Source organism: Acartia tonsa, chromosome 10, assembly GCF_053477335.1.
Source record: "Acartia tonsa isolate MP-2025a chromosome 10, ASM5347733v1, whole genome shotgun sequence".
NCBI lineage: Eukaryota > Metazoa > Arthropoda > Copepoda > Calanoida > Acartiidae > Acartia > Acartia tonsa.
The window spans coordinates 21,662,739-21,951,096 of record NC_137269.1 but is presented as its reverse complement, the minus strand read 5'-3'; the positions used below and the strand labels follow the sequence as shown (position 1 = coordinate 21,951,096).

At 33.8% G+C, this 288,358-nt stretch overlaps 11 protein-coding genes and 1 long non-coding RNA gene across 25 annotated transcripts; 3 read left to right on the top strand and 9 right to left on the bottom strand.

Moving 5' to 3' along the window:
* Positions 1–25,553: 25,553 nt before the first annotated feature.
* Positions 25,554–26,405, bottom strand: LOC145329646 (uncharacterized). Its single transcript, XR_013883010.1, has 2 exons — positions 26,269–26,405; positions 25,554–25,696 (listed from the first exon to the last, which is right to left on the bottom strand). It is a non-coding gene; the product is annotated as an uncharacterized LOC145329646 (long non-coding RNA).
* A 651-nt stretch (positions 26,406–27,056) lies between these two features.
* On the bottom strand, positions 27,057–31,960 carry LOC145329645 (uncharacterized). Of its 2 annotated transcripts, none has more exons than XM_080173981.1 (7): positions 31,827–31,960; positions 30,982–31,089; positions 30,320–30,437; positions 29,619–29,705; positions 28,130–28,312; positions 27,761–27,882; positions 27,057–27,313 (listed from the first exon to the last, which is right to left on the bottom strand). In XM_080173981.1, the coding sequence occupies exons 2-7, from the start codon at positions 31,083–31,085 to the stop codon at positions 27,106–27,108; spliced, it is 822 nt and encodes a 273-aa protein (XP_080030107.1). In that variant the 5' UTR covers positions 31,086–31,089; positions 31,827–31,960; the 3' UTR covers positions 27,057–27,105. The 2 variants fall into 2 exon arrangements, with proteins under 2 accessions (XP_080030107.1, XP_080030106.1); XM_080173980.1 differs by having other exon boundaries at positions 31,723–31,842.
* A 35,253-nt stretch (positions 31,961–67,213) lies between these two features.
* sel (canopy family protein seele) lies at positions 67,214–73,345 on the bottom strand. The gene is made up of 7 exons (XM_080173979.1): positions 73,268–73,345; positions 72,839–72,924; positions 72,241–72,312; positions 71,499–71,614; positions 69,843–69,933; positions 68,877–68,968; positions 67,214–68,412 (listed from the first exon to the last, which is right to left on the bottom strand). The coding sequence occupies exons 1-7, from the start codon at positions 73,341–73,343 to the stop codon at positions 68,346–68,348; spliced, it is 600 nt and encodes a 199-aa protein (XP_080030105.1). The 5' UTR covers positions 73,344–73,345; the 3' UTR covers positions 67,214–68,345.
* CaBP1 (Protein disulfide-isomerase A6 homolog CaBP1) lies at positions 73,343–104,880 on the bottom strand. Its single transcript, XM_080173966.1, has 13 exons — positions 104,845–104,880; positions 80,533–80,695; positions 80,118–80,234; positions 79,736–79,868; positions 79,389–79,564; positions 78,939–79,026; positions 78,204–78,336; positions 77,824–77,887; positions 77,382–77,477; positions 76,515–76,675; positions 75,154–75,289; positions 74,334–74,811; positions 73,343–73,837 (listed from the first exon to the last, which is right to left on the bottom strand). The coding sequence occupies exons 2-12, from the start codon at positions 80,647–80,649 to the stop codon at positions 74,719–74,721; spliced, it is 1,314 nt and encodes a 437-aa protein (XP_080030092.1). The 5' UTR covers positions 80,650–80,695; positions 104,845–104,880; the 3' UTR covers positions 73,343–73,837; positions 74,334–74,718.
* LOC145329639 (dolichyl-diphosphooligosaccharide--protein glycosyltransferase subunit MAGT1-like) lies at positions 80,694–87,988 on the bottom strand. The gene is made up of 9 exons (XM_080173967.1): positions 87,790–87,988; positions 87,364–87,435; positions 86,400–86,527; positions 86,021–86,144; positions 85,474–85,655; positions 84,582–84,715; positions 83,792–83,949; positions 83,085–83,155; positions 80,694–82,538 (listed from the first exon to the last, which is right to left on the bottom strand). Exons 1-9 carry the CDS (start codon positions 87,898–87,900, stop codon positions 82,493–82,495), a joined length of 1,026 nt encoding a protein of 341 aa, XP_080030093.1. The 5' UTR covers positions 87,901–87,988; the 3' UTR covers positions 80,694–82,492.
* On the bottom strand, positions 90,741–141,104 carry LOC145329636 (uncharacterized). The gene is made up of 35 exons (XM_080173963.1): positions 140,961–141,104; positions 139,422–139,510; positions 138,665–138,721; positions 138,157–138,223; positions 132,708–132,759; positions 132,227–132,281; positions 131,656–131,727; positions 130,878–130,918; positions 130,577–130,649; positions 129,748–129,787; positions 128,995–129,093; positions 128,142–128,227; positions 127,792–127,831; positions 127,117–127,178; positions 122,643–122,747; positions 115,278–115,421; positions 114,497–114,613; positions 113,345–113,420; positions 110,168–110,248; positions 109,490–109,553; positions 106,005–106,091; positions 105,628–105,706; positions 104,905–104,946; positions 104,037–104,105; positions 98,106–98,154; positions 97,625–97,706; positions 96,969–97,048; positions 96,328–96,395; positions 95,044–95,142; positions 94,674–94,749; positions 94,240–94,368; positions 93,300–93,362; positions 92,920–92,979; positions 91,955–92,034; positions 90,741–91,627 (listed from the first exon to the last, which is right to left on the bottom strand). Exons 1-35 carry the CDS (start codon positions 140,989–140,991, stop codon positions 91,562–91,564), a joined length of 2,580 nt encoding a protein of 859 aa, XP_080030089.1. The 5' UTR covers positions 140,992–141,104; the 3' UTR covers positions 90,741–91,561.
* RpS24 (ribosomal protein S24) lies at positions 93,671–227,357 on the top strand. 3 transcript variants are annotated; one of them, XM_080173976.1, is made up of 8 exons: positions 93,671–93,712; positions 147,184–147,260; positions 147,499–147,549; positions 150,293–150,371; positions 153,587–153,672; positions 154,313–154,426; positions 154,884–154,923; positions 156,091–156,186. In XM_080173976.1, exons 2-7 carry the CDS (start codon positions 147,192–147,194, stop codon positions 154,887–154,889), a joined length of 405 nt encoding a protein of 134 aa, XP_080030102.1. In that variant the 5' UTR covers positions 93,671–93,712; positions 147,184–147,191; the 3' UTR covers positions 154,890–154,923; positions 156,091–156,186. The 3 variants fall into 3 exon arrangements, with proteins under 3 accessions (XP_080030102.1, XP_080030104.1, XP_080030103.1); XM_080173978.1 differs by lacking the exons at positions 154,884–154,923; positions 156,091–156,186 and adding an exon at positions 227,348–227,357; XM_080173977.1 differs by lacking the exon at positions 154,884–154,923.
* LOC145329641 (scavenger receptor cysteine-rich domain superfamily protein-like) lies at positions 163,210–178,612 on the top strand. Its single transcript, XM_080173970.1, has 13 exons — positions 163,210–163,332; positions 164,129–164,171; positions 164,882–164,916; positions 165,480–165,549; positions 170,108–170,154; positions 170,586–170,622; positions 171,179–171,219; positions 171,921–171,968; positions 173,969–174,061; positions 176,880–176,973; positions 177,244–177,329; positions 178,053–178,149; positions 178,347–178,612. The coding sequence occupies exons 1-13, from the start codon at positions 163,273–163,275 to the stop codon at positions 178,469–178,471; spliced, it is 876 nt and encodes a 291-aa protein (XP_080030096.1). The 5' UTR covers positions 163,210–163,272; the 3' UTR covers positions 178,472–178,612.
* On the top strand, positions 186,677–195,649 carry LOC145329642 (uncharacterized). 9 transcript variants are annotated; one of them, XR_013883005.1, is made up of 8 exons: positions 186,677–186,743; positions 189,485–189,579; positions 190,850–190,946; positions 191,614–191,694; positions 192,464–192,526; positions 192,694–192,946; positions 194,035–194,957; positions 195,063–195,649. XR_013883005.1 is itself a non-coding variant. In XM_080173973.1 (7 exons), the coding sequence occupies exons 3-7, from the start codon at positions 190,875–190,877 to the stop codon at positions 194,199–194,201; spliced, it is 636 nt and encodes a 211-aa protein (XP_080030099.1). In that variant the 5' UTR covers positions 186,677–186,743; positions 189,485–189,579; positions 190,850–190,874; the 3' UTR covers positions 194,202–195,649. The 9 variants fall into 9 exon arrangements, 5 of the variants coding, with proteins under 5 accessions (XP_080030099.1, XP_080030101.1, XP_080030098.1 ...); XR_013883007.1 differs by having other exon boundaries at positions 186,678–186,743; positions 192,694–192,937; XR_013883003.1 differs by lacking the exon at positions 190,850–190,946 and adding an exon at positions 190,479–190,594 and having other exon boundaries at positions 186,678–186,743.
* Positions 201,547–206,241, bottom strand: LOC145329637 (uncharacterized). 2 transcript variants are annotated; one of them, XM_080173965.1, is made up of 5 exons: positions 206,145–206,241; positions 205,615–205,678; positions 205,031–205,057; positions 202,214–203,821; positions 201,547–202,171 (listed from the first exon to the last, which is right to left on the bottom strand). In XM_080173965.1, exons 2-5 carry the CDS (start codon positions 205,675–205,677, stop codon positions 201,614–201,616), a joined length of 2,256 nt encoding a protein of 751 aa, XP_080030091.1. In that variant the 5' UTR covers position 205,678; positions 206,145–206,241; the 3' UTR covers positions 201,547–201,613. The 2 variants fall into 2 exon arrangements, with proteins under 2 accessions (XP_080030091.1, XP_080030090.1); XM_080173964.1 differs by having other exon boundaries at positions 201,547–203,821.
* On the bottom strand, positions 219,437–226,375 carry LOC145330641 (uncharacterized). Its single transcript, XM_080175309.1, has 6 exons — positions 226,228–226,375; positions 225,975–226,037; positions 221,993–222,011; positions 221,515–221,551; positions 221,143–221,236; positions 219,437–220,432 (listed from the first exon to the last, which is right to left on the bottom strand). The coding sequence occupies exons 1-6, from the start codon at positions 226,303–226,305 to the stop codon at positions 219,947–219,949; spliced, it is 777 nt and encodes a 258-aa protein (XP_080031435.1). The 5' UTR covers positions 226,306–226,375; the 3' UTR covers positions 219,437–219,946.
* A 6,917-nt stretch (positions 227,358–234,274) lies between the features above and the next one.
* Positions 234,275–283,601, bottom strand: LOC145329640 (uncharacterized). 2 transcript variants are annotated; one of them, XM_080173968.1, is made up of 12 exons: positions 283,511–283,601; positions 272,197–272,290; positions 269,070–269,118; positions 264,702–264,809; positions 263,077–263,183; positions 262,179–262,295; positions 261,443–261,523; positions 258,813–258,901; positions 251,345–251,389; positions 249,841–249,872; positions 244,130–244,197; positions 234,275–235,136 (listed from the first exon to the last, which is right to left on the bottom strand). In XM_080173968.1, exons 1-12 carry the CDS (start codon positions 283,584–283,586, stop codon positions 235,061–235,063), a joined length of 942 nt encoding a protein of 313 aa, XP_080030094.1. In that variant the 5' UTR covers positions 283,587–283,601; the 3' UTR covers positions 234,275–235,060. The 2 variants fall into 2 exon arrangements, with proteins under 2 accessions (XP_080030094.1, XP_080030095.1); XM_080173969.1 differs by lacking the exon at positions 249,841–249,872.
* Between the last annotated feature and the right edge of the window lie 4,757 nt (positions 283,602–288,358).

Here is a 288,358-nt window from a genome sequence, read left to right as displayed (position 1 = left end):
ATGATAGACTTTGCGTATATGGCTGTATGCGGAAGTGATAGGACATGTCTTTGTTCCTAAAGTTATACAGAATTATGTGATTACATTGAATTAATATTGATCACAAACCAGCATTATATTGTCATTTTAAATTCAAAACCAATAAAAAAAAACAATCTTAAAAGTAGCAAATCTACTTTATAATATGGCAAGGTCTGAAAGTAGTATTCCACCATTCCCTTTTGATGCTTTTCTTGCCTATAAGGCTATAGTAGACTTAAGTCACAAAATAGTTTAAATAACAGCATTTCAATTATACTTTATTCTTTACTTTGTGTCATAATCATATTGTCCATAATTTAATTAATGTTTTTGTATAACATTAACGACATATATTTAGATTGTATTAAGCTATGACATTTTTATTCACATTCTAATGTCACGACAAAAAACCTTTTAAATTTATTATCAGACCTCTTAAAGGAACATATTTGTCCTTGTAAATACTTTAAAGTCCTTAAAATTGTTTGCATTATTAACTATTTGGAATTTAAATACATATGTTGGGCTGAAACATATGAGTGCGTAGGGGGAGTGTATAGGGGGTGTCAACACCACCTCTAAATATTGAATTTGGTACTCTTACCTCCCCCTTTTCTTCAGCCCCACAAGGTTTCACACACCATAGCAAAACCCTGTGCACGCCACTTGGCTGAATAATTGAAAATTCAAAACTGAAGAATGTTTTTAAAAGAAAGATTTTACTCAATTAAACCAAATAAATAGAAATAAATTAATATGATGGACGGACAGTACATAGTTAAGAAAATGCAAGAGATTAAGCTAAGATTACATTCTTATAACTAAAATTTTGGTAAAGATTAATCTGTATTAAAAGAAACTAAATAAACACATATATGAAAGGACTAGTATGAGATTAGAAGCTCACAACAGTGCCTCAAATCATTAAACATATTTAAGGATTATTTATTAAAATAAGAGCCAATTTTTAAGGTCCTTTCCCAAATACCATTAAGATTTATACCAAAGTAACACCCTTTTGTAATATATTAAGGTTGGGTTAGTTTATTTCCCGCAGGGCTACCTAAGTTAGATTTGAATTAAACAGTTTAAATTAAACAGTATCTGCATCTAACCAAAGACATTTTTTATTATTTACTGTTTTTTTTCAATGTTTTGATACAATTTCGTCTGTAATAATATGCAGAATTGCAGACTCTTTTTTTTAAATGTATAGTTTTGACATGAAAAAATATTTATTTAAATGTTTGAATGATTTATTTAACTGCGGATAAATATAAGCGAAGAATTAAACTAATTATAAAATAATAATAAAAAGCCTTTTTTGGCAGACAAAAGTCAGTCGTTTCAAATTCGCCCTCTGTTTAACAAACCGGAGCCGCTGTCGTCCAGCTACCCTAACAGTAGCAACTAAAAAGAAAGAGGGGGGACAATGGGCTTTCTATTACACTGGTCCCCAAAGTTTAATGATAACGTTATTCTTATTCTTATTCTTTGGCTTAACAACTTTAGGGACTATAGTCAATTTTGATTGGTTAGTTTGATAAGTTGAGTGTTCTAACGTTTAAACAACTAATTTTAATATAGATAAGGGTAATTTTGTGTATCATCTTTGGGAATGTACATCAATTTATCGGTCATTGCCTTATCCCTTTAGATCCCTGAGTAACGAACGATCTCTTAAATTTTGTCTATTTTATTAAGGACCCAATTTAGGGATTACAGTAATGGTTTCCTGTATTGACAATTTATAATTCCACAGTAAATAAAATTTAATTTGTTATGCAGTATTCAGTTTAATCTTCTAAATAATAGAGGTATACTTACAAAAGTAATACAGTTAGGGAGTTGAATCCATTTTTATAGAAGCAGAAATATAATCTATGATTATGGTTTGGACCCTCTAAAACTGTAATCTACCCTTCCACTTTCCCCTCTCTTGGTGAAGATATCTTCAACGCCGATACGATTTTTGAAATATAAGATTCCACTTTTGTCTCTCTTGTTGAAGATATCTTCACCAAGAGAGGCAAAAGTGGAATCTTAAATTCAAAAGTCGTATCGGCGTTGAAGATATCTTCACCAAGAGAGGGGAAAGTGGAATCTTACATTTCAAAAATCGTATCGGCGTTGAAGATATCTTCACCAAGAGAAGGGAAAGTAGAATCTTACATTTCAAAAATCGTATCGGCGTTGAAGATATCTTCACCAAGAGAGGGGAAAGTGGAAAGGTAGATTACAGTTTTAGAGGGTCCAAACCATAATCATAGATTATATTTCTGCTTCTATAAAAATGGATTCAACTCCCTAACTGTAATAGGATGTTTGTCTGTATATCTCGCTAACAGCTAAACTTATACATCACTCCTTCTTAACAGTGAAGTTTCGTATACGGGGGGGGGGGGGGGTGGTAACTCCACTTACTCAAAAACAAATCGTATTCTATAAGATATCTCCCTTCCTTCTTAGTAAGTGGGTAGACCTTTTATTTTTATCACACTTTCAAACTATCAATGATTAGTCTGTAGCTTTTAGGTCTATTTGATCTTAAATCGAAAAAAAAGGGTGTTAGATTTTTAATTAATCACAAAATGAAAGAAGGATAAAAAAAATGATTATAAGATTAACTTATCATGTAATTACCAATTTGTCAATTTTCAGATTAATTATAAAATCACATATTTTTGTAATTGTAAGAAAAGATGATCTTAAAATAAATTCAATAAGAGGGGTAAATTAATGGATAGTTCCAATTATGAAAAACAAAACTACCTTTTCTATATCATTGAAAGTTTCAAATTAAACACAATTAATATTTGGTATAATTATCATGTCATAATAATGCAATATAGTAAATTATAATATCTAATAATTAATACGAAATGATTGCACATTTTTTTTTTACTTGCGTGGTCAATCTTAAAATCTGTTATATTTTTCTATGAATGTACCTAAAATAGTAAACGAATAGTCATATTTCAAGAAAAACATTTATTTTTACGTCCATTTATTACTAAACTACTAGTTCAGAGTTCAGGGAGACATGGAGGATAAATTGTCAGGCATTGACCCCCCCCCCCCTATCCCTAAATAAAATTGAATATTGGGATGGTATTGGGGGACATGCGTTTTCCAATATACATAGTACCTGACATTCAGAGAGAGAGGGGACAATGGGCCTATTTTTCACACTAGTCCCCAAAGTTTTGTAAAAGGTTTTCTTATTCGTTGGCTTAACAATTTTGGGAACTTTCTTGAATTTTGATTGATTCATTCATTAAGCTGAGTGTTTACATGTTACAACCACTAATTTTAATCTACTATTTATTTTGTGTATGTCATTGGGGGAGTACATTAATTTATCGGCAATTCTCTTATCCCTTTAGATCCTTGCCTAACATTAACTGAAGTAATAAACCCCCCCCCCCAACCTCCCCCCCCCCTTTATATAAAAAATATGGTTACTTGCGGATTTCTGTGATCAACAAGGCACTTTGAGTAAAAACGCCGCATAATATTATCTAATCCCTGTCTCCCTGTATATACAAAGTAAGAATGGGCAGATCTATAATTTGTAACATAGCCCGAAGGAGAAATTCTCAGTAAGGTACCAAACATAAAACTCCTCATTCTTTTAGGGCATTCAACAATAGTTATTATCGCCTCGTATTATAGACAACTTTCCGCGGATAGTAAAAGGAAAACTATATGATTAATTCCAGTTTTGTTGGCCATGAGGGGCCGAAGTTCCAGGACATAATTGGTAGTAATTTATCTTACTATTCGTGGAAAATTGTATGTAATACTATCCGATGCGAAACAGGATTTTTAAAGGCGAAGCTTTTCTATAATTAGGGTAGGTCCGTCCGCCTGTCCTTACGTCCTTCCATCTGTACGTCCGTCCGAGATAGATAGCTTTTATTGGTTAATTTAGGCATGTTAGAATTGTCCTATCGATTTCAAACTTTGCATGATGAATCCTGTAGTAGTTAGGTACGATTTAGAAATCGTAGCAACTCTATAATAATTGCCAGAAAGTCCGTATGTCCATTTTAAACATGTTGATTTTTCTACTTTTTTAACAACAAATTTTTATGTGATCTAATTATCCGTTTGATCTGATTTTTGTATATTCCTGGGACAACAAAGAACAATATTATAATCGAAGCAACTCTATAATCAAGTCCTAAAAATGTAAGTATGTCCATAAACATTATCCTGTATCAAGCAGTTTTTCAACAAATTTACTTACAATTTTGATTTAACTCTTATACGTTTATATTCTGATTATTCAGTTTAGACACTATACAAGTGTTAATGTCCGTTTGTCCTACCGTTTCAGTGCTTCGTTTTTATGGATGTTGTCATCCTTGTTTAGTATATCACTCCATTTAAGGATTTATGCTATTTCACAGGGAAAACAACATGAACCTTGGGACGAAGCTGTTTGGAATACAAAACTAGAATTAAAAACAGCTGGTTATTGCTAATTAAGATCCCTAAAACGGCTAAATTGGGAATTTTATTATTAGTTTAGGGCAGGTTTTAGTCTTTACCTTATCTTGTTTAAATTCCTTAAAATTTTGTGAGTTTCTTGGTATGAATGACGCACATGAAATATTATAGAAATACTACGCCAACCGTCCATGCAAAATAACTTTACAATATTGAAATAAAACTTTATGGATAGAAGAAGAGATGCTCTTTAGTCAGAGTACTCTTGATCATTTTTCGGTCCCTCAGATCTAACAAAACTGGATGTACTCTTATGATTTTTCATTTAACTATCCGAAGAAAGCTGTCTATAATACGATATTGGATAAATAACTATTACACTCCTTTTTGTGTAGAAGCCGAATAATAGTTAATTCTAGCATCGTATTATAAACGGCTTTCCGCGGATAAAATATAGCATCGTATTATATCCAGCTTTCTACGAATATAAAAATGCTTCTCTATACTTATATAAGATTAAAACTATTTTTTTAGCCCCGATTTGCCGAAGGCACCGGCTAAAAAAACTGGTTTTAATCTTATGATTGTATATTTTTATATTCATAGAAAGCTGGATATAATACGATGCTAGACATAGTTTTTTCGTAGGGATGAGAATCGGTTCCTATCCACCGGATTCGAATGAATACAAGAAATCTTACTATTACATTAAAACACAACTCAAAATGCATTATAAATGATCAGACAAAAGTAGATACTAATTGTTTAACGGTATTTTATTTTTTACAGTTGAACAGACGTCCATTTTAAGTATAAATATAAAAAATCAAATATATATGCTGCGAAAAGTAAAGGTTAAAAGTACCCCCAAAAGTATTTCGCTCTTTTATATAAGTATAAATTTTAGCTAGACTATATAAAAACCTGCCTAGTTGGAAATTATCCTATTCATCTTGCAAAAATGTAAATTGCAGAGAGCTCAAGAAACCAAAGACAAGGAAATCTTTTCTTAAACACCAGGAATCTTAAAGGACAAGACAATGTTTTTTTAGCCGACAAATAACATGAATTTTTGGGATGTTGTTATCCTTGTTATATACCGTTGACAAGTAAAAATAACAAATCATAAAATTTTCATAAATTAACGTTTGAACGTTAGCTAGACCCAAAAAAATTTAGAGGAAATAGTTTTAAGAATAAAACAACGAAGTTAAGTAAGTAAAGAATTTAGCATAAGTTTTTTTTAAGTTATTGTATTTGCAGCCACAGATGATTATAGTCAGCCGCCTAATCTGTGGAAAATTCACAGCTGCAGCCTAAACCTAAAAAAAAAACTAGAATATTTTTTTTTAAGTTCTGTAAATACTGTAAATATAAAAACCAAATATTCAAGCAACGATGATTTCCAATCGTATGTAATAGATATTCCTTAGTCATAGAATTGCTGCGCTATTTGAAACATTGCGGTTAGCTTATGGGCATATTTATTATGATTTTGTTTTAACGACTAACGACTTTCTTATAAACTATCATAATTACTAGTATGGCAGCTACTCTTTAGTTCACTTCTAAATTCGTCTTTTGCTTCGGGAGGGGGTGGTGTTTGACCCCAACACTAAAAAATAATTCGTTCAAATAAATAAAAAGTAAAGAGAAAATTATTTCGTAGTTTCATTTTTTTAGGCTTTGATTCTTTCAGGGGTGAATAATCCCCCCTCCCCCCTGTAAAGTGCCTAGATAATGCAAACTCTTCACTCTTCTCCCCTTTTCTTTTGAAATAAGATAAGAAAAATCAGAATGGTACTTTAGGTCATATTAGGTTAGGTTAATTGGGTACAGGTTTAAAGCACCGATGGTATAGGCCTCGAAGGATTCAGGGGATAAACTCTTTTAAACTATTAGTTTGATTGTTTCTATTGGTAAAATTAAAAATTCATCTGCGGTCTTATTTAAAACCTCCATTCCTAAAAGCACTTAAATATTCAACTTTTGATAAGAATTTGCAAACTATTAATTTCTACAATTGATAAAGATGATGTTTCTCATTTTTACTGATATTCATTTTAGCAGATTTTTTTTAGAACTGCAGCTCCTCTATGATTATGCATTTAAAGATCCGATTGTCCAAAGATTAGAAGTGTAACATTCCTGGAAAACCATTACATAGTTGATAGTTCATGTCTATGGTTTTTTTTAATGTGGTCATAGGTTAATTTACTGATTTATACTTTAAAACTATGATCAATATTAACACTAATCTTGAATAATGTGTATTGTCTTTGCAAACCTACTTCCATGAGAAAAAAAATATTGCAAATTTATTGCAAGGGAATTTGGCAACCTATTAAGTTACAAATTCTGTCATACCTTTTTGTTGTTATCTTTCCACAGAGAAGGTGATTTTTATTCTTAAAAAAAAGAAGAAAAATACATACATTTTATCCCTGACAATGATCTAAGTTTATGAAGATATGTTTTTTTTTATGAAAGGTTGATAAAAATAGGTATTAGGTCTTCTTTAACTTTAAGTGATAATAAATTTTTTCGGTCATCTTTTACTCCCTAATTGGGATATTGAAAAAGTATCATGTGTAACGTCATAAAAATACTTCTTAAGAGGAAGGATAAGAGGAGAAGTTGGAAAGGAAACCCCTAAAAATTAACGTATTTTTATGACGTCACACATGACACTAAAAGATTCAATTAAAAAGTCCTTTAAAATAACGGACCATATTGGAATAAATGAAAAAAAAGTAAGATTTATAATCTATTTTATTTATCATTTTAAAGCTATTAAGTTTCTATATCTGTCATTCTTAAAGTTGTTATCATTTTAATTTATGCAACAATCCTATAAAGATTACAAACAATAAATATAAGATTAGGGGCTCTAATTAATTCTAATTTAATTCACGCAAGTTTCTGCATCGTGTATTGTTTAAAATTAAAAAGCCCATTTTTAAATTTTTTGTTTATAATATTTTAAGATGGCAAGGTTATCCTATTGTATAATTATAGTCTGTTGAGATCTTGATAACCACTAAACCGATTCACTCCAACATTTTAGGGAAGCTTCTTATAGGTTACGGGATGGTTTAATGCTATTTTATTTTAAAGTAAAGTCCTGGTATGGTTTTTTTAATATTTCGCTACCCTCCCTCCGTAAAAACGCATGTATTTTATAGCTTCGTAATGGTAGGGGGCAGGTTTTAAGCCAATTTGAAACTAACACTCTAATCTTGAGACGATGACTTTTAAGGCTAGAAGCGAAGCCACTCGTCAATTGAAACATTAACACATTTATGTTAACAAATAGAAAAGATCATTTTTTATTTGTTCATAAATTGAAATAAAGATATGTCAAAATGGCGTGAATTTGACATATTTTTTAACACTTTATTGATATGTGTAGTTTTTAATCTTTATCAACAGTCTTTTATTTGTTCAAATATTTTAAATTGATATGATTCAATTTTGTTTAGTAATTTTGTTGGGGGGATTATCCGACTGAATAAAGATTACAATATTTATGAACTTTAAGATACAAGTACTGTTTTGAAAAGCAAACGACACCGACCAGCGTTTCTAGCAAGGCACGGCAACCACCATTTTAGGATGAATAAAATGCGGCTGCAGATCTTCTTTGTATATGTTGGTTATTGAAAATTTATAAAATTGCGACTGCGGCTGATAACTTATATCTTAATGAATTATCCCTATTTCCAAAAAGCCCTGCATCATTTATTATTTGCTTAGCTGAAACTGTTTAACAATGAACCAAAATAAGATGAAAAGATTATTTTTTAGCCAATGAAATTTTGAAAGATTGAAAGAAAATACGAAAACAATGGCTTTGTTTAAATTTGTAAAAATTGCAAAAGTAAGGATAAAAAAAATATTTTTAAGATGAGATTCAAGGATTTAAAGGGATAAGACAATTGCCGATAAATTGATTTACATCGTACCAATGATGCTACACCAAATAACCCCTTCTGTAAATTACAATTAGTAGTTGAAACGTCTGGACACTCCAATAAACCAACTAATCAAAATTTAATAAAAGTCCCCAAAGTTGTTGAGCCAACGAACAAGAGAACGTTATTATAAAACTTTGGGGACTAGTGTAATAAAAAGCCCAATCTTTCCTTCCTCCCTGGATAAGACTCAATTACAAGGGAGGGAGGGGACACTGGACTATATAGGCCCATATTTTTTAAATTAAACTTGTGGGGGTACTATTTAATCTTATATGGGGATGCAAGCTAGCAGTGTCCAATCTTTTTAACCATTATTCTATTGAGGGGGTATTCTTGTTTATCCTAATTGGGGGTGTACATTAATTTACCGTCTATTGTCATTTCCCGTAAAATTTCTATTGCGATTGAGGTTTTTACATTAAAACAAAACATATATCTTTATGATTTATTTGATTCTTTTGAAATTATATAAAACACGTCTACATTAAAACACCTTTTCCATTGGGTTTTAGTTATTTTACGTTACATAATAAAATTCCCATAATAAACAATTGAAGATATTAATCTTGCATTCTAAACCAATTATGCATTTCTAAATAAAGAAAATACCGAAGACAAATTTAAGCTTATTAAACTACAATATAAAGATAGAATAAGAATTTTTTTTTTAGTTTTTTTTTTAAAGTTAAAGGGGTAGTTGCACGGAATGCATTTAAACTTTAATTTAGTGAACTGTATATTTTTCTCTATTTAATAGTTTAAACTACATCTATATGACATAAAATTGAAAGAATTTGAATTTTCTACCAGGTAGTTTTCAAAATTATCAAGACTTGAAAATCTTATTTTTTGGAAATATGCAACTCATATGGCTCTCATGTTTTCACAAAAACAGTATGGTGACTATTTTAGTGATGCCTTGTTGATTGTTATTTATTGTAATAAAAATTATACATATGATATTCTTGTAACTTATGTTTGCAAACCAAGCTCTTTAAATGCACTTCATGCAACTATCCCTTTAACATTTTAATGTAAACGTTTTTTATCATTGTTTAAAACTGGTTTATATCCTGTAATTGTTATTCATCGCAGCGTATTATAGACAGCCCCTGGTGACTAACAAAACAGTATAAATTTTATGATCTTTTTTAATATTCGTAGTAAATTGTCTGTAATACGATGCTATACATGATATTTCAGTGCGGCTAAAAACCTGTTTTAATCCAGCAAATTTAAATCGGTTTCGAAGCCATACTGCAAAAATTATTCTTATGAGTAATTCGAGTAGCTTAACTAAAATTCTATCCATTGGCGTGCATAAACAAATTGCAAGGGGGTGTAAGTCTAGAAAGGGCCTGATAGGGTGTTGACACCCTTTTATACCCTCCTCCCGCACGTCCTTGTATTACTGATTGCATACGACTTAAAAGTGTTTTTATTTATAGGGTGCACTATGCCAAAAGTTCTTTTATCGTTGTGCAATGAATACCACTCAAATATCAACAGCTATGTTCTACTTAAACCTGTTACTTCGCCCCTAGTTTCTAAGGAAGGGCGAGGAATGTAAGAAAACACTCCAAGACATTAAAAAGCTTCCATATAACCAATCTAAGACATTTATAAAGCTTCTCTAAAAAATACAACTTATTAATACAAACATATTTTAGAAACAATTTGCTTCAGTCATAAAAGATTTATGTTGTAGGATAACAGCCCAAATATATATATATATATATATACAAATATTTTGTAAGAATATGATTAAATTTTTATTTTTAAAAATAATATAACATTATAATATATATACTTCAAGTTGAACATGAAGACTTTTTATAGAATTTTTTAGAATTTTTTGTGCAGAAGGGTTGACACACCACTTTTCTACATAGATTTTAGATTAACTAAATGAAAACATACTTCCTTAATGACTTTGTGTCAGTATAGTTGAATATTTAGGGATTTTACCTGTTTATGACTCTATGTATAGGTGTGTGTATTCTATCAATGGCAGTTGTAGGATCTTAAGCCACTGAACCTATTGGGTTCTTCATTTTATTAAAGCTATTTTTATGCTTGCACTCTCATTTTTAAATTAGAGACACTATATGGCAGGAGAGCAACAAGGGACATCCAAGGGGGGGGGGGGTGGGGTTAAGAGGTGAGGAACCCCCAAAATCTTTGATGTTTAACCCCCCCCCAAAAAAAAAAATTGGACGTCCTTGTCTCTATGATATGAAAATCACCCCCCCCCCCCCCCCACCAAATCAAGTGGCTTGGACGTCCTTGGTCGCAGTCGCCTTTAATCTGATGCTTTAATCTTCGTATCCTTGGACAAATACTTTCTTGTTTTTAAAACATTAATTTTTCCAAAATCTTAAGTATACAAAAAAAATATTTTATTTTGATTGTGAAGCAATAAAATATGGAATATAAGAATATTTATAATATTTTTTATTTACCTATCACTGATGCATTGCTATTGAAAAAGTTCTCCCTTGATTTAAGTTCAAATCGTGCTTTGCAAATGATATACAGTGCCAATTTTGCAATGGTATCTATTTGGATATCTATCTATCTTTTGATTTATTTTACTATCTTTCTATAGATATGACTATTGAGCTATCCCTTCTCTATATCTATCTATCAATCAATATCATATATCTCTATAGTTAGCTATCTATGTATTACATATATTCATTATTTATTTATTTACCTAATTAACTATTTGATATCTACTATCTATCAACCCATTTAATTATCTATCCACTATCTATACATTATCTATCTCCTACCTATCGATCGATGTAAACATCTAATCATCCATCTATCTATCTATTTATCTATGTCCAGATGTTTATTAACCATGATATTGTCTGTATATGTTCATCCATCTCAATCCGAGTGTCCATCTGTCTACATTGTCTTTTGTCTATCTGTTATTTCAAAAGACAGATAAATAACTAGTTTTACAGTACGTTGTTAGGCTCAGGAAAATTTAATTCCTACTGTCATAATACAAATAATTACAATAGATATTTTATATAAGACGATATCATAAGATATTGTGGTTTACTCAATTCTGCGAAAGGTATTTTAGTAGCGAATCAACTCTATAATTTGAAATGTCCATATGGCTGTCTGAAACGCTTTGATGGAGACATAATTTTCTTTGCATTTTTTTCAGAATAGACAACTGAAATTAAGTTTATCTACATATTTCCATATTTCATTAAGATTTCCCTTTAATTGGGGTGCTAGATCGATTCCTAGCTGTTTTAGTTTTCGTAATTTTCGTGATATAAGTATTTATATTCAATTTTTTGTAGTTAGGTTACTAAGCTTTATTGTTACAGGAATAACAATTCTGCGTGTTAGATAACAGAAATAAGGTATAGCCAACAAGCGAATAAATCTAAAATAATATTTGGGGGGAAGACAAAAAGGTAGTCAATTCTACTATGTGTTGCCCCCCAAAGACAGCTGAAAAACACGTATAGGTTTCGAGATATATCTTCCAATTAACTTCGTTGTTGGTATAAGCTGGTTAGATAAGCATAATAAAACAATTTTTTCAAATTTACATTCGATAAAGGTGTTGGTGTGCTTTTTGGACTGTGCTTAATAGTAACCGGAGCATTCACACAAACACGAGCTTTTAATTGGTAGCTTTTATTTTGGTTTTATTTGATTAGTTTTGTTAGTTTATGTAAACACCTATAAACAAAAGTAACTAACCATATTGTCAATTTACATATTGGGGGATTAATTTGATATATAAAACATGTATGTAAGTTGAAAATTAATGTAAAAATTTTAAACTTGAAAATCATGAAAAAATGCCTTTTTTTCATTGTGAAAACACCACAGTGAGAAAATGCGCGAAAAATCGGACTTTAAATGGATTAAAAAGGTTAAAAATCACCCAGCCCTTAGTTTTATGACCAAATGAAGGGGACTGGAAGTTTTTATCAAAATCTGATACCTCATGCAGAAAAATGTTTTTTTCGTAAATAATGAGCCAAGTTCTAAGATAGAGAAATTGCAATTCTAATAGATTTTAATCATATAATTTTTTATTCTAAAACTCAAATTCTCTGACTCAGTTTGCACATTGTGTAGAAATATGGTTAAGTATCTTTCTTTGATATAATTAATTCTAATTTAAGGCTTTCAGAGATCTTAAGCAGCATACAGACAGGCAAACACACATTCAAATACATTAGTAAATAGGATATATTTTATATATGAGAAGCAAAATTGATCTTATCTTATTTCCCCTTTCAAATCAACAACTATTGATTAATTGGGGGAAGGATTGTTTACTAAAAGGCTTAGAATAATAAAAGTTATGTGTATGAGCAAGAACCAATATTTTAAAATCTTAACATTTTATCCCTATATTAAAGAAATTCGATGTCTGTGTTCCTGTCTGTATGTACTGAAGGATCTCGCTAACAATGAACCGATACTATTATTCTTTACAGTATAGCTTCTCATAGGTCCTTGGAAGGTTTATCACTATTTTGGGTGCAGGTTTCCACCACCCACTCAAATGATCGCCCCAAGAAAAATGTCCATCCCTCCCCCCCCCCCCCAAAAAAAAAAAAATTATACTTTACTTTTTTAAAACCTAAATTGAATTTGGGGGAGGGTCTACCCTCCTCTAGGCCTCTTACATTAAGGACATAATACACTATAACTTAAGGGTGAATAACCCCGCTTATGTTATTATTTTTACTACTTTCAAATTACTCTGGAACCTATTTATTAATCTTAACAGGTATTACCATAAAATCAGTATTTCCTAACCTTTTATTAAACATTCTATTTTTAGGCGGTTCCAATGGGCGGAGTTGATTAATTAGGACATCACAATTACTAATAGGATGATCTATTGTTGGCTCCAATAGTTTATATATTTTGTAAGTACCTTAATTTCTTCAATTTTCGGGAAATGGACAAGAGAACAAGGATGACAACATCCATAAAAGCGGAGCTCTGTAACGGTATGACAGACAAACATTAAATCTTGGAGAGTGTCAGAACTGAATATATAAAATATGAATATATAAGTTTTGACAAAATTATACATAGATTTGTTGCAAAACTTCTTAAATATAGAGTTCTGTTTAAGGACATACTGACATTTTTAGATCTTGATTATAGATATGCTTCGCTCAAAATATTGTACCTTATTGTAATAAAATCAGTAATCCAAAAATCAGATCAATCGGATGATTTCATCACATAAAAAATTGTTGTTAAAAAAGTTAAAAATCAACATGTTTAAAATGGATGCACGGACATTATGGTAACGATTATAGAGTTGCTACGCTTTCTAATTCGTACCTTACTACTACAGGAATCACCATGCAAAGTTTGAAATCGATAGGACAATTCTAACATGCCTAAATTAACGAAAAAAGCTATCCGTTACGGACTGACCGACCCTAATTATAGAAAAGCTTCGCCTTTAAAAAAGTTAAAGATGTGAAAATCATAAATATATTTTTATTTATTATAGTTACATATATTAAATCTTACATTATTAAAAAAAAATGTACAAAAGACTAGTTCCGAATACTGTTCTTTTTTTACTGATGAAAACTATACTTTGGGTTAGCCTTCAAGACATGATACATTATTACACTTTAGCAAAAAATTATAATTTACTATGGAATTCCATGATGGCATTTCCTAACATTCTGTAAAAAATAAAACCATGGATGTATACACAAACGGACAAAGTGAGTTAAAACGCAGCTGTTAAGTGGCAATAAAAAAATAAAGATAATGCGATAATATGTGATTGTTAGATAATAAACAACCACAAAACCTTTAAAAGTAAAATTTATTTGTATTTTAAATAATAAAATGATTTGTTGTGTAAAAAAATAGGTTTCATTTAGCCGTTAGTAAGATAATAAGAGGCATAAAGACAGTCGTTCCACCTGTTTATATTTGAATAAATTTAGCTTTTTTGAAAGGTACTTTTATATGTATTTTGTAGGAACGTTGATTTGTATCATTCTATTGTAACAATCAATAAGTTAAACATACATAGATTACATCTGGAATTATCTTTATCATAGGACCATTTTAATCAAATTCTGTTTGTAAGATCTTAGTGGACTTTCTTATATTCTTACACACATGCATCTAACCACCATTATTCTACTTTCGTATATAAAGTATCACGATGTTTGTAAATAATAAATATGTCTGTCTTTATGAAGCGAAGGATCTTACTAACAACTGAAAATATTTGATTATTCTTTGCAGTAAAGCTTCTTAGGTATAGAGAGGGTTTACATCTATTTTTGGTGAGGGTATCTTGAGCTTCTCAAAAGAAATCACCCTTAGGTAAAAATGACTCACAGATTTTTTTTACAAGTAAAATTTAAAGTGAGGGTCTAATTCTACGAATCCCCCCCCCCTTGGGGGCTTCTGTGGCGTAGCCGCTAGTTCAATATTAAAGTATTAAATATTTATATAAGTTAGGACGATAATATCAAAAAGAAGAGTGTTGTAATTTTCTTTTTTTAATAAATAAAAGTAAAGAGAAATATTTCCAACCTCTGTACTGTTTATTCTTCCTTTAATAATCTTAATATAGAACATCTGTTTTATATTTGTTAAGATTTATAGAGAACACATAATTAAGATTTTAATTTTGATAAATATCAAATTTAAAGGAAACTTTTGATTTTATTTTTTTAAAGTAACAGGATCTGTGCATTCCGAACGATCTCGCTAACCGCTGATCTGATATAGTTCTCATTTACAGTGAAGCTACTTATACTTATCCTGAAAAGGTTTCAAACTATTTTGAGAAAACCTGTACCAACATCCTTCCGAGAAAAATCGCTCATAGAAAAAAATGCCTCCCCCCCTCATTTTTTTTACATTTTACCAACATGAAAATGGGGTGTGGTGGGGTGACTTCCTCTCCCCCCTCATAGCATTAGACGCCTCTAGAGCCGTATCTGCTAGTTCTATAGAAGTTAAAACAAACTGTTAAATCCTTTATTATATCGACATAAGACTGTAGTTTTTACGGCATTAGATAAGGGTCGATAATATAGTCAGGTCAGCCATGACCAATTATATCAACTAATTTTTACTACACCTTCTAGAATATGTTATGTCACAATATAGTAGAATAATCTTCAGGGTTTGAAATCTATAGGACGATTAAAATATGTTTTTTTAAACGAGGGAACATTGGAAAGTCCCCGATGATTGAAATATTCGTTCTTTTATTCGTTGGTCTAAAAACTTTGCGGGCTTTAATTTATTCATGATTAGGTTTTACAAACTAGCAATGTCTAAACTTTTCAACCAATAATTTTGATATACATACATAAGAGTTGATTTATTGGGGTTGTTTCAATTTATTTCCATTGTCTTAACCTACAGATAATTTAGTAAAGCCTCTTTTATTAAAACCACAAAAAAAAGGGATAAAAGTAGAGATGCCTTTTAAATTTAGATTACTGTTATGAATTAAATGAGCTATTTCCTAATTTAGAACTATAGATATAAACTTATTATCAAACAATAATTGCTTTTATCTATCGATTGACCATCATACAAATAAGCAAATTTTTAAATATGTCTATAAGGTACTTCAATAAACTAACCAATCAAAATTAAATAAAAGTTCCCAAAGTTGTTAAGCCAACGAATAAGATGTAACTGGACAAAGTGTCTCAAAAATCAGCCTTATGGAGTCATAAAAATGAGGGAGATGAGACGAGAAGTGGGAAAGAAAACCCCTAAAAAAGATATGAATAATCCCTCATTTTATGACGTAACAGGGCTGATTTTAAAGACATTTTGTCCAGTTAAACTTTTCTAGATGATTTTATCATATGAGAAAATTGGGTCAAACATAAGATTAGATTTGATTAGATTGCTTTATTTGAATAACTAGCTGCTACGCCCCTAGCCTCTAGGGGAAAATGAGTAAAATCGTGGGGGGGGGGGGGTGTAAGGATAATAGACTAAAACCATAAGGACATAATAAACTTCCCTAAAAAGCACAAACAATTCAGACAAGTAATTTCCGAGATATTAAGCTTCAAACTAAAAACCTTGCTACTTTATATCATAGAATATATTTAATTTATCCGCCTGTAAAATATGAAACAAGGACAATTGTTTTAAATGTAGCAAAAGAGAACTAATAATATTTTGATAAAATAAATAGTTAATGAATTTACTTATTAATTACATGTCATTTTATAAACATATTTATGGGATAACTAGACCTTACTTGTTATTGACTGTAATATATATGTATAAAAGTAACGTGATGTCTATTAGTTTCTGTGTCTGTTTGTACCGAAGTATCTTGCTAACCTCAGAAACGATATGCTTCTCCTTTACAGAGTTCCTTCTCATAGGTCCTAAGAAAGTTTATAACGATTTTGGAGGATTGTACCATCACCCTACTTATAAAAGAAATATTAAAGGCCTCTAGGGGCGAACCCTCTACTTATATGAATGTTTGAAGCTCTTACATAAATTTTGTATGGTTTTGCGTAACTAAAATGCTTTTATAAATTAGATCGGCAGATGCAAAAATATTTTCACATTACAACCAAAAAAATAAATAATACTACCTTTGCAGTAAAAATATTTTGAGGTGGGACGTAACACCATTGAAAAATTACATAAATTTTTTAAGAAAAAATTATTGGGGTAAACTACCCCCTCCGTGTAAATGTTACCCTTAGGGATAAAATTCCTCCCCACCTAAATTGAAATTTTTTACACAAAATAAAAAGCTTGAATAACATTGCAAAGTGTGTTATATTTGTTCAACAGTTTTTCTTTTTATAAAATAATTTCTCTAATAATTAATACTTTGGTAAACACAAATAAAATTTTATATTGCTATCTTTACTTTTTTGGTGTTTCACATAAACATATTTGCTATTATTGCATAACAAAAATATGATTTTAAAATTATCAAAAAATGTTTAATAACAAATTTATTATACCAACAATCCCCCTTTATAATGCTGTGATTGTGTTCTATATAAAACCAAGAAACCAAGCTAGAGCTAATGTTTCTTTTTATAGGTTTTCACAGTAGCAAATTTGGATGCTGCTTATTTTATTACACAAAATATGGTGGCTACACAACAAATTTATTAATATGTATGAGAAGTACAAATTGTATGCTAAACTTGCTGCATATAACTAACTAACAACTGGTTAGTTTTCTTCAAAGTGTCGCATCTAAATAGATTTAAGAATAAGAGGGGAGTTGGGTATTATATTGTGTATTTTTTTACTTTAGCATAGGTTGCGTTTGGTTTCAATAGATTATTCATTATACTTTACTAGCTGCTACGCTCCTAGAGGTCTCGAGGGGCACTTGAGGAGGATGGAGTTGAATTCGATAACCCAATTTTTTATTTTAAAAAGTAAAAGAGAGAAAAAAATTAGGAGGGGGGGGGGGAGGGAAGTGTCAACCAACACTTCCCCATTTTGAACAATGTTTTTTTTATTTGGGGGGATACATTCTTTTCTAGGGACGATTTCTCTTAGGAGGTTGGTGGACCCCCCCCCCCTTAAAAAAATAGTAATAAAACTTCCCAGGACCTAAGAGAAGCTACCCTGTAAAGGAGAACCATATCAGTTCAGCGGTTAGCGAGATCCTTTGGTAGAAACACACAAAGATCCTGTTACGTTATTATAAGATTAGTTTCACATAAAAAAAATTACGAAAACTTTTATCGTCATAACTGCAAAGATAGACAGATGGATATATGTTTTATTAAGTGAATTACAAAGAAGCTTCGCTACTAAAAAAGAGTCAGAAATTTAATAATGGGTCATTAACCAAATACAGGGAAAATTCAACCTAGTTCATTGGGTTTTAGAATTCTATAAAAGCTATAGGTATACCAATATTCATGTAGATGAACATCTCTAGCTAAAAGTCATCATACAGGAATTGATTATAGAGATGCTTCGGTTAAAATTTGTCCTAAGAATCAATGTTACAAAAATTTAAGTTGTACATAACTATTACAGGAATTATCATGCAAAGTTTAAATCGATGGCACAATTCTAAAATGTTTGAATTAATGAAAAGAGCCATCCGTTACTTACGTACAGATGTAAGACCCCAAATATAGAAATCGTCGCTTTATAAAAACTTTTTTTTGTCTCTAAAGAAAACCTACTTGGCTGCGAATGCATTATTTCTAAGTAGATGATTACTAACATTTGTTAACAACAATGCCATACAGCATAAATAATATCTAGCGTCCGCCAGTTGTATGGTTCAAACTCATATTAGAAATTAATCAGCACCCATAGTAAAAATGATATTATTGAGAGAAAAAATGCCAAGGCTGTTGCATCACACTCTTACAACTGTTAATTAACGTTTAGAAAAAGGTTATGCAATGAAATAGTTGATTGTCTGTACTGTATCTTGAGGTTGCTCAACAACAATCTCTTGAACACTGATAACCAATGCCAACCCCCCCCCCCCCCCAATAACTTATTTTGAAATAAATTAAAAATAGGGGGGGGGGGAGTTTTTCGTTTGTTTATTTAATATATTTGTCCAGTTAACCTCTCCCTTCCCAACTGACAAAGATGTATATTTTCGCCCCCCGAGCAAAATGTTTCAAACATATGGATTACCCATTATATATGTGTAGATCAGGGAAAACGGATAAGAGTTAATATATTAGTAGCATAACTACGCTATAGCAATAATGGTACACAAATTGCCTCTTCTTTATATTACAACTTGCGGCTACGCCCCTAGAGTCCTCTATGGGCACTTGAGGAGAAGGAGTTTAATCCCAAAAAAAATGGTTGAAACGTTTGGGCTCTTAAATTAATGAACCATACATTTGAAAGTCAATAAAAATCCCTAAAGTTGTTAAGCAATAAGAAGACGTTATTATAAAACTTTAGGGACGAGTGTAATAAACAGCCCAATGTCCCCTCCCTCCCTGATATAAACTAAACATGTTGTAAAATGTATAATAACCCATTACTCACTTTTACTTCTTTCAACAAAATATTTTAGTATTTTTAAAAGCGCAGCTTTTCTATAATTAGGGCCGGTCCGAACGTCTGTAGGTAACGGATAGCTATTTCATTAATTTAGGCATGTTAGAATTATCCTCTTAATTTCAAACTTTGCATGTAGTAGTTAAATACGACTTAGAAAGCGTAGCATTTCTATAATCGTTACTATAATGCCCGTACGTTCATTTTAAAAGTCCTAAAAATAAAGTATGCCCTAAAAAATGTATTTAAGTTGTTTTGCAACAAATCAGATTTCAGATAAAAAAATACATATAAATTAGTATGGGGTCATGTGAAGGAGACGAAGTTTCGTCGTATTTTCACAATAGCTTTTGAAAGATTATTTTAGGTTAGGTGATTGCCCCACAGGGTTAGAGCCCCCCAGGGCAAGAAATATGAGAAAAGCTACTGTGAAAATATGACGACACCCGCAACTTCATTTCCTTCTCATGACCCCAAGTATAATAAAACGATATTTTGGTTGAAAATTTTGCGTATATATGCGAGGTATGGATTAAGACATCCTTGTTTTTCTGTAAAAATATAACTTTATGATCCAAAAGTATTTTAATGGTGTTGACCAGGATTACTTTTTAGAAGCGAGGCTAGTCTTTAATTTGAATTATAGTTTGCTTGGTTCGTTGGTCTGTCGGTCATTCTACAAAATACATATTTACACGTTTCATGATTTTTTATTTACTATACATTTATTTTTATTCCAACTGATCACCTGATTTTTAAACTCTCAATGTCTGGTACAACCAGGATTTTACTTACTTGCTTCCATCTCATGCAAAATCAACAAGGGCAAATAAGTATGTCTCGTCTCTATAAGAGCGCAGCTATAACAACCCAACAAAAGTTATAATAAGCAAAATGATTTTAGAAATATAATATTTTTTATGAATTTAATTATAAAGTATGATTAAATATAACTATTGGGCAATAAATAATTATTTGTTTCTTTAGCCATTACTTACACAATAGAATATTTTTCAAGTAAAGTTTGAAATTTGAATAGATTTGGGCTTATGAAAAAAGTAAGGCCAACAAACACATACAAATGTATAGTACTCATTTTTCTTTTACAAAAGTCAATAATAATACTTGTGAAATTCAAATTCAATTATATAAGCCTTTATTTGTTTTCTGGATATATACATAAATATGTCAACATTACCATTTTAAATAGTAGGGTTTATTTTTTAGGGGGGGGGGTAAATAGCCTAATACATGTCCAGAACCCTAAGACTTTCTTAAATCTAAAGCTCTGTCTGTCCAGCCCTTTTCGAGATCTTACTCAACACACCAACATCCAAATGCTTTGTGTAGAATTTTACTTTTATAACATCTTGGCTACATGTAATCAAACTGAAAATAAAGCATGTCACGACGAGCAAAAATCACAGCCTCACAGTGAAAAAAAAACTAGGAGATTTGGAATTACTAAAAGTTGCAAAAACAAGGACAAGTCCATAAAAATTGCAGCAATGACATTTAGGAGAAGGTATAATAAACAATATGGACTCCAGATATAAACTAAAATAAAATAATTCTCAAAAACAAGTTGCGGGCAATCCTGAGGGGTAAAAAAATAAAATGTTATGTTTTTTTTTTTAAAGAAGATTTTTTCTTTGAGTTGATGAGTTATATTATAATTTATCTAATAACAAGACCCATAAAAATTTTAATTTACCCCGAGATATTTAAAAAAAAAAAAAGATTTTTTGGATTGTCATAGTTACAGGTGTGGACAATGGTAAAAATATCCGTCTTTAATACACTGTGAGAGATTTCTTTTTTTTCTCCCTTGTGTTGATTTGAATCTAGATGATGTGTAAACTATATCAAGACTGACTGGGGGAAAGGGATATGTAACTGGCAGTTTAATTTGTAAACTTTATGAAGATAGACTGGGGTAAAGGGATATGTAACTGGCAGATGAAATATGTAATCAATTGTAATATACGTTGAAATTTCTATGTTTTTGTAGATATTTACCACAGTAAATTTAGTCAGAATCATAAGCTTACTCTTAGAATTTTTTAGTCTTCTAAAAATTCGCCAAAGTTTAAATAACCAACTCTTCTACAGTCTTTTTACCGCCCCCCCCCCCCCTAAAAAATTTACTCCAAAATTTAAAATGTATAATAAGTCCCATTAATAGCAAATACCTATTTAATTTTGAGTTACACTTTTTGATAATGATTGTCTTTGAGCCGAAGTTGCGAAATGTACGAAACCATTTTCATATCAGATTTTATCATCTTCAGGGATAAATATTTCTACATAATACCAAAAACAAGGATGACAACATCAATAAAGGCGAAGCTCTGAAACTAACATTATCACTTGTAGAGTGTTAGAACTGAATAATCAGAATATAAATGTATAAAAAACAAAATTTTAGGTATATTTGATGAAGAACTACTTAAATATAGGATAATGTTTAAGGACATACTAACATTTTGGGGACTTGATTATAGAGATGCTTCGCTTATAAAATTGTACTTTGTTGTCCTAGGAATCAGTATTCCAAAAAACAGATCAATCGGATAATTATATCTCATAAAAAAATGTTGTTAAAAATCCTCATGTTTAAAATTGACGTACGGACATCCTGGTAACGATTATAGAATTGCTACACTCTCTAAGTCGTACCTAACGACTGCAGGAATCACCATACAAAGTTTAACATCGATAGGACAAATCTAACATGCCTAAATTAACGAAAAAATCTAACCGTTACTGACAGACGTATTATCTGACCCTTCCTTCATAGATCAGAAATGATAAGATTTTTTAAGAATCCCTGTTATACCAGGTTGACTTTTTGTATGTCATTAAATCGCAATAAAACTAAAACTAAGTGGGTGTAAAATTTGTCTTCTAGTTTTACATGATTCTTTTATCCCTTTAAAACTTTAGTTGGTCAGTTATTGCAAACTAGCGGCTGCGCCCCTGGCATCTAAGGGCTATAAATTTGAAGGGATATGGAAATAGCCTAAAAACATCTCAGAACCTATGAGAAGAACCTTATCGATTCAGCGGTTTGCGAGATCTTTCGCTACAGTAAAAAAAACTTACTACTTTATAGATAGGATAAGATACAAAAATTGTGGTTTCTCTCACAGTGCCTAGTCGAGCATCTGACTCCCTCCCCTTCACTCTATTCATGAAATAAAATGAAGACAAACCCCAAACTGTCCTGCTTTGAGAAAGACGATTCCAGTGACGTCATATACATTTAGGGAAGGGGTGAAGAAAATCTCTTTCCTTTTCTCCCATCTCTTTTGAAGAGATTTTCTTTCCCCCTTCCCTTTTTCTTTCCCGAAACGTATATGACGTCACTGGAATCGTCTTTCTCAAAGTGGGACAGTTTGGGGTTCGTCAAAATGAATGTAAAGGGTTTTGGAAATTTTTTTACTCTTGGTCAGGTTAGGTTGTGTTATATTGGGTAAAGGTTAGCCCCGTAGGGATTATGAAAGAATAAGAGGTTATATGCCCAATAGTCACCTTAAGGGAAATCACCAGATTAATGTTTTTTTATTCATAATATGCTTAGTATGAAAGCTTCTTATTGACATATTTATTTGATAATTTTTAAGCTACACTTTCATGGTTGCTGTCTTCCTTGTCTGTGATTCGTTAGGAGAAAGCCCAATGTAGTAAAAACTATGATAATAAATATTCAAATGAGTTTTTGATGAGACGATAAAACAGTCTTAGATAGCGAAGCAACTTAATAATTAACTTTATCCGACCGTCCGTCAGTCAGATAGTCCGTAAGTCTTTTATTCAGTCCGTCAGTCAGTCAGTCTATCAGTCAGTCCGTCCATGAGTCAGTCCGTAAGTCAGTCAGTCCGTCAGTCCGACAGTCAGTAAGTCCGTCAGTAAGTCCGTCAGTCAGTCCGTCAGTCAGTCCTTCAGTAAGTTTTTCAGTCAGTCCATCAGTCAGTCCGTCAGTCAGTACATCAGTCAGTCCATCAGTCAGTCCGTCAGTCAGTCCATCAGTCAGTCCGTCAGTCAGTCCGTCAGTCAGTCCGTCAGTCAGTCCGTCAGTCAGTCTGTCAGTCAGTCCGTCAGTCAGTCCGTCAGTCAGTCCATCAGTAAGTCCATCAGTCAGTCCATCAGTCAGTCCGTCAGTCAGTCCGTCAGTCAGTCAGTCAGTCAGTCAGTCAGTCAGTCAGTCAGTCAGTCAGACTAACAGTCAGTCCGTCAGGCATTCCATCAGACATTCCATCAGTCAGCCCGTCAGTCAGTCCGTCAGTTAGTCCGTCAGTTAGTCCACCAGGCATTTCATCAGTCAGACCATCAGTCAGTAACTCCGTAACTCTTTGGTGGGAAATGTGATTTTCTCAGCTGCTATTCAAGATAGACTACCAAATTTTTTGTGTGAAGATTCCCTATACTAATGAGTATCCAGTTTGTAGTTTACTTTGTTCGTCGGTTTGTCCGCCATTCTACAAAATACAAATGTTAGAAATATAAAATATTTTTATATTCATGATTTAAAAAATACTCTTTATATCTCCTTGCATGTATTCCAATCTATAATTTTTTCGTGCTTCGCTACTTAATGATCTTGTCAACCTTGTTATTGGTATAGCTACTCTATGACAAATTCGTGCAACACTTAATAGGGACATCTTTATATTCAGAATTTTTACAGTTGGGGGAGGGGAAGAATTATAGGTATAAAATCTTATTTTTCTCGGTTAACTTTCTCTTGGTGGAGTGGTCTAATGTCAAGTCTCCAACCCCCTTAAAAAAATAAGATACTCTGAAGAGGACTGTCTCAGTCCATTTTCCATGATTATTTAAATATTATTAGTAATTATTACTTCTCATATTATTGTTCTTGTTCAATCCTAAAGTCAAGCGCATAATTTTTGCATAAATTTATAGAAGTTGCTTTAGACAGATACTAAGAAAGGGATAGTTATATAGCGATTTTAATCAATTTAAACATTGTTATATATGTATACTCCATTTTCTTTTTTTTGCGGTTCGTCTGAATGGATCACCAGGGACACCCAAAATTTTAAATTTTTACCCTTTCCCAACAAATAAAAAAGCTTGGACGCCCTTGATGATCACTACTATAAGTTACCCTGAAAAGAAATTTTGCTAAGCGATAATCTTTTTTCTCGTATTCATTTGAATCCGGTGGATAGGAACCGGTTCTCATGAATACGAAAAAACTATGTCTAGCATCGTATTATATCCAGTTTTCTACGAATATAGAAATGTACAATCATAAGATTAAAACCAGTTTTTTTAGCCGGTGCCTCCGGCACCTCGGGGCTAAAAAACTAGTTTTAATCTTATAATTGTACATTCTATATCCGCGGAAAGCCGTTTATAATACGATACGAGAAATAACTATTCTCGTATTCATTCGAATCCGGTGGTTAGGAACCGGTTCTCATTCATACGAAAAAACTATGTCTAGCATCGTATAATATCCAGTTTTCTACGAATACAGAAATGTACAATCATAAGATTAAAACTAGTTTTTTTAGCCGCCCAGGTTCTAATTAATACCATAAAAACACCTAGGTTTTACCACTTTTATGGTAAAATTTTACCAGCCTATACGATTTAAAAGGTGGTAAAATTTTACCGTAACCGTGGTAAAAACAATTTTTGTGGTACTCCGAGACGCTTTTTACCAGCGATTTTTACCACAATTATCGGTAAAATTTTACCAGATTTCCGGTAAAATATTACCATTTTAGGACGCAAATTTATACCAGATTTTGACCAATTTTTACCACTTTTTTGGTAAAATCTTACCGCAAATTTCTGTAAGATTTTACCGAAAAAGTGGTAAAACTGTTCAACACCTGGTAATATTTTTGCCCTAAATTGGTAAAATTTTACCAGAAATAGGGTAAATATGGTAAAAATTTACCAAAAATTGTGGTAAAAACGGGTGGTAAAAATCACGAGAAAGTGGTAAAAAACGACCTTAATTATAGAAAAACATCGCTTGTAGGTATAAATCGCAAAAATAAAAAAAAATTGTTTTCATTTTTATCTTTATTGATTGAAACAACACTTAAACATATTTTTCTTGATTCTACTGCTCTGGCCGCGAAAACTGTTGCGCAACCTCCTGGATTTGCTGGGCACCGGCCCCATTCGACCTCGTATCACTGATATTCAACCTGGAATAAAATTGCTCATTAGTTAATTAGATAATTACAGGGATATAAAGGGATAAGACAATGGCTGATAAATTGATGTTCATCTCTAATGATGATACACATCGTTACCCCTTCTGTAGATTACAATAAGTGATTGAAATGTTAGGACACTCAACTTAATGAACCAACCAATAAAAAAATCAATAAAAGTACCCAAGGTTGTTAGGCCAAAGAATAAGAAAATGTTATTTGAAAACTTTGGGGGCTAGTGTAATTTACAGCCCAATGTCCCATCCCTCCCTACTAAATATCTAATCTATAATACAAAGTAGAACGATGTCTGTCTGTCCGTCCCAAAGATAAAGCCTATACTCGCTGTTTACGCAAATGTGTCAGAACTTCCCCCCCCCCTTACTCTCACACCTAAATTTTTTCTTTTGAAAGCAAAAATAAAAGTGTGTAGGTTCGACTCCCCCTCTCCCCCCTCATTCATTTCCTACAGGCATCTTGACACGTGGCAAAAAAATCAGCAAACTTATCTAACTAAACATCTTTGAAAACGCAGAACGAGAAAAAATAAAGGGAAAGCTTACCTGGAAAACATAAGCAGTAACAACATCCCTGGCTAACAAGAACATGCTGTGTCCATACTACTCGGCATTACTGATTATATGCTTCACGTGGCGTATGGAGTCGTGGAACGCGGGGTCCTAAGTTATGGAGGATTAAATGAAGGAAGGAAGTGGACTGTTTATTACACTAGTCCCCAAAGCTTTATTTTCTTCTTCGTTGCTTTAACAACTCTAGGGACTTTTATTGAATTTTGAATGGTTGATTAATCAAGTTAAGTGTCTAAAGCTTTCAACAACTAATTATACTCCACAGAAGGGGTAATTTTGTGTATCATCATTGCTGATGTACATCAATTTATCCGCCATTGTCTTGTCCCTTTAGATCCCTGTCCCAAACAAGTACTAATATTAGATAAATTTAGACCTAAACCCCAGGCAGGGAGGGTAAAATATGGTGTAAATATCATAATGGTATCCAAAGTTTCAGAAACAAGTTTACTTATTCGTCAACTCAAAAACTTTGAGTACCTAATTTTTATTAGGTAAATCTTGATTTAATTTCAATACTTCGTCTTTTGTCCTATCCCATAAGAACCATGTTTCCCGTTGTGTCTACAGAAACGTAAATTATTTTAGTACAATCTTTTTTTAAACTTAAACAATATTTTACTTCGTCTTAAATCATTTAATAACCCATTCATTAGTTTTTTAACCACTAATTTTATGTATCATCGATGTTGATGTTCATCAGTTTATCGGCCATTGACTTATCCCTTTACATCCCTGATATAAATTTGATTTTACCTTGGGGGTGGCCGACCTCTTGGTTCAGGTGAGTAATCCCTGGGTGGTGGGCCCCTACCGGGAGGTCCCCTCCTGGGTGACGGGGAATATTCTCTGTGGTGGGGGGGAGGAGGTCCGCGGGGGGGGTCCTCGTGGCGACATATCCCTCATTGGCGGTGGGGGGCCTCTGTAACGTTGTTGTGGAGGGGAGTAGTCGCCCCTGGGGTGTGCCTCCCTTGTGAAGTAATGTGAGGGGGGTCCGTAGCCATCTCTCCTCTCATACCTGAAAAAATAAAAATAATTTACTTAAAAAGTTAAAATTCATTAAAAAAAAGGTTTTTAAAATTTTTTGATTGGTAGAAAAGGGAAGAACTAATAAAAAAGAGCATATCTAGGTAGGAAAGTTATTGTAATTTTAGAAAATCTTTAATAAAGCAATAAAAGAGATGGTAGGCATTTAAAGTTAGCAAATTTGGAAATTACACTAATATATTTTGTTTATATAATAAATTGTTTAAAGTAAAAAGGTTCTTTGTCTTTAGCTTAAGATTTCGATAACTACTAAACCGATTGAGTTCTCCTTTATAGGTAGGAAAGCTTCTCATATGACACGGAATGGTTTTAGACTATATTTCTGTCCCCTATCTATCCTTTTTAATACAGAGCCCCTAAATGCTAGGGCCGCAGCCGCTAGCAATATCTAAACTAATCTTAAAATTTAAAATTTTACCTTGGTGGAGGGGATCTACCACCCCCTCTGCCACCACGTCCTCTGAAACCACCCCTGTCCCCTCCACGGCCTCTGCCTCTAAAGCCACCCTTATCACCTCCCCTTCCTCTAGAGCCACCTCTGTTATTTTTAAATGTTTTCATTTTGAAAAAAAAAATTCGATTATTTTTAGTAAGTATTTTGGAAGATTAATTTTAAATTTTTTTATCTTAGGTACTGCTGTTTTATTAGCGCAGCAACTTTATAACAAAACTGTACGTCAGTCCATGGCGAAATTACAAAAAATGCATTGCTTTTAAACGTTACATTTAATAAATAAGCCTACCTAAAGATTTTCTAACTTTTACTTTTTAAAACAAAAACTTTCCTAGAGTAATGTGGGGGGCTGCGTCTTTCATACCTATCCCCGCCCCCACCCCGGCCTCTACCTCTGTAAGAACTGCGCCCCCTATCACCTCCGCGTCCTCTATCACCGCCTCCACGTCCCCTGCCTCGTCCCCGGGATATTTCCACTCTCAGCCGTTCACCGGCATATAATGTACCGTTCATTTCCTTAAAAAATAAAGTGAAGTAAAAATAACTTCAAGACCTGAAGTTTGTTTAATAACAATAAGGTAAAAATAAATCAAAACAATTCCCTATAACTTAAAAATACCTCCTACCCTTGTGGAATATTCTAAACCCTTCTTGATCTCCCTAAACCTAACTAAAAGCAGTAGTGAAAGTTTCAAACAAAAAATTCAAGTAATGAAAAGGTGAAGGCAAGCCTTGACTTTTAAGGGGGTGGCAACACCCAGCCATTTTGTTGTAAAGAAACCAAAATATTGTTTGTATTATTATACAGATCTACAAAGATAAATATAAGCTGCGAAACTTTTCTGTAACTTACTTCTTCAACTGCCCCCTATGTTTCAAATGCTGATCTGAGGTCTTGTTTCTTTACAATCTAAATAAAAGAATTTGTTATAATCAAAAACTATAGGTATGAAACTAAAAAAATACGACAAAAGTAGAAACCTTATACTTTTTAGCTAGACCAAAATAATCAGTAGGTAACAAGTTTGAAATAGATAGGACAATTCCTACATGCTTGAATTAATGATAATAGCTATGAGTTTCGTCCATACAGACCGGCCATCCAACACTAATTATAGAAAAGCTTCGCGTTTACAAAAAACATAATTCCCTTCCACAAAATAACAATGATAACGTTTATGAGAGTAAAGCTCTCAAATAAGACAGTGGGACAAACGGAATTTTGTTGGTAAAACTTCAAGGATTTAAAGGGATAAGGCAATCCCCGATAAATTGATCCACATCATTAATGATTATTAACAAAATTACATCTTTATAATTATAATTTTTTTTTCAATTTTTTTCAATTTTGTACCCCCCCCCCCCCCCCCCCCCGACTACCGACGAACAACTATTTTAGGTTAGGTTAGGTTTTAGGCTAGGGAGCCGAGCGCTGCAGCTAGGCAGGCAAGTGGGCCGAGCGCTGCGGCTAGGCAGGCAAGGGGGCCGAGCGCTGCGGCTAGGCAGGCTAGGGAGCCGAGCGCTACATTTCTAAAAGGATAATACCACCTACTCTAATGAATGTAGAATATACGTGGATATTACGACAGGGGGAAAAAATTGTCGTTATTTTAGCTTGCTAACATGAAATTCGTTTATTGGTCAGTTTGTTCAACCAGTAGTAGGGTAAGGATTGGGTTTAAAGAAGGGGGGTATCTTTATTTTAGCCAGCTGTGAGCATCTCCTTATCAGAGTAAATGAAAATGTGGTACAACATCCCAGTAATAATATATAGATTATTTTTATAAACTTTAATGGAAAAAACATTAAAAAAATAATATACCTGTCTAGCTAACACTCTGGTAAGGGTTTCCATAGTCTTAAACCACTCCCGGATTAATTCTTCCCATAAAGTTAGTCCACTCAAAACCTAAAACAAACGAACTTATTTTGACAAGTAGAAAAGTTGGTGGAAAAATAATTCATCTAAATTAATGAAGCAAAAATTCGTCCCCAAACTTCATTTTTAATTCTTGATACAGATTTTAAAGGGTGGGGCTTAAAGGGTGTTAACTCCACTCAACCCGTAAAACCCCTTATTTGTTTCCCTTCAAAATTAAAAAAAAAATATATTAGATTACCAACCTCAAACCTTTGAAATCCCTCATTTTATCCCTCTTAAAATTAAAAGCTTGACGTACAATCAACCATTGGTTGTCTTTAGGACGATTGGCAAATAGATCTGATTCCTGTACTGTAGAACAAATAAAACATTATGGAATGGATATAGAATATACATGGATATTGATGACAGTGGAAAAATTGAAGTCAATTTAGGTTGCTAACATGAAACTCATTCAATGGTCAGTTTGTTTATCCAGTAGGACGGGACGGAATGGAGTAAAGGGGGCGAATTAGGGTTATCGTCATTTTAGCCCACTGGGAGTTTTACTTTATTAGAGAAAATAAAAATCTAGTGTAACATCCAAGTAATAAAATATCTATTTCTGCAGGTTATCTTAATTATAGTATAGCTAACATTACCTCTAGAAACTGATCCCAAAGTTCACAGGACACAACAACATAGAGATTAGCCTTGATCCATGTGACAATGAGGGTCTGGAAGATGGCCTGGGTCAACCTTCCTCCAAGGGTGTCCTCCCTGATAAGCATAGATAACTATTAACTAAAGATCCAAGAACAAATTAAATATAAATAGGCTATTTTTATTTAAGTGTGTAGGTAGGTATAAAGTATACTTTTTATCTAAAAATGGTATTTTTGTCTCTGATTTTATTTATCGCGTCGTATTATAGACAGCTTTCCGCGACTGGTAAAATGAGAAATTTTCAGATCAATAGCAATTTTGTTAGCCCCGAGGGGCCAAAGGACTGGCCTAACAAAGCTGGTATTGATAATATAATTTCTAGACTATTGTTCATAGAAAATTGTCTGTAATACGTAATTTTTCAGTATGGCCCAGAACCATTTTTAATCCAGGGGATATTTATCGGTTTCAAAGCCATACTGGAAACTCTTTGTTTAGGTCAAAACTACATTAATATCAATTTTTCTTTATTTTAGATTTAGTGTGCTGACTAAACAAACTAATTTCATTACTTCTTCTTTACAAGCAAAATGCTAGTGAATTTGTTCTTAAATACTTAAAGAAAATCGTAACTTCTCTATAATAATTATCTATGTGCCTGCGTCTTGGTGGTGTTTCTGTGAGGGTGAGTTGAGTTATCTGCAGCAAGATAAAGAGTAACTGCTCCCATGTTCGCCCGTCCATCTTTACATTCATTACCATAAACCTGACCAAAATAAAATTATTGTTAGATTAGGAATATCTATTTCTTAAATAAAATTAACAGGATGTCTTTCTGTACCATGTGAAAAAGTTTAATTTTAGCTATAATGGGAGAAAAAATCGGCGTTATCCTCTTAGAAATTTTTTTTTCAATTTTTTTCAATTTTGTACCCCCCCCCCCCCCCCCCCCGACTACCGACGAACAACTATTTTAGGTTAGGTTAGGTTTTAGGCTAGGGAGCCGAGCGCTGCGGCTAGGCAGGCAAGTGGGCCGAGCGCTGCGGCTAGGCAGGCAAGGGGGCAGAGCGCTGCGGCTAGGCAGGCTAGGGAGCCGAGCGCTGCGGCCAGAGTTCATAGTTCGCTGTCGGGGGGGGGGGGGGGGTACTCAAATTTTCAATATTGAAAAAAAAATTTCTAAGAGGATAATACCAAAAAATCAATTTAATGGACATTTTATATAATACGGAAAATTTCTTCCTTTCCCTGTACCTTATAAAAATCGTCGGAAAAAGCCGTTTTTTAAGCAAACAAAAGCGCGTTTTGCTCTATCTGTGAGATATTATGAATAAGATAATGTTAAGATTTGATATTAAGATGAGAAAAATTTACGTTCACAGTCCCTTTAAAGACACAATACCTGTAATAATAATGTACAAACTTTTCAACCACTAATAATACCCTGGCCTTTCTAATTATAAGCCTAGGCAGAGCCATGCTGGTGATGCTAGCTCAAGCGTGCACCGTGGTTTCTGTAGAACTGTACTTCTGAAGCCAATACAGGGTTACGAAAGTTTAAATTGATGTTTTTTTTTTAATGTTAATATTAAATGTAATATAGTTTTGTAATGACATATAAAATATATATTCGATAGAATATAAAAAAATATAGTGCATTCAATATTAAAAAAAAATATTTAAATATATATATAGTTGTTAACCATATATGAACATATAATGAATCTATTTCCGGCCGGGTTCTTAAAAGATATTGCCGCGTTTTTTCGACATTTTTTACGCTATGAATAACAAGCGCGACATTCGCGAAATCTAAAAGAGTATACAATGATTTATTTAATTATTTCGCTTTTGATGGTACGGCCTTCATAGAAAAAAAAAAGATTATCTTCAATCCATTTTTGCTGCATATTAATTAATGCATCTTTTTAGAGCTGTGTTAGACATTAGAAAAATTGCTAAAAAAATAATTTAAAATTCAGTATTTTTATGTTATATACTCTGTTTGAAATTCTATCGTCAACGTTCAATCAATCAATGTCTAAAAAACGCCGAAAAAATGTGGCATTCATCTTTTAAAAACCCATCTCGGTGGTATTTCCGGTTGGCAAAGACAACATAAATATAGAAATCATGAAACATTGTTGTTTCACAATTTTGCCACATTTTTAAACATCTTGCTTAAAAAAAATCTTCCTTGTAAATTCTACAAATTTAAATATTTAGAGAAAATTGAGTAGTAATTTACTTCTTGATTCAAAATATTTGATTAAATTGAATCAAAACTAATAATTATTTTTGGCACTCTATATTCAAATAATCATAAGCTTATCAATAGTGCGCATGCGCGCACAGAGGTGCCATAAATTTCAAAACTTAAAAATATAAGTTTTGTAGCGAAATTACTCTATAATTCGAAATCTCTGTCTTTCTTTTAGAAACATTCAGGGGAATATACGAAAGCTTATATTTATATTAAAGATGAAAAATCGATAAATTCAAATGCACACGGCACATCTGCGTAAACACACCCTGGATTTTTTTTCTTTTAATTTTAATTCATATGAAGCTAGCTCAAATAAGTAAATATTAAATTTGATATATTTTTGACGATGCGGGAGGATGTTTTAAAAGAAATGATGAAATAATTTTCAAGGTTTTAAAAAAAAGTTAGCTTCTTTTATGCGAAAAAATTCAATAAAAAGTAAACATTTTTACCAAAAAGTTGGTCAAATTTTACCAAGTTTTTTTTTTGTTAAAGTCCAAAAATCTGGACTTAGCCTAAAAATTTACCTTGTCAATTTTTACCAAAAAGTTGGTCAAATTTTACCAAGTTTTTTTTTTTGGCAAAGTCCAAAAATCTGGACTTAGCCTAAAAATTTACCTTGTCAATTTTTACCAAAAAGTTGGTCAAATTTTACCAAGTTCATTTTTTTTGTCAGAGTCCAAAAATCTGGACTTAGCCTAAAAAAATACCTTGTCAAATTTTACTAACTTTTTGGTAAAAATTGACCAAATTGCGTTTTTTTGTCTAAGTCCGAAAATTCGGACTTAACCTGAAAAATAGAGTTGTAAAATTGACCACATTTTTGGTAAAACTTCCAAAAGTGGTAAAATTAAAAAAAAAAAAAAAAAATTTAAATTTAGGCTTCATTGTATAGAAGTCATTATTTTAAAGTACTACAACTGATTATGAAGAGCTGTTTTTAATTTAAAACACAAAAAACGGGTTTTTTTGTTTCGTCAAATTTTACAAAAAAAATGGTAAAATTTGACTAATTTTTTGGCTAAAATTTTTGCTGGTAAAATTTACCACGAAACTGGTATATTTTACCAGGTTGACCAGCTTTACCACTTTTCTGGTAAAACGATTTTTTTTTCTGGTATTTCGTAGAACCTGGGCGGTGCCTTCGGCACCACGGGGCTAAAAAAAAAAAACTAGTTTTAATCTTATAATTGTACATTCTATATCCGCGGAAAGCCGTTTATAATACGATACGAGAAATAACTATTACATCACCTTGCGATAAATAGACAATTACATCCCTCTCTATTTTGGATTTAGGGGGGGGGGGTTAGAATTTTCGGACCTTTAGGGATTAAGGTTTGGAAAACGTACAATATTCTATGTCAATTTGTTTATAACAATAATTTATCTATGCATAATAGTTATTTAAAATGAAAAATGTCAATAATTTTAGAATTTGGAGATTAACTTGTTAAATAAACCTTTCTGTTTCAAACAAATATTTTTGTATCATCACTTTCTTGTTATTAAATGGGATAATATCGGATAATTTTAACATACAAAAAATTGTTGTCAAAAAAGTTAAAAATCGACATGTTTAAAATAGACGTACGGATATTCATTAATTATAGAGTTGCTACGATTTCTAAATTGTACCTAACTACTACAGGAATCATCATGCAAAGTTTTGGATCGATAGGACAATTCTAACCTGTTTGAATTAACGAAAAGACTATAATTATAGAAAAGCTTCACTTTTAAAAATACAACAAAAATTTGAGAGGAATTTTTTTTGGGCGAGGGATACATAAAAATAGCATAAAAACCCCACAGGACCAGTAGGTATATTCCCTGAAGTGTAGAGCCCAATCGGTTCAGCGGTTACCGAGATCTTAAGCTTCAGACAGACAGACGTACAGACATCAAGGTACTTTGTATTATAGATCAACGCGAATCTTTATACATAAACACTCAACTACTTGATGTCCTATATTTCCCCTCAATATTTGTGAAATTAATGTTCCCCAATCATGTCTTTCACTTCAACATTTATCTAAAATGTTCCAACCCCTCTTTTCCTATCTTTGACATATTAGATCTACATTCTACAACTAGCCTCTCTATAACTTGCCTTGTCTGTTCATCAATTCTGAGTTTGTGGGAGATTTATACTTAGCTGTTTAATTTATACTTAGTTTGATAAAAACTATCTAGCTTTAGCTTTTCATTTTAGAAAAAATGCCTTTTTTGTTGTTTTTAGGGTACCAGTTTAAATATATCTTTAATATGTACTTTCTTAGCTGTGCTACCGATGAAATTAATTGACCCTGTTTTCAATCATTGGTTAAAACAAACATATAAAATAAATGTATATAAACCTAGCAACAAAAGATCATGTAACAATTTGTCATTTGTCTTAAAATGGCACTGAAGTTGAAAATTAAAAAACAATTATCTCAAAACATTTATTTGAATATTTATAATCATATTTAAAAGAAAATTACAAGTTGTAATATTATACTAAAACTGTTCATTTAATATTTCTGACAAAAGTTCTTTTTAACTTTTATTGAAAATGTTTCTTATTTTTCTGAGTGTATATTCTGATATTCCATCAGATCTAAGAAGCCACAACAGGGGTGCCACCATTTCTAGCAATTTTTTTAACATTTTATGAATCAAAACAAGAATAAAATTGTCCTTGGAATCTGAGTAATATTTTAGAAGAATAAATATTGTTGCAACAATACCAAACACTATTGTAATATTTACTGATAGTAGAGTATTTGTGAGGTTGTCTGTAGATGTTTGTGTTTGATTGCTTGACCTCACAGGTCTTTCAGTGGTAGAAGGTGTCCAAGCAGCATGAACCACTACTTCAGGCAACCCTAGGCATAAAAGGATGTTTAAAAAACTATGTCACTTCTTCTCAGTAAATACTTGTATAATATAGCTCTAGATTCTAATTAGGAAATTCAAGATTGGATGGAAAGATCAGCCATCAATTTATATTTTAGTGCTAATAACAAAAATCTAAAAAAGTTTGGGGGTGATGCTTTTTATAAGAGTGATTTCTCTTGGGATTAGACGTTCTCTCCCCGAAAGTAGATAAAAACGGCGTTGCTACAAAAGACATCAAATGAGGTCAATTGATAAGTCTCTTTGAAAATGAGTGTGGTAATGGTATAGTAGTTAGTACAGACAGACATCTTGCCTTTTTCAAGTAAGATTTACAATGATTATATTCTTTGAAGCTATACACTGTGGGCTAGAATTGAATCAAGACAAAAGTAAGTGCCGAGTCCTGGGACCTATGTATGGTGAAAAAAGACATAAAACCATGATGATTCCAGGTAAAACCAAAATATTTCAGCGGGGGCTTTTTGAGAAAATTAGATTTGAAAATTTCAAGTTCAATTTTCACCCGCTAGGAGTTGCCGCATAATCATGACAAGAAAAGCAAATATTATTTATTTTAAATTTTGAACAACTTTGCTTTTATGAAGTCCTTCTTAAAACCTCTCTATGTATGATTTATTTTAGGCTGAATTTTCGTGACCTTTGCAAAGCAAGTGATAAAAATGGCCATTTATTAACTCCCTTCAGGAGTGGTTTTATGAAGAACTTTATAAAATCAAAGTTGTTCAAAATTTAAAATAAATAATATTTGCTTTTCTTGTCATGAATATGCGGCATCTCCTAGGGGGTGAAAATTGAACTTGAAATTTTCAAATCTAATTTTCTCAAAAAGCCCCCTCTGAAATATTTTGGTTTTACCTGGAATCATCATGGTTTTATGTCTTTTTTCACCATACATAGGCCCCAGGGCTCGGCACTTACTTTTGTCTTGATTCAATTCTAGCCCACAGTGTATAATAATCTAAAACATACCCGGTACGTTGTTACTTTCAGTTACAGCACAATTAATTCTGACCTGCAATAAATTATTTGAAAATTATCTGATTTATGAAGAAAAGTAAGAGATGAGGACACAAAAGATAATTGACCATACAATTTAGATTGACAGGATTTTTTTTAATGCTCTTTATACTCCTAATTACATCATTTATTCAATTCAACATTGATATTAAGGATTTAAATAATTAATAAAAATATACAAATTTTAACCCTTTTTACTCAAAAATAGGCTCTAGTTTAGTATTATAATTTTGAAAATTAAAAATTTTAAATTTAGGTGTTAAAATATTTCAATACCTGAGGAATTGGATAAACCAATGCTCTATGTTGCCTTCTCCATTGCTTCACCTTTAAAGCTATGTACAAAATTTCAAATATTCCAATTAAAAGTCCATTATATGCACTTAAAGGATAAAAAAAGGATAACTTATCCAAATTCACATCAAATTTGTAAATTAATTTTAACTCATTAGCTTTTTGTCTTGCACACAGATTACCACTTTGGTTAAACATAAGATATAACTGAATAATTGATATCAGTGAATGAATAATAATTATGATTTTGATAAGTTTTTCATGATTCATTTCCAGATACACTAGGGGCTTTAAGTGAAGATAAATTTTGAATGCTAGAAGAAAAATTAAACATGGAGCCACAACCACATATCCATGAACAGTGTAAAAACTACAAACTATACTCGGATATTTATCCAACCAGATCTGAAGCGTGCCAGGTATAATTAGCATGATGACATAGCCAATTGTTATATGAAGAATACCAAATGCTGTTATAATCATGAGAAGCTGCATTATGAAAGTCAATATGGTCTTCTTATTTGTTGGTAAACAACCATAGTATCTGAATCAAAAAGTTTTGAATAAATAAAGATGGTCAAACTAGAAAACTTAGACTAATAAATTAGATACCTTAATTTTAAAGTGTGCAAATTTTGAGTTAGTGTGTAAATATTTCACTTTGTTATGAAGAAAAGCAAGACTGCAAACAACCTTACATTAAACACAGTAGGGAGAGAAAAGTCAAAACTGTAGAAAATAGTAGAAATATGAATGAACCTACTCAAATATCTCAAAAAATTAACTTGATTTTTATATCAGACACACTAATGACTTAAATCAAAAATTTTTCAAATTACCATGTCAATTAAATCTGGCCTTCTATCTTTTACAGAGAAAAAATATCCCTAACTCCATCTTAAAGGATTAATTAACAAAAATATGTACAAAAAACATACCTGTAAACAAAATAGATTGCTACAAGAGAAACAATGTTTCCAGCAATACCTATGGAGACCATTAAAAACCAAGGTATAAAAGGTAAATTAAAAAAGATCACTATTAAAGAATAAAATAAAATGATTGTATATTTGTAAACAGGCATTTCAATACTAAATATACATTTAGAAATTTAGTAATATTTTTTATGATATTTAATATTTAATACTAACAGGTTTCTCATATTCTATTTGTCAATTATATTAAAACAAGGATGACAACATCCATAAGTAGCGAAGTTCAAAATTTGATGATAGACATCTGGAAAAAATAATCTTTTGAGTATGTTAAAAAGACATAAATGGAATAAATCACAGAACCTTTTAAAAAGCATTAAGCTAAGAAGAAAATACGTAAAATATAGGAATTGATCTAGTAACCACACAAATAGCAAGTCTTTATTAAACTTAATGAAAATATGTAGAATGTTGATAAATTAATCCCTAAAAGTTCAAGCTTTTTATCTTGAACAGGAATAAAAAAAATCTTGAAAAGTTGAAAAACTAGGAATCGATCTAGCACCCCAACCATTTATCATATCTTTAAAAAACTATCAAAATCTGTAAAATGTTGACTTAATTTAATTAATCCCTAAAAAACCAGCTGTTTATCTTGAACAGGAGTTGAGATAATCATGAAAACTTAAAAAACTAGGAATCAACCCAGCACCCCAATCAATATACAAATCTGAATTAAACTTAGTAAAAATACAGGGTGTTTCAAATAAAACTGCGTTTTCCGGTTTTGGGAAACAACTAGTAGGAGTATGAAAAAAATAATTATATATTCTTATTCTCTATAGAAATATGGATCAATTTTATAAAAGGTGTGTTTTAATATCTCTTAAAAATATAGCACTTTTTAGAGCTTCAATAATTCAAAATGTATGTGTGTTGCTTTATTCTTGCAGAATTTAGGGCTACAATGTCCAATTAAAATTTTCTTTTTACTTGAAAACGACATTATAGCATGCTCAACCAAATATTCTAATAATTACATTTAAAATCTAATTCAATAATGCTTTTTTTTAAGAATAAATAACCAATTTTATTTTTGCTTTAGTTACGATTCAATTATGATCTCATAACCGTTCCCCCTACCCCTCCCCTTTTAATCTCTTAATCTCTTTTGATTGACAGTTGTGACATATTAACCTAATATAATATAATCAGAAGCACTTTAACGGCATTTTCAAACTAAGATAGCTTGCTTATTTTTAAGATATTGAAATAAATTAAAAAGTTACTTGTTTTATTTATAAATGCGCATCGAATTAAAAGAGATTTTTATGAAAAATGCCTTTGCAATAGAGAAAAAGAAAAAACTAAATTCTGAAGAACCTAAAAAGCACTTTGCATGTAGCCAAAAAAAAGAAATATCAGTACAGCCATATTTTTAGAGATATCGCAAAAACACCTGAAGTAAATGTTATGTACATTTTTACAGAGAATATGGACCTATAATAATTTTTTTCATGCTCCTTCTGGTTGATTCCCAAAACTGGAAAACGCAGTTTTTTCTGAAACACATTGTATGTAGAATGCAAATTTACTTAATCCCTGAAAATTTCAGTTGTCTGTCTTGAAAAGGAGTTGAGAAAATTACAAAAACAAAAAAATCTATGAATCAATCTAAATAGCACCACAATTAACAAACAGATGGACAAAACAATTTATAGATTAAATGCGCATTTGTCATAGGAATCTTAACTAAAAATTTCCGCTGTCTATCTTTTAAAAGAGCCGAGAAAATCATGTTTCCCCCACTTTGTCTCTAACAGAATGACAGACAGACATACAGATGGACGGACAGACGGATGGACGGACATTTTTTTTAACTAAAAATTTCCGCTGTCTATCTTTTATAAGAGCCGAGAAAATCATGTTTCTCCCACTTTGTCTCTAACAGAATGACAGACAGACATACAGATGGACAGACAGACGGGCGGACAGACATTGCAAATTATAGAGTAGCTTCGCCACTAAAAATTCAGCAAATTTGATATTAACAATTTCAGTAATATTTAGAAGTATGGCTGGTTTAGAAAAGTATGGTTAATTTTTTATTCTTTGTTTGTACATTTATAAAATTAAATTACAAACAAGGATGACAACATCCATAAGTAGCGAAGCTCAAAATTTATTGATAGACATCTGGAAAAAAATAATCTTTTGAGTATGTTAAAAAAACATAAATAGAATAAATCATGAAACCTTTTAAAATGTATGTCTTTTGAGGCATTAAGCTAAAAAGAAAAACGTAAAATCTAGGAATCGATCTAGCACCCCAACCAATAGCAAGTCTTTATTAAACTTTGTGAAAATATATATAATGTTAACTTAATTAATCCCTAAAAATTCCAGCTGTTTATCTTAAACACGAGTCAAAAAATCATGAAAACATAAAAAACTAGGAATCAATCTAGCACCCCAACCAATTATCATATCTTTAAAAAACTTTATATAAATGTGTAGAATGTTGACTTAATTAATCCCTAAAAATTCCTGTTGTTTGAAGAGGAGTTTAGATAATGATGAAAACTTTTAAAAAGTAGGAATGGATCTAGCACCCCAATCAATATACAAATCTTAATGAAACTTAGTAAAAATATGTAGAATGCAATTTTTTCAAATCCCTGAAAAGTTCAGTCGTCTGTCTTGAAAAAGAGTCAAGAAAATTACATTAACAAAAAAACTAGGAATTGATCTAGCACCCCAATTAACAAACAGATGGACAAAACAATGTATAGATTAGATGCACATATGTCATTGGAATCTTCACTAAAAATTTCAGCTGTCTATCTTTAATAGGAGCCAAGAAAATCACGTTTCCCCCACTTTGTCTCTTACAGACGGACGGACAGACGGACGGACGGACGGACGGACAGACAGACAGACAGACAGACAGACAGACAGACAGACAGACAGACAGACAGACAGAAAGACAGACAGACAGACAGACAGACAGACAGACAGACAGACAGACAGACAGACAGACAGACAGACGGACAGACGGACGGACAGACAGACATTTCGAACTATAGAGTAGCTAATCTACTAAAAAAATGATTTAATCTGCATCTTTGAAATTTATATTTTATCACTTTTTTGTGGATTGAATTCCAAATTTAATTCTTAACTAACATAGTTTTGATGAATTTATGGTTTTGAAAACTTTTTAGGAACTTATTTCAAATGTTATTCATTAAATTGTTTCTGCACCTTTTTGTTAAAGAAACAATAGAGTTATTTTAAAGTGATCAAAACTTTGGTGGAACATCATCGTGCAATGCATTGTAAAAGCAATATTATGTACTTTTGAAATTAAGATAATTTTGGATAAATGCAGTAATTAATTATATTCAAATAAGAAAATTAGTGTTTTCGTTTGGAACAAAATCATGTGTTGTATGAAGTCGTTGCCCTAATTTTTTTTGGTCGTTTAAGAACAACTTTTCTGTTAGGGAGGTGACACTAACCTAGCCCCCCCCCCCCCCCTGGATACTAACTTTAAATTAATACAGGAATAATATTGAGCTAATAAGAGACGGTCAGACAAACAGACACACATTGTTTTGCTTTGTATTATATATATTACTAGCGGCTACGCACCTAGAGGCCTCTAGTGGCACTTTAAATGTTTGTTTTTTTATTTCAAATTTCTGATTTAAGGAAAAAATTTGTCTATGTTGCGTTCAAGGCTCTACGCAAAAGCGAGAAATTTAAAAAAAAAATTGATATTTTTATTGGGAGGGTGGTGGTACCCTCCCCTAAAATAGTTATAAACCTTCCTGGGACCTATGAGAAGCTGTTAAGGAGAACCCGATTAGTTCAGTGAGATCTTTCGGTACATACAAACAAACAAACAAACATTCTGTTACTTTATTATAAGGATTTCTTGAAAGAAATGTGACAGAATATAAATGTCTAAGTTAAGTTATTTACATTCATTGATAGTTGAATATTTCACCTATTTCTAAAGGTAATTTATTACATGTGTAGATAGACAAGACAGGTACACAAGATAATAGAAGGGAATATAACAAATTCTTCCTAAGCATTATTATTTAAGAAATAGTATATTTGTTTGTCTTTTTGTGACTGGTCTTTTTTTACTTTATTTTTATTTTGGCGATACTACCTAGGTTCTTAAGTTTAATGAGATCCAGGATACCTTTGTTTATTATATTTTGGGCAAAGTAGACAGATCTATAGTGATCTATTCATGGCTACCCGGGCAGATCTAAATTAGGTTAAATTTAGGTTGTTTATTGTTATAGTAATTTTAACTGTATTTGTATCTTATTTTTTTTGATTTTATGACAATGTTTAAGTTTTTATGCCCAAATAAATATGATTATGTTTAGAGTAGCTTCATATGAAGCTTGTTTTAGGTTGCACTGAATTTATTCAGAAAAAGTTTAATTTTTAAGGCTTCTAACCAAAATAAAAATTATTTATATTTTTTAGTAAAATTTTGTTTTGTTAAATACAAAAGTTAATGGATTATAAAGATGAATAAACTAGAGGTTTAAAAAGTTTTCCCAGTGTCATATTTCCCTTCCTTCCTCGAATATAGGTATCATTAAATACACAAAAAAATCGTGATATTTCAACATTTTTAATACTGTATTTCTTTGTAGTATCGTCAATAAATAAAATATTTTAATGAAATGTTTAATTTGCAGCCAATTATGTTTAAATTTAAAAATCCACCAAAACAAGAAAGTTTTGAAACTCTAGGTAACAAACTAGCGGCTTCCCCCTAGCATCTATGTCTGCGTATACCTATCTGTCTGTGAGTAGTGAAGGATCTTGCTAACCGCTAAACTGATGTAGTTCTGCTTTACAATTTAGCTTTTCATAGGTCCTGGGAAGGTTTATAACTATTTTGGGTAGGGTGCAAATTTTCCCCCTATTCTTTATTTACTTTTTTCATTTAAAAACTGAAATGTAAATAGGGAGAGGTCGACCACCCCCCCCCTAAAGTACCCCTAGAGACCTCTAGGGGCGTAGCCGCTAGTTAATATATAAAATAACATAAATCAAATGATACCGTTTAGCCTTTCCCATGTCCCTGTGAAGTTCCCTCACATCCTATCAAGATAAAGTTCTCATTTCCTGTCTTATGTGGCTTCATTTACAATAACACCTGCACTCCAGGGATAGCAAGGGATAAGACAATGACCGATAAACTGGTGTATATCGCCAAAGATGATATACAAATTACCTCTTATGTAATAGTCCCCAAAGTTGTTGAGTCAACGACTAAAAAAACGTAATTATAAAACTTTGCAGGACTAGTTAGTGTAATAAACAGCCTATTGACCCCTGCCTGCCTGCCTGCCTGGACTCACATTGGGATATGTCACCTTTAGAAAAAAAGATAATTGTCTTTTTTTCTAAAAAATTTTGCAGTAAATTTTGGAACCCAGTAATAGTGTCGGACTGATTATGACGTAAAAAAAAAATTAGCCAATGAGAGCCCATTATTGACCAATGGTAAAATTTATAGTGGCCTCTCATTGGCTAATTATTTTTTTTACGTCATAATCAGTCCTACACTTTTACTGGGTTCTAAATTTTGTCTAATTAATGATTAATCTAACTTACTAAAATGTTGTTGGTAGAACTTTACTTCTTTAAGTGTTTTAACCTTTTTAGACAAAATTACATATAAATATGTATACACAAAAGTATATAATATTAAAAAAAGGTTTTTGATTTAAAACAAGGATGACATCAATAAGTAGCGAAGCACAAAAAATATCATTTTGAATTAAGAGTAGCTATTTAAAAAAATCATTATTTAGAGTAAGTACCGCACCGTCTATGATATAATGGATTGGGCTTTTAAGGAAAGCATCTTCAAAGTATTAAGATTTTTTGTAGATTTTAGCAACGGGTGGGGAAAGCGTTTACCAAATAACCAAGAGGCCAGGGGCCTAGTTTTACAGAAAGGAATGGGACATTGTACTATAAACAAGGATGACAACATCCATATAAGCGAAGCACTGAAACGGTAGGACAAACATACATTAACACTTGTATAGTGTCAGAACTGAATAATCAGAATATAAATGTATAAGGGTCAAAGCAAAATTGTAAGTAAATTTGTTGAAAAACTGCTTGATACAGGATAATGTTTATGGAAATACTTGCATTTTTAGGACTTGATTATAGAGTTGCTTTGCTTATTACATTATACTTTGTTGTGTCAGGAATCAATATACCAAAAAGCAGATCAATCGGATGATTAGATCACATAAAAATTTGTTGTTGAAAAAGTAAAAAAATCAACATGTTTAAAATGGACGTACGGGCATTTTGGTAATGATTATAGAGTTGCTACGCCTTCTAAATCGTACCTAACTACTAAGGGAATCACCATGCGAAATTTGAAATTGATAGGACAATTCTAACATGCCTAAATTAACGAAAAAAGCTATCCGTTACGGATGGACGTACGGACCGACCCTAATTATAGAAAAGCTTCGCTTTTAAAAACACTTACTCTCATTCGTTGGATGAAAACTTTGGGTACTTTTATAAAATCTTGATGTTTGATCCAAAATTTTCAACCAATAATTATAATCTACTGATGGGTTTATTATGTTTATCATGATGAGGGGATGTAAATCAATCGTCCGTTGTCTTATCCCTTTAGTTTTCTTAAATACAACATTATTAAAGTTTTCCCCCAGAATTTTAAAATTTCCCCCCTCTGCAAGTTAATTTATCCTGTAAGTGTTGACAGGACAAGAGACAGTCAGTAATTAGCAGGGAGGAAGAGGACATTGGACTGGAAATTACAGTGGTACCCAAAGTTTTATTACCACATTCTTTTATTAGTTCGCGCAAAAACTTTGGAAACTTTTATTAAATCACCATTTATTATTTAAAATTTTGCAGATCCTAACTATTTTACCAATTATTTTGATATTCAGTAGTGATTTTGTTTATCATAATTGTGAATTTAAATCGATTTATCTTCCATTATCTTATCCCTTGATATCCCTGGTAATTAGGAAGTGGACATCATTTTCTGAAAGATTCTCTAGAATTCATAGTCAAGTCAGTTTTTACGGTCGAAAGGGAAAATATTAAACAAAACCTATAGAAATTGGCTTGGAACATCCATTTATTTTAAATTTAGTATTGGTAGATAACAAAAAAAGATACATAATTGAATTTGATTAGTTGGTTTCAATCTAGAAGGATTTAAACTTTTAAATCAATGGTTTAATGTACAGGAGATATACAGGAGATATGTTGAAAAAAAAACAGTATATTCTTCTACAAAAATTGACGTACATAAGCACCCTCAAACGTACGGACATACCCAACTTATCTAGGAAGTGACAATCCTTTAAAAATCCCTGAAAATTTTTGCAATCCTCTCTAAACATTGCAATAATCTTTTTGCCAAAAAAAATTTACATTTTGATCAACTGCTGTTGCAATTTTTGACTAAACAATTTTTGAGAATTCTCTCCATAATTTACTCCGGGGATGCAGGGTTAGAGTAAGAATGCAAATTTAGCATGCCTTCTTACTTTTTTATTTACAAGAAAATCTGGATCATAAAAAGAAAACGAAGTAGCGGATTTCCTCGTTTTCACAAGAGCTTTACTCCTAATTTTAGCCCCTGCGGGAGGATCTAACCCTGCAGGGCCTAACATAACCTAAAGTAAAATTACATTTCAAAAGCTACTGTGAAAATACGACTAAACCCGCTACTTCGTTTTCTTTCCAGGCCATGGTCTGAAAATCTTAATGTGCAAAGAAATAGTTAAAGCAAATACTTAAATTAATAAACATCTTCCAATTTGTAAAAATTTCAGGCAATGCACGCTATTCAAATTCCACTGCTTAAGTCGGAATCTTTGAACCAACTTCATAAAATTCTTTCAATCAATAATTCAAATTTTGGATCATCACACGTTGACTTAACTAATTTTGAAAATAAAATTGAGATATTATTTTAGTAAACCCACGAATCTTCAGGGATAAGACAATGGAAGATTAACTGATTCGTAATGATGATTAACAAAATTACCCCTAGTGTGGTTTTTAAAAGTGAGGACATGGTAATCTTTACTAACAAAACTAACCAAAAAATTTTGAGCTAACGAATGAAAGAGAATGTTTATAAAACTTTGAATACTAGTATAATATAGAGTCCAATGTCCTCAAACTTCTCACATTATGATAAACAAAATTTCCCCTTCTATCCAATTTTTGGTGAAAAGTTTTATCAAGTATTAATATAACGTGCCAAAAATATTTCAGCTAATGAATTAGATAATATGTTTATTAAATTTTGGATAATACCCAGCCCAAAATCTACCTTTTTGGTAAAATAGAACAAAGCCACTAGTTAATATAAAAGTAAAGTGATATTAAATTCATAAAATTTTCAAACTGCCTGGTTGGCCGCTTTTGACCAACTCTTTTAAAAAGTGTTTTTAAAACCTAGCAAAAATGGGTTGATTTACATATTCTTCATCTAATTGTTATATTGTTATTACCATTACTAGTCATTATTATTTAATTTTTAAACAATATTTAAGATGATTAGAGTGGAAGGAGTGAAAAAAATGTTTTTTTTTATCTTATTGGTTGAGCGCTAAACCCTCCCCATCCCCCTCTTTATTTTTTAAATGGTTGATAATTTAGGTATTTTTTTCTATGCCTAACTTGTTGTCTCATAACACTGCTGGGCTACCCAGTACCTAATATAACCTAACCTAACCTGTGTAATAAATCTATTTTTAAAAATAAGGGAGGAGGTTAATGGTTCTCAAGCAGGAACTTTGTGTGAAAGCACCTCTAAATGCTCTAGCACAGCTACTCTATCACTCACTTTGTCTGTGTGTTCTCGGAAAATCAGGATTTACTCAGCTGCTTGTTAAGATATGCTTTGAATTTATGATCTTCAGTCCATGGATCAGATAAGTTATAATTTTCATTTTTTATTAATTTAATATTTTTTCTCTTTTTTTTCAGAGCTGAGTGTTTTTTAATCTGTATAATAGTAATTTATTGCATCGTATTATAGACAGATTTCTTCGGATATGAAATAAAAAATTAATAGATTCAAACCAGTTTTGTTAGCCCCGAGGGGCCGAGGGGTATGCATTTTATGATATATCATTATATAAGTGGAAAATTGTCTGTTATACGATGCTATTCGTTATTTTTTTAGTATGGCTGGTAACCGGTTCTAATCCAGCGGATATTAATCGGTTTCATACTGAAATAGATTTTACTTTTTAATTTTGTCTAGCTATTATCAAATTATATGTTTGTTGAAAACACTATCCTATTATAAATGTATAAAAGTTGAAAGGGTTTGCAAAGTTTTATCAATAATAAATCAAAAATCATGCAAATTTGACAAAAATTGCAGGGCCTCTCCAAATTGGACAGCTTTTGAAAAAGTTTTCGTAGGGCTCGGCAGTGGGGTGTAAGCCTCTGTAAAATCATCATTTTATAACTTTAAAATTCAGCTGGTTGCCTAAACCTGTTCTTAAACAGACAATAATCTTTTCAAATTTCCATTTTTTGCACACAAGCGGGTTTTAACTTGAGGCTTATACGCGGCTGCCAAGCCCTAAGTCTTTTAAAAAATCAAGGTTAAAGAATATTTCTTAAAATGTTTAAAAGAATCCTTAATACATCCATGTTCCTGAAAAAGAAAATTTCAACTAATTATGTAGAATAGTATATGCGAAACTGCTAATTGAAAAAAGTTAGAATTAAAACCAGGCAGTTTTGAGCTATTAGCTGAGGGACACATAAAGCCCCTATCTATCCCCCCCCCCCCCCCAAATAAAGGTTTTAATTAAATTTCTTTTCTAGGGGCGAAGCAACCAGTAATACAAAAAAAATCTATTAATGCAAAATTGTTTTTTATTTGATCTTTATGAAAGGAAGAAATATGAAAATCCATGTTTTCTGAAGATAAAAGATTACCATAAAAAAGTACAAGTATTTTTTGATCAGGAATAATGGACACTATTTAGATTTGCACCTTTTGGAAACAAAAGTTTTCTGGTTTAAAACAAAAATCTTTTCAAGTATGGCATTGTAGCTGCATAGACGTCCAAGGGGGGCGAGGGTAAGGAAAGGGATGTTTACCCGGTTCTAAAATTCCAACTCACATTTCTTTTTAAATACAAAAGATTACCCCCTCAAACCTTTGAAATCCCTTATTTTTACCCCTAAAAAAAGCTTGGACGCCCTTGAAAGCTTTTCAATAATTAGGGTCGGTCCGTCCGTCCGTCCGTAACGGATAGCTTTTTTCGCTAATTTAGGCATGTTAGAATTGTCCTATTGATTTCAAACTTTGCATGGTGATTCCTGTAGTAGTTAGGTACGATTTAGAAAGCGTAGCAACTCTATAATCATTACCAGAATGTCCATACGTCCATTTTAAACATGTTGATTTTTTTACTTTTTTAACAACAAATTTTTATTTGATCTAATAATCCGATTGATCTGATTTTTGGTATACTGATTCCTGGGACAACAAAGTACAAAATTATAAACAAAGCAACTCTATAATTAAGTCCTAAAAATGTCAATAAAAATTATTCTGTATCAAGCAGTTTTTCAACAATTTTACTTACAATTTTGCTTCGACATTTATACATTTATATTCTGATTATTCAGTTCTGACACTATACAAGTGTTAGTGTCTGTTTGTCCTACCGTTTCAGTGTTTCGCTTTTATGGATGTTGTCATCCTTGTTTTAGAAGATCTTTAGGACTTTAGGGGTGTTACATATAAAGTAATGCTTTTAAGTATAGATCGAAACCTATTAATATCCGCTGGTTCTAAGCCATACTGAAAAATCATGTATAACATAGTATAACAAACAATTTTCCACGAATTTAAATATCATTTTAATATCCGCATCATTATTTTTATAATATAATGTGATAAATAACTATTATCCCTGTTGGTCTGGGATGATGTTGAAAATTTTAAGACAACAACATTTGAAAGCCGTTGATTTTTTCAGTCCAAAAATAGTTCAAAGTTTTGTGTTTGAAGTAATTTATATTATTGGTCGTAAGTCAACCTCCTGAACATTTCTTTTAAACAAAAAAAAATTATTTCAATAAAGTTTTTTTTCAGAGTTTCGGCATCAACGCTTCAGCAACCCGTTTGGATGCTTTTAAAATTTTATTTGAAAAGGGGGATTGTCATATTTGGGTGAGGTCTAACCTTCCAGCAGATTTTAAAATTATAAAAGGTTGAATTCTCTTACATGATATGCGGTGAACGGTAAAGACATGTTTTTTTTTTCAGCCTAGCCTCGTTATATAAACTATTTTCATTTTCATTATTTTAATCAGCAGATACAACATAAAGATCAAATTAGAAAGTTTTGTAAAAAAAGCCATGCTTTTAGCATAAGTTAGAGCTGGAGTTTTAATTGTTCATTTCGTTATTTTACTGTTCAATACATTAGATTTATATAATTTTCCTAAAAAAACCCAATTTTTTTACTTTTATAACATAACTTTTCCTCTCGCATTCCAAAATATCATGAATCAGAAGTTAAGAGACACAAGAGAAATTCACACACCTTTTTTCATGACAAGGCATTTTTGTAGTGAGATTTTAGGAGTTCTAGAAAGGCTGTAATATGACATTGGAAGTTAAAGTATTTATTATTTTCAATAACAAATGATTCTTAAAAATGATATGCATATTTCTTCTGTTTCTTTTTTACTCAATTTAGAGCAATCCCCAATGATGATACACTAAATTACCCCTTCTGTAGCTCACAATTAGTGGTTGATACGTTTGGAAACACAACTTAAAGAAGAAAAAAAAACAATGTAAATCAAATGAAAGTCCTTAAAGTTGCTTAGCCAACGAATGAGAAAAAGGTTATTATAAAACTTTAAGGAATAGTGTAATAAACACATCAATGTCCCCTCCCTTCCTCTTATTTTTAAAGACTTTAAGAAAAATCATGAATTGAAATATAAATGATTTTTAAAAGCAAAGTTTTTCTATAAATAGGGTCGGTCCGTCCGACCGTTACGGTTAGCTTTTTCGTTGATCGTTAGAATTGTCCTATCGATTTCAAACTTTACATGATGATTCCTGTAGTAGTTAGGTCCAATTCAGAAAGCGTAGCAACTCTATAATCGTTACAGAATGTCCGTACGTTCAATTTAAACATGTTGATTTTAATTTTTTAACAAATAATTTATGTAATATAATTATCCGATTGATCTTATTTTTGAAATACTGATTCCGAAGACAACAATGTACAATATTATAAGCGAAGCATTTATATAATCAACTCCTAAAAATGTATGTATGTCCTAAAACAATATACTGTATTTACGTAGTTTTTAAAAAACAAATTTAATTACAATTTTGTTTCGAATTTATAAATAAATATTCAGTTCTTACACTCTTTAAGTGTTTGTTAATGTTCGACTGTCCTACAATTTCAGAGCTTTGCTTTTATGGATGTTGTCAGCCTTGTTTTAAAGGACGCCCATACCGTGTATGAAATTGAATGCAATCCTGAAAACTTAAATCTCATCATTTTTTCATTTTTCATCCTTGAATTGAAATCAAATTTACGTTTAAAATCTAGCATTTCAAGAAAAAGGTCAGAACAGGGGTCAATGACGGACAGACAGATGGACGCACGGACATACAGACAGATGGCCAGACGGACAGACAGGCATACAAACGCACGGACAGGAACAGGGAAATAAGTGGTCCAAATTTGCGAGGTCAGAGGGTTTTGCAAACGTACACCAAAGTTTTGAATCACAGTAGGTTTATTAAATTAAAAATATCTTACTTTAAACGCAATTGTGTAAATTATGGACATAAATCAGGAATCTAAAGTGATAAGACAATAGCCGATAAATTGATTATGATACACAAAATTACCCCTTCTATTGATTGCAATTAATTGTTGAAACGTTTGGACACCCAACCTCATGAACCAACCAATCAAGCCATCTAATAATAAAATTTTTGGGACTAGTGTAGTATGCAGCCTAATGTCTCCTCTCTATCAAAGTAGCTCTTACCGGCGTAATGGTATACCGTGGATGATAAATTCATTTAAATATTCGTGGAATTTGTCTGTAATACGAAGCTATACATTATTTTTCAGTATTGCTGAGAACTGCTTCTAATCCAGCGGATATCAATCTGTTTCAAGCCATACTTGAAAATATTTTTTTAGGCATTTGCTCTGGAATGTGATTATATAGTCAACCCGTTTTTACAACCTTGACGACCCCAAGAATCCATATAATAATGGATAAAAAGCACTTGAAAAGAAAATTTGGAGATAGGCAATAGATAGATAGATTTACATATAGAAGAATGTTGGGAGTTAACCCTTAAAAACTCACTTGATCCCCCTGAACCCCATACTTTCCCTCTTTACTTCAAATTTGCATTTATTTGTGTGCTTTATTTTGGTTAGGTAAGTCAAGCATATCTAAGTGAACCCCGCGGAGTTCTCTCATAAAACCAGTGTTGCGGAGCCGGGAGCCGTGGAGCCGCAATATTTTGCTGGAGCCGGAGCCGTAATTTTCGTTAAAAAACGGCTCCGGACTAGATAAATAAAGAGATTTTTTATAAATTATAATTTGGTAACTCTGTTTTGTCATGTGCAAATGCCCTTATTAAGTTTTTCAAGTCCATTTTTGTCAAAAATTGAACTTTAAAAACCTTCAAAAGTCAAAAATAGACGTGGGGAAAAAATATGTCGAGTATTTTCTTGATTTTAGGTCGGATCCGGAGCCGGACCCGCGCCAAAATCAAACGGCTCCGCAACGCTGCATAAAACTAAGGGCGTTTCCCTCAAAGTGCCTTGTTAAGCACAAATACCCAACCCTATTAAGTTTTAAAAATTAATTAAAAATAAGGAAGTTAAGAAGATCTTTGTTTACTACGTAAGGTCAGGTTTGGTTAGGTTATATTGAGTACTGGGAAGTCCCAAATGGTTTCCTCGTCTATTCTATTATAAAAAGTGGTATGTATCTTTTTTTGTCTGAAGCTTAAGATCATAATAACTACTGAACTGATTAACTTCTGCTTTTTAGGAAAGCTTCACTAAGATCACAGGATAGTTTTAGGCTGATTTATTTTAGATATATGACAAGTAAGATTGTCTTAGGATGGTTTTAGCCTATTTTTCTGCGAATCCTATACAGATACCCTAGATACTAGGGGCGCAGCTGCTAGTATACAATATTTCTAAAAATTTAATGAAGGATGGTCATTAGACCTTTTCATGAAAATACACTTTTTCAAATTTTAGTCTTCTGCTAACCTAAAAAGTTACATTAGGAGCCTAGAAATACATGTACGAAATTTCAGCTCTCTATCTCTACTGGCGACCTAGCGCCAGGCATGTAAAATATCAACAGATAACGGTAGCACGGCGGTTTTAACAATATCTCAGCAATGTGCAGGTTTTAAGCTCTTCTGCATATTTCAATTTAAACACATAAGGACAAAGGTATATTGTCCCAAAAATCTTTTGTCAAAGTCTACTCTACACCTAGCGCCAGTCAGTTTTCTGAAATCATGCATTTTATACCTGTGAAAATAGAAATCGCCAGCGCTAGGTGTAGAGTAGACTTTGACAAAAGATATTTGGGATATTATATCTTTTGCCTTATGTGTTTAAATTGAAATATGCAGAACACCTAAATTCATCTTCTAAGCCATTCTCTAAGCATTTTAATTTTTTTTATGAAATAACGGGATTTCAAAACTGCCCTTTGAAAAGGCCTAAAAAATATCTTTTTTTGTCACTTTTTTCATTGCTTATAGTTACAACTTATTAAGATATTATGCTCAGTTATTGATTTCAGAAAACTGACTGGCGCTAGGTGTAGAGTAGACTTTGACAAAAGATTTTTGGGATAATATACCTTTGTCCTTATGTGTTTAAATTGAAATATGCAGAAGAGCTTAAAACCTGCACATTGCTGAGATATTGTTAAAACCGCCGTGCTACCGTTATCTGTTGATATTTTACATGCCTGGCGCTAGGTCGCCAGTAGAGATAGAGAGCTGAAATTTTGTACATGTATTTCTAGGCTCCTAAAGTAACTTTTTAAGTTAGCAGAAGATTAAAATTCGAAAAAGTGTATTTTCATGAAAAGGTCTAATAGTCATTAATGTTCTACTAGCGAAAAAAGTGATTCCACAAAATGTCGGTTTTGCACATTATTAAAATTTACATGTTAGAATTATCCTGTTGATTTGAAACTTTGCGTGATGATTCCTTTGAGAGTCACAATTTGAAACTTTGCATGATAATTCCCTTGAGAGTCACAATTTGAAACTTAGCTTGATGATTCCTTTGAGAGATACAATTTGAAACTTTGCATGATGATTCCCCTGAGAGATACAATTTGAAACTTAGCTTGATGATTCCTTTGAGAGATACAATTTGAAACTTTGCATGATGATTCCCCTGAGAGATACAATTTGAAACTTAGCTTGATGATTCCTTTGAGAGATACAATTTGAAACTTTGCATGATGATTCCCCTGAGAGATACAATTTGAAACTTAGCTTGATGATTCCTTTGAGAGATACAATTTGAAACTTTGCATGATGATTCCCCTGAGAGATACAATTTGAAACTTTGCATGATGATTCCTTTGAGAGATACAATTTGAAACTTTGCATGATGATTCCTTTGAGAGTCACAATTTGAAACTTTGCATGATGATTCCTTTGAGAGTCACAATTTGAAACTTTGCATGATGATTCCCCTGAGAGATACAATTTGAAACTTTGCATGATGATCCCCTGAGAGATACAATTTGAAACTTTGCATGATGATTCCTTTGAGAGATACAATTTGAAACTTTGCATGATGATTCCTTTGAGAGTCACAATTTGAAACTTTGCATGATGATTCCTTTGAGAGTCACAATTTAAAACTTTGCATGATGATTCCTTTGATAGATACAATTTGAAACTTTGCATGATGATTCCTTTGAGAGTCACAATTTGAAACTTTGCATGATGATTCCTTTGAGAGATACAATTTGAAACTTTGCATGATGATTCCTTTGAGAGTCACAATTTGAAACTTTGCATGATGATTCCTTTGAGAGATACAATTTGAAACTTTGCATGATAATTCCTTTGAGCGATACAATTTGAAACTTTGCATGATAATTCCTTTCAGAGTCACAATTTGAAACTTTGCATGATGATTCCTTTGAGAGATACAATTTGAAACTTTGCATGATGATTCCCTTGAGAGATACAATTTGAACCTTTGCACGATGATTCCTTTGAGAGATACAATTTGAAACTTTGCATGATGATTCCCTTGAGAGATACAATTTGAAACTTTGCATGATGATTCCTTTGAGAGATACAATTTGAAACTTTGCACGATGATTCCTTTGAGAGATACAATTTGAAACTTTGCATGATGATTCCCTTGAGAGATACAATTTGAAACTTTGCATGATGATTCCTTTGAGAGATACAATTTGAAACTTTGCATGATGATTCCCTTGAGAGATACAATTTGAAACTTTGCTTGATGATTTCTTTGAGAGTTTGGTACAATTAGAAAGCGTAGCAACTTTATAATCATTATTGTTTGTCCATTCTTCTAATTTTAGAGCTTCGCATTTATGGATGTTGTTATCCTTGTTTTTATTAAATTTAAATTGTAGTAATTGTTGAGATCCAAAGATCATGCAAATTTTGACCTTCTCTACAAACTTGAGTTCTTTTGTATTAACAAAATTAGAGTTCCAAAATTATAGATTTTAGTATAATAATTTTAAAGGAGAAGCTTTTCTATATTTCAACTTGCTTGGGATTCCTAAATGATATTGAATTGTTTGTATATGCATTTTTACTAAAAAAAATTGACGGATCATGGAAAGAATACATACGAAGTAACGGGTTTCGTCTTATTTTCACAATAGCTTTCCACTATGTCTAGCCTCGAGGGCTCTAACCCTGCGGGTCCAATTTCCTAATCATGCAGGGTAATTATTAACATTTACCTAATATAACCCAACCTAAAATAAAATAAAAAGTTATCAAATACGACGAAACCCGTTTCTTCGCTTTTTTCCATGTTCCAAATTGACTTTAATTTGTCTTTCCCCAGAACCTAAATGAAATTTTTCGAAAAGAAGAGTCTAATTAGTTTATCAGTTCGTGAGATCTTACGACAACATAGAGACCTAATTAAGGTAAGGCTAATATTAAATTTAAAAAACTGTTATCTACATATAATACAAAGTCTGTCCGTCCGTCCCTTAATATCTCGGTAACCGATCGGATTCTACTCTTCAGGGTATATACCTATTGGTCCTGTGGTGGTTTTAAGCTATTTTCTTGGGGGTGGGACACCCCCAGCCCCCCAAAAAATGAAAATCCCCCTCCCAAAAAAAAAAATTCCTGGTGCTGCTGCCCATATGTAAATGATGAGCAGCACCAGGATTTTTTTTTAAATTACCTCATGGGGCGAAGCCGCTAGTAATCCTATTATATAAAGTAATAAGCTTTTTTTGTCTGTACCGAATGATCTCGCCAACCGCTGAACCGATCGGGTTCTCCTTAACAGGGTAGCTTCTCATAGGTCCCAGGAAGGTTTATAATTATTTATCCCCTCCTCAGTGCCTCTAGAGGCCTCTAGGGGCGTAGCCGCTAATAATATTAATAAAGTATTGAACACTAAAATGAGTTTTGAAATATTTCACTATGAACACATTTTTTTTACAATTTGAACAATTTCAGATGATAAAAATACAATTTATTTTGACGTATCTATCTGTTAGTCATTTATATATACAGATATTAAATGTTTAAAAAAAAAAATAACAAGAACAATAAATTCCAAAGATTATAATAAGAGTAGCTTTATAAAAACACTATAATTCTTTCAAATAAACGTAGGTATTAAGTTAGGGCATCGTTTTACAGCCATCTAGGAGATATATATCTTCAGGGTATGCTAGATTCTATAAAAATATCCACATTAGATCTTTTCATGAAAATACCTATTCTCGAATTTCATTCTTCTGCTAACCTAAAAAGTTACTTTATGGGCCTAGAAATACATGTACAAAATTTCAGCTCTTTATCTCTACTGGCGACCTAGCGCCAGGCATGTAAAATATCAACAGATAACGGTAGCACGGCGGTTTTAACAATATCTCAGTAATGTGCAGGTTTTAAGCTCTTCTGCATATTTCAATTTAAACACATAAGGCCAAAGATATTATATCCAAAAAATCTTTTGTCAAAGTCTACTCTACACCTAGCGCCTGTCAGTTTTCTGAAATCATGCATTTTATACCTGTGAAAAATGAAATCGCCAGCGCTAGGTGTAGAGTAGACTTTGACAAAAGATTTTTGGGATATCATATCTTAGGCCTTATGTGTTTAAGTTGAAATATGCAGAACACCTAAATTCACCTTCCAAGCCATTCTCTATGCATTTTAAATTTTTTTATGAAATAACGGGATTTCAAAACTGCCTTTTGAAAAGGCCTAAAAAGTATCTTTTTTTGTCCCTTTTTACACTGTTTATAGTTACAACTTATTAAGTTATTATTCTCAGTTAAAAAAAATTGGCGCTTCCAGCACCAAAACCGGCAAAAACAGGAAGTTAAACTTCTGTACCCCTACTTAACCCCCTAACAGACCGCCCCTCTATCTCGGCTCCTGTTACAGATAGAGACGTAAAACTTTTTTTCTGGTGGTTCATGTGTATTTTTAGAGAAAATTACTTTTCTAGTCATAGCGGTCAGACCGCTTCTTATCCGCTTTTTAGCGGCCAGCCGCTAAATATTAATACTGCTGTAGAGCAGCCAATTTTAAAGCTAAGAAAACCAAATTTTATGACAAACTATTATTTTTTATAACAAAAAAAATCCATATTTTTTTAATGTACTACATAAGTTTTGTTGTCCCTCATTTTTATTTTGTTTGTCAAAATTTATTCAGAAGGTACCATGTGATCAATCATATATACTTATTACTTATTCATACTTTTCTACACTTTTTGTGTGTCAAATCAGATTGATTCCTAGATTTTCAAGTTCTTGGGAAGGTGGTGTTACCCTCCCCCAAATTAGTTATAAACCTTCCCAGGACCTAAGAGAAGCTACCCTGTTATGGGGAACCATATCAGTTCAGCAGTTAGTGAGATCCTTCAGTACAGAGAGACAGAAAAACAGACATCCTGTTATCCCCCTAAATAAAATATCCTTCCCCCCCCCTCCCTGCCCTATAAACACATTATACGTCCTTGAAGGGGAGAATGGTAATATTACTACAATTATTTTTACACTATATCAATATTAAATATTTTACAAAAGTTTATATAAAGACAACCATAGACACAATTTTTTCTCACTATCACTGATTATAAACTTTTTTTTGTTAGATACTATAAAAATAGGTCCTTCACTTATTGTATCCACCTTTCAACTAAAATCAGAAGACATTTCTAAAGTCATTTTATGCATACTAGCACATAAGAATTACCGGCAGCTTCGTTTTCTGTCAATGATCCAGAATTTTTCTATCAACAGTTAAATTTTGAAAATACATCTTGCATTTGAAAAGGAAAATAAGAAAGATAATATGTAATAGGATGGAAAAGAACATATTGATGTTTTTAATAATTAGATTTGTATATTTTGATTTTGTTTTTAACCCTTTGTAGACAAATTGATAATATTTCTAGGATCATGGAAAGAAAACAAAGTCATTCCTAAATTAGGACAGAAGTCACCTTTCTAGGAAGGACGCAAGTAGCCTTCCTTATGTGAGAATTTGTTGGATGAAGGGCATAACATGCCTCCCTTAACAAAGATTTTGCAAGATTGAGGACATAAGTAGCCTCCCTTCACCTCACAAAACCTAGCTTTTTGATCCTTCACATAGCAAAATCTTGCATAAAATTAGTTTTTGGTCCATCAAATAGCAAATTCTTGGAAAACTTCTGTCCTTCACATAGCTAATTCTTGCAAAACATAGCAAATTCTTGCAAAACATAGCAAATTCTTGCAAAACATAGCAAATTCTTACAAAACATAGCAAATTCTTGCAAAATATAGCAAATTCTTACAAAACATAGCAAATTCTTGGAAAACTTAGCTTTTCTGTCCTTCACATAGCAAATTCTTGCAAAACATAGCTAATTCTTACAAAACATGGCAAAATCTTGCAAAACATAGCAAATTTTTACAAAACATAGCAAATTCTTGGAAAACTTAGCTTTTCTGTCCTTCACATAGCTAATTCTTGCAAAACATAGCAAACTCCTACAAAATATAGCAAATTCTTACAAAACATAGCAAATTCTTACAAAACATAGCAAATTCTTACAAAACATAGCAAATTCTTACAAAACATAGCAATTTCTTACAAAACTAGTAAAGTCAAAAAATATTTTGACACTTAGTCAAATTTTTGAAGAAAAAAATACCCAGGTGACACCAAGCGTACCTACTAAGAGGACACCAGGTCGAAAATATTCTAAGTGTCAAAAAATCACGCTGAAACTTTGTTTTTGAGTTTAGGACCCTTTTTTGCTATGTTTTGCAAGAATTTGCTATGTTTTGTAAGAATTTGCTATGTTTTGCAAGAATTAGCTATGTGAAGGACAGAAAAGCTAAGTTTTCCAAGAATTTGCTATGTTTTCCAAGAATTTGCTATGTGAAGGACAGAAAAGCTAAGTTTTCCAAGAATTTGCTATGTTTTGCAAGAATTTACTATGTTTTGCAAGAATTTGCTATGTTTTGCAAGAATTTGCTATGTTTTGCAAGAATTTACTATGTTTTGCAAGAATTTGCTATGTTTTGCAAGAATTTGCTATGTTTTGTAAGAATTTGCTATGTTTTGCAAGAATTTGCTATGTTTTGCAAGAATTTGCTATGTTTTGTAAGAATTTGCTATGTTTTGCAAGAATTTGCTATGTTTTCTAAGAATTTGCTATGTTTTGCAAGAATTTGCTATGTTTTGTAAGAATTTGCTATGTTTTGCAAGAATTTGCTATGTTTTGCAAGAATTAGCTATGTGAAGGACAGAAAAGCTAAGTTTTCCAAGAATTTGCTATGTTTTGCAAGAATTTGCTATGTTTTGCAAGAATTTGCCATGTTTTGCAAGAATTTGCTATGTTTTGCAAGAATTTGCTATGTTTTGCAAGAATTTGCTATGTTTTGCAAGAATTAGCTATGTGAAGGACAGAAAAGCTAAGTTTTCCAATATTTTGCTATGTTATGGACCAAAAACCAATTTTATGCAAGATTTTGCTATGTGAAGGATCAAAAAGCTAGGTTTTTTGAGGTGAAGGGAGGCTACTTATGTCCTCAATCTTGCAAAATCTTTGTTAAGGGAGGCATGTTATGCCCTTCATCTAACAAATTCTCACATAAGGAAGGCTACTTATGTCCTTCCTAGGAAGGTGACTTCTGTCCTAATATAGGAATGACTATGTTTTCTTTCCATGATCCTAGAAATATTATCAATTTGTCTACAAAGGGTTAAAATCAAAATCAAAATATACAAATCTAATTATTAAAAACATCAAGATGTTCTTTTCCATCCTATTACATATTATCTTTCTTATTTTCCTTTTCAAATGCAAGATGTATTTTCAAAATTTAACTGTTGATAGAAAGATTCTGGATCATTGACAGAAAACGAAGCTGCCGGTAATTCTTATGTGCTAGTATGCATAAAATGACTTTAGAAATGTCTTCTGATTTTAGTTGAAAGGTGGATACAATAAGTGAAGGACCTATTTTTATAGTATCTAACAAAAAAAGTTTATAATCAGTGATAGTGAGAAAAATTGTGTCTATGGTTGTCTTTATATAAACTTTTGTAAAATATTTAATATTGATATAGTGTAAAAAATAATTGTAGTAATATTACCATTCTCCCCTTTAAGGACGTCCAATGTGTTTATAAGGCAGGGGGGGGGGGAGGATATTTTATTTAGGGGGATAACAGGATGTCTGTTTTTATGTCTCTCTGTACTGAAGGATCTCACTAACTGCTGAACTGATATGGTTCCCCATAACAGGGTAGCTTCTCTTAGGTCCTGGGAAGGTTTATAACTAATTTGGGGGAGGGTAACACCACCTTCCCAAGAACTTGAAAATCTAGGAATCAATCTGATTTGACACACAAAAAGTGTAGAAAAGTATGAATAAGTAATAAGTATATATGATTGATCACATGGTACCTTCTGAATAAATTTTGACAAATAAAATAAAAATGAGGGACAACAAAACTTATGTAGTACAATAAAAAAATATGGATTTTTTTTGTTATAAAAAATAATAGTTTGTCATAAAATTTGGTTTTCTTAGCTTTAAAATTGGCTGCTCTACAGCATTTTTAATATTCAGCGGCTGGCCGCTAAAAAGCGGATAAGGAGCGGTCTGACCGCTATGACTAGAAAAGTAATTTTCTCTAAAAATACACATGAACCACCAGAAAAAAAGTTTTACGTCTCTATCTGTAACAGGAGCCGAGATAGAGGGGGGGTCTGTTAGGGGGTTAAGTAGGGGTACAGAAGTTTAACTGCCTGTTTTTGCCGGTTTTGTTGCTGGAAGCGCCAATTTTTTTTTAACTGAGAATAATATCTTAATAAGTTGTAACTATAAACAGTGAAAAAAGGGACAAAAAAAGATACTTTTTAGGCCTTTTCAAAAGGCAGTTTTGAAATCCCGTTATTTCATAAAAAAAAATTTAAAATGCATAGAGAATGGCTTGGAAGGTGAATTTAGGTGTTCTGCATATTTCAACTTAAACACATAAGGCCTAAGATATGATATCCCAAAAATCTTTTGTCAAAGTCTACTCTACACCTAGCGCTGGCGATTTCATTTTTCACAGGTATAAAATGCATGATTTTAGAAAACTGACTGGCGCTAGGTGTAGAGTAGACTTTGACAAAAGATTTTTTGGATATAATATCTTTGGCCTTATGTGTTTAAATTGAAATATGCAGAAGAGCTTAAAACCTGCACATTACTGAGATATTGTTAAAACCGCCGTGCTACCGTTATCTGTTGATATTTTACATGCCTGGCGCTAGGTCGCCAGTAGAGATAAAGAGCTGAAATTTTGTACATGTATTTCTAGGCCCCTAAATTAACTTTTTAGGTGAGCAGAAGAATGAAATTCGAGAATGGGTATTTTCATGAAAAGATCTAATCCACATATTCAAATAATATGATACCTATCTATGTTGCTTTCAAGTTTCTACGATACCTAGCTGTTGTGTAGGAGTCTCTATACTTTAAAAAAATTATATTTTGTGATTTCTTTTGGGAGGGTGGTGGTACCCTCCCCCGAAATAGTTATAAACCTTCCCGGGACCTATGAGAAGCTGCCCTGTTAAGAAGAACCCGATCGGTTCAGTGGTTAGCGAGATCCTTCGGTACAGACACACAGACAAACACACATTCTGTTACTTTATTATAAGGACTAGCGGCTTCGCCCCTAGCCTCTAGGGGCTTCGCCCTATGAAGTAATGGGAAGTCAACCCTCCTAAATAGAAATATTCAAAAAACAATTATTCTTTGTTTAATTACTCTGTGGTAAAATTAAACCCAGGTTGTGCGTTTTTATGCACAAAAATTTTAATATGTACAAATTAAACCCAGGTTGTTTGCCGTATACACAAAAATTTCAATTCGTAAAAATTAAACCTAGGATGTTCGCATACACAAAAATTAAAATTAAAAAAAAATATATTTAAATTTTTTTTTGGGGGGGGGGATTCGTTTGGGGCTTCGCCCCATGTTGCAATGGGGTTCCCCCACCCCAATTACTGGTTTTTGTTTACAAAAATTTTTAAAAATTAAAAATTTTGGAAGTGGGGATTTTTTTATTTTTGGGGGGGTTGGGGTGTCCCACCCCCCAAGAAAATAGCTTAAAACCACCAGAGGACCAGTAGGTATATTCCCAGAAGGGTTGAGCCCAATTTGATCAACAGTTACTGAGATTTTACATAAAATATAAAAAAAAAATCTTTGGGGGTGGTTTTTTATTTTTGGGGGGTTGGGGGTGTCCCACCCCCCAAGAAAATAGCCTAAAACCACCACAGGACTAGTAGGTATATTCCCTGAAGAGTGGAATCCGATCAGTTCAGTGGTTACCGAGATCTTAAGCTTCAGACGGACGGACGGACAGACAGACATCAAGCTACTTTGTATTATACAGGGTGCGCCACATAAAACCGGACTTTTTTTAAACGGTCATAGCGTCAAAACTACTTGACCAATCAGGACGTTTGACCCCACTATAAAAAGCTTAGGTAATGACCTTTTAGCTAAAAAAAATCTTTGGACGAAGATGAACTCGTACTCCGAGCTGGCCGAGCTTATGTTCAACAAGGCAGATTCGAAATGCGCTGGTGATATAATCTGGATTCTCGACTAGGGCCCACTAAATCGGACCTCAGCCCATCTGTAGATGAGATAGAGTTATGCAACTTGCTGGGGATACTGTTAGATACATAAGTAAGACACTAGAAAAGACCAGAGCTCTCTATCTAAAATGGCTTAGCTGTAGTACTCCTGCAAAGTAAAACGTGGCAGATTTAGAGATGTCAAAATTCTTGTAAAATCGTGAAAATTTCTCGGTTCTCGACGTTAAAGACCCATATGGAACTTAAAAACTCATTTTAGACTATGGATTGCGCTGACAACCCTAGCTGAATCTTCATGCCATTTCCAAAAAGGTATAGAACGTCGTTCTAGCTCAACTGTGGTCCAAATAAAGGCCTCCGTGTCAAAGGGTAGCTTGAAAGTTGGGTGAATTTGGATCCTGCGGTTACTCACAATCCTAAGGAAATGTGACCTCCCAGCAGCCCGATCTTAATTCAATGGACTTTTGGACCTGGAGCTACTTTGAAGCATGCACCAATAGACGTGCTCATACCACAAAGACCTCCCTCATTGCCACCATCAATGAGAACTTCGCCAGCTTGGACAGGTACATTTTGACCTGGGACTGCCGGCGGTTGAGGAGGCGGGTAGAGGCGGTGATTGATGCTGGCGGCGATTTTATTCAATGATCTAACAGTTATATACCTAGTTTGCTTCCCAGTTTTTAAAATTTAATAAAATCTTTAAAATTGACGAATTTATGTTAATTTGTTTACAATTTAGAAAAAGTCCGGTTTTATGTGGCGCACCCTGTAGATTATGGGACTGTAACAACTTTAGAGACATAACGTGAAAAAAGCTATCAATGATATTTAAATTGCAAATAAAATATGAATAATATAAAATGATTGTTAGTAAAAAGTGCGGGCTGAAATACATTTATTTATTGTTATTACCCTCATTTTTAATAGCGAAGCTTTTCTACAATTAGGGTCGGTCCGTCCGTCTGGAACGGATAGCTTTTCCCCCGTTAATTTAGGCATATTAGTATTGTCCTATCGATTTCAAACTTTACATGGTGATTTCTGTAGTAGATAGGCATGGTTTAGAAAGCGTAGCAACTCTATAATCGTTACCAGAAAGTCCATACGTCCATTTAAAACATGTTGTTTATTTTTTTACTTTTTTAACAACAAATTTTAGTGTGTTACAAGTAGCCGATTGATCTGATTTCTGGAATACTGATTTATATGACAACAAAATACACTAATATAAGCAAAGCATCTCTGTAATCAAGTCCTAAAAATGTAAGCATGTCCTTAAGCATTGACCTGTATTTAAGCAGTTTTGCAACAAATTTACAATTTTGTTTATAATTGTACATTTATATTCTGATTATTCAGTTTTGATACTCTACAAGTGTTAATGTTTGTTTGTCTTACCGTTTCCGAGCTTCGCTTTTATGGATGTTGTCATCCTTGTTTATGTAATTTCTGTATACAACAAGGTCAATTATAAAAGCTAGTAGCGCAACATAGAAGGGACTGACAAAGTTAATTATAAAATAGCTTGGCTACTAAAATTGAAGGGTTTCTGTCATTCTACATATATAAAAATGTGTGTTCTTCTTAAGAAAGGACAAAAGTACCTTTATGATGAAAAAGATTAATAAGAGTTGACTTTTAAATATTAGGATATAAAAATCATATGCAGAACTTCCATTTTATTTTAAGTACCCAAGGACATACAAACCCTAAATATAGAGTATATAGCTAAGCATAAAGTTAAGATATTACATACTACCGATGAATCTAAAGGGATAAAACAATGGCTGATAAATTAACGTGATAATGATGATACACAAAGTTACCCCTTCTGTAGAATACGATTAGTGGTTTAAACTTAATTTAATGAACCAACTAATTTAAAAGTCTCCAAAGTTGTTAACCAAACAAATAAGAAAACAATATTATAAAACTTTGGGGATTAGTGTAATTAAAACAGCCTAATGTCCCCTATCTCCGTGGTTTTACTGTTAGAAACTGTCATAATATATTTATTATCAAATTTCTTTTTAGATAGATTAATTTTATGGAATATTTAATCTTGGTCATAGTGTCGACTAAAAAATCGTACAAATGAAGTCTTTTTAAAACCGAAGCTTTTCTATAATTATGGTAGGTCCGTCCGTACGTAACTGATAGCTCTTTTCGTTAATTTAGGCATGTTTGAATTGTCCTATCGATATCAAACTTTGCATGATGATTCCTATAGGAGTTAGGAACGAGTTAGAAAGCAAAACAACTCTATAATCGTAACCAGAAAGTCCGTACGTCCATTTTAAACATGTTGATTTTTAACATCAAATTTTTATGTGATCTAACTATCCGATTGATCTGATTTTTTATATGTTAATTCCTGGGACAACAAAGTATAATGCTATAAGCGAAGCAACTCTATAATCAAATCCTAAAGATGTAAGTATGTCCATAAACATATCCTGTATCAAGAAGTTTTTCAACGAATTTATTTACAATTTTGCTTTGACTCTATTACATTTATATTCTGATTATTAAGTTCTGACACTTTATAAGTGTTAATGGCCTTTTGTCCTACAGTTTCAGTGCATCGCTTTTATGGATGTTGTCATCCTTGTTTCATTAAAATTTGTATCCTATCTATATACCTATTCAAACATGTATTTATCTAACCCCATGTTTAAAAAGAATGTTAATGAAATATAATTAAGTTTTTATCTAAGACTGATTTCTATAAGATAAGGGTTTTACACTAATTAATTTTTAGTGGCGAATATTCTTTTCCAAGTCTAGTATGTGGTTTGTCAGTATGTCTTGTATCAAACATATACAACAACAACATTTTCAGCTTCGCACCTAGCTTCAGGGGAAGTTAAATTTAGAATCCTAAAATCTGCTACGCTACACCAAAAAAAACAAGAAAATGCAAAAAACTTAGTCTTCTTTTGTTTAGATCTAATTAAATCCAGGAAGGGAGGGGAAATTGGGCTCTTTATAAAAACAAGTCCCCAACGTTTTATAATAACGTTTTTTATTTGTTAGCTTAACAATTTTGGGGAATTTATTGAATTTTAGATGGTTCTTTAAGTTGAGTGTCCAAACGTTTCTACTACTAATTGTAAGTTATAGAAGGGAAATATATTTATATCATCATTGGGGTTGTACATCAATTAATCGACCATTGTCTTATCCTTTAGATCCCTGAATTAAATCTTGGTGTTCAAACAAAACAAATTATAATTATAAATAACACAGATAGCAATTCGTGTGATGTGTTTTGATATAAATACATATCGTAAAGAATGAATGAATAAATTTTGACTGTTTATCACTTTATTGTTCTTTTCTGTTAACATTTTGTTACATTGATTTGTGGTAAAAAAAACTCTTGATAAAAATCTTGGTGAGAAAAAACCTTTTTAAAGAAAAAGTGTTCATACAATAACGTTTGGATATAGACAGCATTATTTTTAGTGAGAGTTTTATTGTTTGAATATTAAGATCTCAGTAACTGCTGAACTGGTTGGGTTCTCTATTTTAGGTAAGCTTCACATAGGTCCCGGTAGTGGTTTTGGGCTATTTCATTTTCATATTTAAGTCTTTGGATGGTTTAGAGCTATTTTCCAACAGCCCCTTTGAATGCTGAGACCTAGATGCCAGGGGCGCAGCCGCCAATGATAGCAGAGCATGACCGTTAATAATCAAGGATTTTTTAGCCAGGATAATAATGAATAAATTTATAATCCTCCCAATGATTATAAACAAAATATATTCCTTGTTTAGATTTAAATTATTATTTGCAAAGTTAATCAATACCAGTTTGGAACCAACCAATCATAATTCTAGAAAAGTACGCAAAGTTTTTAAGCCATCGAATAAGATAAGTGATGGCATTCCGTCGAATTTATGGGCCGGATTCGGATTCTTTAAGAATCCGCCAAAAAAAGTAGCGGATTTCTTGCGGATTTCGGATTCTTATTTTTGGCGGATTCCGGATTCGGATTATAGCAATATTTAAAAGGATTTTAAATTTTTTTAAAAATTAGGTGCTACATATGTCCTAAAAATCAATGTTCTTGGTGTTCTCTATAATTCACTTCCGAGAATCGAACCAGATTTTAAAAGATATTATATATAATGATGAAAATCTTTGCCTTCAAAGAGGAGGAGTTGAAAGAAAAAATTCAAGACGCTAATTTTAGCCTACCAAAGAAGAATCCGCTATTAAAAAACGGATTCCGGATTCCAAAATTGGCCAAAATTTGGGCGGATTCCGGATCCGGATTGCCATCCCTAAATAAGATAATGTGATTTTAAAACTTGGGGTATCAGTGTAAAAAATAAAAAAAGATGAATATTTACAATTACAATCAGGATTAAGTTTTTTTGTAGTTTTGTTAGAACACTAGGTAAGAAATCGTCCTGAAAAGATTTTATCGTGGATCTAATTTTGTTCATAATTATTCAAAATTATAATTAGGTTTTTGTGTAAAACACGGAGAAGGTTGAATTAATTAAATATAAAGACAAGCAGGCTCGGCAGCCACCTGTGACCTATTTCACTTGCTGACATTTTTAGTAAGGATTCCCTGTACCACTGAGCATCCAGTATATTCTTGGCCTGTCTAGCATGCTGTAAAAGACACAAATACTTTCCTATATAATGGTTTCATGCTTTAATAGTTATTTCTCGCATCCTATTATAAACAGCTTTCCGCGGATATAGAATGTACAATAAATTTTTTTTTACTAAAAGATTGTTTGTGGTCAAATTTTGATATGAGGAAACTGCCAAGCTGTAACCAACTACTATAAAAACAATAATATTTGGTAATCTCAGATAATTTTTTTCAATATTATGGGGGTCAACGCTTCGTAGTCAAGACGACCATTTTAAATGCTTCCCAAATATTATTTCAGATTTATTTTACTTGTTGGCTATACCTTTTTCCTGGAAACCTCAACAAAAAAATAAATATATTGATTTTTTATATAATTTTTATTAAAACTTAACAAAGTGCAAACAAACAATAATAATTAAAGGTACTGTAGAATTTTATGTTGAATTTAATTATAATAGAAATCCAATCAATTAAAAATGTAAATTTGAGACTTGAAAATAATACTTATTTTAATAAATAAACTTGTATAAAAATTAAGGGGATCACAGATATGTAAAAAGATTTTCTTTAAATATTGTTTAAGTGCATAATTTTAATTTAAAGTAAAAATGTTCAGTTCATATCTTAATGAAAAAGCATTACTAGGTGTACCTAGTTCTAGCTGGTACCTTCAAAGGTTCAAGAAATAAATGAGAAAAAAGAGATATCTGCATGAAGTGTATTTCAGAAAACTGATTTTAAGCATAAGTTACAAGTATACCATCAAACATAGATAATTTGGTATTAAAATTATAAGCAAACAATTAGACATCATTAAATTAGTCGTCGTGCTGTTTTTGTAAAAATAAGCCAGCTTTATAAATTGCATACCTAGGTATATAAAGAAAATGTGATTACAAATCTTGATATTATTAAAACTACCTGGTAGAAAATTTAACTTCTTTTAAAATGCCCTATAAATGAAGTTAAAACCATTGAAAAGGAAAAAATATGCAGTTCGCTGAATTTAAGTTTAAATGCATTTCATGCAAATACCCCTTTAATGAGATAAATATAAATACTTAAGTATTTGAGAACATTACATATTATGCAAATTATCAATTAAAATGGAAAACAAGAAATCATTGTATACGTGGCATATGAAGAAAATTAAGCTTTGGTGTTTTTATTTGCAAAGATCCTAAAAAACTGAATTAGAACTAAAATTATGTATGGAGTTGCTTTAATATAGTATAATGTGGAACTATAAAGAAACGGCGGCGGAACTACCGCTAATGCTACGCCCAATATTGTCGTCCTGATCCTGTTTTAAAGTCGTAGAACACATTACTTTAGGAGAAAAAAAACCCATTAGGTAGTGGAGAAGATATTTTTGCTTTGGTAACCCTTACCTACCCTGTAAAATAAGGCTAATTTTACTTCTTATGCCAAATACCTATTATTTATTTAAGATATATGTTGATTTATAATTATTACTATTAATATTGCTATCACAGTTCATCGTTTTCAAAATTGTATTCCTCTTGGGGTGGAGAGAGATCTTTACATAATCCAGTTCTGAAATATTAAAATATCATTAAGTTGCAACATTTCTCAAGCAGGTCCAACGGGGGTTACCAAATATAACCCTTATTTGGAAATTGGCACCTAACATTTTATTAATGTGGAGGAGGGGGCAGGGTGGGGAAAAACCCAGGGTTTTTTTTAAAAAGCCCAGCCCAACCCAACCCAAAAACCCTTAAAAACCCAGGGTTTTAAGGGTTTTTATGGGGGTTTTATTGGTTTTTAAAAAAAAAAACCTGGGTGGTTTTTTTGGGGTGGGTTTTTTGTATGCCCACCCTGGGAGGAGGGGGGGGGGGGGGGGGGGTAAATGCCACCCAAATTGATACCACTACTAACAAATGTGTCAGTTTTGAAGGTATGAACACCGACCGAACCCACGCACCCCTCCCCTCCACGAAAAAATATCTGAAAAACCCAAGTTAAATTTTACATTTCAAATGACAGAAAATAGAACTCACCTTTTACCACAAAGCTCGATATCAGGATTTTGAATTGATTTAGAGAATATCTTCATAATCTCGTCCTCTTGGTCTTCTACTATATTCTCACACTAAAAAAAGAACACAGACAATAAAAGATCAGTAGCGTAACAGACATACAGACATCATTTCAGTATAGGTATAATAGAATAAAAGAACATGTAGGCAGCAAAAAAAAATCATTCGTAAAAATGCCTGTGATGTGGATTGAGAATCATCAAAATATACCCAAAATTTCTAAATTAAATTCTTTGGGTGGTTTTAGGCTATTTTTCTAAAAATGTATTATAGTGTTTGTAATAACATGCTATGTGTCTAAAAAAAAATAATAAAGCCAGTAATACGAAGTAATATAATTTGGTTATCATAAAAAAGATAAACAAAAAAATTAAAAAAAGGAAAAAACACTGCAATTAAATTAAAGCATACAAAAATCACTTACATGAGATATCAGCTAGAAAATATATAATAAGTTAATTTTAACAATATCTTGGGTTTACTTTAAAAAAAATACTGTTTAGGTAATGTTTTTCTACTTTTCTATCTCAACATTTATTTGTTAGTAGAGGGGCTACTCTCTATCTAAGATATGTCTCACTGAAATCTAATGATTCAAAAAAGACAAAACCGTCTTGAGTACTTCAGTTCACCTCAAAAAAACCCTTAACTTTTTAAAATACGTGATTTCTATAGACACTGCGAAGAGTCTAAACGCATAGTTGACCCCCCCCCCCCCCTTATCACCAGCCCTTACTAAATCTAAAATAACAATCAATTTTTTTTTCTCCAGTATGGCCATTATTTTTCATTTTAATATTCGCAGAAAGCTGTCTGCAATACAATGCGCAAATAACTATTTATGTGTCAGTTGTACACTTTCGGATATGGTAGGTATTATCTGATAAATATCTTTTTCATCAATGTAAATAAAATGTGTCTACTTACATAGAACTTTAATCTTGTATTTAAATCATCATCAGGCACCATATCAACCTCTCCCATCTTAGGATTCATATTTCCTTCAGGAGTTGTTATTCTAAAACAAGGAAGAAAACATAAATAAATAGCATAGCTGGTTTTGTAAGATGGGAAGTTTTAGATTAATTACGGATACTCAAGGGTCACGTTCATGATATCCAGCAGGGATCTAAAGGGATAAGACAATGGACGATAAATTGATGTACATTTCCATGTTAATACACAAAATTTCCCCTTCTGCAATTACAATTTGTGGTTGAAACGTTTGGAAACACAACTTAAAATCCATCAAAAGTCCACAAAGTTGTAAAGCAAACAGGGTGGGCAAACAAAAAACCCACCCAAAAAAACCCACCCAGGGTTTTTTTAAAAACCCATTAAAAAAACCCAAGGTTTTTTGGGTTTTTGAAAAAACATTGAAATTTCACGTTAAAATTTACAAATTAAACCTCTATTTACTCAAAGACTAGGATCTAATAACATTTTAAAGCAAATTTTACCTAAAAAACATAAAAAAATATGAAGTAATTATAAAAATGATGCTCTACTTATTGTTCAAATGTTTATGAAATTACTTTCTCTCAAAACTTAATTTCAGAAAACGCTTTGCTACTAAATTGATGATATATAAATTGTGTAAATTACATAATCATAATTGATTTTTTAAACTAAAACATAACAATTTATGAAAGAAAATAGTTACAGTGGCGTGCAGAGGGTTTTATTAAGGGGATGTAAAAAGGAAAAGATAATTTCTGGGAGGGGGGAGGGGGTGTTGACAGCTTAAGAATAGAGGAGTAGGTTCCATGTTTTGAAGCTTTTAACCTAATAAGGGTTTATAATTGATCGGAATGCCAGCTTTCTTCATTATCTATCTTGTTTATTGTGAAATCTTGCTTACCTTTTACCTACAACAACATAAACATTAATATTTCATCAATATATCAAATGTATTTGACTCCTAAATGAAAAAAACCCAATAAAACCCTAAAAAACCCATAAAAACCCAGGGTTTTAAGGGTTTTTACGGGTTGGGTTGGGCTTTTTAAAAAAACCCTGGGTTTTTCCCCACCCTGAAAGCAAACAAATAAAATTATAAATTTTGGGATCTAGTGTATTAGCCTACTTCATTACGAATTAGGCCAAAACACTAAGAAACTATGGCTAATCAATCAATCAATGAAGCATAGCTAAATTCTAAAATATACAATATTGAGACAAACATGAAGTCGGACAAATTAAGTGTATTGCAGAGTAGATACTCAAAGACGAAGGGAGGGGACACTGGACTGTTTATTACTCTAGTTCAAATCTCTTTAGTTTCTTATTTGTTGGCTTAATAACTTTGGGGTAGAGGTAAGTTTGTGTATCATGATTAAGGATTTACATCAATTTATCGACCATTGTCTTTTTACTTAAGATCCCTTGGGAAACCTGCATTGAAAATTTCAAATGAAAAATGTAAGCTTAAAATATCATTCTCAATTTAAGTTTAATCATAAAGAGTTATTTACAGCATCCTTATGAGAGAACTAATAAAATTTTGATCGACAATATTTCATTTATTCCCTCCAATTATTGTATTCATAATTTGACCTCTTACAGCGCTGAAGATTATCTTACCTAATAATTGTAGGTTTACCACTAGCTTTATATTTAGCTTGAGCATAATCTTCAAAATTCTTACAAACATTTTCAACAACCTCCATCAGATGGCCTTCTGATCTGGCATAAGGTACCTAAAAATAATAAGACTGTTGAAACAGGAATCTATGTTCAGAGTAGAACTAGCAGCTACTAGGGGCCCTATGAGAGGGGGAAGGGGGGGGGGGGGGGGGCGAGCCCTCCAATTTTGATTTTAGTCTCAAAATAAAAAAAAATATTTTTTTTTTTTTGGGGGGGGAGGTATGCAATGTTTCGGTTCAGCGGTGAACGAGATCTTAATCTACAGACACATAGACAAAACACTCACTCCGATCAAAGGCAGAATTTTGAAATTAACAATATCAAAGTCTGAATGACAAAAAACGACAGGGTTAATTCTTCGGTTGAAAACAACTTAAGGTAAGCCAACAATAGATCACAAAATCCCAACTATTACAGCTAGACAATCCCATTAAACCCATTAATCGCACGCCCTTTGTCTGTAAGTCCTATGGTCTGCATGGTAATGAGTTGCTCCTGTTTTGGGCAAATTGCATCCACCCTAATCTTGATAATATCACGCATCTGACATAGCAGAATTATTTACAACTTTGAAGGTCTTTAGTTTCAACGCGGTTTAGGCCGAGATTCGAACCTATGGTCTCTCCATTGACATGCTGAAGTGCTATGATAGCTACAGACGCGTATCATTAGTTCTTACCACAACTCTGTTTTGAGTTCCATCTCCATTAAGTCTGAAGGTTCCAGTCTCAACTTTCTTCTTTGGATCAACCTTAACAACACAGGTAATTAAATTCAATCGTCAATAAGATTCATAGAGATAATGCTGCGTACATGCCAACCCAACAATTCAATTAACTTTAAAAATATTTGAAGTTTTGTGATTTTAGTTTTTTATGGTGCGGGAGAAAGTTGTCTCAAAAGTAATTACGACCTGTTTTCTGTCCCCTAACTACTGTTTTATTTATTGTATTTGTTTCAGTTAGTTATACAATACATGTTCCTGGTATATACTAAGTCTACAACAAAGCTTTTTACGCTGTTTAATTATTAATCTTGCCCAAATTGATTGGAATCCCAAATAAGGGGAAAATTTAAATTTAAACTTAAATTCATTAAATCCTCGGATAAATCAAAAGAGAACATTATGCAGATTCCATAAATCTTTTGAATATAGTAAAAACTTATAAAGTATACCTAAACCATTTATTTTATCAATTTTCTATGCTATATTATTAACGTATTTCTATGCTATATTATTAACGTAATTAAATAGATTTTAAATACAAAATGTTTACCTTATCAATGGCAAAGTTTATTTCTTCTACTAGAGACTGGCAGACCAAACATTTCAGTGTCTCAGAATTAAATATTTCTTTAGCTCCTAAAAAAATAAACATTATTTACAACAAAAATTATTTAATTGTTTAGGTAAAAACTGAAACCCGCCAAATATTTTTTTTTAAATATAAAGAGAGGGGAGTGTTTTCGTTCATTTGTTACTTTAGTCTAACATTGTTAGATTTGTTTTATATTAGAAAAAGGCCCCGTTGTATTATCACCCCCCCCCCCCCGTCCAACCATATCAAATTCAATTCATTTAAAAACTTATTTGTTAATATTAAAGATCATAGATTACCAATTTACCATGCTCATTGCTCATCTTATATTACTTTACATTACCCTAAATCCTTGAACCAATAATTCTAGTAGGTACAACTGCTTACCTTTCTTAGATTTCTTCTTAGCCTCGGCGTCAGCTAATAAAAGGCAGCCAACCACAAAGACCCATGCTATATTCATCTGAAATTATATAAACAAACATTTTTTAATTAATACTTAACATTTGAGAACTTTTCGTGCAACTATTGTATTAATCTATGAAAAACAGAAAAGAAGGCTTTGAAAATGGAAAAAATGCTTTTAGGTGTGAACAAAATATTGTACAATAGATACCTAATAAATTACCTAGTTTAATTATTAAAAACCCTTTTTCTGTCTTCAAGATTACATACATAGTATATAATGATTAATAGTAATTTAATTATGCTTATTTTAAAAGCACTGGTTTAATTAAAATTCAATTTCACACAATAGTTTACAATTATAAATAGTAAATTAGAAACACACTAGGAAAACAAAAGATTAAAGTAAGTACATCACAAGTAGGGAAGATTTTTGTGGAATTTTTTTATGGATTTTTATATATCATATCACAAATAACATTTAAGGGAAGCTTTGAAAATAATTCAAGGAAAAAAACATTTGAGCAGTCTTATTTCTGTTTCAATTAAAAACTATGAAATTTTATTTTTGAAACCAAAACTAAAAGTCAAAGGAACTCAACTAAAAAAAGAGTTACAGGTCTGAGATTTTGCATGGCAGTTGCTTTATAGGGTTACAATATGGAACAGTGAAGAAACGGCGGTGCAACCGCCGAAAACCGCCGAGAAATTGCAAAAAAAAATTCGGCGGGAAACGGCGGTTTTCGGCGGTTGCGCCGCCGTTTCTTCACAGTTCCATATTTTACCCCTATAAAGCAACTGCCATGCAAAATCTCAGACCTGTAACTCTTTTTTTAGTCGAGTTCCTTTGTTGTCTTTTAGTTTTGGTTTCAAAAAGTGGCACATCCGCCTCCCCCCTTTGTTATGAAAGATTCTAAAAATCGTTAATTTGTGCATTTCAAAACAACAAAATCAATATCACACTTTTAGAGGTTTAAATTAAGATTTTAAAATTTGTTTGAAATTATTAAAATCAGAAAGAATAAAATGGCATTTAACACTATAAAACCTCTAAAAGTTCCAATTTAAATATCACACATTTTTGAGAGACAGACAATAGATCAGAAGAATTCACTTAATTAAAGCTTTAAAAATCCCTAAAAAGTTTTTTATTAAAGTTAAAAGTTAGCATAAATTTGTTTGATTAATAAAGCCTTTTTTTGTTTTAAAATGCATTTAGTTGGTTAGTCCTTTGAAATTATCACTAATTTTTACTCGACCATTTCACAACCCAACTTTACCCAGTCAATGACCGCTAATGACCGGACAATGACCATTAGTTATCAGTCATAAATGTTATAGATGGTCACTATTTTGTGTAGCTTGCCATAATCAATTGGGTCATTATGGCAGCTAATAGCCAATGACCGTATGATGACCGACCCGTGACCGCTCTACAATTCATCCTTGTCGTCCAGATCAACATCACTGAGATCAATGTCCTCCTCAACGGGCATTTCACCGTCCTTACCATCCCAGGCATCAACCTAGAACAATTACAGTAGTCAGAAATCTCCATTTCTCCTTTATTAAGAGTTTTTCTTGAGAACTTAAAACATATATTTAAATGAATTTTTAATTAAGGAAATAAAAAAAAATATAAAGTTCACTTCATGAAAAGAAAAACTGTTAATTATAATTTAAAAAAAAAATTTACTTTTAGCCTGGCCGCAAAGTTACAAGACAATTATTTCAAGAATCAAACATACAAAAAGCATTATTTTTCAACAAGAATTTAAAAACTAAGAAAAAAAGTACGTTTAATGAGGTTGCTGCGGCTTAAAAACTTTGATTTATCTGCATTTTCTATCATTTAGTACATTACATACCTTATTAATGGTGGGCATCTTGGCTCCACGTACAGAGTTGGTGCGACCTTTACCGTAGCTAAGCTCCCTCAAGAATTCATTTATTCCATCATATCCAAAGCTACCAGTCAGGATGGAATATTTCATCTTCTTTTGACTAAAAATTGAATATTCTATATTATAATGCAGTAAGTTTTTTTGTATTAAGATGAAGATTTCTAAAAATACTTGTCTAAATTGATTGTAAATAGAGGAAAATTTAATTTACTTTTCCCTATACTCCATTAATCAAGCAAAATAAAGGTAGACAATTTGTAATGGCCTAATTAGCTTCGTCCAACAACTGAACTTATTAGAGAAATAATATTTTGTACATACAGCTAAGTTTTGGGGGCCGGGCTGTTTTGGTAAGTACCAATGAAGCCCACAAAATAAACTTAACCCTTACAGATCGGGCCCCTATTCCCACCTTAATAGATCGGGGGGGGGGGGGGGGGGGGTCATATTGACCCCCCCTCTATCTCGGCTTCTGTTACAGATAAAGACGTAAAATTTTTTTCTGGTGGTTCATGTGTATTTTTAGAGAAAATTACTTTTTCTAGTCATAGCGGTCAGGCCGCTCCTTAGCCGCTTTTTAGCGGCCAGCCGCTAAATTTTAAAACAGCTGTAGAGCGGCCAATTTTGCAGCTAGGATGACCAAATTTTAGGACAAACTTTTATTTTTCATAACAAAAAAATTAACGGAAACCGCCATTTTCGGCGGTAAAACGGCGGTTGGCGGCGCCAATTAATATTTTTATCTGTTTATTATTGCTCAAGGATTTACCAAAAAAAATTTATAGGTCTCTAGCTGTAATAGAAGCCACGATATTCATGATATATGTCTGTAGTAAAAGCCGGACAAAAATCGGTCATAAAGTCGGTCAGGGTGCGGTCAAACGGCCATAACACCACTTTTCTCATAAGGTCATTGATATCTCAGTATTCACCAAAAAAAATTTAGGTTTCTACCTTATATACAAAGTCATAATGTAGAAATTAAGATTTATTTAGAATTTTTTTTAAATTTTGGTGCTACCCAACCGACTTTGACCGGACACCACGACCGACACAGACCAGATATCCTAATAAAATCAACTCTTGCCGACGTATAATTACTAAACTTAAAAAGTCATGAAGTCACAACTCTCTATCATACCTACAAAAAAAATGACATTGAAAAAATAGAGGGGGGGGGGTCAATATGACCCCCCCCCCCCCGATCTGTAAGGGTTAAATAACGAAATATTTAAAATTTGATTTAGTTCTTAGTTATTTTTATACCTATACCCGCGACCAAGTAACGATAGAGAAATGTTATTACAAATTACAAATAAACACACCTAATAACAGCCAAGGCGGGATAGCCAAAGCCGCCGACATCAACGGCCGCCTCGAGTTCTGGCTGAGCCATGGCCTCGCTCCAGAGCCAGCCCCATTGCTTCTTCTTGTACTTGTCACCAAGCTTGGTCAGGTCGTCAATGAAAGAGTTACGACAACTTGACTAAAATAAAACATTTAAAAGCTTAATTATATTAGGGCTTTCAATCCATTAAAAAGGAGACTTGTAATCATCCAATAAAAGACTTCCCCGAAAACATTAATCAATTGGAGGATATTTTTTGCTTTATTAAAAAAACACTCTAAAATACAGATTTAGGACTAAGGCAAGGCCCTTAACTCATCATGAGTTGGTTGAGCTCTCTGGTCGAAATATGGTTTTATAGACCGCGGATACGAAAATGAAAACAGATTAATTCTGTTTTACAAGACTCTAAGGGATCACAGAATGTCCACGCCAATGAAACGTGGTTTAATCTTTTATAAATACTAGCGGCTACGCCCCCAGAAGACTCTAGGGGTACTTAAGGTGGGAGGGGGAAAAGTCGACCTCATCCCATTTTATATTGAGTTTTAAAAGAGTAAAAAAAATATTTTTTTTTGGAGGGGTGGGGGCGAAGACACCCTTCCCAAAAATAGTTTTAAACCTTCCCAGTACCTATAAGAAGCTTCACTGTAAAGGAGAACAATATCGGTTCAATGGTTAGCGAGATCCTTCGGGACAGACAAAAAATGCTTACTACTTTATATAGGATAAAATCCTTACTACGGCACTCATTAAAAATCCGTGACATTATTAAACTTTAACAATTTCGTGATTTCTTTAAAATAAGAACAAGAACAAAGGTTCATCAATGAGCGAAGCTTACCTGACAGTCAAGAATATGTGGCAGGAAAGCAATGACACACAAAGGATGTTCTCCACAAGCATCGCTAACAGTCTTCTCACTCAGAATTTGTTTCACCTAAAAATATAGAAAACCTATGTAAAAAAATAGTCAGATTTTTATAAATGCTAATAAGATGTTGGTTTTTGTGTATGTCCTATAAAAAATTTACCTTCATAAAAATCAAGATTGACATTTATTGGACAGTTCGTTCATCCAGTATGAGGGGAGGGGATTGGGTGAAGGGGGGGTGGGTGTGGAAGGGAGGAATCATTATTTTAGCAAGCTGCAAGTTTAAGGGTTAGGATACCGCAGATACAGTCCCCCCCCCCCCCCCCCTCGAAATAAATAAAAAATCAAATTTAGATGAGGGGGGATTTATTGCTCGATAGGCACTTTGAGAGTGCGAACACACAATGTTTACCTCAGGTGGTGCAATATTCTCAGCAGCCTTCTCCTCCGCCCAAGCTACAATATCATCAGCATTTCTATACAAAAAAAATTAATGAGACATTTTCATCATTTAAGAAAGTAGAATAATAACTAACTTGTCAATTTCCAATAATCTTTATATAAATAAAAGTAACACGATGTTTATCCGTGGACCGTCTCTGTGTTAAGAGAAGGATCTAGCCAACCACATAACTAATATGGTTTTAATTTGCTTCTAAGCTTCTTTTAGGTCCAGGAAGGTTTAAAACTATTTTGAGAATGGTACCTCCAACGTCCCAAGAGAGAAAGCCTAAAGTCTACCCCCCCCCCCCCCGAATTCGTAAAAATGTAAATTGATTAAATAATTCCTACCTTCCTCCCTCATAGTCCTCTGGCTCTGTGCTGCCAGGAGCAAAATATTTGATGGTGGGATATCCACGGATTCCGTAGTCGCTGGCAATGGATCCATGGACAGTTGCATCCAGAGCTCCAAGGTTCATCTTTCCTGCGAAAGTGGCAAGAGTTCATAATGGATATAATAGACTTATTTATATACATCTACACATGTTTCAATGGATGTAGATGAATATACGTAATATTATGACAGGAAAAAAATTGTCGTCAATTGCAATTTCCCCTCGCTTTTATTGGTCGGGCCGTTTGTCCAGTAGGACGGGAGGGGATGGGGTACAGGAGGTGGTTGGGGGAGATTGTTATTTTAGCCCGCTTTTGTTGAAATTATATCTAAAAGACTCATTAAAAACTGTTTCACTAAATTTTCTCTAAAAGTGCCTAAGGATGAAGCAAACAAAAGTATTACCTAATGGTTCAACAGTTTTTAAAATCCCCTTCCCCCTATGCCCATAACCTAAGGGGTTTTAAACAAGGAGTTAAACATGAACACAACATACATAGAGAAGTGCTCATTAAAAAAATAGTTGGCAAACAAAACAACAAGAACCAAAGTTAACAATCACAAAAGTTCTGCTTTTTGTAGAAAGTAAATGTTAAAATAATAAGATATCCAACCAAAACAGTATCCGGCCCAACCCTAAAAAAAAGGCTTATTTCTGACGTTTCGTCACCTTTTATGTTGATTTTATTTACCTTTTAATCTGGAGGCAGCATCAGCCCAAGGACCAGCCAAGCTCTTGCAGTGTCCACACCAAGGAGCATAGAATTCAACCAACCATCCCTAACAAAATTATTGGTATGGTAACACTAACATGCTTTATGTTTTATTCACAATTATATTTTCAAATATATCCTAATATATAGGTACCTTAAGTAGTAAATTTTTTTCTTCTAAAGCTTAAGATTTCGAACTACTGAACCAAATGAAGTTTTTATTTTAGGAACGGTCCTGAGGTGATTTTAGGCTATTTTATTTTTGGATCTAATACTTTTTGGAGAGTTTTAGGCTATATTTCTGCCCCATCCCTACCCTTCTAATACAATGCCCTTGGATGCTAAAGGCGGAGCCGCTAGTTGAACACACAAGGGGCAATATTGAAACCAATTTAAACAAACTCATTTTCACTATAAAAATGTTTATACCTTATCGCTATCAAAGACCTTCTTCTTAAAGTTAGACTCTGTAAGCTCTACAACATCCTTGCCTTCACCAGGGCCAGCATTAGCGTTGCTGCTGGAACCGCCGCCACCGCTAGACTTGCCACCAAGCTGGGCTTGGGCAAGCTTCTTGGCGGCTGCCAAACCAGCATCCACCATTCCTACAAAAGAACAAATATTTTGACATAATATAATAAATAGGTTTTCTCTCGTGGTACTTCATAATAAAGTGTAACTAAACTAACAATGTATGAACCTTAAGATGTGTTAGGTTCAAATTCTTTAAAAATAAATACTTTTTAATAACCATAAATTTCTATTTAGATAATTACCTTGTGCAGTTCTCTGTCCATTGTAGTCTTCAGGCTTTTTCTTATTGGCTCCAAAAACTTTAATTGTTGGGAAACCTTGCACGCCAAATTGACCGCCAAGAGATCTGTGCTCATCAGCATTTACGGCACCAACCTAAAAACAGATAACTTTCAAATGGTTGAATCTTTGCAGGCTTTGTGTTTGACTGGTCCAAGAAAAGAATCCTCGTAACACCCCAATGTGTGAAACACAGACGGACTAAAATTTTTGGAGACCAGTGTTTTGGAGATACCAAAAGGGCCATGCTTACGACAATAAAGCATTAAAAAATTGAATAGGTTGAACGAAGAATTGAAAACAATACCTATGCCTTAGACTAGAATAAAAATAAAAACAACTTACATTTACTATGCCCTTTAAGGCCTTTGCAGCTTTCTTATATTCTGGGACTAAACTTTTACAGTGGCCGCACCAGGGGGCGTAAAACTCAACAATCCACACTCCATCTCCATTTGTAACCTAAAAATATACATATATTACTTGATTGTGTGTGAGGGTTTTATCTGGGATTGTGTGCGAATTTATGAGAGTGTAAGGGCCTTTTAAGCGTGTCAAATAACATGACGAACATGATACACAAACTCAGATTACAATCTTTGATTGATAAACCAACCAAGATTTAATTATAATATCCAAAGATTTTAACCAACAAATAAAATAACGTATTGATAAAACTTTGGGTATAAATGTAAATTACAATCTTAATTCTAAGATATTAAAGATTTTAAAAGACCGAACTAAAATAATATTTGCTTACCAGTTTATCAAAATTAGAAGGTGTAAGGTCTACAACTGCATCCCCCTTGCTGTACAGCCCATAGCTGCCAGACACTAGACCACATAGCAGAACTCCAACTACTGAAAGCGTCCTCATTTTAAAATTTATTATGTATCACTAACTTGTTTTCACTTAAAACCCTGAAAATAATTCAGTTAAGATTATTATTAAGTTTATACGTCAAATAAAATTGTCAATAACAGGTGACATGACTATTGTAAAGATTTCCTAATGACATATTATCGTATCATATAAAGATTTCTATATGCTTTTTCTTATTGTCTTTAATTTCTAAAATAATAAATTCTAATTAAAAAAAAATTGAACTAACTTGTTGAATGTAAAGTAAGCATTAACACAAATAAAAATAAGTAAACTGTTAATGATACCTATCTAGAGGAATGTTTTAGTTTAGAATTGTACACAAGAAAACTTAATTTTGTTCATATCAAACGATCATATCTCATGATATAATTTAACTAATTATGTATGTATGTATGTAAATTATGAAATATGGTTATGATTTAAATTTAATCTCCTTTAAAGTCGGTAAAATAAAGAACATTAGTGGGTCTATGTCAAGATAAATGAAAATAAAAAAATTGATTGAAATTTTCATAGAAAAACAAATATTTGAAGACTTTTAGTTGACCCTTAATCTTAAAATAAAATGGAAAGACTAAACAATAACATACATGATACATATACGGGTACAAATGACTAGAACATTTACTAAATATCACATAATTAATAATAAAAGAGTCTCTGTAACGAGATCATGAAAATAAGGGATTCCGAGAGAGATGAAACAATAGGCGCTAAATAATGTTCCCCCTATAGTCTGTGCATGAAAATCTGTCTTGGAAGATTGTAAATTTTTTGGGGGAATGTAAATTAAAAAAGCCTTTATTGTCCCATTCCTAGCAGTTAATACTGAACATTTAACACTGAAAACTACTAGATAATACATAACATAACAGCCGGTTTGAGATCATAATTTCTTATTTCTGACTAGGTAGGTAGGGTTACTTACAACATTTTTCATTTTTGGTAGACTCGAGTATTTAATAAAACTATTAGGGTTGGCAATCCGTATCCAATTCCGGGATCCGGAATCCGTTTTTTAATAGCGGATTCGGATACTTAATTGGTAGGCTAAAATTAGCGTCTTGAGTTTTTTTTTTCAACTCCCCCTTTTTGAAGGCAAAGATTATCATCATCTTTTAAAATCTGGTTCGATTCTCGGAAGTGAATTATAGAGAACGCCAAGAACATTAATTTTTAGGAAATATGTAGCACTTAAATTTTTTTGTTTAAAAAAAGGCCTTTTAAAATATTGCTAGAATCCGGAATACGAATCCGGAATCCGCCAAAAATAAGAATCCGGAATCCGCGGGAATCCGCCATTTTTTTTTGACGGATTCTTGTAAGAATCCGAATCCGGTCCAAAAATTTGACGGATTGCAATCCCTAACAACTATGAATTTGAGTTTTAATACATGTAGATACTAGAAGGGGTAATTTCATGAGTAGTGTTTTATAATACCTTTGGTATCTCATTTCCTTTTCTGTCAAATAATGAGATCTAACATATTAAAAAGATAAAAAGTTTTAGTTTTGTAACTGATAGTAATTCTTTTGAGAGAAATGCCTAGGTATGTAACTTTTAAGTAGTAAAATTTCTATGTAACTAGAATCTTGTAATATAATTCCATGGAACTACTTTAGCAAATATGTTTTAAAAATTTCTTTTTTTTTAACTTTATGAATTTGATTCTATTTTTAATAACAAATAAAATTTGGCACTGTTAATAACGCAAGGAAGAATTAACTAGGTAAATCTTTAAAATTGTTTAAAAAGTTTGTTGAGAATATTCTAAATGCCGAACGAAAGTAATTTATTTATGAAGGTTGAATTTAAATTCCTTGTTTATTTTATCTATCTAAACAGAAATCTATATGGATAGCCTCCCGCTTTACTCCTGGTAAAAATATTCATTTTTACAATATATTTTAATAAATGCAAATTAAAGGAGAAAAAAGTAATTGTATTTATTGATTTTTGAATGGGTTTCAGCTGAACTCTTATTAAATGAAATATTTGAGACAACTGGATCAATAGGATTTGTTAAAAAAGCTTAGCTTGATATTGATTTTTTTTCACAGTAAAGTTGCCAAAAAACTCCTTTACGCTACCATAATCAAGGTAAGTATTATAAAAAAAAATATTTAGGTATAGTCTCTTTCGTGACATCGCCTCTTAAGGGGAGTTTCGTCGTATTTTCACAATAACTATTCTCCTATTTCTAGAAAACTGCGGGGCGAATTGCCTAACCCTGCAGACAATCACCTAACCTAAAATATCCTATCAAAAGCTCCTGTAAAAATGAGACGAAACGCTCTCAAGAGTCGATGTCACAAAAGGGTTAATATACCCAAATGTTTTTTGTCAAAACTTGCCGCGCTACTTATAGATAATCAAATTAATTATTGCTACTTAAATTTGAGGCTTAAAAATGGATATTTTCCTGAACATTGAAAGTATAAGGCTGAAGAAGAACACTAGAAGGCCTAGCCCAAAGAATACTTGGATCCGTCGAAACTAAAAATAAAGTTTTTTAAAACAAAATAGATTAACAATACTTTGAAATATGATAGAAAACTAACTTCCTGGTCAGATGATAGGTTCGAGTTTTTCACAACACATGTCGAGTCATTATTATTGGGGATTGACCTGCCGTACTCCGCTAGGGTTAAGATTTGATTTTTTTATATCCTTCCACTGAATTATCACATTCCCAAATGGAAACCTAATACCTACCTAGCCAACAAAACAATTTAGTTGCATCTCAGAACTAAGCATTAGAATACTATAAACAGAGAGAGAGAGGGGACAATGGGCTGTTTATTACACTAGTACCCAAAGTTTTATAATACAGTTTTCTTTTTCGTTGGCTTAACAACTTTGGGGAATATAGAGGATTTAGATTTGTTAGTTCTTAAACTTGAGCATTCAAACGTTTCAACCACTAATTTTCATATACAGAAGGGATGGTTTTGTGTATCATCATTGGGGGTGTATTGGGGGTATATCAAATTATCGGCCATTGTCTTATCCCTTTAGATCCTTATTGAACACAGCACAAATAATCCATAAAACCCACTGGGTTATGTTAGTTTTAAAAACCCGCGTTTTTCCAACCCTGCAAATAAGCATCTCCAAAACAAGAAATCTTACCCCTGGTCCAGTAGCTTCCACAAACTTTTCCCCATCAAGAGTGCCGGCTTCACAGAGCAGAATTACTCCCAGGATAACAAGACCATACATCATCATAACAAAGTATGTTTCTGATACAAACTGGCCCTGGCTGCTGTCGTGGACATATGCCACGCCTCCTGTAACAGATACATATTCATTAAGAAGTAAAAATATTTGTTTTTCCTCATTAAATCTTGGAAGCAAATCCACTAACGGCCAGTAGTGAGGCCGTAACTTTGCAAATGCAAGTTAACTATGATGTGAACATGTAGGTATCTTTTTTAAAATTAACCTTTAATGGTAATTTTAATATGATTGATATAAATTATCTTTTTAATTAAATGTCTAGAAATGCGTATCATAAATTCCATGAAGAGGATTTTATAGATAATGTTTTCTACATTTATCTACCATAGATGAAACAAGCGAAATTATATTTAGATAGAAAAGCTCGAGTTAACTATGGATTATTCAGAGATCCATGTGTATTTGAATCTGGTCTGGTGTGTTTTAACTGTAGGACCATTATTTATGAACAACGAACCCTACCTCCCTGTTTTTTATATATATTTTTTTTAAATTAAAAATGATGGAAGGCGGTTGGTAGTTTTTTGTTTGTTTTTATTACTTTCATAGGCTAGGTTATATTGAGTATACTACAGGTAAAGTAATAGGGAGAAAAAAAATTACCCCCCCCCCCCCCTATTTTCAATTTAGTAAAAATTCAGTGCTCGACAGGCACTTTGTGGTAAATGACCGAAAAAGTTACCCGATTGTGTGTAGTATACAAAGGGTGGACCTCTAATATGATTCCACATCTGTCCGCTGATCATAAACAGAACAAACAAGATGGCGAATGAACACCAGGTGTTGGGATTAAACAGAAACTCAAGGTTATTTCTCCTAAAAAAATAATTCTTGTGTGATTTTTTCATTTGAATAAAATATGGACAATGCCGTATGTTACACTGCAGTCTCAAGATTACGACATAACATTTTAGATGACAAACAGTAATCATTAATAAAGAAATTCAATTGCAGTACCTACTTATTAAATGAATGTAAATTTAAACAAATACAGTGAAAAATAGCAGCAAAACTTTATTGGTGATAAATAGATAACTACAGATAATTTTTTTGTAAGTGTGCGATAGAGATACGCTGCTTTAAAATATATTTAGTATATATTCGTATTTGAAGTAACTACAAATAAACCTACGACTTAAGGACTCCATATATTGTAGAGCAGGTTTGGTACAATATTTTTAGCCTTAAATTAAGGGGGTAGTTTCACGAAATGCATTTGAACTTAATTTAGTGAACCGCATATTTTATCCTGGTTAAATGGTTAAACTGCATTTATATGGCATATATTTGAAAGAATTTCAATTTTCTACCACGTAGTTTTTAAAATATCAAGACTTGAAAATCGTCTTTTTAAATTGCATATATCACAAATAGACAATTTTCAAGTCTTGATATTTTAAAAACTACGTGGTAGAAAATTGAATTCATTTCAAATATATGCTATATAAATGTAGTTTAACCCATTAACTAGGAAAAAATATGCGGTTAACTAAGTTAAGTTCAAATGCATTTCGTGAAACTACTCCTTTCGATCATTCAATCAAGGTTTATTAACAGTTAAACATTAACTTTACCTTAAATAAATAAGAACTGCGGCAGCGCCGAAACAGGTTATCAGAACCATAGTTCCAACATAGTTTGGCCCCCTGTAGATCCGTATATACACGTCTGACCGTTCAGCTATCCATTTGGCCAGAACTTCAGATAGGAAACCTAGACGTTGGATGTCCATATGATCTCGCTTCTTTGGTTTACCCTTTAATTAAATAACTGAATAGTTCAAAAAAAATATTGACAACATTAGAATTGTTTGTTTATCATATAAACAGCTAATTGGGTAGGTACTGCATTTGAAATATTTTCTAATGCTTTCAGCAAAAAAAATTTAAAATTCGATTGAATAAATATCTATATAATCATGCAATTTTGTTAAGGACTTTATAACTATCATATAGCAGGAGGAGGGCATCAAAATAAAAAAAAAATAGGAGAAAGAAACTTATGGGAGACTACTAATATTAAGGTTCCTAAGGCCATCATTACCAGAAAACAGTTAAAAATTTAATTTGCTAAAGAAAAAAAATAACTTTTTTCAAAAGGTGAAATAAAAGAAATGTTTACCTTGGGTGGAAAATGTACAAATGCCGGAGCACTATTGAGTCCCAAGGATTGGAAGATTTCAGAATTTTCATCATAATCAACTACTCCGAAAAATAACCGATTTGTCAACATGGAAGGCGCATGACTGAAATAAAAATTAACAAGTTATAGAAAAGTTACGATTTTATTCAGAGTAAATAAAAAAGTTGAAATAAATATTATGTTAACACTTTTTTATGTTTTGTATGAAATTTGATATTATTAAGTGCTAAAAAAATAATAAATATATTTTTAAAAGGAATATAGGTATATATTTATTAACACTAAAAAGGGTAAACACTAAACATATCAGACATTATCAGCATAGAAACAACAGATTTGGAAATACAAAATTAGTTACCTAGAGCTTATAATAAGCTGATAAAACTCTTCGCTGGCTTGTCTACATATAATACAGCCTCGACTATCAGACAGGGCAGTAAACATTACAACAACTGAATAATTTCGGGGGTTACTCCGAACAAGGTCCTGTAAATTAAAATAAACTGTTATAATATTTAGTAAAACAATCAAAAGTACGTTTACAAGCAGCACAAGAAGGTCAAAGCTATTTTTATTTGAGGACGGTAGAGGGTTAAAAATCTGAATTAAGGGGTTGTTGAAATTCAACTAGAAGGGAAAGGGGTACAATTTTTATATTGGGTATTTTATAAAGTGGGGATGGGGGCGGATGTATAGTTGTATACCTAATATTTAGTTGTATGACATGTCAAAAATTCATCCTATTTATTAGAATCAAATGCTTTAATTCATACATTATGCAGTCTACCACCTCAAAATGTTGGGAGAGTGCATATGACGCCCCTGTATTAGGGGGTAAAGGGGGGGGGCGAAAGTGACACTTTTTGAAACCAAAACTACGAGTCAACAAAGGAACTCAACTAAAAAAAGGATTACAGGTCTGAGATTTGGCATGGCAGTTGCTTTATAGGGGTACAATATGGAACTGTGAAGAAACGGCGGCGCAACCGCCGAAAACCGCCGAAAACCAACGTAATTTTTGTTGCCTTATTTCGGCGGTTTTCGGCGGTTGCGCCGCCGTTTCTTCACAGTTCCATATTGTACCCCTATAAAGCAACTGCCATGCAAAATGTCAGACCTGTAACCCTTTTTTTAGTTGAGTTCCTTTGACTTTTAGTTTTGGTTTCAAAAAGTGTCACTTTCGCCCCCCCCCTTTGTTGCCTAGGGCATACGAAAATAAGGTATATAAAAATTAGATACAACAGTACTTTATATTTCAAGCACTCATCGCGTATTTAAAAAATAACATGGGAATCTTTAAGTTATATAAAATATTCACTCACTTTGAATGTTTTACTGTCCAGCAGGACAAAACCTTTTCTTCTCGTCAATTGTATCATCTTTTCAACTCGCTCCTATAAAAGATTTAAGGTTTTGTTGTGTCAGTTAAGATAAAAAAGTTTTCCATTTTAGAGAAGCTAACAGTGGTCTCATGATTGTTTGGGCTATATTATTGCACTAAGCTCCTTTGAATAAGTATGTTTTTTTTCGATTATCCATTGAGACCTTAGAAGAAAAAAAAATTTATAAACCGACAATCATACCTCCTACTACTTTGACAGATTGATATCTAATCAATGAAATGAACGACTAGAAATTATTTTTTAGACCTTAACAAATGAATGAAAACTTCCACATCTCAAATTGCTTTAGAGGATCCTTTATGACTGTATAACTGAGAGAAAAGAGCACTAAACAATTAAATAAACCTGTAAGCTTTGGGCTTGGGATTTCTCATCCTTAAATGATCCAATTTCAGAATTTAATCCTTCGGAGCTATTCAGCAAATAGAATATTGGCAGTAAGTATAGTAAGTTCATCTTCTTTGGTAAAATTTATAGTTGTATTTACATCTAAATAACTGGACTAAAACCAGCAAAGTCTTTAACTCCTGATTATACCATTATCTGAAACATAACAATAATTAAAACTAAAATTAACAGCTCATCACTCAGAAAATCAATTTAAAATATGAAGTTTTTCCGTTTTTTTTCAGAAATATTACTTTATATCAATTAATTCAATAAATTATTGAAATACGGATTCCTCGGACAATAAAACATAATGATAAGCGAAGCAACTATATAACTAAATATTTAAGTATGTCCTTATTTATCAAACAAATCATGCATTAAATGGATTGATATATTCATAAAGATAATTCTTACAAGTTTAAATTCAAAATAAAAATAACTTTTATTTAATAAAAAATAATGGATTCATAACAAATTAAAGGCATTTTCACTTAAAAACTAAAGAGATGCCTTAAAATTCTTTCAGCCTGAAAGTGTCGTTAAGTTGTGACACACACGTCAGATTAACACACCGGGTTCAATTACATACACGGGAAAGGTTCCTATTGGTTAAAATTATTACTTATAACTCTCTTATTGGTCAACATTATTATTTCCGACTCTCCTATTGGTCAATATCCTCCCTGAGCCACAACTATTTATATGATTGGCTGAAAGTTGATGTTTTTGTCTGCTTATTGGTTATCAGTTGTCAGCATTTTTTTTTTATTGCAAAAAGCTAGCTTTAATAAATTAAAGTATATTTTTTTCAACAATTTTTAAAATAAATAAATTTTACGTAAAATGTCTAAGTTTTTAAAAAGTTTAAAAGACAGCTTTATAACGCCGTTCATAAAATAAAATACCCTTATGTCTGCTTTTCTAGAGCTTTCGGATCTGCCTCTGATTGGTTAATAATGTTGGTCTGCTAAAATTCTACTCTTGTCCCTCTCCTATTGGCTGGTGGTTTCATTACAGAAATGGTCTGCTAAATGCCTTTTAATCTACTAGCGGCTTCGCCCCTAGCCTCTAGGGACTTTGCCCCAAGAGGTGATCAAAAAAAATTTAGGTGAAATTCGTAAAAGGACCAAGGAAATCTCCTGCAAAAAAAAGTACCAAGGAAATCTTCTGCAATAAGAAAAAAAATGGGGGGAGAATTTTTTGTTTTTAGGGGGGTTGGGGGTGTCCCATCCCCCAAGCAAATAGTCTAAAACCACCACAGGATCAGTAGGTATATACCCTGAAGAGTAGAATCCAATCGGTTCAGTGGTTACCGAGATCTTAAGCTTCAGACAGACGGACGGACGGACGGACGGACAGACAAAGTATAGCTTGATGTCTGTCCGTCTGAAGCTTATGATCTCAGTAACCGCTGAACCGTTTGGGCTCTACTCTTCAGGGATTATACCTACTTGTCCTGTGATGGTTTTGGGCTATTTTCCTGGGGGGGGTGGGACACCCCCAACCCCCCCAAAAAACTAAAAAAGGTCACCCCCCAAAATTTTTTTTTTTACATTTTTTGTAAAATCTCAGTAACTGCTGAACATATTGGGCTCTACTATTCTAAAAAAAATTTCACCCTTAAAAATTTTGGGCTTTTTGTAACTTTTAAAAATTGACATCTTTAAAAAATTGTAGCAATTATAGGTATTAAATAAAATTTACAGAGGAGAGTTTTCAATTTTTGTGTATACGGTGAACAACCTGGTTTAATTTTTACGAATCGAAATTTTTGTGCATACGGCGCACAACCTGGGTTTAATTTTACCAAAGAGTAATTCGGCAAAGAATAACTTTTTTGAAAATATAACCATAAAATTATTCTGGATGGTTGACTTTCCATTACCTCATGGGGCGAAGCCCCTAGAGGCTAGGGGCGAAGCCACTAGTCTATAATACAAAGTAGAACGATGTCTGTCTGTTTTTTTGTAACGAAGGATCTCGCTAACCAATGAACCGATCGGGTTCTCCTTAACAAGGTAGCATCTCATAGGCCCCGGGAAGGTTTATAACTATTTAGGGGGAGGGTACCACCACCCTCCCAAGAGAATTCGCCCCTAAAAAAAAATTACCCCACCCACAAATTTTTTTTCTTCAATTTTATTTTTTAACTAAATAAAAATTGGGGGGGGGGGGCGGGCCGGGCACCTCACACTCCCCAAAAAAGAAAAAAATTTCCCCCCCCCCCCAAATTTCTTTTAAAAATCTAAATTACCTAAGAAATTGAGTTATCCAATTCAACTCCCCCTTCCTCAAGTGCCTTAGAGGCCTCTAGGATGCGTAGCCGCTAGTTTTTAATATTTTAGAAACCTAGAATTTAGATGAAATAAAAAAAACATTAAAATTCGTAGTTAAGCAAATTAATCCTCTCTAATAACTAAGTACATAATGCCTTTTTTTATTTTTCTTACAAAAAAAATGTTTAGTACAAAGAGACACCTAGCGGAAATGAAGTATTTAACAAAAAAAATGTCTGTTCTTCGCCACTTTAACATATTTCACCTTGAAGTTTGTTACATATAATTATTATTTTCTATCAAACAGCAAAAGTTTAGTCAAGTATTCCTATACAAAAAGGACTTTCAGACAAGGGTCGTTCAGACGTAAGGACAAATGGATTGTACAATCCAATCAAGATTTAAGCTAAAACAAGGGAGAAGACAAAATTACAATCTCTCCAAAGTTACTTTCCATCTAGCTAAATTATAGTTGACAATAACCATCTCAGACCCATGAGAAACTTTTATGTATAAGGGAATCATCGAGCTACAGACAAACATCTTGTTACTTTTATACAACGTTTGCTAGCCTGTTATTGCTGCGTTTTCTTATTAAACGAATTGTAATCACAAACATAAAAAATCTAGTTTATAAATATGAAACTATGTATTTAATTTATGCACTTTAGTTCTTACAATTTATACAACAAATCACTTTTGTTTTACATAATATTAAACTGATAAAAATTCATAAAATCTGTAACTATTTGAGCAATTTTTTTACAAAATATTGAACAGATAAAAATTATAAAATCTGTAATTTAAACTGTTAGGCACTTATTTTACATAATAATAAAAAGAAAAGAAAAATGTAGTTAAAAATCTATAGATAACTAGTCTGTCCAGGTTCTTTTTTTTAGCGGTGCTTTTTTTACACTAATAGCTCCTCATCATCTTAGTTTAAAATTAATTGGAAATAAAAGAGAGGATTAGTTTATTTTCCCTATGCCTAACTTGGGGGGGATACCTGATACCCAAATTAACCTAGCCTTGACTTAATTAATAAACCAACAAACGAAAAACTACCCCCCCCCCCCTTCTTTTCTATTTAAATTTATTTTCAAATTATGTGGGGGTATCTTCTAGGGGCTATGTAATTGTATGCAAAGTAGTAGGGAAAAGCAAAGAAATAACCTAAAACCATTCTAGGACTTTTTTCTAAAAATGAAAAGCCTAGGTAAAATTTTTAATTAAAAATAAGGGGGTGGGGGGTTATCTTTCGTTGGTTTCTTTGTTATTAAGGTTAGGTAATATTGGATACTGGGTAGCCCCGCAAAGTTAGGGCACCGCAGGGTCTTTCAGAAGTTGTGCTTATTATTAATGGAAGGAAGGAACATGTGTTATGAAGATTGTTTTAAACTTCATTGTCAATGTCATAATATCTTCTCTACTGGGATTTTGATGCAAGCTTAAATTTGAATAGCCAAAATAGATTCAAACTCGACACCTTGCAGCCTCTTTAAAACTGGCGCATCCTAAAAAAAATATTTTGTTGTTTTGTTGATTTAGTTTTGTAATGTACAATGAAGAGATACAACCATAGTATAGTATTAATGGATTTATTATTTCTTGGATCTTACACCAGATTATCATGTGCTCATACAAAATTGAAACTTGTAGTTGGCTGAAATAACTATACATTACCCACCATCTCAAAATGACCAATAAGCGATATCCAATCCTAGTTAGCAACCTATTGACGTCAATTTTCATATAATCTATATTAGTATTGTTGTGTTTACTAGCGGATAATTTTGCATGTAAGATGTGTCCTATCAATTTGAAACTTGTCATGGATGTACCTGTAAATATTGTTGGCTGGTCAGTTGAGATGGCGCACTGTTCTTCTGGCGAATTTCAAAACTTTTCATGGATACATTACCTAAAAACAAGTATTACAATATTTCGGTGCTTTTGTACTAGTGGCCAGTTGAGCACTGATAACACAATAAATCTATATGTATATTTAGATGTATAACCTGACAACTTACTTCCTGGATCCCCCTGATGAGGACCTTTTTCGTCTGCTAACAAATTGTTTTCTGTGACTTGACTATTGGTTGATTTTAAAAGTCCCAATTAAAAGTCGATGGGGACATACAATTTACCCCCCCCCCCCTCCCCTCTATTGTTTTACTTAAATGATACCACATCTCCTTATTTTTAAATTAGTTTTTTTTCCAGTGCCTAACCCCTTCAGGGGTCCTAACCCTGTAAGCCTACTCAATATAACCTAACATAAATTAATAAACAAATAAAAAACTACCACCTTCTTATTTTCAAATTATTTTAAATTAGGGTGTAAGGTGCCTCAGTGCTCAAAAGGATTCTTTGTCTGATAGCGCCAAAAATTTTCATATACCGAAGCACACAATAATCATGAATGGAAATATGATCTAGGTGATTTAAAGAGCAGATGTTCAGTGATCATAAATCAATAAAAATAAATTGGGGAAAAATAACGAACGGCACCTTTCACATGATCCATACCTAAATGTTTAATATTTAAATTTTTGTAGCATAACTAACTGATGAACATAGTGAAATATAAACCGAGTTCTGCTTGGTATAGAGAATCTTCACAAAAAAAATTCAGTCACCTATCTTAAATAGCCTCCGAGAAAATCACACAACGGCAATAGTACAATAGCTTCTCTATAAATTTATCCTCCATTGTATTATCCCTAACGATCTAGCTGATGATATTTGAAAGCGCAGCTACTCTGTAATTTTGGTATGTATTGTACGTCTGTCTAGTTGAACTTACCCAAACTTTGGTTGATGTGTGTGTCAAGGTCTGTAGCTGATTCAGGCAACAAAATAAGTCCTATCAATATAAGAAGTTTATTTTTATTTTAATTTTATGTGTTTATATAAAATAGTAAGGTTTTGTTTGTCTGAAGCTTAAGATTTCTGAAATTGTCACCACAAATGAAGCTTTAAAAATGTAATGAGGTGGTTTTAGGCTATTATTCTTACCTTACACCCCCCCCCCCTCCCCTGAAAGCTAGGGGCGAAGTAATTAGTATCCTTAATACAAAGTATAACTAAGTTTATCCGTTCGCCTGTCAATCATCAACTTATCCCTTAAGATCCCTGAGTTTTAATAATGTTTGTAAATGATAGGCCATATTTAAAAGTACTTACCCGGACACCCCGTCATGTTAAAGAATTTATTTTTGAATGTGTAGCACGACAGAACTCTAACACCTAAAAAAACAAATATTGTAGATCAAGAATATCTCTAATAGTACTTAGTAAATGCCTATTAAGATAGTATATTGGACCAATAAGAATAAGCAAAGGGGACTATGCACGAACGAGAGCAAGTGATGATTAGCACCTTCCAGTAGTGATGTTAAACATTTATTGGTTAATATACTAGATTTCTGTTAGATGTAGTAATCAAATTATCATCCATTTTGCTAATATCTGACACATGCTTCAAAATTTTGCTTTTGTATTTAAACATTTTTTTAATAATTGATAGATTTAGTTGTTCAATTAGCACAATTTAACAAACGACCAAGCTAATATTGCTTGATTCACTTCTACAAGAGACAAAATGAATTGAAAATGATTGCTAAAATCGAAATATATCTTCATGTCTTAGAATAGTGTATTTTTTTTAAATAGGTTGAAAAACATACTAACTTTAAAATAATAATATTCAACAAATAAATGTCTAACATAACATCACTACTGGAGGTTGCCTAAAATCTCTTGTTCCTGTTCATACATTTTCCCCTTTAGGCTAAAAGAAGTCAGCTATCTTTCGGTAAATCATAGTTCAAAATTTCGTCAATTAATTGGACTAGTTCATATGTTGCAAGCATAAACAAATATGTTCGTCTGCTAGAAAATCATTTCTCAGTTTGACGGATTATTCTATCCGACAGTTCATCTAATCTTATAAAAACGGTGACTGACAACTTTTTAGCATCTCTAGTAATTAGAATTGGAGGTCGAAATAGTCCAAACAAGTTTAAATTGAGAGCTATCTGTTACATACGAACCAACCAAAAATTTAATAAAACAAAATAATAAAGCTTCAATTTAAAAACAAAAGCTAAACAATAAAGGTTACCTGTCTGATGAGCGGCAGTTGGAGCAGTCAGCCTGATAGCGGCCAGATCCAGGTTGTTTGCATTGCTGGAGCCACCAGAGCTGGCCTGGAGCTTCACATGGCTGCTAATTCGGTCCGGTCCTGGTAGCACTACAATACAGGGGTGTATATATATTAAATATGATTACCGACTACAGGGGGGGGGGGGGGGGGGTGGATAAAATTTTGTGGAAGGGGGAATGAAACAATAAGGAGTGATAAAAATATTTTCTCCCTTTCTTTGGCAAACAAACTTGTGCAGAATATAGTACACCCCTGCTACAATAATAAATTGATTTTGTATTTTTTAACCGTTTTAAAATTGTCTAAAATATGATACATGATTTTTCAGTATGGCTCAGAACTAGTTCTATTCCAACGGATATTAATCAGTTTCAAAGCCACACTGTAATTACCTTTAACAATTTTTCCCCTCTGCATATAGACAAGCTCCATAAAATCTTGATCTAATAAATTTTCCTTCAGGTTTCTAAAGATATTGATGGACACATTCTGATTCTGATATTATGGCGGTTTCACATAAAAGCCTTGTCGAGCAAAGACCCCCCCCCCCCCCACCATAACACTTATTTGTAGGTCGACCCTCTTTCAAATGGTTTTATAAGTAAAAAATCCGGGAAGGTGAGGGTACCTCAATTCCAAATACAGTTATAACATAACCTTAGCTGGACATGTAAGAAGCCTATCGGTAAAGGAGAACTATATCGGTCCAGTAGCTAGCGAGATCTTAAGGACTATTATAGGATAATGTGTTCACATATTCCTGGTGACAGCTTTCAGCATCTGTTCTACAGTCGGATCTGATTCTTTCATTTCTACCTCAGTTTTCTCAGCTCCGTGGAAATAATGATTCATTTGCAATACCTACAAGGAGAATAACATCTACAAATAAGCATGGATATTGAATAATCGTGGTTAAGCTAAAATTTTTTTTAGGAGAAACTTGAAAAAACTTGTTGGTGCATCGTCCCCCTTTAAAAAAAATACCCAAAATTTTCAGCCAACAAATTAGAGAATCTTATCAGGCTTTTTAAGCAAAGCTTTTCTATTGGTAATTAGGTTGGAACGTACATCCGACCGTAACGGATAGTTAATTTAGGTATGTAGAATGTTAAGCTCGGCATTATGATTCCTGTAATAGTTAGGTAGAATTTGGAAAGCGTAGTTACTATGTAATCGTACCCAGAAGGTCCAATGTTAAATTTAAAAAGATTACGTACAATTTTTAAAAGCGAAGCTTTTCTATAATTAAGGTCGGTCCGTACGTCCGTCCGTCCGTCCGAGATAGATAGCTTTTATTCGTTAATTTAGGCATGTTAGAATTGTCCTATCGATTTCAAACTTTGCATGATGATTCCTGTAGTAGTTAGGTAAGATTTAGAAAGCGTAGCAACTCTATAATCATTACCAGAATGTCCGTACGTCCATTTTAAACATGTTGATTTTTCTACTTTTTTAACAACAAATCTTTTATATGATCTAATTATCCGTTTGATCTGATTTTTGGTATATTGATTCCTGGAACATCAAAGATCATTATTATAAGCGAAGCAACTCTATAATCAAGTCCTAAAATGTAAGTATGTCCATAAACATTATCCTGTATCAAGCAGTTTTTCAACAAATTTACTTATAATTTTGCTTCGACTCTTATACTTCTATATTCTGATTTTTCAGTTCAGACAATATACAAGCGTTAATGTCCGTTTGTCCTACCGTTTCAGTGCTTCGCTTTTATGGATGTTGTCATCCTTGTTTTTAAAAGTTTGACAAAAAAAATCTTATAAGGTAATATCCTACCTATTCATTTGATTTTTAGATTAATAATTCCTTCGACATTAAGGTAAAGTGTAATAAACAAAGTATGTTCTAAAAATATAGTTATCACTTGCTCTCATTCGTGGATAGTTCCCTTTACATAAAATTTTGTTTAGACATACAAATCTAAGTTCTGACACTCTATATGTGTTAACTAACTGATGATATGCGATAGTCCTACCATCTGATTTTAAAGCTTTAATTTTATGGATGTTGCCATTCTTGTTTTACCTGAATATTGTAAGTTAGTGTTTTATTGTTCAATAAATCTTTTAATGTTTGGTCCAATTTCTTTATCTAACAACAAAAAATAACCTTTCTTTCTCTTTTGATCAATAATTAGAGTACAGTCATAAAAAAATTGCTGGTTGTTTGCGTTGAAATAAATTAATATTGGGGGGTAGTTTTATTTTCTTTGCTGACAACTGCAGGGGCTTATAGTGCCCTAACCCTGCCGTAATATAGCACAATATAACCTGGCCTAAAATAATAGATAAAAAAACACCACCAACCCCCATTTATTTTCAATTTTTCAAAAATATAATTGGGGGTTGATTGTGCTCATAATGACACTTCGATGAATAACGCAAAACTTATTTGTCAATGTAATGAATTTAGTCCTACGACATCAAAACTATCTCTTATAAGTCAATATTTTGTCATGTGACATAATAATGGTCTCCTATTGGTCAAAATTTATTTTATGTCACTACAAAATTTTCTCCCATTTGTCAATATATTTCATGTGACAAGAAACTGTCTCCTATTGGTCAGTATTCTTTAGATGTCCAGAATTATCTCCTATTGGTCAATATTTTGTAATAAGACTACAAAACTATCTCCTATTAGAGAATTTAAAAAAAGGTGTTCCTTGAAGATTCTAGGAATCTTATTTTCATGCATAGAAATCAAAACTGTCGATAGATTTGTAACAGGTACTAAGCTCACGGCTAGAAAGATAAATAGATAATCTTAATATAAAATAGGGTTTAGCCGGATATCCGGTCGGTTATTCGGTCATTTTCAATATCTGGCCGGATACCAGATATTAAAACTATCCGGTTACATGATATCCGGCTGATTTTTGACGCCGGATATCCGGTCGAATATACGGTAATTTGCCGGATATCGAACGTTGGCCAGATATCCGGCCCAACCCTAATATAAAAGTTTGTTTATGATCCTGTCTGTATACAAAAGGATCTCGCTAACCGCTGGACCGATATGGACAACTTTAAAGTGAAGCCTTCATATAAAATGTTCAGACACATTTTATTTTATATTTATCATATATTTAGCTAAAGGTTGTCAATTTGCAATTATTTAATCATTGAACTCAACAAAACATTTGATGATTTTTCGATATATTTCATCAATTCATAGTGATCTAGTAAAATTAACTAAAAAACGCTTGACAAAACAACTGAAAGGGTCACGTTAAAATCACTCGTTAATATGTAATTTACTTGGTTTGTCAGTCTATCGGTAATGCTCTTGTGTAATAAGTTTATTCTATTTTTATCTTCCTGTCGAATTAGCAAAACATTTTAGTTGAATTTTATCCGCCGGATGGTTGACAATCTCCCCGAGCCTTGAGTAGATAAGTTCATCTGAAATGACAAAGACAATTAGGAACACTACTAACTAGTGACTTTCAACTAAGTTGGGGTTGTAACGCCAAAATTATCTTTTTATTTTCATCCCTCAAAGATCGGGTGTTTTATAGGTCTTATTTTCTGTGGAAAATATCAGGAAAGTAGGTGACTTTGGAATGTACCTCAAATATTAAACAACTTATCTTATTTGTTGGTTTAAAACTTTAGGTAGGCACTTGTACTATTTATTAATGTCCAAACTTTTCAACCAATAATATACATCCATTCAAGGACAGACAGACAATCAATGTGAATTGTATCGTTGCTTTGCTAATAAAAAAATCTCTAGTCTTAAAATAGTAAAAGCTACACCCATGTGGCCCCCTACCCATCCGCAACCCCCCCAGGGCTCACCTGGATCTGTTATACAAATTTTGAGGCTATATTCTACTTTATCTTCATCCTAGAACAGAAGCTTGATTAAGGGTACTTTCACACAAAGTCCCTGTTGAGCAATGAAGGAGTGAAAACAATTTGCCCTTTATTCAAAAAAAAAGAAAGGAAAAAGGGGGGATTTAGTGCTCAACGAGGTACTCTGTTTGAAAGCGTAGATTTTGTCCACAACAAGCACAGCACCAATAAGCTAATTTTTAATTCATCATCTGTTTGTCTGTTTGTAAACGTATGCGAAAAATGAGATTTTTTCGGCTGCTATTTAGGATATACATACTAAGAGATATAAGTTTTCCGGAATTTTAATGTAGGGAGTAGATTTGAAATCTGCATCAAAGAGGACTATCCACGAACAAGAGCACGTGATTCTAAGTACCTTCCAGCATTGATCCTGAGTATTTTCTTTCAGAATATAATAGGTCACTATCAATAATTAATATATTGACGAGAAAATTTGTGTTTCACCACTTCAAGTTGAAGAAAAGTAAAAAAATGTCCACCATTTTTCGTTAAAATTCTATCAAACGTTTTGTTGAGTTCGGGGTGTCTTTAATTGTCCATGTTGTCAAATGATAAAAATTTAAAAAATTCAAAAGCACATTTACTATATCTCATATGTATGTTTAAATTAATGCTAATATGGATTAATTTACAATCTATATAACACGAGTATTCGCATATGTAACATCAAATATCCATTTTATTAAAAGAATTCGCTTCATAAAAGTTTTCAAAATCAATTAAAATACCTAAAAAAAACATGGTGAAACATAAATTTTCTCGTCAATATATTAATAATACATGGTGTCCTATTATATTCTGAAAGAAAATACTTAGGATCAATGCTGGAAGGTACTTAGAATCATGTGCTCTCGTTCGTGGATAGTCCTCTTTTAAGGATTTTTTATAAAATTCGTTTTTTGTAAAAGGGGGACGTAACTGAAGCTTTTTTGATGCAGGGGGGGGGTTTTCTCAGGAACCACTTGATGAACCGTGTAAATTTTTTGGACTTAAGCTTTTATGGGTATGAACATCTTATGGTTTCAAAGTCAACCCCCTACCCCCACCCCCTAGCCCCACGGGGCTCAAAAACCCCCTAAAAATGAACCTAACCTTAATTTTCTCAGAAACCATTTGACCAATAGGGATGATTTCTTGAACCTGAGCTTTAATGGTTATTACCTAAATTTTGGTTTAGAAGTCACCCCCCTGCCCCCAACTCTTAGCCCTCCGGGGCTCCTAAAAACCCTAAAAATGAACCTAACCTTAATTTTCTCAGAAACCATTCGACTAATAGAGATGATTTCTTAAACTTAAGCTTTTATGGTTATAACCTAACTTCTAGTTTAAAAGTTACTCTCATGCCGCCAACCCCTAGCCCTCCGGGGCTCAAAAAACCCTAAAAATGAACCTAACCTTAATTTTCTCAGAAACCATTTGACCATTAGGGATGATTTCTTGAACCTGAGCTTTAATGGTTATTACCTAAATTTTGGTTTAGAAGTCACCCCCCTGCCCCCAACTCCTAGCCCTCTGGGGCTCCTAAAAACCCTAAAAATGAACCTAACCTTAATTTTCTTAGAAACCATTCGACTAATAGAGATGATTTCTTAAACTCAAACTTTTATAGTATTAAACTAAATTTTGGTTTAGAAGTCACCCCCCTGCCGCCAACCCCTAGCCCTCCGGGGCTCCAAAAAACCCTAAAAATGAACCTAACCTTTATTTTCTCAGAAACCATTTGAACAATAGAGATGATTTCTTAAACTTAAGCTTTTATGGTTTTAAACTAACTTCTATTTTAGAAGTTACTCCCCTGCCGCCAACCCCTAGCCCTCCGGGGCTCCAAAAAACCCTAAAAATGAACCTAACCATTATCTCAGAAACCATTTGACCAATAGAGATTATTTCTTAAACTTAAGCTTTTATGGTTATAAACTAACTTCTAGTCTAGAAGTTACTCCCCTGCCGCCAACCCCTAGCCCTCCAGGGCTCAAAAAAAACCTAAAAATGAATCTAACCTTAATTTTCTCAGAAACCATTCGACCAATAGAGATGATTTCTTTAACTTAAGCTTTTATGGTTATAAACTAGCTTTTGGTCTAGAAGTCACCCCCCTGCCGCCAACCCCTAGCCCTCCGGGGCTCCAAAAAACCCTAAAAATGAACCTAACCTTAATTTTCTCAGAAACCATTCGACCAATAGAGATGATTTCTTAAACTTAAGCTTTTATGGTTATAAAATAAATTTTGGTTTAGAAGTTACCCCCCTGCTGCCAACCCCTAGCCCTCCGGGGATCAAAAAAAAACATAAATGAACCTAACCTTTATTTTCTCAGAAACTATTTGTTCAATAGAGATGATTTCTTAAACTTAAGCTTCTTATAAACTATTTATAGTTTAGAAGTCACTCCCCTGCCTCCAACCACTAGCCCTCCGGGGCTCCAAAAAACCCTAAAATGAACCTAACCTTAATTTTCTCAGAAACCATTTGATCAATAGAGATAATTGCTTAAACTTAATCTATAATGCTAATAAACTAACTTCTAGTTTATAAGTCACCCCACTGCCGCCAACCCCTAGCCCTCCGGGGCTCCAAAAAAACCCTACAAATGAACCTAACCTTAAATTTCTCAGAAACCATTTGATCAATAGAGATGATTTTTCAAACTTAAGCTTTTATGGTTATAACCTAACTTTTGGTTTAGAAGTCACCCCCCCCCCCCTGCCGCAAACCCCTAGCCCTCCGGGGATCAACCTTTATTTTCTCAGAAACCATTTGACCAATAGAGATGATTTCTTAAACTAAAACTTTTATGCTTATAAACTAACTTATAGTTAAGAAGTCACCAGCCTGCCTCCAACCCCTAGCCCTATGGGGCTCAAAAAACCCTAAAATGAACCTAATCTTAATTTTCTCAGAAACCATTTGATCAATAGAGATAATTGCTTAAACTTAAGCTATAATGCTAATAAATTAACTTCTAGTTTAGTTGTCACCTCCCTGCCGCCAATTCCTAGCCCTCCAGGGCTCAAAAAAACCTAAAAATGAACCTAACCTTAATTTTCTCAGAAACCATTTGATCAATAGATATGATTTCTTAAACTTAAGCTTTTATGCTTATAAATTAAATTTCAGTTTAGAAGATATTTTGGACTTCATCTGTTATGGGAAAAGAGTTGGGACTCTATACTTTTTTAATTAAAAATTTTGTTAAAGCAAAGCTTTTCTTTAACTAGGTTTGGTCTGTGAGGGTTAGCTTTTTTTCGTTATTTTAGACATATTATAATTGTCCTATTGATTTTCAACTTTGCATGATAATTTCTATATCATTTAGGTACAATTTTAAAAACGTAGCTACTCTATATAATTATTAACAGAAAGTCCAAATGCCCATTTAAAACATGCTGATTTTTAAAATTAAGGTTAGGTTCATTTCTAAAGGTTTTTTGAGCCTCTGAGGGCTAGGGGTTTGCGGCAGGGAGGTGACTTCTAAACTAAAAGTAAGGTTATAAGCATAATAGATTAAGTATAAGAAATCATCTCTATTGATCAAATAGTTTCTGAGAAAATTAAGGTTAGGTTCATTTGTAGGGTTATTTGAGCCCCGGAGGGCTAGGGGTTTGCGGCAGGGGAGTGACTTCTAAACTATAAGTTAGTTTATAAGCATAAAAGCTTAAGTTTAAGAAATCATCTCTCTTGATTAAATAGTTTCTGAAAAAAATAAGGTTAGGTCAATTTTTAGGGTTTTTTGAGCCCTGGAGGGCTAGGGGTTGGCGGCAGGGGGGGGGGGTGACTTTTATACCAAAAGTTAGTTTATAAGCATAAAAGCTTAAGTTTAAGAAATCATCTTTATTGATTAAATGGTTTCTGAGCAAATTAACGTTAGGTTTATTTTTGGGGGTTTTTGAGCCCGGGAGGCCTAGTGGTTGGCGGCAGGGGGGTAACTACAAAACTAGAAGTTAGATTATAAGCATAAAAGCTTAAGTTTAAGAAATCATCTTTATTGGTCAAATGGTTTCTGAGAAAATATAGGTTAGGTTCATTTTTAGGGTTTTTTGGAGCCCCGGAGCGCTAGGGGTTGGCGGCAGGGGGGTGACTTATAAACCAAAATTTAGTTTTTAACCATTAAAGCTTAGGTTTAAGACATTATCTCTATTGGTCGAATGGTTTCTGAGAAAATTAAGGTTAGCTTCACTTTTAGGGTTTTTTTTTTAGCCCTGGAGGGCTAGGGATTGGCGGCAGGGGAGTAACTTCTAAACTAAAAGTTAGTTTATAACCATAAAAGCTTAAGTTTAAAAAATAATCTCTATTGGTCAAATGGTTTCTGAGATAATAAAGGTTAGGTTCATTTTTAGGGTTTTTTGGAGCCCCGGAGGGCTAGGGGTTGGCGGCAGGGGAGTAACTTCTAAAATAGAAGTTAGTTTAAAACCATAAAAGCTTAAGTTTAAGAAATCATCTATATTGTTCAAATGGTTTCTGAGAAAATAAAGGTTAGGTCAATTTTTAGGGTTTTTTGGAGCCCCGGAGGGATAGGGGTTGGCGGCAGGGGGGTGACTTCTAAACCAAAATTTAGTTTATTACTATAAAAGTTTGAGTTTAAGAAATCATCTCTACCTATTAGTCGAATTGTTTCTGAGAAAATTAAGGTTAGGTTCATTTTTAGGGTTTTTAGGAGCCCCGGAGGGCTAGGAGTTGGGGGCAGGGGGGTGACTTCTAAACCAAAATTTAGGTAATAACCATTAAAGCTTAGGTTCAAGAAATCATCTATATTGGTCGAATGGTTTCTGAGCAAATTAAGGTTAGGTTCATTTTTAGGGTTTTTTGAGCCCCGGAGGGCTAGGGGTTGGCGGCATGAGAGTAACTTTTAAACTAGAAGTTAGGTTATAACCATAAAAGCTTAAGTTTAAGAAATCATCTCTATTAGTCGAATGGTTTCTGAGAAAATTAAGGTTAGGTTCATTTTTAGGGTTTTTAGGAGCCCCGGAGGGCTAGGAGTTGTGGGCAGGGGGGTGACTTCTAAACCAAAATTTAGGTAATAACCATTAAAGCTTAGGTTCAAGAAATCATCCCTATTGGTCAAATGGTTTCTGAGAAAATTAAGGTTAGGTTCATTTTTACTAGTTTTTGAGCCCCGTGGGGCTAGGAGGTGGGGGTAGGGGGTTGACTTTGAAACCATAAGATGTTCATACCCATAAAAGCTTAAGTCCAAAAAATTTACACGGTTCATCAAGTGGTTCCTGAGAAAACCCCCCCCCCCTGCATCAAAAAAGCTTCAGTTACGTCCCCCTTCTTTATCTAAAAGCGAAAATACATTTTAAGTTCATTAATTTTGACCAATAGGATAGGTGGATTTTAAACTACCTGCGCTCTAATTGGTTGAATGATGTACGACATCCAATCAGAGCGCAGATTTTTTAAATCCACCAATCACAGATGCCAAAATTAATTAACTTAATTTGTATTTCCGCTTTTAGATAAAGAATTATACAAAAAACGAATTTTATAAAAAATCCTTAAAATTTGATGCAGATTTCAAATCTACTCCCTACATTACAATTCCGGAAAACTTATATCTCTTAATACATACAGCTGAAACTTTTGGCTAAGATTCCTTGTAGCAATGACATTGAGCATCCAATATATAATTTACTTAGTCCTTCGTTCTTTCATTCGAACAAAGGGACGATCTGACAACATTAATGCTTATTTAAAAAGTTTAGGTATCCATATTACATTTTACTGAAAGTTCTATGTCAGGTGCGGGACATTTATAGTAATGAAATGGCTTATTAATAGGCGCAATTTATTACCATGCACAGTCAGGACTGCCAGAAAAAGGTCGTGCAATCTACAGGTTGGTTGTCTGTTGCATATTGACCAAGTGATTACCTTAATTATCACAGTAAAAGAATTGTTTTCTTTGTCAACATACTCTGCAATTGTTTCACATTTCTCACTAAGTAAGAATTAAATATTTAAGTAGCAAAGTTACTTTAGAATTCCCTTTGTGTGTTCGTCCATCATCCATTAACTCTATTTTGGGAGAATTGTGATTAGCTCTGCTGATATTCGAGCTAAGTACGATTTAGAAAGCATAGCAAATCTATAATCGTTACCAGTAAGTCCGAACGTCCATTTAAAACATATAATCATCTTATTCAGAATCATTGCATCTGATTTTTAGAATAACGATTCTGAGGACAAAAGGTACAATATTATAAGCAGAGCATCTCTTTTCTCTATAATCAAATCCTAAAAATGAAAGTATGTCCTTTTATGTATCCTGTATTTAAGCAGTTTTGCAGCAGAGGGTAATTTTTTCGCGTATTATCCGTAAAGTTGTGTGCTAGCATTTTGTCAAATCCACTTATTAAGTCAAACTGTTAATAATTTTGATCTAATGTATATACATGAAAAGGTCAAAATTAAGAACATTTCGACTTAATAAGCGCATTAGACAAAACTCTAACACACAACTTTACGGATAATATGCGAAAAAATTACCCTGTTCAGTGTTTAATTACAATTTCGTTAGAGATTTGCTTTTATGGATGTTGTCATCCTTAAATACAAAACGCTTTTGTTTTAAAAAACTATTCAGTTATAAATCTTTCTCAACCCAATTTAAAAGAAAAAAGTCTACTTCATCATTCCGAAATATATTTCAAGTAAAAAATACTCATTATCAATCGCATCTCTTGTAGAAGTGAATCAAGCAATATTAGCTTGGTCGTTTTAAATATTTTAAATCTTTCCTTGTTATATTTTCCAGTAGAATTACAGGTATTTCTTCTACAACCTTAAATAATTAAACATGTTATTATGTAAACTCTACCTTCCCTTTATTCCTTAAAGACTACCTAATCACTCTTTATTTCTAAATATTACCAAAAATAAATACTGTTTATTTCCTAATTGTATCTAGGGTAAAGCGGGGCAATCTCGGGTAATATTCGACACACTTTCATTAAATGACATTTTTCTCCATGTTCTAATCGACTGACAGAAAAAATCATAAAATAAAAGTTGTTCGTTATTAAATTGCCTACAAAAAAAGTATAAATCAAATTTTTAGGGTACTTTTAGGGTACTTATTGGTCGGACGAAAAAAAATAATTTTTTTTACCCCAACCGAAAAAACACCCGACTTCACCCCTCCTTACCCTAGACTAAAAAGATTTTATTTCTTAAAAGTTTCTGTAATAAATAAAACTACGTCATACCTTAAATACGTCAATAAGTAGACGCTAGACAGACAAACAGTTGACAGGTTAAATTCCTATGCCCAATCTGTGCTAGTGAGAACTAATCTGTGCTGTGGTGACCTAACCTAACGGGGCTCCCTAGTATCAAAATTAGCCTAATTAAACCTAAAGGAGTAAAAAAATACCCTCCGCCCTATTTTCAATTAATTTAGAAAATAAAGGCAGGATTTCTGTGCTCAACAAGTAACTTTGAGTGAAAACGCCAAATAGAATACCTTATCTAAAACTTGCTGTATCGGTGTTTGAGGAGAAATATTCACAACACACTTATCAATAATCATTCTTGCTAAATAACTGAAAAAGAAAAACTAATTTTTTTGTAGTGTCTTTACCGGATAGCTCTTATTGATAATTATGAAATACTTTGTAAGAACATCTAAGCTTTATTTTTTATTGGGGGAGGGGGGGGGGGAAGAGAAGGGGGATTTTGCATAATCACAATGCGCACCAAAACATTTGTTTAAACCCCCCTCACCCCAATTTTTTTTACCCTAAACGCTACATTTTGGGTAATAATCAACCATTTACCCCCTACCCGTACGTTTCTTTTTTTTTGAGGGGGGGGGGGGGGGAGAGGGATGGAGACTTTTACCTGTCTAGCTGGAGATTGTACTTTTGAAGGAGAAATTGTGACAATGATTGAGAGACAATACCTTGCTCTACACCATAAGTTAGAAACCTAAACAATTCAATAATCGATGAGTATTGCATCAACAATAAGCTTAGAAAAATATATATTTAGTGAAACAAAAAACTTATTCAGAAATACACACTGCTTTAATTAATGAAACCCTCCTTTACAATTCTTATTTTCTTTTAAGAGCCATGCTCTTATAGTTTTCTTGTTGTATGTGATGCAACACATGATAATATACAGGAAATTAAGTAAACAATAAATTAATATACATCCACAATAGACTATATAAGTTTGAAGGAATTTTAATTAATATAATAGATTTGAAATCTGCATAAAATTTTAAGGGTTTTTTATTAAATTCGTTTTTTATTTAATTCTTTATTTAACGAAGCAAATACGATTTAAGTTAATTTATTTTGACCAATAGGAAAGCTAGATTGAAACCTACCCGCGCTCTAATTGGTTGAATGATGTACGACACTTAAGCTTCTCCAATCAGAGCGCAGATAGTTTTCAATCCACCAATCACAGATGTCAAAATTAATTAACTTAAATCGTATTTGCGCCTTTAAATAAAGAATTATATAAAAAACGGATTTTTATAAAAAATCCTTAAAATTTTATGCAGATTTCAAATCTATTATATTAATTAAAATTCCTTCAAACTTATATAGTCTAATCCACAATGATTATAGACATAAAAAACCCTCTTGTAGATAAAAAAAATCGGGAATAGTCCCTTTCGTGACAACGCCCCTTAAGGGGCGATTCGTTGTATTTTTAAAATGGCTTTTGGTAGGTTATTTTAAATTAGGTTAGGAGGTTATATAGGGTTAGGTGATTGCCCCCACAGTTATGGAATCTCGACCACAAAGATTTTTTTATCCAATCTTGATAAGAGAGGTATTTTTGGAAAGAGGAATATACATAGAAGACGCCTATGTAAATTAGAAAATCCGCAGAAATCATATTTGCAAGTTATTTGCAAAAATCTGCAATGTTAATTTGCAAAATTTATTTCATGCCTTAAATGACTTATTTAGAAAAAAATCTTTTTATGAAATGTGTTTATCTATAAGTTTAGAACATAATTAAGGCAAAAAATTTCTTTAGTGTTACTATTTTCACCTTATATATGAAAAAAACAGTTTCTCACATTTTATGATAAAAAAAAGGTATAGGAACAAAAAATATGTTTTTTCTTGATGTAAACACAATAATTGGCATAAAATCTATCATCCTAAATGTAAAAATCAGATATAGAATCCTTTTTAGAGTCAATATAGTGCAAAAAGAAACCACAACATTTTTGCAAAGTATGAAAATCTAAAGAAAATAGTTCTTTTTGATTTTGATATACATATCAGATAAATGTATATGAAATTAGTGATCAAAAACTATAAAACATGTTATAAGTTTTTTCAACACTGTCTTTGATTAAATTGCACTATTAGGTTTAAGAATTACCGAAGTAGTGCATAAAAACTCTTTTTATGTAGTAATTAAACAAAATAAATGCCAAAAAACCAACCACAAAATGGCCTACTGCATTATAAAAAACGCCTAATTATTGATTTAAATTTATTTTGTTTAATAACTTAATAAAAAGAGTTTTTATGTGCAACTTTGGTAATGAGTAAACCTAAAAGTGCATTTTAATCAATGATAGGGTTGAAAAAAGTTATAACTTGTTTTATAGTTTATGATCACTAATTTTATATACATTTATCTGATATGTATATCAAAATCAAAAAGAACTATTTTCTTTAGATTTTCATACTTTGCAAAAATGTCTTGGTTACTTTTTACACTATATTTGCTCTAAAAAGGAGTCTATATCTGATTTTTACATTTAGGATGATAGATTTTATGCCAATTATTGTGTTTACACCAAGAAAAAACATATTTTTTGTTTCTATACCTTTTTTATCATAAATTGTGAGAAACTGCTTTTTTCATATATAAGGTGAACAAGGATGACAACATCCATAAGTAGCGAAGCACAAAAAAATCATGGATGTTAATACGTAGAAGTAAAGTGTATTTATTAATTGATATATTTGAGAAAATATTTTGTATAATGATGACGGTCAAAATAAATTACATAAAAGATGCTCATAACAATGGGAAAAATTATTTTGATACTGATATCCCAAAAAGTTTTAATATTGGACCAAAAACACCAAAGATATGGGGGGAAATGTAAAAAATATAAAAATAGCCAAAAACCTGCAAAAAGGAAGTCTGAACGTCATCGTTGTTTTCTTTAAACAAGGGGAAATTAAATTTTGATATGTATAACTGAAAAAATTTTGGAAATCGTACCATAAACACCAAAGATATGGAGAAAAATGTGAAAAATACAAAAATAGCCTAAAACCTGCTGAAAGGCAGTCTGACCGTCATAGTTGTTTTCTTTAAAGGACAGGAAATTTAATTTTTATATCTATTACTAAAATATTTTGAAAATCGGACCATAAACACCAAAGATATGGAGAAAAATGTAAAAAATACAAAAATAGCCTAAAACCTGCTTAAAGGCAGTCTTACCGTCATAGTTGTTTTCTTTAAACGACTGGAAATTTAATTTAGATATCTATAACTGAAAAAAATTTGAAAATCGCACCATAAACACTGAAGATATGGATAAAAATGTGAAAAGTACAAAAATAGCCTAAAACCTGGTAAAAAGCGGTCCTACTGCTATCGATGTTTTATACTTAATTGTGCTCCTCTATGATGGGAATGTTGTCAAAAAATTTCAGCATTCTATCTTTTATAGGAGCTGAGTAAATCCCATTTCCCCCATAGCGTTACGGACTGACGGACGGACTGACGGACTGACGGACGGACTGACGGACGGACAAAGTGAATTATAGAGTAGCTTCGCTACTAAAAAAGTAACACTAAAGAAATATTTTTGCCTTAAGTATGTTCTAAACTTATAGATAAAGACATTTCATAAAAAGATTTTTTTCTAAATAAGTCATTTAAGGCATGAAATTAATTTCGTAAATTGACATTGCAAATTTTTGCAAATAACTTGCAAATATGATTTCTGCGGATTTTCTAGTTTACATATGCGTTTTCTATGTATATTCCTCTTTCCAAAAATACCTCAATTGTCAAGATTGGATAAAAAAATCTTTGTGGTCGAGATTCCATAACTGTGCCCCAAAGGGTTAGGCAATTGGCCCCGCAGGGGCTAGAAATAGGAGAAAAGCTACTGTTAAAAAAAACGAAGAATCGCCCCTTCAGGAGCGTTGCCACGAAAGGGACTATACCCAAAAAATCAATTGAATAGTATGGACATTATCAGTTTAAACCAACAAATCAAAATTTACTAAAGCAATTTTTTCCCGCAAATGAAGTAAACGAGATATAAAACTTTTTGCCTTAGTGTAATTTACAGTCCAATGTCCCCTCCCTCCCTGGCTCACCTCCGATTGGCAGGGTCAAACATCTTAGTGGCTACCAGCTCTGTACAGCGGGTCGGCACAGGTTCTGTGTTATCAATAGGATCAGTAAGTCATTGTGTTTTCATGTTTAGGGAAGGGATACAAAAATTGTTAAAAAAAAGTAATACCTATATGAATTAGGTAATTGTTTACAGGACTATTATATCGTTCAATTTGGCAATGGAATTATGTACGAATAAGAACTAGTGATATTAAGCAACTTTTTACAATGATGTCTCATGTCAAGCAATTTTGAATGATTATACTTGATTACTGTTATCTAAAATAATAATATAACGACCAAAAAAATTGGTTTGACCAGGATAAAAAGAAATAAATCAAAAATGTAAGAGTCACAACAATTTAAAGAGAATAAATGCTTTGCGCAGATAGACATAAAACTTTTAATTATTTTTCATATACTTAGCAAAAGTTATGCTAATTTGAAATTGTTTAATAGTCTTCTATAGCTTTTACCCCTTACCCTTTTATAACATGTGAAAGGGGGTTATCTGTGCGCAACAGGGTACTTTTCGTTAAAGCAACTATGATAAGGCATTCTCTTTCTACATAAACCATATAGGTATATTTAATTGGATTTAAAGTTGTGATGTATAAGGATGAGAAACAGCATGATAATTATGTGCAGATCCTTGAAACCTGATTCTGTTGATGATGTCTGTTCAGTGACATCACAGTCAAATTTAAACTGAACCAGTCTTATCTCGGGAATAGTTTTGCCTTAATAAAAATAAATCCGGGGATCATCAGGGCTAAGACATTTGAAGGAAATTTGATGTACATCCCCAATAATGATAAAATAATGAACCCTAATGTATATTATAATTATTAATTGAAAATTCTTGACATAACTAGTTTCTAACCAACCAACCAAACATCGATAAAAGTACCTAAAGTTTTGAGCCAACGAATAAGAAAAGAAACTTTCAGTGTGAAGGAGACCAATTTCGTCTCAGCGGTTAACAAGATCTTAAGCTACAAAGAGACATCCCTGTTACTAATATGAATTTCAGCATTACAGAATAATCCTAACATCCTTAATATTTGAGTTATGATTCCTGTGACATTCGGGTAAAATTTAGAAAGCGTAGCAACTGTTTATTCATTGCCTAGAGTCCATTTGAAAAATGTAATATTTGACTATTTTGACACCAACATTTTCATGCGAAAATTATCATTTGATATTGATTTTTGGTATGATGATTCCTAGGACAATTAAGCAATATGTTTCAAGCGAAACATATCTATAATAAAGTCATTCAAATGTTTGTACAGAGTAATTTTGTTACCTTTTTTAAAAATTTAGATCAGACTACTTAATAGTTATTTATCATATTTTCGTAATATTGTGAATGCTAGAAAGGATATTAAAATTATTTCAACAATTTTGGTCATGTGATCAAAATTTGAATTTTTCTTCTACTATTGCCCCCTCTGCTGGGGGCGAAGTAGGTGGAAATTAAAATTTTTGTCACTTGACCTTAATATTGGTGAAATAATTTTGAATGACCTTTCTTGTATAAGCAATATTAATAAAATATGATACTTGGTTTTGTCTCATTCTCTATCTTTTTCTTAAATTCAAAAAAGTCTATCAAAAAATTTACATCATCTAAGGGTGAACAATAAATATCTCTGTCTATTTTTCTCTATATTTCTTCCCCCTCCCCCCTCCCTCACTTTTCTGTCTATTTCCTTCTCTCTCTCCTCCTCTTTTGTACGTTCATTTATACAATAGAGATAACCTAGAGACAGCACAAGGGAATTTTGTTTACATTATGTATCAGCTATAAATTGTTGAATATCTTAGGTTAAAGCTTTCCTTGGGTGAAATATTTGAAGAAAATATTTCTTCCATCATATAATGTGAAGCGTATGACACAACATATAATAAGTTATTTATAAATAATTTAATTTCTTATAATAAAGTAATCTTTTTTTAAAAATTATATCATTGCAAAATTTAGTTGCAAATAATGTTGCCTATAGGGCTGTATTTCATATACAACAAAAAGTGAACAAAGGTTTCTTTTTAAGAAAAAAATGGGGTCAGATTGACCATCTATGTCTAATGTTTATACCCACATCAAATATTAAATTATAACAATGTACAGTAGAGTGGATCAATTTTGGACATTGAATTTGTAATCAACATCTACAGTTTAAACGTCATATAAGAAACCTAAATATAAAAAATTGATTTTGTCCTTGAGGGGAAATGGGGGGAAGGTGTTTCCATGCATTAAAAATTTTAGAAGTTTATTCTGGAGGTGCAACTTTTTTTCTTTCAAAGTATTGCTTTATGCATCTTTTTGAATTTGTCTTGTTGTTTAATATAAGAATATCAAATTGGTTTTAAAAAATATTCATCCAAGCATGAAAAATTAAATGTAAAATCTCTTGGTTTTTAGATTTATTTATGGATTTTTCTTGCTAGGATCAATAGTTTTAAAAACAGATTTTTTATTCTTATTCTACTCTTCAAGACAAAATTGGGAAGGTGCATAAAGCTATACTTTGAAAGAAAAATAATTGCCCCCCCCCCCAAAAAAAAAAAAAAATTCTCCCCACAAGTGTCTTTCTAAAAGTTTACATGCATCAGCGAGCCTCCCCATTATTCAAAATATTTTCTTTTCATTTTTTGGTCTCTTATATGATGTTCAGACAGAAAGTGTATGTAGCACATTTAAAATTAGAAAATCATTGAAAATCAAGCCACTCTAATGTACAGCATTTATTTCTTCAATTCCACAGTACAAAATTATTCCTGTATTTAAATTTAACATATCATATAGGAAAAAATATTCTTGTATTTAAAATTAAAAATCATGTTGGAATTTTTTGTACAATTTTTAAATTTTTTAATAATGTACAGCAAATTATTTCCTTTTTATCTCATGTTTTGAAATTTATAAGATAGTTAGAATAAATTACAGAAATAATGAAAGATTTAAAGAAGATAGCGTCAGGGGGGGGGGGGGGTCGAGGGGGGTTTCCCCCTCAGGAGAGGGGGGGTTGAGGGGGGTCTCCCCCCTCAGAAAAAGCTTGGGCTTAAATCTTCAACAAATAAAGAAAACAAAATTAATTTAAAAATTTCTTTTTTATGTTAAATTATTTTTGTGACACTTGATTTTGAATGACAAAAAATGTTGAAATAAATATTACCCACTGTATGAAATGTTAAATTAGAAATCAATAATGATGTTGGAAAATTTATTCTCATTTTATACTCTGAAAAAAGGAATTGACAAAAAATAATAATTTTTATTCCAAACTTTTAAAACAGCATGCCTATTTCTTATTGGTTGACACTCAAATTAAAATAAAATAATGAATATTATTTCAAGACCAGAAATAAATTTGGAATAAATAATTTTCTTTCCCCTATATTTTTTATTCCAAAAAGCCAAGAATTAATTTAATTTTCTTTCCAATATTTTTATTCCTTTTTCTTATTGGACGTCATTTTGTGTCCAATGAGAGACTAGTGTTTAAATATTTTAAAGCTTATTACAGCATTTATTTTGAATATGATAATAGCAACATTCTCACATTAAATGTGATAAAAATAATATTATCATGTTTCTTAAAATGGTAACGCATCTCAATATAAGAGTACTTTAGGTACAAGTTTAATTAACAGTTTATATAATTCTTATATTTAGACTAACTTTCAATTTCCCGTTTCATTCTAACTATTTAGGTATGTTTACATCTGACATGGCAACAGTAAAAACTAAGTAATATTAAAGACTTTAGTTATGACGCGGATACGCTAGGTGTTGCGCCAAAGTCGCGGGCTGTTACTCTTGTTACCTTCTATATGATGTTGCTGGATGAATTGTCGGAACGTCAAGTTTGCATCAATAGGGAAACGGTCCACTGAGGTTTCCTAAAAGGCAGGAATCTTAAGGGATAAGACTATGGACAACAAATTTAAGTATCTATAATCCCAATGATGATAAAAAATTACCCCTCCTGTAATTAGAGCCAACAATAAGATAACGTGGTCGAAATGTAATACAAGAACTCAAAAAAATAGTTTTATCAGGAATAAGGTATAGCCAACAAGCGAAATAAATCTAAAATAATGTTTGGAGGGCAGAAAAAAAGGTCGCCAATTTTACTTATTGTTGCCCCTCAACGACAACCGTATAGGTTTCGTGATTTTCCCCCTAATTAATTACTAAATTGGTATAAGCTGGAGCTTTATTACTTACAGCACATGCACACATTCATCCATCTATAAGAAAAGAATATGTAGAGAAAATTACTGATTTGTTATGACATCCCCTCTACTTACAATCATTAGAGGAAGCGCGGTTATACCGCAGTTTGATCTATGGCACAACCCTGTTAAGGTTCATTAAGTCCATTGTTTCCCTCTTCAATTATTTATTTAAGAGGATGCGCAGTTTTTCTGCAGTTCGGTAAAAACATTATATTTCCGGACGGTAACGTCCGAGAGTCCGAAGATTGGATTAAATACACTTGTATACAAAACCGGACATATTCTCTCCCTGTTTTTCGTTATTTTGACACCGTCATTGATAAAACTTTTGTAAATTAGACCAAAAAAATGAAGATATGGGGAAATATTTGGAAAATATAAAAAAAGCCAAAAAACTACAACAAAAAAAGCAGTCCGACCGCCATGGATATTTTATATTTGATTATGCCCCTTAAAAATGGGATTGTCGACAAAAAGTATATGGCATGTATCTTGAATAGGAGCCGAGAAAAACCCCCAATTTGTCTCGAACAGACAGACGGAAATTTTGAATTATGGAGTAGCTTTGTTTGTAAAAACCAATAGGGAGGGGATATATATCTTATACACATTGGTACTAGGAATATACACAAAAAAAATAGCTGAAAAATTCACGTTTACTAAATTCCGTCTTACAGACTGACGCATCTATTCTTTGATACCTTACATTTTTTCAACAAACGAAAAAACTAACCAACCTTTCTGATGTGCAGATGTAGTGGGTCCTGATGGTACATCTGTGCGGCCAGGTAGGAACAAATACCAGAATCCAGGTCACACTCAGGTATACAGAACTTCAGGTTGGAAAGCGACATCTAAAAAATAGTCAGACGCTTTCACAGCAAGTACCCTATTTGATCAACTTCCCCTCATTATTATAATAAAAATTGAAATAATAAGGGAAGGTTGGCCTTTGTTTGGATACTTAATAGTAACGTACATAATAAAAGCGCAACTATTAACACAGGCTTATCTGCGGAGAACGACATTCAATACGGTGACTTTATTTTGGATACTTCTATGCTAGGCGAGGGTGAGGTAATAAAGAGTAGCTTCCATTGAAACAGCCAGTCAAGTCATAATGTACTTGAACGTACGTAGAGCTGGCTCTTGCCTTGAGCTTCGTGACAACTTAGGTCCAAACACAAAGAAACTATAGCAACATCCACAAGAATAACATCCACAAGAACAACATCCCTAATAAATTGTCTCGTATTCATTCGAAACCGATTAATATCCAGTGGATTAGAACCGGTTCTTATCCACATGAAAAAATTTGTTTAGCATAGCATTGTATCCAGTTTTCTACGAATATAAAAATGTTAAATTATAAGATTAAAACCATATTTTTTAGCCCGTGCCTTCGGCATCTCTCATCTTCGGCTAAAAACTCTAATCCTAAAATTGTACATTTTATATTCGCGGAAAGCTGTATATAAATATAATAAGATTAAGAAGCGAATAATAACTAATATTTACCTCGTCTATTAGAGTCCACTTGGTGTTCTGTGTGATGTGGGAATCGTAGAGGAGCTTTACTATACAGCCTGGCTTTTCCGCTTCAGTTGTACTATCAATGTCATGCAGCTCATAGCTTTCTATTACATGCGGTGGTACGTCCATCTGAAAGCAAAGACAATCATGTCCACGCATAATGCAGCATCTAAAGTATATAGCATCTATAATACAAAGTAGAACGATGTCTATCTGTCTGAAGCTTAAGATCTCAGTAACCAAAGAACCGATTGGGCTCTATTCTTCAATAAAAATATATAAAAAAATTGTCTATGGTTCTATTCAATGACGAATACACATATTTAGTGAATATTATCGTTCTACTGTGGTATGCGGCAGCTCTGGACCATGCAGAAACCAAGACATTATAGTGATGCTACGCACCTAGTTAAATCCTGTTATTCTACAATTATGAAGCCACCTGAAAAGATGTCAGATAACGGTACTGATTTTATCTCTCAGTTGTCCTGCAAATGGAGGGAGGGGTGTTACCCCTCCCTCTCCCATCTTAAGCACCGGAACCTTCCCCTTCAACCACCAAGTTATCAGCACCACCTCAACCCTGAGGATAAAGGATCTAAACCTGCCCCACACAGACTGTTGTTGTCACAAGTAATCATCAAACCTTCCCTCTTTAGTACCCAGTCCTACCACTCAACCCCTCTATGCTTATCTACCTATTGTGCTGCTCCATGGGCTATCCTGCCTGCCCCAGACAGGGATAGCCATCTACCTAACCATTGCAATTATCTATGTTTTACTGTATGATTTATCTTTAACCATCTTTATTCCTAATCCATATGTATTTATATTATGGTTAACTGTATTCTTAATCCCCCCCACCCTTTCCAGGGATGGGGAATCATGATTGCCCAAACTGACTATTGTATATGTATTATAATGCTTTTATGTTATGATCATTTATTCCTGTCCATGTAGTTATTGTTTGTTGTATATAGCTTCAGTATCCTTTACACCTTCAATAAAGTGACAACTGAAATAGATGTTGATTCTTGTCTAGTGAATGCTAGAGAAGCGTAGCTTCTCTATAGTAAGGTGTCCACGTATGTTCACACTGCCGTAGTCTTTATTCGAACTCTGGTGTCTGCCATTTACCCTAGGCGGATACCACAATTTTGGTGACAGCTGTGTGAGATTACGGCGAACCACAAGTGTAGAGCAGACGCGCATCTGAGGCTAAGGTACTCCCAGCAGTGAATCTGGCAAAACTGACGCAAGCAACCTGAATTACCCACCCTGGACAGCAAAGTTTAACTCTGCATCCGGCAGTTGTGGAAGCGAGACAGCGAAATTTGATGAATAACCGCGAGCAGCGCTGATATCTAACGGAGAATTGAGCGCCAAAAGGGCTGAAACAGGCCTGCGGACCGGCTGAAACAAGCCAAATAAGTGTAAACGGCTGAAAATAGGCCAATTTTACTGCAAGAGATAGCAGGATCCGAACCAGTGGCGCTAGCAGGACGGGACATTCCCTGCCGCCATCAGCTGGATTTGGATAAGCGGCGCTAGCAGGACGGGACATTCCCTGCCGCCGATAGGCTGAAACACGCCACATAGCTGCAAGCGGCGCTAGCAGGACGGGACATTCCCTGCCGCCGATAGGCTGAAACATGCCACATAGCTGCAAGCTGCGAGCTAACATACGAGTGTAGTGCACCAGAACAGAGAAAAACTACGTCAACTCCAAGTATCCTGAGAGGCTACAACGCAGCCACCCATCTAGAAAACAGATATTATATCACATTTTCAGGGATTACCACCCTAGTGTGATGGCCAAACAATAGATTTATGAGCAAAGCTTGGCAAACAAATTGTTGTGTTGTGATAAATCTAAGAATAGAACAGGCTTGGATTATTGTGTATTGTGATAACAGCTAAAAATAGAACAGAGTTGGTAAACAAATCTGTTATGCAATTGTGATAAGGACAGAAATAGAAGCTAGATGTAACATAATAAAGACCCTGATATACAATCAAAACAATCTCAAGCCCACAGCACAACAACAACAATACACCCCTTATTCCAAGGGAATGGGAGGGGCCCCTCTCCATTGAAGGCAAATACAATCAGGGTGATATAATAGATAAACCTAGGATTAAGAAGAAAAGGCCCTATTACACCAGCACACAGTTACCCCCCTCCCTCACAGGGGGAACGGACGGAGTTACCCCCGTCCCCTCACGCGCTTCCCCCTTCCTACCCACACTAGACTAAGTCCGTCTGTAGTGTGGGGCTAGCGATTGGACACACAGAGCGCCATTCACGGATAGCGCAACAGAGTGCGGAAAATATCATAAATCCAACGGACGAAGCGGACCAATGAGAGAGCGAGTTGAGGGGTGAGAGCGCGTTTTCCCCGTGTGCGCGGATTTGACGGCGCGGACGCACGTTACAAGGACAGGAGATTCCACGCACACACACACACACACACACACCCACACAGGAGAGGGGCCATTCTATAGCATACATCAGAGATATTTTTTAGGAGAAAAACTTGCAAGCTCCTCCCTCCCTGTCTACAGTGTGATAAGGAAAACTAAACCAGTTCCTTAAACCCGCTCAGACCCTCAACATCTTCCTAGCCTGCCAACCCTACTTCAAAGCTGAATGGTTAGTGAAACAAATATATGTATATATAAATACCCAAGTGATAAATAAGGTTGTTTTTTTTGTATCCTGGGTACAAGTAAGTGAATACTAACCTCACCAAACAACACTGGAAACTGATATGATAACTGAACGAAAGTACGCCCACCCTGTGGACATAGCCTGACTTGCTGCCCCACACTGGGCAGTGGTGGTGTGTACCTGGACCATCGACCTTCATAGTTGTGAACTATATACAGAGGAAGCGTGATTTTTTTTGAAGCAAGGAGGAAAAGCTAGCTAGCTCTGGGGATATTCCTATACACGTATATATATATATATGGGCGTGTAGCCATGTATATATATAGATAACCTACCTATCCATATATCCACTAGCGGATACGCTCCTAGAGACATCTGTGATACCTAACATATTCCCTGTTACCTTTAAGCTAAGATCCGCTGGTTGCCACAGAAACTCTTGAGCCAGGAGGACCGAGCCTACGGCTACGTGGACTACCACCCTAATTACACAGCTATAGTATTTATACTAGGGGTGAGCCGGCTCGAACCTCCTTGCGGTGCGGCTACTCTACTCTACTCCTATATCTACAAGATACTGCTTCTGTTATTACTTTGGCCTACTGTGTCGAGTACAGTGAACATCAAACACATGCCAGGTCACAGACCCCTGGTCCCTGAGATGCCCTTGTCTGGAAGGGTGACTGAATGTCCGCTGCACAGCTCCTGTTCAGTTGGTGCTCAACGTACGAGAAATAGCAATACTGGACTGGGGGTTGCTGAACCTGTAGGTGTCCTCCTGGGGGTGTTGAACGATGCAACTGAGCCTAATGAGAAGGTGACAAGCTTCAGAGACTTAGTGGCCAGCCCCAAGATGGACACTACTACCAGAACTGGGATTTCAAAGGGGCCCAGCCCTAGGGCCAGTACCACCTGTTTCTGGGGTGGAAAGGTCCTCCCTGGCACTGGCCTCACCAATCTGGAGGATGGGGAGCTGTCCCAGGGGAATAGGCTCTTCACCCAGATGCCCGACGCGTACCTGGGGGTGGGGGAGCCGCCACCCAAGCCTCCCTGGGAGCCCCCAGGCATGGAACGACTGGGGACCGGCCTAAGGATGGGGACTGGTGACCTGCTGCAGTGGAAGACTTTACCCAGCACGGAGAGAGCAGGGTTGACCAGCAGCAGTGAGGCTGTTCCCCCACATTCCAAGACCAGATGCCGCTACTCTGTTGAACCACTGCACATGTCCCAGCCAAGTTCCCCCATGCTGCTGAAGCTGGAGGCCCACCAGGATGCAGAGCTCCAACTAGGAAAGTCAATAAGAAGGCCACCCCTTGCCAAAACCAGAACCACCGCAGGGGCTCCCCACCAGCCGCTGACGGAGCCTGGCAGGGACGCAATACTAGCTGGCAACTCTGGCCCAACTCAGGTGGCTACCAACAGTCTGCTGACAGTCCGGAATACAGTTCAGGCTACCATCAGTATGGCATCTTCTGGGCCTTGCTGGTCCACCTGTGGGTACCTGTCCACACACTGGCCACAGGCACCCCCCAGAGATCATAGCCCCCTTTCCGACTGGCACCATCAACAGCCTTTGCTACCAACCACCTGGCATACCCAGAGGCAGGATCCCTCATGTGGAGAAGCACCTGCAGAAGCTAAGGCCGAGGCTGGCCTCGCCACCCAGGGGAGGAGAGCCGCTGTTGGATGGAAGGAACCTGTGTGTATGGGGAGGAGGCTGAATGTAACCAAGGAGCCACCACAAGCAGCCCAGCACCGCCTGACCCCTAGTAGGGGAGACCCTGTTTGTCAGCTGGTGCCCCAACTGGAGGAGGAGAGACCTGGCAGGTTGATACACCCTGGGGAAGCCGGCCTGATGGGACCCAGCTGGACGAAGGGGCGCTGCCGCTTCAACGGCCACACAGCCGCCAAGTGTAGAACCGGTTGGGACCGGGCAACGAAGAAACACCAGGCCGCCCAACAACCTGCATGCAACCAGTCTGCCACCCAGGTCCACCTGGAGGGAGATGCCCAGCCGTCACCCCAACTAGCTGCCGCCGCTGGGGCCGCGGCTACCCAGGAGTCTGTGTCTCAGATTGGGACCATGGTGGCCAGGATCAACGTGCTGGGAGGAGCGGCTGAACCCAACCGGGTTGGCCTGGACCTCAGCCGCAACCACAGGGGACCGGTGTCCGTAACCCCTGTCACCCCCAGCAAGAGCCGAGGGGCGCTACCCAGCGCCACCGGGACGGTGTACGGGGAGGCCCTGGCGGCCGCCGAGTGGGAGAGGCAAGAGGCGCTAGCCAGCGAGTCTGAGTCGATGTATGGGACGCCAACCGGCGTCGCCACCTGGAAGGAACGAGAGGTGCTTCCCTGCACCACCAAGCTGATGTCTGGGGCGACAACCGTCGCCGCCACCTGTGAAGACTGGGGGGTGCTATCCAGCGCCCCACGCTGGTGCCTGGGGCGACAACCGTCGCCGCCACCGAGAGACCTGGACCCCTGTGAAGACTGGGGGGTGCTATCCAGCGCCCCCACACTGGTGCCTGGGGCGACAACCGTCGCCGCCACCGAGATACCTGGACCCCGGAATGAGCCCGCAGCCCCAGAGGAAGGGGTGACACCCGTCACCCCCAGCCAGCCAGAGCCCCCAGCCAGCAGGGAGAGTCCAGCTGTCCCTCACCTTCAACTGCATCCAGCTGTCTACCTCCCTCAACCAAGCCAGGGTAATTGTATTGCACTGGTGTACCAGGAAGTTTGGGCTGGGCCAAACTTGCCTGCGCCCCCTGCATCTGCCCCAGGAGCCAGGGTATCAGCCATTACCAGCCAAACTGAAGAAGCTTTGACCGCTGCCTGGGGAGTAACACAACTAGATGCGCCAAGTGCCGAGCCTAACCATAGAAGTAGAGGATCCCCAACAATTATGTCTACCCAAGATGGAGACAATGTGCCTGGACCCCTTCAGGCTAGGGGAGGAAATCCGGAGCCTTGTGCCTCCAGTCCACTAGCAGCAGTGTCCGTGGATGGGCCTGTCTCCCAGCCAACTAGAGCGGAGCCACCCTTGCAGATCCAAGACAGCCTCCGGCATAAAGGGTGGACTGTTACCTTTCCCTACCCCGCAGGTCGGATTGCCATGCACCACCCTGCCAATGTCCAGAATGAGCCTGAAGGAGGCAACGCTCCTACAGTATGGCAACCACCACCTGCCCGCGTTGACAGAGACCCTGGAAGCCGAATGAACCTGACCAGCCCCGAGGGCGAAGAAACTGCGCCTGCATCCAGTAGCCAGCCTGCCAGCAGCAAGGTGACCAACACGATGGAGACCACCAGCCCAGTGGAGAAACCTGCAGAGGTGTACACCAGGCGGCTGTTGGTCCAAGCCCCCTCATGTGCTGTGCCACCCCTGGAGGTTGCCAGGGTGGCCTCAGAGGTACACATCCAACGGCCAGAAGATCCAACAGGACCAGCTACTCCAGCAGATATAGCCGATTCCGTTAGACCTGGGGAGGGCTGGAGTCCACCACCGTCCAGCAACTGGTATCCTGGCGGACCCATTCCACAAGGACAACAAACTGAAGGCCGCAACCACTGTCGGAAGTCTGGCGGTGCAGACAACCCCTCCAGCCTTCCGAGGGGAGAGTTGTGGTATGCGGCAGCTCTGGACCATGCAGAAACCAAGACATTATAGTGATGCTACGCACCTAGTTAAATCCTGTTATTCTACAATTATGAAGCCACCTGAAAAGATGTCAGATAACGGTACTGATTTTATCTCTCAGTTGTCCTGCAAATGGAGGGAGGGGTGTTACCCCTCCCTCTCCCATCTTAAGCACCGGAACCTTCCCCTTCAACCACCAAGTTATCAGCACCACCTCAACCCTGAGGATAAAGGATCTAAACCTGCCCCACACAGACTGTTGTTGTCACAAGTAATCATCAAACCTTCCCTCTTTAGTACCCAGTCCTACCACTCAACCCCTCTATGCTTATCTACCTATTGTGCTGCTCCATGGGCTATCCTGCCTGCCCCAGACAGGGATAGCCATCTACCTAACCATTGCAATTATCTATGTTTTACTGTATGATTTATCTTTAACCATCTTTATTCCTAATCCATATGTATTTATATTATGGTTAACTGTATTCTTAATCCCCCCCCACCCTTTCCAGGGATGGGGAATCATGATTGCCCAAACTGACTATTGTATATGTATTATAATGCTTTTATGTTATGATCATTTATTCCTGTCCATGTAGTTATTGTTTGTTGTATATAGCTTCAGTATCCTTTACACCTTCAATAAAGTGACAACTGAAATAGATGTTGATTCTTGTCTAGTGAATGCTAGAGAAGCGTAGCTTCTCTATAGTAAGGTGTCCACGTCTGTTCACACTGCCGTAGTCTTTATTCGAACTCTGGTGTCTGCCATTTACCCTAGGCGGATACCACACTACTACTGTTTTAAAGAATTAAATCTCACTCACACTTTTGCGAAATTTTAGCACAACCTACCTCCCCCTTATTTATAATCTGAAGAAAAATGTCGCAAAATATTTCATTTATACAGACACACAATATTCCTATTACTTAAGCAGATGAAATTCCATTTACTTTTCCCAAACTTTAAAATGTGTTACACACAGAAAACATTGCAATGCTATGATGTACCTCGTCCCTAAACACGTGAAAAATGCGTTACCTTGATGTTCTTCGAGGGATTGAGGGTCTTGGAGGTGTAGATAAGGACCGTAGCCAAGGGCTGAAACTCATCACCTGCTGGGTTGCCAGTTAGATTATCCAACACCTTAATACGAGTGAAATAATTTTACCAACAATTTTATCATTTCCTTCAAAATAATTTCTTTTGTTTCAAAATAAAGTTTAGACACACACTAAAAGTTTGGAACTAAGCAATCAAAAGAGAAGTATGCATACACGAGAGCAAGTGATTCTAAGCACCTTCCAGCAGTGATTCTAAATGTTTTTTGGTGAATATACTTGGGTTATGTTCAATGTCATTATATATTAATTTAAAAAACAAGTTTCACTATGGTTTTTATTAAAAAAAAAACTTTTAAACATTAGGTATTTTTGTTCATGTTTTGTCGAGTTCAAACTGCTGTGATACAAAAGTAAATTTTTTCAATGAAAAATGTTAATTTAGAAAAGGGGATGGTCATTGGTTACTGTAATATTGCAAACAGTTTTATTAGTGTACTCTCGTAATTTACAGCATTTAATTAAGTTTTGGCGTGTTATTTTATTAGAACCTTTGAACCCAACAAAACAATTGATGATATTTCATCAAAAATGCTTAACATTTCAAAGTTTTATTCATAGAAAACTTTGGTGAAACTTGATTTTTTATAGTTGGTAAAACTAACTATGTCAACATAACCCTAGTATATTCATAAAAAAATAAGGGGGGGGGGGGAAGTTTGTAAAGTTATAGGAAATTAAATTCAGTACCAAATTTTGGCCTGACCGTTTGGGCTTGTTTTTATAGTTATCAACCTAATTCTTTTTGTAAGCGCTCTTATATGATTGGATCTACCTGTAAAACTTTAAAAATTGAATTTTGGGACTTTCCCTTAAAGGGGCTAGTGGAGCAAAAGATCCCTTTACACTAAAATTTTAAGTTCTGATCCTATTTTCAGAGATATTGTGACGATTTTTTTAATGAAAACACTTTTTAACAAAACCGAACTAAGTAGCCAATACAAATTTCATTTTGGGACTTTCCTTCTAGGGGCTAGTGGAGCAAAAGGCCCCCCAAACACTAAAATTTTAAGTTCTGAGCCTATTTTCAGAGATATTGAGATGATTTTTTTTTATGAAAACATTTTTCACAAAACCGAACTAAGTAGCCATTACAAATTTCATTTTGGGACTTTCCCTTAAAGGGGCTAGTGGAGCAAAAGACCCCCAAACACTACAATTTTAAGTTCTGAGCCTATTTTCAGAGATATTGAGATGACTTTTTTTTATGAAAACTTTTTTCACAAAACCGAACTAAGTAGCCATTACAAATTTCATTTTGAGACTTTCCCTTAAAGGGGCTAGTGGTGCAAAAGACCCCCAAACACTAAAATTTTATATTCTGAGCCTATTTTCAGAGATATTGAGACGATTTTTTTAATGAAAACACTTTTTAACAAAACCGAACTAAGTAGCCAATACAAATTTTATTTTGGGACTTTCCTTCTAGGGGCTAGTGGAGCAAAAGGCCCCCCAAACACTAAAATTTTAAGTTCTGAGCCTATTTTTAGAGATATTGAGATGATTTTTTAAAATGAAAATATTTTTAACAAAACTGAACTAAGTAGCCATTACAAATTTCATTTTGGGACTTTCCTTCTAGGGGCTACTTGAGCAAAAGACCCCCCAAACACTAAAATTTTAAGTTCTGAGCCTATTTTTGAGATATGAGATGATTTTTTAATGAAAACATTTTTAACAAAACCGAATTAAGGAACCATTACAGATTTTATTTTGGGACTTTCCTTCTAGGGACTAGTGGAGCAAAAGGCCCCCCAAACACTGAAATTTTAAGTTCTGAGCCTATTTTCAGAGATATTGAGATGATTTTGTTTAATAAAAATATTTTTATAGAAATTAAACTAAGTAGCCATTACAAATTTCATTTTGGGACTTTCCTTCTAGGGACTAGTGGAGCAAAAGACCCCCAAACACTAAAATTTTAAGTTCTGAGCCTATTTTTAGAGATATTGAGATGATTTTTTTAAATGAAAATATTTTTAACAAAACCGAACTAAGTAGCCATTGCAAATTTCATTTTGGGACTTTCCTTCTAGGGACTAGTGGAGCAAAAGACCCCCAAATACTAAAATTTTAAGTTCTGAGCTTATTTTTAAAGATATTATTGCTGATTTTTTTAATGAAATTTTTTTTCAAATAACTGAAATAAATAATCAGAAGATAAAATTTTAGTGTTTGGGGGTCTTTTGTTCCACTAGCCCCTGGAAGGGAAGTTCAAAAATAAAATTTGTATTGGCTACTTAGTTCGGTTTTGTTAAAAATGTTTTCATTAAAAAAATCATCTCAATATCTCTGAAAGTAGGCTCAGAACTTAAAATTTTAGTGTTTTGGGGTCTTTTGCTCCACTATTCCCTAGAAGGAAAGTCCCAAAATGAAATTTGTAATAGCGTCTTAGTTCGGTTTTGTTAAAAATGCTTTTATTAAAAAAATCGTCTCAATATCTCTAAAAATAGGCTCAGAACTTAAAATTTCAGTGTTTGGGGGGTCTTTTGCTCAACTAGCCCATAGAAGGAAAGTCCCAAAATGAAATTTGTAATGGCTACTTAGTTCGGTTTTGTTAAAAATGTTTTTATTAAAAAAATCGTCTCAATATCTCTAAAAATAGGCTCAGAACTTAAAATTTTAGTGTTTGGGGGTGTTTTGCTCAACTAGCCCCTAGAAGGAAAGTCCCAAAATGAAATTTGTAATGGCTGCTTAGTTCGGTTTTGTTAAAAAGTGTTTTCATTAAAAAAATCGTCTCAATATCTCTGAAAATAGGCTCAGAACTTAAAATTTTAGTGTTTGGGGGGTCTTTTGCTCCACTAGCCCCTTTAAGGGAAAGTCCCAAAATGAAATTTGTATTGGCTACTTAGTTCGATTTTGTTAAAAAGTGTTTTCATTAAAAAAATCGTCTCAATATCTCTGAAAATAGGCTCAGAACTTAAAATTTTAGTGTTTGGGGGGTCTTTTGCTCCACTAGCCCCTTTAAGGGAAAGTCCCAAAATGAAATTTGTATTGGCTACTTAGTTCGTTTTTGTTAAAAAGTGTTTTCATTAAAAAAATCGTCTCAATATCTCTGAAAATAGGCTCAGAACTTAAAATTTTAGTGTTTGGGGGGTCTTTTGCTCCACTAGCCCCTTTAAGGGAAAGTCCCAAAATGAAATTTGTAATGGCTATTTAGTTCGGTTTTGTGAAAAAAGTTTTCATAAAAAAAATCATCTCAATATCTCTGAAAATAGGCTCAGAACTTAAAATTTTAGTGTTTGGGGGTCTTTTGCTCCACTAGCCCCTTTAAGGGAAAGTCCCAAAATGAAATTTGTAATGGCTATTTAGTTCGGTTTTGTGAAAAAAGTTTTCATAAAAAAAAATCATCTCAATATCTCTGAAAATAGGCTCAGAACTTAAAATTTTAGTGTTTGGGGGTCTTTTGCTCCACTAGCCCCTTTAAGGGAAAGTCCCAAAATTCAATTTTTGAAGTTTTAAAGGTAGATCCAATCATATAAGAGCGCTTACAAAAAGAATTAGGTTGATAACTATAAAAACAAGCCCAAACGGCCAGGGCAAAATTTGGTACTGAATTTCATTTCCTATAACTGTACAAACTTCCCCCCCCCTTAGAATCACTTGCTTTCGTTCGTGCATAGTCCCCTTTAATCAAAGTACTAAAGTTTTTGTCAGTCTGTCGGCCAGGACGCTAAAGATCAATACATATTTTATACAGAAAGGTTTTGTAAAATGGGACTATCCACGAACGAGAGCACGTGATTCTAAGTAACTTCCAGCATTGATCCGAAGTATTTTCTTTCAGAATATTATAGGTCACCATTAATCACTAATATATTGACGAGAAAATTTATGTTTCACCATGTTTTTTAGGTATTCTAATTGATTTTGAAACTTATAGTAATGTGATATATGTGGTAAATCCTTTACTCAAAAACTTGACTTGTACAGACACATATTTGGACTACGACTTGGGTACAGTATAAATGACTTTCAATATATATTAGTTTATAATATACATGTTTTACTTTTATGTACAAGAAATTGATAATAGTTACATATACTTTTTGTACTTATTGTATGTAGGTATCCTGTTGTATTTGCTCATATATTTTATTTTCTTGTATTTATGTCGTTATTAGATTATGAAACTCGTGTGTTATAATCTTCACACAATTATTGTGGTCTCAATTATTTATGGACAATTAAAGACACCTCGAACTCAACAAAACGTTTGATAGAATTTTGACAAAAAATGCTGGACATTTCTTTACTTTTCTTTTACTTTTCTAGTCAATATATTAATGATTAATAGTAACATATATTATTCTGAAAGAAAATACTTAGAATCAATGCTGGAAGGTACTTAGAATCACGTGCTCTTGTTCGTGGATAGTCCCCTTTTGGTTCACCTCTTTTTTCTTTTCAGAAGAAACGTCCAGATCATTAAAATGTGTCCATTCATCCAATTCTCCTAATAATATATATAATTAACAAGATTAATTTTCATAAAAACAAGGATGACAACATCCATGAAAGCAAAACTCTAAAATCAGAAGGATGAACAAACGAACAATAACTCTACCTTGTAGAGTTTCAGAACTTACTAAGCAGAACATTAATTTCTAATTCTAAATGAAATTGGGCGTTATCCATTAGGATTTTTTCTCTCTTAAAATTTGAAAAGTTTTGTATTATAGAAAAGTTTCACTTTTAAAAATCATTATATTAAAAAGCTAAGATAACATCATCCATAAGTAGAGAAGCACAAAAAAAAATTAGACTGGATTAAGTGATTTAAAAAGCAAATGTTTAAATCAAGAATAACCACGAATTTAACAAGTATTTAATTATTTTCTAAATATATTTTGAAGCATGACTGAAAGACCGTAGGATCCAGTTAAATAAATACTGGATGCTCATTGGAATAGGGAATCTTAACAAAAAAAATCCAGTCATTTATTTTGATTAGTAGCCTACAAAATAACATGTTCTGCATACGGTTATGGACTGACGGACTGATAAAGTGAATTATGTTTAAGGTCCGCTACTAAAAATATCTAATGTTGAATACAAATTGTCCTTACCTTTGGAGGACACATGTAGTGTGTAGTGGGGAAGGTTTGTCTGAAAAAAAAAACATTAATTCAGTGACATGAGGCACAGGGGATTGATACCCCGCTCAAAATTCACTTTATATATGCTTCACTTAATACATGATGCCTAATAGTCCTAGGAATCAATGTTTAAAATATCGTTAAATGAGTACAACTAAATAACGTATAAAATGATGTCCCGCGGCGCCAAAACCTCTCATAGCTCAGTGTTTAAAAAAACTTCCACCCTCCCCCCCCCCCTGTCATTTTATTTACAAAATAAGGAAGAGGCACGATGCGAAAATCAATACTCTATCTCAAATAGCAGTCAAATAAAATACCTGTGTATATTGATGAGCAACGACTGCGTGGAGATGGAAGTTATCATCCTGGTTCACCTCATTGTACAGCAGAGAAGGGGGCAGCTCTAAACAGAGCGAGATATCATTTACCATGGAGATTGGGGATATTGGACTCGCTATAATTGATTTACACTGGTACCCAAAGTTTTCAAACCACGTTGTTCTCAAATACTATAGCTACTATAATGGAATTTTGATTTGTTGGTTCAAAACTCTTCACATAGACTTATTGTCGAGAAGGTGATAGGTTTGAATCTAGGCTCAATATCGCGAATACCGCGTCTAACTTATGACGTCAAAATGGTTCCTACTGCTCGTGTGTCAGGTGAATTTAGAGTAGGAGAAATACCTTGGTCCAAAACAGGCCTAACTTATTGCCATAAACAGTAAGGACTTTCAGGCATACAAGGTCATGCAATCAAAGGATTGATTGTAGTATGACCGTATAATCCAATCATGCACTTTATTTGCTAGATTTGGTTAAGAAATCCACAAATACAGGTATAAGGTATTACAAACAAGTAAAATAAATCTTAAATAATATTTAGGAGGGGGGGGGGGGGGCAAATGAAGAGGTCACATATTATCCCCCCCCCCCAACGAAAGCTGAAAACAACGTATAGGTTTCGTGATTTTTTCGAATTAATTTCGCTATTGGTATAAGCTGACACAAATATAAAATCCCCTGATGTTCTAAAGGTTAAGCCAACAAGGGGAAAACCACAAACAGCGGCATGTTATGAGGAAAACTTAGAAATAGCGTCATTTTACGAGGTTCAGCAAAGTAAAGTTGCAAAACCAAAAATGCGGCATATTTAGTTAAAATAGAGACCTGTTGGGAATGTGAACGCATCACATCGTCTTACCAAGGCCATTTCCTCGCGGTTGAACTCATTGCGTCCTATTGCAATGACTTGCATGGAGGGGACCTGCACAACCAACAACCATTCAATTATTCAGGATTCGTGGGGAAAGTAGACTGTTAATTATACCGGTAGCCAATAAGAGAGGGGTAGGTTTCTGGTATAATCCGTAAAGGTTATGTGTTATAAATAAAAAACAGTAGTAGAACGATAAAAATTTATGTTAACTTTTTTTAAAAAAAATTGTCTATAGTTCTTTTTAATAAGAAATACACATATTTAGTGAATATTATCATTCTACTACTAATTAAAAGTCTTAAAACACACACCTTTACGGATTCTACCAGAAACCTACCCCTCTCTTTATTAACACGCTATGTCATTCGTTAGCCTAAAAAGCTATGGGTAGTTTTACTTAATTATGATTGGTTGGTGCAGTTTAGAAGTATACATTTTTTCTACTGAATAAGTAATATTAATGTTTATAATTCGAGAATTAATGTATAATAGTTTAGCGTCCATTGTCTTATCCCTTAGGATCCTTGCAATTATAAGGTATTAGCGATGCAATAATGTTTGATACTAAAGGGGGGAGGGGGGGGGGGGGTCAATTTTATTGCAAGAACCCTTCCAGGCTTTTGACATTTCCCAGATAGCTGAGGGACAGGTGGCCCGCTAAATTACTGTGCATTCACTACACAAATTATATTGAATGTTTTCCTCTTTTAGCTCCGTTCTTTCATTGATTCTTTTTTCTAGCTCCTGAACATTGAACAAATATGTGATGTAGATAATTTTACACTAGGGTTGGGGCAATCCGATTCCGTAATCCGCAATTCAAATTGCGGATTCGGATTGTAAATTTTTATGACTTTTGTAGCAGAGAAAATTTTGTATTCAAACTGTGGCAGACAAAATCCAAAGTAAGTATTTTATTGTTTCTGAACTATAACTAAGTTCTTAACAAGTTTTCTTGTATTATATTTTCACTGTAGCTTTTCATGCTTATTTTAGGTTACGTTGTAGGTTAAGTAAGGTTAGAAATTAACTGCTGTAGGGGCTAGAATTTTTCTAATTTATAAAAAAAGACCTTTAAAAATATTGCTAGAATCTGCAATCCGGAATCAGAAAATCCGCAATCCACGGATTATTCCGCTTTATTTTTTGGCGGATTTTTGTAAGAATCCGAATCTGACTCAAAACTTCAGAGAATTGCCAACCCTATTTTGAACAAGGATGAAAACATTCATAAGTTAAGTACAAAAAAATTACTAAATGGACAATCGGACATTGTGTTAAAAAGCAGATGTTCAGTTGTAATAGCAAAAAAGTAAAGAGACAATATATATAAAACTCACTAAAAAATAAGGTTGATTTCTTTTGAAGCACAGATCGACAAACAATGTATAGACTAGATGCGCAAATGTCATTTAAGCTGTCTATCTATCTATATGTCCATCTATATGTCTATCTATATGCGTATCTATCTGTGTATCTATCTATATGTCTATCTATCTACCTATCTGTCTGTCTATCTATCCTTCTTGCTACCTGATGTAAGCTGCCCCCACCCCCATACAACGCCAACCCCTGATTAACCTTTCCCCCACTTCCACAGAAATACCTGAAATTTTAGGGATCTTAGGGATAAGACAGATCCTAATAAAATTGATATAAAATCCAAGAATGTTTTAGGCATAATCCTAGATGTCTGTTAAATAATTATCATGGCATGATCCTAATATTTCAAATAATAGGTATACCATATCATATCTATATTTTTTTTACAAAAAAATTGTGAAAAAAAAAAAAATTTATGTGGAGGCGTAGAGGCTTGTATTATAAATTGTACCTCTCAATTTCTGGCTCCAGAGCTGTTCCTTTAGCCTCCTGCAGTCACAGGTGTGTTCACTTTACAGTAGTTTTAGAATGAATTTTCAATATTAGGGTGGGGGTTAAATATTTTTTGTTAGGCCTACCCTTTGCAGGGGCCTATATTTGCATTGTTTTAACCCTGCGGGGATATCATTCACCTAGAATTTTTTTTAATTGGGGGGAGGATATTATAGGTTTTTAGTGCTCTACTAGGCACTTTGAGGGAAACCATTAAGTACTGAAAATACACAACCAATACCTATTCATTTTGTTTGAATAATAAAAACTTAATTTTATACTACCTAAGGTTTTAGAGATAAATTATTGCGTGCGAATTCTGTTGTAAAAGCGGGCTTTGCACGAACGAAAGTTAGTAATGTTAAGAAACTTCTGGCGCGGCAGTAATGTTCAGTATTTTTGGTTATACTAGTTTTGTGTTTAATATAGTAAAACAAAAATTTTAATGTTAAGTGATTTTAACGAAACCTTATCAAATGTTTTGTTGAGTTCAAAGTGTAAAATAAAATAACAATCTGCCACATTTATAATATTAACTTATTATACATTTTCAAATTATTTGGTCAAAACCATGGTAGCTTTTTTCAATAACTTAGCCCTACATAACAGAAACCAAGTATTTAAACAAATCAAAAAATGCCGTACATCACTGCTGGAAGGTGCTTATCATCACTTGCTCTCGTTTGTGCATAGTCCCCTTTCAAGGGAGCATTGCATGTTAGGGTGACACATTCCTGTTGAATGAAAGAAATGAGGGTGAGCAAGTATTCCCCCGCATCTCCGGGAATTTCAGCATTCACTTCAAATGCCTTAACAAAAAAGGAATACAAATTCTTGGATTGGAATACGGACAAGCAGATTAAAAGTGCATTTGTTTAAATTAAATTAGATTTATTGGAGAAAACGTCACAAAACCTTCATAAGTAATTTTTTATGTTTTTATAAGATCTAGATTTTGTAGCATGAGATGACTGTCAGATCAACGGACTAAGTAAATTACATACTGGATGCTGATTGCTAAAGGAATCTTCACCAAACATTAGACGTCTTTCTTGAATAGCAGCCGAGAAAACCACATTTCCCCTATAGCGTTAAAAACTGACTGACAGAAGGACGGACAATTTTTTTAAGCTTCTTATTTTCAATTAATCAGAACATACATTTATATTTTAAGTAAATATTATTATGTTATTGAGTAATAATCAGTCCACTGTCCTCTCCATAGGTTTTTAGGCACAATAACTTGGCAAAATTGAAGTACATACTACATAACCTAATTGTGGAATAGCTTTGCTACGATTCTACTACCTGACAAAAGTTTTCCATAATCGACTTACTCGCCCTCTTCGTTGCTTTTGCTCCTGCAGTTTTATATTACTTTTTTGGTTCCTACAATTGTTTTATCCCTACATTTAGCCCCAGAGGGGTGTATATTCTGCACATGATTCATTTTTTTCCCCTGTTGAAATTTTTTTCCCCCTCTTCTAGTTTTTTCCTTCATGAAATGGGAAAAATATTTTCAATCTATTTGGTTTATATTATCCCCCCTCCAACATGTTCTTAAAGTCCCCCCCCCCCCCCATTTGCAGGGTCAAATTTGCAGAAAATACACCCCTGTCTAGCCCATAGCATCTATTTCTAAAATCTCTGAATTCGAAGGGGTAGAAAAGAACCCTATGTGAAGCTTTCCTAAAACGAGGAAATTAATTCCGTAATTACTGAAATCTTAAGCTTCAGACATAAATATTTATATTTCATAAAATAGGAAAGGCCAACAAAAATATTTCCTTTGATGGTGTGGAGTAAAGCAAGCTGCATTGCCAATAGTCTGTTCTTCCTGTCTTGAAATAGAAAATACAATTATGCAAAGATCTTGAGGGACAAGACATTAAGGATAAGGGGGGGGGGGAAGTTTTGACACTTTCGCTTACTCCGTGATTATTGGGCTAGGTATTGAAGTTAGACTATAGGTTATTTGGGATAAAAGTTTACTTTTGGTTAGTACTACACGGATTTTTAATCATTTTTTGGATAACCCCACCCCCTAGCCCTCCGGGGCTCAAAATCCCCCTAAAAATGAACCTAACCTTAATTTTCTCAGGAACCATTTGACCAAAAGAGATGATTTCTTAAACTTAAGCTTTTATGCTTATAAACTAACTTCTGATTTAGAAGTCACCCCCCTGCCACCAACCCCTAGCCCTCCGGGGCTCAAAAAAACCCTAAAAATGAACCTAACCTTAATTTTCTCAGGAACCATTTGACCAACAGAGATGATTTCTTAAACTTAAGCTTTTATGCTTCTAAATTAAGTTTAAGTTTAGAAGTCGCCCCCCTGCCGCCAACCCCTAGCCCTCCGGGGCTCAAAAAAACCCTAAAAATGAACCTAACCTTAATTTTCTCAGGAACCATTTGACCAACAGAGATGATTTCTTAAACTTAAGCTTTTATGCTTATAAACTAACTTCTAGTTTAGAAGTCACCCCCCTGCCGCCAACCCCTAGCCCTACGGGGCTCAAAAAAACCCTAAAAATGAACCTAACCCTAATTTTCTCAGGCACCATTTGACCAACAAAGATGATTTCTTAAACTTAAGCTTTTATGCTTATAAACTAACTTCTGATTTAGAAGTCACCCCCATGCCACCAACCCCTAGCCCTCCGGGGCTAAAAAAAACCTAAAAATGAACCTAACCTTAATTTTCTCAGGAACCATTTGACCAACAGAGATGATTTCTTAAACTTAAGCTTTTATGCTTATAAACTAACTTCTAGTTTAGAAGTCAGCCCCCTGCCACTAACCCCTAGCCCTCCGGGGCTCAAAAAAACTCTAAAAATAAACCTAACCTTAATTTTCTCAGCAACCATTTGACCAACAGAGATGATTTCTTAAACTTTAGCTTTTATGCATATAAACTAACTTCTTGTTTAGAAGTCACCCCCCTGCCGCCAACCCCTAGCCCTCCGGGGCTCAAAAAAACTCTAAAAATGAACTGAACCTTAATTTTCTCAGGAACCATTTGACCAACAGAGATGATTTCTTAAACTTAAGCTTTTATGCTTATAAACTAACTTCTAGTTTAGAAGTCAGCCCCCTGCCGCCAACCCCTAGCCCTCCGGGGCTCAAAAAAACCCTAAAAATGAACCTAACCTTAATTTTCTCAGGAACCATTTGACCAACAGAGATGATTTCTTGAACTTAAGCTTTTATGCTTATAAACTAACTTCTAGTTTACAAGTCACCCCCCTGCCGCCAACCCCTAGCCCTACGGGGCTCAAAAAAACCCTAAAATGAACCTAACCTTAATTTTCTCAGGAACCATTTGACCAACAGAGATGATTTCTTAAACTTAAGCTTTTATGCTTATAAACTAACTTCTAGTTTACAAGTCACCCCCCTGCCGCCAACCCCTAGCCCTACGGGGCTCAAAAAAACCCTAAAATGAACCTAACCTTAATTTTCTCAGGAACCATTTGACCAACAGAGATGATTTCTTAAACTTAAGCTTTTATGCTTATAAACTAACTTCTGATTTAGAAGTCACCCCCATGCCACCAACCCCTAGCCCTCCGGGGCTCAAAAAAACCCTAAAAATAAACCTAACCTTAATTTTCTCAGGAACCATTTGACCAACAGAGATGATTTCTTAAACTTAAGCTTTTATGCTTATAAACTAACTTCTAGTTTAGAAGTCAGCCCCCTGCCACTAACCCCTAGCCCTCCGGGGCTCAAAAAAACTCTAAAAATAAACCTAACCTTAATTTTCTCAGCAACCATTTGACCAACAGAGATGATTTCTTAAACTTAAGCTTTTATGCATATAAACTAACTTCTTGTTTAGAAGTCACCCCCCTGCCGCCAACCCCTAGCCCTCCGGGGCTCAAAAAAACCCTAAAAATGAACCTAACCTTAATTTTCTCAGGAACCATTTGACCAACAGAGATGATTTCTTAAACTTAAGCTTTTATGCTTATAAACTAACTTCTAGTTTACAAGTCAGCCCCCTGCCACCAACCCCTAGCCCCCCGGGGCTCAAAAAAACCCTAAAAATGAACCTAACCTTAATTTAAATTTCTTATTTGTAGAGTTAGAGATACACTTATTATACCAAATATGCTTATTTTTGGATGTTATTGACATATCTCCTGAAAAAATTAGAATCGGCCTCCAGGTTCAGGTGCTGCAGGCCTCCAGGTCAACTCAGGAGACAGGTAAAAATTAAAATTTCTTATTTGATGGTTTAGAGGTACACTTATTAAACCAAATATGCATCTTTTTGGATGTTATTGACATAACTGCTGAAAAAATTAGAATCGGCCTCCAGGTTCAGGTGCTGGAGGCCTCCAGGTCCACTCTGGAGACAGGTAAAAATTAAAATTTCTTTTTTGAAGAATTAGAGGTAAACTTATTAAACCAAATATGCATCTTTTTGGATGTTATTGACATATCTCCATATTGGGCACATTTTATACCCTCCGTGCACCCGTTGTTTTTGGATTTAAAAACCTCTTTCAAGTTTCACAGGGTTTTATATTGGCCTAGTAACCCTTGCCAATTTCTACTAATGTGAAATTCCAAAATCGACCCACCCTAAGTAAGTTGTATTTTTGTATTTTTTAACAAATAATTTAATCTGCAAGGTATTTTTTTCAGAGTTCTAAAATGGCGATAATATTGCTCACTGGAAATAAGTAGCTATCATAAAGGATAACTTTAGATTTTTTATACCTTGATTAAGTTTCTTGTTGTACATATTTATTATTTCTATTTAGTAACCTTTCATCTTAATTCAAACATTACACATAAGGATTTTTACCTGTTGAGCAGGCCCCTGGAGCCTGTCAGGAACACATATTGAAGCCGTAAACAATAAATTTGACTATATTGTTTACTTTAACCTTACTCTATTTAAATACTTTTCCTCTAAATTTTAAACTAACTATTTTAGATATTCACCTGAACCTGGAGGCCGATTCTAATTTTTTCAGCAGATATGTCAATAACATCCAAAAAGAAGCATATTTGGTTTAATAAGTGTACCTCTAACTCTTTAAATAAGAAATTTTAATTTTCACCTGTCGAGAGTGGACCTGGAGGCCTGCAGCACCTGAACCTGGAGACCGATTCTAATTTTTTCAGGAGATATGTCAATAACATCCAAAAAGATGCATATTTGGTTTAATAAGTGTACCTCTAAACCTTCAAATAAGAAATTTAAATTTTTACCTGTCTCCTGAGTGGACCTGGAGGCCTGTAGCACCTGAACCTGGAGGCCTATTATATTTTTGTTCAGCAGATATGTCAATAACTTCCAAAAAGAAGCATATTTGGTTTAATAAGTGTACCTCTAACTCTTCAAATAAGAAATTTTAATTAAAGTTAGGTTCATTTTTGGTTTTTTTTTGAGCCCCGGGGGGCAAGGGGTTGGCGGCAGGGGGGCTATTTCTAAACTTAAACTTAGTTCATAAGCATAAAAGCTTAAGTTTAAGAAGTCATCTCTATTGGACCAATAGTTCCTGAGAAAATTAAGGTTAGGTTCATTTTAGGTTTTTTTTTAGCCCCGGGGGGCAAAGGGTTGGCGGCAGGGGGGTGACTTCTAAACTTAAACTTAGTTCATAAGCATAAAAGCTTAAGTTTAAGAAATCATCTCTATTGGACAAATAGTTCCTGAGAAAATTAAGGTTAGGTTCATTTTTAGGGTTTTTTGAGCCCCGGGGGGCTAGGGGTTGGCGGCAAGGGGGTGACTTCTTAACTTAAACTCAATTTATAAGCATAAAAGCATAAGTTTAAGAAATCATCTCTGTTGGTCAAATGGTTCCTGAGAAAATTAGGGTTAGGTTCATTTTTAGGTTTTTTTTGAGCCCCGGAGGGCAAGGGGTTGGTGGCAGGGGGGTGACTTCTAAACAAGAAGTTAGTTTATAAGCATAAAAGCTTAAGTTTAAGAAATCATCTCTGTTGGTCAAATGGTTCCTGAGAAAATTAAGGTTAGGTTCATTTTTAGGGTTTTTTTGAGCCCCGGAGGGCTAGGGGTTGGCGGCAGGGGGTTGACTTCTAAACTAGAAGTTAGTTTATAAGCATAAAAGCTTAAGTTTAAGAAATCATCTCTGTTGGTCAAATGGTTCCTGAGAAAATTAAGGTTAGGTTCATTTTTAGGGGTTTTTTGAGCCCCGGAGGGCTAGGGGTTGGTGGCAGGGGGGTGATTCTAAATCAGAAGTTAGTTTATAAGCATAAAAGCTTAAGTTTAAGAAATCATCTTTGTTGGTCAAATGGTTCCTGAGAAAATTAAGGTTAGGTTCATTTTTAGGGGGATTTTGAGCCCCGGGGGGCTAGGGTGGGGGGTTATCCAAAAAATGATTAAAAATCCGTGAAGTACTAACCAAAAGTAAACTTTTATCCCAAATAACCTATAGTCTAACTTTAATACCTAGCCCAATAATCACGGAGTAAGCGAAAGTGTCAAAACTTCCCCCCCCCCCCTTAATTTAATATATATCCCAAAATATCATATACAAAATAATTTTGTAGATTAAAATTATTTCTGAAAAAAAACGTTTGAACACTTGAAATTTGGAACAAACCAATCAAAATATAATAAAAATACCCACAGTTTTATCATAAAATACTTTGAATAGTAGTAAAATTTACACTTCATTAACCTCTTTCCCCCCCCTCCTCCCTGTCTATAAGAAGCGCAGCATACATACTAGGCTAATCTATAACTCAAAAGTCCGCCTGTTTATCCCTCCGTCTGTACAGCAGTGTCGAACATGTAAATAAGTGGCTGTTATTAAAGATTGACGTTTGAAATTTTCATTTAGTTTTTAGTTTTTACATTGTTTTGTTCTTCGTTAGTTTTCTGTTAGGCAAATCTTCTGTATTTATCTGCAGCACCTCTATTATACTTTAAGGAATAGATATATTAACCTAGATGGTCTGTAAAACACAATAATCCGTCCAACTTAGAAGGGAAATTCTAGAGGATGAAAAAGTTTTCTATATTAAGTCACATATGATTTATTCCCATTACACGAGCAAAGAGATTATAGTACGATTTTATTGAACAAGTTCTAATTTACAATATAATTGGAGAGATCCATCAATGTGATCTTATTGGTCCAATTTATTGATGATGACAAGGAATCTAGATCTACTAGATTCATTCTGATTAAAAGAGTGAGAGCATATCAGTAAAGGAAGAGGACTTTTGTAGAGCTGCTAAGCTGCATAAAAAAAATTACCTGGATTCACTGCATCAGATGGTAATCTAAAAATCAGTTCTAACAAATCTGGATCACTCGCAAAAATCTAAATACAAAAGCATTACAGAATGAAGGACGGACACACAGAAGGAAATTCAGACAGAATAAACAAACAAAAATCATGTAACAAAGTAAAGCATTACAGACCGAATGAAAGACAGACAGACGAAATAAACAAAATATTTCTGTTTTAAAGTAAAAAAAAAATAATCTTGGAGGAATATTGCCCAAATTTCATATGTCATCTATACAGGGATAAGACAATTTACGAAAAATTAATTTATACCTTCAATTATAATCAACAAAATTATGCTTTACTTAAATTAATCTTTTATTTGGTAGGTTTGGACATTGCCAGTTTGAACTAGTCATTCTAGATTTAAAGTATGTAAGTAACCAAATCTTTTACGGCAAAAAAAAACTTAGGTACGCGAACAATTTCCATGCCAGTTCAAAGTACTCTCCCTCCCAACCCTCCTGCACCTACCTGTAAAGCGCATGAAATATAGCAGGTATTTTGAAGATTGTAGAGCCCTTTCCTCACCTAAACATACATATTCTAATATTAGAAGAAATAGGATGTCTGTCTGCAATTTAAGATTTCGCTAACCGCTGAACCAATATGGTTCTCCTTTACAGTGAAGCTACTTGTAGTCCAGGGAAGGTTTGTATCTATATTAATCGCCAATAAAAAATACCACAACCCCTAAATCAATTTTGGTTTACTTTTTATTTTAAAAACTATTATTTAAAGTAGAGGGTGGGTACTTTTTTTTAGAGGCGATTCCTCTTAGAAAGGAAGTGGTACCCTCCCCCAAAATATTTATCTTAAAGGATAAGACAATGGACGATAAATTGATAATTATCTCAGAAATAAAGTAAAGCAAACAGTATATCTAAGAAAATAATATTTGGAGGCAGTTGAAAAGATCGGCATTACTACGTAATGTTACTAATATTAACTCAGTTATTGGTTGCTGCTGTAATCATGAATATTCAAGAATGATAAACAAAATTACCCCCCCCCCCCCCCTCCCCCCCAAACACACACACAAACAACCCATTCAATACATTAGAAATATTGTTTAAAAAGTTTGGACACTACCCTCTCAGAGAAAAAATCCAAATGATATAGAGTACCAAAAGTTTTGAGGAAACTAATAAGATATCGTGTTTATTAAAATTTTGAACCAGTGTAACTTACAGTCCAATGATCCCTCCCACCCTGCCTAGTAGGTATATACTTGTTTGTATAAAATTGTTTTGCTTGAATCATCTCCACCGCACTTTCTGCTCCGTTTGACCATCGTGCCCTCCTCACCCTCGACAGAACCTGGGCAAGATAGACTAAGTAAGTGAACAAGGATGACAACATCCATAAGTAGCGAAGCACAAAAATCGTGGATGGTGGAAATACGTAAACGTAGATTTAAAGTGTATTATTATTAAAATCAAGAATAGATTTATTGGAGAAAATAAACAGGAAACCTTGTTTTATTTTTAATGATGACGACGGTCAAAGTAGATTACATAAAAGATTCTCATAACAATGGAAAAAATTATTTTGATACTGATATCCCAAAAAAGTTTGAAAATTGGACCATAAACACTGAAGATATGGAGAATAATGTGAAAAATACAAAAATAGCCTAAAACCTGCAAGAAGGCAGTCTTGCCGTCATGGTTGTTTTCTTTTAACGACGGGAAATTAAATTCTTAAGTCTATAACTGAAAAATTTTTAAAAATTGGACCATAAACACTGAAGATATGGTGAAAATGTGAAAAATACAAAAATACAAAAATAGCCTAAAACCTGCAAAATGGCAGTTTGGGCGTCATGGTTGTTTTCTGTAAACGACAGGAAATTTAATTTTGATATCAATAACTGAAAAAATTTTGAAAATCGGACCATAAACACTGAAGATATGGAGAAAAATGTGAAAAATGTGAAAAATACAAAAATAGCCTAAAACCTGCTAAAAAGCGGTCCGACCGCCCTTGATGTTTTATAGTTAATTGTGCTCCTTAATAATGGGAATGTTGTCAAAAAAATTCAGCTGTCTATCTTTAATAGGAGCCGAGAAAATCACGTTTCCCCTATTCTGTCTCACACGGACGGACAGACGGACGGACATTTCGAATTATAGAGTAGCTTCGCTACTAATAAGTAAACTAGTGGATATGGCCCTATAAGCCTCTTGGACTCTTGAGGAGTGCTTCTTACACTCTAAACTTCATTTGTTCCGTCGGTCTATCTTTATTGCTCTTGAATGTACCAATTTTTGCATAGCTAATATAAGTTTCATTTTGTAAGAACATTTAATCTTTAGCTCAATATTATAATCTTTGAAGTGATAGTTGATTGAAGTACATCTCAGCAAAATTATTGCAAACATAAGTTACAAGAATACAGTCTAACATATATAAAAATTAAACAATATGCACCATTAAAATAGCGGGAATGCTGTTTTTTGGGGGGTGAAAATAAGACGGCCATATAAGTTGAATATATCATAAAAATGTGAATTACAAGTCTTATTATTTTTAAAACTACGTGGTAGAAAATTACAATTATATCAAATATCTACCCTTTAGATGTTGATTAAATCATTGAAACGGAAAAAAATGTGCAGTTCACTAAATTCAAGTTTAAATATATGCATTTCGTGCAACTACCCCTTTAAGGAAATCGAGGGAACAGTTTTAGCATGCGGACGGACGGACGTACACTACTTAAAGAAAAGCTTCGTTTCTATTTTGTAACATTATGAAAAAACTAAACCTGGTTCTTTCCGTTTTTTCGAGTTCATCATTATAATTTTAGTTATTTGTATTAAATTCTAAAATATGAAATTGCTAAGCTTCCCTGGAAATAGCGGACTAATCGCAATGATATGGAGCATTTAATTATTTTCAGGGATAAGCCAATGTTTGTACAATATAGTGATGTATTATGATAGACATGGGCATCTCTTCTGAAGATAAGAATAATTGATTAAAAAGTTTGGAACAAACCAAAGATCATCAAAACTCATTTAAGCGCCTAGCTAGCTAGGTACCTGGTCAAGTTTAGGAGCGCGGCGCCAACAAACTATAAAGCGTTATTTAAAAACTTTGGGTACTAGTGAAATTTACATTCCGAAGTCTCCTCCCTTCCTGATTACAACCTAACGTTTTTCATAAAATTAGAGTAAAAACTAAATTATTAATAACTATTTTTAGATAAATTCAAATTAGCCGCGCGATCTCAGCTGATTGTTGTTATGATGAGCACAAATGCCGCGAGTAATCTTTTCTTCGTGGATTTTTAATTTCATGTTAGTTGCGCATTTTTTAATCGCGGATTTTTAGGGCAATTATCTGAGGGGATAAGATATAATTTATATAAATTTCCAATAAAAATATAGAAAATCATTCCTGTTTTATATTGAAATCATTGGTTGAAAAGTTTTTGCATACTCGGAGTTTAGAACAATCAAATAAAAATTCGACAAATGTAGTTTTTGGACCAACGAATAAGATAACGTGGTAATAGATCTTTGGGTACAAGTGTAATCCACAGTCCAATGTCCCCTCCCTCTCAGGGCACCATCCCAGTTGAGGAGTGAGATTCTACCCCATACGAAAAAATAAACCCCCCCCCCCCCCGCCATCTGTCAAAATAAACCCCCCCCCCCCGGCATCATTTGATTTTGTACCCCATCTTAAATTTTGGTCCCTGTAATTTTCAATGTTTAAAACAAAGCTTGGTGGTAATAAACTATGAGTTATAGGGGTAAAATATTACATATGGGGTAAGTATATAAAATATGGGGAACAAAAATCACACATGGAGGTCCAAAAATTAATATGGGGTCATTTTTTCATGATGGGGTAGCTTCAAGTGCTTATATCTTGAGAACCGTAAGAGATAGAGGCCTAGTTGCTTGACTGTGGTAACTCAGATTTACATAAGAAAGCCATTTATGCACATGGGGTGTCAAAATTTGAGATGGGGTATTTTTTTCATGATGGGGTGTCAAAATTTGATATGGGGTATTTTTTTCATGATGGGGTAGGTTTGAGTGCTTATATCTGGTGAACCGTAAGAGATAGAGGCCTAGTTGCTTGACTGTGGTAACTCAGATTTAAATAAGGAAGCCATTTATGCACATGGGGGACCAAAATATGATATGGGGTATTTTTTTCATGATGGGGGTAGTTTCAAGTGCTTATATCTTGAGAACCGTAAGAGATAGAGGCCTAGTTGCTTGACTGTGGTAACTCAGATTTACACAAGGAAGCCATTTATGCACATGGGGGACCAAAACATGATATGGGGTATTTTTTTCATGATGGGGGTAGTTTCAAGTGCTTATATCTTGAGAACCGTAAGAGATAGAGGCCTAGTTGCTTGACTGTGGTAACTCAGATTTACATAAGGAAGCCATTTGTGCACATGGGGGACCAAAACATGATATGGGGTATTTTTTTCATGATGGGGGTAGTTTCAAGTGCTTATATCTGGAGAACCGTAAGAGATAGAGGCCTAGTTGCTTGACTGTGGTAACTCAGATTTACATAAAAAAGCCATTTATGCACATGGGGGACCAAAATATGATATGGGGTATTTTTTTCATGATGGGGGTAGTTTCAAGTGCTTATATCTGGAGAACTGTAAGAGATAGAGGCCTAGTTGCTTGACTGTGGTAACTCAGATTTACATAAGGAAGCTATTTATTCACATGGGGGACCAAAATATGATATGGGGTATTTTTTTCATGATGGGGGTAGTTTCAAGTGCTTATATCTTGAGAACCGTAAGAGATAGAGGCCTAGTTGCTTGACTGTGGTAACTCAGATTTACATAAGGAAGCCATTTATGCACATGGGTGACCAAAATTTGATATGGGGTATTTTTTTCATGATGGGGGTACTTACAAGTGCTTATATCTGGAGAACCGTAAGAGATAGAGGCCTAGTTGCTTGACTGTGGTAACTCAGATTAAAGTAAGGAAGCCATTTATGCACATGGGGGTACATAAATTAATATGGGGGTCATTTTTCTATGATGGTGGGTAAAAATTGAATATAGGGGCCAATTTTTTATGATGGGGTTGGGGGTTGAAATTAGGTTAGGTTAGGTGAAGTTAGGTTAGGTTAGGTTAGGTTAGGTTAAAATGGGTTAGGTTAGGTTAATATGGGTTAGGTTAGGTTAAAATGGGTTAGGTTAGGTTAAAATGGGTTAGGTTAGGTTAAGTTTGTTAGGTTAGGTTAAGATGGGTTAGGTTAGATTAAAATGGGTTAGATTAGGTTTAGTTGGTTCATGTTAGTTTAAAATTGGTTAAGTTAGGTTAGTTTAAGATTGAGTAGCCCTGCAGAGTTAGGGTCTCCTGCACAGGTTAGGTAATATTGAGGAGCCCTGCAAGGTTAGGGCCCCCCGGGGGCCCTAACCTTGCAGGGCTCCTCAATATTACCTAACCTAACTTAACCTAATTCCCTCTCCACCATAACAAATGGCCCCTATATTCAATTTTTACCCACCATCATGAAAAAAAACAACCCTATCAAATTTTGGTACCCTATGTTCATGAAGGGATTAGGAAATATTGAGTAGCCTTGCAGAGTTAGGGTCTCCTGCACAGGTTAGGTAATATTGAGGAGCCCTGCAAGGTTAGGGCCCCCAGGGGGCCCTAACCTTGCAGGGCTCCTCAATATTACCTAACCTAACTTAACCTAATTCCCTCTCCACCATAACAAATGGCCCCTATTTTCAATTTTTACCCACCATCATGAAAAAAGAAACCCCCAACAAATTTTAGTACCCTCTGTTCATTAATGGCTTCCTTATGTAAATCTGAGTTACCACAGTCAAGCAACTAGGCCTCTATCTCTTACCGTTCTCCAGATATAAGCACTTGAAACTACACCCATCATGAAAAAATACCCCATATCAAATTTTGGTCCCCCATGTACATAAATGGCATCCTTATGTAAATCTGAGTTACCACAGTCAAGCAACTAGGCCTCTATCTCTTACGGTTCTCCAGATATAAGCACTTGAAATTACCCCCATCATGAAAAAAATACCCCATATGATATTTTGGTCCCCCATGTTCATAAATGGCTTCCTTATGTAAATCTGAGTTACCACAGTCAAGCAACTAGGCCTCTATCTCTTACGGTTCTCAAGATATAAGCACTTGAAACTACCCCCATCATGAAAAAAATACCCCATATCATATTTTGGTCCCCCATGTGCACAAATGGTTTCCTTATGTAAATCTGAGTTACCACAGTCAAGCAACTAGGCCTCTATCTCTTATGGTTCTCCAGATATAAGCACTTGAAACTACCCCCATCATGAAAAAAATACCCCATATCATATTTTGGTCCCCCATGTGCATAAATGGCTTCCTTATGTAAATCTGAGTTACCACAGTCAAGCAACTAGGCCTCTATCTCTTACGGTTCTCCAGATATAAGCACTTGAAACTACCCCCATCATGAAAAAAATACCCCATATCATATTTTGGTCCCCCATGTGCATAAATGGCTTCCTTATGTAAATCTGAGTTACCACAGTCAAGCAACTAGGCCTCTATCTCTTACGGTTCGCCAGATATAAGCACTTGAAACTACCCCCATCATGAAAAAAATACCCCATATCATGTTTTGGTCCCCCATGTGCATAAATGGCTTCCTTATGTAAATCTGAGTTACCACAGTCAAGCAACTAGGCCTCTATCTCTTACAGTTCTCCAGATATAAGCACTTGAAACTACCCCCATCATGAAAAAATGACCCCATATTAATTTTTTGATCACCATGTGTGAGTTTTAACCCCTTGCTTCAATTTTAATATCATAGCATTGGTTGCTACCCCATCTGTATTTTTCAACCAATCATCATGTTTGTTGACATCCAGAAAAATGTATATTATGTAGTTCAATAATCTGCCACTAGATGTTCCTATTTCAAACAAGCTATTGTTTTTTTTCTTCAATGGAGCCAAATTTTTATCTTAAAATATTAGGTAAAGTAAAGTATTAGAATATGTTGGTGATTTAGTATAAAAAAAGTCTTAAAAGAGAAATAAAAAAAATAAATAGAGGCATTTTCAAATTTTATTCAAAATATAGGAAAATATAGAAGAGTGAAAGGCATAGCTTCACTACAGTGGAGTATGGTAGCTTATGCTACCCTAATATAAATTCTTTCGCGCGAGGCTCACCTCGAAACCCCTCCAGACTCTCCCCTCCCCCCTACCCAGATTTTATTTCCCCTTCTGCCCATCATTCCCCCATCTGTCAAATCAGACCCCACCTTACAATCCTGGCCCCATGTTCCTATTTAGACCCCATCCTTCATTTTTGTCCCCTGTTCAATAATTTATCCCTTCTCTGACATTATTTTGTTTCTCTTGGAGAGGTACAAAATATGAAGATGGGGATAAATTAACATGATGGGGACAAAATCATAAGATGGGGTAAAAATTTCATGATGCCGGGGGGGGGGGTTTAATTTGATAGATGGCGGGGGGGGGGGGTTTATTTTTTCAGATGGGGTAGAATCTCACTCCTCAACTGGGAACTTGCCCTCAGCACAGGATATAGGATATTCCTTACTCTTAGAATCATTGAGATGATATTTCTTCAACAACGACATTTGTAAGCCGGAAATTAATACTGAGCATGCGTACAGCGTAAAATTGTACCAAAAATTCTCCTAATATTTGCAAATGTCAATAAAGAAAAAGAAAAAAAGGTAAAATATTCCAATTCCAATGACCTCATTCTTAATATTTACATTTACAAGATAAAAATATGCAATAATAAATGATAAAAATAAAGTTTATAAAGCTAGCTTGTTTAGTCAGCTTATTTTTAAAATCATGTGAAGTAAAAAAATACGGACTTTATATTTCCTGTGTACACACATATACGCCAACACATTTCTTATTATACCAAAATTATTTTATTCTTTCTAATTGCAATTATAAATTTTACCAATTTTCTATATTTAGATTTTATTTTCTAAAATTTTATTATAAATGATAAATACAGCTTTACATTGATGTATGTTTTTCTTTTTAAATAAGTTTAAAATTTGTTGGTATTTTATACCTTAATAAGTTGGCAACAATGGTAGTTTTTATATTTTCAGCCCGAAAAATTGCATGTGTACATGTGAGAACTTGCACCATGAATGACTTTATTTTCTAATTATTTACGAGAAATTAATGGTGTTTTGGTTATTTTTCATCATGGTTTGTGTTATTTTCTGTGAATTTACTACTATGATTTGTTACTTATGTTCTTTTAATTAGGGGTAACTTGTTTCCCGTTATTAATTTGTGTTTAAGCCCAGATTTTTCTTATCGATTTTCCCTTTGAAAATTTGAAGTAATTATTCAAAGGCGGCTTATACGTAGGACCTCATTTTTAACACTTCCATATGAGGGTTAATAAATGCATGAAAACCAGCGATAATATTCTTTATGTATTACTCAATTTTATTTATAGTGATCTTTATAGATATTCTTGCTCTTTTAATTATTTTTTTATGCAAATCATTGTTAATTTGCATGGTTGTTTAATTTTGCTCATAAGCTATATTAGTGTTTACTTCCCATTATTTCTGTCCATTCTTTCTGATGAAATCGTGAAGTTTTTTTATTTAACTAGCGAGATATGTTTTGCAACACTTTTTCATTCTATTCCTAAAATTTTCATTTGATGGCTTTTTTGTGTAGTTTATTGTTGAGCAAATCACTTTTAAACCATTTGCTATTGTATGATCGAAGTCTCAATTCTAATTTCTGAACCTTATATAACTAAAGTCTAAAGTCCAGCACTTGTAGGCTTTGTATTTGATGAAGGGGGTGTGGTGGGTTAGAGGACAATAGGTCCTAAACATTTTCAAGGACTATGTCTAGTTTATCTAAACCATTTTGAGAACTCAATCGGTTTTATATTTGTCTTTGAATGACAAATTCACCTTACTTTTACAGAACCTTTTTTCAGGTGTCAAAATGGTTGAGGGAAGTTTAACCATCCGCACGAGAAAGTTCATGACCAACCGTCTGCTGGCCAGAAAGCAGGGAAATAAACATTATTTCATGATAAATTACTGGTGTATTCATTTATAGGGTCGACGATAATTCCAAGCTTGAAACTCAATGTACAAGTATTAAGTTATTAAATTGCTATTGCACATCAGTATAAGCATTTTGCATGTTCTTGATATATTGTGGGAGACAATTAACTTAATTTTAACTGTAAAAGAAAAGCAGAACTACATACACCAGCCACGATGAAATTAATGTAAATTTCACCTAGATGATTGTTGATATCCTTCATCCTGGCAAGGGAACCATCCCCAAGACCACAGTAAGTATTCAGTGTCTTATTCAAAATTCCAGAGTAATAGGTTAGTTTAGGCTTTGCCGGCATGTTAAAAAGGTCTATTTGTAGTTGTAGACATTTGTATTGGACAATTTTTTCTCTTATTCTTTTATATAAGTGAAAGTGGTGTAATGTCTATAAACACAATTAAATCTAAAATAACGGCAAATATTAGGCTCAAAGGTTTTAAGTGAAGTATTATTTATTTATGAAAATGTTGTTCCCTCTTTTGAAAAAGAATATATAACTTGTATGTGGTCAGGCTTTTGGAGTTTTTACAAAAAAAACTTAAACGGCGAAATTCACAACTTAGTAGGTATTATTTCCATGTTCAAAAACTTTCATGCTGCTGTAATTGTTATTTGATATCCATAGATTTGAGTAAGTGTTGAGACTTTCCATGTTTCTTTGCTTAATTAATTTGTGGTAAATTAAATTGGAAATATATTTATTTGTTCCTTAAATGTTTAAGGTACTTAATATTTTTCCCATACATTTATAAATTGTAGTTGTCAATAAGATTGTTTTTTTAATTCCATTGAATACAGAAGCTATGATAAATGCATTACTGGTTAGGAAAACTATGTTAAATAAAAATGAGATATAGCCATTCCTTTATTTTTCCCATTTAATATATTGCAAGGAAGAATATTGTATTCCGATCAAAACAGTTTTGTTAATTTACTTAATTTCCTGAATGTCATTTTGATTTTGTGGCGTAATTCCATGCCATAATGTTTTATTCTTTGAGGAAAACTATGGTACATGATATTGGAATAAATAAATTCTTTTTCTTTATTATTGCTATCTTCGAAAGAATCTTATTATAAAGTTGCTTTGTTAGGTATGATTGGGTGTATAATATATTCTGCATGGTTGACCCTGCTAGGGGGGTGGGGTTATGTAAATATTAAGAGAACTGAAAACCTGTCCTTTTTTTCTCCCCTCCTTGGTGAAAAAAAATATAGATTTCTGAAAATATTTTTCCATTTTGTCACCTTATAAACTAAGAAGGAAAAAAATTTTAAAAATTGCAGCAGATCTAAAATTAATCTTGAGGGGCTTAAAAAAAATACCTAAAAATCGTATATTTATTAACTCTTGGGTTGTTAAATTATCTCATCACCCCCCCCCCCCCCCCCCCCCCCTCCTTTAATAGACTCTCAATAATTTGGATTCTATAGCATTCTGAAGCAATACACAACAGTCCGTATGAAGGTGCTTTGACTTTAGTGTCAGAACCTAAATTGGGACATAGTGCATTTCATTACCCTAGGTTAGGTAACTTTATTTCACTATTCAATAAAATCTAAAATGCAGCCCTTTTTTAGAAAATTAGATTTCAAAATTTCAAGTTCAATTTTTATCCACTAGGAGTTACCGCATAATCCTGACAAGAAAAGCAAAGATTATTTATTTAAAATTTTGAACAACTTTGCTTGTATAAAGTCTTTCATAAAACCTCTCTATATATGATTTATTTCAGGCTGAATTTCAGTGACATTAGCAAAGCAACTGATTAAAATGGCAATGAATAAACTCACTTAAGGAGTAGTTTTATGAAGAACTTTATAAAAGCAAACTTGTTCAAAATTTTAAATAAATAATCTTTTCTTGTCATGGTTATGCGATAACTCCAGCATTTTAGATTTTATTGAAAAGTGAAATGAAGTTACCTAACCTAGGGTAATGAAATGCATTATGTCCCAATTTAGGTTCTGACACTAAAGTCAAAGGACCTTCATACGCACTGTAAATAAAATGTTTACTTAATTGAATATAAGAAAGAATATTTTAAATAAAGGGGGGGGGGGGGGGGCGAAATGACTTTATTTGAATTTAAACAGTAAGCCAAATGAGCAAAACTATTAAGCTAATTCGGTGTTTTACTCGTAGAAATTTTTTTTTCAATTTTGAATTTTTTTTTTATTTCTAGGAGGATAACGCCCTAGATTCTTGAAACTTGGTACATAAGCCTAGTCCTATAGGTACTACATCAAAATGGCAAAAAAAAACTAGTTTATAGGACTTGGCTTATGAGCCTAGATTAAACAATCTAGCTCAATATTTAAACCATTTTGCTCACTGTTCAAGTTCAGATGCCCCGCCCCCCTCTTTGATATATGGAATACATGCTCCTTTTTTTATTTAATTATCCACGAAAAGCTGTCTTTTAGACATGAAATAAAATATTCATAAATATTTTATTTAATTTCCTGATAGATTTCTTTTGAAATTAATATAGAATGGAAATAAGGAAACCTAATATTGTTTGATTTCCTCTAAATTATATTTAGCAATTTTACAGGGGCGTATATTTTCCCATAAAGTTTAATTTGATAACTCCCCATAACAATTTTTTTCCCCAATTGAAACGGAAAAATATAGAATATTTCCCGACTTTGAATTATGTATACATCCCTGTATTTTTATTTAAGAGGACACTTGTTTTTTTTTCTGAAAATGCTGGTTTTTCTATAATCTTCTATTTCAGTTTGACTGAACGTTTGATACATAAGCTTTTTAGTTTTCTCTAAATTTTTATTAGATAGTGATTCAGCCAAAGAATGTTTAGGATGTTTTTGGAGTTCTATTCTCTAGTTTAGGAAGTTGGACTAATTGAAAGGGAGCTTATGGTGATATATTAATATTTTCTTTTTAATTGTACCATTTCATTTGAAGACTTTTTTTTGGTAAGATCGTGTTACTTATTTGTACATTTTATTAGATTCGTGAGAAGCTTGCTGCTATGTACAAGTGCACTCCCGACAGAATCTTCGCTTATGGATTCAAGACTATCTTCGGAGGTATCAAAACTTGAAAATTTTCTTTATATTGTTAATCTATCTATTCCTATCCCGGGTACTACATTTTCCATCCTGTTAGATTTCAACAGTGAATTATTCAATGTTGGTTTGAGGAGAATATTTAAGGTTTAACTAACCAAACTTTCGATATAATTTATCTTTGCAAAGCTTACTTTTACGAATTTAGTTAAGGGGGGGGGGGGTAATGCAACCATCTCGTAATCAGTGATTAAATGGCACTTAGAATTCGAATTTCGATCTGAAATTTTGCATGAGTAATCCTTGGTAGGTCTATTTTCCCTAAATCGAACAAAAAGTTGGAAAAGTAACGGCTGGCGGCTGGCAGCTCAGCCGTTTAGCCGTGTTTTGCCTATTTTCAGGGCAAATTCATCATTAATTACGTAGGAATCAACTTTTAAAAACATATTTTTGGTTTAATTCATGTTAAATGATAGCAATAACCATTTTTTAAATTTCTAGTTCCAGCTGCTAAACGGCTAGAACCGGCTGAAAACGGCTGGGAGCTGCCAACACTATGAAGGGTAGATATAGCTTGTGATGTATCGAGTTAGGTTTTTATGGCTGCTGAGCTCAAAAATACTAATAAAAATAGTGGCCGCCTATCCATATGGCAGCTGGGTAACAGCTGCAGCTCAGCTGGGAGCGGCCAAGAGTAGAATGAGTAGATAGGGCTTGTGACGTGTCTAGGGGTAGGTTTTTATGGGTGCTGACCTCAAAAATACTACCAAAAATAGTGGCGGCCCATCCATATGGCAGCTGGGTAACAGCTGCAGCTCAGCTGGGAGCAGCCAAGAGTTGAATAAGTACATAGGGCTTGTGACGTGTCTAGGGGGTAGGTTTTTATGGGTGCTGAGCTCAAAAATGCTACCAAAAATAGTGGCGGCCCATCCATATGGTTGCTGGCTAACAGCTGCAGCTGTGCAGTAAGCTATTGTTTAAGACTCAGCTGTGGGCACTTTTTAGGACTAATGAAGGATAAGAAAATATCGAAGATTTCAGTATTAATTTAGTTGTTAGAACAGTTACCAAAAGACATAAGTAAAAGTTTAAGACATAGCTTGTGATGTGTGGGGTAAGTTTTTATGGGTGCCAAGCTTATTAATACTCCCCAAAAATAGAAAGGCCGATCCATATGGCATCAGGGTAATGGCTGTTGCTCAGCTATAGCTGTTACCCAGCATCCATATGGATGGGCCCCCACTATTATTGGTAGCATTTTTGAGCTCAGCACCCCCATAAAAAGTTAAGACCTACCCCTTGAAATGTCACATGCTATATCTATAACATATACTTTTGGCTGTTGATAACTGTTTTCAGAGGTTTTTGGTAGTTTTCAGTGAAATCTAGAAATCTAAAAAGTGTTACTAGTAATATATCCATGAAATAAAGTTATAATGTTAATTGGGAGAAGTTTAATTCAACTGAAATAGTAAATTTTTTGATATCCTCCTTGACACATCACAAGCAATGTCTTAAACATTTACTTTTATCTGTTGGTAACTGTTCTCAGCCAATTTCAGCTTTTTAACAACTAAATCAATACTGAAATATTCTATATTTGGTTACCCTTCAATAATCCCAAAAAGTGCTTACAGTTGAGTCTTAAACAGCTTACTGCAGCTTTTACCCAGCAACCATATGGATGGGCCACTACAATTTTTGTTAGTTTATTTTTAGCTTAGCAGCCATAAAAACCTACCCCTTGACACGTCACAAGCCCTGTGTACTTATTTACTCTTGGCCACTTCCAGCTGAGCTGCAGCTGTTACCCAGCTGCCATAAAGATGGGCCGCCACTATTTTTAGTAGTATTTTTGAGGTCAGCACCCATAAAAACCTAACCATAGATAAGTCACAATCCCTATGTACTCATTCTACTCTGGTCGCTCCCAGCTGAGCTGTAGCTGTTACCCAGCCACCATATGGATGAGCCTCCAATATTTTTAGTAGTTTTTTTAAGGTCAGCACCCATAAAAACCTAACCATAGACACGTCACAAGCTGTATACATTCATTCTACTCTTGGCCGCTCCCAGCTGAGCTACAGCTGTTATCCAGCTGTCATATGGATAGGCCGCCACTATTTTTGGTAGTATTTTTGAGGTCAGCACCCCATAAAAACTTACCCCTAGACACGTCACAAGCCCTATATTCTCAATCTACTCTTGGCCGCTCACAGCTGAGCTACAGCTGTTACCCATCCGCCATATGGATGGGTGGCCACTATATTTAGAAGTATTTTTGAGCTCAGCAGCTATAAAAACCTACCCCTAGACACGTCACAAGCCATATCTACCCTTCATACTCTTTGCAGCTCCCAGCTGGGCTGCAGCTGTTACCCAGCTGCCATATGGATGGGCCGCCACTATTTTTGGAAGTATTTTTGAGCTCCAGCATCCATAAAAACCTACTCCTAGACACGTCACAAGCCCTTTCTACTCATTCTACTCTTGGCTGGTCCCAGCTGAGCTGCAGCTGTTACCCAGCTGCCATATGGATGGGCGGCCACTATTTTTGGAAGTATTTTTGAGCTCAGCAGCCATATAAACCTACCCCTAGACACGTCACAAGCCATATCTACACTTTATACTCTTAGCAGCTCCCAGCCGTTTTCAGTCGGTTCTAGCCGTTTAGCAGCTGGAACTAGAAATTTTAAAAATGGTTATTGCTATCATTTACCATGAATTAAACCAAAAATATGTCTTTAAAAGTTGATTCCTACGTAATTATTGATGAATTTGCCCTGAAAATAGGCAAAAAACGGCTTGACGGCTAAGCTGCCATCCGTTACTTTACCAACTTTTTGTTCGATTTAGGGAAAATAGACCTACCAAGGATTACTCATGCAAAATTTCAGATTGAAATTCGAATTTTAAGTGCCATTGAATCACTGATTACGAGATGGTTGCATTAAAAAAACCCCTTTTTATGAAGAAAAAAAAGAGGGGGTTAATGCAACCATCTCGTAATCAATGATGAAATGGCACTTAGAATCCTATTTTCGTTACGAAACTTGGCATGCGTAAATTAAAGTTGACAAAGTAACGGCTAACAGCTCCTCCGTTTAGCCGGTTTTTTTTGGCTATATTTAGGGAAAATTGACATAAATTACGTAGGAATTAAATTTTGAAACATTTTTAAGTTTTAAGGTATTAGACATCTCTTATGTTTTTTTTAACATTTACCAACATTTCAGGCGGCAAGAGCACTGGATTCGCCCTGATCTACGACACCATGGACTTTGCCAAGAAGTTCGAGCCCAAGTTCAGACTTATCAGACAGGTATAAATATTGGAGCACATTTTAAGTTGCTTCTAGGTACCTACTAAAACATTTTCTTAACATTAGAGTACAGAGATGAATATCAATAGTAGCCAGATAAACTAATTTTATGATAATATTGAATAAATGTGTTTTTGAATCTTACAATTTTGGACAGATTTATAATGATAAAAGATATTTACAAAAATCATAGCGAATTGGGAACCATAACCGATTTAGGTAAACTATTTTTAAAAACTAATCTCAGATTTTAACATTAGGTAATGAACTCTTGCGTTAATATTCCTTATTATAAAGTTAAAGGATCTCTGTCTATATGTACCGAAGAATCTCGCTAACCACTGAACTTACATGGTTATCCTTTACATGGTAGTTTTTCATAGGTCCTACGAAGGTTTAGAATTATTTTTGTGGAGGGTACCAACACCATCCTAAGAAAAATCGCCTTGAAAGAAACCTAACAAAAAAAATGATGAGATGATATATATATTAAATGAGTTTCACTATTGACCTGAAGTTAGCAATAACTTTAGTTTGATTTTGGAAACAAATGATAAAACCGCAGAGGCCATCTGACAATGATTTTAACTTTCCCATGCTTTACTTTTAATATAGCCTAATAATAATCTATTGTATGTAGGGAGTGCTAGAGGCCCCTACCAACAAGGTTTCCAGAAAGCAGAAGAAGGAAAAGAAGAACAGGATGAAGAAGGTCAGAGGTACCGCCAAGGCAAAGGTTGGAACTGGCAAAAAGGTGAGTTCAGAATTTTTTTACGAAACTGCCTCATTTTTATATATTTTCAAATACAAATGGATTTAATATACGTGGATATTTTAAGATTCTCGCATACCCTGATAAAACTTTTCTCCCAACTAGCTAATATAACGATTGTCTATTCCCCCCCTCCTATCGATTACCCCATCCCTCCCTTAACCATGAAGGTACACATTAACAAATATCTGAGAACTTTATTAGCTACCTTAATTAACGAAAAAATTACCCCTGTAACAATATCCACGTATTATAAATCCATTCGTACATAAATCGTTACCTACAGTAAGGTCCTCGTAATGTATTAAAAGAATTTTGTCTGGTAATAAATATTTCATGGCTTCCCCCCTAACTGAATGAGGAAATCAAGATAAATATATTTTAAGGATAAAATGTTTACTTTCGTTTTGCTAAATTTTTAAATTTTTTACTTGTTTAGAAGTAAATCTTTACAACAGAGGATTACTGAATAATATCTGGTAAAAGCAGGGATCTTAAGGGATAAGACAATGGACAATAGATTTTGTACATTCCCAATGACAACACAATATTAATTAGAATTATTGGTTGAAAAGTTTGGATACTATTAGATTTAACCAACCAATCAAGAGATAGAAATTAATATTTTAGATTTTGCTTGTTATGTCTAATTCAACATAGTACCCAAAGATTTTATTTTAAAAAATAAACTTCTTATTGATACTGGGTACTAACAAAATTTAAGTCCATTGTCCCCTTCCTCCCTAATTAAAAATTTGTGTGAGACGTTGTGTGGCGCTATCCCCTTTTCACGTATTTATTATGGAATATATATTCAGCGATTTGTCCCAACCAGGGGTTTCGATTTTTATGGTAGTAAGACTTTTTTTAGTATCTTCAAATTATAAACCTCCCTTATATAAATATGGGGGGGGGGTTGTTTTGTTCATAAACCTAAGGTTTTTTTTAAAGAAAAACCTAATATATGATGGAATCGCTGGATATTTATTTTCTTAAAGACAACCCTAGTCACGTATTCTACTAACATTATTTAGAAAAACACAAGACTCCAATTTAGATATCATTTAACAAGGATGACTATATACATAAAAGTAGACCTTTAATCATATTGTTAGACATCATACGAACGAAGCATATTTATCGAATTTAAGCTTATTAGGCTATTACTATATTTTTCGTGATAAAATACATACCTTCGAGTAGTTTTTGATAGTGTATTTCATTTAACTATTAGATTTCATCAAAAATCATAACTAAAACTAAAGAATTCATTGTTCATATTTTATGAGGATTATTCACACTACAAAGTAATATGTATTCAATAAGTTTCCTTGCAGTTAACTACCCATAACCATATAAAATTAAATAGGGGTTTATATTCTGCATCGGATCCACTGCTAAGTGGAGGGGGGAGGGGAAATGAAAAATGAGAATATATTTGAGCTATATTTGTTATGTATTTAATAAAATTAAATAAAGATCTTGAATTAACTGAATGCATTTAGAGGAGGAGAGTGCTACTTCATTTATTTTTTTATTTTTCCTCCTCCTTTGAAGGGGGGAAGAAATTTTTTTTAGTAGGGGATCTTGTGCAGAATATACACCCATGTTTTCCGAAAAATAACTGATTTATCTTTTATTTTCAGTAACCTGGAAATCCGACCCAAGCTGGTGGAATTATTACTTTGGTCTTCAAAATATCTTATGGATTTTCTCAATTTGAATAAATAATAAAAACAGAACTTTGTTATATATTGTATTCTAATCTATTATGTGGGATAAAAGTTATAGTTGTATGTTTGTGTCCGTTTAGATTTCGTAAACTACTAGAAGATTATTAATGCCGTAGGAATGAATATATTGACGGGAGAAATTTTGTCGTCAATTTATGTAGGTTGCTGATGTGTTCTTCATTCAGTAGGAGGGGAGAGGGTATGTGTTGAGTAGTTATTTTAGCCAGCAAACCTGGTGGAACATAATAGTAATAATAAAAAAGGAAATCTAATAAAATAAGTTCGATTTACCTCCAAAAAGAATGTAATTAAAGAGGGGCGTAACAGTCAGTCTTACCATGCAAGTAACAGGATGTAAAACCAAATCATTAATAATTAAGGTTTCTCTAACCCCCTTAATAATGGGTTAAGAGCTAGCTATTTTTACTAATTCCATTCATAATGAACTGCACTGGTGTGAAAACAATATTAGATTGGTCCTATAGTCTATAAACCATACCTGGAACTAAACAATTTGGAGCTTTGCACTATGGGTTATGTTGTTTTATTTGAAATTGTGTATTGAGCAGGGCTCGGCAGCGCCGTGCGATTTTCTTTGTTTTAGTTGCAGTTGCGTGTCTCCTATATTCTTTAAGCCACACGGCGGAGGCTTATTGGGTTACTTAGATTTTTTTAAAGAGTGGTAATGTTGAACCGTTCTGGAAACCGTGAAACTTACTGTTAAAAGCGAAGCTTTTTCTATAATTAGGGTCGGTCCATTCACACGTAACGTATAGTTCTTTTCGTTAATATAGGCATGTTAAAATCGACCTACCTCTTTCAAACTTTGCATGATGGTTCCTATAGGAGTTAGAAAGCGAGGCCACTCTATAATCGTTACTAGAAAGTTTTAAACCTGTTGCTTATTAACATCAAATTTTTATGTGATGAAATTATCCAATCACATTTGGAATACTGATTCCAAGGACAACAAAGTACATTGTTATGAGCGAAGCATCTCTATAATCAAGTCCTAAAAATGTTTGTATGTCCTTAATTCTGTATTAAAGCAGATTTACTTACAATTTTGTTTCGTTCGACTTTTCTACATTTATATTCTGATTATTCAGTTCTGACACCACACTATTCGTTTGTCCTTAAGAGCTTCGCTTTTATGGATGTTGTCATCCTTGTTAAAACTTGATGGTTGCAGGTAGGTAGGGGATATTAATTGTAATTTACAGAAGGGGTAATTTTATGTATCATCATTAAGGATGTACTGAAATGTAGACAGACTGACACGAATTAAATGATAGAGTAGATTCGGGTACTTAATTCAAATATAAAATACTAGCGGCTTCGCCCCTAGCCTCTAGGGGCCGCCCTATATAGTTATGGGAAGTCAACCCTCCTTAATAGAAATATTTAAAAAAATATTCTTTGTTTAATTACTCTGGTAAAATTAAACCCAGGTTGTGCGCTTTATGCACAAAATTTTAATTTGTACAAATTAAACCCAGGTTGTTTGCTGAATACACAAAAATTTCAATTCATAAAAATTAAACCTAGGTTGTTCGCATACACAAAAATTTAAATTAAAAAAAAAATATTTAAATTTTTTTTTGGGGGGGGGGGATTTATGGGGGCTTCGCCCCATGTTGCAGTGGGGTTCCCCCACCCCAATTACTGGTTTTTGTTTACAAAAATTTAAAAAAATTTAAAATTTAGGAAGTGGAGATTTTTTATTTTTGGGGGTGTTGGGGTGTCCCACTTCCCAAGAAAATAGCTTAAAACCACCAGAGGACCAGTAGGTATATTCCCAGAAGGGTAGAGCCCAATTTGATCAGCAGTTACTGAGATTTTACAAAAATGTAAAAAAAAAAATTTTTGGGGGTGGGTTTTTTATTTTTGGGGGGGTTGGGGGTGTCCCACCCCCCAAGAAAATAGCCTAAAACCACCACAGGACCAGTAGGTATATTCCCTGAAGAGTAGAATCCGATCGGTTCAGTGGTTACCGAGATCTTAAGGGACAGCCAGACAGACGGACAGACATCAAGCTACTTTGTATTATAGATATCTTTTTAAGTATTTATTTAACTAAGATTAAATGCAGTTTTGATTAAATATGGTTATTATATTTATGAGTAAATATGAATACTTTATTAGCAAATGTTAAATATATTTAAATGCTTCAAACTATTGATTAATTATGCTGGGATGCTTCTGAAGTAATAGGATGTCTATTTGTGTGTAGAAACACCAAAGCAGCAGGATGACTGTCTGTCTAATTAATACAAAAGTATTAATTAGCTGTAAACTTTGAAGGCGTTGAAGAGGTGGAATATTTATCTGTATTAAACTCGTTGAAGTAGGAGGATGTCTTTATGTAGCTGAATTGGCCTAAAGAAGGCTCGACTCCAAACCAGAATGTTCTGTATATGGACTCTCAATTACAACTAAATCTAATAAATGTTCTCTTAACTTTTTCCAGAGTAATTGAGAGTAAATGAATATGTTTCTCCGTTTAAGCCAAAAACTTAATTATACTACAGTACATTAATTTATCAGCCATTGTCTTATCCCTGGGTTGACTTACCATTTTGCGTCTGGGCGAATTTAAATTTCTGGGTTTTGGCGCATTATATATAAAAAAATCGCTTTTAATGATGTTGACATTCTTGTTATAATTGATAAAATTCCCAGGAACTAATGATAATCTGCAACATCCATCAATGTAATCTGAGATATTATTACCCATTGTGTATTCCTAAAAGTTGAAAAACTAGCAGATTATTTTTTAAGGGAAAATAGTGACACTGAAACATGAGAGCTTTGTTTGGACCTACAATCTTATTCGTTAGCAGAAAATCTTTGGATACTTTTATTGATTTGTGATTGGTTGGTTCCAAGGTTTTCAACCAAGGGGGGGAGGGAAGTTTTGACACATTTGCGTAAACCTGGCACCTAGGCTTTATCTTTGGACTGAGAGGATAGATTATTAATGATAAAATCATTCTTATATGATGAATTTCACGAAGTTTTAAGAATTTTTTGATAGGCCTCCAGGTTCCGGAGCTCCAGGCCTCCAGGTGGTCTCTGTACAGGTAAAATGAAAAAAAAATTTAAAGTTACAAATCAACTTATAAAACAAAATATGCGTCTTTTTTCTTCAAATATGTGAATAATATTAAAAAAGATGCATATTTTGTTTTATAAGTTGACCTGTAACATTAAAAAAAAAAAATTTCATTTTTACCTGTACAGAGACCACCTGGAGGCCTATCCAAAAAATCTTAAAACTTCGTGAAATTTATCATATAAGAATGATTTTATCATTAATAATCTATCCTCTCAGTCCAAAGATAAAGCCTAGGTGCCAGGTTTACGCAAATGTGTCAAAACTTCTCCCCCCCCCCCCCTTATTTTAATCTATCAAAGGGGCGATTTCTTTTTAAGTCATTTAAGAAAATAATAGATTGGGCATTAGCTACGTATAGCTCTACCGATTTTGTATTAAATCTTTGTAATTAGCTAATAGAGTTGGAAATATAAACACAGCCAAATCCCCCCCCCCCCCAAAAAAAAAAATCAGAAAGCAATTTGCCAGCAGACATAAAGGGTCTTCAACACTTATGCCAGTAAGATGGATTTATACAAATTAAGTTATTTCTTATACAAATGATATTCTTTTATAAAAGTAACAAGATCTTTGTGTGGCTGTAACAAACATTTGATGAAATTTTTAAAAAATATTTGGTAATTTGAGCTGTTTTCGTTTTAGGGGGAAGGGGGCGCTACGTAGTAAAGACGACCTTTTTATCTGTCCCCCAATATCATTATACATTTATTTCGCTTGTTGGCTATACCTAATTTTTGAGATTTTACTGTTTTTAAAGGCGAAGCTTCTCTATAATTAGGGTCGGTCTGTCCGTCCGTTACAGTTAGCTCTTTTCGTAGATTTAAACAGGTTAGAATTGTCCTATCGATTTAAAACTTTGTATGGTGATTCCTGTAACAGTTATGTACGACTTAGAAAGCGCAGCCACTCTATAATTGCTACCAGATAGTCCGTACGTCCATTAATAACATTTTTTACTTTTTTGACAACAAATTTTTGTATGTTAAAATTATCCTATTCAGCTGATTCTTTGAATACTGATTCCTATTACAACAAGGTACAATGTGATAAGCGAAGCATCTCAATAATCAATACTAAAAACTTCAGTATGTCCTTAAACACTATCATGTATTTAATCAGTTTTGCAACAAATTTACTTAAATTTTTATTTTATTGATGTTGTCATCCTTGTTCTTTTTAAAACTAAAGTATGAAAAATGTCAACCCCCCACCACCTTAGGTGCCCCGAGAGGCCTCTAGTTGCTTAACCGCTAGTCAAAAATATGGTTCTATATGTTTTGACATGACAATTTAAGAGATTAGAGGTCGGCCAATAAAACGAGCTAGAGAGACAAACAACCAGCTTCTATCTCTTCAAGGAGTGTCTGTCCAGTAGTAGCGAGATCTTTTTATCTATATCCTTATAATAAAGTAACAGGATGTGTGTCTGTGTGTTTGTATGTTTGTGTGTTTGTTTGTACCGAAGGATCTCGCTAACCGCTGATCCGATCGGGTTCTCCTTAACAGGGTAGCTTCTCATAGGTCCCGGGAAGGTTTATAACTATTTTCTTGGGGGGTGGGACACCCCCAAAAAATTAAAAAATCCCCCCCCTAAAATTTTTTTTTTTTTTTTAATTTTTTTAACTAAAATTTAAAATGAGGGGGGGGCACCCCCCCAAAAATTTATTTTTTGTTTTTTGCCCCCCCCAAATTTTTTTTTACTTTTTCTTTTAAAATCTAAAATAAGAAGTTGAATTATTAAATTCGACTCTCTCCTCCTCAAGTGCCCCTAGAGGCCTCTAGGGGCGTAGCCGCTAGTCTATAATACAAAGTAGAACAATGTATGTCTGTTTGTAGCGAAGGATCTCGCTAACCGCTGAAACGATCGGGTTCCCCTTTACAGGGTAGCTTCTCATAGGTCCCGGGAAGGTTTATAACTATTTTCTTGGGGGGGTGGGACACCCCCCAACTCGCCCCCAAAAAATAAAAATACCCCCCCCCCCCCAAAAAAAAAAATATTTAAACTACCTTCCCCCCCAAAAAAAACAAAAAAAAAATTTAAATTTTTCTTTTAAATCTAACATATGAAAAATTGGTTTGATTAAACCTCTTGGGGCAAAGCCCCTAGAGGCTAGGGGCGAAGCCGCTAGTTACAAATATAGGTTAACTTTATCATATGAAACATTATTTCTCGAACTTTATAGTTTTAAATCCTTGACTTGAACAACCCAAATGTTTGAAATTTAGACTACAGTTTATATTGTTAATTCAATGCTAATGACATCAAATTTAAATTATTGTGATTAAATAATGAATAGTTGCTGTAAGGGGACAAAGTGTCTAAAAAAATCAGCCATGTGACGTCAAAAATATGAGGGTTTATCCATATCTTTTTTAGGGGTTTTCTTTCCCACTTCTCCTCTCATCTCCCTAATTTTTATGACGCTTTGATATTTTAGACCCTTTGTCCAGTTACATAGTTAATCATTTAATACTTACATTTGCGGGAACTTTTGTTTAATGAAATCTTCCAATTTTTAACATTTACAAAACAGCCTGCTATATTGCATCAAGATCCATGACAGATCTATATAGGAAATAAATGTCTATATATGAGCTCAAGTTTTCCAAGTGATAAATGTTTAAAACTCATAGTGCTCCAATAATCCAATAATCCGAAATAAATGTCTATATATGAGCTCAAGTTTTCCAAGTGATAAATGTTTAAAACTCATAGTGCTCCAATAATCCGTAATAAACTCTCATTGACCAGACATTTCTATCCATAAAACAGAAAATTTAAATTTATATTATAGTAAATAAAAGAAAACTTAGTTTTAAAATAATTTGATCCTAGCGATACGTGCATAATGTGGTCAGATATTGAACTAAAATTTAACAGTTAACTAAACATTTTAACCTTTTCAGGACGGTAAATTGAAATAAAAAATATTAAGATCCTAAAATAGTTTAAAGAAAGAAATCGTCAGGGAGAAGATAATGGAAGAATATGGTTAATAGTCAGGATTCAGATAACCAAAAGAAAGTAAATAAAACATTGAATAAACCTAGCCAATATCGAGATAATTATATCGAGCCCAACTCTAGTTTAGAGCCCGCAGCTGTAGCTTAACATCAACAAGTAATACTCTGCTCACTTTCGAGGAGGCGATAAGTTTGATTCTCGGCCCGAACTGCGTCATAACAGATGACGTAAAAATTTGTACCTACTGCTGCTATACCAGAATCGCAACATTAAAAGTAAGAGTTCGAGGAATGCCTTAGTCGAGAACAGGCATATCTCATTAGCATGCAATTGCACAGTTAGGACTTCAAAACAAAGGTTGTGCAAATGAATATTAATCTAAGAATTAATTAAGACAAATTAATGTTTTAGCTAGAAACCAATAAAGAAAATAATTCAACATTTACAAGAAATGTTATAATTGACAGCATTAGACATTATAGACAGCTTTCCGCGGATATTAGAAAGAAAAATTAAAGGATTAAACAAGTTTTTTTTAGCCCCGGGCTTACAAAAGTAGTATTGATTTTATTTATTGATACTAGTGGAAAATTGACTCAAATACGATTCTATTCATGATTTTTCAGTATGGCTGAGAAGCTGTTCTAATCGGTTTGGAGGCCATCCCTTAGGCACCATGCAGCTATTTTAATTGATTTGAATGCTTATGGAATGGATATATGTATTTAGAGTAGGGTTGGGCCAGTTATCTGGCTATTTTCAAAATCCGGCCGGATATTGAAACTATTAAACTACTAAAAAATACAACGAATCGCCCCTTAAGGTGCGTTGTCACGAAAGGGACTATATCCTTTTTTGATACTTTAATATGTAGTAATTTGGCCGGATATACGCTAACTTGGCCGGATAACCAGATATTAGCCGGATATCCGGCCCAACCATAGATTATTTTCTCTAGCTAGAGAAGCTGTTTTAATTTTTGATAAAATTCCTTAGAAAAACAAAACAAAAAATGTTTACTATTTTACAAAGCTCATTAGTTTTATTTAACATTTTTCTGGTCTTCCTACAGGTAAAGTTTTTATAAAGATATCTTTTATACTTTTATCTTTGTATAAAAATATCAGGATGTTTGTCTGTGTTCTTTACCGAAAGATCTCGCTAACAGCTGAATTGATATGACTTCTTTGAATAGAAGCTTCTTATAGGACCCGGGAAGATCTAATTTTTCTATAACGAAAAAAAACTAAGGTATGGATGTATTGTATATTATAATTACTTGGATCTTACACCAGATTTTCATGTTCTATAATAAAGTGAACTCGGTAGCGGGCTAAAATAACGATCTCCCCCATACCCTTCCTACTGGTTAAACGGTCTGACCAATAAATGCGGAGGGAAATTGCAACCTAGATTGACGACAATTTTTCTCCTGTTATGTATATCATCCACATTCCACGTATATTCTATATCCATTCTTAGAGAAGCATAGCCGCCCTTCGAGTGATAACGTTATTTTGCCACATATTTTGATATTTTAAACACAAATATTAAGAATCCATATTGTCCAAGTTTAGGTGCTTTCGCTAAAAGTCCGTAAAGAAAACAAATTCTCCTATCTCTACTTGAAATAAATAGAAAATAAGTGGGGGGTTTTGTTTTAATTCTTTTCACATAACCCTTGCAAGGTTACCCTGTAAATAATATAAACTAACCTAACCAGACAAGCCTTCTTAAAACAAAAATGAAGGTTAAATTACTCAAGGCTTATTTTGGGCTCTTTTACGCAAAACTAACCATTTTTAAACTTTTAATCAATAATACTTTGCTATGTAAAAAAAAGTCACTGTTAATTTTATTTTTACTAGGTTCAAGTAAATGGTTGTCCCGGGAATCAAACTGTTTGCCTGGGTAACTTTTTTTTATTATAGAAGCGACCCTTCTTATTTTATTTGTCCGCTAGTAAGGCCTATAGTGGAAATATAGTTTTCACGGCTGCTTTTCAAGATAGACTGTTAATTTCTTATGTTAAGAGAAGGTACAATTTACGAAAAAATAACCAGTATATACAACTAACTTGGTCCGTTAGCCTGTCGTTATAAAGCCTGACCTCGAACCTGACACCTTCTTGACAGAGTACTTAAACCTTTAAGAACCGATTTAAAACAATTGGACAAAGGTTATAACTGAACTTTCTAAAGTAGAACGAAATCGTTTTGTCTGTCTGAAGCTTAAGATCTCAGTAACCACAGAACCAATTGCGGTCTACTCTTCAGGGAATATACCTACTGGTCCTGTCATGGTTTTTTAAGCCGCTAGTATCCTATTATATAACGTAGTATGGTTTTTTGTCTGTAGCGAAGGATCTCGCTGATCCAATATGGTTCTCCTTTACAGTGTAACTTCTCATAGGTATTAAAAAGTTATATAAGTATTTTGGGGGAGGGTACCACCACCCTCCGAAGAGAAATCGCCCCCCCCCAAAAAAAAAAAAAAAAAAAATTTTTTTTTTACTTTTTCTTTTTAAACCAAAAATGAAAAAATGGGTATTCGAAATCAACTCCCCCTCATGTGCCCCTAGAGACCTCTAGGAGCGTATCCGCTAGTAAATAATAATTTAGTTGGAGGAACTGGTGACCATGAAGGAAATGTAAAGGTATCAACTTTAAAAGATTATTCATTACCCCCCATAATAACAGTACCCAAAATATATACTAAAAAATAATTTGGTATAGTCAATTTCGTGACAACGCCTGGGGGGTTTCGTCGTATTTTCGCAGTATCTTTTGATAGGTTAGGTTAGGTTAGGTTATGTAATTGCCCCGCAGGGTTAGAGCCCCCAATAGGAGAACACCTGCTGTGAAAATACAAAGAAACGCTCCTTAAGAGGCGTTGTCACAAAGGGTGTATCGAAATAATTTTATACTAACAAGATTTCACACAAAATATTTGTTTGGTAGTTTGACATTAAAGAAGCATTTAATAGATATTGCAAAAAATAAATTTTGATTCAATAAATTGTCCGAAAAATTAGCCGTGTTACGTCAATAGATCAATCTCTTTTTAAGGGGTTTCCTTTCCCACTTTTCTTCACGTCACTCATTTTTATGACGTCACACGGATAATTTTTTTGGACACTATATGTAGAGCTTCTCTTTTCTAATTTCCTAACTATAAGGGCACTAGAATTAATTAAGCTTTTTATATTGGAATGTTTAGATTGGGAGAAAATTTGTATGTGATGATTCCTGGGGCATGGAAGAGGCTGCTGTCACTTGTAGACAGTTAGGTATATGAATCTTTCTAATAATAACTCAGACAATTAGGTAAACACATCTTTCTAACAATGGGAGTAAGGTAATAGTATACATATATGTACATTAAATTCAGATCCCGCGACCGTGGCTCAACACGTAGCGCATCCGCTCGTCGTCTGAAAGGTGATAGGTTCAAATCTTGGTCCGACACTGCGTTAAAACTAAAGACGTTAAAAATGGTCAAATGCGCGACATAAATAGTTAGAGTAAGGGAAGTGCCTTGGCCCAAAACAGGCGCAACTAAATACCATGCATAGTTAAGGTCGTGCAATCAAAGGCCCTAATTGAAGGTCGGCACAGGGTCCCCGTGGACATACAGTTATTTAACACCTGCCGCCTCTATTTTTTTGCTTTAATCCTTATACTAAAGTAACAGGATGTCTGTTTGTCTGTGTGTTTGTGTGTCTGTACTGAAGGATCTCGCTAACCACTGAACCGATCGGGTTCTCCTTAACAGGGTAGCTTCTCATAGGTCCCGTGAAGGTTTATAACTATTTTCTTGGGGGTGGGACACACCCAACCCCACCAAAAAATGAAAAATCCCCCCACGAAAAAAAATTTTCAAAATTTTTTTTACTAAAATTAAAAATGAGGGGGGGCACCCTAGATATACCACACTTTTCTGGGATCTTGCTGTGTCAAGTATCAACTGTTGGGAATAACAAAGGATGACTCCATGCAAAATTTGAGCCGGATCCGGCCAAAACCGGCCGTGAATTTTATAAAAAACCGGTTTTTTCCGGTTTTTAGGGGGTATTTGTAAATCTATTTAGCTGGAGCAAAACCGGTTAGAGGTACAAAAAATTTTACTTCACATGAAATTTAGCCAATGCAATTGCCTACAAAAATGTACTTCATCATCAACTTGATTGGACAACTCTTTCCCCTCCTAAATGTCCATTAAAACCTCGGAAACGGCAAAAATCGCCAAAAATCACGCCTTCGGCGGCGAATAACAGCTAAACGGTCGGCCGGAGGCGAATGAAACATAAATAAAGAAATGTGCGCCTCAAAAAGTTGTTCATCAAAGAGATGCTTGAAGTCTCTAAAACGACTCCTTCCCCTCCTTTAAGGGGAAAAACTGAAAAAACGTGATTTTCAAAAGTATGCCCACTTCGTGGGTGTGGGGGGCACTGAACCCGTCACCCCAGGGTCACCAAATATAAAGTCTAGGCGGCCCACAATGCTGAATTTTCACCAAGTGAAAGTCTTGTGTCATTATCTCTTATGAGAAAAAAGTTATTAATTAATTAAAATTTCAAATTGTGATTTTTTGATGGATTTCTTTGATGAAATGACAGGCTGGTCAATTTTTAGGCCATTTTTTGCGGTTTTTGGGCCGTCACGCCCAAACGGTTTGAGATAATCTCACGGGACCTTTTGCCCAACCTAAGTCTGGTTATTTGTGAGGTCTAGGAAAAAAATCAGACTTACGCAAAAGATTATAATTATAGTCTTTACACAGAAAAATGGCACGAGGTGAGGGTTTGAGGGGGCAAAATGAGCCGACCAGTGATTTTTGACAACGCCCAGCGACGTCGTGCTTCATCCAATCCAAGATTTTTTTTAAAATCGAAAATAAGAAATTGGGTTATTAAATTCGACTCTCTCCTCCTCAAGTGCCCCCTAGAGGCCTCTAGGGGCGTAGCCGCTAGTGTATTCATATAGAGAGTAGGGGCTTTTTTTACATAAATTTAAAGGGATATAGGAAACTCCTTTTGTAATTTTTACAGGACTTAGTTAATTGTCTGTTTTTCTGTACATACATCTTCATAAACTCTTTCTAATATTTACTTTGAATGCCTTAATAATATGTTTCTTTATTGATTAATCTATGGATCTAGCAACTTATCAGGTATAGTCCCTTTCGTGGCAATGCACCTTAAGGGGCGATTGTTCGTATTTTTTTACAGTAGCTTTCTCCTATTTCTAGCCCCTGCGGGGGGCTCTAACCCTGTGGGGCAATCACCTAACCCAATATAACCTAACCTAACCTAAAATAACCTATAAAAAGCCAATTTAGAAATACGACGAATCGACCCTTAAGGGGCTTTGCCACGAAAGGGACTATTCCCAACTTATCTATTAATCTGTCTTCTATCACATATCTTTCCATCCAATTTCTGAAACATATTTTATCATCTCCCTACAAATCTCTGCTTTTATCCTTCAGACTTCTCATTAATGTATAAATGAGTTTCTTGTCAAAAAAGTGTGATTAGATTCTCTACATATATTCTCTCATATTTAATTTCTTTATTTGCGACAACGATTACTACACAGAAACACTACATAAAAAATTTCTAACTATAAGTCAGTCAAAGACATATTTACTTTCTTGGGTCTTTTATTTGATAAGCCTTGATATAGGTCATTTTTTTTACGTGTTACGCAACTGTATGTTTCTTATTTTTAATGCTAGAAGAACAGATTTTTTAGAAAAATTCTTTTTTCTCACGCCTCTTAATTTACACCCCCCTGCTGAATCGACTATGCACGCCGCCACTGGTTTCAACCTAGTTTCAGAATATGGATCATATTCATTATATAGATCTTAATGATATTATTATTCTAATATTAAAAAGATTTTAATGAGGACGTCCAAGTTTTTTTTATTTGGGGGCAGGGGGGGAGGGGGTTAATCTCTACAGGTGATTTAATTAAATTTTGTGGGGAGTAGGGTATATAATGATGTTAGTCGAAATTACTAACTTTCTGCCCCAAAAACTAATTAAATTCAAACTGTTGGGAAGGGGGTAGGGTGTATATTAGAGTAAAACACTAGAGGGGGATGGGGTTAAATAACTGTATCTCCCCATCGCAGTGTCCTTGTACCGAATATCAATTGGGTCATTTAAAAAAAGAAATCATCTAATATTTAGGTATAGACACAGACAAGTAGCAAAAACAATTTGGCAGTAGATAAAAAAGGTCATTGAAAAAGTGAGGGAGGTATTTATCTGTATATACAATACATCTAAAATATAGATCTGTTGGGTGTATTAAAACCCTTTTGTATTGTCCTAAAATGTCAAACTTTACCTAATTTGTGAAAATAAATGCCCAACAGTTTTGCACGACCCTAGGTTGGACCCTGTTAGTTCCTTAAGATCTCGCAAAGGTCAATAGAGGATAAATAGGTAGAAAAGAAATTAGGAGTATAAAAGAAAAAAATGGGGGGAAATCCATCGTATCTTACACCAGATTTTCATGTTCTCTAATAAAGTGAAGCACGCATTGGGCTAAGATAACAATTCCCCCTTCCACCTCCTGTAACCCATCCCCGCCCCTTCTACTGGATGAACAAAATGATCAATAAATGAGTTCCATGTTAGCAATCTAAATTGAAAACATTTCCCCAACTCATATAATCTAAAAAGTATCGTACTACTTAGAAATTAAATCAGACTACCATCTGCACTTTATCCTTTACATAATTGACACTTCAGAAGAAAGAAAATGAACGAAAAATTAGAAAATTAGAAATGATTAAGCAATCTACAGAAAGAGAAAAATGTTTAATTAATGGTCTTATGGAATTGTCAGTTTTTGTATTAATTAGTTGTCATTTTTTAAAAACGAAGCTTTTCTATAATTAGGGTCGGTCCGTCCGTCCGTCCGTAACGGATAGCTTTTTTCGTTAATTTAGGCATGTTAGAATTGTCCTATCGATTTCAAATTATGCATGGTGATTCCTTTAGCAGTGAGGTACGATTTAGAAAGCGTAGATTTTTGGTATATTGATTCCTGGGACAACAAAGTATAATGTAATAAACGAGGCAACTCTATAATCAAGTCCTAAAAATGTAAGTATGTCCATAAACATTATCCTGTATCAAGCATTTTTTTAACAAATTTACTCACAATTTTGCTTTGACTCTTATACATTTATATTAGGATTATTCAGTTCTGAAACTATACAAGTGTTAACGTCCGTTTGTCCCACCGTTTCAGTGCTTCGCTTTTATGGATGTTGTCATCCTTGTTTACATTCAAAGTATTGCATTAAAAAAATAACAAACAAAGAGAACATTAAAACAAGGATGACAACATCCATAAAAGCGTAGCACCGAGGCCGTAGGACAAACGAACGAATTATTATTATATAGTAGACAAATGAATTATAAGTCAACGATGTCATTTGAAAAATATCCTGTCGATAATTTGTCAACAATGACAACTTTCACTTAACTCGACATAAACTATCGTTATTGCATGTAGAGACATAATACTAATGGATAAGTAATGATTATCTAACATTATGCTATGCTTTTTAAAAATTATTGGTGGCAAAAATACTCTATAATTACTTTGTCTGTCCATTACTCCGTAATGCTCTGAAAGAAACTCGGTCTGTCGGTAGGGCAACAAAAGACCTATGTCCTATAAAAATGTTTTTTCGTGATTTTCTACTATATTCACCACTGGGCATATCTATTCTATAACTCAGCTTATCAGTTAGTCTATCCATGAATTTTGTGCTGCGCTACTTATAGATGTTGCCATCCTTGTTTTTATATTATTTTGTAGGCTATCCAGGTGTAGTCAGATTTTCAAGAGAATCAGAATTTGGACGGGTAATTATTTTTTTACATAAATAAATTTTTAATTTGACGTTATTGGCGAAGCTACTCTATAATTCGAAATATCCGTACTTTTGTCCATTGAAACAGTAAGGGGAAAAGAATAATTTCTCTGCTGCTATTCAAGATGGACGACTAATTTTTTTGTTAATATATACTAATGAACATTCAGTTCATAATTTAATTTAAGTCTATCAGAAATGTACCTGCGGCTGATATGTCAGATGCATGAAATTAATAGTAATTTCTTGGCTCTTATATTTCATTAACTAAACACCATGCGGGAATTCTAAACAAAGGTCGTGCAAAAAAAAGGGTTGGTTATCTGTTTGGTACTACTTTACCTAATACCCTGTTTTTTTTATATTCTTTCCTTATTTTTCCTGGGTTCTAGTAACTTAAGGTCTATTCATATTTTGTTTTAGGCAAGAAATATTGGTTATGATGATTTTGAGTGTACAGGTAGATTTTCAAATTTTAATCCTAGAGAAAAATAGTGTCCCAAATAATCACTAAACCTCTTAAAGGATAAATTAGTTATTTATATCGTATCGTATTTTAGACAGCTTTCCGCGGATATAAAAAATGGTATCATTTTATGAATTTAATTTAATTTTATGAAATACTGTCTGTGATAGAATGCTATACATGATTTTTCGGTAAGACTGTAATTCGGTTCTAATCGGTTTAAAATCCATACTGCATTTCATTGCATTTCTTTATATTTTTAAGTAATTTGCGTGTTCTACTTAAATTTTAGCAACGATGTCATTATTAGAATATTGTCACATTTTTCTTTTCGTTTGAGTAAAAGAACATGTTTCTATTTCATATCCCTTTATATCCCTATATATCCCTTTATATCTCTAAGACCTTACTTAACCTAGCCTAACATAAAATAAGATTACTTCTAGTTTAACTATTTTTAATGTAGAGTATGTAAATATCAGGCAAAGTAGGCAATTTTTAAGGAAAATCTAGTAATTATTTCTAAAATTGATTGAAAATACCATTTTAGGCGAAGAATCAAGGCTACAGGATTGCTACTTCAAAGGAGAGGTATGAAATATTTCTAGTAAGGTTTTATCAAAATTTTTCCAAGGATACATAAAAAAAATCCTCTGGATTTTATCTGGATTCGGAGTATAACAACTAGCACATAAACTAATTATAGTTTTATAGAAATTTCCCACAAAAAATTCTAGAATTTATTTTCTCGTATTCATTCGAATCCGGTGGATAGGAACCGGTTCTCATCCATACGAAAAAACTATGTCTAATGTCTATCATCGTATTATATCCAGCTTTCTACGAATATAGAAATGTACAATCATAAGATTAAAACTAGTTTTTTTTGCCCGTGCCTTCGGCAACTCGGGGCTAAAAAAACTAGTTTTAATCTTATAATTGTACATTCTATATCCGCGGAAAGCGGTTTATAATACGATGAAAGAAATAACTATTAGATAATTTTTCAGCAATCGATATATTATTACTTGGATGATGCACCAGATTTTCATGTACTCTAAAGCTCGCAGCTGGCTAAATGAATGTTTTCCCCATCCAACCCCTTTACCCCATCCCCTACTACTGGATGAATGAACTGATCAACAAATGAGGTCCGTGTTAGCAACCTAAATTGACGACAATTTTTCACCCTGTTTATATATACACCATGTATATTCTATATCTATTTTTTTTCCAGCGTGTAATGATTTCTATTGCACTTCGTCAGACGCGTGAAATTTATTTTGTTTTAGCATGATTGTCAGCGTACAGAAATAGCTGGGGTGGTCTGTGCTAAACAAGTAAGTAAAGTATCTGGGTTTAGCCCTTTCTTGACAACGCCTCTTAAGGGGCGTTTTGTCGTATTTTCACAGTAGCTTTTAGATGGTTATTTTAGGTTAGGATAGGTGATTGCCCCACAGGGTAAGGCAATTTGGCCCCGCAGGGTTAGCTAGAAATAGGAGAAAAGCTACGAAAAATACGACGAAACGCCCCTTAAGAGGCGTTGTCACGACAGGGACTATACCCCAGTAGCCTAGGTGCTTTCAATAAAAGTTCCGAGCATTGACCCCCAACCTTATTTTTAAAAGAGATATCTAAAACTGAAGCATATGTGTACCTCTGCAGGGCTACCGAATGCCCTGCATAACCTAACCTAACCTGACTTAAAATGATAAAGAAAAAAACTAAAAACTATCCTCATATTCTTTTATTTTTCAAAATAATGGAGGGGGTTTCTTTCCAACAAACACCTTCAGAGAAAAGCCGTAAGTACCTTCCTAGGGGGTGGGTGTAAAGTCTTATATTTTCATCGTTTATCTGGAGTATTTATTTAGGTACATGATATAGTACCATATGACTACAGACAACCAGCTAAAGTTTGTCTTATCTGGAATATTTATTTAGGTACATGATATAGTACCATATGACTACAGACAACCAGCTAAAGTTTGTCTTATCTAGAGTATTTATTTAGGTACATGATATAGTACCATATGACTATAGACAACCAGCTAAAGTTTGTCTTATCTAGAGTATTTATTTAGGTACATGATATAGTACCATATGACTATAGACAACCAGCTAAAGTTTGTCTTATCTAGAGTATTTATTTAGGTACATGATATAGTACCATATGACTACAGACAACCAGCTAAAGTTTGTCCTATCTGGAATTTTTATTTAGGTACATGATATAGTACCATGTGTAAAGACAACCAGCTAAAGTTTGTATTATCTGGAGTATTTATTATGTACATGATATAGTACCATTTGACTACAGACAACCAGCTAAAGTTTGTCTTATCTGGAGTATTTATTTAGGTACATGATGTAGTACCATATGACAACAGACAACCAGCTAAAGTTTGTCTTATCTAGAATTTTTATTTAGGTACATGATATAGTACCATATGACTATAGACAACCAGCTAAAGTTTGTCTTATCTAGAGTATTTATTTAGGTACATGATATAGTATCTTATGAGTACAGACAACCAGCTAAAGTTTGTCTTATCTGGAGTATTTATTTAGGTACATGATGTAGTACCATATGACAACAGACAACCAGCTAAAGTTTGTCTTATCTAGAATTTTTATTTAGGTACATGATATAGTACCATATGACTATAGACAACCAGCTAAAGTTTGTCTTATCTAGAGTATTTATTTAGGTACATGATATAGTATCTTATGAGTACAGACAACCAGCTAAAGTTTGTCTTATCTGGAGTATTTATTTAGGTACATGATGTAGTACCATATGACTACAGACAACCAGCTAAAGTTTGTCTTATCTAGAATTTTTATTTAGGTACATGATATAGTACCATATGACTACAGACAACCAGCTAAAGTTTGTCTTATCTAGAGTATTTATTTAGGTACATGATATAGTACCATATGACTATAGACAACCAGCTAAAGTTTGTCCTATCTGGAGTATTTATTTAGGTACATGATATAGTACCATATGACTACAGACAACCAGCTAAAGTTTGTCCTATCTGGAATATTTATTTAGGTACATGATGTAGTTCCAGATGACTACAGACAACCAGCTAAAGTTTGTATTATCTGGAGTATTTATTTAGGTACATGATATAGTACCATATGACTACAGACACCAGCTAAAGTTTGTCTTATCTAGAGTATTTATTTAGGTACATGATATAGTACCATATGACTATAGACAACCAGCTAAAGTTTGTATTATCTGGAATATTTATTTAGGTACATGATATAGTACCATATGACTACAGACAACCAGCTAAAGTTTGTCCTATCTGGAATATTTATTTAGGTACAGGATATAGTTCCAGATGAATGCAGACAACCAGCTAAAGTTTGCCTTATCGGAGGCCCTGACAGGTTTTCTGGAAATGTGTATTTTGAGGTAACCTAAGCTCATCTTAATCTCACAAACAAAATTGTTAAAAAATATAGGAGAATTACACTTTCCTTTAGTTTTTAGTAATCTTTATTAGATATAATATACTAGCGGCCTCGCTTCTAGCCTCTAGAGGCTTTGCCCCAAGAGTTATAATGACATCACTCCACCACTATTTAAAATAATTTTTAAAAATTGATGGGGGGATTTTTTGTTTTTTGGGGGGTGCTTCACTACCCGGTTCCCGGAACAGTCGCGTCCTTCTGTCACACTACTATGGCCAAGGCGCTGCGCTCTCACCTCCTCTCCCGGTCCAAGCTCGATTCAGCGAAACACTAATATCTGTCTGTTTAGAAATACCATCAAATGAAATGACTATTTATATTTAAAAACCAAATCACTAGATAATAGATTACTAATCAGTAGATATATAATTTGTCTTAAAACCCTATTCCGAAAATAACGTGTTATCAGCGGTTTCAGGAATGTATATCGACGATCATACGTCTATTGGAAATCAAACTTTTAAGTTATTGATGCCCTATACGAATTTTGATTAAATATTTTAGACCAAGATCTATAGATTAAGTTATCACCGACTTACACGATATATGGTGCGGTCTCACAAACCAACCTGCAGCCACGATAATTTGGCCGGCTTACGGTGTTATCTTAAAGTCTTGGCGTCAAATATACAAAACTTATACCAAATTCCCTAATATTTTATACTAAGGTTCGTCGAATAATCCAGATCTATTTACTTTCGAAAAAGTAATCACGAGAGTGCAGACCCGGCTGACCAGCCTCGACAACTTTAGGTTGACTGAGGTGTTATGTCAGAAACTTAATACAAATTATTGAGAAGTAAAATTCCGTCCAACCTCAGAGTAAGATCCCCGCTAGGGTTCACTAACCAGCCTTTAGACCACTATATGTTAGCCTTTGGTGTTATCTTATGGTATAGGAATTTTATACTGCTAAAGAAATAAAATCTGTCAGAGTCTCAGAAACCATCAGGCGATTCCGGGATATGGAATCTATTGTGGTATCTTAAGGTCCGAGCAAATATTATTCTTTTTACTTAATCTTAATAGCTACCTATTAATATTAGCCCATAGGGGTTTAAACCCTATTATTTCCCCCCTATACCTAAAGTATAAACAAAGTTTTGTAATATCTCAGATCTTTATTTTTAAGGAAATTTAAATAATCTTATTTAACAAAATCTATTTTATTTTAGGTATGTTATGGCCAAAGATCTCAGAGAGAAGTTTTACTCAAGTTAAGTTCTAGTCAAAGATTTAACCCGACCTATCCCTTAAGAAATTCGACTGGTGATTTGTCTTGCTATATCACAACTCACTGTATAGCCCGAATGGGCCACCTTTTATAGGCCTTACTTCCCAGCTAACTGGGCAGAGCCTAGAGAGTATCACCAAAATGCTTCTCTTTTAACTTCTCTTTGGCAGAGCCTAGAGAGTATCACCAAAATGCTTCTCTTCTAACTTCTCTTTGAGACATTTGAAAAATCATTGAGTGTTTATACAAAGTGATAATATAACAAATTAAAGATTGTAAAGTGATCACATTGTATTTTTGCACATGTTAAACATAAAAATATGGAATCAGTGATTTCAACGAGTCCTATGCTTGAGAGATTCAAACCAATAACTGTTCTCGTGGTCTTAAAGAACTATTAAATTTACATAATGTCACAAGCAAAACTCTCTGAAACCAGAAAATCCACACCATTGTTATTGTTATACTAGAAAATATTTGACTATTGATTTTACTATTTTTCGTGGTTTTGTATGAATTACCATAAAAAGGATTAAGTTTTGATTCAACGAGTAAATGCATAAGGGAGAGATCTTTAAAGGGAAGTGTTATTTTGCACATATGTGGGTAAAATTATGACATGGGGGAAGGCTTATATTTTCATGTGTTAACTCGTGGAAAACTCTTATGGTGCCTTTCAGCTTATTGAATTCGTACTTTACCAGATATTTTTATAAATCTTTATTTTTGAAAGAATTATTTTGTTTTAAATATAATTTCATCATAAATAAGAAGGCAAATTAATAAGCATATTCTATTGGTGGAAAAGTTGTAGGCACATAATTATTAATCATTTTAAACATAACTAGATTTATCTGGATTATCTATTTATTTGATGTTTCTTTGAAAAATAATATAGAAGTTAAATTAGGATCTACTTTTCTCCCTTGCAAGGCTACTCTACAATTTTCTGTATGTTGTAAAATGACTAAGAGGGTGAAATGTTGATCCAGGGGTTGGGTGTGTCCCACCCCCCAAGTAAATAGCCTAAAACAACCACAGGACCAGTAGGTATATTCCCCGAAGAGTAGAATCCGATCGGTTTAGTGGTTTCCGAGATCTTAAGGGACAGACAGACGGACGGACGGATAGACGGACAGACATCATTATACTTTGTATTATAGATATTTTTTTCTGCATATTACTTTAATTCTATTCTGTAATTACAAAGGATATTCAATTTGTGAAAATAAAGAATGATAATATCCATAAAAGCGAAGCTCTAGAATGATTTAAGAAATGATTATATCATAAAATTGTTGTGAACATATTTAAAAATCAACAGGTTTTTATTGCAGACCTACGGACTATCTAGTAAGAATTTTAGAGTTGCTACACTTTGAAGTAAACATGCAAAGTTTGAAATCATTGGGACAATTCTAACATTCTCAAATTAACGATATTACGGATGTACGAACATATCATAATAAAAGAAAAGCTTAGCTCGTTATATTTTCCTGATGTCCAAATAGAGCTAAATTTTCAGGGAAGGCCTGTTTGTGACATGGGATGGCATTTTGCTGACGGTTTTGTTGCCTGCAGGGAGCTAGGATTTGGTCCTGCTATTAATGTTACTAAGGGTATATAATTATAAATTTATTATTCTATAATATCAATATGTAAATAATCTACCTGCTGCGTCCCTAGCATCTATATATACTTTGCATTACAGAAACATAAAAATAAAACCTTCCAACACTTGAATCTGAAAATGAATTAGCCCAAAATCAATGAGAATTTTCCCTAAAATGAGGAACTCGGTTCTGTAGTTATTGAAATCTATTCCTACATACATACAAAGAAACCTTAATACTTTATGTGATAGCATATATGTACATATACTTATTAAGGTGGATACTACGGTGCCTGTCTAGACTATTTTTCTATGATATCAGCTGAATGCAATGGAAATGAAGATTCCTTGTCAGAATGCGAGGTATCAAATTTATTATGTAATTATCTATTGTTGTAACAGAACAAAGTGACTCAAAACTCAGCCATGTAACGTCATACTAATGAGTAAGATGAGAAGAGAAGTGGGAAAGAAATCCCTTAAAAATGAGATGGATAATCCCTTATTTTTATGACGTAACATGGCTTATTTTTTAGACATTTTGTCCAGTTACTCTATTGTTTCATAAAAGTTCCCAAAATAGTTTAGACAACAAATAAGAAAAAAAAACATTATTATAAAACTTTGGGTGTCAGTGTAATAATCTGTCTATTGTCCCCTATCTCCCTGGTTATCTGTACTGTACACCTGTACAACTATTTATCTAGTATAGTACAGATTCTGGTACCTGTTGTCATCCAGCTGTTGCTGGAGTTATCTATACACCTGTACAACTATCTATCTATCTAGTATACTACAGACTCTGGTACCTGTGATCTGAACAACTATCTATCTATCTAGTATAGTACAGACTCTGGTACCTGTGATCATACAGCTGTTGCTAGAGTTATCTGTACACCTGAACAACTATCTATATATCTAGTATAGTACAGACTCTGGTACCTGTGGTCATACAGCTGTTGCTGGAGTTATCTGTACACCTATACAACTATCTATCTATCTAGTATAGTACAGACTCTGGTACCTGTGGTCATACAGCTGTTGCTAGAGTTATCTGTACACCTGAACAACTATCTATATATCTAGTATAGTACAGACTCTGGTACCTGTGGTCATACAGCTGTTGCTGGAGTTATCTGTACACCTGTTGAAACAATGGACAATCCAAGTAGTGTAATTACAGGTAAGCATATTAACATTGAAGATACTCTATACTTTTGCTGAATGACAGTTTACTGCTCTTTTGAATTCTTTCAAGCTTATATCTTTATATATGTAGTTGTTAGCACTGCACTGAACTTTTATGGACGACACTGTGCTTGTTTCAATGTTTATCCATTTATCTCTTATTTTTGCCATATTATTTTCTTTTATTTATAGGTGTTATTGTAAGTGCTGGTTGCTTGATAGTATTATTAAGCATTGGTGCTTATGTGAAACTATACAAGAAGAAAGTGCTACAACTAGAAAGAACACATTCTATCAATTCTGATGATCATTCTTAAACTAATATCTTTGAACATATTTTAATTAAATGATAATAAATAATAAATTAATTTATGGTATTTGTGTGATGAAATAATTACTATTTATAATCTAGTTGTTGAAGTTTGATTATAATTGTAAATAAGAAGTATAAAAATTTCGTTCACTTCACGCATCCTCCTCTTAAAGGTTTAGTGTGTAAACAATATTTTGAGCCAAAGATTGGTTACCAGTGCAATTTACAGTCCAATGTCCCCTCCATCCCTGCCTGTCATATAACGTAGATAAGTTTTTGTTTCTTTTTCGTCCAAGATCTCGCTGACCACTGCACAGATTGAGATATTCATTTTAGAGAGGCTTTAACATGACTGTTTGTAATTTAAGTCTAGGGTTGGTTTTGGGCTATTTATTGCCACCTTACTTTCCCTTCGAATACATGGCTGCTATATGCTCGGGGCGCAACCGCTCAGAATGTAAAAAAAGCCATTTGAAGAGCACAAATGTGATTCTTAAATGTTTTTTAAAGTCGGTTTTCGTCCGTAACAGATAGCTCTTATCGTTTGAGCATCTTAAAATTGTCCTATCGATTTCCTGTAGTTGTTAGGTAGGATTTAATCACCTTAGCAACTCTATATTTGTTACCAAAATGTCCTTACGTTTATTTAAAACATGTAGATTTATAACCTTTTTAACAACAACTGTTTATGTCATAAAATTATCCTATTAATCTGATTTCTGCAATGATGATTAACATTACAACAAGGTACAATGTTATTAGAGGGGCCTCTCTAAAATTAAGTCCTAAAATGTAAGTATGTCCTTAAACAGTATCTTGTATTGTAGCATTTTTTTTCTCAATAAATATACTTTTTAATTTTAATAATTTTGTTACATTTATATTCTGCTTATTCAGTCATGACACTCTACAAGTGTTTGTTTTCGTTTGTACTACCGTTTCAGAGCTTCGCTTTCATGGCTGTTGTCATCCTTGTTTAATAAAGTAGTGGGTTTATTTATTATTTTTGTGGTATAAAGTGCAGTGTCACTATGTCAAATAAATCTTGTCTTATAATATAATTTTCAGTATGTGCCCTCCAATAGATTAGTAAAAGAATGTACTCCCCCCCCCCCCATCCCCATTTATTAAAATTAAAAAAATAGGCCTTTTATTGTGCTAAAAGGCCTTAACCCAGGAATAAGGTATAACCAACAAGCGAAATAAATCTAAAATAATATTTGGGGGGCAGATGTAGAGGTTGTCAATTTTACGATGTGTTGCCCCCCAACGAGAGCTGAAAAACACGTATAGGTTTCGTGTTTTTTTTTTCTTAATTAATTTCGTTATTGGTAGAGGCTGGTCTTAACCCTTAGGACTCTCCTAATACAAAATAAAAAAAACGTTAAAAGCAATTTCCTTAAAATTTAAAGAACCATTTTTTTGTATCTAATAATTAGATGTATTATTTGTATCTGTAACAAGGATGACAACATCCATAAAAGTGAAGCTATGAAATGGAAGGTCAAACGAACATAAACACTTGTTGAGTGTCAGAACTGAATATGCAAAATATAAATATGAAAGTTTTGTCTATACGTAAATTTGTTGCAAACTTCTTAAATACAGAATAGTGTTTAATGGCCTACTTACATTTTTAGGACTTGCTTATAGAGATGCTTCGCTTATAACATTTTACTTTGTTGTAATATGAATCAGTGTAATCAGATTAATCGGATAATTTCAACATACAAAAATTTGTTGTCAAAAAAATAAAAAATCAGCATGTTTTAATGGACGTACCGACTTTTGGTAAACATTATAGAGTTGCTGCGCTTTCTACATCGTACCTAACCTTTATAAAAATCATCAAGAAAAATTTGAAAAGGATAGGACAATTCTAACCTGTTAAAATTAACGAAAAGAGCTAACCGTTACAGACGGATGGATGGACGTACCGACCGATCCTTATGGAAAAGCTTTGCTTTAAAAAAATCAAGAGCAAAAAGAGACAGGCGGAATCTACATACAAACAAATGTAAAGAATTATAGAGAAGCTGCAATAGTAACAAAATTATAGAGAGGCCGGAATGTTCAAGGAGGGGGTAACACAGTGATTTCCAACCCCCCTCCCAAAAAAAAAAATAAAAAAAAAAGCTTGGACGTCCTTGCCACCATGATAAAAAGATTAACCCTTCTTCCCCCAAAAATGTACTTGAGGTGACTACTCCCCCTCAAAAAAATAATTTTTAAGCTTGAAGAGAGGGGCCAGGGGGGCAGAAATTAACAAAATAAGGTTAAAAAATATTTGTGATTTATGAAACCTGAGATATTTTTATATATTTCCTTCTTGTGGTAAATAACATTAACCTGGTTATAAATATAATACTAGCGGCTACGCCCCTAGAGTCCTCTAAGAGTACTTGGGGGTGGGAGTATGGGGAAGTCGAATCCCCCCACCCAAATTTCAATGTTAATTGTTGAGTCATTTAGTTATCCTGAAACAGTATATTATATATGTCTCTCTGTCTTTTTGTTTGTTTGTACCAAAGAATCTCGCTAACCGCTGAAATGATATGTTTTTCCTTTACATAGGTCCAGATTAGATTTACAACTATTTTTTGGAAGGGTATCAACACCCTCCCAAAAGAAATCGCCCTAAAGAAAGAAAAGACTCCCAAAAATTTTATTTTTTCATTCCTATAGTCAAAACTAACATTGAAATTGCTGCTAAATAAAACTTAATATTGTATTAATCGAGATAAATCTATTTAGATTGATAGATAAGTAATTTAATCAGATGAAAATATATATGTATTTATAGATTTGACAAAGTAGTGCGAAGTTATGGTGGTATATAGAAAAGAAAGCGAAGAGTGGAGAGAGAGTTCTTGAGAAAGCCGTAATCCATATTAAAAGGGAAGGGTAAGGGAGAGTCTAGACGTGTTATGGGGGCAACATTCTTGGAGGGTAAAGAAAGAGAAGGGAAAAAACTAATGCCGCAAGGGGAAGAATAAATAAATTCCTTGCGATAAGAAAAAAAGGAAGGACCATGTGTGGGGACTGCTTCACAAAACTGACATTAAAAATTCATGCTGAGATTTTACAAATATTCAGGATCTGTTGTATTATATTTCGCGTATGGCGTAAGAAATCCCTAAATGTAAAAAAACATCTGATTTTTTTTTTCTCCAAAAATTTACACTGAGAAGCAAAAATAAGAAAAAAAGAGGGGGAGGGGGGGGGGGTAAGGGTGCTAATCTGCATTATTCTTAAAGGGCGAATATAGGTTGAATATAATATGGGCTCAAAAAAACCGTGCAATTCCATAGATTATAAGTAACTTTAAGATATTGACATATCCAAATGTATAAGTCTGTTATAGCTTAAAACCTGAACATTCTCAGGATAAATTTATGTAATGAGTGTGGTTCCCTAAGAACTCCAAACACCCTAGCATCACACAAGGCTTCGGTTTAAGGTTGAATTAAAAAGCTTTCGTTAAATGATAGTCGTAATAAAAGTGGAAACCAGTTATCAATCTATTTTTTAGTATTGTGGATTGTTTCTTCCTTGACAATATTCCCCAACAAAGTGTTAAATTTAACATAGATATTTTAAAAGTATGTAATGGCACCTTTCATATAAGCTCATATCATACTGAAACTATATTCGCCCTTTAAATCTAATCCTAAAGTAACAGGATGTGTGTTTGTGTGTCTGTTTATCTGTGTGTCTGTACCAACGGATCTTGCTAACTGCTGAACCGATTGGGTTCTCCTTAACAGGGTAGATTCTCATAGGTCCTATTTTGGGGGAGGATACCACCACCCTCCCAATAGAATCACAATAAAATCAAAAAAAAAATTGAAATATTCCTGCCGCATAGTGTAACTAGCGTATGAATGTTTTTACGTAGCGTAGTGGCGCTGCATATATTCATGAATTTAACAGCTGATTGACCATAGACAAATTATTTCTCAAATTAGATATTTAAAATAAAGAAAAAACATTTAAATACCACTAGAGGCTGCTAGTACAAAAAAATATATTAATTTCCCCATTAACAAATTAAATGCTAAGTTGGGGTTGTCATATGCATCCTTCAACTTTTTACGGGAGTGTTGGAATTTGTCATTATTATTTCAAAGCATGAATTTTTTTACATTTTACATAAGGAAAAAGAATGAGAGGTTGAATCCCAGCAAGATAATTGAATTACTTTCGAGCTAAAATTGAACATGATTTCTAAGAGCAATTGTGTTCGATTTATTGAGATATTTGCTAGGTAAATGTATACAATAAAGGCGAAAAGGTACTTACAGAACAGCAAAACACCTTCAATTTTGCGCGGAGATATCATGAGTTTTGCAAGTGATATCGTACTTATATTGAACATAAAAAGTACATTAAAAAATAGTTAATAATGTCTAGTGGCACTTTAAATGTTTTTTTTGTTTGTTCAAGTCTCTACAATACCTAGTTATATTGTGTTCAAGTCTCTAAAATATATAACTGTGCTGCGTTCAAGTCTACGAATATTTAAATTCTTTTTAGTTTTTTGGTCATTTCTCTTGGGATGGTGATGGTACCCTCCCCCAAAATAGTAATAAACCTTCCCGGACCTATTAGAAGCTACCCTGTTAAGGAGAGCCCAGTCGGTTCAGTGGTTAGCAAGATCTTTGGTACACACCCAGCAAGACATTTTGCCGTAGAGTCGCCTTCGAGCTCGTGCAATATATGTAACGAGTCCTATGCTATCTCCAATCCCATTCGCCTTGAATTAACACCTAATTTTTGGGCGATAAAATTGGAAAATCGTCCTCTCAAGCAAAAGGTAGCATGCAAGTTCGCCATCGATATCGTAGCAGAGTATGGGGGGAAGTAGCACAATAGTAGCATAAATTAAAATGCGTCAATTGAGATCTCGACGGCGACTCAAAACATTTCTTATATGAACTCTTAAATGGTCCAAACTCAGTGGGCAGCTATAATATTAGAGAAAAGTGAAAGGCGCATGTAGGGAGGGGGGAGGTGCACAAAGTTATGGAAAAATGTTAGAGAGTGAGAGAGAGAGAGAGAGAAAGAGATGGATAGATACAGTATGACCCACGAAAAAGTATTTTTTAGGGTGTACAGCCCTTATTTCTTAATGTATCATTAAAAGTAGCATATGTCCGTTTCTCTGTACATTTTCACACAAGCATATATAAAACTAATTATTTCTTTTTTATTCTACAAAAAAATATCAATTTTTAATGACAAAAAATACTACTAAATGAATTGATTATTTGCAAATTTCAAGCTATTTACTAACCCTTATTTATGAAAAGGATTAATTATGACTAATTATGACAGTTGCTCCGCCCCCCTTTCTGACATCTCAATCCCTTAATAGCGTTTTAATTAAGCTTTTTAGACTAAAAAATCATTATGTTGTAATTTTATTTTCTTTATAACTTTTTTGTTATTAAAGTTAGGATTATGAAACAAAAACAATTTTCCTGTTAAACTCATAAAGATTTATTTGGTTTTTCAATCTAAAACAATTTTGCCTAATAAGTATGTTTTTCAAAATATCATTAAGCTAAAAAGACTCAAAAAATATGTATAAAAAAATGCTTTTAACTTAAAACCTAAATTTTTTATTTCATTTTTGTATAAAGTTTCTGCTAGTAACAAAAATAAAAGGAATTCTACCTTAATTTTGGTAAAAAAGTCGTTTCATGTTAAAGTTACTTTTTGCTCAGTCACTTTTTCAAAACTTTAGCTCTAAAAATCTCGGGTGGTAATGGAGGTAAAATTAAAATTTTTATATATGCTTGTGTGAAAATGTACAGAAAAACGGACATATGCTACTTTTAATGTTACATTAAGAAATAAGGGCTGTACACCCTAAAAATTACTTTTTCGTGGGTCATACTGTAGAATATGTCATTCTCTATCATGTCTCTCAAATTATTCATTTATTAACTCATTGCTTAATTGACTAAACTTTCAACTTAGCAAAAATCATACCTTTCTCGGCTTCATATAATGACCATTAAGATATGTTTCTATATTTGCTGTTGTTTAACCCATTGGTGCCGAGCGCCACTTTTATGGGCCGATCGAGCTGTAAGTTTCAGGGAAGCTTTATAATGGTCAAAACGGAATTCGTATTTTTTTGTTTTGCTCTAGTGGCGTGCACAGGAAAGTTGCAAAAAAAACCGGTTCGGCTTGGCCATAAATACAAACCAGGCATTAACACCCGTTTTTGGTGCTTTCCCCCAGTTTTAACACCCGGTTGACCTGTATAAACCCGGTTATTTTGACCAAAAATCGAAAAATGTAATTTTTGAACGCCAAAAGTGAGATGAACACTTTTTAAAACTTTGATACGATCCGTAATTGAAAACTACACAACCTCATGTAATCTAAAGAGCTACAAGTATAATACGAAGCGATTTATTTCAAATTTCGTGTTTAGCCGGCGATTTCGGGTAAAAAAACCCTGTTTTGTTGTTGTTGTCAAAAAAGATCTATTAGTGAAACCGGGTAATAAAAATTTCAGACTCAGAATGGAAATGCCGAACCGGGCCTATATAGGGCGTAAAAAAACGATAAAAAAATCATATAAAAAATAATAATTTAAATAAAACGAATTCACAAATAGATGTACTTGTCAATAAACTTTAGATTTAACGAAAAAAAATCAGCGACTTTACTATAAAAACAAAAAAGTTAGATGGGGTATTTTGAATTGTCATGATTTTCAAACTTTGTTGATCTATACCGGCAAACGGAAGTAAGCAAAACTGCCTGCTCCAGGGGGAAATGAAAGCCAGGGTAGTAGAGGGGGGATTCATACTGAGAATGATGCAATTATGAAGCCGGAAACCGTTTTTTTTTACATTTTCTGGCACCGGGTTTTAAAACCCGGTTCGGCACTAATGGGTTAAAAAAAAGAATGCTTTTTAAAAATTACTTTTTTTAACCAAAGACTATCAACACTCTAGAACATTATGTATTACCATTTTTTATTGTTTTCAGTTTGAAAACAGAAAGATTCATAGAGTCTTAAAAAAATTATTTGAGTTCCTAGTGGCAAATTTATAAACTATATTTTTCTCCCTGTCAATTTTGATCATGGGTTGATTGTGTGTTTGATGTATGTGTGTGTTAACACTTTAAAATGCTACGTTTGAGCGACATCGCGTTTTTTTCTTCTGCTAGTATTTTTGAGGTCGCCAAAGTTAGCAGAAAAGCTAATAATTTATGAGGTAGCAAGCTACCAAAGTAGGAGCTCTAAAATACTAGCTAGCTACCATCTTACGAGCTCACAAAAGTTCGCCAAAATGCTACTCTTAGAGATATCGAAAAAGGTAGCATGCTACCTTTTTTAAAAACGTTTCGCTGGGCACAAACAGACAGACAAAAAGACATCCTGTTACTTTATTATAAGGATTTGAGGGAAAGTTAGTAGTTCATACCAAACATATCTTATTTTAAGCATCATTAAAATATTTTTTTATATTTGCTGTTTGCTAAAAAAAATTTCAAGTAAGACTTTTCATGAATATGACCCAGGTTTTCCCCACGTATGCATATTAAAAGAAGGGGGTATTTTCTGGGGGGAACGGGTCCAATAACCTTTATCCGCACCAAAATAAGGGGAAGGTAAAATTTGCGGGGGGCTGATGCTACAATTTCTAGAGTTTAGTGCAGGGCTCCCAGAGTAGTGCATTTAGGCACCCTTTTTTACAAAAGGTAGTGCATTTGAAAACTGTGTAGTGCTAAAAAAAAATTTTAATGCACCCCTTTAAAAAGTAGTGCATTTTTGAAAAATAATGGAAAAGGTGGTGCATTTGAAAAAAATCTGACAAAACCGTGTTAAAAAGCATTTTTCAGTGTAACTGTTGTTAAGTTAGGGGCCAAATTCCATAAAAATTGTTCCCTCATAGCCTCCTTTAGGGGTAAGGGGAGATACATGATACAAGTACATACACAGAACCTTCTCAATATCATCAACAACAATGATCTCCCCTCTTTCTTCCCACTTCCCCTTCCTTGCCATCAGAGAATGTAGAATTAAGCGGAGCTAAAAATCCCCCTCACTCCCTCCCCCTTTTAACTTTCCCCCCTTCCCTTTTTCCTTTCCCCTCCCCACAAATTTACAAAAGGTGGTGCATTTTATATGTAAAAGGGTTCATTTTAGAGCTCCTAGTGGTGCAGGCCCATTTTCAAATCTGGGAGCCCTGGTTTAGTGTTGGGGAGTTTCATCTGTCTGCGGTTGTTGTGTTTCCAGGGCCATAGAGGTAAACATTTTTAAGGCTTTTTAATGCAATTTAGATGCTTGTTTATTACCTTAAGTTATTAATTAAGCATATTTGTCTTGTTATTTGTAAATTTTACATGCTATTATGCTTTAAATGCGCTTAAAAACGTATTTTTATACGGACCACGCGGTGTTAAGCATACCGGTCTCCATTACCCTACTTTAAACAAATATATGTAAAATACGTTTTGCTAATGCGTAATATTTAAAAAAAACAATATTTCATTTAATAAACATTCATTTAATCAATTAATTTATTAATTACAACAAATAATTATTTGTTTTTTGTTATATGAAAATAAAGAATTCTTTGTTTATTATAGTTTTCCATGTAAATATGGTATGGCCGCGTGTAGAAAAACGTGACTTTCTAAATTTGCGTAGCTCTTATATAATATGTTGTACATGTGTCTATAGGCATTAGTCCGCTGATAAACACATGATTTTAGTTGTATTTGTTCATTTGTATCTCTAAAATGGCAATATGGGTTTTTATTAGTTGGCTTTCCTTTGTCCTAGAAACCTTATACCCAGGGAGAGAGGGGTAAATGGACAGTTAATAATACTGGCCTCATTTTATAAGCACGTTCTCTCATTCGCTGGCTTGTAATGCTGAGGGAATGGTATTTAATCTTGATTGGATGGATTCAAATTAGCAGTTATCAAAAGTTTTCAACAATCTATAATACAAAGTAGAACGATGTCTGTCTGTTTGTTTGTAGCGAAGGATCTCGCTAATCGCTGAACCGATCGGGTTATCCTTTACAGGGTAGGTTCTCATAGGTCCCGGGAAGGTTTATAACTATTTTCTTGGGGGGGGGGGGGGGGGGACACCCTTTACCTCTCCTAAAAAATGAAAAAAATCCCTCCCCCACCCAAAATTTTCTTTAAAATCCAAAATACGAAAGATTAGTTTGATCAAACCTCTTGGGCAAAGCCCCTAGAGGCTGGGGGCGAAGCCGCTAGTTTTTAAAAAAACAGAATTGATTGTATACAATTTCTCGTCTATTGTCTTATCCTTAAAAGTTCCTGGTTATACCTCTTGACAGGGTTTAACCCCTCCACCCCCCCCCCCTCCCCCAATATGAAAAATTTTAGGCAATGGCCAACTAATCTTGCCTTAACTGGTATAATCGTACCTTTCCTTTAAAGCCATATTAAATCCCCTAAATTCTCACCCTCCCTAAATTGTCCAAATAATCCACTTCCTTAATTTTACCCCTCTCACGCCCACTTACAACTTCCCCCCCCCCCCACTGTTGCTAGGCTATTTTTTATGGTTGAAAAATATTTTAAAGTACATATATTACAATGTTGTAAAAGGTTGGAAGGGGCTTTTAATACTGGTGGTAGCGCAACTACTCTTGTTCAATTGGGATATCAAATTAATTTATAAATATCCCCAATATTATTCAGTATAATAGTCTACTACTCTATAATTCACTTTGACTGTCGCGTCAGTTAGTCCGTAATACTATGGGAGAATAGTGATTTTCTCGGCTTCTCTCAAAGATAGACAGCTAAAATTTTTAGTAAAGATTCCTATCACATATGCAAATCTAATCTATACATTTATTTTTCCGACTGTTTGTCGTTCATACTTCAAATATTTGATATACTACATATATTTGAACATCTGCGTTATAACTTTGTTCTTTCTAGATTTTTCAATACTTTGATTCTCATGCATATTGTCATCCTTGTTTTTTTTCTCCTCCGAAAGTATGAATCCGTAATAATTTGAAATGGTCAAAATAAAGTGTCTACGTTTGAAAGTAACACGAGGCTTGCTTCAGGAATTATTAGAAATGCAATGAAAAATAAGATTTCTTTCTAGGTGCTTTCTTCTTTTTGTGTTTATCTAGCTCGACCCTTCCCCCCCTTCATATTTTTAAAACCATTTGTAATAGATGGGGTGTATTTTTATTTTTATGCCTAATCCCGGCCGTGGTCTTAACTCTTAACAGAGTTTTATACAATCATTGCCTTAAGTTTTAACCCTAGCTTTAGTTCTCCCCTGTACCTAATATAACTTAGCCAAATTTGTCCTAAAATTTAATCTAAAGATCTACTTAACCCTTATTTTCATTTATTTATATAACTGGGGGGGGGGGGGGGCTGTGTTGAATAATGTTTAAAGCTTAAAAACTTCTTTGTTAGTCCCAAATTTTGTTATCCTTACTCCAATACACAAAGAGAAAGTAAAATTTTCTTTCTCATTGAATATTTATGAATCTATGATAATATGTAAATTTACAATTTTAAAATAATACAAAATTGCATTTTCCTGCATAAAATGTTTTTATCATTTTTACCATTATAAATACAAGTTTTTTAAGTTAAATATTTCAACATATAGGTTTCTTAGGTCAATTCAATTGCAGTTTCTATAAAATATTATATTGAGCTGTTGCTTTAGACAATTCTAAGTAGTAAAGCTACTCTTTAATATACGCAGCAAGGTCTGCACGTCCTCTGAAGGTCTTGGGATTTTAAGTTATTTCTAACACCTCTCCCCCTCAATGCATAGCCCCTTTATGTTAGGGTTGAAGTTTGAAGCTTCACTTTTATGATTATCATAGACGCCCAGGGGTTGTTGCTGTTTAAAGAGTGCCCCCCCCCCCTAAACCTATATCACTCATTTTACCCTTCTCAAAATAAGCTTGGACGTCCTTTTGTTGGTTGTCATTATTGTTAATTAATTTATTTGAATTTTTTCAGCCCTTTTGATTATTTGGTGTAACCCTTGTTAAAGGGTCAGAGAGAGTAAGAGAGAGAGAGAGAAAGTTGAAAACTGTTCATTTCTAATTAAAAAGGTAATTTATTATTTCATATCAACATATGTAATAGGTTTGGTTCAATCTAGATAAAGGGGAGGGGGGGGGGAAATGTGGTGACTCGTGCCATGACATACCAGCAATTTTATTTTGGGTGCTACTCCCTTAGTTTTAGAGATAATTTGATGAAATCTTTTGGGCTGGGTCAGTAATCACCCCAACTATTGGTATCTTTAAAAAAAAACGGCGGCGGGACCGCCGCTCCCGCCGCCGTTTTCCGCCGCCACCAAAAATTTTTTTTCTTCAATATCTTAAAATCACAGGAGAAGTACTGTATTTAAGATATACCTTGATATACGAGAATTTGAAAAAAATGACTAAGTCCCCCCGCAGGGCTGCTTGTAAGGGGAAAATTTTTTGAAAAAAATAACATGGTCTCAAATGATTCCAAATTGCCTAATTCGGCGAGAAATGCAAAAAAAAAATTTTTTTTTGGTGGCGGCTGAAAACGGTGTCGGGCGGCGGGAGCGGCGGTCCTGCCGCCGTTTTTTTTGAAAGATACCAATAGTTGGGGTAATTACTGACCCAGCCCAAAAGATTTCATCAAATTATCTCTAAAACTAAGGGAGTAGCACCCAAAATAAAATTGCTGGTATGTCGTGGCACGAGTCACCACATCCCCCCCCCCCTTTACTGATAAAAAGGATTTTTTTATATATTTTTATGGGGGGGGGGGGGGGGAGAATTTAACAAAGTTAAGTCGCGTTTTTTATTTCCGTGATACATTCAATTTTGAAGCTTGATTATCAACCATAGGCTACACAAATGAAAATAAACCTCGTAAATATAAATTAAATATGTAAAAATTGGAGAAAAATAAATTTATTCAAATGCCTCGTTTTAAAGGAAACATTTGAGCTATAGCATTTGTGTTCCAGGTTTTCCACTTATAAAGCCCGCGAAAATTTCCAAGATGGCGGCCGGTGCAGGTGGCGAGGGATGTCGTCTTTTTGTCTACGGTATCTCTAATGGGACGCCTAATAATGATATCCAGGTATCAATGAACCCACCTCAGCTACTCGCAATGACCCTTTCTAACAATTTGTGTGCCTAGTTATGAATGCAAGATTCTTTTCCAATTGAAATGGTGAAATAATAAAATTGACTTTTTCATTAAAATATTGACCGGTTTATAGACGCTAGACAGCTGCCTTTTTTTTCACTTTTTCACCATTTAAGTAAGTGAAGAACCTTGTTTATTATTGCCACTAATATTTGACAGTGTGTGGAATTTGTAATTGTTACGCAGGTGCTTACTAACCTTACCAGCCAGAATGGACCACGAGGATGGATGTCGTCTTTTCGTCTACGGAATCTCCACTGGAACACCCAATGAGGAAATCCAGGTATGAAGTTGACCGCTGGATAAGATGGGCAGTGATTATTTTAGAGATACAGGTTCTGTAGGCAATTCACTTAATGCACCATAGAAAGCAAAAAAATGGTAAAATCATTTTTTCATATTAGCATTTTTTAATGCACTAAACTATTTGTGATTGCGATTAGAGATTTAGAGGGGGAAGGGAGGGGTTAAATGATGGTTTTTTTTATAATAATTTCGAGACCTCTAAAATAATCACCGCCCCTTGCTCTGAGACGAGTAGGTAGAACATTGATGGAAGACTGTTTATTTTATTTTCTGGTCTAAAAGAGTACTTTTGTTTAGCCATGGTTTTCTTAATCTAAAACTTCAAGGAAGTATACTTTTTCTAGTATTTTCTAACACTGCTGTGTTTTACTAACTTTTTACTTTTTATCCTTAAATAACTGTATTGTTCACCTATCTAACTTGTTGGAAATGATTAATTTTTTGAACGATTTTATTTTTACCAAGCAAAGCTTTATCTGAATAAATCTAGCTTGTGGAATAATTGTAAAAAAAACTTGCTATTTCTTACCAATGATGTGGTCCGATTGTTTATACATCTATTGGTTTGACTACTGTACTGGATTAGTTATCTGAACTTGTTATATTTATTTTATCTGTAAATATCTAACTAGATATCTGTATAGGTTGAATTTGAGAAGTATGGAAATGTTGTTGACACCTACAACACTGGCAAGGGATACGCCTTCGTCACCTATGCCGATAAGGTAAATATATTTAGCTTATTCATTCGAAACCGATTAATATCCGGTGGATTAGAACCAGTTCTCATCCATACGAAAAAACTATGTCTAGCATCTTATTATATCCAGTTTTCTACGAATATGTACAATTATAAGTAGGGATGGAAATCCGTATCCGGAATCCGCCCAATTTTTGGCCAATTTTGGAATCCGGATCCGGAATCCGTTTTTTAACAGCGGATTCCGGATTCTTAATTGGGAGGCTAAAATTAGTGTCTTGAGTTATTTCTTTCAACTCCTCCTCTTTGAAGGCAAAGATTTTCATCATTATATATAATATCTTTTAAAATCTGGTTCGATTCTCGGAAGTGAATTATAGAGAACACCAAGAACATTGATTTTTAGGGCATATGTAGCACTTAATTTTTTAAATTTAAAAAAAAATCCTTTTAAAATATTGCTAGAATCCGAATCCAAAATCCGCCAAAATTAAGAATCCGGAATCCGCGGGAATCCGCCACTTTTTTTGACGGATTCTTTAAGAATCCGGAATCCGAATCCGGCCCAAAAATTCGACGGATTCCCATCACTAATTATAAGAGTAAAACCAGTTTTTTAGCCCGTGCCTTAAAAATTACAAATTACTTCAAACAAATGTGTGGTTGTGTTTTTTTTTTGAGGGGGGGGGGGGTAATATAAAAGTTTACAAAAAAATCTGACGTTAAAATAAATAACACCCCGCCCCCCTCGGCCTCCCCCCACAAAATATTGTAATTTTTTTTTGTTTTTACAGGAGGGAGCTATGGCTGCCACTGAGCAGATGAATGGTTCTACCATCTTTGGACAGCAGATCAAGGTAATGTATTTTTTTTTTAAATCTCAAAACCGGTTTCGATGACTCTGAGGCACTTGTTTTTATGATGAAAGGATAATTGCCTTTAAGAGTGCCGCATAGGGAAAAAGTGAAGTCTAACAAAGGGGATTTGTGTTACAAGCATGTTGCGATAACGTTAATTGTTCTAGGTTGATTCTGCCAAGTCTCGCGCTGGTGGCGGAGGAGGCGGCGGCGGTGGTGAGCGTCGTGGAGGCGGATTCCGCGGTGGAAGAGGCCGTGACAGTGGCGGATACGGAGGTGGTCGCGGTGGTGGTGGTGGATACCGTGACCGCGAGGGCGGCTATGGCGGTGGACGCGGCGGCGGTGGATATGGCGGAAGCCGTGACGGCGGATATGGCGGTGGACGCGATGGCGGCTATGGCGGTGAAGGAGGTAGAGGAAGTAAGTTATTTGTCTTGGTCATTTAAAGTTATAACTAAACTTTATAATCAAGAATTGGGACAAACTTTCTGAATTTTCTTCAACATTTAAATGGTAGTTTTAATATAAGGACATCTAATTTATAAAAAAAAGAGATTTCCAGTATAGCTTCGAAATATCCACAGGAAAAACTATGTATCGTATTATATAAATGTTTCACGAATAAAAAAACAGAAGTCTGAATGTAAGTTTTTTTGTTAACTGTCCATTGAAAACTGGCTATAGTACTCTAATAACTAATTTAGCAAGCTTTTAAAATATTAACTACCTCTTGTAAAATATGTTTTAAAGAAAGTTTGTTCCTACTTGATTATAATATAAATACTGTTGACATAATTATATATTTTTAACTAACTATATACTTATAATAACCATATTTATATGATTTGGTTTTAATTTTATTTTACTAGGTAGAATAACCCTTTGTTTTTTTTCATTTACATCGTGTGTTTTGTGTTGAACTTAATAATTTTTAATAACTTTAAACTTAACCAAAATATTAACTTCATGTCTTTCAACAGAATGAAATGACACTTCAACTTTAAAGCTAGTACATAGCTTAGACGTCCAAAGGAGTGGGTTCATATACCCCCCCCCCCCCTCCCTCCCTTCACCTTATATATCCCTCATTATTACCCTTCTCAAAATGAAAAAAAAACTTGGACGTCCCTATAGCAAAGTTTTTTTTTGTGGCATTTGTCCTGCTTTAATTTATAACTTAACATGATTTAGAAAGGTAAGATATTGAAGGCAAAAAAAAGAGACTGGGCTTTTGCCAGGATCTCGTTATTATAGATTTAAACCTGGATTTCTTTAATAAGGTGCAAAATGAAACTGTTAAGAAACTTAGTTCTAAATCTTAGAACTCTTACATTTACAGGATCTTAGCAAATGGTTTTTGTTCTAGGGGGTTGGGGGACTTTTATATTTTTTTAAACCATCTTTTTAAAAAATCAATGCAGTTTTTACCAAAATAATTGTCCCCCATCCCAAAAATATATCATTAACCTAACGAAAATAAAGTATTATAAAGTTGTTATCTTTATAAGGAGGAAGAGGGCGCGGCGGATACCGCGGACGCGGTGGTGACCGTGACGGCGGATATGGCGGTGGACGCGGCGGTGGCGGATATGGCGGTGGTGGACGCGGCGGTGGCGGTGGATACCGTGGACGCGGCGGCGGCGGTGGCTACAACAGCCATGATGATAGAGATTAAATCTCGTGGATTTTCTGATGTCTACACAATGCTTGACGGAGTTTAAAATAGCCCGAATTTATTATGTCGTCGTATTTAGTTGATAAAAATATTAAACTTGTCTCTGTTATCATTAGTTCTAAGCCAATTGGATGTCTTTAAAATCATTAAACTTAAAATTAGACTAAATTATTTGTTTTTTCTGCTCTTTTTCTCTCATGGTGTTAAAATTTAGTCTAAACATTTAAAAATAACATCCTTAACATTTTCTATAATCCAAAAGGCTCAGAGCTAAAAAAAAATGCCCGAAAAAAATATGAAACTCGAAAAAAAAGAAAGGGCTATCTTATGATGTGTTGTTTTAAAAAAAAGTTGCTATCAAAAGATTTTTTGGATGATCTCTGTAAAAAATATGGATCATTTTACATTTGTTGTTAAAAAAAATAGAGGAATGGGGCTTCTTGCTTGTCTTTTTATGAAAAAAAATCTTTTGAAATCGAATCCCCCTTCCTCAAAAAAAAATAATGGTGTCACAAACAAGAGGAAAAAAACTTTAACGGGCAAAGCTGAAATGTTGTTGATAAAAAAATTAATGGAAAAAATGTTGTAATATTCTCTCTCTCTCTCTCTTACTCTCTCTCAGATTGAATAAAAGGTGGAAATTGAAAAAAAAATAAAACTTGTCATTTTGTGATCTTGTGACAGTTTTGTAAAGCACAATGTTGAAAATCTTATTGTTGAAATTGACTTAAATATTCACATGAACTTTTAACACAAGTATTTTAAAAATGTTTTCTAAAATCGTAACTCTACATGAATTTTAAGTACCTTAATCTGACTTTTGAAAGAAACGTAACATTTTAAAAGTATTTGTGTTTTTAGTACCGCCACAGATAAATTTGTAAAAGAGCAGACTAATTGGTGTTCCGACTCAGGCTTGAAACAAATTGTAATACCCAGCAAAGAAATATTAACATCCTTGTTTAGTGACTTTATTTTTATCCAAAAGTTGCGGATTTTCTGCTGGGTAATTAAAGTCTCAGAGTCTGTTGAGAAAAGAAGAAAAATTATTATCATTGTTTTTGATATAATTATAAATTTAACACTTGATGCATACTATAGATACCTTAACTGTAAAAGCATCATTAAAATTTTGTCTTATTTATTTTGGGAATAATAATAGTTTGAAATTTGCTCAAAAGATGTCGGTATTGTATCTAAACTACAATGCTCATTTCATTGACCAAAGAAAAATTAACTTTCTTAAATAAAATGTAATCTCAACTTATTTTTTGAGAATTCCCGTCCATTTTATTTAATTTTTTTTTGCATCTGTTCTCATCACACAAATGAAAATAATTTGTATTTTTAAAGAGCATTTTTCATCCTACCATGTACAAGAATTATCCTTTATACCCCCATATTTATATTTGCTTCTCATTTTTACCAAATAAATGTTTAAATCATCAGTATTTTTTGTTATTTATATTATTTAAAGCGAAGCCTTTCTCGAATTAGAATATGTTCTAACGGTTAGCTCTTCCTTAATTTAGGTATATTAGAATTATCCTGTCGATTTAAAACTTTGCATGGTTATCCCTTCAGAAGTTGGGTAGGATTTAGAATGCTTTGTAACTCTAATAGTTAAACCGCAATGTCTGTACGTCCATTTTAAACATATTTATTTTAAACTGTTTTCAACAGCAAAGTTTTATGCGATAAAATTATCTTTTTATCTTATTTTGGGCATACTGTTTCCCAGGATAACAAAGTACAACGTTATAAGCGGAGCATCTCTATTATAAATTCCTAAAAATGTAAGTATGTCCTTAAACATTATTCTGTGTTTAAGCAGTGTTTCAACAAACCAAAAGGGGGGGGGGGGGATGTGGAGACTCGTGCCACAACATAACAGCAATTTTTTTTTTGGCGCTACTCCCCTTAGTTTTAGAGATAATTGGGTAAAATCTTTTCGGTTGTGTCACTAATTACCCCAAGTTTTTGTATCTTTAAAAAAAAACGGTGACGGGACCGCCATTTTCCGCCTCCAAACAACAACATTGTCTCAAATAATTTTAAATCGCCTAATTCGGCGAGAGATGCAAAAAAAATGATAACGGCGGGGAGCGGCGGTCAAATCGACATTTTTTTGTTTTTTCCTTTTTTACTTTTACCATAAAAGATTTGGTTCCAATAACTCACAAGCAGTACTGAATTAAAGAAATAACTTGATTATCGAGAATTCGAAAAAAGTCCCCCCGCAGGGTTGGTTGTAAGGGAAAAAATGTTAGAAAAAAATAACATGGTCTAAAATGATTCCAAATTGCCTAATTCGGCGAGAAATGCAATTATTTTTTTTTTGCGGCGGTCCTGCCGCCGTTTTTTTTTTAAAGATACCTAAACTTAGGTCACTTAGTGACATCTAATTAAGATTTGATTTTGGATCCAATATCTTCAAAAGGGTTGCTTATAAGGGAAAAAGTTTTTGAAAAAATAACATGGTCTCAAATGATTCCAAATTGCCTTATTCAGCGAGAAATGCAATAAATTTTTTTTTTTTTGACGGCGGGAGCGGCGGTCCCGCCGCCGTTTTTTTTTTAAAGATAAACTTGGGGTTATTAGTGACACAACCCAAAAGATTTTACCCAATTATCTCTAAAACTGTCTGTCCGTCAAAAACGCTACGGGGAACTGTGTTTCTTGGCCGCTATTGTAGATAGATGGCTGAAATATTTAATGAAGAATCCCATTATATTTGTGGGTCTACTCTATACATTATTTTGTCTGTCGGTCACAAAACACAAAAACCTTAGTGTTGGGGAAATGTGATTTTCTCAACAGCTTTTTTTAGATATACAGGTGCAATTTTAGTCAAGATTCCTATTATTTATGCGCATCTGCTCTATACATTTTTTGTCCGTCTGTGTATCAGTCATGCTTAAAAAGACAAAAACCTTATTATTTCAGTTCTAAAAGGCACCAGTTTTCATGAAAACAAATCTTGTTTTATTAACAAAGCTTTTCTATGCCACGCCACAGCTTAGAATTATGTATAACCAACAATCCAAAATAAATATTTTGGGGACCAGATAAAAAGGTCCCAATTTTACTAAGCGTTACCCCCTAACGACAGCTGAAACTCACATAGGTATGGGTTTCATGATTTTTTTCCGAATAAATTTCGTTGTTGGTATAAGCTGGTTTAGAATGCTTTTTCTGGAAATGAACTTTAAATCTTGTATCTTACTTGGTCTATCGGTCATGCTGCAATATTATTAAAATAGGTTTCAAGATTTTTATGGTAATATGTATATTATCTTTTCTCGTATTCATTCGAATCCGGTGGATAGGAACTGGTTCTCATCCATACGAAAAAACTATGTCTAGCATCATATTATATCCAGCTTTCTACAAATATAGAAATGTACAATTATAAGATTAAGACCAGTTTTTTTAGCCGGTGCCTTCGGCACCTCAGGGCTAAAAAAACTAGTTTTAATCTTATAACTGTATATTCTATATCCGCGGAAAGCCGTTTATAAGATGCGAGAAATAACTATTACTTGGTGTTACACCACTATTGGTATTTGGTATATAAGAGAGGGGGGGGGGGGGGGGGAACTCGAGTTCCACAATTTAAAGTTTTAGATAATTGATTTTTCTGCCATTACCTCCCAATCCGTATTAAGGTCCATTAGTGACGCAGCCGTTAGTACCACAAAGATCTTCTTGCATAATTTAGTGAATAAAATTAATAGTTGATGACGCATTATATTATAATTAATTTATTATTTCTTAAATCGTACACCAGCTTTTCATGTTCTATAATAAAGTCAACTCTGTAGCGGGCTAAAATAACGATCTCCCTCATCCCCTCCCCTCCTACTGCAGTGGCGTGCGAAGCACTTTGTCTAGGGGGGGGCATTTTGAAGATTTTTCAAAATTTTGCCCCCCCCTAAAGCAAAGTGCCCCGGGGGGGCACTTTGCTTTAGGGGGGGGCATTTTGATTATATATACTAATTTTAAATAAAGGCGTTTTAAGGGGTGGGATTATTTGATTATGGGCCTTCTAGTCCTTATCCCTTCTTCCCCATCCCTTCTCCCATCCCTATTTCCCGTTTATATCCCCTATCTCTTCCCCCCCCCATCTCTTCTCCCCCTTCCCTTCTCCCCACCCTGCAATGACCGAAGGGAAGGGAGCTAGAAAGCATCTTCGAAAAAAAAGTACCGAATATAATTTAACCTCCCCCCCCCCCCCCCCTACCACAAAACATTTTTTATGGGTGAAAGGGGATGTTATAAAATCTCAGCAGGAAGGATGAATAACCCCATTAAAAAAAAATTTTGGGGGGAGGAGATAAAAACACTCATTTTGGAAATAATTTACCAAAAATTAACCTAATATGTAAAACTGATTTTAAATATTTTTTTATTGTATGACAACAAGGATGACAACATCTTTAAGTAGCAAAGCACAAAAAATCAATAATAAGAATACAGACAAGTAGATTTAAAGAGCATCTGTTGAAATAAATATATATTTTAGGTAGAAAAAGTCACAAATCCTTTTTCCTGCATATTGTGTGATGACAGTCAAAGTAAATTACATACTGGATGATCGAAACAGCAAGAAATTTTATTTTTTTTAATATTATAATCCACAAAAAAATTTATTGTACCATAAAAACCAAAGATATAAAGAACTATGTAAAAAATAAAAAAAATTACTTGTCCTTTTATCTACAGATATAAAAATCTCTTAGAAATATGGAAAACTTTGGGGTATAGTCTCTTTTGTCGCAACGCCTCTTAAAGGGCATTTCGTCGTAGCTTTTAATAGGTTATTCTAGGATAAGTTAGGTCAGGTGATTTCCCCGCAGAAGCTATAAATAGGTGAAAAGCTACTGTGAAAATACAACGAAATGCACCTTAAGAGGCAATGTCACAAAAGGGACTATACCCGAAATTTAAAAGATACCAAAATAGCCAAAAACGTCCTGAAAAGTAGTCCGACATCCATGAATTTTTAATAGTTAATTATACTCCATAATGATGGGAATGTTAACATTAAGTTTTAGCCTTCTATCTTTAATTGCAGTTGAAAAAATCACATTTCCCCCTTAGCATTACGTACTGACAGCCATAGTGAATTATAGAGAAGCTAAAAAGTTATATCAACATATCCTACCCTCTTTATATGGCACTTTAAAACTCTGTTAATTTTTCATTAAGTGGTGTTTCAAAGGATTTATAAGGGCGGTGCGTGAAGCGCACCTAAAAATATTTACTCCCCCTTTGAACTAAAATCAATTAAAGACAACAAGAGTGGCGTATTTTATCAAGTTAGGAATATAGAGTGTAGTTAGTTTTAAGGGTTTTTAATGAAAATTGCCATAAAAAAAAACATGTCTTTTTGTAAGGGTATGTAAACAAAAAAAAATAATAAACTTATCCTGAAAATAATATGACATCATATACATATAGTTATTCATTTAGACAGACATACAGTGTTGAGAAAAAGGCTTAGATAAATATCAACGCTGTTTCTTTTTTATATAAAATAACTTTTTGATTAAATATTTGTTGTTTACAAATGTTTTTATAGAAATAAAAACAAAATATACAATGCATGTGATAAAAAGCAGAAACCATTTGGAAGTGCGCGAAGCGCAATTTTTTTTTCTTCAAATATGCAGGGAAGGAGGGGTTTTTGGGCTATTTATTACACTAATCCCAAATAATTCATATAAAATTTTCTTATTCGTTGGCTAAACAACTTTGGAGACTTTAATGGAATTTTGATTGGTTGGTTAATATAGTCGAGTTTCCATACATTTCATCCACTAATTGTAATCTATATATGGGATAATTTTGTGTATCATCATTGGGGATGTACAAAATTTCTTTGGTAAAAAGTTTATATTATACCAAATAAAATACTTCCTATTACCTGGTTTGTTATGTTCAGTGAAAAAAGATTATAACCTAATTTCTACACTAATTAAAAAATTTGGTAAGGTTAAAAGATTAGTAACTGTCTGTTTTGCGCGAAGCGCCAAAAACTTTTTTTGAGTATTTCTTGATCTTTCTTTTGGAAACTGGGATAGTTTTGCTTTTTGTAGGGTAGGGGGCAAAAAGGGGCATTTTTGTTGACCAGGGGGGGGCAAAATGGGGCATTTTTCAACATTTAGGGGGGGGGGCAGGGGGGGCGGTGGCTAGGGGGGGGCAGGGGGGGCGTTTTTGTCGTTAGGGGGGGTGGGCGATTGCCTCAAATGCCCCCTTCGGTTCGCACGCCACTGTCCTACTGGATAAACGGCCACGTTTAATTTATTCTACATCCATTTATTTATTTATCAATGCATGTAATAAATCCATTGTATAAAAGTCACGAAACCTTCGTGAAATAATTATTCTTAAAGCACAATGTTTCAGACAGAAGTATTTTGTATCTACTTCTCTTGAAAAGGTCTTTTTCTCTAAAAAAGCCAAGATGGGAGTTAATTTTATAATGCCACACTCTCCTTGAGGTTAATGGGTTGTGAAAACAGAAAAACTCGCGCGTCGCGCGTCAATTTACCAATTAAAAGTTGCTTGTTTCACTTTTGACTATGTTGAAACCTCCCTTCGCACTACACTGATTGCAACCTTATCATAAACAAGGATGAAACATCTATAAGTAGCGAAGCTCAAAATTATAAATGGAAGATCAGTGTCATACAATAAACATAAAACTAGATAAAAAAAAGGGAAATCACGAAACCTTTAAAATCACGCAACTTTTAAAATCAGGAAAACTTAAAAATCTAGGAATCGATCAAGCACCGCAGTTAATAGACAAATCTTAATGAAACCTGATGGAAATATGCAGCAAATTATTCAATCCTGACAGACGGACGGACATTGTGAATTATAGAGTAGCTTCGATACTAAAAAGCTATGAAAAATATATGTTTGGTTAGGTTCTTTAAGGTTAACTTTAGCCCCACTTATTTAGTGTTTAGGATAGTGCAAGGGCTAGAAGCTTAGTTCAGTTAGAGACTGTTATCCCGGTGGGTAGAATTCCAATGGAAGCATGTTTTTCAGTTTATTTAATTTATGAATGGTCGAACGTATATATAAACTTTAGTTATAGAGAATATTTTTTTCAGAGCTTTAGTTTGATCTCAGGCTGAGTAGTGCAGAACTACTAAATTGTTTTTGTTTTGCTTGGAGCCCAAATAAACGTCCTTGCGATTTTATACATGTATAGGCTACAGGTGTTAATGAGATCATTTGTTACAAACATACAACTAATCACCTCTTTTATGTCAGCATGTAAAAAGCCCGCAGCGCTTCTTTGAAATATGTCAAAAAGACACAAAAAAAATGCAATTTTTATATTTATTTTTATAGCTTGTTACATTTTGTAAAAAATTAAATAAATTTATTGCAAATTAATTATCATAATAGTTACTACTATCATATTCTTTAGATATAACAGTGGCTACTTCATAATCATCAGTAATTACTTCATATTCATTAGCATACTGTACTGTTGTTGGTATTTCGTAATCATTATCATTCTGTACTGTTGTTCCTTCATCTTGTCCATTATTGTTGCGTACTTGTTGGTGAACCTGATGAACTTGGTCTTCATTTTTGCGTGCTTGATGATGAACAGTGTGTACTTGGTCATTATTGTTTTGTACTTGTCGATGAACAGTGTGTACTTGGTAATCATTATTGTGTACCTGCTCTTGAACCTGGTGTACTTGCCCATTATCATTGCAGCTAGATGAATAATCATAATCATATTCATATTCTTTTTGAGCAGACCTTTTCTTTCTATCATAATCGTAGTCATTGTTTACCTGTCCATAATCATGGCTTGCAGATTGTACATTGTTGACTGTTACTACTTCGTATTCATCATCGAATTGTACTGTTGTTTGTTCTTGAACATGATGTACCTGTCCATTGTTATTGTGTACCTGCTCTTGAACCTGGTGTACCTGTCCATTGTTATTGTGTACCTGCTCTTGAACCTGGTGTACTTGTCCATTATTATTGTGTACTTGTTCTTGAGCCTTGTTTTCTTGTCTATTAAAATGGCTGGATGAATAATCTTTGTTATAATCATAATCATATTCTTCTTGAGCAGATCTCTTCTTTCTACCCTCATAATCATAGTCAGTGTTTACCTGTCCATAATCATAGCTGGGGGATTGTCCATTGTTACTAGCAGGCGCAGGCGCTGCTTGTCCATAATCATTGCTAACCTGACTATAATCATTGCTCACTTGTCCATAATCATTGCTGACCTGCCCATAATCGTTGCTGACCTGCCCATTATCATTGCTTTGTGATTGTCCATAGTCATTGCTTTGACCTTGTGTATAGTCATCATTGTTATACTGATATTCATAGTCTTGTGGTGATCTCTTTTTTCTTGTAACTACTTCAGACTCATAGTAATAATTCTCAGTACCATAGTTTACATTAGCATTCACAGCAGAAATTTCTGTCTGCTGTTCGTATAGAGGCTCTTCTTCAGACTCTTGATAATATTCATAATCCTGGGGAGATCTTCTCTTTCTGAACTCAACAGATTGAGCTGTAGTTCCTACACTTTCAGTCTCTGTTTCAGTCTGAACAGTAGCCTGTGTGGTTTCCTGTTCCTCTGGTGAATCCTCTGATGAATGGTCTTTGTTGTTATGTTTATTTTTGTTCTTGTTTCTTCTTGTATGCTCTGCATTTCTAGAATGTTCTTCAGAAGAATCTTCATCATTCTTTCTTCTTGGAGATCTCTTGCCTCGGAAAATATATCTGGAAGCTTCAGTGGTGTAAACTTCTTCGTTGTTGTAAACTTCCTCTGTGGTAGTTTCTGCCTCTACTGCTGCTGTAGTTTCTTTTGTTTCTGTTGAATATTCTCTTGTATCTTCTAGCTCTGTAGCTTCCTCTGATTCATGTGTGTCCTCTGACTCTTCTGAAGCTTCCTCATAGGATTCCTGTGCCTTTTTGGACTGTTCAGAATACCTGTTTAAATTCTTAAATATATTATAAGTTTGGGGAGATCTTTTGCCCCTGATGAGGTATCCAGCAGCCTCTGTTGTGTAAACTGCCTCTGTGGTGGTTTCAGCTTCTTCACCTCCAGTTGTCTCTTTCTCTTCTGATGAATTTTCTCTTGAATCTTCTGAGTCTTCTTCCTCCTCTGAATATTTAGTTGTTTCTGGTGCAAATTTCTCTTTCTTTTTAAACTGTTCATAATTATTATTTTGCTTGTTTTGGCCATAATATTGAGGAGATCTCTTGCCTCTGAAGACAAACTCAGAAATATCAACCTCCTTTCCTCCGAAAGTATAAGTAGTTGCTTCTGTGTCTACTGTGGCTGTGGTCTCATAGCCCTCTGATTCTGTTGTTTCTTCTCTTGACTCTTCAGAGGATCTGTCCTGCGATGATCGTCTCTGTCTTTGTCTACTACTCTTCTCATAATTGTCATGAGAGCTGTATTCATAGAAATCTCCATACTCATACTGAGGGGATCTCTTCTTTCTGTTTTCACCTTCATAAGACCCATACTCGTAGAATAGCCCATCAATTGTTACAGTTGTATCTTCAGATGATGATGGATCTAAATATTGAGGGGTTCTCTTTACAACATTCTGAAATAAAAGAAATCAATTAATAAAAGTTTAACCTTTATGCAATATTTATTAAATATTTTTTAACATAATTTTCATAAATTAGATTAGGTTCAATAGAAGCTATATCCATAAAAAAGTATTCATTTAGAAAATATTTAAAAAATTTTAATGAGAACTTTTTGAGAAAATTTAGAGTTAGATAGTTTACAACATATTTAAATTCACGAAAATTGCCAAAAAATGAAATATTCTTATTTTTAATTAAAAGAAATTTGTTGTTATGATATATTTTCAATACTAATCAATAATAATTCTATTCAAAACCTGTTGAGAGTTTAAAAATAAGAATATCTTGACATTTATGTGTAATTTTGATTCTGATTTTTAAACTCAAATTCAGTAGCGTGCAATAGAATTAAGTGATAGGGGAGGGGGGGGGGGTGTCAACACCAGCCTTAATAAATTGAAATTGGAAAGGCCTGTCTTTCCCTTCTTTTTCGCCCCCTAATGGTTTAATGACTGTGCACGCCACTGCTCAAATTACTCTATGAGGGCTTTTTGAAATTTTTGTTTTTTAACTTAATTTAAGTAACTAAAATTAATTTTTATTCACTGGGAATTTCTTTAAAAGTAAATAAATGTAGCTTTCGGTGAAATGTGTCTAGTACTTTTAACATTTGAAATGTGTCTAGTACTTTTTTAACATTTGAAATAAGTTTTAAAATGGTTATTTTTAGTTAATTAGAAAGATGATATTAAAGTAAAGTTCTAAAATATTTACGATTCATCATGACAAAAAATTTTAAGGGGGGGGGGGAAATGGTGCGCGAAGCGCGCCGCAAATTTTTTTTACCCCTCCAAAATGTTTACCTCGGGGGTAAAATTTGCTTGGGGGGGGGGGGGGGTAATTACCTCCCCTGAAATCTGTTGGCAGAGGTAAATTTTGTTTACCCCCCCCAAAAAAATTTACCCCCGGGAAATTTTTTTTTTTTTTGGGGGGGGGGGGGTAATTTAAATTTTAATAAATATTTAGTATTAAAAATTTTTTTTGTTAGAGATTTTTTATTTTGGGGGGTATTTACCACTTTACCCCCCCCCCCCCTTGGACGTCTATGTACTTAACCTATTCTTTTTGATAAAAAGTTCTGGTCCATATGAGGTTTTAGTTTTCAAAGTACAGAACAAGAACTTAAAAATAATTTATTAATGAAAAAAATTATAATTCACCTTTGCTTTCATAACTCCATCATCAGCCTAAAAAATTATTAAAATAAATTTTAGTAATTATAACATAAAGTTTTATAAAAGGAAAAATATTGTTTTTTATTAAAACTGATAAAAAAATATGTCTAAAAGAACTTTTAGTAGAATATTAATGAAGATATAAAAAATCTAAATTACTGAAACTTCAAAATTTTATTTTTAGACTCTAAATTTTGTCAATGATTTTTGGTTCCTGTCTTATTTTGATTTTGAAATGGTTGCGTTTATAACCTTTGTACTTTGTTGTTATAGAAATCAGTATTCCAAAAATAAGATGAATCGGATGATCTTATAACAAACAAAAGTTGTTTAAAAAGTTAAAAATCAACATGTTTAAAATGGACGTACGGACATTCTGGTAGCGATTATAGAGTTGCTACGCTTTATCAATCGTAACTATTTACTACAGGAATCAACTTGCAAAGTTTGGAATAGATAGGACAATTTTAACCTGTTTAAATATACGAAAAGAGCTAACTGTCCGAGAGGTACGGACGAACCGACCCTAATTTCTGAAAAGCTTTGCTTTTAAAAATTGTAAATCTTACCGGATATGCGTTGGTAAGGGTTGCACAGAGGCATGCCAGCAACACAAGCTGAACTAAACCCATCCTAAATCATTTTAAAAATTTTAAAATTATGCAGTTTTTTCAAGGTTAGAATATATCTTTATTAATATTTTCAAAATAAAATGAAACCAAACATAAAAATTTATTTTTATGAAAATTTTAAACATTTTAAAAATAAATTTCATTCATAAAATACCATAAATATTATCAAGCTAAAGATATGTACTTTTATTAAAAATATGTGATAGAGATCGAAAGTTATATTGAAAAAGACAAAAGTCCAATAATGAAAGAAAAATAAAACTCTCATATCTATAAAGAAAACATTTTTTTTGTGTATTACTTTTTTTATTAAGTTAAAAAAATTCTATCTTATCCCTATTTTTCAAACCTATAAAGTCTTTGGGTAAGTTTTAAAAAATTTAGCTTAAAACTTTATATTAAAAAACACAAACAATATAACAGATAAATTAAGGTAAAGAAGAAATAAAAAGTAAAAAAATTGGAACCTGCTTAGGAGTTATTGAAGACAATGTTTGAAATGTCCCTACTCTATGTAACCACTCTTCTCGTACTAGGAAGAAAAGGACCAAATAACAAACTTTTATATACTTTACATTCAAAGTCCATTTCTAAAAAGTGTCCTTAGGATACAACTTAAAAGAGTCCATAGCAAAAGTTAGACCTCAATATTGAAACTTTCGTGTTTTTTTTTATTTCTTAATATAGTGAATTTGAATTTGAAGAAATAGCATAAAATAAATCTTAAATTATACTTTAGTATGAATTTTTAAAGACATTTTATCAAATAGTTAATTATTCAAAAGTTTGATAAATTTTAACCAAAACAAAGTCTATCATCTTATTTACATGTTTTACTGTGAAATATATTTCTCTGTAATGCTATTACAAAATTTAGCTGTATTGTAAGTAACATGTACTAGCTAAAAAGACGATGTGTAAAAAAGTACACGCTATACTAGCTAGCTGGATGTTTTCTACCCCAAAATTGCGCCTCATAAAAAAGAGTAGGATAGACGGATAGTTAGATTAAAACCAATAGTATAAATATAGTATTATAGACAGTTATCTGCAGATAGAAAAATAAAAATTATTGGATTAATTCTTGTATTGTTGGCCCTGAGGTGTGAGGAATGCACAGGTCATTAAAATAGGGATTAATTCTATGTTTTTAGTATTTTTTTCGCGGACAATTGTCTGTACTACGTTACGACGTATTTTTAGTATGACGCAGAACCGGTGTTCATCCAACGGAAATAAATCGGATTCGTACTTCGTAGCCATACTAGAAAGAACTATGAAGCTAGTTTATCAGTATGTGAATATACTTGAGCAAATATATTTTCATTTTATAGCCTTTACCTATTTCTATTAGATTCAGAGATTTTATATATTCGCATTATATCTTTGGTTGTAATTGTGGCAAGATGAAATTGTCCTATGAATGTGAAACATTACACACTAATTATGATTATATTAATATGATTCCTTTATATTAATGTTGTGTGTGTAATAAATAAATCTAGAATTAAGAATTTGTTAAAGTACCACCCCCTTCATTTTTTAATAACGGTGTATGATATGTCTAATATTCACTTTATTTCTAAAAACTAGGGGCGCTTATTTTAGTTTCAGAGATTTTGGTTGGTGTATACCCCCCACTCCCTCCTCCTTCTTGTTCCTAACGTTTAACTTTTAATCTAAAGCAATTTTTGAAAAACTATAAATATACAGGATTTACAAGGACATATTGACAGAGAAAAATTTGTCGTCATTTTAGCTTGCTAATATAGACCTCATATATTGTTCAGTTCGTTTTCCAGTAAGAGGGGATAAGATGGGGTAGAGGGGGTAGGCTAAATCGTTATTTTAGCCAGCTGCGAGCAATGAGCATCACTTTAACAGTATATGAAAATCTGATGCAATATATTAAAGTAATAATATATTAATTTTAAAAAATTTATAATTTTTATGCTTTTTATTTTTTTTGGTAAAAATATATATACACCATGGCACGGATAGTTTCCTATATTGGGGGACCGCTAATCGCCTCCTAGCATATGAGAGGAGAAATTATTACGCCGAAGTCTCCCCCCCCTTGCCCTAAAAAACCATGGTAGACCAACACGACGCCCAAAACGGAAACTGAACGAAAAAAGAACAGCCACTGCCCACTAGGCGTTTTGCAAGTCAAACTTTAGAGAGAAAAAAATCAAAGCGTTTAATGGGCCTCTTTTTAGAAAGGATAATTTTAACTATTCATTATAACTGATAAGTACATTTATAAAACGAATTAGAGAAAATTTAAGTATGCATATATTAAGTACCAAAATTTAAATTTTTGGGCAAAAAAACTGATTTTACGTCATAATTACAAAGTGCAGATATGTCCAGGAAGGAAGGGGAGGGAGGTTGGGCTGTAAATTATACTGTATTTCCAATGATTAATATTAGTACGCTTTCATTCTTATCTAAAAAATATGCCAAATTGACCAATACTAAGAATACCTGAAAATAGTTCAGCTAGACACACAACCTTTTATTTTATTTTACAGACAGGATATTTTATATTTTCTTTTGAAAGAAAATTATTAGGGTATGTTAGGGATGAGACAATGGACGATAAATTGTTATACATCCCTAATAATGATGGAAAACTAAAATTACTCACTCTGAATCTAATAATTCTCGCATCGTATTATAAACGGCTTTCCGCGGATATAGAATGTACAATTATTAGATTAAAACTAGTTTTTTTAGCCCCGAGGTGCCGAAGGCACCGGCTAAAAAACTGGTTCTAATCTTATGATTGTACATTTTTATATTCGTAGAAAGCTGGATATAATACAATGCTAGACATAGTTTTTTCGTATGGATGAGAACCGGTTCCTATCCACCGGATTTGAATGAATACGAGAAAATCCTTGATAGAAAAGTTTAAACACTACTAGAAGTTAGAAACCAACCAATGGATATTCAATAAAAGTTGAAGCCCACGAATAAAATAACGTTGTTATAAACTGTTTGTTAACAGTCGAGTCTAACGTCCAACCCCCCTCGTTGGAAATGGATTTTTTTAAAAGAGCCATGAGGGGGGAGGATATCCTAACCATCACCAATATACAAACCAAAATTGTAAAAAAAAATTATTATTTTACAAATATTTTATATCTAATGTTTAAAACTATTATATTAAACGCTGATTACATGGTCTAACAATCATCTACTACAATACAAAACTTTTATTTTTTAAATGGATATTGATTTCTTGGGTGTTACACCAGATTTTCATGTTCTCTAATAAAGTGAAACTCGCAGCGCTACATATGAACATAGTGTTTCTTGTTGTTCATTAATTAATTTTGTTCAGTTTTAACTTCATTTCATCATAGAAAGCTATCGTATGTAGGATAAAATGAATTTTTGAATATGTAAATAAAAGATTAAGAATAAAACAGAACATCCTTATAAATAGCGCAGTTACTTTTTATCTAGGGTCCGTCTAAATATATGACTGTATGTCTTTTAGTATGTTACAATGTAACGTATTTTAGTAGTTTTTGTGATTGATTGAGAAAGATCTCGGTAATCTTTAGATTCGGCTCTTTACAGAGAAGCTTCTTATAGGTCTCGGGAAGGTTTCGCCTATTTTGGAGGAGGGTTCTTCTACGACCCTCCCCCCTCTTTGACCATAAAAATTAAAGTTCATGCAAAAATAAACTTTTTTTTTTAATTTCATTTTTACAGATGTAAATTTATTTGATAATTTAATGGTTTTGTTTTTATTAATTTTAAAGTACTTTAATTGAAATAAAAAGGTTAATTTATTAAAACTAAATTTTTGTTTGTTTGTTCATAATACATAATATAATACAAAACAAGGATGACTCTAATTATTAAAACCAAAAAATACAGGCTTTTTAAGTTAACAAAAATATTGAATTCTATAGCTATATTTTTAAAAATAATATTATCAAAATTTGATTCGTAAAGTTAAAAAATATCCCTTTTATTTTTCTGATAAAAAACTACCAAAATTGAATTACAAATACTTTTCTTCGTATATTTGTTTGTGTTCCTGAAGGGAAAATGTCAAAAGCAAGTTTTTTTTAGAAATAGAGACTAAATAAAAATTTTTCATAATTTTGCTTTTATTTACTGATAAACTTTAAACCAAAAACGACACTCTAAGACAGAAATATTTTAGAAAGTATGAAAAAAATAAAAAATGGCGAAAGACATTTAGAAATTTTTACCGGATAGTGCAAGAAAATTCTAAATGTTTGAAATGATGATGTATGGAATAATGGTGGGGCCTATTTCACTTTCAAATAGGATATGTAAACCATTAAATGGCAATCTTAGTACATCAGGGATTTCAAGGGATAAGACAAAGTAAAAGTAAATCTCCCATTATGATAAATGAAATTACTGTAGATTAAAATTATTGGTTTAAAAGTTTAGACACTGATACTTTGACCCAAACAATCAAGATTAATTGAAAGTACCCAAAATTTTAATGCAATTAATATGACAGAATGCTTATAAAACTTTGGGTACCAGTAAAATTTACCGACCATTGTCACCTCCCTCCCTGTAATCCATCCATCTATACACACAAGAAGTTTTTTTTCCCTTCTTGTTATCTATCTGTTTACGGTAGTTATATCTGGAAAGAATAGGTTTCCGTAGCTAGATTTTTCGGGATATTTCAGACCATCAACAACTATCAATGGGCGGTGCACGCTTGAAACTACGAAATTTTGTTTTGCGTCAAAAAAATTAAAAATAAATGTTTGGGCATATTCTCGTTAAATAACTGATTTTATTACTAACAATATAACCTAACTAAACCCTGTAGGTCTTTGAGACTGCAAATGCTGAATTATTATTTAAGAAGTTAATTATACTATGTAAGTGCAATTTTAATTTAATTTATTAAAGATTTATATTATTTTTTTTATTCGTCATTTTATTATTTCAAATATATCAAATTTTTGTTTTGTTATATTTGTTTAGACTTTTAAGATTAGCAAAATAAAATTACGATTTTTATTGCAAAGCATGAACGTTGAAAAATGCGCGGAGGAAAGCGCAAACAATAGATTTACTACTCTAGATGACTAGATGATGATACAATTATCCGTCAAACTACAGGAATTTCTAGCAGATCAATAATTTTGTTTACATTTAGATCCATATGTGATTAAATCACAAAGTATGAATTATATAATTTCCCCAAACAAAGCTTTAGCCTAATAAATAAAACTGATATAAAAAGATGACTTATTATATGTATGAAAATAAGAACTAATGCACTTTCGTACCAAATACAAACAATGTTTAACTAATAATTAAGGTCGGATTGTTCAAGTAATGTTTTTTTTATCAGCCCACTAAAGTTAATAGGATCTACCAGCACCCTTGGTTCAACGCTCATCGCCAGGGAGGTTCGAACCTCGGCCCGACACCGCGTCATAACTAAAGACGTTAAAAATGGTTCCTCCTGCTGTTTTGTCAGTTGCGTGACAAAAATAGTTTGAGTATGGGAATGCCTTAGCCCTTAAACAGGCGAAAACTATTACCATGTACAGTTAGGACTTCTCAGACAAAGGTCGTGCAATCAAATGGTTTGTTGTCTGATATTATAATATCCACCACTGGGCGTTAGAGTATTGCATTCTATTACAAGCGGATGATGCATGAGCTATCTAGAAGATCACTTAAAATATGAGAAGATTCCCGGCCTAATTAGGTAATACGTAATATTGGGGATCTAGACTTGATTTATTTATTACACAATCATACACACACACGCGCGCACTCAAACGCGCACACACCAAAAAGTGACCCATAATAACATAAGTCCAAAAAGCGCATTTAAAACCATAGGATAAATAAAAGCGCCAAATTTAGAATTGAAAATTTTATAGAAAAAAATTCCAATTACCAATTAGCATCTTTTAATAGTCAGCAGAAATATAAAATAAAAAAGTTTCTTTACTCCTATGTTTATGAAACCAGTAGAGCTTAAGGAATAGAACCAGTTTCATTCTGGCGGATAACAAACGGATTTAAACCTTATTTTTTAAAGTTAATAGAATTTTCTTTTTTTCTCTGAAGCTTAGGACTTTTATAACGAGCGTATGTATGTAGCAATGTACTATACGAATAAAAAAAATAATCTTCGTCGAAATTTTTACTTTAATCTATAAATAATAATTAATCTTTTTAAAAGCGAATTTTTCTTTGATTAAGGTCGGTCTGTCCGTCCGTCCGTAACGGTTAGCTTTTATCCTAACTAAGATTTGGATGCGGATTCCTGTAATAGTCAGGTAGGATTTAGATAGCATATCAACTCTATAATTGTTATCAGAAAGTCCGTACGTCTATATTAAACATGCTGATATTTTGTTTTACAATGACGTTTGAATGATATACTTTTCCTATTCATCTTATATTTCGAACAATGATTTCTAAAACAACTAGGTACAATATTTTAAGCAAAGTATCCATAAAATCAAGGCATAAAAATGTAGTGATGTCTTTAAAAAATATTCCCTATTATAAGCAATTTTACAACAATTCTGAAAAATAATTATACATGGTTTTTGTTTAGACTTATAGATTAATTTAATTCTCTTTATTAATTTAGATGTTTATAATTGTTTGTACTATCATCTGATTGTAGGGCTTCGCTCTTATGGATGTGGATGTTGTAATCAAAAACTTAAGCTACCTTCCCACCCATTAGCTAATGTTCACACTATTAATGCGTGATGTCAAAGTTCTATACTCGCCAGCCACTGTAATAATAGCGTAGCTACTCTATAACCAGGGTTTGTACGTTCGTACGTCAATAACGTATAGATCTCATCGTTAATTTAGGCAAGTGTCATATCGATTTTAAAATTTGCATGATGATTCCTGTAACAGTTATATTTTAAAGAGGGTAGGAACTCTATAATCGTTTCCAAAAAGTCAGTATGTCCTTTTTAAGCATGATAAAATTTTTGGTTGATTAATTACATTTTTATAAATGATTCAATTGTCGCATTTATTTTTACATATGACACCACCTTAATTGTTTAAGAGGGTGTACAAGGGGGTTGAAACCCTTGTCAAATGTGAAGGGAGTGAATGCAACCCCCCCCCCCTTATGCACGCCTCTGATTCTAGTGCTATGTTTCATAAAAGTTGTGTAACTATGGAAAGATACCTCATTCAAGATTTTCAAGCAATCTAATAAAACAAAGATGACACATCCACAAAAGTGAAGCCCAAAAACTAGATGGTCAGACAAACAAATAACAACAAATATGAAGAAACACAGAAAATTTTTTTTATCGTAAATATCCCAAGGAGGATATTGTTATCCAAAGTTTTATAACCAGGTTTTTTTTTATCGTCCATTGTCTTATCCGTTAGGATCCATGCAAATATCTTCTCTCTACTGCAAAAAAAACATTTGTAAAACAAGTTTGAATCTTTAAAATGATTTATATACTTGAAATAACTGGTGAGTTAAGCATATGAGCTGTTTTTAAAAGTATTTGCTAATTTAATGGATATATTATTACTTGGATTTTACACCGGCTATGATCATGTTCTCTATTAAGTGCGGCGGGCTATAATTACGATTCTACTCTTCCAACCCCATTTACCCCCTCCTACTAGATGAACGAACTGACCAATAAATATGCAAGTTAAATTGATTACAATTTTTGCCCTGTCATAATATCCACGTATATTCTACATCCATTGCTAATTTTATGTACTTTCTAAAAGGATGGATAATTCCTCATTTTTATGACGTTACATGGCTGATTTTGAGACTCTTTGTTCAGTTACTTCACTTATAATATTGTACCAAATTCTATAAAAATTTGCTTCAAAAAATTTGTTTAAACATTAAACATTTTTTCAATACTGCCACATTTGTTGAGATATTATAAACCCATGAATTAATTTCATCTTTTTTAAACATAGAACAAGGAATACGATTTTTTAAAATTAGAATAGGCAGTTTATTCTTCTACCTTCTTATTCGCCGTATAAATCACTTTTCTCTTTCCGCTTATAACTGCTTTACTACGCGTTTTAAGACACGAGGACAATATTTTAAACAAATAGAAGGTCAACAAATATATGGAATGGACGGTAAAAAAGGATTGATTCACTGATAAACTTTTGTTGTTATGTGGACATAATCCGATATAGCCATGATTTGATCATTAGATTGTGTTGCATGGGAGATGTGGTTCAACACGTAGCGCATCCGCTCGTCGTTGGGAAGGTGTTAGGTTCGAATCTCGGTCCGACACCGCGTCATAACTAAAGACGTTAAAAATGGTTCCCACTGCTACTATGTCAGATGCGCGACGTAAATAGTTAGAGTGGGGAAATGCCTTGGCCCAAAACAGGCGCAACTCGTTACCATGCACAGTTAGGACTTCACAGACAAAGGTCGTGCATCACAGAGAGTTGGTTGTCTGTAAGGTACTGTACCACGGGTATGAGGTGAAGGACCAAGAGTCTGGCCTTGAGTTGACAAGTTGACTGTTCAGTCCAGGTGCAACTCACCCATACGACATTAGCATTAGCATGGGAGATGTAGGTTTCCAGGAGTAATGCATAATATTGGTCATAATCCGATATAGCAATGATATGATCATTAGATTGTGTTGCATGGGAGATGTAGGTTTCCAGGAGTAATGCATAATATTGGTCATAATCCGATATAGCCATGATATGATCATTAGACTAGTTTGCATGGGAGATGTAGGTTTCAAGGAGTAATGCATAACATTGGTCATAATCTGATATAGCCAAGATTTGATCATTAGACTAGTTTGCATGGGAGATGTAGGTTTCAAGGAGTAATGCATAATATTGGTCATAATCCGATATAGCCAAGATTTGATCATTAGACTAGTTTGCATGGGAGATGTAGGTTTCAAGGAGTAATGCATAACATTGGTCATAATGTCCAACAAAGTTTTTTCTGTTGGTAGAGGGGAGGGGGGGGGGGATGGAATAGAATTTTTCAACTCCCCAAAACTTTTAACACTAATTAGGTATTTCCTAATGAAGTTAATTGTTTGGGTATGAAGAGGAGGGGGGGGGGGAAGTGTGTTAGAAATAACAAAAAAAACATATTTAAAGAACAAAAAGTTGACATGAATAATTAATTATATATGTACTAGCGGCTTCGCCCCTAGCCTCTAGGGGCTTTGGCCCAAGAGGTTTGATCGAACCAATTTTTCGTATTTTAGATTTAAAAGAAAAATATTTTTTAAAATTTTTTTGGGGGAAATTTTTTTTTTTTTTTGGGAGGGGAAGTAGTCGAACCCACTATTTTAATTTTAATTTTAAAAAGAAAAAAAAAGTTTTTTTTGGGAGGGGTATTTTTCATTTTTGGGGGGGTTGGGGGTGTCCCACCCCCCCAAAAAATAGTTATAAACCTTCCCGGGACCTATGAGAAGCTACCCTGTAAAGAAGAACCCGATCGGTTCAGCGGTTAGAGAGATCCTTCGCTACAAACAAACAGACAAACAGACAAACAAACAGACAAACAGACAGACAAACAGACAGACATCGTTCTACTTTGTATTATAGATAATCACAATATGGTAAAATGCTTCTTTGTAGAATCTACGTGTACGTGCTTTAAAGCTGTTTAAATCTCCTTGTCCGTATTCATATCCATGATATTTTGTGCTTCGCTACTTATGTATGTTGTTATCCTTGTTTTCTTTTGTTATTTAAGAAAATTTCAGCAAAATGTAAAATATTTACAACAACCTAGATTATGAATAATAGAAAATTTTAATCTCTGGGAAGGTTTTAGTCTATATGGGGGGGGGGGGCGGGGTTGTCCTACTCTATAAGATACATAGCCTGAAGAAACTTTTTTTCTCAAAATAAAAAGTTAAATGGTTGGTATATAAAAAAGCCGACAGCCCTATCTTCGGTTATTGCCTCCTAGATACTAGGGACGAAACTTATTTAACTACAAGTACTTTTGAAAAGAATTAGAATTTATTGCAAAGACATAAGATTAGCACAACTGGATTTTATGCAAATATTTATTCATAAGAGAAAACATTTTGGCAGTTTCCCTCAAAGTGCTCAACAACCACAAAAGCCATCCCCATTCTTATACTTGAAATAAATTGACAATTAAAAATTGCTCAAATACAGGGTCTTGTTTAATACATTCTAATACTTGATTATAGAAATGCTTCGCCTAAAAGATTGTATCATTTTGTCCTAGAAATCCAGAATCAGATAAATAGGATAACTACAAAAAATAAATAACTTGCTTTTTTTAAATTGACGTACACACTTTCTTATAGAGTTGCTATGCTTTCTAAATTGTACCTTATTGTTACAGAAATCAACATCTAAAATTTGAAATCGATAGAACAATTCTAACGTGCATTAATGAACGAAAAGAACTAACTGTTAAGTACGAACGTGCAGAGCCTAATTATAATTAAATGCTCTTTAAATCTACTTGTCTGTATTTTTATTAATGATTTTTTGTGCTTTGCTACTTAAAGATGTTGTCATCCTTGTTGTCATACAATAAAGAAATATTTAAAATCAGTTTTACATATTTGGTTAATTTTTGGAAAATTATTTCCAAAATGAGTGTTTTTATCTCCCCCCCCCCCAAATTTTTTTTTTAATGGGGTTATTCATCCTTCATGCTGAGATTTTATAACATCCCCTTCCACCCATAAAAAATGTTATGTGGTGGGGGGGGGGGGGGGAAGCTTAAATTATCTTCCGTACTTTTTTTTTGAAGATGCTTTCTAGCTCCCTTCCCTTTGGTCATTGCAGGGTAGGGAGAAGGGATGGGGGAGAAGAGATGGGGGATATAAATGGGAAATAGGGATGGGGAAGAAGGGATAAGGACTAGAAGGCCCATAATCAAATAATCCCACCCCTAAAAACGCCCTTATTTAAAATTAGTATATATAATCAAAATGCCCCCCCCCCTAAAGCAAAGTGCCCCCCCCCCCCGGGGCACTTTGTTTTAGGGGGGGGGGGGGGCAAAATTTTACAAAATTTTCAAAATGCCCCCCTTCCCCTAGACAAAGTGCTTCGCACGCCACTGGGACAATGAGCTGTTTATCACACTAGTCCTCAATGTTTTATGTTTTCTTATACGTTACCTTTAGGAGCTTTTTTGAATTTGATTGCTTGATTTCTAAGGTTGAGTGTCCAATTGTTTAAACCACTAATTTTAATCTAAAGAAGAAATAATTTTGTGTATTATCATATACACAAATCGGCCTTTTGCCCTATCCCTTTAGATCCCTGGTATATCATGTCTAAATGAAATTTTCTTACTTTTTTCCCCATCTATTCTGTTTTTATTTATATTTAATGAGAAAATTACTTATGGATGTTGTCATCCTTGTTATTGATGTTAGTTTGATATAAGAGTTATTATTGTAGACGTCCTAACGGCGTTCGTAAAATCTTGTTTTTTTACCAGGGATCCTAAGGGATAAGATAAAGATCGCGATAATTTGATGTACATCTCTAATGATGGTTAATAAAATGACCCCTTTTGTTGGTTAATCATATTGGTTGGAATAATTGGTTTCTTCTACTTTGAACCAACCAATCAAAATTTAATAACAGTACCTAAAGTTTTGTAAAGCAAACAAATATGAGAAACTTTGGGTACAAGTATGATATACAATCCAATATCCCCTCCCTCCCTGTATTTTTACCAAGAAGATGCTTATATAATATAGATTGCCTAAAATATTTCAATATGAAATGGTTGGAAAGGGAATGGAAGCATTAAATGTTAAAAAACAACAAGGATGACAACATCTATAAAAACGAAGCTCTAAAACGGTATGACATACTTGTAGAGTGTCAGAACAGAATCAATCAGAATACAAATGTATAAAAGTCAAAACAAAATTGTAAGTAAATTTGTTGAAAAACTGCGTAAATACAGTATATTGTTATACTTACATTTTTAGGACTTGGTTATAGAAAGGCTTCGTTGTCCTAAGAATCAGTATTCCAAAAATCAGATCAATAGAATAGTTTTATCGCATAAAAATTTGTTAAAAAAGTTAAAAATCTACATCCAAATATATATAGTAGTGAGCTTTTTTTGTCTGTAGCGAAGTATCTCGCTAACCGCTGAACCGATTTTTTTCTCCTTTACAGTGGAGCTTCATATGGGTCCTGAGATGGTTTTAGGTTTATTTTATTTTTTAGAAATAAGTCTGGGTATGTTATTGTGCTATTTTTATGCCCTTCCATATTCTTTTAAATATAGATCCTATAGATGCTAGGGGCGCAACCGTTAGTGTTTAAAATAGACGTACGGACATTATGGCAATAATCATAGACTTGCTACGCTTTCTAAATCGTACCTAGCTACAAGAGGAATCACAATGTAAAGTTTTGAATCGATATGACAATTCTAATCTGTTTAAATTATCTAAAGGAGCTAACTGTCCGTGACGTACGGACGGACCGACCCTGATCATAGAAAAAGCTTCGCTTTTAAAAAGAATCATCAACTAGACATTGCTTTTAGCCTTTTTAAAATCGAATCTTTTCTATAATTAGGGTCTGCACCATAGGCGTCCAAGGGGGGGGGTAATGGGGCGATTGCCCCCCCAAACGAATTTGGGGGTGCCGTAGGCACCCCCCAAATTTTTTTCATTTTACCCCCCCAATTTAAAATTAACCCCTACCCTGGGGGTGCCGTAGGCACCACCAACCATTTAGGAGGGGGTATTTACCCCCCCCCCCCAAACAATTTGTAAATACCCCCCCCAAAATAGAAAATCTCTAACAAAAAAAATTTTTGCGTTTTTAATACTAAATTTTTGATAAAATTTAACTTACCCCCCCCCAAAAAATTTTACCCCGGGGGTAAATTTTGGGGGGGGTAAACAAATTTTACCCCTGCCAACAGATTTCAGGGGGGGTAATTACCCCCCCAAGCAAATTTTACCCCCGGGGTAAAAATTTTGGGAGGGGTAAAAAAAATTTGCGGCGCGGTTCGCGCGCCATTTTACCCCTCCATTACCCCCCCCCAAAATAAAAAGCTTGGACGCCCCTAATCTGCACGTTCGTACTTAACGTTCGGACAAATATTATGATTCATAGAGTAGTGTTGCTCTCAAGAAGTATTATCTAACTATTAGTAACTTAAAGATTGAAAACTGTAAACTGTAACTGTAAAAAATCATTAAACCCTTTCAATATTTTAAGATTTTACAGTCATACTCTCTTATAAATCAAGGAAATTTGTGCTGGAAGTCATTTTTTATTAGCGAAGCTACTCTATAATTTACTCTTTGTCTGTAAGTTCGTAACTTTGAAGGGAAATGAAGGGAATCATTGTCCCAAAAATCAGAAGAATAAGATAATTATATCTTACAAAAATTGTAAAAAAAATCAACATGTTTCAAATGGACATAACTTTCTAGCAACGGTTATAGAGTTGCTACTTTTTCTTTATCGTACCTAATTGTTACAGGAATCATCACCCAAAGTTTTAAATCGATAGGACAGTTATAACATGCCTAAATTAAAAAAATAGCTAACTGTACCTACCCTAAATATAAAAAAGAGTATCTTTTACAATGCATAATGAAAATTACGTCCGACATTTTTACGGCTATAAAATATTTGACTTAAAATTAAAACTTTTTTTTAAAGGTCAAAATAGATATTAATTTTAAAATATGTTTTGCCTTTAGAAAAAATATAAAGATTACTATCTAAATTAAAATTTTAATTTTTTTATTGCAAATGTGATGTATAAAATACAAAAAGCATATGTGTAAAAAAGTGCAAAAGATGAAAAAGTATGAAAAAAAAATATTTTGTTTGTGAATGATTATATCCACATTAATTATTTCAATAGAACAATTTTAATCTTCAAAAAGGAATAATGTATAAATGAAAAAAATGGAATCAAAATTGGAATAATCTGGGAATAAAATTTTTGTCAAACTATAAAATAGGACATTTAACTGTTATAAAGTTTGTTGTGAGATGCCTTTAATGGGTTTATAATCCATTAAAAAATTTACATTTTAAAAATCTTTTGGAGAACACAGTTTTTTGTTTAAATAATCATTGTCTATAAAATTAAACAGCTCTGTAGAATCTAAATAAAAAATGTAATGGATAAATATGGGCCTAACGGTAAATATTCCTTAATACTTAAAATGTAATATAAATTCTATATGTTAAATAAGTTTTAATGTGATGTACAAAACTTGCAAGCCATTTAACCTCCGAATTCAACTGAAGATACAGTTGAAGTTGGAGTAGTAGTTGTAGTGGTAGTTGTAGTTGTTGTTGTAGTAGTTGTAGTGGTAGTTGTTGTTGTAGTAGTTGTAGTGGTTGTTGAGGTAGTAGTAGTTGGTGTAGTTGTAGTGGAGGTTGTAGTTGTTGGTGTAGTGGATGTTGTAGTAGTTGTTGGTGTAGTTGTAGTTGTTGTTGTAGTAGTTGTAGTTGTGGTAGTAGTAGTTGTAGTTGTAGTGGAGGTTGGGGTTGTTGGTGTAGTGGAGGTTGTAGTGGTTGTTGGTGTAGTTGTAGTTGTAGTTGTAGTAGTTGTTGTTGTAGTAGTGGTTGTTGTTGTAGTAGTAGTTGTAGTTGTGGTAGTAGTTGTTGTAGTTGTAGTTGTAGTTGTTTCTTCTGAAGATTCTTCTGAGCTAGACTTGCTCTCAGATGATTTGCTTTCAGATGATTTACTTTCTTTGCTTTTCTTTCCCTTTAAAATATATATATTATTTAAATTAATAGTAAACAAGGATGATTGCATCCAATAGTAGCGAGGCTTTTTGAAATTATAAAAAGAAAGAGGATCTAATAGACCAAACAAAAGAATGTATATATTATATGTATACAATGATACATATATGTGGAACATATGTATTAGAACAAAAAAAGAGAAATTTGTGCGAGACAATACGGGGAAATGTGATTATTTTTTTGCCAGAGTATTTGGCTCGTCATATCCCATTTAACTTCTTGTGTTTTAAGAACATTTAAGAATAATTTTTTAAAAATTATATGATTAAAGGGTTAGTATAAAAAATCGGACAACTCCGTCATTACTGACAGAAAGAGAGAATGACAGACAAAAGCACAGATACAAAGATTTTACTATCAAAACTATAGAGGTGGATACTTGAAAAAAAAATTGTTTTCGTGAAAAATCCTCCAAAATCACATAAAAAATCTATAGTTATTAATCGTATCGTATAATAGACAGCTTTCCTCGGATATTACAATGAAAATTAAAAGATTTGTTTTGTTAGCCCTGAGAAGCAAACAAAACTGGTATTAATTTTATGATTTTACATTTTAATATTCATAGAAAATTATCTGTAATACGATGCTATACATGATCCAATATGACAGAGACCCAATTATTGTCCATCGGATATTAATCGGTTTTGAAGCCATTCTGGAAAATACCTTCTTCTTTTTCTTTTTACTCTTGTTACTCTCATTACTATCCTCTTCCTCAGAGCTCTTCTTTCCTTTCTTCTTCTTCGGGGATCTTCTAGCCCTGTAATATCATAGTCTAGAGGCTAAGCCCCCAGAGGTCTCTAAGGGCACTAGAGGTATATGGGGATGGTTGACTCTCCACTTTACATTTTTGTTTACAAAAGGGAAAGTAAAAAAAAATATGGGATTGTGGATTTTTCCTAGGGGCGAATTCTCTTGGATGGATTAGGGTAACCTTCCTTAACAATTTCCATAAACATTCCATGGACCTTTAAGAAGTGCTTAATGGGAGTTGATAAAATTGTTTCATCTTCTCTAACATAATAAAGGTATACCTACCTGATATTGTAATTTTTAGCAAACCAATCTTCTAAATCTAAACATTATTCAATTTTAAATTAGCTTTTTTCGTCTGTAGCGAAGGTTCTCGCTAACCGCTGAACCGATATAGTCCTCCTTTACAGTGAGGCTACTTATAGGTCCCGGGATGGTTTATATGTATATAAAATTTAAGTATGGTTTTAGGCTACTTTTCTGTCTTTCCTTAACCCTTCAAATATAGAGCCTCTAGATAGTAAGGGCTCAGCCACTAGGAAAATATAAAGAAACAAGCACTAGAATCTAGTCGTGCCTTCAACATATAGATAAAATATTTTAAAACCAGCCTATATGAAGCTTCCCATAATTATTCATATCGGTTCAATGGTTAGTGAGATCATAACGGAGAGAGAGAAAAACTACATTTTTATATTATAGATAAAGGTAACTATTATTAAAAAAATTTAAACTTTCTAAATAAAAATATTAAAAAACTTACTGTTTCCACCTTGCTCCAACTGAAAAAAGAATAATTTTGAAAATATTCTAATAAATATTGTAGGAATTTATAACTTTTTTTTTCTAAATTATCCCTAAGATTTTTAATATTGCATATATAAATCTTGGTACATATTTATATTAGCAACCTGTATTTAAAATAAAGAATTATAATTCATTTTGTAGGGTTAAGTTTGTCTTAAAGAAACCTAATTCCATTTAAATGCACAGCTTCTAATTGGTCATGGTTAAGTTTGTCTTTCTGCTTGACATCAAACTAAATAATTAGTTTGAAAGGAAGCAAACTTAATACATATAAGCTTCGTTTGAATGGATATTTTAATTCTAGTTGGCTTTCATAAATACTCTAAAGCCTAATTAAAGATAATTAGATAAGATGTAGCTGGAAATGAAATACTAAGTAATTTCAGGAAGTCAGAATTTTCCTTATTTTTGGTAGCGAGGCAACTGTATAAATGTTAATGTCGTTATGTTCCGTCTCGGATAGCTTTTTTCGATAATTTAGACATGTTAGAATTGTCCTATCGATTTCAAATTTTGCATGGTGATTCTTTTAGTAGTTAAGTACGATTTAGAAAGCGTAGCAACTCTATAATCATTACCAAAATGTCCGTACGTCCATTTTAAACATGTTGATTTTTTTTACTTTTTTAAAAAGCTTTTTTTTGTTAATTTAGGCAAGTTAGAATTGTCCTATCGATTTCAAATTTTGCATGGTGATTCTTTTAGTAGTTAGATACGATTTAGAAAGCGTAGCAACTCTATAATCATTACCAAAATGTCCGTACGTCCATTTTAAACATGTTGATTTTTTAAATAGCTTTTTTCGTTAATTTAGGCATGTTAGAATTGTCCTATCGATTTCAAATTTTGCATGGAGATTCATTTAATAGTTAGGTACGAGTTAGAAAGCGTAGCACTGTTTATAATCATTACCAGAATGTCCGTACGTCCATTTTAAACATGTGGATTGTTTTTTACATTTTTAACACCAAATTTGTATGTGACCTAATTATCCGATTGGTCTGATTTTTGGTATACTGATTCCTGGGACAACAAAGTACAATATTATAAGCGAAGCAACTCTATAATCAAGTCCTAAAAATGTAAGTATGTCCATAATCATTATCCCGTATCAAGCAGTTTTTCTTATACATTCGCATTCTGATTATTCAGTTCTGACATTATACAAGTGTTAATGTCCGTTTGTCCTACCGTTTCAGAGCTTCGCTTTTATGGATGTTGTCATCCTTGTTATTATGTGTTTTGCTATAAATGTAAGTTGTCATCCTTGCCCCTGTTAATTGCTCTCATACGTGCCAAGAAAACATTCTTATTTTAAATTTTTAAGATTTCAAAGTTAAAAAATCTTTAAAATTTTTTCTAGAAGCAAAGATTACAGGGATTGGCAGCCTTAGCCACGATCAGCTGCGCTGCTTGCTATTTCGCAAAGTAAGCCACAGCAACAAAATTTAAAATCAGCCACCTTTAGCTGCAGCCACCCTAGCTTAGGCCTTAATCATTCTCAGCAACCGCAAGCCGAAGCAGCTGCTTTGACAAAACTAGGCGACTTGGAGAACGAATCGGTGATGCACAGCCAAATTAAAAACTTGTTTTTGTTATTATTAAAAAAAAACTTATAAGCTGTAATAGCTATTTCTCGCATTGTATTATAAACAGCTTTCCGCATATATAATATGTACAATTAAAATATCAAAACCAGTTTTTTATCCCCGATTGTCGAATGCACGGACTAAAAATTGGTTTTAATCTTAGGATTTTACATTTTTATATTCGTAGAAAAATGGATATAATACGATGTTTGACGTAATTTTTTCGTATGGCTGAAAACCGAATCTAATACAATACCAGAAAGTAATTTCCTGTTTTAATATAAATATAATATTAAAAGTGCTATATAAATATGAAATGTTCTATTATAAATATGATCTAGTTTTATAAGAGTTTGGAATAGAATTCTTGTTTGTTCCTTTTAATAGTGATTCACATCAAAGATTATTAAATTTGATCTTAATTCTTAAAATCAATAAAACAAAGTTTTATGTCAAATAAATTTTCCTCCCCCCATAATCACGAAACTTTTGTGAATAAATCAGTGCTCGGCAGCCTCAGCCACCATAAGGCGCGCAGCCTAGAGAAGCCTTAAAAATCAGCCACGAGGCCTTCAAAGCCACCCGATAATCCCAACAAGCTACAACAACTAAATTTTAAGTCAGCTTGTCACGCTCGCGGCATTCTAAGCAACCCAATAAGACTTAGCCTCCTCCACGCCTTCTTATTTAGTCACCCAACAAGCCTTAGCCTCCAGCTGCTAGCCTTAGTAACGCGACTTTGTAGAAACTGGAGCCGCAGCCGAACTCCTCCATGCACCTTAGACTTGTATGAAGGAAGAATCGGCCACTCTCAGTGTCAGCAAACCAGCCTAAGCTAGAGCCACCTGCTCCGTTACATTCGGCCACATCCAACATCATCCGAATCGCATATTTGTACTCAGCCGAAATTGCATATTTTTATTTTAATGATTTTTGTTTTAATTATTTTCTCATTATTAAAAAGTATTTCTCTTAGTTTTTTAGAGCTTAATTTAAATACTAATCTAAACTCTATTAAAACTTTTAATTATATACAGAAATATAACTTATCAACTTTCTTTTTAGAAGCGATGCTGATTTATAATTTACTTTATATATCCATCCGTTAGTGCGTAACGCTTTTTTCTCGGCTTCTACATATATAAGGTAAGTTGCTGATTTTTTTTATTACATTTTTTACATTCATTTATTTACTTATACAAGGTTTCTTTATTTTCTTTAAATTATTTCTTTTTTCTTTCTTATAACACCTAACTATACAACTGCTCTTTAAATAACTTTGCTCGTAAGTCCATCCATATTTTTGAAGCTTTGCTACTCAAGGATGTTGACATCCTTGTTTTTTTTCTGGTAAAAGAGTTTTTATTTTATTTTATCTTATCTTTTTTTCACAACCTGATGTTACAAAAGAAAACGTTTTAACGTTATAGAACTTTATATCGTATAAAAACTTCCCTTGATTCTGTCATTCTTCAATAATAGCCTAGTACGTATATTTTATTAACAACTAGCGGCTTCGCCCCTAGCCTCTAGGGGCTTTGCCCCAAGAGATGACAAAAAAAGTTAAGGTGAAATTCGTAAAAAAAATAAGAATATCTAAAATAAGGATAAATCCTACAAAAAAAAAATGGGGGGAATTTTTTGTTTTTTGGGGGGTCTGGGTGTCCCACCCCCCAATAAATAGCCTAAAACCACCACAGGACCAGTAGGTATATTCCCTGAAGAGTAGAATCCGATCGGTTTAGTGGTTACCGAGATCTTAAGCTTCAGACGGACGAACGGACAGACATCAAGCTACTTTGCATTAACAATTATATATAGGTAAAACTTTCGTAAAATTTTAATGATGTTGGTAATTTTTCTGGAATAATTATCTATGTTTGAAAATGTGTGCTATACCAATGGATTTATTATTACTTGGAGTTTACACCAGATTATCATGTACCCTAATAAAGTGAAACTTGTTAGGGAGAGAGGGCAAATTGGGGTGTTTATTACACAGTATCCCAACCTTTAATAATAACGTTTTTTTTTATATATTTTGACTTAACACCTTTGGGGACTTTCATTAAATACAGAATGGATAATTTTGCGTGTCATCATTGGAGATTTACATGAATTCATCGGTCATTGTCTTATTCCTTTAAAATCTTGGAAAATTTTAGCTCGCTAAAATAACGATAGGTAAAGAGAGGGGAGGGGTGGCATCCCCTCTCCTCTCCCCTCCCCTCTCCACTCCAACTGGATTAACGAACTGACCAATTAGTGATGTCCTTGTCAGCAATTTAAATTGACGACAATTTATCCCTTGCCATAATATCCACGTATATTCTATATCCATTGAAATACCTGCATAAGCTCGACTAAATCTGAAACAGATATCTTCCTTTGCACACGATCATACTTGCTAACCTAAAAAAATAAAAAAAAATTTATAGATTTTTTCGTAGCGAAGCTACTTTATTATTCACTTTATCTATCTATCTATCTATCTATCTATCTATCTATCTATCTATCTATCTATCTATCTATCTATCTATCTATCTATCTATCTATCTATATATCTATCTATCTATCTATATCTATCTATCTATTTATCTACCTGTCCAGCTAGTGGTGATGAATCAGTAAAAGTGAGGTATATTGCCACAACCAAGGCAATGTTTAACCAAAGGTTCATTTTTTTCTAGAAAAATATATTTTATAACAAGTAGCTTGACAAAGTGTCAAAAATCAGCCATGAGAAGTGGGAAAGTAAGCCCTTAAAAAAAGAGATGGACAACTCCTCATTTTTATGACGTCACAAAGCTGACTTTTTTAGACACTTTGTCAAGCTACTTAAAACAGGCGCGTACTAAGAGATGAGCTAGGGACGTGCACACTTTTCACCAACAGAGTTATATTTCAGGAATAAAGTATAGCCAACAAGCGAAATAAAAACAATATTTGGTAGGCAGAAAAAGGTCGCCTTTTCTAAGAAACATTGCCCCCAACTATCACGGAAAAATCAGCTGAAATTGTCAAATATTTTTTCCGAATTACTTCAATTGGTTGCTACACATTACAAATGAGATGGGTTTTGAAAGAAGAATGCCGCGTTTTATTAAGAAAATGCCTCGTAGGATTTAAACAGAGTATACAACTATTTATTTAATTATTTCGCTTTTGTTGGTACGGCTTTTATAGAAGAAAAATAAATAATCTTAAATCCATTTTTGCTGTATATTAATTAATGCATCTTTTTAGATCTTTATTAGACATTATACAAATGGCTGAAATAATAGTTTTAAAATTTTGAATTCCTAAGTTGTATACTCTGTTTAAATCCTACGCGGCATTTTCATAATAATTTCATAATAAAACGCGGAATTCTTCTTTCAAAAACCCATCTCTGGTTATTTTCATTTGATAAGAATATTTAAGATTTAAGTTTATGAAAATTTAAAAATACAATACAACCACTGTTTTAAGAGTCTTACAGTTTTCAATTGATATCATATTTTAAGCAATTCTAAATAAACTTGAAATTTAAGTATAGTTAAATTTTTCAAGTATCTCAATTTTGTTGATATTTTGAGTTAATTAGAAATAGAAAATCTGTAGATTTCCCTTAAAATGCATAGCGAGGACTAAAATCCCCCCCCCCATTATTTTTTTTTATAAATTGAAAAACACAGAAAAGTTGTGGTAGTTTATATTTTATGTCTTACTCATGTCTGGCATAACCTGGCAAAAAGCAAAATACACTCGGAAAGCTCCCCCTCTTTATTTTCAATTCATTACAAAATAAGGGGGAAAGGGGGGGGGTGGTTATATGCTCGACCAGGAAGTTTGAGGGAAACAACCGAAAAGCTCTCATCCACAGGTTACAGAGAAAGGTCTATGGAAAAGAAGAAATAAACATTAAGAAAACAAGGACAATTTTGTACATATGAGGAGAATTTTAAATAACAGATTATTATCCTATTATGCAAAGTATTATTTTGAGTGTCCTTTAAGATTTCGATAACAACTGAACCGATTAAGTTCTCTATTTCAGTAAAGTTCCACATAGCTTCAGAGATGGTTTTTATTCTGTTTTACTTCTAGATCAAAGTCCGAATTAAGCATCTTTTTCTGCCCTATATCTCACCCCTTCTAATACAGAGTAACTTAATGCTAGGGGCGAAGCCTATAGAAATGTATAAAGCATAGTAAAAATAGCTTTAAAATGTATAAACAAGCTTTAGTTTCCAGCTGGGACAAGTCTACTTTTATTTCACATTCTTCATAAAAAAACTTCATAACTTTACGTTTGGATTTCGACTGAATATTTTGCCAAATTTAAGAGACAAAAGACAGAAAAGTAAATTATATTCATGAAAGCGAAGGAGTGGACAAACAATTTTTTAAAGCAATTTCCTTTTTGGTTAATGTAATCGAAGGCATCTGAAAACTCACTAAGATATAAAAACTTAGAGATTGTTGGCGAATGTGACAAAATTTTAATTTGCATGTTATTGTTTCAATAAAAGGTTTTTAAGGGAAAATATAAATCTAAAAATAAAAGAGGTTTAAACTACTGGTACAACCTAAATAAAAAAAAGAATATTTTAAAGATTTTCCTACAGTTTTGCATAAAAAAAGTGAGAACATTAAACAATAAGTGTTTATTCATTCCAACAAATATATTTGGGTATAGTCACTTTCATGACATCGCCTCTTATTTCATCGTATTTTCACAGTAGGTTTTCTTCTATTTGTAGCCCCTGCGAGGGCTCTAACCCTGCGGGGTCAATCGTTTTTTGTTTGTTTGAAAACAACTTGCAATGAATTCAAAAGTATTAAGTTTTTTCCCAATGGACTCGATTAGCAATAAACGAAATACACTTTATTTTCATAATAGAACAACAATTAATTTATGATTTGTTAAGTTTTCATCTTCCCATATTTCTATTTATGCTAAGTAAGTTAATGAGATTTAGTATTGTCTAAATTACATTAAAAAATTTCTTCTTTATACTTTTAAGTGTATTTATTTAAGTGACTTCAAGTTTATTTTAAGCCTAACTGTCAATAATAATTTTTCAGAAATCCCATGATTTGTTATTTTGCTTTAAAGAAACTGGTGATTGAGCCCCAAGAATCCAGGGACCCTGTATCCGAAATGAAAGAGAAGTAGCAACAATTAGCCTAATAACATCCCGAGAACTATTCGAAATGTCCCTATTATCGAGATTTTAACGGACAAACTAAAAACAATGTTACATTTTATAATAGGAGGATAGCCCGTATGTTATGCCAGGAAGATAATTCTGAATTTTGTAAAATATATATTTGCTTGTTGGCCAGTCCAAAATGTTACAGGAGAATGTCTTTTTTTTGTCTTTATTACACACACACTAGAAGCTAGGGGCATAGCCGCTAGTTTATTTACAATCCAAATTATTATTTCTATAATTGTTAGTGGAAAAGTTTGAAAATTGGCTCTTATGCAACCCAATTAAAAAACAACCTAGAATATATTTTTAGCCAACAAATGACAGAATTTATTCATTCGAATCCGGTGGATAGGAACCGGTTCTCATCCATACGAAAAAACTATGTCTAGCACCGTATTATAACCAGTTTTCTACGAATATAAAAATGTACAATCATAAGATTAAAACCAGTTTTTTAGCCCGTGCCTTCGGCATCTCGGGGCTAAAAAAAACTGGTTTTAATCTTATAATTGTACATTTTGTATCCGCGGAAAGCCGTTTATAATACGATGCGAGAAATAACTTTTATAGTCAGAATATTTTACACTCTTATTTTTCCCTCTTCTCAACTGTTTGAGAAAATGTATAAAAAAATCCTACCTTAGTGACAAAAAATGATAATAGATTGTTCACAAAGTATGCTCAGGCGCACCTAAAATTTGATGAACAACATTGGGAGCTTATCATTTGTATTTATTCTAATTTATTTCTTGTTCAATTTACTTTTTGTTATCAAATAGGGAATAATCGTCCTTTCGACTTTAAACTTTCTGAGTCATTAAATGCTTAATATAGAAAGCGTAATGAAAGATAAAGTTTAGCTTGTTTTATTTTTTTTGTAAATTATACAAGGATAGCTGTGAACCTAGTAATAGTGTCTAACTTTTTATCTTTGTGACGTAACAAAAATCCATCTCTTTTTTAGGGGTTTCCTTTCCCACCTCCCCTCTCATCCTTCGATTTTTGTTACGTCACAAAGATAAAAAGTTAGACACTATTACTAGGTTCATAGCTGTCTTTAATATTGTAAAATCACTGTACAGGGCTCGGCAGGCATGCGTCAGCCGACTGTTAGCCTGATAAAAATAAACCTTTAACAAATTTTTAATTTAAAAAATCAAATAAAAAATTAAATACTGTGTAACAGGGGCGTCCAAGCTTTTTTATTTGGTGGGGGTAAAATTTTGAAAATAAAAATTTTAGGGGGGTAATCTTTATTTCATAGAGGCATTTTTTTTTATTTAGGGGGGGGGGTAAAAATTCTAAATCCAACCCAAATTCATTTGGGGGGGGGGAGGGTAATCACCCCTTAACCCCCCCCCTCATATTCCTACTTTTAGGGAAGCCTAATCAGTGCCACACATAACATCTAGTGTTAGTCATGCAATTTAGATTTTATAAATATTATGAAAAATTGTAAAGTACACCTGGTACTAAGCAGTAGCTTGGTGTACTATTGTATGTACTGCTTCGTAAGACGGGGCGTAATCTGTCACTGAATAAATGTTTTTATGGACGTCTATGCTGTGTTAATACACATTTGCTAAAGATATTATATTATATTATAGTACGTACTAAGACAAATCAGAAACAAGAATGACAACATCCTTAATTAGCGAAGCACAAAAAAATGGATGGACAAACATACAAAGTTAGTTTTAGAGCAAATGTTTTGTTGAAAAAACAAAATAAAAATTTATAAATATACAAAAATCTAAGATAATCACGAAACCTTTATATTAAAATAAATTTAAATTTTCTATAATACAATACAATGCATGATTTTTCAGTATGGCTCAGAAACACAGCATATTTAGAATTTTGGCAAAAAGTAAGATTAGAATAAAACAGTTGCAATTTTAATCATAAAAAAATTTCAGTACAATCTGTTAAAAAATTTGATATAAAAAAGTAATTCTATTCTATGTAAAATTCTGCAAAAATCATTCTGTCATTAAAGTATGACGGTAATAAAATAACTAAAGGATAAATTTAAAATGATTAAAGTATGAAAACACCTTTACTTTCTGTTAAAAAAAATGTTGCTCTATCAGTTCTTATTTAAGCAATTCATCCTATATACTTATTAACAGGATGTCTGTCTTTGTCCGCTAAGATCTCGCATTCTCGAGAAAAACAACAGTAAAATCCAATTGATTATTATGAATTTTTAAGTTTTCTGAGCCTGAAGTTTTATTCCACCACTTTTAATCTTTTTTGAATCTAAAAAAAAATCTGGGTTGAGAATAGTTATTTCTCGTATCGTATTATAAACGGCTTTCCGCGGATATAGAATGTACAGTTATAAGATTAAAACTAGTTTTTTTAGCCCTGTGGTGCCGAAGGCACCGGCTAAAAAAACTAGTTTTAATCTTATGATTGTACATTTCTATATTCGTAGAAAACTGGATATAATACGATGCTAGACATAGTTTTTTCGTATTCATGAGAACCGGTTCCTATCCACCGGATTCAAATGAATACGAGAAATTTTGTTATCGGAGCGATTTCTCTTGGGAGGGTGGAGGTAACCTACACCCAAATATCTCTAAACCTTTTTGGACCCCTAAAGGAGAACCATACCAGTTTTCGGTTAGTGAAATCCTTTGCAACACACACATACATCCTGTTACTTTTTTATGAGAAATGTTTTAATACTTGATCATTTTAATTTTACAGAACTTTTATATAAGGTTAAATTTTATCTCATCATTTACGTTCAAACTTTTTAATGTATTCTATAGTCGCAAAGCCACTCTATAATGATCTATTTTAAGTCTTTATTTTTTAGTTTCTTTTGGGTCCTTACTTTATCTGCCGCTTTTATCAAGAAAGAAATTCAGTACATAAACAAGGATGACAACATCCATAAAAGCGAAGCTTTGAAACGATATGACAGACGAACATTAACTTTTGTTATAACTGAATATACAAAATATGAAAATATAAGGTTTGACAAAATTATACGTAAATTTGTTGCAAAACTTCTTAAATACAGAATTCTGTTTAAGAACATACTGACATTTTAGTACTTGATTATAGAGACGCTTCGCTCATAATATTGTACCTTTTTGTAATAGGAATCAGTAATCAAAAAATCAGATCAATCGGAAGATTTTATCACATAAAAAATTGTTATTAAAAAAGTAAAAAAATCAACATGTTTAAAATGGACGTATGGACATTCTGGTAACAATTATAGAGTTGCTACGCTTTTTAAATCGTACCTAACTACTACAGGAATCACCATGCAAAGTTTGAAATCGATAGGACAATTCTAACATGCCTGAATTAACTAATAAAAGCTAACTATCTCGGACGGACGGACCGACCCTAATTATAGAAAAACTTCGCTTTTAAAAACGACTTTTATTAGCGAGAGTATATATGTTTGTCATAATATCTGTTGTCTGTCACAATGTCTGATAGGGTTGTCCGATTTTTCTAACAAAATCTTTAGAATATTGTAATAAATGTAGAAATTACTATGAATACCCTAACGAGGAGACGCTTAGAGTACTTCTATGTTTATTAAATGTGTGTTAAAGGTTTATGACGAGCCAAATATATGTAGTTGCTGATGAAATAATTCCTTGTCTCTTTTGTTTCCTCTTTATTTTTGTTTATTCGACCCTAGCTTATATGGAAGGGGATTGGAGACCAGGAAAATCGCCTACTCCCCCCCCCCCCGCCCCCCCCCCAGAACATTTTTATAGCTTCCTTGAAAAGTACAGCCAATTTTAATCAAGATTTTCAGAGATCTATAGCTTTAGACAAAGAAAAGAACTCAATGGTTGGTCGTTTGATTTCTCCTAGAATTTCAAACATCTTTGCTACTGTTGGTAGTAATCGTACTTCGCATTTTCCTTTACCCAATTGATTTCTAAACATTTTAGCCCTTTGGATGGAAGCAGCTTATAGTGCATGTAAACATGAACTCATCCAACACAAATTACCAATAATAAGACATTTGATCATTGGTTAATTAAGATGTATACTGGCCTATCATTGGTCATATGTATTGTAGGACGTTATTTTTTATTAGGCACTGTAAGGTGCTTTTTTTGGAAGCTTCCAAATTCCACTAATCTTGCTGTTGTAAGACATTGGATTTATGTGAACAAAAGTAAATAGTAGAAAAATATAGATAAATTTTATTTGGAAAAAATATTACATAAAAGTATATGATATAGACAAGATTTATTTACAATATACAGTAAATATATTTATTTGTAGAATATCATGAGAACATTTATATATTCATAGTTTGACCAAGAGTAACTTTTTTTCCATCAAAGTGCCTAGCAAGCACAAAAACCCCCTCTATTTCTTTTAAAATATATTAAAAATGAAAGTGGGGGGGGGGGGGGTTATTTTCTATGTTTAATACCTGCGGAGGGTTCTAACCCTACAGTGCTACTTAGTACCCAATAAAACCTAACTTAACCTAGCACAAATTAAAAATGAAATGAAAGACTTTATTTTAATTGATTTAAAAATAATGTCAAAGGGGAGGGGGAAGGAAATCTGTGCCGGACTAGGCACTTTGTGGAAAATCACGCTTAAATCTTTAAGACTTTCGTATTACATCAGAGATATGACATAACAAAAGAAAAAAAATCTTCCAAATAATTAAACCTAACCAATAAAATGCATAATCGGACAATATTAGTTAATTATCGCATCGTATTATAGACAGCCTTCCGCGGATATTAAAATAAAAAAATAAAATTTTCAAACCAGTTTTGTTAGCCCGGGCCTTCGGTGTTAATTTTAGGATTTTAAATTTATTATTCGATGAAAAATTGTCTATAATTCGATGATATAAATGATTTTCAGTATGGCTGAGAACCGGTTTTAATCCACAAGATATCAATCGGTTTCGAAGCTATACTGGAAACAATGTTCCATTGCTATTTTATTGGAAGAAATAAAGTTTTTTTTCTGTGTGTCCTATCTAATTAAAAAATGTACAATATTACTTACATTTCACAACATAAATAATTTAATAAAGAATAAGAAAAGTATCATTGATTATTGCATCTGTATATCTTAATTATATAATAATGATGATTCAAAATAATCCAAATCCATAAATCTGTCCATTATTTTTATTTTTGGTCAAATTTACAACTAAATATCTTTTTATAGAAATAATGAGTTATATAGAATTTGTTTATTTTTAAATATTGTGACAATTAAAAATAATTAGATAATCATATGGTTAAAAGTAAAATATTTAAAATAGAAAATTAAATTTTGAAAGTTATAATTACAACAGAAAATGCATTTTTAAAATCAAATTTCAAACATCAAAAACATTATTTTTAAAATGTAAATGGGAATTTAAGGCAAATCTTTTAATCTCATTTTTGATAACATTTTAAAGTTAAAATAGTATGCTTTGCATTTTTCTTAATAAAATACTTTTAGAAAGACTTATTTTTTCTGCTTTTGATATATTGATTGGTTACTGGCAGATTATTTATTTTTGCACTGATTTGAAATTAACCTTAGTTTAACTATTTATATATTTGATAAATTAATAAGTTACATATTCTTAGTCCAAGGTTAAAGTTAAAAAAAAACATTAAAAATCATTTAAATATGTGGAAAAACTCGTAGCTGTCTATAGTGCCCTAGCAAAACAGGGATAAATGTCCCACTTTTGACGTGCCTATTCTTTTTACGTCATAAAATATACTATACCCCATCTCTTTTCTAGCGGGTTTCTTTCCCCACTTCCCTTTCTCCTTTCCTCTACTATGACGTCAATAGAACACGTAAGCCAAAACACGGTGACATCAATTCCGATTTTGCCACCGGCGCTATGGACAGCTACGAAAAATTCCCCTGAAAGTTATTTTCTATTTTTTTCCCAATGTTTAATAAACAATTAAAATGATAAGGCTTTCCGTTAAAGTGCTTAGTGACTAGAAAATACTCTACCGACTTATTTTTAGAAAAGAAAAAAAATAAGAAGGGGGAGTGCTGAAAAGTTTTATTTTTATGTATTACCCGAACTTGTAACATATATATCCAAATTTAACCTCCCCCCTCCCTATTCTATACGAAGGAAGAGGGGGAAGGGGGGGGGACTGGGATCACTGGGAAAACGCCAAAAATGTCATAACTGCCACTAATTAAATAATTTTTACGATTAAAAAAATTCCTAAATTTGCCATATTTTTCATCTTAAGTTTGTAATAATTTCTGTGTAAATCTGCTGAAGGATATTTGATCAACCAAGGATACTCGTGCTAGCTCTGTTCTGAAAAAGAAAGAAAAAATTTATTTACTAACTTTCTAAAAGCGAAGCTCTTCTATAATTAGGATTGGCCCGTTCCTCCGTATGCTTGTCTGTACGTCCATCTGCAAGGGATAGTTCTTGTTGCTAAAAAAGGCATATTAGTATAATGGTTACCAGATCGTTATCGTCTGTATTTCCATTTAAAACTCTTTTGACAACAATTTGATATAATATAATTATCCTATTTATTTTATTTTTCAAATAATGATTTTTAGGTTAACAAGATATGACCGTATTAGGAAAGCATCTCTATAATCAAGTCCTAAAATAAGTATACAATTCATTAATAAAAAGTTTATTAAGTGTGTGACATAAAATGGACGAATTTTTTTATTACCTTTTCAAAATTTTTTCGTGGCTTTTTTCTAATAAAGATTTTGCAATTGAATAAAGTTTTTAAACGATTAGAAATATCTTTCATGCCTTTGGAATTTTTTGTATTGAGTTTGTTACGTATATTCATACTCAAAAAAGCCTTGCTTTAAAAATGTGATTATTATTAGAAACTTACATAACTGAATTTTGTATGTAGATTTATATGTAGTAAAACAAGTAAAACAACTTCGATAAAAGCGAAGCTCAACATATTAGATAGCAAAATAAACATTAAACAGTAACAAACATGGAGTGACATTTTTTTATATTAAAGAGTTTTATTCAAAATCGGAACAAATGTTCGTATTAAATTTATTGCAAACTGACCTTAAACAGATGTTTGATAACCTACTAGCGATATTTTCAAAAAAAAATAATGCAAAATAATAATTAAATCATTAAAAAATTATGTTAAAATATCTAAAACGTCAGCATGTTCATTAGATCTTTTCATGAAAATACCCTTTCTCGAATTTCATTCTTCTGCTAACCTAAAAAGTTACTTTAGGGGCCTAGAAATACATGTACAAAATTTCAGCTCTTTATCTCTACTGGCGACCTAGCGCCAGGCATGTAAAATATCAACAGATAACGGTAGCACGGCGGTTTTAACAATATCTCAGTAATGTGCAGGTTTTAAGCTCTTCTGCATATTTCAATTTAAACACATAAGGCCAAAGATATTATATCCAAAAAATCTTTTGTCAAAGTCTACTCTACACCTAGCGCCAGTCAGTTTTCTAAAATCATGCATTTTATACCTGTGAAAAATGAAATCGCCAGCGCTAGGTGTAGAGTAGACTTTGACAAAAGATTTTTGGGATATCATATCTTAGGCCTTATGTGTTTAAGTTGAAATATGCAGAACACCTAAATTCACCTTCCAAGCCATTCTCTATGCATTTTAAATTTTTTTTATGAAATAATGGGATTTCAAAACTGCCCTTTGAAAAGGCCTAAAAAGTATCTTTTTTTGTCCCTTTTTTCACTGTTTATAGTTACAACTTATTAAGATATTATTCTCAGTTAAAAAAATTGGCGCCTCCAGCACCAAAACCGGCAAAAACAGGCAGTTAAACTTCTGTACCCCTACTTAACCCCCTTACAGACCCCCCCTCTATCTCGGCTCCTGTTACAGATAGAGACGTAAAACTTTTTTCTGGTGGTTCATGTGTATTTTTAGAGAAAATTACTTTTCTAGTCATAGCGGTCAGACCGCTCCTTATCCGCTTTTTAGCGGCCAGTCGCTAAATATTAAAACTGCTGTAGAGCAGCCAATTTTAAAGCTAAGAAAACCAAATTTTATGACAAACTATTATTTTTTATAACAAAAAAAATACCTTTTCTGACCATAGCCGAAACACAACAAATAACGGAAACCGCCAATTTTGGCGGTAAAATGGCGGTTGGCGGCGCTAAATAATATTTCTATCTGTTTATAGTTACAATTTATTAAGATATTATTCTCAGTTAAAAAAAAATTGGCGCTTCCAGCACCAAAACCGGCAAAAACAGGCAGTTAAACTTCTGTACCACTACTTAACCCCCTAACAGACCCCCCCCTCTATCTCGGCTCCTGTTACAGATAGAGACGTAAAACTTTTTTCTGGTGGTTCATATTTCTTTTTAGAGAAAATTACTTTTTCTAGTCATAGCGGTCTGACGGCTTTTTATCCGCTTTTTAGCAGCCAGCCGCTAAATATTAAAACTGCTGTAGAGTTTTAAAGCTAAGAAAACCAAATTTTACGACAAACTATTATTTTTTATAACAAAAAAATACCTTTTCTGACCATCGCCAAAAAACGACAAATAACGTAAAATGGCGGTTGGCGGCGCTAATTAATATTTTTATTTGTTTATGATCACAATAAAAGACTTCATACAAAAACTGGCTGATTAAGGTCCGGAAAGGGGCAACACAATTAATTGTTGAAACTAATGTAATAGATTTTTATTTTAGTCAGATGCCAGACGCAGGCAATTAAATAAATTAACATTCAGAAATAGGAAAGAAAACAAAGTCATTCCTAATTAGGACAGAAGTCACTGGAAATTGATCTAATTGATCTAAGGAAGGCTACTTATCTCCTTAATCTAACAAAATCTAACTTAAGGGAGGTGACTTATGTCCTTTGTCTGACAAATTCTTACATTAGGAAGGCTGCTTATGTCCTTCATCTTGCAAAACTTAGCTTTTCTGTCCTTCACATAGCAAAACCTTACAAAACATAGCTTTTCTGTCCTTCACATAGCAAATTCTTGCAAAACATAGCAAATTCTTGCAGAACATAGCAAATTTTAGCAACACATAGCAAATTCTTGCAAAACATAGCAAATTTTAGCAACACATAGCAAATTCTTGCAAAACATAGCAAGTTCTTGCAAAACATAGCAAATTCTTACAAAACATAGCAAATTCTTGCAAAACACAGCAAAATATTGCAAAACTTAGCTTTTCTGTCCATCAAATAGCTAATTCTTGCAAAACATAGCAAATACTTACAAAACATAGCAAATTCTTGCAAAACATAGCAAATTCTTAGAAAACATAGCTAATTCTTGCAAAACATAGCAAATTCTTGCAAAACATAGCAAATTCTTGGAAAACTTAGCTTTTCTGTCCTTCACATAGCTAATTCTTGCAAAACATAGCAAATTCTTGCAAAACATAGCAAACTCTTACAAAACATAGCAAATTCTTGCAAAACATAGCAAATTCTAACAAAACATAGCAAATTCTTGCAAAACATAGCAAATTCTTACGAAACATAGCAAATTCTTGCAAAATATAGCAAATTCTTACAAAACATAGCAAATTCATAGAAAACTTAGCTTTTCTGTCCTTCACATAGCAAATTCTTAAAAAACATAGCAAATTCTTACAAAACATAGCAAATTCTTGCAAAACATAGCAAATTCTTACAAAACATAGCAAATTCTTGCAAAACATAGCAAATTCTTGCAAAACATAGCAAATTCTTGCAAAACATAGCAAATTCTTGCAAAACATAGCAAATTCTTGGAAAACTTAGCTTTTCTGTCCTTCACATAGCAAATTCTTGCAAAACATAGCAAATTCTTGGAAAACTTAGCTTTTCTGTCCTTCACATAGCAAATTCTTGCAAAACATAGCAAACTCTTACAAAAAGCAAATTCTTACAAAACATAGCAAATTCTTACAAAACATAGCAAATTCTTACGAAACATAGCAATTTTTGCAAAACTGCTGTAGAGTTTTAAAGCTAAGAAAACCAAATTTTACGACAAACTATTATTTTTTATAACAAAAAAATACCTTTTCTGACCATCGCCAAAAAACGACAAATAACGTAAAATGGCGGTTGGCGGCGCTAATTAATATTTTTATTTGTTTATGATCACAATAAAAGACTTCATACAAAAACTGGCTGAATAAGGTCCGGAAAGGGGCAACACAATTAATTGTTGAAACTAATGTAATAGATTTTTATTTTAGTCAGATGCCAGACGCAGGCAATTAAATAAATTAACATTCAGAAATAGGAAAGAAAACAAAGTCATTCCTAATTAGGACAGAAGTCACTGGAAATTGATCTAATTGATCTAAGGAAGGCTACTTATCTCCTTAATCTAACAAAATCTAACTTAAGGGAGGTGACTTATGTCCTTTGTCTGACAAATTCTTACATTAGGAAGGCTGCTTATGTCCTTCATCTTGCAAAACTTAGCTTTTCTGTCCTTCACATAGCAAAACCTTACAAAACATAGCTTTTCTGTCCTTCACATAGCAAATTCTTGCAAAACATAGCAAATTCTTGCAGAACATAGCAAATTTTAGCAACACATAGCAAATTCTTGCAAAACATAGCAAATTTTAGCAACACATAGCAAATTCTTGCAAAACATAGCAAGTTCTTGCAAAACATAGCAAATTCTTACAAAACATAGCAAATTCTTGCAAAACACAGCAAAATATTGCAAAACTTAGCTTTTCTGTCCATCAAATAGCTAATTCTTGCAAAACATAGCAAATTCTTGCAAAACATAGCAAATTCTTACAAAACATAGCAAATTCTTGCAAAACATAGCAAATTCTTGCAAAACATAGCAAATTCTTGCAAAACATAGCAAATTCTTGGAATACTTAGCTTTTCTCTCCTTCACATAGCTAATTCTTGCAAAACATAGCAAATTCTTGGAAAACTTAGCTTTTCTGTCCTTCACATAGCAAATTCTTGCAAAAAATAGCTAATTCTTACAAAACATAGCAAATTCTTACAAAACATAGCAAATTCTTGCAAAACATAGCAAATTCTTACAAAACATAGCAATTCTTGCAAAACATAGCAAATTCTTACAAAACATAGCAAATTCTAGGAAAACTTAGCTTTTCTGTCCTTCACATAGCTAATTCTTGCAAAACATAGCAAACTCTTACAAAAAGCAAATTCTTACAAAACATAGCAAATTCTTACAAAACATAGCAAATTCTTACGAAACATAGCAATTTTTGCAAAACTAGCAAATTCTTGCAATAAGGGTCCCAAACTCAAAAACGAAGTTTCAGCGCGATCCGACCACTGGTTCTTGAGATACGGTGACCTGGTGTCCTTGGTACTGACGGCAAGATTTGGGAAATGGTTCGAATCCTTAGTAAATTTGGCTAAGTCCAAAAATATTTTGACACTTAGTCAAATTTTTAAAGAAAAAAATACCCAGGTGACATCAAGCGTACCTACTGAGAGGACACAAGGTCAAAAATATTCTAAGTGTCAAAAATTCACGCTGAAACTTCGTTTTTGAGTTTGGGACCCTTTTTTGCTATGTTTTGCAAGAATTAGCTATGTGAAGGACAGAAAAGCTATGTTTGGCAAGAATTTGCTATGTTTTGCAAGAATTTGCTATGTTTTGTAAGAATTTGCTATGTTTTGCAAGAATTTGCTATGTTTTGCAAGAATTTGCTATGTTTTGCAAGAATTTGCTATGTTTTGCAAGAATTTGCTATGTTTTGTAAGAATTTGCTATGTTTTGCACGAATTTGCTATGTTTTTTAAGAATTTGCTATGTTTTGCAAGAATTTGCTATGTGAAGGACAGAAAAGCTAAGTTTTCCAAGAATTTGCTATGTTTTGCAAGAATTTGCTATGTGAAGGACAGAAAAGCTAAGTTTTCCAAGAATTTGCTATGTTTTGCAAGAATTTGCTATGTTTTGCAAGAATTTGCTATGTTTTGCAAGAATTTGCTATGTTTTGCAAGAATTTGCTATGTTTTGCAAGAATTTGCTATGTTTTGTAAGAATTTGCTATGTTTTGCAAGAATTTGCTATGTTTTGTAAGAATTTGCTATGTTTTTTAAGAATTTGCTATGTGAAGGACAGAAAAGCTAAGTTTTCTATGAATTTGCTATGTTTTGTAAGAATTTGCTATATTTTGCAAGAATTTGCTATGTTTCGTAAGAATTTGCTATGTTTTGCAAGAATTTGCTATGTTTTGTTAGAATTTGCTATGTTTTGCAAGAATTTGCTATGTTTTGTAAGAGTTTGCTATGTTTTGCAAGAATTTGCTATGTTTTGCAAGAATTAGCTATGTGAAGGACAGAAAAGCTAAGTTTTCCAAGAATTTGCTATGTTTTGCAAGAATTTGCTATGTTTTGCAAGAATTAGCTATGTTTTCTAAGAATTTGCTATGTTTTGCAAGAATTTGCTATGTTTTGTAAGTATTTGCTATGTTTTGCAAGAATTAGCTATGTGAAGGACAGAAAAGCTAAGTTTTCGAATATTTTGCTATGTGATGTACCAAAAACCAATTTTATGCAAGATTTTGCTATGTGAAGGATCAAAAAGCTAGGTTTTGTGAGGTGAAGGGAGGCTACTTATGTCCTCAATCTTGCAAAATCTTTGTTAAGGGAGGCATGTTATGCCCTTCATCTAAAAAATTCTCACATAAGGAAGGCTACTTATGTCCTTCCTAGGAAGGTGACTTCTGTCCTAATTTAGGAATGACTTTGTTTTCTTTCCATGATCCTAGAAATATTATCAATTTGTCTACAAAGGGATAAAAATCAAAATATACAAATCTAATTATTAAAAACATCAAGATGTTCTTTTCCATCCTATTACATATTATCTTTCTTATTTTCCTTTTCAAATGCATGATGTATTTTCAAAATTTAACTGTTGATAGAAAGATTCTGGATCATTGACAGAAAACGAAGTTGCCAGTGATTCTTATGTGCTAGTATGCATAAAATGACTTTAGAAATGTCTTCTGATTTTAGGTGAAAGGTGGATACAATAAGTGAAGGACCTATTTTTATAGTATCTAACAAAAAAAAGTTTATAATCAGTGATAGTGAGAAAAATTGTGTCTATGGTTGTCTTTATATAAACTTTTGTAAAATATTTAATATTGATATAGTGTAAAAAATAATTGTAGTAATATTACCATTCTCCCCTTCAAGGACGTCCAATGTGTTTATTAGGCAGGGGGGGGGGAAGGATATTTTATTTAGGGGGGATAACAGAATGTCTGTTTTTATCTCTCTCTGTACTGAAGGATCTCACTAACTGCTGAACTGATATGGTTCCCCATAACAGGGTAGCTTCTCTTAGGTCCTGGGAAGGTTCATAACTAATTTGGGGGAGGGTAACACCACCTTCCCAAGAAATTGAAAATCTAGGAATCAATCTGATTTGACACACAAAAAGTGTAGAAAAGTATGAATAAATATATATAATTGATCACATGGTACCTTCTGAATAAATTTTGACAAAACAAATAAAAATGAGGGACAACAAAACTTATGTAGTACAATAAAAAAATATGTATTTTTTTTGTTATAAAAAATAATAGTTTGTCATAAAATTTGGTTTTCTTAGCTTTAAAATTGGCTGCTCTACAGCAGTTTTAATATTTAGCGACTGGCCGCTAAAAAGCGGATAAGGAGCGGTCTGACCGCTATGACTAGAAAAGTAATTTTCTCTAAAAATACACATGAACCACCAGAAAAAAGTTTTACGTCTCTATCTGTAACAGGAGCCGAGATAGAGGGGGGGTCTGTTAGGGGGTTAAGTAGGGGTACTGAAGTTTAACTGCCTGTTTTTGTCAGTTTTGGTGCTGGAGGCGCCAATTTTTTTTAACTGAGAATAATATCTTAATAAGTTGTAACTATAAACAGTGAAAAAAGGGACAAAAAAAGATATTTTTTAGGCCTTTTCAAAAGGCAGTTTTGAAATCCCGTTATTTCATAAAAACAATTAAAATGCACAGAGAATGGCTTGGAAGGTGAATTTAGGTGTTCTGCATATTTCAACTTAAACACATAAGGCCTAAGATATGATATCCCAAAAATCTTTTGTCAAAGTCTACTCTACACCTAGCGCTGGCGATATCATTTTTCACAGGTATAAAATGCATGATTTTAGAAAACTGACTGGCGCTAGGTGTAAAGTAGACTTTGACAAAAGATTTTTTGGATATAATATCTTTGGCCTTATGTGTTTAAATTGAAATATGCAGAAGAGCTTAAAACCTGCACATTACTGAGATATTGTTAAAACCGCCGTGCTACCGTTATCTGTTGATATTTTACATGCCTGGCGCTAGGTCGCCAGTAGAGATAAAGAGCTGAAATTTTGCACATGTATTTCTAGGCCCCTAAAGTAACTTTTTAGGTTAGCAGAAGAATGAAATTCGAGAATGGGTATTTTCATGAAAAGATCTAATGTGTATCATTTTTTATTTTATAAGTAAAGGGGAACTAAATTTGATATCTAATTAATAGGTTTATTTAAAAAATCAGTTGATTTTACAAAACTTTTTTTTATATTTGATAGAAAATACAAATGTAAATGTTTTAAGAAAATCACTTCTTTAGATTTAGAAAAACAATCTATCTTCATTTATTATTTCTTTTTCGAATCAACAAATGTTACCAAACAATTTTCATTTTGTGGTAAAATTAACTTTTACTACAAAAATCACGAAACCTTTGTCAGCAAAAAAAATCATAAAAAACTGTATATTTAAGTAGCGCAGCTACTCTAACATGACGGAGTTGCAGGTACTTTAGTCTGGCCGAGTCACTAGGTTTTACTAAGCCTAATCAGTCCAGTTGGGTGATGGAAATTATTTCTGTTAGCTTGAAGATTCGGCGTTATCATCCCCCCCCCCCCGAAAGAACTATGACTCTGGCAGAGAACGCAATTAAAAAAAAAATATTTTAGGTTAGTTTATAGGCTATGGGGCCGAGCGCTGCGGCTAGGCCGGCTAAGGGGCCGATCGCTGCGGCTAGGCAGGCAAGGGTGCCGAGCATCGCTGCCTGAGTTCTGTCAGGGGGGTTAGGAAAAGTATCAAAATATTTAAAATTGAAAAAAAAATCTTAAGAGGATAATAATAATAATACAAAATTGGAAGTTGGTGGAATATGAATTCTATTAAATAATCTGAAAATAAAAATGTTTTTTTTTTAATTTATGAAACCCTTGTAATATCTTAAAGTACTTTCACTTTACGTTGTGACAAACGGACCTACGGGGATATAAACGGACCTACGGGGATATAAACCTGGTCATAGAGTAGCTGCACTTTTCTCAATTCTTACTTGATTAATTCTTTTCCTTTCTGTTCCAGAATATTTGTTATCTGCTCTTGTATGAACCCAAGTAGTAACTAAATAGATGGATAGATAAATAGATGGTTCTAGTATATTTGTTATCTGCTCTTGTATGAACCCAAGTAGTAACTAAATAGATAGATAGATAAATAGATGGTTCAAGTTTATTTGCTATCTGCTCTTGTATGAACCCAAGTAGTAACTAAATAGATAGATAGATAAATAGATGGTTCCAGTATATTTGTTATCTGCTCTTGTATGAACCCAAGTAGTAACTAAATAGATAGATAGATAAATAGATGGTTCCAGTTTATTTGTTATCTGCTCTTGTATGAACCCAAGTAGTAACTAAATAGATAGATAGATAAATAGATGGTTCCAGTATATTTGTTATCTGCTCTTGTATGAACCCAAGTAGTAACTAAATAGATAGATAGATAAATAGATGGTTCCAGTATATTTGTTATCTACTCTTGTATGAACCCAAGTAGTAACTAAATAGATAGATAGATAGATAGATGGTTCCAGTATATTTGTTATCTGCTCTTGTTTGAACCCAAGTAGTAACTAAATAGATAGATAGATAGATAGATGGTTCCAGTATATTTGTTATCTACTCTTGTATGAACCAAAGTAGTAACTAAATAGATAGATAGATAGATAGATGGTTTCAGTATATTTGTTATCTGCTCTTGTATGAACCCAAGTAGTAACTAAATAGATAGATAGATAAATAGATGGTTCCAGTATATTTGTTATCTGCTCTTGTATGAACCCAAGTAGTAACTAAATAGATAGATAGATAAATATATGGTTCCAGTATATTTGTTATTTGCTCTTGTATGAACCCAAGTAGTAACTAAATAGATAGATAGATAAATATATGGTTCCAGTATATTTGTTATCTGCTCTTGTATGAACCCAAGTAGTAACTAAATAGATAGATAGATAAATAGATGGTTCCAGTATATTTGTTATCTGCTCTTGTATGAACCCTAGTAGTAACTAAATAGATAGATAGATAAATAGATGGTTCCAGTATATTTGTTATCTGCTCTTGTATGAACCCAAGTAGTAACTAAATAGATAGATAGATAAATAGATGGTTCCAGTTTATTTGTTATCTGCTCTTGTATGAACCCTAGGAGTAACTAAATAGATAGATAGATAAATAGATAGTTTGATAGATAAATAGATGGTCAATTAGATAAATATAAGGATAGATAGATAAATAGATGGGTAGAGAGCCACAGTCGCAACCTTGTTCATATTAGCCGGGGACAAGGTATAGTGATTCTGACAAACAATTATATATAAAAATCTACCCCACAACCATCTTCCCTCATTACTCCCCTTCTTAACCACTTCCCTTTAGTTACATCAAAAACAAATATTTCATTTTCGTTAATTTCGAATGGAAATAATTGGCTGAATAATAATAGGCCCTGATATTAGATAAAGAATAAGAAATAAAATAAGCCGCAGCCACTTTAAGCCTCACCAAGCCTATATTTCCCTCAGCAGCGGCTCCGACTAAACTGCAGCCGCGAAGTTTGAATTTAGCCGCAAGGATCGGCTGTTGTACTTTTATAGATTATTTCATGATAATATTGTATTAGTAATTTTTAATATCAATAGAGCACATATTTGGTTAGATGAATGAATCTTTTCTGCAAAAAAATTCTCTAGCTAATAACCACAGCGTGTTAGGAAAGAAAAGAAGTTTTTAAAAATTACACCAAAAGAACATCACTATTGGAGCGACATTGATTTGTAGAAAAATAAATAGTCAATAAATCCAAAGTATTTCTTTAATAGATTTAAATTTCTATATTTAGTTTTCTCTGAATTTCCATCGGTTTTAAACGATTATTTCTGTTTTAGCTAAGTACTATTTATTCTGTAATTGTTACCAGAAAGCCCGTGCTCTTTTTAAAACATTCTGAATTTTGATTTATAAATTGATATTCTGCTTATTAAGTTTTAACACTTTACAAGTGTACATGTTCATTTGTTCTGTTTACTTCAGAACTTTGCTTTTGTGGATGTTGTCATCAATGTTTTCTTATGCCTAAACCCCTCAGGACATATACCTGAGACCCATAATCCTACCCTGTATCCAGTATCCTAGCCGGACCTAAAGTAGAAAACTACCAGAAGAAAATCTCCTTCCCCTTTATGTTATATCTGTTTCAAAATAATAAGGGGATGTATGTGTTCGACTAGGCATTTTAAAAAAGACTGCTAATTGTTTCATCATCATCAGGCGCATCTCTCTTTTTGACTGTGAAGGCCAGAGAATACGGACACCTTGTTCCTCCATGAATTCCTGCTGTCTTTGGCAAGTTTCTCAGCTTCTCCCCATGTTGATTTTAAATTAATTAGGTCTTTTTCAGTGCTCTGCCTTAAGGTCATTTTTGGTCGTCCCTGTTTACGTTTACCAGTGGTGGGGTTCCATTTTAAGCACTTTTTGGAAACCTATTTTGTTCCATTCTGAACACATATCCTAGCAACCTTAGTCTTTTATATTTAACTTCTGCTTCAATACTATTGCACTTGGTCTTAGCATACAGCTCAAGGTTTGATATTTTGTTTGGCCAGAATATTTTGCAAATTCTTCTTAAGCAACTATTGTGACTAAAGCATAAACTAGAGGAAAAACATGTTCAATATCTATACAATTTTGCTTTCATTTTGTAATAAGTTTTAACTCAAACCTCTTTTGATTTCTAGCACATAGTGATAGTGTACAACTCTGATCTTATGACATATTTCTAACATCATTGGATTTCATTTACATTTCATATAGTTATCTTAATAAGTTATTGATCTAATTTTGTAGGATTATAATCAAAACTATTAACTCATTTTTTCCGTGTGTATGATTTGTTGTACTTCGATATATACAATGTGTTGTCATCCTTGTTTTTTTTATTAACTTTAAAATAAATTTTATAGTAAATGTGTCAAATCAGACATTTTTCTTAATAAAATATTGAACATATATTTTAGATGATAAAGGAATATCAAATCCATAAAAAGCGAAGCCATAGCAAACTTAAAAATTTTAGATAGTAGCAAAATAAGCTATGTTGAAAATTGACAAAATAGATTTAATTTATTTTGGACTTTCACTTTTGGGAGGGAATGTAGATAAATAACAAAATATGATCATTATATTGAAATTTTTTTTATAATCCATCATCAAACAATGACGATTTTGTCAACTTATGAAATTAAACAGACGTACTTAGTTACTTAGTACGTAGTCATGCAGTGATGAGTTAAATAGTTGCTTCGTCCCTAAAAATATTGCTAACACTTTTAAGGAAAAGTGTTTTAATAAAAACATATTTAAAATTTTTTTAGCAACATATATTGTACTTGAAATCAAATTCCACAAACTGCCACTAGCTCAGGGCAATGAACGTTAAATAGGTGTACTGTACACCCCCGATTACAATAAACAAAATTTATTCTACTTTAATGTGAACTTATCAGTGTTAAAGTTTCACAATCCAAAGTCTCTTCCCTTCTCTTAAAATAAATTATCCACTTAGCGCAATAAATTTATTATAGTCATAGAAAATCGTTAAAAATCTTAATCCATACAACTTCTGATTTCTCACAGTCTTTACCAATAGTAGGCAACATTATAAAAAATAACTTTACCTCTGAATTATAGCGATAGCTTAAATTTGAATGAGACTTCTATATATACAATATTGATTGATTTTAAGTCACATCCCCAAAAATTACTGTTTTCTCATTTTTCCATTAAAAGTATTTTTAGCCTTGTCTGGAATCTAATGAATGTAACTAATTTTGGCTTTCTTTAAAATTTAGATATAATACAAAAACACTTGAAAAAAACTTATTTTTAGATTTAATCAACTCTTGTATAGAAATGTTTAGAAGCTGGAGGAAATTAAGTAAATTGTCAAAACCAGGTTTAGAATTTAAACATTTTTACATGGATTTTTTATGAAAATTTTCATTAAATATTAAAAATATATATTTTTCGAAAACTTATTCACGATTGAGCAACTTTGAAAATTAAGCTTTTACTCTGTGACTAAATTTTTAGTGGCGAAAGGGAAATGCAATTTTCTATGCTGCTGTTGAAGTTAGACGGCTGAATTTTTTATGAGGATTCCCTATTCCTATAAGCATCAATTATATAAGTTACTTGTTCGTCAGTCTGTCGGTCAGCATAAACAGACATTAATTTTTTTATTGTTATTTAAGAAAGGTTTCGTGATTTCTATAAATTATTGCATATTTATCATCTGAAGACCTTCTTTATAATTCATTATGTCCGTTTGTCCTTTCATGAATTTTAGTGCTTGGCTATTTATGGATGTTGTCATCCTTGTTCAATGTACAAACATTAACTATCTAATTATGATACCAAGCTGTATCAAAGAATTACCAATAATTAAAGTTAGTTATAAAAATTCAGAGATAAAGTCGAGTTGAGCACTTATTGGTGAAAAATTCATCAATTAATATTGGTTCCCATAGTTTGCTTATTTTTTAAAAATCGGTGCTCTCCCTTTTTTGAAATACATCAAAAATAATGGATTAGAGGTTGGTTTCTAACACCTGCGGGGGGCCTTAACCAAACCTAAGTGTGACATTAAAGTAATACACAAACAATCATATTTTCAATTTATCTAAAAAAGTGGGAGGGGGATTTTTGTGCCTGACTAGACACTTTAAGGATAACTGACAAATTGATTACATAATTAAATTGTTTACTTTATTACACCAATTATGATCATTATGTTATTTTTGGAGTATTCATATTAATGTTTTTTTTCTAGAAATTATTCTTTATCAATTTATAATAAAGCAAAAAACTGAAAATTATTCTTTCTGTTTGAAAAACTTAATTTTCTCATTTCCTTCTTTTTCTGTTGATTAATTGATAATAATTTTTTATAATGGCTTCCTTTTACAAAATATATATTTTATTATTAATTTTGTATGACCTAATTTTTAATGTTAGACAAAAATTATATACGTGACAGCCGCAGTATTTAACATGCTCTAGCAGTTAAAATGGCGTCTGAACACAGCTTTAGACATTAGCCGCTAGCAAGTAAAAATCGGCAAGTGTATTCTCCCCCAACCTACCCCCCCCCCCTACCGGCCTCCCTACCTAATTAAATCTCAAGCCGCGAGCTGCTTTATCGATTATTAATTGAGGCCTTGCTATTTCAACCTTGTTTTCTAAGCAGGACTGTTATATTTTATGTTTATTTTTTTAAAAATTAAAATCATATCAGCTAAAATGATATCTTTAAATCGATTTAAAATTATTTGGATGTAATCTAGTTGACTAAAATATCGATAACCCCATCCACCCCCTTTTCTCCATTCGCTCCCTTTCTATTGGATGAACGAACAGACAAATAAATGAGGTCCATATTAGCAGCCTAAATAGACTGTCACCCTGTCAATATATCCATCTATAATTATGAACATAAAGAACAAGTAGTCGTCTAATACCCTTCTAGAGTTACAAAAAAAGAAATTAATAATTATATTTCGACTGGTTTTAACCGCCAAACTGTGTTGCTTTTATTAATAGTGCTTTGATTAGTTATCAGCACCATGACTACCGACTTTCCAACCAGCTGGCAAAACAAGACATAGAGCAGTTTTGAATTATAAAGATAGGAAATTAAACTTACCTTTTTTCCTATCCAATTTAGAGGACCCAAGCCTAAATAAAACATGAGGATAATAATTTAATTTCTCGTATTCATTCGAATCCGGTGGATAGGAACCGGTTCTCATCCATACGAAAAAACTATGTCTAGCATCGTATTATATCCAGTTTTCTACGAATATAGAAATGTACAATCATAAGATTAAAACTAGTTTTTTTAGCTGGTGCCTTTTGCACCACGGGGCTAAAAAACTAGTTTTAATCTTATAATTGTACATTCTATATCCGCGGAAAGCCGTTTATAATACGATACGAGAAATAACTATTCTCGTATTCATTCGAATCCGGTGGATAAGAACCGGTTCTCATCCACACGAAAAAACTATGTCTAGCATTGATTATATCCAGCTTTCTACGAATATAAAAATGTACAATCATAAGATTAAAACTGGTTTTAATCTTATAATTGTACATTCTTTATCCGCGGAAAGCTGTTTATAATACGATGCGAGAAATAACTATTAATTTTAAACAAAACTCTTTGTGCAAATCCACGTACATCATTACAATTTGATTTTTAGAAGCATATGTAATCTATGATTAGAAGCATATCTAATCTATGATTAGAAGCAAAGCTAATCTATAATTTACTTTGTCTGTCCGTACGTCCATAATGATGTGGGGAACAGGTTATTTTCTCGGCTGATATTTAAGATAGACTTCTACAAACAGTCATGCTGCAAAAATATAAATATGAAAACGTTTAAAAAAATAAAAGGTTTTGTTGTTATACAAATATATTCGTAATTTATGACCATTGAACATCTGAGGTGGATTCTTTAAAAAAATTTGCTCCACTAATCGCTTAGTGGGGCAAAATTGTTTTCGTGAAAAATCCACCAAAATCACATAAAAAATCTACAAAAATTAAACAAAATCATAGAAGGGTTATTAACATAAGATTTTATTTAATTTTTGTAGATTTTTTATGTGATTTTGGAGGATTTTTCACGAAAACAATTTTGCCCCACTAAGCGATTAGTGGGGCAAATTTTTAAAAAAGAATTCACCTCTGCTCTTTAAATTACTTTGTCAGTCCATCCATATTTTTTTTGTGCGGTGCTATTTATGGATGTTGACACCTTAATCATAAATTAATAGTTATTTCTCAAATAGTATTATAAACAGCTTTCCGCGGATATAGAATGTACAATTAGAAGATTAAAACCAGTTTATTATATTCGTAGAAAGCTGGATATAATACGATGCTAGACATAGTTTTTTTTCGTATGGATGAGAACCGGTTCCTATCCACCGGATTCGAATGAATACGAGAAAATTAATACAAAACCCAAGTAACACCCAATTGAATATTCTAGAAAATAGCATATCACCGAAACCCAAGTACCACACAATTGAATATTCTAGCTAATAGCATATCACCCAAACCCGTGTAACGCTCCCCCTTGAATTTAATGAAATTTTATAACTCTTTTTTTTTTGAAAAAAAGTACATAGATTTTTACCTTCTAAACCAATACTCAGACCATTCATCTGTTTGACGGTATATTCTAAAACAAAATTTTTAATTTATAAAAGAAAAACAAGGATTATAACATCCATAAAAGCGAAGCTCTGAAACAGTTGGACAAACAAACATTAACACAGAACTCAAAAAAGCAGAATATTAAACTTAAGTCTAAACAAAATTGCATGATAATTTATTGCAAAACTTCTTAATTACAGGATACTATTTAGGGACATACATTTTTAGGACTTGATTATAGAGATTCTTTGCTTATAACATTGTACTTTGTGGTAATAGTAATCAGTATTACAAACATCAGCATGTTTTAAATGGACTTACTGATTTTTTGACAACAATTAAAGAATTGCTACGCATTCTAAATCATACCTAAATAATATAGGAATCATCATGCAATTCTAACTGTTGAAATTAACGAAACGAAATTAACTTACGGACGGACGGACCTACCCTAATAAGAAAAAAAGCTTTTCTTTTTAAAATGTTGAAAATCTACTAAAGTTAAGCTGAACATTCATATTTTTTCAAATAGCCGTAAAAACATAGAAACAGGGAGGTCCAAGCTTTTTATTTTGAGGGGGTAAAATGAGAGTTTTCAAAGGTTTGAGAGGGATAACATAATGTATTTTAAAATTGTTGATCTGGGTAAGATGAGGAGTTTCAAAGCTTGGGGGGTTAAACACAACTTTACCCCCACCCTTGGACTACTATGCATACAATTTTATTTTTGTTTTGTTTTAGGTGTTCAATAGAAGTAGAAGTGAAGCCTAAAGTTGTGAATGATGAGCTATTTTTATTCCCTCGGGCAAAAAATATTCATTCCTAAACAAAAAAAACTGGATAGAAATACCCCATTTACCAAAACAGCTTAAAGTGCCTCCAAAAATATGACGTCATACCAGGGGCGTCCAAGCTTTTTATTTTTTTTTTTGGGGGGGGGGTAAAATTTTTTTGTTAGGGGTAAATTTTAAATAGGTGGGTAAAATGAAAAATATTTTGGTAGGCTAGTATACATTGTAATGACCAATGATAAAATTTATTACTTAAATATTTCAAAATTTAGAGTGTTGTGCTAAAAAATATTTAGAAAACAGTACACTTGTAGTACAAAAACTTTAATTTAAAAGAAGAAAAAAACAAATATATGAGAAGCCAGAATAAGAAGAAAAATATAGAGTTTTACTTTGTTAATATGCGTAGTTTTTCTAGCATTTTCCCTATAGGCTTAAATGATTTTAAAAAGTATTTTTTTCATATCGGTACTTTCTGCAGATTGGTGAAAGATTAATTACTCGGCAAGGCCTATACAAGTTTAGGCAGCCACACAAAGTCTTCAAAGCTTTAATTCTGATAATTGAAGGGGGAGGGAATCAAAATGTTAATAATCCCAAATATATTTTTTATGTGGGGGGGGGGGGGGATAAATAAAACCTACGTTTTTGCATATGAAGTTCACATGCTTTGCAGAAAATTAATGCTTTGAACCAAAGTCCAAAAGTACCCTTCCTTCTAAATTTTTCAATGTGGGGTATTTGCCTAAAATACCCACAAATTTTGTGTCGATGCAGAGTATGATAATAAATAGTTTTTAATAAGAGATCTGTTAGTCATGGAAATATCATTCTTGTATCACACATTACATAAAAATTAAAACTTAAATTGAATGTTTTTCTTTAAAAAGTTAAGGATTTTCTATTAATAAAATTTGTCATATAAGAACTGAAGAAAAAGTTGGTCTATTCATAAAAGTGCTGAACTTTGTAAAATCTAAATTGAAAAGAATTATTAACAAGGATGATAACAAACATAAAAAGCGTTTTTTGGTGCAATTCTTTAATCATACTGCACATTTGTACTATTCTTATATAAAAAAACTAGCGGCTTCGCCCCTAGCCTCTAGGGGCTTTGCCCCAAGAGGTATAATTACATCTTCTATTACTTACCCAGCAGAACGGATCGCAAATTTTCGCACCTACCCAGCAGGAAAACATTTTCTCGTTTAAATAACGAATTCGCAAAATTCGTAAAAGCGTAAAAAGCGTTTTTTGGTGCAATTCTTTAATCATACTGCACATTTGTACTATTCTTATATAAAAAAACTAGCGGCTTCGCCCCTAGCCTCTAGGGGCTTTGCCCCAAGAGGTATAATTACATCTTCTATTACTTACCCAGCAGAACGGATCGCAAATTTTCGCACCTACCCAGCAGGAAAACATTTTCTCGTTTAAATAACGAATTCGCAAAATTCGTAAAAAAATAGTCTAATGTGTTCTCAAGAAAATTTTTTTTTTAGAAGGTTAAATTTTCATTTTTGGGGGGTGGGGGTGTCCCACCCCCCAAGAAAATAGCTTAAAACCACCACAGGACCGATAGGTATATACCCTGAAGAGTAGAATCCAATCGATTCAGTGGTTACTGAGATCTTGAGCTTCAGACAGACGGACAGACGGACGGACGGATGGACAGACATCAAGCTACTTTGTATTATAGATATTAAATATAAGGAAAATGAATAAAACCAAGAAATGGTTAATTTTAATTTATTCTAAGCAAACTTCAAAATAAACTTTTTTGTATGTTCTATGAATGCGGGTAAAATAAAAACAATCTAAAAGTAAAATGTCGAATAAAAATTAAAATGCTACCCCTCTAACTATAACATCTAATATGATTTTTTTGAAGTGTTTAAACTGTACTATTTTTCTATAATTAAGATGTGGACGTCCATCCGTAAGCATGTGACGGTAAGCTCTTTTTGTTAATTTAGGAATGTTAGAATTGTCCTCTCGATTTCAAACTCTGGATGAAGATACCTGTAACAATTAGGTACAAGAAAGACCGTAAGTTCAATCAGTCTAAGTTTATATACCTACAATTTCGTTATTCTTTCAATTTGATATTTTGCTTATTACGTTTTGACACTCTACAAGTGTTCATGTTTGTTTGTTTTTCTGTTTGATTTCAGACCTTCGCTTTTATGGATGTTATCATCCTTGTTATAGATTACACTGTTCTTTTTTTGCCATTTAAAAACTTTTTTTTGTTTTATGGCAACATAATAATTTGAAATTCTACATGTTAATTTATTCAACTTATTACAATAAATATAAAATCTTCATTATTAAATTATTAAGAGGTTTGTGGTTTTTTGGTCCATAAATATAAATTAGAAAATCAAAAGTATTTTAAATAGGGTGGGTCGATTTTGGACATTTTTTTTCTGAGGCCAAAGCGGGGATCTGCACTCAATTTATATAGATATAATACACCTCTGGTTGATTTAAAATTTATCCTAAGTCTTAAAACCGCTGACGACCAGACATTCAATTGTATAGCTATTTGTAAATGGGAGTCAAAAATTTATTGAATCAGAACTATGGCTTCATGGTGCTCCCTGGAAATGCCTTGAGGAGCTGAGTCAGGAACTTTTGTCCGTTTCAAAAAATCTCGTTCCTAGCCTGAGAAAATCTAAAAAACCTCTACAAATTGGACAATTCTCAATAAACCTTAAAATTTTTTGGTTTTTTAGTGATTTCTGAGGATAGGAACGAGATATTTTGAAACGGACAAAAGTTCCTGATTCAGCTCCTCAAGGCCTTTCCAGGGAGCACCATGAAGCCATAGTTCTGATTCAAATTTTTTTTGAATGTCGTCTTTGCATACTAATAAGTAATGAATTATATTTTTAAGTGGTCGTGTTCTAAAACTCAATTTTTTAAAATTCTTTTTCGGTCAGAAATTTTTTTAAGGTTAATTTTATCTGTTGCATATCCCCGCTTTGTCTAATTCCGATATGAACCCACCCTAATATTAAACGCCATCATAAAGTCTAACTAACCAAAATTATACAAGGCTACTATACAATTATCAAGGTTACTCTATAATTCACTTTGTCAAACCATCCGTCAGCCTGTCTGTCAACAGTCTGTAACGCTATAGGGGAAATGGTATTTATTCAGCTGTTAGTAAAGCTAAACCTTTGAATATTAAGATTACCATCAACATCGGGCATATTTAAGAATATAAAGCCCATAGCAGTCCAGCTGCTTAAAGCAGCTTTTTAGATGCTTTTATTAAAATAAATAATCTATTGATCTATTGTTGGAGATTCAGTATGCTTTAAAAGTTTCTTTTTTATTTCTTGAATTATTAAACGTTATTACCAGTTGACCATAAGCACATCCTTTTATATAAAGTAGTAAGGTTTTTTTTATCTTTAGCATAATATTTTGAACTGAAACGATTGAATTCTCCACTTTAAAGAAGCTTCACATATTACCCGGTAAGGTTTTTGGATATTTCTTTATTATCATTATGGATTCACTAGATGCTAAGGACGTAACCGATAGTAATTTATAAGGAAAAAGTAAAAAAAATGTGTACACTTCTGATAATGGTAACATTATTAGTCTTATTGTGTGATAAAGATAGAAATAAATCTAAGCTGTATTATCCTTCTAATATTTGACTTTCCAGTAGGGCTTCGGATTTATATCCGCTGGATTATAATCGGTTCTCAGCCATACTAAAAAAACATGTTTAGCATCGCATTACAGATATTTTTCCAGGAATATTTAAATACGAATCTTAAAATTTGTTAGCTCGGTCCTTCTGCCCCTCGGGCCTAATAAAACTGGTTGATGCTGTACGTATTGGTGCAAAAAATGGGGACAATTTTTAAATTGATTTGACAGGGCTGTTTATTTACGTCACAAGTGAGGGGAAAGAAAAGGGACGGAGGAAAGAAACCCCCTAGAAAAGAGATGGGGGTATGACGTCACACGCCAAAACAATTTGAAATTTGTCCCCATTTTTTGCACCAATACGTACAGCATCAACTGGTTTTAATCTTATAATTTTTAATATCCTGAGAAAACTGTCTATAATACGATGCTATAAATAGCTATTCCCTAGATGATGCAACTAAAGCTTCTTCCCAAATCACGGACACACACACACACATGTAATAACTCTCTGTCTAAACTATTGGCATTGCCATTATATCAACACGCAATTTCAAAGGTTTATGTCGATGATGTCACTATAATAGAAAGTGGTCGTGGCGTACATATTGTAGACTTGGTATTTTGTAAATAACCTTTGTAGACAGACATACAGAAGTAAAGAAGAACAGATAGTCTTGAACACTTATATAGTAGCTTTGCCTTTATGGATATTAAATCATTGTTTTATTATTTTACTATTTTTTTCACAATGGAAGGGGTGGAAGGTGGGTATTGCCTAGAATCAGTCAAGTTGGTATGTTCCCTGAAAAGGATAGCCCAATCCATAGACGTCCAAGGGGGGGGGGGGTAATAGAGCGATTACCCCCCCCCCAAACGAATTTGGAGGTGCCGTAGGCACCCCCAAAATATTTTTCATTTTACCCCCCCCAATTTAAAATTTTCCCCTACCCTTTTTTACCCTAAAAAAAGCTTGGACGTCTATGGCCCAATCGGTTCTACTTTGCATTATAAATTTCAATTTTGTGAACTTACATATAAAAATCCTTATAATGAAGTAACAGCATATCTGTTTGTCTGTCTGTCAGTGTCTCGCTAACCTAGTTCTTCTTTTTAGAGTAACTTCTTATAGGTCCCGGAAAGTTTTATAACTATTTTGGGGGATTGTACTACCACCCTTCAAAGATAAATCGCCCCTGGAAAAAATTTACCCCCCCAAATTTTTTAAAACTTTTTCTTCTAATCTAAAATCTAAAATAAAATAAAATCTGTTATCTCATTCAACTCCCCCTCCTCAAGTGCCCCTATAGGCCTCAAGGGGGAGGGGGGTATAGCCGCTATTGAAAGATAATGTAGGATTGTGCATAGTAAATATGTAGGTACTGGTTATGGATTAAAAAAATTATTATCATGACTTTTCTAAAGAAAAAGAAAGATTTATTAATCTACTGGGATACAATCAGTGGCGTGCACAGTGTCTTGCCATGGGGGGTGCGCAAAGCGAACCAGAAAATTTTGACACCAACATTACGATTTTAGACGAAAATAAATAATTAAAATAAACGTCAAAGTTTTTCAAAATGTATTTTTAAATTATTAATTAGTGGCATGCGCGAATCAAGGGAGATGTGACAATTTTTAAAAGCGAAGCTTTTCTATAATTAGGGTCGGTCCGTCCGTCCGTCCGTACGTCCGTCCGAGATAGATAGCTTTTATTCATTAATTTAGTCATGTTAGAATTGTCCTATCGATTTTGCAAACTTTGCATGATGATTCCTGTAGTAGTTAGGTATGATTTAGAAAGCATAGCAACTCTATAATCATTACCAGAATGTCCGTACGTCCATTTTAAACATGTTGATTTTTTTTCTTTTTTAACTACAATTTTTATGTGATCTTAGTATCCGTTTGATCTGATTTTTGGTATATTGATTCCTGAGACAACAAAGAACAATATTATAAGCGAAGCAACTCTATAATCAAGTCCTAAAAATGTAAGTATGTCCATAAATATTATTCTGTATCAAGTAGTTTTTCAACAAATTTGCTTCGACTCCTATACATATATATTCTGATTATTCAGTTCTGACACTATACAAGTGTTAATGTCTGTTTGTCCTACCGTTTCAGTGCTTCGCTTTTATGGATGTTGTCATCCTTATTGGCTTGACACGCTGTTGGCTGAATTAGGGGATGTATGAGAGGTGCGTATACCCCAGTCAAGGGAGGTGTAGAGGGGTGTAGGGGGGGGGGGGTGGAAGGACCTCATTTGGGATGTATCCACACCATTAATTTAGCCATTGTTCACCCCTCCTTATACAACAGTATAGCATATTTTATACAAAAGTTTAGCAGTCGGATTAGCAATTTATGGGATCTTAATGGACATAAACATACAAAAAAAATAATCAGCAGCTTTATAGAATAATAGGATAGTATTACAATGAATGAAAATATAAATTCTTTGTTTTCTTTTAATATCTTTTCCGATAGTATATATTCTTTTGGATTTATAACTTAATTTCTATATTTCATGAGTTAAGATATTTCCATAATCCTAAGATATGAAGTTGTAAGGTTTTGAATCTAAAGAACTCGGAAAATAATGGCCATGATTTTTTTACTTTTCATGAGAGCTTTGTAAATGTCTCCAGGTGGTTTACGGCTATTTAATGACCCCCCCCCCCTCACCTAGAGGCTGCGGGCGACTAGTATATTACAAAGTATAAAACAAGTAAATGTCTAAAAATATCAAACAACCGAATCGTAACTAACTTTTACAGGAATCATCATGCCAAATCTGAAAACGAAAGTCCAATTCTAACAATACCAAACTAACAATAAGAACTCTTCGTTACGACGGACGGATGTGACCGATCCTAATTATAGAAGGGCTTCGCATTATTAACTAACAATACCTAAACGTGCTATTGTAACCTAACCAAATATAAAGACAGACATCCTACTACTAAAAAATAAGTTTACCTAAAATATCCGGAGTAGAATTGACAGCCAGGTCCTGCCGAATTCTCACGTTGAACAGAACTTTTGTAATCTTCGTGGAAAACTGACCTCTGAAATTGAAACTTGTTGTAAATTCTGGCTTTTTCTCTAGTTCAAATTTTGAATGAAGATCACTGTATAAGAAGGTATCATATAGAAATTACTCAAAATTATTAACACAAAACGTTCTTTTAAAATATGTTTATTTTGATCTTTTTAGTAGAAGTAATTTGATTGGTTGATTTGAATTCTATCTACACCTATAAAAAGGCTTTAAATCTTATGATATATCAGCATAATCTTCACAAATAATACGCGATCTATCGATAATAGAAGCTGAGTAACAACTTTTTTTTACAAAAATCAAATGACCGTCAGATCATAACCGACAGACAGACGGCCAATATGAATTATATACTTGATACTAATTGGTATAGGGGAATCTTCCCAAAAAATCATCATCCTATCTCTATTACCAGCTGAGAAATCACGTCTTCCCATAAACGTGGCTGATATACGGTCTGACGGAAAATTACGAAACTTGTTTAGAAAAACGTCCAACGAATAAACCCAAGTTTATATAAAGCATGACTGTGCTGTTAAAAAAGTACTTGATATTTTTATACACTTATGATATTGATAGAGAGAAAAACCTAAAAAAATCTTATCAAAAAAATTATACAACATTGCGTACTTTTTAAAAGCGAAGCTTTTCTATAATTAGGGTCGGTCCCTCCGTCCGTCCGTCCGTAACGGATAGCTTTTTTCGTTAATTTAGGCATGTTAGAATTGTCCTATCGATTTCAAACTTTGCATGGTGATTCCTGCAGTAGTTAGAAAGCGTAGCAACTCTATAATCATTATAAAAATGTCCATACGTTCATTTTAAACATGTTGATTTTTTAAAAACTTTTTTTACAACTAATTGTTATGTGATTTAATCATCCGATTGATCTGATTTTTGATATATTGATTCCTGGGACAACAAAGTATAATGTTATAAGCGAAGCAACTCTATAATCAAGTAATAAAAAAGTAAGTTATCAAGCAGTTTTCAACAAATTTACTCACAATTATGCTTCGACTCTTATACATTTTACTCTTATACTCTTATATATATTTTGGTTATTCAGTTCTGACACTATATAAGTGTTTATGCCCGTTTGTCCTACCGTTTCAGTGCTTCGCTTTTATGGATGTTGTCATCCTTTTTAATCTAAGATTATATAATTCTTTTTTTTATACATAAAGTTCATTAAATAATTAAAAATCGGTAGCTGTCTATAGTGCCCTAGCAAAATAGGGATAGATAGTCACTGCTTTTGATCTACCTATTCTATTGACGTCATGAAATACCCTAAATCCCATCTCTTTTCTAGGAAGTTTCTTTTCCACTTCCCTTTGACTTTCCCTCTACTATGACGTCAATAGAATAGGTAGGCCAAAAGCATTGACACCTATCCCCATTTTCCTTGGGCACAAAAATCGTAGTAAATGTACATTATAGCAGGCGCATGTATTGTACAGTGTTTTTTTTTATATATTTTTATTCATGATTAATATACAAACAAAATTATGTCCATAATTAGACAGCGAGAGAGTGGACATTGTACTATAAAATATACAGTACCCAAAGTTTTAAAATCCGTTCTCTCACTCATCGACCTTAAAAACTTTGGGAACTTTATTCGGAATGTACATCAATTTATTGTCCACTGTCTTATCCCTCAAAATCCCGGATTTTTAATAAAAAAGACAGATATGTCCTAATTATAGAGTATTATCGCTATGAAAACCACATAAATATAAAGCCATAAAAGATATGGTTGGTGTATTGTATTACAAATATTTCTGGAATCGTTATATCAGTAATTCGATACTTTAGTTTATCATTAGGTTTTGATAAAGATATATCTATGTAGGGCCAGGGAGAGAGGGAGGGTACATTGGATTGAAAATTTTAAAGGTTTCCACCAAAGTAAATTCTCTCATTCATTGGTTTGAAAACTTTGGAGACCTTCATAAATAAAAATTGGGTGGACCAAAAACTTAAAATCTACAGAATTTTGTTTGTTTAAATTTATCGTCCATTATCTCATCCCTTGATCAATGATTGTTTTTCTTTCTCTAATTATTTTCCTTATATTTTCTATATTTATTAAAACCCAGAAAACTTCTCTGCTTATTAAAAGAGGCCTCTATGGGCAGTTGTGGTTTTTAGTTTTAAAAAGTAAAAAAAATTATAGGAAATTTATTTTTTTCTAGGCGCGATTTCTCAAAATAGAAGCTACATTATAAATGAGAAGCATTTCGGTTCAGCGGTTAGCAAGCTCCTTCTAGTATACACAGACAGAAAGATAGACATCCTGTTACTTTTATATAGTTAGTTATTTCTCGTAACAGCTTTCCGCGGATATAAAATTTACAAATGAACGATTAAAGCCCCTAGATGCCGAAGGCACGGGCTAAAAAAATTGGTTTTGCTCTTATGATTGTACATTTTTATATTCCTAGAAAACTGGATATAATACTCGATGCTAGACATAGTTTTTCCGTATGGCATCGGATATTAATCAGTTTCGAATGAATACGAGAAATCTTATTCTACTTACTTGATTTTTTTCCGTTTCCAGGTATAAACAGCATACAGATCTTTCACCACCAGGACCATGGTTAGGTACACTTTGTCCGGCCTAGATATTTAAACAAGAATTACATCATCCAGCTGTAGCTCATAAACATAATGGTTAACAAACGTACAAATGAGTTAAAGTGCAGATGTTCAGTTATCATAATACATAAAAAGAATGAGTTTTTAATATCAGCAGAAAGCATTCTATAATACGATGCGATACTATTTTCGCTTATTTTTCCTATATTCCTGTTATTTTTTTTATTATTGGTTACCAATTCAAATAAGTTTACGTGGTCTACATACAAAATATGAATAAATTTCAAAGTAAAATATATTTATTTACAAAAAGTAATCTCATATTTGTCAGATTTGACCTTTGAATTTTTGTATGATTTTCTTTTACTCTTTCTTTCTTTTTTAAAGTTATTTCTGTGCAATGGATTTATTATTACTTGGATTCTACACCAGATTATCATGTGCTTTAATAAACTGAAACTTGTAGCTTTCTATAATAACGATCCCAGCAACCACCCTTTTTATCCCATCCCCTCCCTTCCTACTGCATGAACGTACTAACCAATAGGTTATGGACATGTTAGCAATCTAAATTGACGACAAAATTTTCCTATGTCATAATATCCACATCCATTTGGTGGTCTTACTGAGAACAAAATATTTTTATCCATAAATTGTAAAAAAGGATTTTTTTATACCTTTCATCTATAGCAGCATCTCCCCATCTGGTTAGGTTAGTTAGCCCGGTCAGCCTTCCATCACACAAACTTATTCCATTAGTTTCACTGTCAGGTAGGGGCATCTGATGGAGGTCTCTAACATTAAACAAAACAATTCAGCTCCTTTTTAAGTGAAAAATAAACTACCTAACGCACTAATTTTTTTGCTGTTCGTTAGAAGCATCTGGTGTAAAAGTAACATGATGTCTATCTGTTTATTTGTGTGTGTCTAAGGATGCCGAGCCGATATGGTTCTTCTCTACTGTGAAGGTTTATAACAACTATCAAGGGGTATCCCCCCTACCCCAAGAAAAATATACCCTTAAAAAAAGTTATTCCACAGAAACTGCTAGCTAAACAAAAGTAAGAAACACCAAATAACATTTTCCTAAATCAATGTTCGATTTAATTGAAAATTATAATTAGACATGTTACATACACAAAAGATTAAACATACCTACAATTAAATTGATAAACCATAATCTAATGGGTTAAATCTAAAAGGTATGTCTAACATTAAGACAAACAGGAGAAGGATTTTAGGTAGAAATGAAAAAAAATGTTTCATTCTATAAGCATTAAGCATTCTAATCACTTTTTTTATGTGAAGATTTTTTCTCAATAAAAAATAGGTGATTCTCCTCAAGTGAGTATAGAGCAAAGAAAACCCTAGACCCATATTTTGAATTGAATTTTTAAAAATCCCTGCAGGGCTAGCCCGGAACCCAGTATAACCTAACCTTGTGTGACCTACAGTATAAAACAAACACATGAAACCTTTCCCCCTTTACTTTCAATTCATTTCAAAATAAAATGGGGATAGGTTCTGTGCTTGACTAGAAACTTTGAGGGAAACCGTCCAAAAATGAAAAAATACCTTTCTTTGATAGAAGCTCTAATATTTGCTACAACATTGTCGGCAAGTTCATTTGGTTTCAATGAAGATCTGCGAGGTGTCACTTTCTCCCCCAGGGAAGCAGCTACCTACAGAGCAAGAATTTAGGGTGGGATAAAAAATAGAAAGATTGCAGATGGCTAAAGGTTCGGGAAAAAAAACTTATTAATTATTAATTTTATGATTTTTATTTTAAAATTCGTGGAAATTTGTCTGTAATACGAGACTATACATAATTTTTTCAGTATGGCTAAGAACCGATCTAATCCACCATATATTAATCGGTTTCGAAGCCAAACTGAAAAAACTTTTCTTCTAATTCTAATAGTTGTTGAGACAGGAGCCAATTTTTTTTAAATAGCCAAATTTTTTCAAATAGCCTAAAACCTGTTTTTTTTTAATATCATTCTGTACTTTATCCAAATATTTTGCATATCTTTCTAAAACATGTATCTTTTTTTAAAACAAAATTCATCTTTTGGCGCTTAACTAATCATTAAAATACTGATATATTTTTGGATTCTTTAAACTCTATTTTACCTTTCCCTTGCACCTGAAAAGTAAAAAACCTAACCACAATGACATTTACTAAAAGTTTATTGACTCAAACCTAATAAATTTATTTACAATTTTCTTTTACTTTTTCAACCTTTAGAACATTTATAGTTTTTCTTTAAATAAGATAAATAAACAATAAAGATCAGACTGTTTCCGTAATATAGTCATTTTAATTTAGCAGGGCTCGGCAGCTGTGCGTCATCCGCCTGTTAGCCTGAGGGAAAACAACCTTTTACAGTTTTAAAAATCAGCTGAAAGTCTAAACTTGTCTAAAATATGGCAATACCTCTGAAGATGATTAAAGTCACTCCACATATTATGACGTCATACGATAGAATAACCAATGAGAGGACATCATAAATTTTACCATCGGTCAATAACAGTGTATAATGGCCTCTCATTGGCTATTCTATTGTATGACGTCATAATCGGTGGAGGGACTTTAAAAATTCAAAGCATCCAAACGGGTTTAAGTTGAGGCTTAGTTGTGGCTGCCGAGCCCTAAAAAACTACTTACACTACAAATAATTCAAGTAATCTTGTTTTTATTTTAAATTTGCTGAAAAAGCAATATATAATTTCCGTTTTTGGAGACTAACCAAGGAAGATTTGTTAATAAGAAGCGCAGCTATTCAAGCTAACAATTGTTTAGTTTTTAAACACGTAATAACTATTAGCAGATCAAAGCCTTTTGGTGACGGTTTTTTCAGTTACAATTAGACAGGTAAATTGACAGACAACCTTAAGTTACACAGTATATGCGCTGCCAATAAGATATCTATCATATAAAATCATTTCCAGTATAGCTCATAATTCTTTTTTTTGTACGCTGGAAAAAATCTGTTCTGAGCCATACAGAAAAATCATGCAACGTATCGTATTATCATAAAATTTCCTCATTTCATCCCAGATACCACTTTACCCCAACCCCGCCCCTGACCATGGAGGAACGCATTATCCAATAACTTGTAACCATATAAGCACCATGATTTGAGTCCAAAAATCCACCTGTCCCAATATCAATGCATAATAAATATCTATTCTACTACCTGGGTTGACATTGTCATGAATGTGGAGAGGTGCTCCCCCAGACTAGCCACTGAAGGTTTCCGACTTGTCCCCTTAGAACCATTTCCACCGGATGGGGATTTACCTCTGTTTTATAAGGTTATACTTTTCATATTCTAAATTGTTATAGATTGTACCTTTTTTCCCCTTAAAGTTAGGAGCAATCGTCGAGTCAAATGCGCTTATTAGGTCAAACTAAGCAAATCCATAGAATACGTTTCGTTATAATTAAATTCATAGTATGGGTTTCATTATAATTGTATGCACATTTGTTGCAAAATTTGTATAAATATAGGACATTGTTTAAGGACATACTTACATTTTCATAAGGACTTGATTGCAATAGAGATGCTTATACCTTGTTAGGCTAGAAATTACTATTAAAAAATCAGCTAACATAAATATTTGTTATCAAATAAAAGTTTTTAATGGATGTCGATTTACTTCTGTTTTGTAGGGTTATACTTATCAATCATATTTAAAATTATTACAGATTATACCTTTTTTTTCTTTCTGCTGATTGTTAGAAATGTTACACTTGTTGTAGAGTGACAGAACTTAATTAGAATAATATAAGAGAGGGGTAGGTTACTGGTAAAATCCGTAAAGGTTATGTGTTATAAGTAAAAAACGATAAAAATTTATATTAACTTTTTTTTGTCTATAGTTCTTTTCAATAAGAAATACACATATTTAGTGAATATTATCGTTATACTACTATTTTTAAGCCTTAAAACACACACCTTTACGGATTCTACCGGAAACCTACCCCTCTCTTTTTCCCCCGTAAAGATAGGTGCAAGCTTCGAGTCAAATGCGCTTATTAGGTCAAACTGGTCTTAATTATAAGCAAATGCATAGAATACGTTTGGTTATAATTAAATTCATAGTTATCGTTTTGGTATAATTGTATGCAAATTTGTTGCAAAATTTGTATAAATATAGGACACTGTTTAAGGACAAACTTACATTTTCATAGAGATGCTTGTACCTTGTTAGGCTAGAAATTACTATTCCAAAAATCAGTAAACATAAATATTTTTTGTCAACATTTTTTTTCCACCGAATGGCGATTTACTTCTGTTTTGTAGGGTTATACTTATCAATCATATTTTAAATCCTTTTGTCCTTTTGCTGATTATTTCAAATCTTACAAATTACTTGTAGGTGTTCGAGTTAGTGTTCTTAAAAGAAATTGTCTTTTAAATATGAGATAAAATAAAATATAGGTTTGGTTAATGTTATATTATAAGATGCCTTTATGTATATCCTCATTCCTCTTATATCCAAACAATGCTTAAAATATGATAAAATACCTTAAAGCCACGTGTCGTTATGATTTAAAGACAATAAGTGCCAAAAATTAAATTTAGTTTTTTCTTAGTCATGCAAATAAAAATGTTATACAGTTCTACAATACCCTTTTTACTTCAGGAAAAATTGATATTGCTGATATATTTTATATATATTATATAGAGAACATATTCAAATAAATACCATGAATGCATTAGAAATCTGATAATTTAAATTCAAAGGTTCTATATTACAAGTTTAAGTGTAGAAAATTAAATTAAAATTTTGATACATGAACTTTCTGTCTAGAAGTAAATAGCGCATCTTCCCTACAGTATTTTAATTTCTGTAAGTCACAATAAACATTTATTTCCTAACATTCTATGAGGTTTTAAGGTGTTGGTGCTTACCCTCAAAGTGTCTACAGAGCCTAGAAAACCAAGCACTTATTTTTAAAATAACTGGAGGGGAAGGGCATGTACCTTATCTATAATCGTATCTAACCTACAAGGTAAAATACAAACACACGAAAACTCTTATTTCAACCCCCTCTTATTTGAAATTTATTGAAAATAAGAGGCGGGAGTGGCTTGGTTTTCTGTACTTGACTAGGCACTTTGGGGGAAACCGCCAATTTTTTTCTAAACTTACGCAATTAAAAGAAAGGTTGACTCATAAAAGAATTTAATAGAGTAGAATTGCCAGAGGTTAAAATTTGAATTCTTGCATGTTATTGGGAATTATAATTAACTGCTTTTTTTTGTGGTTTCACTGATCCTTGTTTGGGTTAGAGAAACCAAAATGACATCACTATTCTTGGAATATTCTAGTTTAAAGATTAATGATACTGTTTACTTGAGTACCTCAGGTTTGGGTCAGGTTCGAGTATAAAAACTAGACCCTTCAATATTAAAATTTTAATTTATTTTAAATGTTTTCAAAAATGGGAAAAGGAGGTTATCAGTGCTCAACAAGGTATTTTGGGTGAGAGAGCCAGTTTTTCAGGAATTTTACTAAATTAAATTTTAAGATAAATGCTGTTCATTTAAAAGTCAAAATTCCTTGACGACCTTAGGACTACCTTTAAAGGAGACGGATGTTAACTCACCCCCCCCCCCCCCCCCCCCAACTTTTTTCCAATTTATTTAAGATTAGAGAAAAGGGTTATCATTTCATGAAAAGCACTTTGTTTGAAAGCACCACTGATACTTTTAAAATTACAACAGGTTTTTAAATTAGGACACAGAGAAATTCTGAGATCCCCTAATAGGTACTTTACTATACTTCTCATTTTTCATAAATTTTCAAAAAGAGAAAATTTGATATTAGTGCCATAGTCAAAAACTCCGAGTATTTACAAATCATGTTCATTTTACATAAGCTTTTTTAAACCAAAAAAATCATTGGTCATAATTTTAACTCCTCATTAACCCCCCAAACCCTCCCCCCCCCCAAAAAAAATATTGGATGTCCTTTATCTTTTGCTTAAGATAGAATCTATCTTTTTGTCACCATTTTTTTATTAATAAAATATAAAAAAACAATACAAAAAACCTAGGTTAGTTTTTATTTTCTTTAGATCAGGTTAGGATAGGTTTTATTGGGTACTGGGTAGCCCCGCATGGATCAGGCAAAAATCATCCCTTTCGCCCCATTTTCAATTCATAGTTTTCAATTTAAAGTTGATTTTTACACAACCAAAAGTATCATGTCGAAAATTAAAATTTGTATGTAATTTTGTGTACAAACACTTACTTAAATCTGAAATTGTATGCAAACATCTGAATTTGAAAGGTAAAATATTCTGTTTAAAATTATCAAAATTATAAAATTCAGAAAGGGAGGGTACAATGGAAATTATAAAACTCGTTTTGCATTTCGTTAGACTTAAACCTGTAGGGGATAGGAGTAGAATTGAATCTTGATTGGGTTGTATAAAGTAACAATGTCTAACCAGTGCGTGCATATTGTATGATGAATCAGGGGGGGGGGGGTTGACACCTAGGGATGTGTGTCCATCCCAATTAATTTTGCTATGTGGTTGGATACTCCCCAACACCCCCCTACTGTACGCCTCTGGAGACCAATACCAATCCCAAGTTTACGACCTAAAAAACAAGCTTCTTACAAAAATAGTTCTAGACCCATCTCTCCTATATCACTATGTGAGATATTTCATCCTAATTTAATTTTTATGTTAAAAATATATTATTTAAATAAATAATTAAATAAAGTAATTAAATCTAGTGAGCTAAGATGCTAAAAACTTTTCAAAGCCACAAATTAAATTTTCTCAGTTTCTCATATTTACATTTAATCAATTAAAAGTTTGAAATTTTGGTACAAGAAAATTTCATCGAGATTTTATAACAATACTTTATTTAATAATAAAATAACAAGGATAACAACATCCATAAGCACCAAAGCACGAAAAAATCATGAAATAGACAAACAGGGTTAGTTATAAAGCAGTTGTTAATTAGGATTAAAAGAAAACGATAAAATATACTAAAACTTAAAGAAAATCATTAAAGTTTTCTGTTTTGAAGCATAACCGACAGACACAGACAGAAGGACAAAACAATGTATAGACTAGATGCGCATATGTCATAGAAATCTTCAATGAAAATTTTAGCCTATCTCCAATAGGACTGACGGACAGACAATGTGTATTTATTACAAGGTAGCTAAAAAAAAGTAGCACAGCAGTTAAAGCTAAAAACGAAGGATATAATAAAGGATATCGAATATACTTGGATATTATGACAGGGAAAAATTAGTTTATTCATTAGGATGAGAGGGGATTGGGTAAAGGGGGTGGATGCGGGGATCGTTATTTTAGCCAGCTACAAGTTTCACTTTATAGATGAGTGCATGATAATCTGCTGTAAGTAAATAAATAATTAAGTAAGTAATAATAAATCCATTGATGTAATACAGAATATATAGTAGATTTTGACAGGCATTATCATTAAAGAACTGGATATAACATCAACACATGATTAAGGTATATTGTAATGGTAATTTTACTTTATTTATGTTTGATAACCTTTCCTTAATCCAATACCATGTGTCTCCACTTGCTCATTACATATACTCAAACTCCTAAAATAATAAAATTTATGATTAATCAGAGAGAGGGGACAATGGGCTCTTTATTACACAAGCCCCCAAAAGTTTTATAATAATATTTTCTTATTTGTTGACTTAACAACTTTGGGGACTTTAAATGGATTTTGATTGGTTGGTTTATTAAGTTGAGTGTCCATACGGTTCAACCACAAATTGTAACCTACAGAGGGGTTAATTTTGTGTATCAAAATTAGGGATGTTCATCAATTTATCGGCCATTGTCTTATCCTTTAGATCCCTGATGTTTAATAGAAACGAAATCAAATTAACAATAACACTAAAGTGCATTTTAATAACTTTCTAATATAATTTTATGTTATAGTTATTTACATATTATGTGTATTGATAAAAAAGTGCGATACTATGAACAAAAATGAAATTACATAACATTTTAGTAGCAACTCTCCCCCTTCATTACACACCCTGTCTTAACCTCTTTTCGAGGAAGCTTTGTGTTTATCAAGATCGAAATTAATTTCCTTATTCCATAATTCCAGCCCAGAAAAAATGTCGTCTTTGTTTAACTTTCCTAAAGAGTCGCGGCATTTGAATATTGTTTATGTTTTGGGACTCCACGTTACTTCTGATTTATATGTGTGTGGATAAAGACATTCGGAGAATTGAGTCGGGCCTATCATTGGTCTCAGAGTGCGTGAATAACCCTAGTATGCCAGGTGCTTAAACCATAAAAACTTTAGGTAGTTTTTTCTTCATTTTATATATAATTGTATGGCATATAGGACGGATTTATTAAGTTTTAAGGCTCTAGCCAGCTATACATGAAACTTTATTATGATTCAAATATTATGTTTTAGTAAGTTTTATGTGCTTATATTTATGTTTTAACAATGGTCTATAAAGCTATAAAGCCAAAGTACCCAAAGATTCTTTAACCAAAAGAAAAAAAAAATTTTTTTAGTGCTCAAAGTTTTAAGTTAACGTATAATATTTTATTCTGTTTATTAATTGATCTTGTAATTTCAGGACTTTGAAATAGTTTGTGTCAATAAATCTATACTCAAACCTGCTGTTGAACTTGATGGTTCCTGGTGTTGGGGGTTTTGCCTTGTAAGACTAAGATCTCTAGAACTTCCCGCAAATTTGGAAGTCACACTTAACCAAAGTGTTATGGTTAAGACACACCCCTTCATTTTTATTTCTTTGATGAACAATTTAACAGTTATGGGAAGATTAATCTTGTTACTTGTCCCTTGACACGGTACGTCATCATGTTCCCTTTTTTAACTGTATAATTTTGGTATGTAAATTCCATTGTTAGCCTATTATCTCAAACAGCTTCGGTACCATGGGACATAACCATCCTTGTTTGTAATGCTTTTGAATGTATTGGTTCAATTCCCATTTGGCCAGGAAGTTAATGGTACCAATAACAATTAATTACTGTGATACTTTTATATAAATTTGTTTTGTAATCAATAGTGTGAGTGCCAATTAACTTGTTATGGTGAAGTCAATTATTTTGGATTTAGTTCAGTTCACAGAAAAATATTCCTGGTAACGATTATCTCCAGGCGGCTATCTGCCAAAGGACTGAACTTACATGTCATACCCACATGCCCTTTAAAGCGGCATAAAAAGTCCTAAAAATAATTTGGAATAACCAAGATCCAATGATGCAGAGGGAGCGCATCATTAAAGAAAATGTGCCAAAAAATTGAAGAAAATATGCATAAAAAAATTTTGTGCGAGCATAATATATACGTAGACTCAGGGAAAAGGAAATGTGATTCTGACAAATAATTCTAAAGGAAAATTTCCCCACAACCACCTTCCCAATTTCCTCCCCTTCTTACCCACCCCTCTTCAATTCCATAAAAAAGTATACCTCCACATTACTTTTAAAGGTTACGTGATTTTTTTTTGTAGAATTGATTGTTAGAATAGCTATCCCTGCGTAGACTTTAAAGCTCATAAATTTTTTAGGAATAATCGTTATCAGGAACATTTCACCACAAACTACACTAGATCAATTATTTTTCAACAAGTACAATTAAGCTTAAAATAAAACGACTCAAGACTTAATATTAAACATTAAAAGCAAATTAAAACGTTAGTGCATAAGTGAAATAATTTATGTTTCTCGTATTTATTCGAATCCGGTGGATAGGAACCGGTTCTCATCCATACGCAAAAAAACTATGTCTAACATCGTATTATATCCAGCTTTCTACGAATATTAAAAACTGGTTTTAATCTTATAATTGTACATTCTATATCCGCGGAAAGCCGTTTATAATACGGAGCGACAAACTATTATTGTATTCAAATAAAAAAAGTTGCACAAAGGGAAAAAAGGTAGTTATTTTAATTATTTTCTTTTTCGTGGATAATTGTTTATAATATGGTATTAAAACAATTAAACAACCTTTGATTGAAATACATACCTAAAATGATACCTATTAGCAAAAAAAAATTTCAATATTTTATATATAATTCTTATAGTAATTTATTGTATTGCATTACAGACAGCTTTCCTCTGACAGTAAAATAAAAGATTATAAGATTAATTATAGTTTTGAAACTATAGAAACCTAAGGCGCGGACTAACAATATTGGTATTAACATTATGTTTTTATTTATTTTATTATTAGTAGAAAAATTTCTATGATACAAAACGAATTATAATTTTTCAGTATGGCTAGTAAAAGGTTCTAATCCAGCGGTTATTGATCAGATTGAAAGCCATATTGGAAATGATATTAAAAGTAGACTCCATTATCAATTAGGGATTATTTTCAAAACATATCTACTGTTAGAATATCTCTACAATATACTTTTCTCAATAGTTAAATAAAGAATCGTTAACTAGAGGTCTTTTTCCTTTATTTGTATGTTTATCCACCATGGGGACTTCCATACAAATGTCGTGCAATTAAAGGGTTTGTTGTTTGCGTAATCATGCACTTGATTAACAAGATTTAGTACACAGATACACCAAAATACACCCAATAGAGTTATGTCCACTAGAAGTTATCCCGGTAATATCACCCACCCCCCCCCCCCCCCTCCCACTAACTAAAACTGTTGTACCTATTGGGTCTGGATCTCATGTGCTGTGGCTGGGAGGCAGAATTAATCCTGGGACTCTGGTATGGGGAAACTATTCCAGGTGATAAAACATTTCCTGAAGAAATAGATTATTTTTAATTAAGTATGATATTTTTAGTCGCGAAGCTTCTCTATAAGTGTATGGTTGTTCTATTTCTATCCTAGCTATGTCTGTAGGTTAAAAATTCTATAAATTCTTTCTTTTAGGGTAGCTTTACAAAGGTCCTGGGATGGTGTTAGACTCTTTTACTCTGTGATTTAACTCTTTGGATAGTTTTAAATCATTTTCTGACCTCCCTTGGAATACAGGGCTTACAGATGCCAGGGGTCAGAGCTAGCTTTTTACAATTCAATATAATATCAAATAAATTTTAAAAAATTATAAAAAAGAAAATATCCTAGCAAAAACAAAACCCCAGCGGCTCAGAAAATGTGACTTAAACAGGATTTTACGATCCAAGTATCACTGCGAAAATGAGTATCCCTATAATCTTAATATATAAAGTAAGTTGTATATTGGTTGCTCTTTAGTAAGTGGATTTTACACACAAAAAAGTCAGCAGTCTTTCTTAAATAGCAGCCGTGAAATCACATTATCCACATAGTTTTACAAACCTACACGGACGGACAGAGAGTGAATTATAGAATAGCTTCGCTATTATAATGATGATGGTAAAATTGCATATTTTATGATTTTCCATAGCCTTTGTCTCATGAATGAAAACTTTGTTCACCTTGTTCTAGTAATTTTTTCTAAGAACTCATTTTTCCAAAATAAAGTTTTTTTTTGTCTCGAATACTTTGTATGTACAATAGATCTATTAGATATTGTGACTTTTTATCATTTTAAGTAAGAAATGTGGGAAATAAGATTTTCTCTGCTGTCATTTAATATAGTCTGCTATATTTTTGTTAATATTTGCTTTTTCACAATGGCATCCAGTTCACAACTAACTTTTTTTATGACCACTGAACATCTGCACTGTAACTTACTTTGTTCGTTTGTACATCCGTGATTTGTTTTTCCCTACCTATGCATGGTGTCATCCTTGTTTTCAAGGCCTCTATTTATTTGATTCAAAACATATGTACATAAACAGACAATCACCCTTTTTGTAATAAAATTTAATAAAATGAACTGGTCTACTATTGTATGTATATTGTACAACATGATACTTGAAAATATGAAAAGTTTCAACAAGTCTTTAGGTTAAGGGTTAAAGTTTAGGAAAAAATTTACACATTTTATAGTGGATTTTTCGCATCATAACAAATCCTTATTAAACTTTATTAAAAAATTTTTAAAGAGCAATAATAAGATTATTTGCATAACTAGAATATAATAAATAATTAAGCTTATATGATTCCTTTCCAATGCAGATGGTTGCAAAACGGTTTCATTTAAATGTAAGGCATATTGAAATTTCTTCATTGAAAGTCTTCAAACTTTTCTTAAAAGATTTATTGAGTATATGAGAATTATTTTTTTTTCACTATGATTCTTATGACTTTGTATAACTTTGCATAATTCATGCTTGGTCCTTATAAAACATTAATTTTTCAGCCTTAAACATAAAGCTGTTATCTATATTAACAAGGATGACAACATCAATTTACATCTCCAATGATGATAAACTAAAAAATCTGTAGACTTAAATTGTTGCTTAGACACAACCAGTGTGAACAAATTATTCAAGATTCGATAAAAGTACCAAAAGTTTTGAAAGTCAAGCAGATAATTTGCAATGTCCCCTCCCTCCCTAACAGAAACTAAATTTATCTTCACCCCATACATAGGTAGAATAGTTATTTCTTGCATCGTATTATAAACGGCTTTCCGCGGATATAGAATGTACAATTATAAGATTAAAACCAGTTTTTTTTAGCCCCGAAGTGCCGAAGGCACCTGCTAAAAAAACTGGTTTTAATCTTATGATTGTACATTTTTATATTCGTAGAAAGCTGGATATAAAACGATGCTAGACATAGTTTTTTCGTATGGATGAGAACCGGTTCCTATCCACCGGATTCGAATGAATACGAGAAAATGGTGTCCTAGATTCAGTATTTTAAAATTATCAAGATATGTATCTAATAATAATACAATATTAAACCCTAATGACCTTTTCCTGAATTAAAGTATACATGTGGTAATACGACAACCAGACGGACAGGCAGTTTACAGAGTTGCTACGCTGTGACTTATCATAACAAACCCACTGCACTAATCTTATTATATCACCATCTATCTCATGACCGCTGTTGACCCCGCTATCTAGCGGTCAAACTGGCCTGCCTAAATGTGGGGAGGGGACTCAAACATGCAACTATCACGCGTCCCTCACGCGCTTATATAACCGGGAGGCGCTGCCTCCCCTTTTACCACCGCTGCCCCCACAGCCTGTCTACCGCCGGGAGCTAAGCCCTAGCGTCCCACACCCCCTTCAAACCTAACCATTGTTATAATCTGTTGTATATATATAGTAAACATTGCTTGTAAATATTATTCAGTTAAATATATAATTTCTGTATGACTAAATCCTGCTAGTTTGTTTTGGTAGAATAATTCAAGGCTAGGGCTCGTTGAACTCGAACTCGTTACCCTGTGGGCCGAGAACGCTCGGCTTACCAGAACTTGGTGTCAGCGTGTTTCAATCGAGCCTTACAGAAACTAGCCTATTCTACCTCTGATTGGACCCTTTGGCAAGTAAGGGGACAATCAGCCGCCAACTGAGAAGCCAACTGACCCGCGAGACGGCCTTTTTAGGTCAAATTTCCATCATTTTGAACGCAATATGTGGGCCTCTGACCTACGGCAAGCAGATTTAGCCTGCTAAAAGCGCCAGTTAAGACGCTTTTTCCGTGCCGTGTAGGAGTAGCGCTAGGTGCGCAGCCACGGTAATCGGATAATTTAGCTCAGACGGCTACAGAACTGAGTCTAAATTGGCAAGTGTAGCTGGGATAAGCCCCAGGACACCCAGGCCAAACCTACGAGACAGACAGCTGGGTGCTGGTCTCCCTGAGAAGGCAATGTGTGGCTGCGAAGCTTCAGCACACAAGTAAGCCCTACCACTGCGACGGATAGCAGATTTTGAGCCACAGGCACGGCAGGACGGGACATTCCCTGCCGCTGCCTTCCAGGATTCGAACCCGAGGCGCTGTAGGACGGGCCATTCCCTGCCGCCATTTTCGGGATTCGAACCAGCGGCGCTGTAGGACGGGTCATTCCCTACCGCCGTCACCCCTCTGAACCTTGCAGGACGGACATTCCCTGCTGCCAGTGCTTCCAGAATCACACCTAGAGCTCCTAGTGATAACAACACATCAGTGTGTAAATGTCAACCAAGTGATAAAAAATAAATATAAAATTGTTGACCCAGTGATAATTAATAAGCTCTAGTGATTCGAAGCTACAGGCTAAGCCACCATGGTAAACGATACCACCATAGCTGCGGTTCGGCCACCACCGAAGTTTCTGCCAACCCCAGCCGAACGGGAGGCCCCCTTGTCTCAAGGGCAGGACCTCCACTTCCCCTGCCATATCAGGGTGAGGTTTCCTACTCCTGACCCTGCCCAGCATGTACAGGTTGATGCCATGATCGATTCTGGCAACCGTGTACCAGGGTCTGCTGTAATTTCTGAACACCTCATGCACGCAATGGGCGTGCAACGCATGTTGATTCCGGACAACACCCAAATCCTGACTGCTAACGAGGAAGGCCAACCCCTCCAGGTAATAGGAAAATTAAAGGAATTATATATGGCAGTCTCACACACTCTTATCCTCCATCTTTACCACGTGACTGTGGTCCGGAACCTCTCACACCCTCTGAACCTAGGAGGGTATTTTCTCAAGGAGTTCGGAACTAGGCTCTGTTTCGACATGCACCCACCTTGCTTGTGGGTGCGTGGGGAGTTTATCCCACTCCGTGGCGTCCCCATTGACCGGGAGACAGCCGAGAGAGAGTTGAGCTATGAGGGGCCTCTGCCAGGCCCGCTGCCAGAGCAGCCGCGTGTGGTCGAGAAAGGCACGCACTGGGTGGATGCTGCGCTCAACGCCCATAGGGGGACCAACCTGCTAGCCATGGGGTTGCCCCCAGTGCCCAAGGTGCCGCGGGAGAACCTGCCAACTACGTTCCCTGAGATTGCCAGCCCTCCAGAACCAATCTTCTCCGCCGACACCTTTATCAACGGCCAGCCGTGTCCACCTGGCCCCCTCTACCTGGGACCTCCAGCCAGTCCACCAGCCAAGCCCGAGTCCAGACCCGTCAAGTCGCGGTCTGATGTACCCGGAGCCACAGTCAACTCCCAGGCCTCTCCCGGCGCCGTGCCCGTCAAGTCGTGGCCGGCTGCCTCCGGAACCATGCATGGCTCCGCTGCCTCAGCCTCTCCTAGCGCCGAGCCCGTCAAGTCGCGGCCGGACGCCCACGGAGCCCAGGCTGGACCCAGCACTTTGGCCTCTCCCAGCGCCGAGCCCGTCAAATCGTGGCCGGACGCCCTCGGAGCCACACCTGGCTCAGACACGTCAGCCCCTCCCGAGGCCGAGCCCGTCAAGTCGCGGCCGGTGGGTCCCGGAGCCGAAGCTGGCCCCACACCAGCCACGTATAGGTTAAGCGCTGTCACTCCAACTGACGGCCAGCCACCCCAACTGCGCATGGCCAAGCGGGTGGTCTTGCCTGGCCGCGGTGTCATGGCGGTCCCTGTCGAGCTAGTCGGCCACCGCACCAAGGATGCCATCCAACTAGCTGCCCCAGAACAGAGGTTTGGGGAGGATCTTGTCATCCCAGAAGGCCTGTATGCCCACAGGCCTGGATCCGCCACTGTGTTTCGAGTGCTGGTGGTGAATGAAGGGGAGACGCCCCTTCTGCTGGACGCTGGCCTCCCAGTGGCAGGGGAGCTGGTCAAGCCTGACATTTTAGAGGTTTCTGATAAGCCTCCCCCGAGTCTCCACTCGTTCCAAGAGCCTGCTGAGCCCCCAGACATGCAAGAGTTGTGGGAGGCCCTTGAGATGGAAGACAACGAGTTCCTGCGCAAGGACCCCTTGCTCAAGAAGGAGGTCTGGACCATGCTATCAGAATACAGCGACGTCTTCTCCAACTCTACCCCCGGCTGCACCGATATAGTCGAGCTGCAGCTGCGCCTCAAGCCAGGGACCCAGCCGATCCGCCAGAGATTTAGGGATCTGAACCCGCGGCAGGAGGCTGAACTGGAGAAACAATTGGACACCTGGCTACAGGAGGGAGTCATAGAGCCGTCAGACTCCGCCTGGAGCAGCCCCCTGGTGCCCATCAAGAAGAAGGACGGGAGCACCCGCTGGGCCGTCGACTACAGAGCCCTCAACAAGTGCCTGGAGCTGGATAGCTACCCTCTGCCCAGGATCCAGCAGCTGGTAGAACGAGCTGGAGGGCACCGCGTCTACAGTGCCCTAGACGCGGTGGCCACATACTACACCATCCGTGTGTCTGAGGACAGCCGGCCCTGCACCGCCTTCACCACCCCCAGAGGCTTGTATCAATGGAAAAGGATGCCCTTTGGCCTGGCTACAGCACCATCCGTCTATTCTAGATTTATTGCAGGGGTCCTAAACCCATTAGGCACAGCCAACCTCCAGTCATACCTTGACGACGTCCTGACCTTCCACCAGGATACCTGGGCCCACCTGGCTAGGCTCCGAGAGGTCTTGGAAGCCCACCGCAGGGGAGGAATCCGCCTCAAGCCAGCCAAGACTAAGCTGTTCCGAGCCAAGGTGGATTATCTGGGCCACACCCTCAGCCGTGAGGGGATAGCCATGCAAGAGGATTATATCGACCGTATCCTGGACTGGCCGGCCCCCAGCACCCCCAAGGACTTGCTGGCGCTTCTGGGGTTCTTTGGATACTACCGCCTGTTCATCCCAGAGTATGCCGACCTCACCTACGAGATGAATCGGCAGAAGACGGCCAAGACCCTAACCTGGACACCTGAGATGGAAGCCCAGCTGCTGCAGCTCAAGGACAAGTTCCGTCAAGCCCCCATCCGATCGCCGCCCAGGTTTGACTTGCCAGCGGTATTCCAGCTCACCACAGATTTCAGCAGCCGCGCCATCTCTGCCATTCTGAGTCAATGCCAGGACGGCAAGGAGAGGCTGATTGCCGCCGTGGAGCGCAAGACAACCGACCCCGAGACTCGCTACCCGTCCTGGAAGGGAGAGATGGCCGCCATTATGTATGGAATCCGGAAATTCCACGGCATCTTGTCCTACCGCAGCTTCCAGATCAACACTGATTCCTCAGCCTTGCTGCAGATGAAGTCACTGAACACATCCACAGGAATGGTGGCCCGCTGGCAAGAGGAGCTAGCGGCCCTAGACTTCACTGTCTGCCACCGTCCTGGCACCCAGAACACCAACGCTGACGCCCTCAGCCGCCGGGAGGACGCCAACATGCCAACGGCCAGCGCCGAAGAATTAGCCGAGCAGGCTGAGTATCTCCATAATCTTTGCCAGCTAGGGGAGCCAGCAGCCAGCCGGCCCCCTGCCGCCCGACTGGACCCAGCTAGAGTACTAGAAGCCCAGACACAAGACCCCCTCCTGCTCCGTGTCCGCCAGTGGGTGGCTGACGGCAGAGCCCCAACCAAGGCTGAGCTGCGCGGCAAGGACCGAGACGAGCAGCAGTACGCCAGCCGCTTCCCAGCCCTGGGACTTGACGAGCACGGTTGCCTCACCACCACTGACCAGACCCTGACAGGGGAGCGGACAAGATACCTGCTGCCTTCGGCCCTCCAGCAGGATGCGTTCTTTCTAGCCCATGGGACCCCCATGGCCGGGCACTTTGGGATGGACGCAACTATCGCCCGTGTGGCCATGCACTTCTGGTGGCCCAACCTGGCCCGTGACGTCCGCCTGATGGTTCAGACTTGTCCTGAATGTGTCCAGAAGGTTACCAAGGAGAGGTTGAAGCAAGGGATACATGTACCCTCCCGCCAGGGGTATCCACAGCAAGTCCTGTTCATCGACCTGGTGGGGCCGCTGCCAGAGACCCCAGCTGGGAACCGCTACATCCTCACCTGCCAAGATGGGTTCAGCCGGTTTGTCAGCCTCTACGCCATCCCCAACAAACGCACCCTCACGGTGGCTGAAGCCCTGCTGCACCGCCACCTGGCCACGTTTGGATGCCCCCTGAAGATCCACTCCGATAATGGGATGGAGTTCACCGGCCAGGTATTCCAGGAACTGGCTTCCAGGCTTGAGATTGGCCTGACACATCCACCACCCTACAACCCACAGTCCAACCGAGTGGAAAGGTTCCATCGGACGCTCAACACCGGCATGCGTCTGTTTTTGGACAGAGACGACAACAACTGGGAGCCCCACTTGCCTGCCATTGCCTTCGCCTACAACACCAAGGCCTGCAGATCTACCGGCGTGACCCCGTTCCTGGCCTTCTTTGGGAGAGAGGCCAAGCTTCCGGTGGACATGGTGCTCCGGCTGCCAGAAACAGAGTATGCCTCGGTCCCAGCCAACGTCCAAGCCCTCCTGCAACGTTACTATGCAGTGTATGATGCCATCCAGCAGAAGGAGGAGGGAGCCATCCGGAGGAGCGCGGCAGCCTACGAAGGTACGGCCAAGTATGAGGTTGGAGACTTGGTCTGGTACCTGGCCCCCCGCCTGGTGCCAGGGAAGGCAGCCAAGATCACCAAGAGATGGACTGGCCCCTGGAAGGTAGTGAGGAAAGCTACAGAAGTCCACTATGTCATCAAACCTGCCTCTCCAATAGCCAGGATCTCGGAAGTTACCGCGCATGTAGGCCGACTGCGCAAATACACTGGAGATGTGACCGCCCACCAGATTCCAGCAGACATTCAAGTTGATGTGGACGGCGACGAGGATGCCACCGAGCTGCCGGTTGGAGCGGCGGCGCCCGCAGCTAGCGACCCAGGACAGTTCCCAGTGCACCAGCCGGCCGCAGCTGCCCCACAGCCCAGCGGCCAAGATCGTGACCCAGTAGAAGAGGACCTGCAGGAGCAACCCAACGAACCACCGCCGCCGCCGCCAGTTCCAGAGCCACCCAGAGATGCCATCTGAAATCCTGACACAGACATGGAGCACCTGCCAGCCAGCAGCGAGTCTGTAGGAGGAGAAGCAGCTGTTGCAATGGAAGAGGCCGCCCCAGAGGACGAAGCTGAAGCCATGTGCCCCTTGTTAATGACAGCCATCCCTATCCGGGTAGGGGCTAGGAGGCCAAGCAACCTGAACCAAGCAGGCGCCCCCATGGAATTTTATGCGCCCTCATCCATCGTCATTCCCCCCTTGGGAACCACCAGAGTTAGCCTAGGCCTCCGTGTCCAGCTACCCGCTGAGGCAGAGCTAGTCCTGCAGACAAGGCAAAATTTCCAGCGCCGGGGCCTGGCCGTCGCCAACCCCCGTCTAGAAGCCAACCAGGAGCTGACAATGCTGATATCCAACCACAGCCAGACTGAGCAACGAGTGTCCCGTGGAGCCTGTGTAGCCAGAGCTGTCCTCCATCGAGCTGTGCCCCAGGAAGAGCCTGTCCTGCGCAGACATAGGTTGTCGTATCCCCAGGTTCAAGGCCTGGTGGCTCAAGAGCCACGCAACCCTTGAAGGGGAGGTTGTGGTAATACGACAACCAGACGGACAGGCAGTTTACAGAGTTGCTACGCTGTGACTTATCATAACAAACCCACTGCACTAATCTTATTATATCACCATCTATCTCATGACCGCTGTTGACCCCGCTATCTAGCGGTCAAACTGGCCTGCCTAAATGTGGGGAGGGGACTCAAACATGCAACTATCACGCGTCCCTCACGCGCTTATATAACCGGGAGGCGCTGCCTCCCCTTTTACCACCGCTGCCCCCACAGCCTGTCTACCGCCAGGAGCTAAGCCCTAGCGTCCCACACCCCCTTCAAACCTAACCATTGTTATAATCTGTTGTATATATATAGTAAACATTGCTTGTAAATATTATTCAGTTAAATATATAATTTCTGTATGACTAAATCCTGCTAGTTTGTTTTGGTAGAATAATTCAAGGCTAGGGCTCGTTGAACTCGAACTCGTTACCCTGTGGGCCGAGAACGCTCGGCTTACCAGATACACACACAGTTTGCTTGTTGGTAGCGAAGCTATTCTATAATTTACTTTTTTCATCCATCAGTCCATCCGTTAGTCTGTAAAACTATTAGGGAAATAAGATTAACTCAGCTGCTGTTAAAATATTATTCTAATGAAGCATTCGTGATTTATATATTTCTTAATATCTTTTATTCGTATGTACATTTGCTTCATTTTCTTCGTACGTATATCAATCCATTATTTTGTGCTCCGATACTTATAAATGTTGTCATCCTTGTATATACATATATGCTTCCCATAAAAAGGTGTACTATCATTAATTAGATTGCCTTAAAATAAAAAACGGGTAATTGTTTGATAGGATGGGTAAGGTCAATGTTAATGATTGCTCTGCAGGTGCTAGAAATAGGAGAAAGGGTACTGTGAAAATACGATGAAACCCGCTACTTCGTTTTCTTTCCATGATCCTAAGCTTTTACTATTGAACTCACTTAGTCTGGCAATCTGTTTGTAAGCTGAGGACATCCAAAGTGTTTTTATTTTAAGCTATTTAGGATAAAAGGCTGATTTTTTACGCAGTTAATTTTTACGTTCTACCATTTCATTTGTAATATTATGAAGATTATGGAAGCTTGACATAGCCGTGCTTTTAAGAACATAATTATACTTGTTTATGTATAAAAATAATATCTAACCCAAACAAAAAGGTTAAAGATCCAAAGTGAATATTTATGTAATATTAAATATTCTATACAAAATTCATTATTCATTCTTTCACATTTTTTGTAGCGAGGCTACACTATAACCACATTATTTGTCCACTTATCCGTCCGTTCATAATCCTGCTTGTTGAAATGTAAAACAGCTATTCCTCGACAATTAGTAAAGATAGATGTCAGATTCTAAAGAAGATTCCTCACCATATTTGACTCACTTTGTTTGACTATCAATAAATAACTCTGTAATAAAGTTTTATCAAGGCCGTCCGTTTTATATTTTAGGGGGTGGGGGAAAGAGTTAACACCCCTTACCCCCCTTGGACGTCCCTGGTTTTAATCTTTAATCTTTTTTTTTTTTGAGACTTTTCTCTAACCAAATAGCATCTTCTCAAAAACTTTTTACTTCCGTTCGGTTCTTCGACTTTTTCTAATATCTCTACACTTTTTCTATCTTTGTACCTAGATTCTTGTGGCTATTTTCATTCTTGTTTATCCTAGAGGTTAGATAAAGATATTCTGAGGGAGAAATATTATGGAAAATAATTATTAGAGCTGTTACTCTCTTCATTATTGTTGCTGTAACCATAACAACACAAAATAGCAATAAAATTACCAGAGTTTGACTTTTAAGCGTTTGCTCTCAAAACACAGAACCTCTCCCTCTTTTTTGGAAATTATTTAAAATAAGGGATAAATTTTCAAGTGTTAGTTTTTTTAGACTTACGTTAGGTTTACATTGGGTAAATGCATAGGGCCCGCAGGGGTTGTGCTTAAAGCTGAGATATCAAACCCTCCTTATTTCTAATTAAAAAAAAAATAATTGAATTTTTCTTCAGAATAGTTGTCAATGACAGTACACGGAGGCTAGGGTTTATAATCCCCTTTAAAGCTGATTGGACCACAAAAGCCCTCCCATTCCATTCATAACCTTGTATTTACTGTGGGCCTTTAGTTTTAGTGGGCCACCTAACCTAAAACAAGCCCGTTTAAACCAACAAATGTCAGCGGAGTTTCTGAACTCCATCAACATTGAAAAGATATTCCCGTTTGTCAAAAACATAAAAAAAATATTTTTTTTTAGGAATTATGCACAAAATAATATGTACAAAACATATTATGGAGATTAAAGTTTTTATAAAGAACGCAATAATGTGAAATAAGTTTCAAATCCGTCGCATACAAAGTGTAAAAGGGTGATTCGTTAAGTTATATTGGGTGATTTCCCCGCAGGGGCTAGAAATAGGAGAAAAGCTACTCTGAAAATACGAAGAATCGTTGCCACGAAAGTGACTATGACCAAGATTTCTATTAAACAATTGTTGGATAAGAGGAAAAACACACACAAACATACATACACACAAACACAAAAAAAATATTGGAGAACACTGTTTTAGAAGTTCTTGGGTCGATGTAAAAGTTCTCATTACAAATCTTTTAATTGGTTAAAAACTTTAAAAAACACATAAAATGAAATTATTGATTTTAAAAATATTGAACTTACCCAATGATTTAGTTCTTGATCTTGCCGGTGGGGGCATCGGGGGTCGTCTTCCATTTGGCATGTTCGGTTTATACATTATCTATATATATCTGAAATTTTCAAGTTATCATTTTTATTCACTTAATCAAGGCTCGGCCGCGCCTCTGCAGCGCATAAGCCTCAAATTTAAACCTGTTTTTTTTGGAAAAAATTTAATTCTTAAAAGATTTTGTTCGGGAAAAAGGTTTAAATCCAGGTAAAGTTACAACATGACGATGTCTTATTAATTTCATATTTATTACATTGTTTTAAACATAAAAATCGCGTAAAAACTTTTTAAAAGTGTAAAATGACAAACCCAACTAGGTTGCATTTTATAGGGTCGTTAGGGGTACAGCTGTAATTCTTGCCCCCTCTATTTTTTAACTTCTATTTTTCAACCAGTGTTTAAATATAAACAACTGAAAAAAAACATTTTAAGTGTTTTTAAGGATTATTGTCAGAGCAAAGTAAAAACAAATATTTACCAAACAAAAAAATCTAATTCACAGCTTTTAAGAAAATCCAGGAAAAAACTAGAAAGATTATTGTAAAATATTTTTTTCTTTTTGTTTTAGTTCTTTAAGTCACATTGCTTTTCCAGTATTAGGGTATGTGTGCATGGCGGTTCAAATTCATTGAAGCATAGATTTTTATCAATCTTATAGTATGAATTAATACCGATTAATATCTAATGGATTAGAACCGGTTCTTACAAATTTTTTACTAATATCAAAATAAAAATAATTAAATGATTATCTGGGCCTTTGGCCCCTCGAGGTCATAAAACCTGGAATTGATTTCAAATTTCATCTATAATACGATGCAAAAAATAAATATTCCAAAAAATAAAGTATAGCAAAAAATTATTTCCTAATTTAACTAATTTCTAAAATTAGGACTTCTTAGACGAAAATGGCAATAACAAAAAAAAGGTTTCTAACTTCGCCAATTTATTTTGTATAAAATATCTATTTTTTCTCAACTAATTACATCTTTTTTAAAATTTTCCATTCTGAGAAATTTAGTTTTGGCAAAAAAAACAACGTCTAAAATAACTCTTTTATTATGTGAAGGTTGACAAGGATTGGCACTTTTAATTATTACTACATAACTTTCTATCAAAAAGACATTGTGACTATGTAATATGTATTATGTATATTCGTTGATTTTCAATAATATTTTTGTACCTCTATCTGTCTGTCAGTCGGGAGTTTCCATAATTTGGTTTCAGAAGTGTGCAGATAATACTTTGTTTTAGATCTTTTTCTGGGGGTATTTTTTTGAGGGGCCTGTTACCCTTCCCAGGACTTATGGGAAGCAACATTGTAAAGGAGAACTATATTGGTTCAGTAGTGAGATATTGTTTTATTTATTACACTAGTCCCCAACAATTCTGGTGACTTTAATTGAATTTTGATTTGTTGGTTCATTCAATTCAGTGTGCAAACGTTTTAACAATTAACGGTGACCTACAGCAGTGTAGTTTTGTGTTTCATCATTGAAGATGTACATAAAATTTATCGACCATTGTCTTTATACCTTTATATCCGTGGGTACCCCTGAGGATACCAGAAAGCGGAAAGGATTAATGGATGCTAATCGTCATTATGCCACACTACCAACACATAATAAATCAATGTTGAGTTATTTTTACAACAATGTACAATTCAGTGCTTTTACCAGCAAAGCTACTCAATGCTACTTTATTAGTGTTGCATGAAAGTTTGTCCTGTAATTAACTAATTTGTTATGGCGGCAGAAAAAATAATATTTATCCTTTACATATAAGATTGAAATCAATTTTAAAATGATTTTCACAATAGTTTTATGGATATTGTTATTAATTGAATAGATAGCAAAAGGTAGAAAGAATCGTCACAAAAAGGTATGGCTTTTTTGCAAAGTCGTAGTTTCAAAATCCTAAGGACTTTTGATATAAATAAAAAAAGATGTTTTGCTATCTTTCTCTCTAATATTTACCAGCTACTAAAGTCATTTATTTACATTTAACTAATGGATAATTAATGGGGAAGATAATAATCTATTATCAATAGTCCAATCCCTGTATCCGTGCAAAGTTCTTGAGTAAAAAATTGCCTACAATGCAAAAATGATTCATCATGATTAAAAGGTTACTCTTATCCTAAATTTTATTGATAAAACTTTTAAATTAAACATGTAAAATAACACTAACCAATAATATTATGAAAAACTTTTATTATAAAAAAGCATCAAAGATGCACGAAAGTTACACTCATGGGTCAACTTAAAGCAATTTACTTATTTTTTGAGGAAAACAAAACAAAAAAATTACTTTGATATATCTTGTACCTTTTCACCTTAAAATATATTTTACGCATTTGAACAAAAGATAGAAATATTTATACCTATATTTATAAAACACAAGAGGTTTATAAAGAGGTAGAATCTAATATGGATCAGATGTTTGTAACAAAAAAAATTTGCTAATTCCTGGAACAATAAGAAAATCTTTACGAAAAAGCTTCATACAGGACCTTTGAAGGTATATGGGCCAACTATCCATATCCTATCTTGAAAAGGAGTTGAGGAAATTACGCAAACCTGAAAATATAGGAATCTTTACTAAAAATTTTAGCTGCATACTTGAATAGGAGCCGAGAAAATCACGTTTCCCCCATAGCGTTACGGAAGGACTGACGGACAGACTTATAGTGTAGCTTTGCTACTAAAAAGCTGCATGAAGGCCCTTGGGAAGTATATGGGCCAACTATCCATAAAAAAGTAGCTCCTAGAGGCTTGGGGGGTAGCAACTAATTCAAACTGCGTAAATCATGAATGAAATAAAATCAGAAAGTTTAAAATAAAATTGAAATGTCATTAGCAATAAACGTGGAGAAATCATACATTTATTTTTATATATCTTAAAATCTATGTCAAAACTAAATTTTATGTTTCAGAATTTAATTTAGGTCATATTTAAAAATTTTCAAATTTCAAATAAATTTTACGACTTCTAATGGATATATTATTACTTGGATATTTCACCAGATTTTCATATTCTCTACTAAAGTGAAACTTGCAGTGGGCTAAAATAACGATTACCCCCTTCCACCCTTTTTACCACATACTTTCTCCACCTACTGGATGCACGAACTGACCATTAAACAAGTTCCATGTTAGCAAGCTAAATTGACGACAATATTTCCCCTGTCATAATATCCATGTATATTCTACGTCTATGTGACTACTATTATCGGTTGCATCCCTATAGTCTTAGTCCTCCCCCCTTCTTTTTATTAACAAGATAATAATTTGTTGCAAAATTAGGTATATTTTTTTCATTAACACTAAAAGAGGAACGTTTAAATAAAGATAAAAATCATGGATTGTTTATACTTTACTGAATAGTAAATTTTGTAGCTTGCTAAACAATACTTAAGCTTGCATAAAAATAAAGATTTATACTTACATTCAAAAACTAACAAACACAAAGACTAACTATTATCTAATTTGGTATATAGGATATTATAAGTTTATAGCAATATAAATAAACAAAAGTTAAAACCAAGAATATGATAATACATACAAAGCCTGTAATCCATGCACGGCGTTTTCCCTCGAAGTGAATACACAAACCCTATTCCTCATATTTTTAAGAATTGAAAAAGGGGGGGGGGGGTGGGCGGTAGATTTTCATTTGTTTTTTTTTCCGCAGCACCGCAGATTTAGGGCATAGCAGGTATATGCCATGTTATAATATACCGATTTATAAATCCTCAGATGCTTACAATTGAACCTAGTAATAGTGTCTAACTTTTTATCTTTGTGACGTAACAAAAATCCATCTCTTTTTTAGTGGTTTCCTTTCCCACCTCCCCTTTGATTTTTGTTACGTCACAAAGATAAAAAGTTAGACACTATTACTAGGTTCCTTACAATTTAATTTTAAATATAACAACCTTCTGTTAAATATCGCACCCATGGATGTAATCATTGTAAAAATTCCAGATAAGATTTATTTAAACAAAGGTTTTAAAATAAATCTTAATCTTTAACACAATTTAGCTTCTGTACCTTTTATACTTTATTAAATTATAAAAGACAAAAGATATATATCCTTTAATGTTAAATAGTAAAAGAAACAAGGATGACAACATCCATAAAAGCGAAGCACTGAAACGGTAGGACAAACGGACATTAAAACTTGTATAGTATCTGAACTGAAAAATCGGAACATAAATGTATAAATGTCGAATCAAAATTGTAGGTAAATTTGTTGAAAAACTGCTTAAAAACAGGAAAATGTTTATGGACATACTTACATTTTTGGACTTGATTATAGAGTTGCTTCGCTTATAATATTGTTCTTTGTTGTCCCAGGAATCAATATATCAAAAATCAGATCAAACGGATAATTAAAACACTTGAAAATTTGTTGTTAAAAAAGTAGAAAAATCAACATGTTTAAAATGGACGTACGGACATTCTGGTAATGATTATAGAGTTGATACGCTTTCTAAATCGTACCCAACTACTACAGGAATCATCATGCAAAGTTTGAAATCGATAGGACAATTCTAACATGCCTAAATTAACTAATAAAAGCTATCTATCTCGGACGGACGGACGGACGGACGTACGGACGGACGGACCGACCCTAATTATAGAAAAGCTTCGCTTTTAAAAAGGAGTGAGGGATAAAATAATTGTATGTTCATGGGGTGGGGACCCTTTGCCGACTTTTAATTGAGTCTATGAATATCAGCCAATAGCGTAAGCTTTATTAACACAGCAAAGTCACTACAAAAGAACAAAAAGTAATTTGCTAGCATACGAGAAAGGTCC

Coding starts and splice junctions, on each gene's coding strand:
- CaBP1 (XM_080173966.1), bottom strand. CDS start 80,649: ATGAGGACGCTTTCAGTAGTTGGAGTTCTGCTATGTGGTCTAGTGTCT. Junction 78,337..78,938: donor TGCTGCCTCCAGATTAAAAG/GTAAATAAAATC, acceptor CCACTTTCGCAG/GAAAGATGAACCTTGGAGCT. Junction 77,478..77,823: donor AGAATATTGCACCACCTGAG/GTAAACATTGTG, acceptor CTATATTTTTAG/GTGAAACAAATTCTGAGTGA.
- LOC145329640 (XM_080173968.1), bottom strand. CDS start 283,586: ATGTATAAACCGAACATGCCAAATGGAAGACGACCCCCGATGCCCCCA. Junction 264,810..269,069: donor AGACACATGGTATTGGATTA/AGGAAAGGTTAT, acceptor ACCTTATAAAAC/AGAGGTAAATCCCCATCCGG. Junction 249,873..251,344: donor TCTGAGTATTGGTTTAGAAG/GTAAAAATCTAT, acceptor TGTTTTATTTAG/GCTTGGGTCCTCTAAATTGG.
- LOC145329637 (XM_080173964.1), bottom strand. CDS start 205,677: ATGGGTTTAGTTCAGCTTGTGTTGCTGGCATGCCTCTGTGCAACCCTT. Junction 205,058..205,614: donor CCCTTACCAACGCATATCCG/GTAAGATTTACA, acceptor ATAATTTTTTAG/GCTGATGATGGAGTTATGAA. Junction 203,822..205,030: donor ATGGAGTTATGAAAGCAAAG/GTGAATTATAAT, acceptor CTTTTATTTCAG/AATGTTGTAAAGAGAACCCC.
- LOC145329645 (XM_080173980.1), bottom strand. CDS start 31,799: ATGGCTCTGCCTAGGCTTATAATTAGAAAGGCCAGGGTATTATTAGTG. Junction 31,090..31,722: donor TTTGTACATTATTATTACAG/GTATTGTGTCTT, acceptor TATTTTGGTCAG/GTTTATGGTAATGAATGTAA. Junction 27,314..27,760: donor GGTAGATCCCCTCCACCAAG/GTAAAATTTTAA, acceptor TTATTTTTTCAG/GTATGAGAGGAGAGATGGCT.
- RpS24 (XM_080173976.1), top strand. CDS start 147,192: ATGGTTGAGGGAAGTTTAACCATCCGCACGAGAAAGTTCATGACCAAC. Junction 147,550..150,292: donor GAACCATCCCCAAGACCACA/GTAAGTATTCAG, acceptor ACATTTTATTAG/ATTCGTGAGAAGCTTGCTGC. Junction 150,372..153,586: donor ATTCAAGACTATCTTCGGAG/GTATCAAAACTT, acceptor CCAACATTTCAG/GCGGCAAGAGCACTGGATTC.
- LOC145330641 (XM_080175309.1), bottom strand. CDS start 226,305: ATGAACCTTTGGTTAAACATTGCCTTGGTTGTGGCAATATACCTCACT. Junction 226,038..226,227: donor CATCACCACTAGCTGGACAG/GTAGATAAATAG, acceptor TTATTTTTTTAG/GTTAGCAAGTATGATCGTGT. Junction 221,237..221,514: donor GCTAAAAATTACAATATCAG/GTAGGTATACCT, acceptor ATGATATTACAG/GGCTAGAAGATCCCCGAAGA.
- sel (XM_080173979.1), bottom strand. CDS start 73,343: ATGAATATAGCATGGGTCTTTGTGGTTGGCTGCCTTTTATTAGCTGAC. Junction 68,969..69,842: donor ATACAAGATTAAAGTTCTAT/GTAAGTAGACAC, acceptor TTCTTTTTTTAG/TGTGAGAATATAGTAGAAGA. Junction 68,413..68,876: donor ATCGAGCTTTGTGGTAAAAG/GTGAGTTCTATT, acceptor TTAATATTTCAG/AACTGGATTATGTAAAGATC.
- LOC145329639 (XM_080173967.1), bottom strand. CDS start 87,900: ATGAACTTACTATACTTACTGCCAATATTCTATTTGCTGAATAGCTCC. Junction 87,436..87,789: donor CCCAAGCCCAAAGCTTACAG/GTTTATTTAATT, acceptor AATCTTTTATAG/GAGCGAGTTGAAAAGATGAT. Junction 86,145..86,399: donor CAGCTTATTATAAGCTCTAG/GTAACTAATTTT, acceptor TTTTTATTTCAG/TCATGCGCCTTCCATGTTGA.
- LOC145329636 (XM_080173963.1), bottom strand. CDS start 140,991: ATGATGAACTCGAAAAAACGGAAAGAACCAG. Junction 105,707..106,004: donor TACAATCTCCAGCTAGACAG/GTAAAAGTCTCC, acceptor TTTCTTTTTCAG/TTATTTAGCAAGAATGATTA. Junction 104,947..105,627: donor TACAGCAAGTTTTAGATAAG/GTATTCTATTTG, acceptor TAATTATTTAAG/GTTGTAGAAGAAATACCTGT.
- LOC145329641 (XM_080173970.1), top strand. CDS start 163,273: ATGTTTACTATTTTACAAAGCTCATTAGTTTTATTTAACATTTTTCTG. Junction 164,172..164,881: donor GAATCAAACTGTTTGCCTGG/GTAACTTTTTTT, acceptor ATAATAATTTAG/TTGGAGGAACTGGTGACCAT. Junction 170,623..171,178: donor TGATGATTTTGAGTGTACAG/GTAGATTTTCAA, acceptor ATACCATTTTAG/GCGAAGAATCAAGGCTACAG.
- LOC145329642 (XM_080173971.1), top strand. CDS start 190,514: ATGGCGGCCGGTGCAGGTGGCGAGGGATGTCGTCTTTTTGTCTACGGT. Junction 191,695..192,463: donor TCGTCACCTATGCCGATAAG/GTAAATATATTT, acceptor TTGTTTTTACAG/GAGGGAGCTATGGCTGCCAC. Junction 192,527..192,693: donor TCTTTGGACAGCAGATCAAG/GTAATGTATTTT, acceptor TAATTGTTCTAG/GTTGATTCTGCCAAGTCTCG.